Source organism: Amblyomma americanum, chromosome 1, assembly GCF_052857255.1.
Source record: "Amblyomma americanum isolate KBUSLIRL-KWMA chromosome 1, ASM5285725v1, whole genome shotgun sequence".
Taxonomy (NCBI): Eukaryota; Metazoa; Arthropoda; class Arachnida; order Ixodida; family Ixodidae; genus Amblyomma; species Amblyomma americanum.
Genome location: NC_135497.1, coordinates 128,125,180 through 128,413,537, shown reverse-complemented (window position 1 = coordinate 128,413,537; position 288,358 = coordinate 128,125,180). Strand labels below are relative to the sequence as shown.

The following is a 288,358-nucleotide window of genomic DNA, read 5'->3' as shown; positions in this document are numbered from 1 at the left end:
TGAGGTTCGTGATGTGTTCTCCTCGGTTGTTTACGACTACCGCTACGGCGTAGTTTTTGTGTGCTTGGGGGTAGAGGGAGGCGTCTGTATATACTGTATTGTCTCTGTGCCCGGGAACTCCGGATCAGTAGCCGAGCGCGCTAACTACTGAGTCATACCCGCCGCGGTGGTTCAGTGGTTAGAGCGCTTGAATATTGATCCGGAGTTCCCGGGTTCGAATCCGACCGCGGCGGCTTTGTTTTTATGCAGGCAAAACGCTAAGGCGCCGGTGTGCTGTGCGATATCAGTGCACGTTAAAGATCTCCAGGCGGTCGAAATTATTCCCGAGCCTTCCACTACGGCACCTCTTTCTTCTTTTCTTCTTTCACTCCCTCCTTTATCACTTCTCTTACGGCGCATTTCAGGTGTCCAACGATATATGACACAGATGCGTGAATTGTTGGGCGAGTTGGTACATGTTGACGTGAAAAAAAAAACAGCGAGAAAAGACGCAAGACGACAGTCTGTGTGCGTCTTCCTCTGGTCTTGCGTCTTTTCTCGCTGGTTTTTTTTTCACGTCAACATGAGACAGATACTGCGCCATTTCCTTTCCTCCAAAACCAATTATTATTATTACTTAGCGCACGCCAGAAAGAGGGGACGCTCTTTGACAGCTCGCGGTTTTATGTATCGTTTTTGTTGTTATTTTCGAGATGCGTTGGTAAATAAGATCATTTAATTAAAATCTATACTCAAGTTAAGTAAGTCCATGTTACCTGTGTGTAGTTGAGTCATTTTACGCGACTACACAGATGAATTTATGGAGAGCTTAACAACCGGAGCGAGCCTCTGAAAGGTTGTTCAGAATGAAGGCCTGAACGGCGTACAGTTTTAACGAGCGGGCTTTGGATAAGTTGTCGGTGCAAAAACGGCGTAAATTACACTCTGTGTGTTTCCATGATAGACAGGCCGTGCTATGGTGCGTACGTGTGCGAAGAGCGCATTTGCTTCAAAGGGGAAACTATTATAACAGAAGAATTCAGGGCCGCAGGCCCCTGGATCCTCGCACGGCCCAGATAGCGCCATTATTATTATTATTATTATTATTTATTTATTTATTTATTTGACAGTCCTGGCTCAGTCCGTCATGCTTGGATGCCTTTGGTACCTTTGTAACATTGTAAAAACCGCCCTCTTCATGACATAACACATATGCTGACAAGAGATTTTTCTGTTTTGGCTCGTGCTGTTGATGGACAACCACGGGAGATGAGCGGTTTTGCCTTCCCAAATTTGTCCTTCGCTTCCTCGTTGTTAGCTCTGAAGGGAATTTTACACAAGCAGCGTAAACACAACGGCGCTCTCGTCCCATATCAGTCTTAAAAAAACGTGGATTAGCTCAGCTAATTCATAATATAAAGCGAAAGCTGTCGGAGTTCATTGTGTTCATTGCCGTTGGCGTTGACAACGTTCTAGACACCGATGATTTTTGGGAAATGAACAGCGCATAACTGGCTACCTGGCTCAGTGGACGCTTCATTCACGCTTTGAGGTACGTGGCGTCGCGGTACTGACAGAAAAATTAATTTTTTTCGAGAAAGGAAATGGCCCAATAACTCTCACATATCTCGGTGGACACCCGAGCCGCGCCGTAAGAGAATGGAGAAAGGAGGGAGTGAAAGAACAAAGGAAGAAAGAGGTGCCCTTCTGGGGATCTTTAACGTGCACTGACATCGCACAGCACACGGGCGCCTTAGCGTTTCGCCTCCATCGAAACGCAGCCGCCGCGGTCGGGTTCAAACCCGGGAGCTCCGGATCAGTAGCCGAGCGCCCTAACCACTTAGCCACCGCCAAGATATGTTTCCTTTCCTTAAATTGTCCGGGCAAGGCGTCGCGCCGAGCGGGCAATGGCGTTCTGTGGATCCCTTGGCAACGCTGAAACACGCTGTCGCGTCCTGCTCTTAAAGACGAAGCTTAAGCGTCCTACATTTTTTTTTTTCACTTTCCTTCCCTTACGGGCGCTGTTCGGGTGTCTACCGAGATATGTGACAGGCGTCATTTCTCATGGTTTGGCCTCTACCTACATTCAAGGTGAAACTTGCGGCCACACTGACCTCTAGCTACAATCAAGGTCAAGCTTGCGACCCCGCCGACGGCTCGAAAAGCTGGCGTAGTAAAGCTTTTCACTTCAAAACCTTCCAAACCTGTCGGCTTGGCTCTGCAGCGTGTGCAACCCGCACATATACCATCGCGACAAACTATGCATCCCGGTCGGCATCGGGGGCCGCCAACGTTTATCGCGCTCTGCAGGCATTAACCCCTCCACATGAACAACGAGCACTCTGGAGGCAGAAGAGGCAGCCATCTCTCTCGCGATACTCTCCACTGAGGAGCAAGAAGGAAACCTACATCATCACCAGCTCCCATGCTGTCTGCCGCAATTACTGCAGGGGCAGAATATGCGCACGCGCACATCATATCCTCAAAAGCAGAGCACACCAATCAGCCGATGTTATTTCCACACCTGGTCACCACTACCTCCGAAGAAAACCAGCGCGCGCGCTATCGCCCGAGTTTATTATAACCGAGTCCCGCACGACGGCTCCAGACCATCAGAGCCGGCGTTCGTATCATCATCATCATCATCATCATCATCATCATCATCATCATCATCATCATCCTCAGCCTTACTACACCCACTGCAGGGCAAAGGCCTCTCCCATGTCTCTCCAATTAACCCTATTCTTTGCCAGCTGCATCCACCCTTTGCCTGCAAACTTCTTAATCTCATCCGCCCACCTAACCTTCTGCCGCCCCCTGCTACGCTTACTTTCTCTTGGAACCCACTCCGTTACCCTTAAGGACCAGCGGTTATCTTGCCTTCGCATTACATGCCCTGCCCAAGCCCATTTCTTTCTCTTGATTTCGACTAGGATGTCATTAACCCGTGTTTGTTCCCTCACCCACTCTGCCCGCTTCCGATCTCTTAACGTTACACCTATCATTTTTCTTTCCATGGCTCGCTGCGTTGTCCTTAACTTAAGCTGAACTCTTTTCGTTAGCCTCCACGTTTCTGCCCCGTAGGTGAGTACCGGTAAGATTATGCTGTTGTACACTTTCCTCTTGAGGGAAATTGGTAAACTGCCACTCATGATCTGCGAGAATTTGCCATATGCGCTCCACCCCATTCTTATCCTTCTAGTTATCTCCCTCTCATGATCCGGATCAGCTGTCACTACCTGCCCTAAGTAGACGTATTCCGTGACAATTTCTAGGCTCTCGCTGCCAATTGTGAACTGTTGTTCCCTTGCTAGGCTGTTGAACATTACCTTGGTTTTCTGCATGTTAATTTTTAGACCCATCGATCTGCTCTGCCTGTCTAACTCATTGATCATGATTTGCAGTTCACCTCCTGAGTGACTCAGCAAGGCAATGTCATCAGCAAATCGCAGATTATTTAGGTATTCTCCATTTATTCTTATTCCCAACTGTTCCCAATTCAGGCCTCGAAATACCTCCTGTAGACATGCGGTGAACAGCATTGGCGAGATCGTGTCTCCTTGCCTGACGCCCTTCCTTATTGGAATTTTATTGCTGACTTTATGGAGGACTATAGTAGCTGTGCAGTTGCTATATATATCTTCCAGTATTTTGACATAAGGCTCTTCTACCCCCTGATTACGCAATGCCTGTATGACTGCTGAGGTTTCCACTGAGTCGAATGCTTTCTCGAAATCAATGAAAGCTATATATAGAGGTTGATTATATTCTGCGCATTTCTCTATCACCTGATTGATAGTGTGAATATGATCTATTGTGGAATATCCTTTACGAAAGCCTGCCTGGTCATTTTGTTGATTAAAGTCTAACGTTGCCCTGACTCTATTAGCGATTACCTTAGTAAATACTTTGTAGGCAACGGATAGTAAGCTGATCGGCCGGTAATTTTTCAAGTCCTTGGCGTCTCCCTTCTTATGAATTAAGATAATGTTTGCATTCTTCCAAGCTTCTGGTACAGTCGAGGTCATAAGGCATTGCGTATACAGGGTGGCTAGTTTTTCTAGCACGATGTCCCCTCCATCCTTCAACAGATCTGCTGTTACCTGATCCTCCCCAGCTGCATTTCCCCTTTTCATTGCTTCTAAGGCTTTCTTTACTTCATCTTTCGTTACTGGCGGGATGACGCATTGCTGTGCACTGCTGTCTTTCTCATTAACGCTCTGATTACATTGGCTACTGTACAGGTCTGTGTAGAACTCTTCGGCTACGTTTACTATCTTATCCATATTGCTAATGACATTGCCCTGCTTGTCTCTTAATGCATACATCTGGTTTTTACCTATGCCTAGTTTCCTCTTCACTGTTTTTAGGCTACCTCCGTTCTTTATAGCATGCTCGATTTTCTCCATATTAAACTTCCTTATGTCGGCTACCTTGCGCTTATTTATTGTAAGGTGTGAAACTACTGTAAGGTGTGAAAAAGTGAGCAGTCTTCAGTAAGGTATTAAAATTTTACCAGTAATGTCCGCAAGCAGGTTGTTATACCAAACGCGACGCAAGTGCCTCGCGTGCCGGTTATTAACGTGTCTGGTACTCTTTGCACTTGGCTCTACACTTTAAACAAGAATACGCCCATGTGGGAGTAAAAAGGGAATAAGCTGTCATCTGGCGCACTCCCTTTTAGGGGCAGGGTACGCTGTCCAAGTTGCGGAGTGCATTTTGATCCTTAAATATACGGAATGCTTTCTCTTGGCAACGGAGCTATATTCGCTCTGCAAAGCATACTCACTTGATGCAGTTAGCGATAGGAGGAGACATTTCAACGCGGCATCGGATGTAAATAGAGGAGATTGAAACATCGGTTAAGACCTTCGTGCAAGAGCTTGGCTTGTTTTGAAGAGGTAAATTTGCTTCCGTTGCCAGCCGTATTTCGTATTTTTATTAATAGAAGTCTGCCTCAGAGCTTGGTTAGCATACCCTGCCTGTTAAAGAGAGTGCGCTGTAGAGGACAGGTTACTCTATATTTACCCCTTTCATGTTTAGAGTGTAGCATGCGTCCTGTTTGTGCGCGTACCACAGAAGTGCGTCGGATGCGCACAATGTCAGAGTTTTGTAAAAATTGATTTTCGTTTCGTGCTAAAAACGAAAAAAAAGAATATGCATACTACACACAACGCACCTCGGAAGTATCACGAATCCAATAAACGACACATTAGGAACCCCTCGATTAATGAAATGAAGTTGCAAGGCAGGACAGGCGTCGTCGCGGTTCTCAATCACATGTAGTGCAGCCAAAAAGTTGGATGATAAACATGGACACACGATCGGTTTTCTAAGCAAAGACACCTCGCCCCTATTTTCGTCGCCTTTCCCGCCGCTCTCAATGAACTACCCCCCCCCCCCCCCCCCCCCCCCTCATTGCGCTCGGCTGTGAAAACAAGCATTTCCCAGCAGTCCGCATGAGCTACGGGGGCTGCAGCGAAGAGCGTAATTAGGAGAATGAGCGGTTTAAGCGCAACGAGCTGTTTTTACATAGTTACTCATTATACTCATCAGTTACTCAATATACCTTATCTATGCTGTACATTTGGCGCTTAATTACTGCTGCCGCCGCGGTGGCACAGTGGTTATTGCACTCGGATGCTGATCCGAAAGACGCGGCTTCGATCCCGGCCTCGGCGGTCGCATTTCAATGGAGACGAAATTCTAGAGGCCCGTGTACTGTGCCATGTCAGTACACGTTAAATATTCCCAGGTGGTCGAAATTTCAGGAGCCCTTCAGTTAACTTCTTGCCCTCCTACTAAAGGGATGGCCGGATTGGGCTGGTCGGTTGCTCCTCGCGAGCGGTGGGTGATGATGGCGCGCTGGCCGGTGATTGAATATACGGCGGTGAGCGGTACTAAGAGTACTTCGGGTCTTCGTCCGCTCGTCCGGCGACACGTTGCCGGTGGGGCAGCAATTCCAACTCGTTAAGACAATACTTATTTATTAAAGACGGCACTGACATAAAAAGGCAGGTGAGCAAAAGGCAGTTTTATAAGGCTGTTTAAAAAGGCAGTTTTAAAAGGCTGTTTAAAAAAGGCTGTTATAAACGGCCGAGCTTGAGACTCGGCGCGCTCGTCCCAAGACGTTGTTTCCCACGGGTTTTAACCCCTTCGATAATTGGGCGGAGCTTTAGTAAACCAGCTCTCGCCCAATTTGAACCAATACCACAGCAATGCCATCGTATGTACAAGTGGGCGGAGCCCAGGGCTCACAGATCCGAGCCCAGTGGACCCCGCACCTCCTGGAACGTGCAGGGCGCGTGACTCCGCGTACGCAGCTCGCTGCATGCGCATTCAATCGATTACCACGCATCGGATTTGCCGTCTCCATTGACAGCAAAGGAATGTCTTCCGCGGGACATGGTTCACTCGGCGTCAGAACAGTAAAGAATTAGTTCCGTATCTGGCAACGAGGCACCCTAAGCGGGGGTGTCACGCCTCGACGTACATTCCTCTATTTACCCCGGGCATGACCGCTCCTGGGAACAGGGGGGGGGGGGGGGGGGGGGGGTGACCATCGGCGCCGTGGACTTCCAACATAACACCTTCACTACGGCGTCCCTCATAGCATCAGTCGCTTTGGGACGTTAAACTCCCATAAACCAAACAAAACCTAATTATTGCTTTCACATTTATTGCAGTGGATGTCAGTGTAAGACACAAATCCCATCCTGTGTTTGTTCGCACATCATCCGTAAAATTGCGTGGTTCAATTTTTTTTCCGTTGTTTCACTCATTTAACGTTTGGAGAATGCCCTAGTAGCCCTATTACGGGTCTTCGGAACCAATGCGGTCACGGTTAAAAAAAAAAACAGCAATACTGATTCATCGAACTATCATATCAAGGAACACGTTGCACGGTTTTGTTCGGGATGCTTTTGACGGGATGATGTGCTAGAAACACGATATCATGGGCACCAAGAAAGAACTAAAAAGAAATCAAGCAAAGCTGCACAATTATTATCTCAGGTAAGAGTACTCACATTGATGTCGACCACCAGCTCAAACGACCAAATACCCAGCATATGCTCATAATGAAATGAGAAATGATAAGCAGTAAACATGATTCTTTTGAGGAAGTTGCCAGAGTTATCGTTAAACGAACGCATGGACGAGGCGGCCAGCGCGTCAGGAATAATAATGATGGCAGCAGGTGATGCAAGATCGAATCATGCAACTTGAGAATACCGTGCCGGCAGCTATTCTTCTCAGGGGTCGCCTGTCACAAACGAGGCACTCGGCATGCCCCCGCATTGCCGCCGGTAGGACCAAGGCGGCCGCAATAGTAGGCATGCGATCCGCGCGCGAACCCGCCGAGCGGCCGAGAGGGGAGGCCGGCAGGGTTTCCTCGCGAGCTCTGGCCAGGTGATTCTCGCCGCACTGTAAACAGGATCGCCGGACGGACGTGCGGCTCACGTATCATGCGCGTGACGTCACCTCGAAGACGTCACGCCGCTGACGTCACCGGCACTTCATATGGAGCGTTTTCAGTTTCAGACGCGCCGCATTGCACTTCCGCGGTGCAAAAAGAGAAAACAGAGCGAAACGAGAACCGGTTTCTCTGCGCCGCAAGGTTGGCCGGCCGGTGCAAATCCTCGCTGCGGTGCAGCAGCAGCACCGAGCCGACGGCGGCCACATCCGCCAACAATCGCGCCGCCGCATCCGCGGAAGGAAGCTGGCGCGCACGCGGAACCGGCAGAGGCGCTCCGGATGCGCCGAGCGAAAGTCGACCTTCGCGGCGAGGTCTTCCTGCCGCTCCACTGGCCCCCTTGGGCGGGCCCGCGAAGACCCGCCCGCGGCCACCGGTGTCACGCCGCCGACGACGCTCGCGTGCTTTGTGCGAGTGCACCGGCTCTGTCATTGTTTATTGGTACTTGCGTGGAGTGAGTGGTATGTGGGGCTCAACGTCCCAGAGCTGCAAATCGGCCGTTCTCGGACTTCGTCCCCATGGACCGAGATGTGGTCGGGATTCGATCCCGCGACCTTGGGCTCAGCAGCCGAATGCCGTAGCCACCAGCGGCTATTTCTTCTCGTTTATTTTTATTGCTTTCCGCCATTATGACGAACTTTCCTCGTTCGTTTTTCTTCTTTCTTCCTTTCTTTTACAACAGGGCCAGTTTCAGCGGACTAACGTATCTTACGGCAGGTCTGCCTGCAATGAGCATGCGTTGTGGCTCCACCAGCTCACCTCCTTAGCGGTGCTGAGAAACCGAAAGCCGAACTTGGCGGCTCGAATGGACGTCTGGAGCAGCTCTGTGCTAGAGGTGTGAAAAAATTTCCAGAAATGTTGAATGCCGCGAAAAAGAGGAAAAGAAAACAGCTTTTTCCCGGAAATATTGTAACACTGGGAACATACTTAAAACAATGTTAGCAGATAATTTACATCCAGGTACGGCCGAAGACAGCGAGAAGACTTTTTCATAGGTTCTTCTTGTCGATATACATGCCTTATTGCATGATGCTTTGGCTTCCCAAACACTGCCATTTGCTGGCGTGTGGTATTGATGGTGGTCAGCACTAGGGAGGCAAAGAAGGAGAATGCGCAGCAACACTGAAAGGCGCGAGTTCGAAGTGGCCGCGGGAGCGTGCCCTGTTCAGTCTGTATACGCGACAGCTTTTTCAAGGATCCCGTCTGGTCGAACTCTCCCCAGAAGCCAATCCAGTGAAGTCGCGAGATACTGGACTATGCAGTCGAAAGCCAACTGCACCGATGGAAAGAATGAAGCTGATCGGTGTACGTTTCTAGAAACTCCTGTTAAGCAAATTGCACCAGCATTCCAAAAGTTGCCTCACGAGGCGCTGCCACGTGTGGGACAGCTGTGGGACAGCTTTAGTGCTGAGAACTGATACTGCCTTGAAGCCTTCGAACTTGGAAGGCTCGCATTCTATCGGCCGTGAATTTGCACTCGCTAAACGGCGGACGTACTCTCGGTGGATGAGTATGGCAACGGGGTGAGGCAAACAGCAGAACAAAAAAGTATGAAGAACTACCATCTGGTCTTTGCGCACTGCATTGCAGGAGAACATTCGATGTAATCGCGCTTTATTTCTCCATCATCACCACGCTTAGCGGCTAGGAATTTTATTTTTTTTTTTCAGAAATGAGCAATAACAAGTGCTGTAATGTTGCCGAGACCAGGAATAACTGCGAACTTTTTTTTTTGACGCAGTTTTTTTTTAGACAGAGATATGTGGCAGCTACAGCGCGGAGATAGCAACTTATTGAAAAATCCAGATTTAAAAATTTTACGGGAAGCCGCATCCTCATGTAGAAGAGAACCGCGCAGCAGTTGTCCTTGAGGTGTTGCTTAAAGTAAAACTGACAGACAAGCGCGACGTAGTGGCTCAACCCAGAATTAGATTGAAACTTTAGGTTTGGTTTGGTTTATGGGGGTTTAAAGTCCCAAAACGACTCAGGCTATGAGAGACGCCCTAGTGAAGGGCTCCGGAAATTTCGACCACCTGGAGTTCTTTGACGTGCACTGACATCGTACAGTACACGGGCCTCTAGAAGTTCGCCTCCATCGAAATTCGACCGCCGCGGCCGGGATCGAACCCGCGTCTTTCGGGCCAGCAGCCGAGCGCCATAACCACTCAGCCACCGCGTCGGCTGAAACTTTAGCGTAACAATAAATGAAACACACTTTTTCGCGTTTTTTTTTATTTTCTTGACGCAGTCTTTCGTCAGAGTTTCAATTTTCACTGGAGAAATTGTTCATTACCTCATTCACGGGCCCTATTAGACCATGCTAGTTTTTTTTTTTTTTTGCGCTTCCCATGCCTCGGAAAAAAAAAACAGACAAAGAAACGTTTTGCCCAAATTCTCGGTTTCCGTCCTAGCCCTCCCTTCACTATACTCTGCACCTCATGCAGCCACCCGTTCGCGTACGCGTTTCGCGCTGTAGCATTGTCTCTGCGGCGAGCTGGTTGGGGCCTCTACTCGAGTGCCGAGCAATCTACGTGACCGCGAAGCACTTTGGCACAGCCGCATGTTTTCTTGGCGAACCCACGCTGTTTTCCTAACGATCTGAATTCTCGGACGTACGCTCGAAGCTAATCCCCAGCTATGTAGCAGTGAATATAAACGGACCATTATTTTGCGTTATTCAGTGAGAGGGAGGGAAATAACTTTACGGCACGCAGCACTAAGCAGCGGCCGTTACTCACCTCTGGAAGAAAACGCCGCGTGCTGGTGGCAAGTCGAGCCAATGCAGCAACAAAGAAGGTAGCAGCACGCTTAAAGTTGAAGGCAGACGAGCACTTCGCAAAGCAGCAACATGTTGCTGCGCATGTGCATCCGGGCTTATTTTGCCGCCGTGAACGATGCGCAGGTGAGATTTTCTTTAAAAAAAAGATATGCTTGCCATGCTCAGATATTGGTCATTTATTAGAATCGATAACACGACTAAGGCAGTCACTAAAATGGGCATATTTACGAATGTCGACGATTCGGGGGTTAATATTTAACGGTTCGCGATCTGAACGTTACGAGCTTTTTGCACAATCAGTCGTTGTTGCATGGTGAGGAGTCGTTCTTTATTTTACGTAGTTTACGCAGCCCTTAGCGCAGGAATGCAACACCAGAGGAGTAGCTTCTTCTTGTTTTTGGGAAGCCAACTGGAGCTGAATACAACACGATTATGCCAGAGTAGCGAACAGTAGTGCAAACAAAATTGTTTCCCTCATTTTTACGCAACAAACTCGAAATTTCTGGCTTGATGCAACTGTGTTTGTCCCACCTCCATGCCTAGCGAAGCAGAACTGCAGCTTCTCACGGGGGAAAAAAGTAATAGCAATAATAAATATAGAAAAGGAAGAAGAGAAGATGAAAGAAGAGCAGAAGAATGAGACAATGGGGCTGCTTATGTAAATTGTAACTTACTTTCTCTCTCTTTCTCTTTCTTTCTTTCTTTCTTTCTTTCTTTCTTTCTTTCTTTCTTTCTTTCTTTCTTTCTTCCTTTCTTTTCTTTCTTTCTTTGTGTGTGTCGCGTCCCCTCGCACTGCTTGCAAAAATAAACGCAAGTGGGAGTGATAGCTCGTCCTTTAGCGCACGCACGTCAGGAGGTTTTATTCAGCCCATCTATATGAAGTGTCTTATTTACTCCCCAATAAATGGAAGGTATTTAGGAGTACACTGCAGTTAAAATTTTACTCGCCACAGAAATGAAACACAAACATGGCGCCTTCATTCTAGGCTCATACTGAAAGCCGTGCCAGTGGCGAAGACGGACAGGAAGCTGCACCGGCAGCCGGCGAACCAGCTTGGGCTGCACTGCTCCCACGTGACCCTGTGTGACGGGTTCTCTTTGCCGTCTGCAAGCGCGGCGTAGGCGGAGGAGCCAGGGGTCGTCTGCTTGTGCTTTGCGAGCTCGCTTAGTTGCCGCTTATCTGCAGCGATGTAAAATCGCAAACTATCAAAAGTTCGGAGCTGAAACGTGATTTCGTTGCACTTTTAACAGTCATGCACCACGCTCCAGTTCGCTAAATACTAGCGCATAATAATTTGAAAATGAGAACACCATCCAAATTAATTTGGCATAGCAGTGTTTGCTTTTTAGCTTCGTGTCTTTAAAGTTTTTTTTTTAATATGATTGCGGAACACTGCAGCCTCGAAAGTCTTGTTAAGAGTTCGCCGTTGAAACTCCGTTATATCGCAGTTCCATTTCGATGCACCAGACTACAGCTGACTCCAACACACTGCGAAAAACGCTGTGAGTGTGAAGCATAAGCGGGAGTCTTGCGGGTGGCAGCGCGGACAAAGGAAGATCGGGTGACGTAGGAGCGCGCTTGAACAATTCAATGTAGCTTACTGTTGCGCAGAACGGTGAGAATCTTACCCCTCGAATCACGACAGGCGCCCGTGAATCAGCAGCAAGGAGCAGCCAGCCAGCGACAGTGGTAACGATAGTGACCGCCATTATCATGCGGTTGAGTATTGAGCATAAGCAGACAAGCATGCTAGGTGGATGTGCGGGCGGCGCAAAATGTATAGTTTTTCGTTTACTCCATTAAAAGGGAGCAAGAATGAGGCGAAATATACTATTTTATTCCTTTCTCCGAATGATAGAGCAAAATGGATGATTCTCCTGTGATAACTTTCATTCTGAAACCGAGTTTCTTGCTCTCAGCGCTTCCCAAATCCCAAACTAAGAAATGAAAAACTGCAATGTACGCCGCCCGCGCCGCCACCTAGCGTCTCGTCTCCTTATGCTCCGTCGCATGATAATGGTGGCTACCATTGTTACCATTGCCGCTAGTTGGCAACAATGGTGATAGCAACGGCGACAAGAAATTGCCTATGAGGGTTAATTCTTGTTTACAGCGGAGGAAAGCAAACTGCAGTGGTATCAGCCGTCAAACACGGCTGAAGACCTGAAGTTTCAGCCGCGAGCGCAGTTTCGGCAACTTGGCAAGTATTCAGTAACAGAATGAATAAACGCTACATGCGAATAATGAGCCGCAGGAGATAGCAACACACGCTTCGGACAACCAATGTAGCATCAGTCATGGCTGCAGTCAAGAAGCATTTCTTAATAAAAAAAATGAGCTAAGACGAGCCCACGGGCCGAGCTTGCAATGTGTTACGCATTGCAAGACGGCCAGAATTTTCTATCCGCTGGCTATAAGCGTCTCCAAGACGAGATCGATACTGCTGGTTGCTTTTCAAGATTATACCGCATTCAGTAGCGAATGGACTTCACTGTGCGCCGTACTTAACTAAAACTATTCGTTTTGTCTTGGGGCCGTTCCATGCAGCGAAAAAAAGGAACGACTACTGACACTGCGAAACGTTTGTACTAATGGTGACATCATTCCTGATCTCGTACCAAGTAGCAGCCGGAAAAGGCGTGACAAACTGGCAATATAAGATCATCCAAGCTGCCAAATATCAGGCAGCTTCGTTTTAAAGACAGTGACGTCTTTATGCTGATCCAACGGTTACAGCCCGCAATGTGACGTTTATATCCCCTGCGGCCAATGAACGAGTTCCTGCTTCCAGGGTAAGCCAATCAGAAATTCGTTTGTCTCCCAACAACGCGGGGCATGCAATGTGTGCGCACTCCCCTCCGCCCGCAGAGGCGTCTACCATGTGCTGGTGCATGGTATATAGCAGGGCGCACATAGTTCAGACCCTCACGGGCACGCCCTAAACCTTGCGTCTCTTCCGTCACGGTGCCATTCAGATGCCGACCGCCCGAAGGGAGAGTTACCCCGCCTTTCCTCCTCCTTGGAATGGCAAAAATGCACCCAGCGAGGGATCAGGTGAGACTACAGGAACCCGAATTATCGTGCGGGACAGGAGACTGCGGGAGTCTGGAAGCACTGGCGTCACTTGAAAGAGATGATGTCCTCAAGAGAAAGAGAAGGGGACAGGGTGCGTTGGGTGAAGGAAAGCGGGTCAGTAACATTCGCATCGTTCACACACGGTGACACGACACTGAGCCCACAAATTCGATTTTGGCATTAACGCGAATTCAAACATTGCCTCTCTTCGACGGCCACACCATCGTCGAAAATAAAAGAAAAGTCGTGAATTTAAGCGTTGTTAAATGCGAATACGCTTTATCGCTGAGCAAGAGGTGGGCTGAACGAAAAAGACTATATTGTAAGAACGATTGCTTAGAACGACACACCTGCAACGCAGAGAAAGCTAAATAGGTCACGGCGCCACAGTTTCTTTCGGTTTATTTATTCTGCCCTACACTGCATTGTTGGCTGGTATAAACCGTCGCACTGTTTACAACATGACTGAGTGCACGTGCATTTTAAACTGTGCCCCGCATGCCCCGGTCAGCTGTCCCTCTAGAAACCGTCAATCAGAACGCCGCTCCCACAGTCCAGTTGCAATATAGCTTCTCCCGTGAGGGCAAATTTGAAAAAAAAAAATGTGTAAGCAGCCGCCTAATCATGACGTAACCTTCACGACGCAACTCATTTCTACGAAAGAGTTAGCGCGGTCTCTACAGAAGTACGGTCTCTACGCAAGCTTAATCAATGAGTCGAGTAGGCATTTAAGGCTAAAGGATCGCCTCCTTCGATACTCCGGGGCCTTTATTTGGAGAGAGAAAGAGAGAGAGAGAATAACTTTAGTTACGAGCACAAATCAGGCTCTCAGTAAGTCTGCGCCTGATCGACCAGGTCGAGCTGGCCTCGGAGCTTCACCGACATCAGCCATGCACTCTAGGGTAGGAAAGGGGCGGAGGGGAAGGATCGAAAGGAGCAGACAGGGCGACAAGACAGGAGGAGAGATGGAGTTCTAGATTTTCATACAGAGCGGGGCAGTTGGGACGCGATGTTTCGGAGAGGAGCAGAAAAACGAATTGTCGGACAGGTGTATAATAACGATGTTCGTTGAAACGTGCGAAAGATGTGGCTTATAATAAACTGCACAACTCCAACCAAAATTTTAACTTTAACCCAACGTCCTCCGCTCCTTTCGCGTCACAGCTGTCGTTCCTCTGACACCCCCACCCCCCCCCTCCTCCCCTCCATACTTAAAGACGCTTAGCTACTGCCTTCAGTCACCCCTGATGAAGGAGCCGAGTCGGCTTCGAAACGTTGATTTAAAGTTAAAATTTTTGGTTGGAGTTGTGCCGTTTATTAAAGTCTTCAAACCCAACCAGACAGGCAAATCTGTCAAAATGTTTAGTTTTCAAAGATGTGGCGCACGTGCAAATCTTAACGTCGCCCTAGCACGCACAAGCCTGCAGGAAATCGGGACGATCGCTTCTAGTTTGCACGGCTGTTACCGCGTGGCGCTGGACACTGAAAATCACCGCGGGAATGTCGAGGAACGTGCGGTACCAGTGGCGTAGCCAACAATATATTTCGGTGGGTGTTGCACGCCACCGGTAAAAAAAAAAGAAAGAAAAGAGATAGGGTCTGCGCACAAATAATATCTTAGTCATTTTTCTGCTGCAATAAAGCCGAAGGGTTAGTTGTTTCGTTCACTGTAATATCTGCATAATACGAGTGCACACAGGACTCCGAGGATGTGATTCGTAAAGAGTATTTATTTTCTCACGAAAAAAAAAGAAACACTCGTACGAAAAACTGCGGATATTTACAACATTTTCACATAATATACAACATAACAAAAGCTTCTGCTCTACAACAATGTGAGAACCTGCGAACGAACGGTACTGTCAAAACTTTTACCTCATTCATGTGAACCTAAGTCGGGCCACTGAGGCGCTTTAAAAAAAGCACCTTTATTTTAGCGATAGTTTATGATCATTTGAGGACAATGCAAAGGATGAAAAAGTAGGCTGACGTGAAAAGGTATGTCTAATTGGATGAACTGTGCCTACAATTAAAAGGAGTGTCATATACGTCGTGACTATTGTCTGCAATAGCTCCCGCTTCCCTATTAGGACAGGAATTATTTTTGTCAACAAACCGACACTCTTCTTATTTTCGTGTTTGCATTTTATTGTATCGGTGTGGTGTGAGCAGCACGGGCGAAAAAAAAGGTCGAAAGGATTGGGGGGGGGGGGGGGATACAGCACTCAGAAAATTTCGGGGGCTGCTCTGACACCGAAACACCCCCTGGCTACGTACGACCCTGTGCGGTACACCCCATTGATTTTCTTTGGCCGTCGGAAATAGTTGGTGTGAGCGCAGGAGGCACAGTATAGGTCAGAATTTGCAGCGAGGAGGAAGAGTTGGCCGTGATAGTCACCATGATTGTGCAGGATATCTCGAGACTGTCTAGTTTTCCAAAAATTGCCAGTTTAAAATATCCGCACTGAGTTGCGTGATATTCGCCCCCGGCGGCCAACGGATGCCGCTAGCTGCTGATGTCCGGGAAAGCTGCGCACGTCCTTCGCAAAATCCGAAACAAATGGCGTCATTTGTCGGGATTTCACTCGCCGCGTACTCGAGCCCCAAAAGGCCTGCGGACTTGTCGAGCTTTGAGGTTCACCGCGAAGCTTGCAAACACAATGCGAGCGCGTCCTTTTCCTCCTTGGTGTGCACGGCGTAGACAGACAGAGAACGATAGCCGCGCATTCAAACACGCGCCGTGCCACCTGTGCTGCAGCGAGGGACAGGTGTTTCTGCCCACGCTATCAGCGCTCCGCGGGACCGCCGATGTAGAGGATTCAGCATTCTCTCGGGCCTGTTCCAACTAAGCTTGCCAGTTCAAACCCACTAACTTTTGCCCGAGCTTTCCACAATGCGACAACGCATCAACGCAGCATGAAAGTTGGGGCGCCGTATACAGCTCCCTTAACTGCTTCTTGCTCCTTGTATCATGTCTTTCTCTTTTCTCTCCCCCCCCCCCCCCCCCCCCCCCGATTTAAGGGGCGAAATTTGCCTTCATTGTGCGTGGTGTTTATGGGATCCGGAAAACGCCCGTGTACTCTTATCAAACACCCCCACCCAGAGGCCTCACTGTGAGAAAGGCGCCTTTTAAACTTCTCCGCGGCTCTTTTCTCCAGGCTAAGCTGGCCCATTGTTCGCCCTGCTTACCTAACTGTTCCTTTTTCTGTGGGGCTGCTGTTCTTCTCAACCGGGGGGGGGGGGGGGGGGGGGAATGCGGCATTCCGAGGAGAAGGAAGCCCCGGTGCCGAAGTGGACAGCAGCAGGGAGACCGGCCGAGTAGAACTTGGCGGCGCGGCCTGCGAAGCGCTCTTCAAAAGGCGCGCGTCCCAGCAGACGCGGCGTCGAGTATACGCCGACTGAGCGTGAAACCCTTTCCTCGCCGGCGGTGAATGAAAGGGGGCTGTTCTTTCCTTTCTTTCAGTTACCTCGCTGCGGGTCTCCTCCTGCAAGATCGTGCGAATGCTCTCAGCAAACATGGTGGCTCCCCGTAAGCGCTGTTTAGCCTCGTCTTTTCCGTCTTCTCTTGTGACTTCTTTTTTTTTTCTAGAGCGCGACACTTCCATGCACCGATGCGGCGATGGTTGGAAGGGTTCCCGACTGGCATTATAGATTCTGCGAGGTAAGAAAGGAAGAAGGGAGATAGTAAAGGGGGGGTAGGATGTTTTAACCGGGCTTGGTGAAAGAGAGCCGTAGCGGGGGAGAGGAGGGGCGTAGGGTGCTCGCCACCCTGTCCTTCCATGTCATAATTCTGAATTTGCTTTTACACGCGCGTCCATGGGGGGCCATGCGTAGATACGTTTCTCGCTCTTTCTCCTTTTTTCTTTTCCCCGCTACGGGCGACGCGCACAAGCGACCGAGGGAGGCGTATAATGGAGCCGTTCAGCCCAGCCTGAATGGGGACGAATTGATGAAGGGGGCAGCGGCGTCTTCCATTCCGGATCCCGCGGCTGCGTAAAAACAACAAGAGCGTGAGGGAAGAAAAAGGGTTGGAAAAACGGGGACTCGGGGGGAAAAAGGCGCCCGCGCAAGAGTGCGCGAGGAGGCCGCCGGTGCGAAAGACGAGTTTCGGGGCCAGCGCTCGGTTCCCATGTCCGAACGCCAATGCCTCCTCCTCCAAGGGCAGCGTGCCCGACAGAGAGGGGGGCCCCCGAAGAGCGAGGCCTTTCAGGTGACCCGCGGCGCGCTGAATGGGCCAGAACAAGGGCTTGCGTTCGAGACCCACGTGAGAGCGTGACCGCACATCTGGTCCCCAAGAAAGAGACGACGACGAGGGGCGGCAGCCACTCAGCTCGGACTGGGGCCCTGGAAAGCTGTTTTGCGGACAACCACCTACCTGCTTCGGCGCTTACGCGATGGAGTGAGCGGGCCTATAGCGGGGACTTCGCCAACAGACTACCGTCACGTGCGCTGGGTGCCACCAGAGCGGCGCTTCGGACGTGCGCTCGGGCCCGCTGACACACTGCATACGTAGCCACTGCTGACGATACTTCTCAGCACCACCACAAGGTTTAGCAACCCCGGAGTAGCGACAGAGTAATGATGAAGGACCACTCTAGAGCGAAAATACTGCTGAACAGTTATCGCCGCCATCAACCAAGTTTTTTCTTTTTCGGGGCAGTCGCCGGCCTCGTAATCTAAAATTGGTCATGTCCTGTCTCAGACTCCGGCCGCCTTATCCCAACAAATGTCCACCTTTCATCTCCTATCTGACTTTCTATACTTTCAGTGATTTTTAGCTCGCTGAACTTCCATATGTTTGTATTTGTGTCATGTTATGTTTTATTGCACTTGTTGCTGCTTTTTACCTCGATTTCGCGTTGTGGCAACTTGTAGTCATCTTCTTCTGCCCATAATTGTGCGTTATTTTAGTTGTGTACCCCCCGTGCTAAAATTCCTCCTTTATATTGCAGTACAAACAGATAAAAATGCCGGCCCCGCCTACGTCCGAGTTTCCTTTGCCATCCGCTCCAAATAGACCATGGGTGGTTATCTGTCCTCTGGCTTAGACGTCACACCCAAGTCAATTACTCCTCGATTTGTGCTAGATATCATACTCGAGCTTGTTTTATTTCTACCCATAAACGAATTACCCCAATAATTTTCCTTTCGACAGACCGCGCGCTCTCCCTAAACTAAGTTCAAGCTTTTTTGGTTAGCCTCCAAGTTTCTTAGCTGAGTATTGAAAGGATAAAATTGTTAAATATGTTTTTCTAGAGAATTAGTGGCAAGCTAGTGTTTATAACTCAAGAGAACCTGTGAAATGCACTTCGAGGCATTCTCATGCTCCAAGCGATTGCACGTGGTCCGGGTCTGTGGTCACTACTTGGCTGCGACAGACGCACCCCTAATACTTCCACTGCCTCAATACCTATTGTAAACTGTCGATCAGTTGCGAAACATTTGAACATTACTTGAGATTTCTTTGCTCAAAATTTTAAGCCATCCGTTGTACTTTGCCTGTTTAGACATTGATTCACGTGCCGCAGATGACCCCCTCAGCAATGCATTGGAAGAATACCGGTGTGCAATGGCGTTCCAGACAATATTACACCGTACTGTTGTGGCGTGAAATGTAACAAATGGGGAGGGAGTAGGAAGGGTTTCGGAACTTTGTGGACTTCAAGATACTCGCAAAGAAAAAAGCGTATACGAGAGAAAGAAGTCAAACCAGTTTATTTCGGCAGGAACGAGAATGCGACCGTTTGTCATTTTTTTTATTGGTTTTTTGGGAAAGGAAATGACGCAGTATGTGTCTCATATATCGTTGGACACCTGAACCGCGCCGTAAGGGAAGGGATAAAGGAGGGAGTGAAAGAAGAAAGGAAGAGAGAGGTGCCGTAGTGGAGGGCTCCGGAATAATTTCGACCACCTGGGGATCTTTAACGTGCACTGACATCGCACAGCACACGGGCGCCTTAGCGTTTTTCCTCCATAAAAACGCAGCCGCCGCGGTCGGGTTCGAACCCGGGAACTCCGGATCAGTAGTCGAGCGCCCTAACCACTGAGCCACCGCGGTGGGTCTCACTCCCCAAAATAGCTGTTAAACTGAGGCCTACTGAAAACTTTGTAATGCAAAGCAGCTCGCAGCTTGATCATTTTTCAGTTTTCGTCCAATTGAGTAGTAACTGGAGTTGGTCAAAAAAAAAAAAGACATGAAGGTCCAATGCTGAGAAGCAATGTTTAAAAAGGCGCATTATACCTTGACTTGAGCTTCTACCCCTGATTGTTGCCGTCTCCAAGGAACGAGGTAGAGTGAAAGGGAGCCTCATGCCACAAAACTACGGAGGATGTTATCAGCCTAAAAAAAAAAAAAAATTGGGGAGGATACTGAAGCTCCGTCTCAAAGGTATGACGCGATAGCGAAGTGCTTTAATTCCCACGTGTGCAAAAGATCATTCACAGATCCCTGGGAGTCCTCATACCCCTCCTGGCGCAGTGGTGCAGCGTTTAAACGATGCGCCACTGCCCTGCGATGCCAGGTGCTCCCAGCGGTGGGCCTTGTGCGGCCCTGGTTGCTGTTCCCGTGCAACCAGTCATTGATTTAACTGCCACCTGCTACGGTGGACAGTTTCCTCACTATCCGGTGGGCAGGTTGTGATGATGGCGCAAGGTCACGTGGCCTAGGTGGCCCACCTGCCTCCTATAGGCTGCTCTCTGGGGACCACCTGCCAAAGTCATGCTCGTGATTTTTTGCTCACAACGCCGATGCCGACAATGCCAACGCCGGATTTTCTGCCTAAACGGGCCTTTAACGCTATCACATTAAAACTGCGTCAAATGGTATTTCACATTAAACAGGGCTCAAGGATCATGCTACCGTTCATGCTCATCAGCTTTAGAGGCTATCACGAGCCAGCCTCTGGCGCAAATGATCAGCAAGCAGCTAGTGCCACGAGCGACAGGTGAACAAAAAAGCTCCTGTTGCTGAGTTCGCGGTTGCGATCGTAACCAGAAAAAGCCGCCATTTTGTCGAGATGACAACAAACACCTAGAAGCTCTCAATGAAGAACGCTGAGGGCAGGAAACCTCGTTGCAAAGCTTCTCCCGCAATGACTCAAAGTCGCAGCCAATGGAGGCTCCAGGCGGCTACGTGCGGATAAGTGCACTTCTGTCTGTACTGAATCCCTTGGAGCATTACTGTGCGCCCTCCCTCAAAAGTACACGCATACCACTAGGCTCGAGGCCGTATCTGAGTCTGAGCAGTGTAGTGAGCCTTCATTGACTTTCTTAGGCCTCCAGATCTCTTGAGACTTTGGGGTGCCAGCAGTTCCGCCGCACGGCTCCGGGACAGATGCGGCCACGAGTGTGATGGGGTTTCGACGAAAGGTGCACACGCTCGTTGAGTGGTTGTCCCACGTACCTGGGCATTCGTTTCGAAGGGCCTACTCGGCAGTCTAAGCTGGAGCCCAGCGCTCATCAAGACCGCCCTTCGCACACCTGCGAGCCACGCGTGCCTGCGCAGTCCCGCAGCTGCCTATAGCGCTTGCACCCCCCGGCCAAGCATCGGAGAGACGCGAGTGTCGATTTCGAAAGGGCCCCCCCGAGTACAAGGCGCGGCTCTGCCTGCCGCGGGACTGGTTCTCTAAGAGGGCTTCGAACGGGGTTCGAACCCTCGGACAGAGATTGCCGTCGAAGGGCGGACACAGCTGGAAGTATTTACGGCACCGAGAAAGGCGGGGCGGCCCTTTTGTGGGGCCCGTTTAAAGCGCACCACGCGCTACCACGACCCTCGGAGCGCGCGCGGAGCCGTCAAAGCGCGCGCGCCGAGCGAGAGACGCGCTAGCGGGCGCAGCAGGTTGCGCCACTTTCTCGCATCCCTCTTCAGCGCGAGTAGTGAGTGCCCGAGCGCAGACATTGTTCAGGTGGCCTCATTGTGTGCACGGGCACGCTGAGTGCAGGCGTCCAGGGGGGAATTGCAGGGGGGGTCATACGCCGTGAATCACGCTGTGTCGCCACACACCCAAAAAGGTCGAAAGGGGGGGGGGGGGGGGGCGCTAATTGCACCCATGGAGTCGCACCACCACGCGTGTGTGGCAGCCTAAGGTAGACTAACCTCTACGCGTGGCGCACAGAGCGCTCGGGGTGTTCGAGCCTTGCGGTTGATGGGGAATTCGATGAGTTAAGGTATGGTACCAAGCCTCATTACTAGTTCCAGCCTGATAACATTGTGATGTCGGAGTTTGCTCATATACATATCTCGAAAGGCACCTGGAAAATGATACGACTGCATTACTGAAAGAAGCAATGCGACCAGCGGCTTCGATCCCGCGTGACAAGAACCTTTGGCGTCCGTGGTCAGCCCACAGCCAGCTGCGCGCTGGGAAACGAGAAGCCGCTGCCATTATAGAGCGCAGTTCTGGCTCACCGTAACCGCTTGCACCAAAAGCCGCGTGGTAACTACAAAAAACATTCCAGTAGCGTAACTGGCCGCAGCACGTAAGAAATACGTTCTGCTGTCGGGATGTCAAAAAGTAAAAAAAAAGCTGCTTGGGGTCTGTGACGTGGAGACTGTCAAATTACTGCGAAGGAGCATGACTGCAACGCCAGGCAATAGACGTTCGGAGCCAACCGTGCCGCCCACTAAAATCACTGGAAAGGCGCCGTGCATAGCGAAGAAGACAGCGGTATTCAGGTATAAAAGGTAGCAAGAAATGTCCAAGCAAGCTAAGTTTGCAGTGGCGAACTCCAGCTGATAACGATGTTAACTGAATCAACAGGAATGTTATGTTACTCCAGTTCGAGAAAGCACGATAACAGGCGCTTACGAAACGGCGCCCAGAGACTGAAGTTGGCACCAATGCCCGCACAAACGCTCAGAAAGCACATGCTTAAGTTTCGTCGCATTACATTTAAGACCGATTGCGAAACGGGATTCGGGAACTACATCAGGACTACACACACCTTGGGATTTGCCCTGCTCCATGGGAAGATCGATTCTGTGAAGAATTAGTATCGTGAGCGCCGTCGCGATCTAACCGGTGTAATGGGAGTTTCGAAATAGGGGCACTACGCTTCGTCGCAAGTCGATCTTAAAAAGAATGCACATTTTAACCTGCTCCTCGATTTCGGAGTAGGAGAAGGTCTGGGGAATACCGCAGCGGTGGCCCAGTCTCTTGAGCGTCCTCCTCGTATACGTGGGAGGTGTGGTGTTCGATCCCCAATGCCACTGGGTAACCACCGGTGATCGAAAGGTACACGCTTTTCCCTGTACTGGCGATCGACTTACCGTAGATGGAAAAAAAGAGTCTTTGACCCCACCTTGAGTAGACGAAGCATATATCTTGCACCAATGGCGCTCTTTGGCCAAGTTGCCCGTGTGCCTTAAAAATTCATCACCATCATCAAGGTTAAGAAAACAACCTGTCAAACATGTTTTCTTCCTTGACGCCTGAGGTATTAATATTTGTCAAGAAGACCGAGGTAAGGAAATAATTGCTACAAATTTGAGGCGAGCAAAAGCCGAAAAACAAGAAATGCGTCGTTATGGGACCAGCCGCGGTGGCTCAGAGGTTAGGGCGCTCGGCTACAGATCCGGAGTTCCCGGATTCGAACCCGACCGTGGCGGCTGCGTTTTTATGGAGGTGAAACGCTCAGGCGCCCGTGTGCTGTGCGATGTCAGTGCACGTTAAAGATCCCCAGGTGGTCGAAATTATTCCGGAGCCCTCCACTACGGCACCTCTTTATTCCTTTTTTCTTCTTTCACTCCCTCCTTTATCCCTTCCCTTACGGCGCGGTTCAGGTGTCCAACGATATATGAGACAGATACTGCGCCATTTTCCTTTCCCCCAAAAACCAATTATTATTATTATTATTATCTTCTTTCACTCCCTCCTTTATCCCTTCCCTTACGGCGCGGTTCAGGTGTCCAAAGATATATGAGACAGATACTGCGCCATTTCCTTTCCCCCAAAACCAATTATTATTATTATTATTATTATTATTATTATTATTATTATTATTATTATTATTATCATTATTATTATTATTATTATTATTATTATTATTATTATTATTATTATTATTATTATTATTATTATTATTATTATTATTATTATTATTATTATTATTATTATTATGTCCCGGACCCGCCGCAGTGGCTCAGTGGTTAGGGCGCTCGACTACTGATCCGGAGTTCCCGGGTTCGAACCCGACCGTGGCGGCTGCGTTTTTATGGAGGAAAAACGCTAAGGTGCCCGTGTGCTGTGCGATGTCAGTGCACGTTAAAGATCCCCAGGTGGTCGAAATTATTCCGGAGCCCTCCAATACGGCACCTCATTCTTCCTTTCTTCTTTCACTCTCTCCCTTATCCCTTCCCTTACGGCGCGGTTCAGGTGTCCAACGATATATGAGGCAGATACTGCGCCATTTCCTTTCCCAAAAAACCAATTATTATTATTATTCATGTCCCGGCATGACCTACTTGATGCAGTGCGGGACCGCGCAGTGGCCCAGGGACCCAGCTGGGTCTAAAACTCACTTGCTCAATAAAGTTTTTCTGTCTATCTGTCGTTATGTAACGCTGCATAGAATGACCATAATGTTCTTTTAGTCAGATACAACACAAAAACGAAGCGGCAAATGCCCCTCGAGGGAGGCCCTCCAGCCAAAGGATTCGTCCAGTTGTCATGACGTAACGGCTAATCCGGTTAATTCCACTGCACCTGTCAGCTGTGTGCGATGTCACGCTAGCAGGTGCAGGAAGAGAAACAAGACGTCACGAGAGTAAGCATACCGCAGCGTACTCTCTAATGGCATATTCCAACCGGGTATCCGGAGCAAATTTTCTTGCTCTGCAAAACCGAACAGCGCGTTTCAATGGGCGATTTGGACTCAGATACTGAGTTGTGATTAGACCGCGATGGTATAGGTCTCTACACTCCCTAGACATCTTGTTCCTTCGCGGATTCGAATAGCTGCTCCGGTTGGCCGAAAAGATCGACTACAGGCCTACACATGTGTTACGTTGTCCTGAATCGCGCTTTGCCATGTCGTAAGCACTGATCCTCAGTGGTTTGTTTCAGCGCACGTATGGCTCTGCGCAAATGCGCACAACTAGCATCGCTGGCGTCGCGCACACTTGAGCGCAATACACGAATGTCGTTTCGCTTCTTTTTCATGCTCGGTTTTTATGTCGAATGCGCGGAACCCGAGCCGCCGGACGTCGGTCCGCGGCCAAGTACGCGTGATGCAAACCGCCCGCAGCGACGCGCAGGAGAAATGCGGCGTTTGTCGTCGGCCCATGAACCGTGCGCGTGGCCGGTCATCAGCCGCCTCTGCAGAATGCACGCATCACGCTGCCGCCGCCGGTGGCTGGCTGTCCGGCTCGTTAGGCAAGCGCGCGTCCTTCGGCGTCCCGGGCGCGCATCCCGAGAGGCGGCAGCGCCGATGCGGCGGATCGCGGGACGTTTCGGGCCGGGGAAATGGCCGGCCTCCTCGGCGGCGTGCCAGCACGAGCGTCCGAGTTTTTGTTTCTGCGTCGACAAAACGCGAACGGAGAGACAGACGCCGGTAAGCGGAACAAAGCGAGGCCCGGCCGAGAAATGTGTCATCGGGCTGCTGCTCTCCCCTCGGCTGCGCCTGGTTTCAGGCCTGCCCGTCCTTGACTCCGTGGCAGAGGAAGTGGGTTGCCGCCCCGCTTTCTTCCGACGCTGCTTCCCTGCCGGCTTTCGCTGATGCGGCCCGCGACAGCGCGGCCCTTTTTGCTTTCTTCCCCAGCCTGGAAATTGGCGAAATTAATTCGACACCGGCATCCGCACAGACGCCGAGGGCACGAATTGTATACGCAAAAATATTTTACCGGTCCAGTGAACCCTTTTACGAACTGCTTTGACAAAGACAAACACAGCAGTGCACAACATAGGCAGTAGTTCAAAAGAGCCCGACATATGCGATAATTTAGCTGCCGCAATGCCAAAGTTTCCCTTTGCACACTCTCTCCCATTCTCAGCTCGGCTAGATAACACAGCGTAAGACGTGAAAAATGACATTTAAAGAAAAAAAGATCAGAGCTGATCTGCCACTTCCCCTGAGAGTTCACTTGGGGCGTATCTCGTCCTTGCTAATTGTCCACCCAGTATTAACAATGTACAGCGCACCTTCCAAAGACAACAGTGGCTTCGAGTGCGCCCCAAATTTCTACACGTAATTCGAGGTGCACGCACTGCGCGCGTTTTTTTTTTTTATGGATAATAGCGAATAATGCACCGCAACGGGCAAATGTGCAATGCAAGTCAAACGCCACTTTTTCAGCGATTGAAATGCTCGCTATGGTGAAATTGCAGCGTGTGTCTTGTCGCGAGGTTGTGGTTAGTTTTCTCATTCTTCCCTGCAGTTTCAGCCGCTGTCAGACGCCGTGTTACAAAAGCAATTTCAAGCCAAGTTTTCAGTTCCTGCCGGTTACGAAACGCTCGAGGCACGCTTATTTCTGGGCAGCATCGTTTCGGCGTTTCAGACCGGCTGGATGCGAAAGCGATCGCAAAGAGGTTTGATGCGACAGGCCACTCTAGACGTTCTCTCAAGCAATCAAGACATTTTCGTGACCTCGTTATTACAGCCGCTCTTGTGTTTCTGGCCTCTAAAAGCAGAAACAATTGTTTCACGTTCAGAACATTTTGCTTCGTTTTTTTTAGATATAAATGATGTCTGCTAATGTACAATGCATGCTTACGCATGATGGTTACGGTCATGCTCCCGAGGAACGCAGCACCGATCTCCTCCAGTGCGGCAAAGATCATTGCATAGATGATCACTGTTCAATAATAGTTACAATGTTGGAGAAATGGCTTCCTTATTAAGGTGAACCACTTCTTACGCCCAAACGTTCGTGAGAGACAGCCGCTCGAAGAACTTGGTGCCTAACACCTCGTGTGACAAACGCAGGTGTTTTCTCTATTTCAGAAAAACGCGCGACAACTTGCAAGCTGTTAGATTTTTTTGTTTCGACCATGAGCTCACTTTTTTGAGTCGTCGACACGCTCGTGGTTAACTGCGGTGTCTTTGCAAGCAGGCGAAGCCGCATCATAAGCACTTGTTAGGGCATCAAGTAGCGCACAAGTTTTTGCGGCTAATGTTAGTTTAAACTATAGTAGCTGTATCGTGTCAGTATTTACAGTCTGTGCGTACGTTTTATCCGCATGCTCGCCCTTTGGAAGCAGCGTCTCCGAGACTTGCTCAGTTGAAATGTGGAGATTAACCCCTACAAAAACACAGAAATGAATCGTTATTGTCGATCATACAATGCTAGAAACACCGCACAGATAATGTTTGCAAAATGAGAAATTACAAAACAGGGATGATTCTGGAGCCCTCCACTACGGCACCTCTTTCTTCCTTTCTTCTTTCACTCCCTCCTTTATCCCTTCCCTTACGGCGCGGTTCAGGTGTCCAACGATATATGAGACAGATACTGCGCCATTTCCTTTCCCCCAAAACCAATTATTATTATTATTAAACAGGGATGAAGTGGCTGTGCTGCAGTAGGCAAGCGTAAGCTCGTCCGTCCCACCGCACAAGCTGGCTCCGGCAGAGTATGTGATATATAATAATTAATAATTGGTTTTGGGGGAAAGGAAATGGCTCAGTATCTGTCTCATATATCGTTGGACACCTGAACCACGCCGTAAGGGAAGGGATAAAGGAGGGAGTGAAAGAAGAAAGGAAGATACAGGTTCCGTAGTGGAGGGCTACGGAACAATTTCGACCAACTGGGGATCTTTAACGTGCACTGACGTCGCACAGCACACGGGCGCCTTAGCGTTTTGCCCCCATAAAAACGCAGCCGCAGCGGTCGGGTCCGAACCCGGGAACTCCGGATCAGTAGTCGAGCGCCCCAACCACTGAGCCACCGCGGCGGGTGGCGCTTATTGCTCGTTTCATGTTGCGGACACAGGCGCGCACACAGGCACAAACGTAGATACAAAATGCATGAAAAGTATTAAACCTGCCGCAAAGGATGAGAGGGGTTATATAACGATTTTCAACCTGCTGCTCACTGGTTCTTATCTAAGAAGACAGAGATCACCTCCAAAGATACAACAACAGGGATGGTAATTGAAATGAAATGGCGGAGCCAGAAAGGGCTAGACTTGAGTAAGCAAAGGATGAAGAGTACGGTCTAAAAAAAAAAAAAACAGACACGCTATTACGCAAGACGACAAGCAGCAAAGCAGCCAAAAAGAGATGTAAGATGCGAAAATGCGCACAGAGAGGACAGCTAATTGCGCTTTCTGCGCCAGTAGTTCTTTTTGGAGGAAAGGGGCGGTCGAAAGCTTTATGTTTGCGTGCCTTCGAGCCTTAGCTTTTTTTTTTTTTTTCAGTGTCCCTGTATCAACTACAGACACGTATTCAAAATTTAATTATTATATATACAACAGACGCAGAAAGAGATGGTGTGGTCAGGAGGGTCGTGTCGAGTTTGACGTCTTTGGGAGGTGGCACGTGGCTCAAGTACTACACGTGCTCCACAGCGTGCCAGTGTGCACGTGCAACAAAGCGAGGATGCTCGGGGGCTGGTCGCAGGGCGCCGTAGTTACGTGCAGCCCGTGTTCCTGCGTATCCAGGGCAAGCGACGCCTTTTTTGGGGAGTCCGTTAATTCCGGGGAGGATTACCTGCTGCACGCATCTGCGAGAGGTTTGCCGGGGAACAATTGTCAGGCCACTTGCACGCGCTTGTCTCGAGCTGAGCGCATAAAGTTTGAGAGATAACACTGATGTACTGATGGAGGTGGACGCATACGCCGTAGCATTCGTTGCAACACATTATATTGCGTTGCGGCGCGACAAGATAGCGCCGGGATCTTCAACTCGAGCACGCACCCGCCGCAAAAGAGCACACCTGCGCTCGCTCAGCAACGAATCGAACGCAGCCGCGCGAAAGGAAGGATTTGAACGAATCAGTTTGAGCAATCTGAATGTGAAATGACTTCAGTCCGAAAGGGAGAGTGGGTGCTTCAAGAAATAAAAACTCCAGTTTGTCTTTCGCAGGATACGGTACGCAACTATACAATGGGCCGTTTGCGCTTGGAGTAATTATGCAGTGTTAGCGAATGCAAGTAAAAAATATACAGATAGGCCCTCACACGATTATTATTGCTCCTGCGTGGTGAACGCTGTAATGGCAAGGTCTTTGACAAGGTGAAGAAAATCAATGAATGCATTTGTCGATAACTCTGTTGGTCTTATTCTTTCCGTTCAAAGTCGTCAGCATTTCGAAGTAACGCTTTTGTAATCGAGTCAGTATTGCTTGCTGCTTTAAGCGGAATGGTAGGGATTTATGCTTGGGCGTTAGTACAAGGACTGCTGAAGGGCGATTTGCTTTCAACGACGTTTTGTATTTATGTTTGTCATAGTTGCACAGACGCTGAATAACCCTGAGCGCCATGACGGTTTTACACAGTTTCTACGCTCGAGCTGTCGTCACCGAGGTCGCAAATGACGCTTATTAAATACAAATTTTTGCCCCAAGACAAAACTTCGAGGCAAAATAACGACGAGCACGTTTGAATGGACAGGCTTCAATTAGGCTTGTGCCTTCGATCCGCCCAGACGGATCAGCGACCCACAGAGAGCACAAGAACAGCTCTCGCGAGAAGGTGTTATTAGCTTCGGGACGCTGTATCTCGCATCCGAGAACTGGGTGTTTTTATCGGGCGCTCGACCACAATGTGGCGATAATAGTGGACACTGCTCAGCTGTTATCGCCGCAGGCGCTGTTGCACATGCTGCGTCTTCGAGTCGGCGTTCACAGCTCGACGCGCAAAGAAATCACACTGCGGTCGCCTAAGAAACTGAAAGTAATGCTACCGTCCTTGACGGTTGTGTCTTTAGCAGATGCGGGAACTGCTCAAGGGACGTGCGGAATCCCCAGTGAGGTTATCGACTAACTCTCGTTCGTTCATGACACTCTGGGTGGCGCATTACTCATTCAAAACGAGGCGGGAAGTTAACGGGACGGGGAGAGCTCACGCTTCGCTCATTTCCTAAAAAATAAATAACAGGAGGAAGGAAAGAAAACCGAGACAAAGAGGCGAGCCATCGCGTTCAGGAGCGCCGGCGGAGTCCAAGGCGGCGCAGCTCCATCAGCGCCGCTCACGATAAGCTTGGCTGCTGGTCGCGGTGCCGCAAATGACCAGCGTTTCGTGAGCGTCGTTAAGAAGGGGCCGCGGTGTCGCCCAGCAGCGGCGCCACAAGGACGCTTAGCGCGGCGGCCCGAGAGCCCACGGTCACTCGAGTCAGGACACCGCGGTACGCCGCCTCTCGACCCAACCACGCAGTCAAGCGCCCCATCCAAGAGCTCTACCCGTTCCCAACAGTGTTTCAGTCTCGCCTACTATGTGGTAGAAGCCTTCCCTTCCCTTGCGCGGAAAGGAGCAGGACCCTCTCCCGCCTACCTTCGACTACCGTCATTAGGCTCATATTGGGAGATGGGAACGTGAATTCGTGAGGTTTGTTATGAGACAGCTTTACCCCAAGCATTACCTAATGCTTTAACTCCGGAAAATTGAACGACGTGTGATCTAAAGGTGTCGTGTGAACTGTAATTAATGGGGTTTGTTGATTACATAACTGCTACATGCAGTGTGTACACTCTTTATATAGAACGGCGGCGCAACGACGACGGCGCGATAAAGAGAGCAACACATGCGGCCACTGCCAATGCTTTCAGACGCTTTCATACGTTTTTGTATTTTCCAACGTTGTACGCGCAATACATGCGCGCATGTGGTGATCACATTTGATTAAAGCAATGAGGGTCTGCTCAAGTGACAGGCGAAGGATCCGCGGAAAGACATGCAGATACAGTCTGGCGACGAGCGGGGGCAGCAGTCAGACGAAGTGATGGTCACCTAGAAATCCAAAGGTCGCAGTTGTCTCAGGCGCTTGGCAGTGACGCTGGCGCGGGGGACACCGAAGCTGTCGGAATTTGCGCAGCACGGGTGTCATTGCAGTGTTTTGGAAGAGCCCTTTGTCGCGCAGCGCTCCCGATTCAGGTGGTGACGGGGGCGCTACTGTTTAGGCAGTTCTTAGCCAGCTGGCGGATGCGAAGACGCCATATTGCCGTCCATGCCATCTCGGTAGCGCTGTAAAGTTTGAACAACAACGACTGATGTTACCCACCGCGGTGGCTCAGTGGTTAGGGCGCTCGACTACTGATCCGGAGTTCCCGGGTTCGAACCCGACCGCGGCGGCTGCGTTTTTATGGAGGCAAAACGCTAAGGCGCCCGTGTGCTGTGCGATGTCAGTGCACGTTAAAGCTCCAGGTGGTCGAAATTATTCCGGAGCCCTCCACTATGGGCACCTCTTTCTTTCTTCTTTCACTCCTTCCTTTATCCCTTCCCATACGGCGCGGTTCAGGTGTCCAACGATATATGAGACAGATACTGCGCCACTTCCTTTCCCCAAAAAACAATTATTATTGTTAACGACTGATGAATTGCCTGTCCTAACGAATTTATTTTCTTCCTCTCTCGGTTTTCTCTACCCACATTTGCACGACGTACGAAAGCGGTAAGGAAGTAACTGTGCTAGGGCGCGCCCAGTTTTTTCTTCTCCTCGTCCCCAGGTGGCATCATGAACGCGTGATATAGCTGTGCCAATCGGAAAGCAGCGATGTCCTCCCTTTTTCTCGAGTCACGCCCCGGTGAACTGCGCGGGACGAAGGACCGAGGGGGAAGAAAAGCAATCGACGCGAGGGCACGCAGCTTTTCAGTGCCCGTCGCTTTTTGATCTCGACTAAACGCTGCTCCACTGAGCCAGACAGACAGCCGTGGAGGGCGTATCACGAGCGACGAGATAAAGTCAGGCGCGCGGGGGCAATGAAACGGGGCAAAAACAGTGCGCGCCGAGAAATGTAGTACGTGACGGTCGCCGTCATCGGCGGCCACACAGCGGCAGCATGCAGCGTCCAGCGCGGAGCACGCCGCCTTTTACGCGGCAGCAAGGGGGAAAATGGGGGAAGAGAGCGGGAGCCAGCGGGCACCGGCTGTCTGCGCATGCAATCCTGCCTCACTGGGGAGCGGATGCAGTAACTGCCGTCGACAAGTGGCGCGCGCGAAGCTTATTTACGCTTGCTGCTGGCCTTTGAGCGGCCGCTAAGCCGGCGCCTGTTAAGCGACCGCGGAGGCAGCAGCCTCGGTGGAACAGTCAGAACAGAGGCTCGAGGAAGAACAACAGAGAAAAAGAGTGTCTCGTTTCATAAAGTCACGGACAGTGGTCACGGACACTCGACACGGAAAGAAGCAAACATGATTGAAAAAAAAGGAAGGTTGGAACGAGAACAGACCTCGGTATAGTGATCCGGACACCTCATTCGGCCACTTTGAGTGCAAACACAAACAGAGGTGTATGCGCCGGGAGGGGGGACGTGTTCTCGCTTGGCTGCGCTTGGTCCGCCCCGAGTGTTCGTCTCGGCTCGGCAGCCGTTGTCCTTGTCACTCGACAATCGGCGAAAAAAGCTTGCGCCCTCTATTGCGCGGACGCCGCCTTGCTTTCTCCGAGAGCCCAGTTTTGCCTTTGCTTTTTTTTTCTTCCGCATTCCTATTGCATGTGTGTGGCTTTCTCGGGTGTCACCATAATTGCGCACCGGGCTAAAGGCGGAAGCAACAATTTTCGGCTGCTGCCACGACCTCCGCTGTTGCTCCGTTGCCGTTCTTCGCCTTGCTGTTTTCTTACTACCCACATAGACTCGCCGACTGCCCTTGAAATTGAGAAAAAAAAAAAGAAACTCGGGGGAAATCCTTTGCTGGCGTCCAGGCGGACGCGCCGCGCCATCCGCTGGGCTCCAGCTCTGCGCTCCGCTGCCACAAGCGGCGCAGGGGAAGAAAGCCCAGCTCAGCGGCTGCCAGCCACCGGTGTTCTCTTTTCGCAGCCTCCGTTCTTGCTTTGTTCGTTTTCTTTTGTTTTTTTCCCGCTTTATTCTTTAGTACGCACTCCGTACGAGAGCGGTTTTTCTCCCCTCCGTGGTGGACTTAAAGCAAAAAAGAGGAGTATTACAACGACCACGTAACACACGACTGCTCAAGGCTTTATGTAGTTTCGCAGCGGCGGCAACTTCCTTGAATTCAGAGCCCCAACGGATGTTAAACCATGCCTTAAAATAAGCGCATTCATTGTCAGTGGGCGCAAAAGACCGCCGGCGGACTGCGCGCTCAGCGGTGATTTGGCGCGTGTTTCCGTCAGTTGATCCGCTAGCATTTTACCGCGACTCGTTTGAATACCACGGCGACAGAATCAGCAATGGCTCAAGTCAACAGAGCGAAAACAAAAAGTATGAATGGTGCCCAAAGCAGAAAGTTTGACCAATGTCTTCATCACACTGGTCCCTCCACCTGGTAGCCACACTCCAAGTGGAAAAGGACGCGGTATTAAGGCGGCTCGTAAGGGTTGCCGTGGCTCTCAACGTTTTTTTTTTAAGCTCTCAAGGCGCTGGTACGACGAAAGCAGGGATAGTTAATTTAACTTGATTGAAGAGACAATGTCTCATCTTGCAAAGCAGGCACAAACGTGCTAAACGACAGATACCGCTATCGACACCCCGATACCCTGCTGGCAGGTTTTACATACCAGGTTACGATTTTGGCAAGTCGAGCTGGAGGAAAAACGCTAAGGCGCCCGTGTGCTGTGCGATGTCAGCGCACGTTAAAGATCCCCAGGTGGTCGAAATTATTCCGGAGCTCTCCACTACGGCACCTAATCTTCCTTTCTTCTTTCACTCCCTCCTTTATCCCTTCCCTTACGGCGCGGTTCAGGTGTCCAACGATATATGAGACAGATACTGCGCCATTTCCTTTCCCCAAAAAACCAATTATTTAAGTCGAGCCGTCCCATATGCCGGGCGTCACAGTCAAAAGTGCAGCCAAGAATTTCCAAAATACGGAGTGTCCTAGGCTAGTGAAACTATAACTGAGTGACGTTGAGAGCAGCTTTATCGTCATGTGAACATAATTTGCAAAGGCCAATTAGCTACCTTTTTGAAATATTGGTGTCAGGAATAAAGTGTCAATGCGAAAGTTGTCGATCGCCTTGAAAAATAACCAGTCGAAATGCTTGCACCAAGGCACCATTTACGTAAAGTAACCTTTCTTACCGGCCTCAAAAAGGAAGCTCGCCCAATTCGCTTTTCTCCGAAGCCCTGTCCGTGACGGGGCTTTGCGTGTGCACTGAGCGAGAGATAGGCGCCAGCAGCTGTCACGTGATAGCTTTCTTTTTAAGGCTGGTAAATAAAGCTCCGTAAATCGTAGCTTGGTGCAAACATTTCATCCAGCCGCCGATATCTATAACTTTACAAATTAACTCTGGAGCACGAAAAAAAAAGATACCGCAGACTCAGCCACGCGACTCTCAACCACCCTCAGTCCTCGGTTGGTTTTACCGCGGGCTGGATCCACTCCGGCTTTTTAAAAAGCTTGGCCATTTTTAACTGAGACACCCGGTACACATAGAAACGGACGAGAGAGCCTTGGTACCAAGCATCGGGTTATGTTTCTGCCTATTTACGAGCGCGCTCTTACGGGCGCTGTCAAGACTGCCGCCTAACTGAAAAAGGAAACGAAACGCGCCCTCGATTCGAGCCTTGTTCGCAAGACAGCGAAATGTCGGCCAAGTGCCAAAACGCTCGCCGTCACCTGATATTTCGGCGGCAGGTAAGGGGAACGCAGTTCGTCGAAGATCAGACAACCAACTCTACCGTCTCTTTTAATCCGTGTCACTCAATGAACTATACACAATCACACTGGACGGAGAGACGCTGCATAAGCAGCGTGATTTCCAGTACAACAACATAGTGTTTATAGTGCGCTAAAGGCACGCCAAGGAATGAAACAAAACGCAGGACACAAGCGTTTTTGTCGTGCGATTTTTTCCCTTGCGTCCGCGGGCCTTTTTCGACCTATGAATGTCCACATAAATCCCACCAAACCGAAACCTCGCGCTCTTGCAAACAGAAGTTCGGCATGCGGCAACGCAACACCCCACTAACACTCATAGGGCGAAGCCGCCGCAGTGGCTCAGTGGTTATGGCGTTCGGCTGCTGAACCGAAAGACGCGGGTTCGATTTCGACCGCGGCGGTCGCATTTCGATGAAGGCGAAATAGAGGCCCGTGTACTGTGCGGCGGCAGTGCACGTTAAAGAACCCCAGGTAATCGAAATTATCCGGCACCCTTCACTACGGCGTTCATCATAGCCTGAGTCGCTTTGGGACGCTAGACTCTGTAAAACCAAAACTCATCGGGCGAGCTTTATTTGCTGAAGTGTACAGGGAGTGTAGATGAACTTCGCGAAATCGCCCGAATGCCGCAAGGGCAGCATGAGCTCGCAAATAAACGTGCTAAGCCCATACGCGCTGCGTCCATTCTCGGGATCGGGACGGACACCTGTGGATACGATGATGAAGGCGACGTCTCTTTGAGGGCAGATCGGGCGGCTTCGTACTCGCGGTAGTTTCCGGCGACGCCACAGTGTCCCGGGTGCCATTAGTGTAGGATACGCCGCGTCTGGACCGTTGAAAACTCTCAGAACTTAGCGGCGCGTTCTTTCGTAAGGAATGTCTTGACCGTTTAAAACTTAAGCGTGAGGTGACACGATCTTGAGTGTATATGTACCAGGCCACAACTCTCAGCGAAAATTTACGAGCTTTACCAACCAATGTAAGATGTGATCACAGTCGCCGCCTTTTGATGCTTTGCACTAACTTGTGGGCGTGTCACACCTGATGCCAAAATGCGAATTTCCTCCGCATACATCGAAATCTGAACCCGGTGCGGCAGCGAGTCGATAAGACTCACGAATGCGAGGCTGAGAAGAGCACGGACTCAGCCGTGTAACCTGCGGAACACCGCTAAATGCAAAGGAACGGATGTTGGTCCATCCTCGAAGAAGGACCTGCCAGATAAATAACTGTACTTTCAAAAGAATTGAATGAAAAACACCGTTCTACTCTTCCGGCTCAAGACAGCGCCAGTAGTATTTACATTTCCCAGGTGTTACATCGTGATCAAAGTTTCTGAATCACGGGTCCGGTCTAGCAGTAGTTTCTAAAACTCGTGTACGCCTACGCAGTCTTGCCTCTTCTTTGCCACCCCGTTGCTTTCGCGATCGCCTGGCTCCAGTCGCTGCCACGAGAGAAACCGCGGTGAGCGCAGTTTCATGCGTTCACATGGATCCGAGACATCGCGTCAATAAATGTTTAATTTGCATCACATTGCAAGTGGTCGCAATGGCGTCTCGCGCAGGGTCCGGTCACCGGACTCACGATGGATGCGCCGCACTGAAGCCAACCCTATGAGTCGCCACTCGGGGTCCGGAAAAGGGGCAGCACCCAAGCCAGCGCAATGGGCCGAGCCCCCCCTCCCCTCCGCAGGAACCGCGTTTTCCGTGGCCGGCGCGAAACAATGCCACGGCAACGGCGGCGCCAGTCGGCGGCCCGGTTAATCGCTTCGCTGAGGGAGCCCGAAAAGCACAGCCGGTGGTGGGAAGCGAGCGCCAAAGGCGGGGGAGTGCGTCGTCGCCCAAGGCCCGCGAAAACCTTGGCCTCGAATGGAGGCGCACAATTACCGTTTGTTTCCAGCAGAAATGGTCCGCGAGAAGGCTGCGTGGTTCCGGCGCCGCGCTCGTGGGGTGCGCGACACGCGGTGCGCGACCAGGAAGCGCCGCTGTCACCGCCGGACGCCGCTGCCGGTCCCGGTGACGAGGCTCCGGACCCGAGTCGCCCACGGAAGGATTTGTGTTGACGCCACCAACGGCTTGCGTGTCGGTTCGTATCGGCACGCCGACTGAGCCGATCCCGCCAAGCTTACGCGCGCCTTTTTCACTCTTGAAACAGAGGTGTGATCATGGACTGATGCAATCGGGACGCGGTGCACGCAGCCACTACGAAGGACGCGCGATGACGTGAAATCCTTGCAGCGATCGCCGTGAGTGGCGCGCTCTTGGTAGCGCGTGGCCTTCTGGCCGACCTTCTCGGTGCATTGGCTTCTTCGCGTGACGGGCTCGGCGCTGCGGCTCCACTGAAAGCCTTTATTGGGGCGACATTTCCGAGGGCGTTAGGGATCAGTGACGTCCGCGGAGTCCCTGCCAGCTTCGTTAAGTAGGAAGCTACCAGAGCGCTGCCGCTACAGCGCCCTTCAACTGTTCCGACAAACCTCTTGTTTTCTTTTTAAAAACGAGAGACAAGTTTTAACTGATGGTGCACAGAGGTCTAGATAAGTTCAGTCGCTATGCGCAGCGATTCAGAAGAAAAAATAAGAACGTATCAAAACATCCGTTAGTGCAACAGTGACGTGCAGTGCTATTTTTCCCTCGCTCACGGTTTCCGGCAGGGCTGGTTTTCTTTGTTTGTTTTTTTTTCGTTGAGCGTGTGAGCAGAGGATATTCAGCCGCATGGGATAAGAAACGTCCACCGCTACCTAAAATTTCCCACTATACTGTATCTTTGTGCCGCCAGGAAAGACTGATGTGAACTTTTGACGTTACCGTCATAAACTGAAGGACAGGTCCCCAATGACCGAGGTGAGCGTGAAAAGCACGAGCAATAATACACGTTGGAAAACGTATACAGAGGAACAAGGCGGGATAGAAAACACCAAAGATTAAAACGAAAGTCCTAGACGAGACGTTATACACTTGTCCAATGTCGCATGGAGTAGTTCTCCCACGAACCTCTTGATCTACACTCAGGAAATGTAGTCAAAGGCCCTAGCATACGGTTCCTCGTGGTCACAAACGGTAGAGAATTGTGAAGCGCCCGGTATACGTCCGCCGTATAGTCCGTGCAGCGTGTCCATGACATCGCGTCGAACACCAAGCTGCCCTCAGTGGTCCGTCGCAATACACACGTAGTTTCGACCCACGGAGTGACCGGCCGTCGCGGGTATCTACATCACCGTATACGGGCCTCGGTCTCCGGGGATGCATCTGCTACACGACTTCTCAGCACTACCGCGCACAGCCTCAAAACTTCCGTTTCAAACTCTCCCTTTCCTTCTCCCCGTCCCGACCTTGATGCAAACTTCTTTTTCTTCAGTGAGACGTCATCATAAGGAACCTCTTCCTTGTCTTCAGGTGTATCACACATTGTTTTCATTTTCATGTGCGAACACTGTGTGCAGATAGCTACTATAGTACCATGATAATTAGTTCGCTACCTTCTGTCACCTGTTTCTCGTGAAGGCATCCTCATATGTATCATTTCAGACCTGGCTGAGATTCATCCAGCTATTTTGAAGGCCGCACATGAAAACATATAGTATGTCGAAAAAATTACCAGGCAGTAGCCCTTTGGCAAGGATGATATAGCGACGTAGTGAGCACCGCCGCTTGCTAGTTTTGATGCTAAAGATGCTGATAAGGAATTCTATTCTACTACCTCCCTCGAAACTGCGCTAATAGGTTAAACGCCGTCGCTTTGACAAAAAAGCTCACTCGACTCTGCCCGGTCACAGGTGCGCTGCACTGGGAAATTCTACGACAGACGGAACTTCTCTCAGAGCCTACTTCTCTGTACACCTCGATGAAGGCAAGCACATTGCTAAATCATCTAAAGTCTAAGCGAGTTGTTGTTTACACCGTACGTATACCAGGAACTGAAACGGCTGCAGTGAACTATACAGGCCAGTTTCTTTGCTCTGTGCCGTGTCGAAGCTGTTACGCTATGTATTCTGCTCAATTACTTCTTAAAACACATTCTGCACCTAAAACCAGTGCTTCTTCTCGTGCAGGACGCTGTCCCGCTGCCAAACTTGTTACCTTCTCGCCCCCGTATCCGAAACAATCCGCGGCGATGAGCAGCTCCGTTACTTCCACCCCAGCATGGCCTTGGACGCAGAGTGTAGAAAGCCACGAGCTCGTTCCTGAGCTCAATGTGCACCATAGGGTTTTCGAGTGGACGCATACATTTGCGTATACGACTGACATTAGAGGACAGCCGTTCTCACTGTACCACTTACAGTAGTGCTCTTGATAGCTCTGTTCTGGGCCTTCTTATTTTCTTTTTCTGTTTTTGTTATCGCTGTTTCGTTAGCCATTAGGAATTGCTTCTTATGCTGATATTTCGATATTTCGAAAATATTTAAAGCAACTGGACATGTTCGTGATAGCGCCGGTCGGCCCAAAAACACATCGCCCTTTTTTTATTCACTGGCACACCAAGAACCAACCTGACTCACGAGGAACAAACGTTTACGTTCTGAAATGCCAGCCTTGTTCTCGTGCTGCGTATAATGGCGCCACAGAGGTGCCGCAGACTGGGGCGGCAGGAGCTGGGCATTTCGACAGCTCACTCGGTTTTTCTGCTCATGTCCAACACTGGAGGCAACCTGTCATTTCGCACTCTCCGTGCTGTGTCTCTCAAGCATCACACGCCATTTTTGAAAAAAATAATTACACGCGGGGTTTGACGATATGGAGCAGCACGTGCGCTGTGAGTGGCGGCGTATAGTTGAATGCTTCGGATCAGATTTATACCGCATAGGGCCCTTTCACTTGCGCTGACATCGAACAGCACGCCGTTGCTCTTGCATTTCGCCTCCACTGAAATAGAGCCGACGCGGCTGGGATTCGGTCCCGTCGCCTTGCTCTGAGCAGCCGAACGTCGTAGCGAGGGACAACGCTACCGCGGCGGGTCGCGTGCCGTTCCTGACGCTTGGAACCACTGTTTTCCTTGCATGACTTGCATGAATTTGCAGGACTTCGTCGCGGTAAATGTAAAACAAATTGGTACTTGCGAAGAACGTTCGTATGACAATCTATCAGTTTATTACAATTAGCAGTAAAAATACGTACACTAATGCGATAAATTCTCTCGATTAGATTATAAGAAACGGGGGGAAAAATGCCCCTAAAGGGAAAAAACAAAGTAATACCTTGTCATAGAATAAGTAACGTAAAACGAACAAATGTTACGTACCACTTCAAAAATAAGAGAACCACGAAGAAGGACCAATGACAAGGTAATAAAAAGTATGATACACAAATTAGTGGTTTTTGAGGAATGGGAATGGCGCACTAACTGTCTCACTTCCAGGTGGACACCCGAACCGCGCCATGAGGGAAGGCAGGAAGGTGGGAGTGAAAGAAGAGAGGAAAAGGTGCGCAGTGGAGGGCCTCGGAATAATTTCGACCACCTGGGGGATCTTTAACGTGCGCTGACATCGCACAGCACACGGGCGCCTTTGCGTTTCGCCTCCATCGAAACGCGGCCGCCGCGGTCGGGTTCTAACCCGGGTACTCCGGCGCTTATGATACGCAAAGAGGCATGAAGAACCAACATTAGGAGTTAAACGGCTAAAACTGCAACCTTGTAACTCAGCACACGCAATTCATGCCAAGAACTAAGACAATCAGAATAGATGGTCATGAAATGTGTAATTTTGTTAGATAAGAAAAAAAGAACGTTTCAGGTCGCGTTTGAATGTGTGCAGGGATAATAATTATTTTAGTGCGTAAGGTAATTTGTTTTACAAATTGAGGGCAACTAATGGAGACGTAATTTGGCATTACGAAGCAAAGTGAATATTGGCAGCAAACATAGGACAGTTAGGATTTACAACTAAATTTGTTTCAGAGATTTCTTAAGGAAGTTTGTCAGTCGGTAGTCTTTAAACCACGTGGTCATTTAGAAAACTTACAGTACACGAGGGAGAGCAGGCGCATTTTTTTTTAATTATGGGAATCAATAGAACAGACCGGTGCCTGGTAGTGGCGTCGGCTACCCTTTGCCGCTGACTTGGACAAAAGCGCGCTACAGCGTTCATAACTGTCACGAAAACAACCAAAAGCAGCAGCATACCAATAGATACAGCGCACCATGCGTCAGTAAAAAAAAAAAAGAAGCAATTACAACTTAAGCGATAGAATGAGTGCCAGCAAGTAACGAAAGTAAACTTATTAAAAACCAAACACTGTGAATACTACAATGCTCCAGATATCATCGCACGCCCCACTGCCATCAGAAAGTCAGTACCGAAGCGTAAACAGTGTGGACAAGTGTCCAACCTGAAAAAAAGAAACTCCCCCCGGTTTATCGCATTAGTTGTATGCTTGGTCGGACTCGAGCCTTTCATTGTTTCGTTTCATCCTCAGGCGTACGCCAGATGTGTTTGAGGTCGTTCCTAGGCACTCCAGTAACGCAAACACGTAATTTATTATTATAATTACTATTATCTCTCAGCTACCGGTATTCGCGCGGCACCCGCTGCCAGCGAGCAGAGGATCCAGGCACCGCGGCGGGCAATTAGCGCGCGTGGCTCCGCGGCGACAGTTCGGGTGACCCCGGCAAGGGGCGCGGATCTTTTCATTCGCGATGCCGTGACACTCGGGCCTGGTGAGAAGTGACGCATGGAGACGGGGCCGTCGGAAGTGGGACTAGCCGCTCGCCGAACGGGGTTACCTCCCCCCCCACCGCCTCTTTCCTCCCCGCGCATTCCGAGCGAGCGGCCCTCGCACGCTGCACCTGCGACCGCGACGCCACGGGCCTGCGCGCGCCTCGGTACCACGACGGGGGCTGCCTGCTCGACGACACACGGCGCACCTCGACACTCGGGGGCCGCCGGGATCGGGCGGCGGCATGGGATGCGAGTGAAACCCTCGGAAGGGCGACCAAGCTTCTTTACGTGTTTGCCGCGCGATGCATGCGACAATCTGCAAACCAAGATACACGAGGACGTGCTTTCTTCGTCCGCGGATACATCGTAAACGAGGCTAATCGGGCTGCGCTCTCACGAGCGGAAGTAGTGAAATGCAGGCCGAAAGGCGCTGGTTTCTTTGGGCAAAACTTGTTGCTCGACAAGTTGGTGCTTCATTGTCTTGGATGAAAAATTAGCGCAGCATGAAAACGCTCGCAAGCGGGTTGTCCTGTCGCTTTGTTGTGAACATTTTTTATGTTGCGGTAATTTTTCGCCCAAGCTCATGAGTTGGCTTTTCCCCCGATCAGATTCGCTGAAGGAAATGCCTTCGGTTCTACAAGAGAACCCCACATGCTAACATGTCGACGAGTACTTCGACACTGACAACGGCCGATAAATTAAACACCGCTGAAGCATCCCTGTACCGAACGTGTCCAGATGAGAACATGGCAGCCAATAACTTGTCTTCTCGCGGCGATGCGACTACGCGCGATGATTTTGTGTCAGTAGGGTAGCCTAGTGCCAAGTGTGACCTCGCCGTCCTTGCCGGGCGCAGTGGGACGAGCCCACTGGGGAACTGGCCTTAGCACCGTTATGCAAATGGAAGACTTTCAAAAAATCTGTTTTGCGCTTTGTTCTGAGGAAAAAAAAACTAATGAAGGAAAGAAGGCTCTTTGGAGCCGCCCGGGGAACATCAGCGCAGAATTGATGCGTCAGGCACGCGCGCCGCCAACGTGGCGAGCCCCTCTGGTGACCTTGCGTGGCCCACACATGAGGGCCATGCTGCAGTGATCAGTATGCTGTTCGCATGGAGCCGAGGGGGCGTGTGTGTGTGTGTTGTCTCTGCGCGGAATTTGTTCACCGCACACGCGACCGCATTCGGAGCAAATCGCAAGCTGCCGCTGTGCAACTCGTTGGAACAGAAGCGCCGTTCTGCTCTCAGCTGTTGTACTTCTCCGCAAAGTTTGCAGTCGGCATAAAAAGTTTGCGGTATACCCGAAATATTTTCCTCTTTCACTCAACTTTCCTTCGTATCATAGGATACGAAGTAAGTAGGATACAAAGCAGTCAATTGCAGTATGCATAAAACCGGCTCAAACTTCCTGGCTTCTAGATACGTGTTATGCTATAGGATTCGAGTAAACGACTTTCTTGTAGCGCTGCAGTGCTCTCGCAAAAGAACAACACTTCATAAAAGTGAGCTGTTCTTTCTTCCTCTCAGTCTTCGTTGATTACGTGTCAGCGGAGCACCATGTCGCAGGAGAGGCGAGAGTACATTGCGTGATTAATGCAGATCTTCTCCCGGATATGTTATTCCGAAAGCGATTTTGAATCTTGGGAATTATTTGGCCACATAATCACTATATAGCGTGAGACGTAACGAATAGCATAACGAAGTTCTGGTCATGTTAGGAGCTTTGTACAGCATGAATCGGATCCTTCCGGCTCCTTCTTTGGAATGAGTGAACGAAGAAAATAGGGCTAAGTACACATATAGAGGTTAGCCAGTGGAACAGCATTACCAGCTCTTAAGGCGCAATAATTATTTGCAGCTCAGCCGCTCTGGCCAGCCTCGGCTCATCCCCACGCCCAAATGGCAGTCGTTGGGAGTGAAACGTCCGTCCATGGCCCAGTTATGCCGATACAGCGCAAATCTCGAACGTCAAGGAATAATTCCAAGCACGAAATCAACGTCCTACCAACCCCGTGCGAGGATATCCCGTAAGAAGATGTGATAAAAGTGGAACAAACATTGCGAATTGTTGAAATCCAAAATTTCCCGCCGCTGTAGACGGGCAGCGTGAACGAAGAATTTAAGTATAGATGGCGAGCTACGAATACTGACTCACTGAGCCTCGTGATGAAACCCTGTGAGGAAAGCAATCGAGTCGAAATGAGTACTCAGCCCTGTGGGGGAGTGCTGCAGGGGAGTTCGTACCCGAGTCCAGGACAACCAAAACAGAATAATATAAACAGAAATTGAACACGCGAACAAAGGAATGCCGTTTCTTGGGTTAGGTATACCACCTATGGCAGAAATTGTAGAGAGCCATGCGTGGATGCCTAGGTTGTGAGGAACCCGCACTTAGCCTCGAGTAGTCCATATAGCTTAGTTCGCCCGACTTGTTCCTTGGCCATCTAGTTAGTCCAACATTTTGAATGAGCTCTGCTCTCCAAATCAGCCGACCGCATTGGGCCCGCCTACCAGAAGTGCAATCCTCCTCACAGCAGCCGCTTTAATCTGAGTCTTGCGATGTGCTCTCTCGATCGGTGCCGCATTCAGAGCGCAGCCTGTATTCGCCTTGGGACCGACATGGCGCGTTCCGTTATTACAGTGCTGGCTTAGCGTGGCGCGTGGGGACGCGTGCATTTCCGCCGAAGCGGTGCAGGAGGTGCTCCACTGTGAGAAACAAACGCCGAAAAGCGGCAGAAAAGAAGGTCGTGGAAGAAGAACAAAACACGCGTCCCTGAATGTGTGCGCGGCTCAGAAACGAGGCGAAATGCGCGCGCACTTTCTGTCCCCCCCCCCCCCCCCTCCCTTTCGGGGGAGTGGTGTGGCTGCGGTGGAGGTTAACCCCTTGGCTGAAGAAGGCGGCGCCAGCGGCCCCCTTGTGCCGGCGGAAAAGCTCGGGCGCTCACGTGACGCACTGAGATGTGCGTGCGGCAGTCCGCGGAGCGGAACGGCCGAAACCGAAAGTGGGAAGCCGAGAGTCGGGCCGGGGGAGAAAGCAGCGGAACCACCGCCGCCGCCGCCGGGGAGGCGCGTCTTGCGCTAACCCACTTCGACGGCATCCCGCCGATGTGGGTCGTCGGCCACCCGGCCGCCGCCGCCGCCGCCGGCGGCGAAGACGTCGCCCGCGCGCAAGGCGTCCGCCCAGCGCGGCTCCGGCTTCGGCCCCGCGAAGCCGCCTTCGCCACCTCGGTTGCTCACGCCGCGTCAAGAGGGAACTGAAGCCTTCCGACACTTTTTTGATCACTCCTGCGCGTGTGTTCCGCACTCGTAACTGATTGCTTACTAATCTCGCCCTATCATACACACATCATGCGTAGTACTAAAATGCGTCGCTTTTTTCTACCTTCTTTGGCTTTCCGTTCCTTTTCTACATTTGTTTGTATACCTTCTTGCGCTGCTGTCAGTCTACGCCGCTTGCTTATTAGGTATGGCGTCGCCGAAGTCTAGTGCTTCGGTTGTACCCTTTTCCCACAGACCCACTTCTCAAGCATTCCTCTCAGAGACAGCCGAGCGCTAGGCCGGGGGAAAGCTTGCGCCCATTGTAAAACCGGTGGCCATGCGGCGGCACTGCGGACCGAACCCAGAGCCCTTCCCGCATGCAAGGCGGATGCTCAAGCGTTATTACGCAGCCAGCGGGAAGGTTGAACACTTTTGTTGTACACTTCGGATGAGCCTGCTTTTCCTCCATGAAGTAGTTTGAGCTGGTGAGGAGGCTGGCAGCAAGACGATAGATGGCGCGCCAGTTGTACCGCTGCGCTCCTCCGGGCTCCAAGAAACTGGATAACCGGACAACGCATACAGTCCAGACGATGATGGTCTCTGCCCATGCCCTTCACTTACATTATGCACTTCGTGACGATTGCCCGATTGCGGTCAAGAACAGCCACAATGAAGTGGCCAATAGCTCCGGAATAGACTGCTCAACCCTGAAATGATACAAAGGAACTGTTTACAGCGACTTCTTTGTTTAAGCCGCGTTCAACGGGCGTAAGAGAATTCTGGCCTTTGTTTACTGCGCTAGATCGCCGAAACCGTGAGCTGTGCACTCATTTTGCGTATTTCAGAGCAGGCGCTATAAACGCCCCTCGTTGTCACGTCGATCGCAGTTGGTCTAGCATGAAACAAAAGGAGATAAAATAAATACTACAAGAACTTGGAATGGAACTGCTTCACGAAATTCAACTCGCTTATCCCGCGTGGCCAACAGTAGCTTTTAAGAGTGAGTGAGTGCATGTTCGAAGCATAACCGCTCACAAGTACAGCCTTTGACAAAAATATAGAGCCCTTAACAGCTTAACCGTGTAGTGGGGCTTTCTAGCACACCTGGAGGTCCTAAGTTCCCCCCCCCCCCCCCCCCCCTTCGAGATATTTGAAACGTTGATGATCCAAAAAGAGCCACACTGGATCGCTCAGAGGCAAATCCGGCGTGCTTCATATTTTCGAAAAAGGCTGTACACACACTTAGGAGTACTGAGGAGTTTTGTCGTCAGCGCAAATGCCTTTAAGGTAGTGTGGCTGAACACACTCATGATTCCTACGAAGTGCATTTAAGGTCGACATTACCGTGGGCACCTACGGTTTAAAGGGTACAGTGCCGCTTCTTTTCCATTTTTCTTCCTGCGTAGTTCGCAGTTTTTAAGCCACGTCTAAGTAGCTTTTCGTCTCGTGGTCCATCTTGTTCACTCTGAATGGGAAAAATAAACTGCAACTTGGACACACTCCCCTTCGTTGTCAGCTCGTTACGGCTGCCACACGGAACAAGCGTCGCCGAAGTTGCGCACTTGCATGCTGGTTTCACTGCCCTGCTTGGTGTAAACAGCGCTGGTTTCATTGCATTGCTGATGCTGTGGTGAAGGAACTCCTGACCAAACGTCCGCAAAGTTGTGGCCTTGAGCAAAACCAGGTCGCAATTTGACAGCGCTTGGTCGCGAGCATTGACGTATTCGCAGCTCTTGCGCGCTGAGGTGGATGCTAACCGGCAGAAACTTTTTCCATTTATGGCTGACAACGGGTGCTTCTGATGGTCGCTCAACACCAGCGAATTGCCACAGTGCAACGAAAGGGCTAGGTTCTCTTCAGTCAAGCCCCTCACTATCCAGCTCGCGGGAGCTCAGACAGTTTCAGTTAAGGCGTTCTGTTGGCTTCTTGGAGCGCTTTATTCAACTCCCCGATAAGGTATGTGCTCTTTACTCACCACCCTCTGATCGCTGCGCTCGAGTGTACTTTGGTTTTCCTGTAAAACCACTCAACGCTTTCGAGTGTCACTCATTCCATTATGATACGTGCGATAGCTATCTATGCCTTTTCTTGTCCCTACTCCAACTTTCTTTTTGTCTTTTCCGACTCACGCAGCATGCTTCTTACCTGTCAAGCATGTCATTGTGTTTGGGCTGTTCAATGGCTTCACTCGACAACGACGGTGGTGGAGGATGACGCACACACGAGGCAACCCGTCATAGGAAATCTAATCCTAGTAAGCAAGTCTACATAGCGGCACCCTGTGCTAGGCATTGACAGCGACGTTCGCTTCACTGAAGAAGCAGCGTTAGCCCGGTGGACTTTATCCTTCATAAATGTCTACCTAGTCTGGAAACGCCATGAATGCACTTCAGAGTTCACAAACCATTTTTAGTTCTTTTATTTAGAAAATGAGAAACCAAAAAAATGGACACGAACGTGAGAGCCTAATTCTGCCCTTGTCCCACTTACAGCGCTCAAGTTTCGGCACCACAGACAAGCTGGAGTGCGTCCAACGCGAAAGGAAATAGAGCCGAAATATTAAGACGCCTTAACTGAAACCAGGTTATGAACCAGCGCAACGAACAAGGGGCGCCATATCCGGCGTCTGCCAATGCCGCGCGGTGACAGAAGAGGCTGCTGCGGCCACTGCGTTGTCCCCCGGTGGCAATGAAAGCGCGCGTGCGCGCGGCAGCTCGCGGCCGGGTCGGCGGGCGAAGACAGGCCCCTGCAGCGACCCCGATCGCCGGCAGCGCGCCTCCATCTGGGGCGTTCCGCTTTCCGGCGGCGGCCGACCCGGCGACGGCACCCCTTTCTCGGCTGGCCGCTGAGGGTGAACCCGGGCGTCGACCGCCACCACTCTGGGTTAGACGCGGCACAGTCACCAGAACAACGACGGTGGCAGCTCTGTGGCTGAGGCCCCTTCGTTCACGCGCAGCTTGCGAACCCCGAAGCCTCGACATTGGTCCGCTCGGAGAGCTTACGTGACACATATTGCGTACCGTACAGCTTGATTACACACGACATGGATAGCGAAAAAGAACTGGTTCAAGGTCGACTCTGTTTGGGCAGTTCCGCAAGAGGATTAGCTTAAAACATCCGGGCCACTGGTCTGGGAAGATCAATGAATTAATTGGGCATTCAAGGAAGATTCGACACGAGCGCAGTTTCTGGCGCTGGCGGTGTTGGCGCGGGCGGACAGGTCCATGCCAAATTTCGGTGTGTAGAGCGGGGGCCGACCTGCAAGGTCCATCTCAAAAGCAGCAAGGAACGCATTGCCGCATTGCTTTCCTTCGTACTCTTTCTGCAGTGCTATCTGATCCAGCCGTGTTCTCACGTGAGCCGAGAGCAAAATGCTCGCTATCAACGAATCGATGCAAAATATTTTTTGTCAGCCTTGTCTCTAATAATAATAATAATTGGTTCTGGGGGAAAGGAAATGGCGCAGTATCTGTCTCATATATCGTTGGACACCTGAACCGCGCCGTAAGGGAAGGGTAAGGGAGGGAGTGAAAGAATAAAGGAAGAAGGAGGTGCCGTAGTGGAGGGCTCCGGAATAATTTCGACCACCTGGGGATCTTTAACGTGCACTGACATCGCACAGCACACGGGCGCCTTAGCGTTTTTCCTGCATAAAAACGCAGCCGCCGTGGTCGGGTTCGAACCCGGGAACTCCGGATCAGTAGTCGAGCGCCCTAACCACTGAGCCACCGCGGCGGGGCACCTTGTCTCTACTGCCAGTTGGAAATTTGGCTGAGTTCGCAGATTACTTAAACCTATCTCATGCATCATAACAGAAGCGCCGGATTGACTTAAGCTCCAGCATTGCAACTTCCCAAAGTGCATTTCGCACTTAGCAATAAATAAAGACATTCAATTAACAGTGAACACATCGTCGCTCTATAATGCGTCACACGTGGGAGCTTCGAAGGCCAGCTAAATGCGACAGCTGACCTCGCAAGACCCGGACCCAGACCTAAGCCAATGGCCTAATAGCCAATGCTTTTGGTTTTTAATCCGTGAACGCGAAGCTTCATGGGAGTGCTCATTTGCCCCAGGAAACTGGCACGTGGTGCATACTCTGTGAGATTCTCATATTCACAGCTTTGCCCAGCCGTCGGCTTAGGCAGGCTGATGATGACGTTGATGATTCAAGCCTATCTTTGGGTTATAACTGTGCGTGCGTGCGTGCGTGCGTGCGTGCGTGCGTGCGTGCGTGTGTGTGTGTGTGTGTGTGTGTGTGTGTGTGTGTGTGTGTGTGTGTGTGTGTGTGTGTGTGTGTGTGTGTGTGTGTGTGTGTGTGTGTTTGTGTGTGTGCGCGCGCGCGCGTGTGTGTGTTTGTGTGTGTGCGTGCGTGTGCGTGCGTGCGTGCGTGCGTGCGTGCGTGCGTGTGTGTGTGTGTGTGTGTGTGTGTGTGTGTGTGTGTGTGTGTGTGTGTGTGTGTGTGTGTGTGTGTGTGTGTGTGTGTGTGTGTGTGTGTGTGTGTGTGTGTGTGTGTGTGTGTGTGTGTTAGCAGCGTCTTCTTTGCACAGGGGTGGTGGCAAATCTTTATCTTTCTGTCTAACTAATATGTTAAACATAGCGGTACTGTTATAAATTAGCTATTTCTAAAAATAAATTCTACTGAATCTTACGTCCCGACTCTGCTTCTGAGCCACCAATCTCCAATCGCTTTTTGCTAACGTCTACCGCAGATTTATTCACATTTACTTGTTACCTCTGCCGCTGCGGTGGCTAAGTGGTTGCGGCGCTCGGCTGCTGGCCCGAAAAACGCGGGTTCGATATCGGCCGCGGCGGTCGAATTTCGATGGAGGCAAAATTCTAGAGGCCCATGTACTTGGCGATGTCAGTGCACGTTAAAGAACCCCAGGTGGCTGAAATTTCCGGAGCCCTTCACTACGGCGTCTCTCAAAGCCTGAGTCGCTTTGGGACGTTAATCCTATATAAACCAAACAAAACCTACTTGTTACCTGTAAACAGTCGGATCTCAGGGAGAGTGACTGCGTGATTATCAACTTTTGAACGGATATTGCCACATTTTAGTCAAATACATTCAATTGTTTCTATGAATTTGCTACATACTGCACTTGTGTCATCATCTTGGTTAAATTTCTTCTCGCAGCTTCGAATACAAAGACACCATGATCTCGCTTCAAAGAGTAAGGCGCTGCCTCGTTACCACAGAACAATTCTTCCCTGAATTGCCCTTTTAATTCTTGCACATTTCTACGGCCGGTTTTTTTTTTTATTGAATTAATCAGGTTCTTGCTCTTTGCGTCGTTGGCCTGTCATTTAAACCTCTATTTTTCCGTCCTGCTTTCTTGCACACTTACTCTTTAGTTTTCTAGTTTTTTTTTTCGTCAGAGTCAACGCGCTTTCTATACAGGTCTTTGAATACCTTAGTTGCCCACCTATTGTCGTCCAATTTCCTCGGGCGTTCTTCTAATAATATTTTAAACTGAGCTTGCCACGCTTCAAACGATGCTTTCTATGTTCCCCTGTATTGCGGGATCTGTGGTTTTGCCGTGGGCGTCTACCAAGTCTCTGATTTATTTCTAACCCTGACTGAACTTCTGCCATCAGGCATAATACCGCATTTGAGAAGCCAGAAAGCGCCCTCTGCCAGAAGGCCGGGCAGGAGTCGATGTGGTAAATTCTCGCTACGAATGGACGCCCAACATCACGACGACAGTGCTGTCCACTGGCGGCCGCAGATACAACCGCGCTTTTATCTTGTGAGACGTCAGCCTCCCAAAGGCGCTGCTTCCACGGAGCGTCACGAAGAGCCAAGCGGCCTCTTCCTCTATTTTGCACCGAGAAAACAACGCTGCAGTGATAACCAGCCTATGGGGCTGCTTGCTGGCGCTCCCAGTATCGCGTACCACTTCAAATGATTATTGGTTTATTGGAGTTTCATGTCCCAAAGCGACTCAGGCTGTGAGAGACGCCGTAGTGAAGGACACCGGAAATTTCGACCACCTCGGGTTTTTTAACGTGCACTGACATCGCACAGTACACGGTCCTCTAGAATTTCGCCTCCATAGAAATTCCGCCGCCACAGCCGGGATCGAACCCGCGTCTTTCGGGTCAGCAGCCGAGCGCCGTAACTACTGAGCCACCGCGGCGGGTACAAATGATAATTGCGCCGTCTTTGAGAAAACGGAGTGAGAATGTCCGCGAAGCGGTTTCTTTTCTTTTTTTTTCAGCACTTCGCTCAGGGCTTCCAATCATGCCGTTTCAAATCCACGTTCCCCCCATTCGACACGTACTACTGGTGTCCCTCAGACTGCGTCTGCGTATGTAGTTCTGGTGGCGGGGCAATCTGCTTATGGAGTAACAGTCGTTGACCTTATACGGGCGCAGCAGGGGCTTGTACTCGGAGTGTTACAGCCTGACTGCAACGTCCCTAGTGGATGGAGGTGGTAAGGCGCTCAATGCGGAAGTATGAGCACACGAATGAGGGCGCGCACTACACTTCAGGTTATCTGCGCAAAGTAGCGGTCGAACAAGCCATTTCATCACTTGGGCTTCCCTGCCTGTCTCCTGCGCGCTGAAGAGAGCTCCGGCTGGACATACAGTGGCCACTTGGCTGCGCCGCAGTGAGCTACAATTAAGATGGATTCTTTATGAGCGTTTGTGCAGCGTTCCAGAACATTTTGTTTATCAGTAGTAGTGGCACGGTCAAAACGCAGCGTTTTCGGAGCAAAACTAAAGGTTTTCTTGTTCTAGCGCATATTCCAGCAGTGGCACGGGAAAACGCGCTACGTACATTGCTGTCACGTTATCAGCAATCTGTTGGACTACTATTGTGTGCAGTGCACTGTGCAGAAACGCCCTTCCCACAATCTGTGAACGCGGCGATATTCTGTGCGTCGGCTGGGGTCATGCAGTGTGTCTCTAGCGACGCTGATTAGGGTGTTGGCCGATCAAGTTATTGTTTCGAGACACGCTCGTCCGTTTGCAGCTTTCGCGTGTTTACACGGCTTCCACTTGCCCTCGCCAACATCCCGCCAGGAACGTCGGCGAAACACTGTTAAATTATTGCCGCTGAGTAGGTCCAATAGTTATAATGGCAGCCGCCGCGGTGGCTGAGTGGTTATGGCGCTCAGCTGCCGGCCCGAAAGACACGGGTTCGATCCCGGCTGCGGTGGTCGAATTTCGATGGAGGCGAAATTCTAGAGGCCCGTGTACTGTGCGATGTCAGTGCACGTTAAAGAACACCATGTGGTCGAAATTTCCGGAGCCCTCCACTACGGCGTCTCCCATAGCCTGAGTTGCTTTGGGACGTTAAACCCCCATAAATCAAATCAATCAAAATCAATCAGTTATAATGGCATGCATGCATAATTAAGAAGGAAAAAAAAGCCGTAAAGAGCACTTCTAAAAGTGCGATCGCCCGTGAGCAACCGCTGGACACTATTGGCTTAACTCGCCAGTCCTAGCCCACGCGTGCTAATGTCAGCTAAGTCTTCCCATCGGCAGTTTTATGACTTCCCAGTGACCCTATTATGCCGTTCCTTCATGAGGAAAAGCCGAGTACAGCCCATAGAAGAGGTTGTGAAAGTATGACACGTCATTTCAAAGGGGATGCATTTTTAAAACACCTGCACGTCGTAGTCACCCCAAGCGGGGCCGGTGCACCGTACAGGAGAGCGGCCCATAAAAATACATGTAAACAAAACGTTTCGAAAAATTTGTTTCATTTCATAGTGCACTCATGCAACCAGCCATTCGTTGACAGTTGGTGGGTGCTGTGTAGAAGACTTTGACAAAACGTGCAAAGTCATTTCGAAGCTATCTTTATAAAGCATCGCTATAAATGTGTGCTGCGAAGCCGGACACCGCAACAGGCGCTCTATTAGCTGGCGTTTTCCCGAATCGCACAAGCTTCTCGTGGAGACCGACGCGCAGCTGCCGCGTACGCTACATTAGCTCACTAATACAGCCGTCGAAACAAGACAGCGAAAAAAATTCTACATGAACAGCAGTACTCAAACTGCGTGATAAGCGAACGGAAGCAAACCGCGCACCGTAGCAGACGACGGCTCTGGTGATACCTCCAGCCCACCTCGGGTGTCCGTGAGAGCTCCCTACACGCAGCGGAGTTTCGGCTGGTCAATGGCCTGACAAGTTTATTTTGAGGTGGATATTTGACAAAATGCGTTAAGCTTTTTGAATAGGCCTGTGTCCACGACGTGAGGGAACTTGTGACCGAATATGGGAATGAAGTAGCGGCGCCGTCTGCCACAGGCCGATGACAAACGATAGGCGGCAAAGGAAACAACGAGGGTATTTTCTTGCTTACTATATTGGTCCATTCCAAAAGACCTGATGGAACAAGAAAAGCCTTTCACAGATATCTTAAGACAACAATGAACGCATGTGTCATGTAAACAATTACGCAGAAAGATTATAACGAGCTTAGTTCCAACGACGAACGAGTTGATTCCACCGTTTTCATCGTTTCGCCGTTTTTCCCGTCACCACCACCGCGGCCACGCCACCCCACTCTGGACGCTAGCGCCGCCGCTAGAGGCGCGCGCGTGGATCCGGAGTTTGATGCGCACGGTGGTTATACCTGGGGCCGTTGGGCGTCGTGTGCTAACACGATACATGTGTTCGCTTCTCCTCCCAACCCCCGTCGAGCGCGATGCTGCAGCATGCACGAGATTACGCGCGTTCTTCCTCTTTGCTTGCTTTCATTTTTTTTTTAATTCACTTCAAATGAAGAAACAAAGAGGATAGGTTACAATCCCTTATATGAGAGAGACGTTTTCTGAAAAAGAGACAAAAAATGAGCGGGGGGTGGCTGGCAGTGGCTCAGTGCGGTAGCTGTTCAAGGCATACCACACCGCACCACTTTCGCAGGCGAGTCTCAGACGCACCGCCTGCCCGCCAGCGGCTATCAGCGGTTCTGTCGAGTGGACTTCCCCGGGTGAGCGGAAAAGTACGCTTATCGACGAGGCCTTGGCAAAGAGCGGGCAACTCCGTCAGAGGAAACGGGATCGCCGCTACAAATGAGACCGCTGAGATTTGGGTTTCTCTTTTTTTTCTCTCTCTCTCTCTCTTTTTCCGCTGTGTGTCCGGTCTTTTGTGTCGCTCCCCACGGACAATGTCACCGTGCCGCGAGAGGCTCCCGAGAAAATCCGTCGGTAGGTGTTCGTTAAGCAGATTAAGCTGCGAGTGCAGCTCTAAATACGACCGGATGTCATCCGCGGGGCGGTCAGGCACGTACGAGAATTCCACACGTCGTAGAGACGCATCAAAAAACGGAAGCCAATCAGAACGCAGTGCGCTGCTGCCCGCAGCGATGCGCGGGATCTTGCGGAATTTAGCAGACACGCTGCGCTCACGCTGGCGAGAATCGGTGCTTATGGAGTTGCGCATGAGCACACAGCGCCGCTTGATCGCCGCACAGGTCGCGCGTGAGTGCAGTCAGATCCCAGTTCACGCTGTTTCACAGACCTTCGCCTCACCTTGGACAACGAAGCCGCTCACAGTGTCGGCGAACACTACAGACAGATGATGTAATTTGTTTCCTTTTGGTTCCTAAATGATCCCTTTTACTCCCTACCCCATTTGCCTCGACATACACGCATTTCTCACGCTGTGAATGATGACATTCGCCATCGTGATTGGTTAATTTCTGTTCGATGGGGTTTATTCTCCGCCACCATCATTCCACTCGCGTTCGCCAGGGGCTAGCCTTGTCCGGCCGGCCGCGTGTTCCGCTGCATGGGCGCGGCTGCAGAGACGTCTTAACTCGTCCCTCGTTTCGCAAGGCGGAGAGGCGCGTCACTCTCCCCGCCGTGTTTCGACACCCCCGTGAGCACCTGAGGGACAACGCTTCCCCAAGGGGAGCCCTTTAATGCCTTCAGCTGGCCAGGACAAAGGGTCGCTAAATGTATGCGAGGCGGGCCGCGTGACTCATCGGGACGGGAGGGAAGATGGCCACCGATAGCGCAGCAGCGCCCATATATCGAAGGTTTAGCATAAGGCGCCTTTGGAAAACCTCGACCCGTGCGCGTGGGGACGGACGGCGAAGACGGAGCAGGGGTCCCGGTCCCGCTATGGGCGGCCTGCGCCACCGCTCTCTCCGGCTCCAAGGAGGAGCAGCGCCTTTGGGGTGCGCCTTGCGTAAACAGCCCTAACGGGGACGTAGTACGCTTCCCTGGCAGCGTCCGCTGCGCGGAGGGAGCCTTCGAAGCTGGGACCGGACCAGCGCTGGGGAAATGGCCGCTGGAGGGTCAGTGCCGCCGGTCAGGCGCTCTTGTTCGGCAGCGCTACTCGGGTCCGAGAGGGAAAGCTGCGAGTGAGAAAAGAGGGTGGAACATGAAAGCCCAGGAGCCTTGCGTGTGCATTTGTGCGAGTGTGCGTGCCTCTACGGCCCTGGCTAAAATTCCGCGCCAACAGCTGTCACCGCCAGTGATGACATCATCAATATCGGTTCTTGAACGCACCTTCGCTCTATCCTGTTCTTTTTCTGAACAAGTGGAATGCCAGAAAGGTGTTCGCCTGTCTCTGTCATCCATACAAGCGATGCTATTGCTGTCAAGCTTCGTTTAGAAACCGATAGAGAAGATCAAAGTGGCACAGCTTTGGAGATGAGGGATCATTTTATCGGATAGGAGAATGGTATGCAGCATCCCTTTCGTAGTATAACGCGCAGTATGTCGTAGCATTAAGAAATAACACACACACACACACACACACACACACACACACACACACACACACACACACACACACACACACACACACACACACACACACACACACACACACACACACACACACACACACACACACACACACACACACACACACACACACACACACACACACACACACACACACACACACACACACACACACACACACACACACACACACACACACACACACACACACACACACACACACACACACACACACACACACACACACACACACACACACACACACACACACACACACACACACACACACACACACACACACACACACACACACACACACACACACACACACACACACACACACACACACACACAAAACGAAGACGTCGCAGAAATTTCGCTATGCTTCGAAGCGAAGAATTCGACTTGGCCTTCCTCTGGACATCCCGGAAAACACCCTTACTGGTCAGCAGGACGTGCGAGTCGACCAGGTCACACCGCGATGGTAACGTCGAAGACTTCATGCACAGATACCGTCGCAGAAAAGAGACAATGAAGGCATGTGCTCAGGAGATATTTGTATTATTAATACTTAATAAAATCGAGACACGAAACGTCACTGGGCTGGGAACTGTGAGCACTCGGCGTTACGGCACTCCTAAAGGTAACTCCACTGCAGCAAAGCGCAAGCCAGTGACAGCAGCACGTGTCGGCTTGCCTTTCTTCTCTTTTGAGTACCTTCCTATTTGTTGTTCCTTTCTTCCGGGACACGGCTCGGAGCGCACGAGGACTAGAGTTGTGGATACCTCGCGCTCCCTGACAGAGCGCGCATGCGCGTCCTGTCGATTTCGAGAGGCCTCGGCGACTCAATTATCGGAGCCAAGACTCCGGAGGAATCCCGGCGGCTGAGTCCAAGCGTCGGCGGAGCTCGTCTTTCTTGCAAATGCACGCTGCCCTTCCCCGCAAGGCGTTCCGCCTCGCGGCGGGCGGCCTCTCTCCTTCCGCTGGCTGCGCGCCTGGTGTCATCGCCGGGTGCGCCGTCCAACGCTTGGCTGGCGATCAGGGTCGCGCGCCGGGCTTTCGTCCTCCCTCGGCGATTTCTGTTAGCGGACTCGGTTCTGACCAATTTAACTTTCACTCGGCAGCGGCGGCCCTTCTCCTTGGGCCGCCCCCGTGGACTGCACAATCAGGTTACCTGGTGAGCTAGCCGAGCGCGTCCCGCCAGCACCCCCCCCCCCCCCCCCCCCCCCCGCCCCCGGCCAGTCCGCCGTCGTACATACATCGACTCTGCGCATAGCGCTCACCTGCCTGCCTGCCTGCTTTTTCTCCCAACAGACATCGACTTCGCTCACAGCCCGCTCTGCCATGCCCCCGCCGTCTTTCGCCCATTACACGCACAAGGCTCGAATGAGCACGTTCAGGAGCCCGTTGTTGAAGCCTGCGCCAGTCCTGTCAGCCTCGCCACACCTCCGCTGTCTTTTAGCGCTCTTTTCCCGTCTTAACATGCCACTCGGTACAAGAAACTTTCCGCGCACGGCGAAAGGCGATGACTCTGCCACCAAACTTCGGCCGGTGTTCATGCTCAGTGTAATATATGCCATGATTAACAACTCCTGCATCAGCAGCGTAAACTGCAGGACGCTCGGACTTGCTTCTGCAGTTTCCAGCCCTTTACGACAGCGCCAGAAGCGTTGAGACATAAACGCAGTGACTAAAATACCGCCCTGCTATCAGGTGGCATTCTTTAATACCTGCGCAGAACGGGTACTTCTCGCCACATTTACATCCCTGCAGGTAGGTCCGGACAGTTTTTGCGCGAACCTGAGTGCAAGGTAGTGACGAGGCTTTCCGAGAGTTCAAGGAAATTGAGCGAACTTCCAAAGGAATAACCATGCTCCTCCGCAAACGTGCCATTCGCTCACGCTACCTTTTCTCGTCCTCACACGAACGCGGGGAATGAATTGAGCATAACGCTCTTGATAAGCGTGCAGCCGGTCATTGAGCGGAAGCCCGCGACGTGGGTGACGAATGCGTCGAACGCAGACAGCGGGGCTCACTTCGCTTGGCACGCGACGCGGAAATCGCAGGTCTGGACGGCGACCAAATACGGTGACCGACGACGCCTCGAGCGGCCGAGCGCCCTTCACTGCGCCGTAATCTGCGTGCGCGACAGCTCAGGCTGACAGGTGTACGCCAAAGCCTCTGGTGAGCCAAATATAGAACAACAAGAAGGAACGAGAACGACCCGTGGGTGCAAGCCATGCTCCCGTTTCCGACACAGCATCCTCCCCGGCGCATCTCAGCGCGCATACAGATATTGACGTTGCACTTTGTTTATTTTACATCTTGTGGGTCGTTCTTCACGTTGCTACGCATATCCTTGCCTACAAGTGTGTGCACACTTCGTCACTACGAATGATACTAAGCTAGATAAGCGGACGGGAATCTTGGCACATTCACTTTCTCCTAATGTCGGGCAGCGTCAACGGAAGTTACATCGTGCGCGAACCTTTCCTAGTGTGACGTCACACACTGTGCGACTGTATGTTGGCAAGGTGCGTAAACGGGTGGGGCTACGGAGGGCACTCATTTTATGCGACTGGTTTTGCCGCTGCTCTTCGTAGGGCCTGCTGGGCACCGTGGCACGGCGCGACTCACTCCATACTCTCCCGCTCTGCGGTTGCTGCTGTTATCGCACCACTTGGCCCGTGTGGAGCTTCGGTACCAACGACGCGCTCTCTGCTCTCCACTGCGCACACGAAAGGAATAGACATCACACTGGCGCCTCTAGTGACCAATTCTGGCAGCACCTCGAGCAAATTTTGGGGGACGCTCATCAATCATTAAAACACTGGGACCGTGGCTGCCGAATGCCAACATGTACGACCGTGACGCCTGAATGGAAACACGGCAAGGTACTGAAGAGGAAGGCTCGTTCGACTAAAGATCATAGTAGCGACGCGGGCCTTTTAAAAGTGCACGTATAACCTTGGCCACTGGGACACTTAACCCCAGCGCTCGAAATCTCTGGCGGCTAAGCATGCAGCTCCGTGGGGCCATGAATGCCGCGATGTTCCGGATAGACGACTCGACAGCAAGAAATGGCCTGAGAAGTTTTTGACTAAGACTGTACATACGTTGTATTCGTGCTGGGAACTACGGTTTGTCCTATAGAAACTGCGGATGAACTGAGAGAACACTGATCAGAATAGGAGCCTAACTGTGAAGCACGTTGTCTACGCCGCCACGGTTTTGTACGGAGCGGGTAAACTGCTGCACAGCCATTCTAAACCAGACGACCGGAAGAAGATCGACCGGCTGTTGCTCTTAGATACTGCATCAGATGGCGATGGTGGCCGTGCCTGCCACCCGTTTAATGTTTCTGACAACATTATTCGTCGCACAGCCTGAAAAAAAAAAATAGCCGAGATCTACGTCAGCCTCCCGATTACATGAACACACTTGGATGCGCTAGGAGCTGGAACTTAGCAATTTTATTAAACACAAAGCGAAATATTTTAATAGAAGTCATCCGTGTCGAAGCTGAGGGACTAAGAATGAGCAGCCGCGCTTAAAAGCACGTGTTTTTTCTTCCGTTTTGGTGTTAGCTTCTGACATTTTATTTTGTTCTTGAAAGAAAAAAAAATAAGACTCGTCGTTAAAGGGCATTGTTAGCCAAGCATCACTAAATTCATCTGAAGACTGCGAAGGCCGCCGCGCCCTGTGCTCTGAACGGGACCGAGAACTAAAAGCGAAACGCAAGAACATTGCAGATCGCTAGCCACGTGTAGGTGACGGGATTCACATAAGAAGGCCGAGAAGGCAAGCGTCGTTCGGAGTGTTCGCAAGTTGACGAGTGGCTGCAACCAGAGCTGAGGGCAGTTGCCAAACGCGCACCGCCATACCCAGGTGCCCCATATCCATTCATGAACGGCGCACCGGTGTGGCGGGTGAACGGGTCTGAGAGGCACGCGTGAAAAGGGAAGGAAACTGCTGTGAGCACCTCCCCCCCCCCCCCCTTTTTTTTTGTTTTAAAGGCACGGAGACGTCCGCAGGGTCAATAAAGCGAATCTAAAACCCGTCGTTGTACGCTCTGCGGAATGCGAAAGACTCAACAGCAAAACAAGAAATGGAAAAAGAAAGGCATGCATGGCATTCGATACTCTGTTATTCAGTTAGTGCTTTGCTTCTCGTGGCGAAAGACCTAAAGAGATCTATTTATTTAATAATAATTTGATGCGGTTAAATGCAGTAAAATATGAGGCGAAATAGCGCACTGAGTGAGTGAGTGAGTGAGTGAGTGAGTGAGTGAGTGAGTGAGTGAGTGAGTGAGTGAGTGAGTGAGTTTAAATACGTTTATTTTGATGTTTGCGCGCTAGTAAACGTGCCTGAAAGTCCGCCTTCTTTTGCTTGCGATGGACACTCATGCAGCAAGAGAGTGTAATGTGAAATCACTATAATCTGAGGGAGGACCCTTAGTTGAAACAGGAACGTAAGAACGAAAGTATGCCATATACGGCGTACGTATTTCTTTCTCGTAGTTAACTGAAAGCATCTGAGAAAGAGGGCTCGACGAATGCATCGACTTCCTACTAGAAGCCGTAGCCATTTGACTCGACCAGCGCCCATGGTCTGGCGAACTAAGAAGCACTTGCCTCTGCCTGAGCAGTAATCTTGTTTTCGCGTGCCTCACTTCGAGTCCATTCGTGAAGCGCCTCACGCATACACGTTCCCGGTGTAGGCACGTGTGAGCAGTGCAGCAGACATTAGATGGCATTCTATAGGAATCGCGTTACTCCGTAATGGCACTGGTTTCTGTGGCGTAGTGCGTTTGGTTTTTTCTTTTTTTAGTCGAGGCTGTATAAATCTCCGTTTAATTTCCGACAGAACCATGGCATGTACAACGCCGACAGGAGAGCGAATGAAATGTCAGGTACTAATAGACATAGCTGTTTCATATCTCGCACTTTTATGATTATTCGCAACGATGTAGCCACCAGCGTTATGCTATGCTGTCCGTGCATACCTGCGTAGCGACGGCAACATAAAATGGACGATCAGAAACAACACAGCCATCTTACTGCAAGTAATTACATCTCTGTTTTGTACATGTGTCTTTCTGTCGACTTTTGGTCGGTGAAAATTCAACTTGCAGCAGGCTTACAACAGGCAGCTTTCTCTTCAACGCTTGCAAAAATCCCCGAAGCGACCCGACATTTCTCCCGCTGCATGGAATACCTTTGCAGCGAAGCGAAGACTCCCAGGCATGTTCCGTAGAGGAACAATGCGTTTATTTACCACGGCCACTTTAAAAATATCCCCATCCCTTATGACATATCGGTTGCTATTCGCGACGGCAAACAGGCCTGTAAGGACGGCGGGGCAAAAACCTGGCTGTTCAGCGAAGCCCGGCTGGGCGCACTGCTTACCCCGTTTAAACACAGAAGCTTTTCTTGCGCTCTTGCCAAACGCCGAAGCCCGCCTCGCGTTTTCGGTGACACAGCGACAAAGCCCAATACACACGCCCTCAGAGGCGCCGAAGTGAGCGCTGCTCAGGCAGCTTTTATTTACAAGAGTTACGTTACGCTTTAAGGGGTGGCACTCAGCGAACATGCACCGAATCGAGTAAGCAGGGCTTTCAACAGATTTCTGCCTCCGCGTAGCGTCACACCGCGGTCACGACAGCTCGGTTTAGGCTTTCGCGGTTTCGGATAGCTGTGAATTTGGACTTCTGCGGTACAACGCTGTTACACGCAGCAGCAACTAGAACGGAACCACGGAATGCCCTCTAAGAACTTGAAAAAGAGTGAAAAAACGTGAACAGATGTTGCTATCGACTCAGCGTATACAGCTAGCACAGGGCCCGCCCGTTGGCACGGATTTCATTTTGGCGGTAAGTTCAGCGCGAAGGGACGAAGGACACAGAAAGGGGACAAAACAAGCGCTGTGACCTTCGTCCCTTCGCGCTGAATTTACCGCCAAAATGAACTACATCCTACTCGCCCAACTCACCATTCTTCGGCATGGATTTACCAGCTCTTTGCCCGACGGCCAAAACGAGCCGCCACGAAGGGTCAAATATTCAACAACAGACTGCTTGGACTTGCGGAACACGGAGGTTAAGGTTGCTGTAACCTACAGGTAGGGTTAGCCTTGCCATGGTTCTGCCGGCAATCGCTCCACAAAGGACCGCACCGAGGTACAGTGCTCTGAGCAAGAATGCGAATTATTCATGCCTCACGCGTGATAACACATGTTGCCTTTCCCGACAGCTGTCTGCGACCATGCAGAGATGAGGCAGCCGGCGTGGCTTGCTGTCGCAGTCCCTCGGCATTCCCTCAACTCTCTCTGCCTTTGTTTTGTATTCCGCGCTTATGGCATGTTCTCTCTCTCTCTGGCACTCTTTCCCAGCGACCAGCAACTGCGGCGAATCCACACCGAAAGAGTAGGCCGGTAGCACTCGGCTGATGACATGGGCGGCGCACTGCCAGGGGACCTTCTCGAGGACTAGGGGGCGTCGGGACCCGGGGGCCTTCGCGGCGAACGCCCAGCCGTCGGGGGCGCCGTCCGCAGTAGCCCTGGTCCCGCGCGGCGGAGTTCGCGCGCGGTCGGCGCCGTCGCCCCTCCGGGCCCGGGACGCGCGGTCAGTCGCCGTGTTGTTGTTTCCCGGCGGCGCTTGGCGTGCGTCCCGTGGCGGCGCCCGCTTCCTCGAAGGCGCCGCCATCTTGAGAGTTGCAGGGGGCTGGTCCTCCGCTGCCTCAGCAGCAGCGGATGGCCCCCCGCAGCTGCCGGGCCTGACTCACGGGCCCGCTTTCGAGCTGCGCCTGCTTGTCCCCCCGGCGTTTTTGTGCGGCGCTCTCTTCGAGCGCTAGAGAGCGCCACTAGAGGCACAGTGAAAGCATGGCATGGTATGTGGGGTTTAACGCTCCGGAGCTGCACGTGGGCTTAGATGGACGTCGTGTAGTGGAACGTCCCGGGTTATTTCGATCACCAGGGGGTTCCTTAGCGTGCGCAGACATTGCGCAGCACTCTGGCGTTTTTGCATTTCGCCTCCACTGAACGCGCGATGACTTCGGTGACATTTTCTCGAAGACTGCGGCCGGATTCTTTGGCTATGCACGCCTAAATCGCAGAGTTCAATATGGAAAAATTATATTCTGGCATGGTGATACCGTCCGAAACCAACCAGAAGAGCACAATGGGAAGTGAAGCTGCTCGAAAACCTTTCTGCAATAACCGTGCATGCATAAATAAGGTGATGATAGAAACTTTTATTGACGCCAAAAAGTGGGGACAGGTGAGGGAGGGGATACACGGGAGAGGAGGTTAGGTGGGCCCTCGCGGTCGCACTAGATGGCTGTGAACCCTTGGGCCTCGGCGACTTCGGTGGCCTAGCGCACCAGACGGAGTTGAGCCTCCGGCTGTGAGCTGAGCGGCGCGGTCTCCCACCGCTCCGGAAGTTCAAGTCCTGCGTATGGTGGCGCGGGATTCTTTGCGCCGGTTGATAGGTGGGATTTAAGTCCGCTTTGGGGTGACTGGGGTGAACTAATGAGTTGAGGTAGTGCGCAGGGGAAGTTTCGGTTCGCAATTAACGCCAGGCGACCTTCTCGGCCTGATTTAGAGTATGACGAGGAGGAGGGTAGACCTAGTAGGCGTGATTTCCGGTAGCGAAGGGTGACTTCGTGGCAGGTGAACAAGCTGGGAAAGACAGGGAGCCTCCCTATAGGCACGGTTGACGAAAGCTGGGGTGTACAGTTGTGGTAGGTTGTGTTCCCCGGATGGCCGCAGTGCGTGGGAACCCAGAGGAGGGTGGTTTGCCAGGTGGGGAGAGGGGAATTGTGCAAAATACGGTGGGAAGGTGCGTGAATCTGCCTTGTTGCAGAATTTCGCACGTCTGATAAGCGAATGTTCTCCGATGGCCAATCAGCGTTGTGGCACCCGCTATCTCTTTGGTAGATGTGCGAAATTGGCTCCATGTTAGTAGCCTAAATCTGGCCGTTGGAGCTTGTCCATGGGACACAGCGACAGCCGTTATTGACCAAGTTCGGTTAGCGAGCGTGGCTCCGCCTTGGACAGTCGCTCCGTAGGACCGCGCGATGGTCGGACCTCGGCGTCAGGTGTGCGTTGTTCCGAGTAGCCAGCCGAAGGCGACAGAGACGAACGCAGGGCCTTCGTGAGCTTGGTCTCCACTGAAAAGTCCACGCAGTTTCGAAGCGAGTAAAAAAGCTCAGCAGTCTAGAAGCCAAGACACGAGCACTGATCGTTAGGTTACCTTTCCTCCAAGGTGGTTGTATAAGATGAGGTGCGTTTCTTTTAAGGCTCCATTTTACTGGTGAGCCGCCGCGGTGGCTCAGTGGTTATGGCGCTCGGCTGCCGGCCCGAAAGACGCGGGTTCGATCCCGGCCGCGGCGGTCGAATTTCGATGGAGGCGAAATTCTAGAGGCCCGTGTACTGTGCGATGTCAGTGCACGTTAAAGAACCCCAGGTGGTCGAAATTTCCGGAGCCCTTCACTACGGCGTCTCTCATAGCCTGAGTCGCTTTGGGACGTAAAACCTCCTTAAACCAATCCATTTTACTGGTACTGAAATAAGTGTTAATCACTGCGTTGATTACATTGAAAGCAGTCCTATGTTATAGCTGTTATAAATTAACCGGTTAATGAGAAACGATAGTTTTCCCATGTGCGTGTATGTACAGGGTCGGTCAAAACTTTTCACGTCACATGGTCTGTTTTTGAATAGTATAGTCGGGCAGTTAGGATACCCTCGCAGCTCGAAATATCTGCAGAGAGTAGAAGCATCTTTCTAATCTCTGAGAACCTTGATAGCTTTATTGGCATCTTAAGTGCCAGGATAAACTCATGAAAAGTAGATCCTGTGGCCTGGGAACTTTTGGCCAACCCTGTACATAACTCCCATTAGGCGCAAAGCTGCCGGTGTGCATGAGCGCTGCTCGTAGTACAAACATGGTGCTCTGATTGCCGGTCTCGTACACTCCTATAGGGTGCGCGAAATAATGGTTATTGAGGTATTTTCGCTCGCCTTAATAAACGCAAAAATCAATTGCCCCATGGATGGCTCACATTTATTTATTTACTATAATTGACTAGATGACTGTCGTCACTCAGTCAGAAAATGATTCGAAACAGTGACCGCAAATACTAGTGGTTATTGATCTCACTAAAGCAGCAGTCCGTCATCCAAGTGCACGTTTCGCTATCCCAAGCCAAAAAGGCGCTGCATCGCGGCGCTTTATGGTCGCCAACGCACTGCGTTTCAGGCGCTTAGCGAGCCGGCAGCAAAGCGTCGCCGACCACCGCAGCGGGGCAACGAGCCGCAATCGTGGGCGCAGCTCCTCGGAGCCCCAACCCGAGCCTCGGCGGCCGATTAAAGGGTCGCGATGCCTTTGGCCCTGCCGCGCTTCTGCGAAGCAGCGTATGACGCGCGCTCCGGGGTGGGGGGTCGTGGGCCCGCGCTGGCTCGCGACCAAGGGCCCAGCCGATGCCGGCTCGCCGCATCCAAGGGCGGACGGGCCGTTCAACCTGGCGCCGTTATAAGCACGGCTCCGGCCTTGCCCGTGACCCTCCCGAATCGCGAGTGAGCGCCCCTTGATCGCCTCGGCGATCTGCGCAGTCGGACGCGTTCGGTGCTCGCGGCCTCCAGCCCGGACACTTCACCCACCTTTTCTCGCAGTGTATCGCAAGTAACTTCGTCAAATAGCGCTGGGATGTGCGGATGCCTCAATTTTTAACGTGGAGTTGCTCCAGCTGCATCGTTTCTCTCAACAATTTTTGCATCAACCGCTGTTTTGTTGCCGTTTAGTTGAGTTTATTCGTCTTAAAATTTGGAAGTATACCGAGGAAAAGCACAAAGAAATTTATCGGGCGTTTGCCGCAGTGATAATGCGAATTTCTGCAATAGCTGAATTGGTGCGAAAACCTGACACTGTTTAGCAGCTGCGGGTCGCGATGTCTGTGTAGGGAGCTCTCCTGCCCGCAGTAACCACTTACCCGGGGAATGTGTCATGCGACTACAAACCGCAGCAGCTGCGGATGTCATGCACTTCCTTGCTATTTCTGTCTAGCGTCTCAGCTTGCTTTCGCTACCCTCCAGTTTATAAGAGTACGAGTTAAACTCCTTGCCCTCCTTCCGATCGGCCGGCCGGATTGGGCTAGTCGGTTGCTCCTCGCGAGCGGTGAATGATGATGGCACGCTGGCCGGTGATCGAATATACGGCGGTTTGCGATACGAAGAGCACTTCGGGTCTTCATCCGCTCGTCTGGCGACACGGTGTCGGTTGGGGCAGCAATCCCAACTTCTCAAAACAAAACTTATTTATTAAAGACGGGATTAAAAAAAAAGGCATAGGAGCAAAAGGCAGTTTAAAAACGCCTGTTAAAAACGGCCGAGCTTGAGACTCGGCGCGCTCGTCCCAAGACGTTGTTTCCCAAGGGTTTTAACCCCTTCGATAATTGGGCGGAGCTTGAGTAGTCTAGCTCTCGCCTAATTTTAACCAACCGCAGTACAGTGGCACCGTATGTGCAAGTGGGCGGAGCCCAGGGCTCGCCGGTCCGAGCCCAGTGGACCTCGCTCCTCCTGGAACGTGCTGGGCGCGTGACTCCGCGTACGCAGCTCGCTGCATGCGCATTCCACCGATTGCCACGCATCGGAACTACCTTCTGCGCTGACAGCAAAAGAATGTCTTCCGCGGGACAAGGATAACTGGGCGCCGGAACAGAAAGGATTAGTGCCACAGCTCACCCTAAGCGCGGGCGTCACGCCTCGACGTACATTCCTCGAATTCCCCCCGGGCATGACCGCTCCTGGTAACAGGTGCGGGGGGGGTCCATCGGCCCTGTGGGCTTCCACTTAACACCTCCCCACCAAGAATGTTGGGGGGACACTTGCTGTACACACACAACATACCGAAGCCCACAATAGCACCAAGGATGCGGCCTTCAACAACATACAAAACGCGCGAAAGCACAAGGGTCCGGGCCCCCACTGGCCGCTGTACGAGCACAAAAAACAAACAAACAAAGGAGGGGCACTTCACATCCTACTTATTACAATAGCGAAAAGAGTATGTTCAAAAGGATATCTTGTTGAATGCATCGACACTCACAGATTTACATATTTTCTCTTTGCGACCAAATAACAGTCTAAACACTCATCACACAAGGAGTCCACCATTAATGCACTTGATATGACAGTCCACAAGCACTCAGACACACACACTCAGGTTGGGCCACCGTCCCGTACGTTTCTTGGCCCGCGATGTCTGATCCATCTACCTAGCACAGGCGGCTCACTGATTTGTTCCTGGGTCAGATGCGTGGACTCATGTAGTGTGAATTCAAAGGTGCAATTCCCACTATGCAATTCCGGAACACCTTTTATATCCCCAAACTCTCCGTCAGACTCAAAAATTACGCCTACGTTGTTCACTCTGGAGTAATACTTTCTTAGTCTATTGGCGTGAACCCACCGCTCAGAATCATCTCTGAACTTGACAACATAGCTATCGGGTCGTCTATGCTCTTTAATCGTTGCTGGGCCCACCCATTAGGTAGCATGTTGTTCTGCTGGTTCGTATCCAACACGAGGACTTTCTCACCCTCATAGAACTCTTTGGCCCGTGCTCTTAGATTGTATTTCTCCGCATACGCTTTTTGCAGCTGCTTGATTTGGTGATCAACCCTCTCGGCTACTTCAGCCATTTGCTGCCGCAGCTTGATCAGATGCTCTGACGTAGCCTTATATAGGCCCATAGGTGGTGTCCAGTTCCCTGTCCATCTCTTTTGAAGGATTCTTAATGGGCCTTGAGGGACGCGCCCATACATAACCTCAGCTCGCGTTACGGATTCGACGGCGGCTCTCGCTGTCATCTTTGCGTCCTGCTGGTGACGACCTAGCTCATTACCAGACATTACATTGGGCCTCTTCTGTGGGCAGTTCCACTGCACGTGGCCAAATTTACCACAGCCATAGCATTTTGGCCGTTCCCTGCGTTCGTCCTTGGATCGATTTCCTTGGTTCCGTGGCTCGCGTGGCTTTGCCAAATACTTTTTCGGCTCCTCTGCAGCCCCTTGACGGCGCCCACGCCTACTGTCTTCATATTGTTCGGCAAGTTGCGCAAGCTCCTGTGGTTTCAACCACTTATCTGTCTCCTGTTGAAGAACGTACTCGCGCATTTCGTCCGGCATAGTCTGCTTGGCGCGGTCTGCCACCATCAAGGCCCGAACGTCCTCTAATGTTCTCACTTTCCTACTTTGCAAGTAGTATCCGAGCGTTACGTCCAATTGGGTGACAAACTGACCCCAGCTTTCGGCACCTTTTCTGCAAGTGTGGAACCTCCGCTTGTATACTTCAGCAGTTAATCTGAGCTCCGCGAGTACTAGCTCCCGAATTTCCTCGAAACTCATTACCGTGTCGACCGACCGGTTAGCCACGAGTGCCCGAGCTTTTTCATTCAGGAAGGGCATTATAATCGGCCCCGCGATGTCATTCGGGATCTCGCAGGCCCTTACCATATTTTCGACGCTTTTGAACCATGCAGGAATGAGGTCGTCCAACTGTGGCATTGGCGCGAGGACTGCCCTTAGATCATCCGCGTGCCGACCAAATTTTTCCCTTCTGCTGCCATTTCCCGGGGTGCCCTGACCTCTCTGAATCAGCGTCTGGAGCTTAATTTTTAGCCTAAGGGCTTCAATCCCGAGCTCCTGCTCCCTCAAGCGCGCGCTACCCTGGCTGCTGTCACTCGCCGGGGTGTAGGCGCTCTGCCCATCCATAATCGTCACGTTCTCCGTGCCTTCCCCGTCAGAGTGCGTGTCACTAGCGTTTTGACTTCCCACGCGCAGCCTCTGTGCTCGGGTAGTGACTGACATCGCGTTCCCGGAGAAAACGGGAAAGGGCCCACCTGTGTTCTGCAGACTTCTTGTTCGTGCTGCGCTGGGTCGGTGTCTGTCTTTCCGCTGTCCACGTTCAGCTGGTGGCGGAAGGGGTGGGAGTCCCACCGGTGCTCACTGCGGTGCCCGTCACGTCCTCCAGGCCGATGAAGTCGCCAGCCACAGATGCCGCCGAAGTCGCCGCCCTTCGCTCCGTCGGTCCGCTTCCTCGCTGTCAGCGCTGACGTGGAGCCTTGACTCCGAGGCCTCGCACAAGGGTATCGCCTCACTTGGACCTTGGTCCCCGGGGCTTCTCACCAAGATGTTGTGCCCGTCAACCTTCCGGAAGGTACTGCCTCCAACCGCTCTGCAGGAAGCCGCTCAGACGATCCTGGTCACGGCACCAGTTAAACTTTCCTGCCCTCCTACTGATGGGAACGGCGGTTAGCGGTACGAAGAGCACTTCGTGTCTTCGTCCGCTCGTCTGGCGACACGTTGCCGGTTGGGGCAGCAATCCCAACTTCTCAAAACAAAACTGATTTATTAAAGACGGGATTAAAAAAAAGGCATATGAGCAAAAGGCAGTTTAATAGGGGCAGTTTAAAAGAGGCAGTTTAAAAAAGGCTGTTAAAAACGGCCGAGCTTGAGACTCGGCGCGCTCGTCCCAAGTCGTTCTTTCCCACGGGTTTTAACCCCTTCGATAATTGGGCGGAGCTTGAATAGTCTAGCTCTCGCCCAATTTGAACCAACCGCAATGGAGTGGCACCGCATGTGCAAGTGGGCGGAGCCCAGGGCTCGCCGGTCCGAGCCCAGTGGACCTCGCTCCTCCTGGAACGTGCTGGGCGCGTGACTCCGCGTACGCAGCTCGCTGCATGCGCATTCCACCGATTGCCACGCATCGGAACTGCCGTCTCTGTTGACAGCAAAGGAATGTCTTCCGCGGGACAAGGATAACTGGGCGCCGCAACAGAAAGGATTAGTGCCGCAGCTCACCCTAAGCGCGGGCGTCACGCCTCTACGTACATTCCTCAAATTTCCCCCCCCCCCCCCCCCGGGCATGACCGCTCCTGGTAACAGGTGCGGGGGTGGGGGGGGTCCCGTCGGGCCTGTGGGCTTCCACTTAACAGTACGCCTCGCCCTTTGGATAATATGCAAAGCATTTCATCGACACCTCGAACTTACCTGACCTCAAAATTACCGCTGATTCCCGGCTGTCGGTGTGCCATTCTAATAAGCAAGCACGATTCACAGTATTTTTACAGTATTTCTGAGTTGACTTTTGAGCACTTGACTTTCAAGCGGTGGCCACTTTTCTCTCTCTTAAAAAAAGGGGGGGGGGGGCGAAGAAACTTCAAAACAAGAAAAGCACGCACTCTATAAGAAGTAAAGGTGGGCTAGGAGCACCTTTCGATGAAGCAAACGCTTGTCCCATCTTTCCCTCCTTTGTCGAGAATGGCCGCACTCCTAGCCAGAGTGCACCTTCTACAGGAGCGGATGCACTCCTTCTGTTGCTAGAAAAATAAAACTGAAGCTGAGCGGCAAAACGAATCGCGCAGCTTTCCGCCCAGCGCACTGTGTCACGAGCACACACCGCGGGAAAGGAAAACGAATGCTTTTAAATGCGTATAGTATATGTTTCACATTGAGGCTCGCGGCTTTTTTCGAAACTGCGCACGTTCTGTGAACTGCAGTGGTTCAACTATAGCGAGTAATTCACAGATATCGCGTTAGCCTGCACAGCACAGTAAACGATGAAACAATCCAGGCAATAGCTGCACAGCGCAGAAATTATTTGCTCGCAAGCAGTTTCGTGGAGTACGGTACTGTCGAAAGTTCACACTTCGTGAACGGAGATCACTGACAGACTTTTACATGGTTCATTGTTTTAAACATTAGCCTATGTGTAGCTTCACTTACGCTCACGTAGAGCATTCACACCGTATTCGCAGTGCAGTGTGACACATATTAAGAGTGATGCTCTGGGCAAAATCGCGAATATTTACGGGGATTTAGGGGAAGTGTTTTCCTTGAGCTGAAGCATCGGTCGTTTCTGCGAAGCGCTTTTCCTCGAATGATTGCTTTAAAAAAAAATGTACCAAAATGTGAAGGTGCTCACGAATGGCACAGAATGTTACGTTTAGCGGTAGAGCTGTAATTGTTTCGCAGAAACTGCACCAGTTAGGCGACAGTCTATTCTGAATAGATACTAGTGTACACGCAAGTGCATGCCTTCGCTGCATGGTACTTATTAGGAACCTTTGCTGACGTATATCGCTTATAGCTCCTGCCACTCAGAAAGACACCTCTTTATTTTTTTTTAAACCAGCGCCGGAAGTACTTTGCGAGAGAGGCGGGTTACAGGTTGCCGTACTCCATATTACTGCTACAATATATATACAAGCGAAGAAAGTACGACCATCCTCCAACTTGTTTTGCCGTCAGAGTGCGCAGGCAGTTGCAGTTGTCCTTCTCTCCGCCGAAAGAGGCATGTCACTCCTCAGGCAGTTTATACGGCGTAAACAGCTACTAAGGAGAGCAGAGCACCTGGCTCCCTTTCCTGAGAGAGTAGCAATTTTTTTTAGTACAGATAGCAGTTCAGCACTCATACATTTAAGAACGCTTGTAAAAAATGGTGAAGTATAATGTTCCCACAGTGCCCCACGATGTCTCCTTGTATCGCACCCCCCCCCCCCTTTTCCCCTAGGAAAAAAAAAAGAAATGTTGGTTGTCGCGTAATTTCTCGTGCCACAGATATTTTCTCAGCAAACTTTCTTGCCTGAACAAAGCCCGACCAAAACCCTATCCCCTCAAAAATATTAATAAGAAAATAAATGCCGAGGAAAGAGCTCTCATCTGCAGCTGTTGACGGCCTGTGCGGCATATCTGCAGAAGTACACCATGCGCGCCCCGGAGCGGTTGAATTTCGCAACAATCCACTGTGTGCGCGAGCGTTCCGTTCAGTGCATTCCCTAACCCCGGCATCGGATGCTGTGAAGTGTATCAAGTTAGGCTCGTGCCTGTAGCGCTTGGTTATACACGTACTCTCTAATTGGACTTGCACTTGTTTTTATCCGCAGCTATGCTACCCGTAATGATGCGTCTCTTTGGCGATTATTTCTACATTTATGCGCCACAGATTTTGTTTGAGCCGTATTCAAATCAGTGAGGTGAAGCAACCACGTTCACGCGATGGCCCAACTTCCCGGACAAATGGCGTCCGGTGTTAACAACGCCTACATCCCCTGTTAGAGTGAGGCGTTGCCCTCTGCACGCAACTAACCGGGTAACAGGACATCTAACTCTTCGGCTAAGGAAATTGCGTCTACTTGTTTTCGCGTTTAAAAAAAGCGAACAGGGTGCAATACCCTACAGCGATGATCAGCAGCGTGCGGCGTCACACTGTACCAGACCGTCAGATGACTAATATTTTTTCTTCTTTTCAACCTACTGCTGACAAGTTACTGACGAGCACAAGCAACTGCACGGCACTGAAAACAGCGCCTCAAAGGCATCAACGGCAGAGTTAAGTACAACATTCACACTAATCCAAGCAGCACGCGAATTCGAATCCATGGGAATGCGAATTCATTCATCCCATGCATTATTTCCTTTTATTTCTTTATTTCTTTTTTGCCGACGCTTTTGAAAGGGTCAAAATTTTGTGACACTTAAGTTCCGCCTTTAAGGGTACGACGCGAGAGCATTAATGGGTCCCGTGAGCGTCTTGCCCACGCAGACACGGACACTGTTTCCATATTACGTGAAAGACCACACGACATACACACGAAGCCCAACTTTAAGCAAGTCACACGAACGTGCCTGCGTGGCCTAGGGTTAACCCAGTGGCCAGGGGTGCGATTTCTCACTAATTACCCCAAATTTATTTTCAGCGCAACTCATTTGCTTTACATATTTACACGTCCTAATGACGTTTGAGTCATGTTGCGACTTTCTAATGACCAGATTTCTAATGTTTTAATCACTTTTCACTCCACAAATCTACGCGTGACGTCACGACCATCTAGACCAATCCGGCTTTTCCGCACAAACCGGCTACGACGACTGCGCCGGATTTTCCGCTTGAAAGGGATCCTTAGCGCTGTCGCGTTAAAAAATCAGGTTCCGAACCTAAGAGCCCGCTTCGATGCTCCCCTGTCTCCGGGGTGTATACATGAAATGCCATATGCACGGAATGGCTCGGACTTTGGCAGGGTGGTTCGCTATCCCATTACCGGGAATTAGGGACAAGAACTTCTAGTTCCCTTGGTTGCCACCACGTGGCGTATGGCTTTGAATATTCAAAAATAGCGCGTTGTCATCATCTGTGACGTAAGAAAGAAAAGGAATGACGGAGTGGCTGCAGAACAGAGCGGCATATATGCCGCTGTAGGTTTAGCGGCACTGGCTGTGCGCTGCCCGAATTCTTCTTAACAATTGCACCCATCCACGCGCATACGCGTCGCCACCATTGACGGCTGTCTCAGCGAAGTGTGCATCTTTTCTGCGGACATGCCCAGCGCGCCCAGCCATCAGCATCGGTTCGTCCGAGCACACGTTCACGCTGAGGGACTCACCTTGCAACAAGAACACCAGTCGTGCAGTCGACGGCTGGACCACCCTTTCCACCAGCGGTGCTTTGATACCTGTTTGTTTTTTTTTTTTTTTGCCCGACCGCGAGCAGCGAGTGCGGAAGTCCCGAAGCCGCTCGCAAGAGAGGACCAGCATTTCGTGGTAGAAATGCTAAACGGCGCCGAAGAATGCGTTAATAATACAAAAGGGCCGTCTCCAGCAATAAGAAAAGTGCGATATGCCCGAGCGAAGTGTTTCTGTGAAATACTATGTCCACGCAGTTTCTCCTCGCCTCTGCCTTTCTTTTGCTGGAGCACACGGCGGGAAAGAGGGAAACGTAGGGGCACAGCGCATATTGCGGTCGCTTTTACATCGTGCCGCGGCAACGCGGTACAGGATAGCAGCGATACTGGCGTACTGACTGGCGTGCCTGCGCTGCCCAAACGGAGCAAAAAAATGTCACTGTATGCCGCCCTTATCATTGGCCGGTTGTCAGCCGAGAACCGTACAGTGCGACGGTTTTTCACGGATAGCGAAGTTTGCCGACGAGGAACAACGCAGCGAGGGCAGACAATGGCCGCCGGGCAGACAACGGCTAGCACGCATCCGGGAACTTGCGCGTGGAGCGACAAACGGAGTTCCCGCAGCGCTGTCTTGGTCGGCGAACGGCGCGAGCTGGCAAAACCACTGCTGTCGCAGATAGATAAAGAGGAGGAGGGAAAGGCAGGGATGTTAACCAGAAAGGGGTTCCGGTTGGCTACCCTGCACTGGGGAAGAGGAATTAGGAGACTGAAAGGCGGAAGAGAGAAGGAGAAAAAGGCATAACACACACACACGCACAACGCCGTCACAATTTGTCACTCATTCCAGTCGCTCTCAAGTAGGCAAAGAGTGCCTTGTATGCTTTGAGGGCAGTCGACTGCTGTGGCCATGGACCGAGGATCTTTTGCTCTGTTAATGGGCGAGGATCGAGGCGGTCCTCCTCGATCCTCAGACTTGACGAAAAACTTACGGAGAATGCTCATATGTACACGCAATCACGTACATTAAACGTCTGCCAAGATTTAAGCCTTTAAACGGCGACAACGGTATACCGCTCACAGTATACGCTGATATTGTTTACACTTTGGTGCCGTGCATCACTGTTCTTCTTTGCTGCGCATAGCCGCACCCGTGTATGTAAGATCCGGGTCCTGCAGACAGCGCAGATTCTCCTCAAAGGCTTTTAGTCTGAGTCCGCAAAATCACCAAAGTGGGAAATGAAGATTCGATTTGCTCGGAAGTAAGGAAGATTTCAATAAAAACCTGCAGATGGAAACAAATACGCCTGCAGTGGTCTAAATTTGCGTACCACATCACTCCAGATTAGGAATGATTCTAAACTTCTTTATTTTTTTGCCGATGAAGGGGCGGCAATGGCGCTCTGCTGCTGAGCACCAGATCGCGGGTTCGATTCAGTCCGCGACGGTAGCGTTTCGACTGAGTCGAAAGGCGGAAAAGTTCATTTACCGAGAGTTAGGGGCTCATTAAAGATCCACAGGTGGGCGAAATTAATCCGGTGTCTTCCACTATACAGCGTGCCTCCGCGTTCGGCTGTGGCACATAATCATCCATTGTTTACTGTTTTTTTCCCCTTTGAAGTACACCAACGAGTAATCAATCCATCGAGAGCATCTAACAGGCAAGAAGTTACGCTATAGAGTGTTCATTTCCTCTCTCTCAATCTTTCTCTCAAGCAATTATTAAAAAGGCACGGCATTTCGCCTGCCCTCGAAGAATAGAAATTAGTGTCTTATACTAAGAAAGTGTAGAAAGAAAGCCACTGCTGTTGCCTGGCGACACCGCTCAAAAAGTGAGTAGAAACACTGATCTCCATTTGAGACTTCTAAACCTGGCGATCCAAGAAAATTCTCCCTAGACACGTTTTTTTTTTGTGTGTGTGAAAAAAAGAGAAAAACGTCCACGTACAAGATGAACCTGAAATTGTGGCAATACCGAGTATAAATTTGCCGAAGGCCTAGCGAGCAGCCTGTACGACATGTGACGGCCTCTTGTGTCCAGTGAGGGCGCGCCTCAGCTTTCACGACGCTCTCACCCACGTTGACGTGTAAAATTATATATATATATATATATATATATATATATATATATATATATATATATATATATATATATATATATATATATATATATATATTAGCATATAAGTTAAATGAAATGAGGGGCCCGTTTGACAAACTTATGAAGGGAGCTAACAGTCATCGAAACCAATGTGCATAGGGGAATGTTTTTTTTATGTGTTGTTATCAGTGGGATATTATAGTACTTAGATTAATAAATCGCTTAAAGAAAATTACTTATAAAGCAGCAGAAAAAACAACCATGCCGCCGGTGGGATCCGAACCCACGATCTCCGAATATCGCGTCCGGTGCTCTTACCAACTGAGCTACGGCGACGGCTGTCCAACGGCTGTCCGACGGCTCTCGTGGGTATTTATGTTCATTGGGTGTAAGCGAACCTTGAGAGTGTTCACCAGCGCCACCCTCGACCATAGCGGCGGACGTAGCACGTCCTGTAATACCGCGAGTGTGACGTGGAACGTCATTTTCTGCTGCTTTATAAGTAATTTTCTTTAAGCGATTTATTAATCTAAGTACTATAATATCCCACTGATAAGCACAACACATAAAAAAAAACATTCCCCTATGCACATTGGTTTCGATGACTGTTAGCTCCCTTCATATATATATATATATATATATATATATATATATATATATATATATATATATACTTGTCTCTCTAGAGTCACTGCCTTTCATGCTTCTAAGCCACCAATCTGAGCGCATCGAAAAACCAGTCTGTATGTACCTCCATCATTACGGCAGACCGCGGCTTATTTACGATGCTAGAAGAGTCATTTCAGGGACATCGGTAATTCGAAGTGCGCTTCAATGGCGCAACAGTCTGCAATATCAATCCAGAATCTGGGCTCACCGCTTTCTGCAATGCTGTCATCCTCGAAATTAAGCCGCCCGGTTCTGGAACGGTTTCAGCCAGACCACTCGGCTGCGAATACTTCCTTTGCGCGCAGCCCCCGCAAGAAGCGCTCCCTTCGAGCGGCCGCCAGTCGACACCGCAGACTCGGAAAAAAGATGCGAGGGCGAGTAGCCATTTGAAATGCCTTTACAATAGCATGTGGGGCTCCCTCTGCTGGGCCCCACAAGGCAAGGCGAGGCTTGCACAGCTAAGAGCAGGCCTGGCTTCGTCCAGCCAGAACAGATGTGCGTGACACATTTGTGGACACTCATGCCGCGCAGTTCGTTGTCAGTGCTGCACTTACTCCACTCATTCCTTGAGTCAAGTACACCTGAGAACAGAAAACGTGCCCTGCTTGAGGCTGGTGGGTGCGTACACCATGTGCGCATCTGTGTGGGCTTAGATGATGACAGCACTGCACCTAATAATTATTGTACTGCTGCTGTTCGTCGCGTCATTTGCCGAGAAAGCGCCGTTCGTGGAAGAAAGAACACGTGCGGGGAACTCGTCAGTTATTTTTGTAGAGCATGCCCAGAAAAAAAAAAACAGTGGCGAGGAGGCTATGCACATGCTCAGGACGTTGCTGGCTCTCGAAGCCTGCCTGTTGCGTCAGCTGTCGCAATTGGAATCGATATGTAAACGTCGTCATTGTGGGCAGATCAGGCGGTCCTCTTCCGTGTGGTGGCTTCCTGCGATGCCGCAAGGTCCCGGCAGCCACTGGTGAACTATACTGGGTCCTTGACGATGACACAGTTGTCCAGGTTTCTGACTTCCGTGGCTAGTTGTTCATGAGATCCGCAGTGAATAGCAGCTTGCATGAGGGGCCGCTTTAGTCTGCGAAAATAGACTATTGCTGAAAGCTTCCTTGGTTAATTTGCTCAAAGTTGGCACGAAAGGCTGCTAGTTCTGCACCCTTCGAAGACGCCTCATCAGAAGCATACTGTTGTGTTACCTTAACAACTGTACTATCGCGCTCAATATGACTGGCAACACACGAGCGTGTGGCTGCAGCGCTTTCCGGGCGCACGGCGGTGTCAACAAGCGGCATATGATTGAAAACAAAGTGGAAATGATTCTGATGTTCCACCAGTCAGCTGCATCCCCCGCGCCGTCTGCTCTACACAGTCTGGGATGAACTGCGACATGCGCCTTGCATTGTCACAAACATGTCACCGCGTTAGCGATGCGAAACGCTGTACTTCTTTAAAGACCAGAAGGCACAGGGGAGAAGGGTCACTGCTGGGACCGCAACGTCCTTTCCCTTTCGTTTTCAAGCGCGCCGCTTGCCGGCCCCACCATGCTTCCGGTAAGCGCTCCGGCCGGGCGTCGCAAGCCAGATTGAGAGCTATAGTACATCTTACGGGCGTGACCACAACGCCCGAAAAACTGGAGGACTCCTTCGAGGTGAGTGTTTAGACTAGCAGTCAGTGGTCGTGGGTATCATGGAGAGATTCTATATAGTCAGATATAACTTAAGTACGAAGTGACAGAACCCCTCGAAGGAGACCCTCGAGCCCGTGGCGTCGACCAGCTGCCATCACGTCGCGGCTGATCAACTTCTACCTGCCAGCCCCCCTGCGACGTCAGGCTAGCAGGTGCAAGGGGATTAACCACGACGACTTGAGAAAAGGCCAACGCCGTTGGCTTGAGGGCCTCCATTGAGGTGCACCTGCCGCTTCGTTCTTGAGTTGTGGCCTGTTTTAGTGTTGACGACGACAGATCTGCTTTCTTGACGTCCGGCTGCCGATCCCAAGGTTGCGGGTTCGATGCCAGCCGCGGCGGCTGTATTTCGATGGAGGCGGAATACAAAAATGTCCATGTGTTGGGCGATGTCAGTGCCCGTTAAAGAACCCCCAGTGCCCTAAATTAATCCGGAGGCTTCCACCAAGGTCTCTCTCATAGTTCGTCGCTTCGGGACGTTAAACCCCAGAATTAATCATTTTAAACCTGCTTTCTTTTTCATAGCGGGTACAGAAACGAGAACGAAAGGTACGTGCAGGCTTCAGAAGGGAGAGGACGGTCTTGAGGCGGGTGTAAAATGTGATGGCAGAAAGGTATGGCCTGGTAATATATTCTTATATATTCTTTTTATCTCAGCATCAGACGAAACACAGAGTCTGATGCAGGGACAGGGGCTAAAGGCTGGTGGTGCCTGATGAGGCCTCTGACCCTAAACAGTCCACAGCGGTACAGATACAATACAAATCTTAGAACAAAAGAATAAAGTGTGCCTCCTGTAGTTGCCAAAGATTTAAGAAACACACACAACATTTGAGGTGCCAAATATGTGTTTTCAGGAGTGTCAAACGCTATGTATATATTGACAGTATGCTCTCGGAAGACGATAATGGTTGCCGCAGCAGAAGCGAATTCCGGCAGGCCTAAGCAGGTCCGGAGAACTTGCGCTTGCCCACTTTGGAGGGTTCGGGTGCTTGTGCATCCAGTTTTCCAACTGAAGCGAAGCATGAAGCCCAAAAATAATTCCTTGCACACTAATAGAGAAAGACCCGAAGACTTTCCCTCGAGATCTGAGATAATATGCACGGTCAGACTCTTTTCATATGCGAGATTTGGGGACTACACGGTAGGTTTTGGTCTGCGCAGCCTCCGTCAGGTAAAGGCTTCACCGAAAAACATGTGTACCCTGTCCACTCTTTCCAGGCGAAGGCAGCGAGCAAACTGCAAACCGCTTCTCCAAGGCGCGTCAAACGAAATCGGACCATGGCTGGGAGGGAGAGAGGAATTTAGAAATAATTTGATGGAGAGGCCGAATTTTCTGACGGTTGATTTTTACATCCTCCCAAAAAACAGTGTTCCCCGTCTGTCGCGCGCGTTAGTGCCTGCCTTGCCCTCAGCTGTCAACAAATCAGCGCGGATGGTAAAACAAGAGATCAAAGAAAATAAAAACTGCGTCACATCTTGAGATACGCTTTGAAACTTGGCCACCTGTCTTGAGTCTCTATGACTAGCAGGAAAACAAAAAGGAGGCACGAACAGGGCGACGTAGAAAAATGTGGCAGTGTGAACGTAGAACAGCGCTTCCCGAGTAAGCAATGTGTGACGTAGTAAGTACTTACGCGAACCTATGATTTCGCCGTGCTTCCACACACTAAACAATTTCTCGCCCTTTAGGGTGTAAATCAGCTGTCCCCAGACGAACACCCTTTTCCAATTGTTCGGTGCTAAAAAAGGGTGCAGAGGTCAGTACCCTTAATGAAGGGTGCACTTAGTGATACTTTAGAGGATGTAATGGTTGCACCCTCAATAAAGGGTACTATTTTTCCATAACTCCTCTACGAATGCATGCTTGAAGGGTGCTCCACATTGACTCACCCATGAAGCAAAAGCCTTGGATTGATGCGCGCCATCGAAACTTTTATGTTTTGCGCCCTTCCTGAAGGGTGCTGATCTTTGCACCCTTTTTAGCACTCAAAGGGGTGTTCGTCTGGGGACAGCTGATTTACACCCTTAAGGGTGAGAATTTGTTTAGTGTGCAGGCGACCTGCCCAATGCTTGCGGCAGCTCGACATGCTCGAAGCGAGCGCCTACTCGCGCAAGGTGAGCCGGGAGCCCCGAGAAGCGGCCGAGTCGGCCCCAGAAGAGCGAGCTGAAGACAGCATCCACGCCTTGGGGGAGGCTGCGCCGCGGGACCGGCTGGCCCGGCGCCGGGCTTGTTTGTATTTTTCGGCCGGCACATTGCGAGCACTTGCCGAAACACGATACGCGCGCTGCGGCGATCGCACGCAGGGAAGGGAACGGTTTAGTTTACAGCCGAGTCCTTGGACGACTTTTGGGCCATCCCTTCCCCGACGGCGCTCCGCCTTCTTTTTGCTTTCTCGGCTGCGCGTGGGAGTTTTCCTCGGCGGTCCCACGAGTGCACTTGTAAAGCTAGCTGCACCACTTGGCTGCCGAGAGCATGGTGCACAGCTTGAGTTTGGAACGTGTCCTAGGGCAGCCTCTCGAGATGTACGCCATCGCGGCATCAACGGACGGAAGGGAAAGATAATACCATAGGAAAGCTCTGCGACTGATGCCGGAGGACACGAGACAAAAAGTGTGCTCCTCGGATCCGCTCACGAAAATAAAATGACTCGTTCTCCGGAAACGTGAGCAGGAAACGAGCTCGTCCCAACCCCTCTTTACTTTCCGGCATCGAGTGCTTGCGTGTGCTGCGGGGCTTTCCTCAGGTAAACCATAACTCTAGCCTCTCCTCTCCCCTGGCTCTAGCATTCACCTAGGTCCGCTGTATCTGTGATACTTACGCGCCATTTGTTGTCGGATGCTGAGCGCACCGGAGAGAGAGGCGCTGCCTAGTCTATCGCGGCCCAGAGCTGCCCGCCAGCTCGCCTTACCCCGTTGCGGATCACTCACGCACGACGCCAGAGAACTATTCTTCGACCTCGAAGGCAGTGGTGGGTTCAAGTCAGCAGCTACAGCTTCAGGCGCCAAAGCCACCGACGTACAAGATGCTCCCAATGGTGCTGCGGATTAGAATTTTTTTTTTTTCTGAGCAGCAGAGGGTTGAATGCCTGAGCATCGCCTGTCGTGGCGAAACGGCTGAGGTTATACGATGTGGACGCTGTGGCGTCAGTATGTGGCCGGCCACATCCTGAGCAGTGCGGCAGGGGAGAACTTGGGCCTTATTACCCCCCTTTTCTCCAATTATGCGCCGAGCCGGTACCAAGTGCCAAAAAGACTCTCGACGACCACGCACGTGTTGAAAAGCCTTTTTGGTCATCAAATTCCATCCATACAATCTTTCATATGCGCCTGATACAAAGAAATGTCTGCCCCCCATACCAAGGACAGATTATGGCAACAACTTCTTGTCCTTACCACAATCAGACGCTGCCACTGCACCTTATCTGCTCTTCCTCTTGCACATCCTTACCTAACAGTGCGCCCTGCTCAGTTGCACAGATGGTGTATCTAACTACACGACACACATGGAACAGAATGAGCGGGCCCTAAGCTATCCGCACCATGGAGCCGCAAGCTCGACACCTTTCCGCGCACCGTAAAGTGAAGTAAGCGAGCTGGATCGTGGCCTTGGCGTGTTCCTTCCATGGATTTCTTTTCCACTTGACTGATCCAAACATTCACGGGCGCTCTTGTCCACACCATGGTCAAGGCTGCACTTGTGACGTTGGCCTATGTGTTTATCGCAGCGCAGTAATGTTGCTAGCTGTATTTATGCCCGAAATAAAATTCTTAAAGTTTCACTCCAGCCCCGTTCAACATAAAAAAAAGCAGGGCGCAGCCAGGATGGTAGCTTAGGCGTCATTAATCTCCGGATTACTGCTCACTCCATATTGTCCCTGCAACTCTTCTTTAAACGCCAGCGCTGTTGCTTGCAGGTATTACGGTAACGCGAACAGCATAGCTACTATTCCATTTTTCTGCTTTTCCTTAACGCGTTATTATGTTAAAAAAAGATAATCACAATTACTTGAAAACTCTCCAAAACATCCGCCTTCAATTTTTGTTTCGCCTATGTTTCCTGCGGCCCAAACGAGCATTTTTCAAGATAGCTCGCGTGCAGAGTAACCTTTTGTCCAGATTACTGCAAGGGGTATTCGTAGAGAACGCCACACTTTCATACTGATGTGCACAGCAACATGCACAGATGATGCAACCTGAAACCTTTCTTTTTTTATTTTATGCTTACGGTATCTACCTGCACTATTTTTTATTATCCTTGTGATTTCCCATCCGTCGAGTGCGCGGAGTCTCCTGTGCGTTCTTTTATGTAGGGACTGTAGCTCTAAGACAGAAGGCGAGTTGGCTGCTGATTGGCATCGATATCAAAAGAACTTATGCAGCTAGAACGAAGTATTATGAGTCACCGCAATAGTGAAGTAGAAACGGCGCTCCGCTACTAAAGTGTTTAGCGTTAGCAGAACGCAATTTATAAATCGAATGACATGCCTACAATACAGAGGGGCGTTGAAAAAGAAAAGAAGGAAAAACCGCAAGGAAGACTACACTGTTTCCGCTTGTACAACAGCTCGGATCTAAAATGTTAATTCTCTCACAAGGCGAAACACGCATACAGACACAGAGGGACAAACATAGAGAGAGAACAAAAAAAAAAAACGCCATGGAAGAGCAAAAATGCGTACACATCTGATAGAACAGGTGCAGCGCCATGTGTCGTTCTTTTTTCTCTCTCTCAGTTTTGCCCCGTGAGCTTTCTCCTTGCAACAACGCAATTCGCAGGAAAGAGTTACTCCGTGAGCAGTGTACGTGTGAGATAATGAAGGCCAGCATATCGCCCAGCGCTGTACAGCTGCAGGGACTGTCACTCTCCGTACAAAACGACGAGCACAGCTTCACGCGCGGAGGAAGAGGAAGCGCTTTACGCAAGACTGGCTTCGAGAAATACGCTGTTCACTCGGCTGGTACAAAATCGCGGCGTGTCAGCGGAGGGATAGCCGTAGGGTTCATAATTGCCAAGCTGGTCATCAATGCGCGTCCCACCTGACGCGACTGCTGCGCCCGTGAAAGCCACGCTTCGGAGCACGTAAGGTGTGTCGGCGCCAGTGCGCGCCTGTGACGCCGGCCCGTGGGCAGACGCGAAAGAGCGCGCGCGGATCGATGGCGAAGAGCACAGCACGGCGCGCCTGACTAAGTTGCGGCCGCAATATTTCCCAGCGCTGAAACAGTGTATCCTAAGGATTGCACAAGGCCCGAGCGAAAGACAGCTGCACGGCAGCGCGCGGGACGCCGTCGCCCGGACAACGCGCGCTCCGTCCGGCGCGCTTCCGACGACAGTGCGGCCGCCTTGCGTCACGCGCGCTGACCCCGCGCACGATAAGAGCTGGCCTTCACATTGGACGCCCGGCGGGTGCGATCGGATATCGCCCAACGCCTCCTCCGGGAACAGCCGCGCACTTACCTGGCTCCTCAGTGTCCGCGGACAGAGCGGCACAAAGGGGAACCTCGACGGCTTTCTGCCACGGAGAGCCAAACCCCCGACAGAAAGCACAGAAGTAGCGAGAGAAAAGACGCCCGGTAGCCACCAAGTGTCTCGGGAACCCTTCATGTACGCAATTACCCACTACGCGTGCAGTCTGCTATGTATGGTCCAGGGAGCTCCTTATATATAAAAAACTTGGGTTTATAACAGTTGGTTGCGCATAACGAAAATCCAGAACACACTGCTAAGACGAGACTGAAGAAACCCTCAAGACATACAGGCGCGGTATGCGTAAGAGTTCCTTTCATGCATCGTCTTTTTTGCGTGTTTTTTGGATTTTCGATACCCCTGATGTACGCCATTGATACCCCTGCAAACAGCTTAGCATATCTGGCAGCCACCAATTGTACTACTGGGAACCCTTGATATACCTCATCAATCGATACCCGTACAAACAAACAGCCTGGCGTATCTGGTAGCCACCAAGAAGAGCCCTCGCTACATTCAATTAATACCTGTGCAAACCCTCGTGAACAAACTAAAAAACAAAAAAAGAACCGCCCAGTGACACGTGGCTCAGTGCGGGCAAAAAAAGCAGAGCGCGGAGGAAGCCCAGGCGGGGGGCGCGCACCCGTCGTGTCTCGGGCACGGCGCCGCCGCTCGTGTGCCCTGAGGCCGGGGCTCCGAGCGGCGGGCGAGACACACACACACCGGGGCGAGCGCTTCGATGAACGGAAAATGGACTTTAATATTGATATCGTTTTTCTTAAAAAATAAACGGTGCAACAGTACTCAACGCAAGACGGGGGAAGGGCGGCAGTCTGAATGAGGGGGGGTGGGTACGCACTGGGGGTCCGCCGCGAGCCGGCGCCGGCGAGTCCAGGCCCGGGGGCCCCTTTGTACAGCTGACTAGACACGGGGCGGCCCGCGGGCGCCGCCTAGTAGCCCTGGAGCGAGCGCGCGATCTCGGAGTCGACGTTCTCCGGCGGCACGCCCACGTTGGTGAGCAGCGACTTGAGCACGGCCAACTCCTTGGTGAGCAGCTCGACCTTCTTGCGGAGCGAGTCGTTCTCGCGGTTCAGCTCGGGACACCTTGCGCTCGGTGTCGCGCGAGCGCTGCTTGGCCTTCTCGCGGGACTTGCGCACGGCGATGTTGTTTCGCTCGCGGCGACGGCGGTACTCGTCGGAGCCCTTGTCGAGCAGCTTCTTGCCACCGGTCGACGAGCGGTGCGGCTGCGGCTTGGCCGGCGGTGCAGCGCCCAGCGGCCGAGCCCGTTGTGGTGCGCGGGTGGCCCTCCGCCGAGCCTGTGCAGCTGTGCGCCCTGTGGCGGCGGGGGGCGGCGGCGCCAGGCCCAGGGGCCCCTGGGGCGGTGCCAGGCCATGCGGCTGGCCCGATGAGAACACAGCCACGGGCCTGAGCGTGGGCGCAGCCGCGGGGGCCCCGCCGTGCAGGCCCGGGAAGGCGAGCAGGCCGCGGCCGTAGGGCTGCTCGCGGCAGCTCGAGTACTCGGCCTGATCCAGCGGTTCTTGCTTGATGCCGAGCCCCGCCTCAGCGCCGTATCGGTGCTCGTTCAGGGACCCACCCTGGTGGGGCATGGAAAAGGCCTGGCCACCGTAGCGTTTCTGCTGCTCCGTCAGCAGGTCCGTGAACAGGGTCTCCTCGAGGCTGCTCGACGAGTGCGCCGAAGAGGACGAGTCGGCGATAAAGCCCTGCAGGTCGAACGACAACTCGGGTGTGTTCAGCTCGGCCAGGTCCGGCACGCAGCCGTCCGAGCCCAAGTCGAAGGCGCCCAGCTGCGGCCGCGCGCCCCAGCGCAGCGTTCAGCACCAGCGGCGGCTGCTGTCGAGACGGGTGCTTCAGGTCCTCGCTGCTCGCCGACTCATACAGATGGGGCGAGTCCATGCCGGGACGACGCGTAACATGGCGAAAGTTGCACGCAGTGCTCAAAGTCAAAGCTTTTCCGCAGCGGAGAAGCCGTCGTGACGCGGGGGGCGCTGGCCAGTGACCACTCCACACACTGCCCTCGCCGGGCGCGCACCCCGACGATGCGCTCGGTCCTCGAATTTGCCGCGCGCACAAGTCCGCACTCCCACAGATCACTCAGGTCGGCCAGCTCTCGCGACCCAGCCGTATGCAACGGTTCGCCCAGCGCACGGCACGCGCCGCATTTATAGTGCGCCGCACTCTTTCGCCGCGCGCACGGCCGCGGGCGTGCGCCGCCGCGGTGTCGTCACTTTGTGGCACGCTCATTGGCTGGCCGCGGGAGCTCCGCTGACGCGAGCGTGACGCGCCTCGGGGCGGAGCCGCCTCTCCCGGCGGCGAGGAGGTCTCCGCTCGTGGCTCGCCTTTTTCCAACTTTCCCTAACATTCCGGAGCACGTGCTGGCGCCGAAGGCCAGGCTTGCCCCGCTCAAAAGTCAATTAGCCCGCGGAAGGGAAGCCCCCGCATCGATCGGCCACGTGAGGCCGCTTGGAGACAGCGCCGCTGGGCCCTGGCCAAGACCGGGCGGCTAAAAGCGCCCAAGGTCTCGAGGGGTTCGCCACCCCTTCCGCTTCCCCCCGCTGAATGAACGGGACTCTCCCGTTTGGGACACACCTGGGGCCCGACAGAATTAGCGTCGGCAAAAGTTGCCACGAGCGCGGTTTCGCCCGGTGCAACAATGGTCCTCCCCAAAGCGCAGGTGCGACAGGCCGGCATGTGCTGCTTCGCCACTGGGGGCATTGGCAGACAGTGTTCCAAAGTGGCCGGCCCTGCTTTTTTGCGTTTTTTCGATTGCGCTGCCGATTTTTCGTCCCATTTCTGTTTCGGCCATAGCAATTAAGTTTTTGTTCTACGCGGTTCTTCACGGAGTATATATCACGCGCTAATCATCGCAGAGTCTTGATTCAGCACCCCCGCACCCTACCGTGACATCTAAAACGCTGTTGCCTCAGATTATTGTGATTCCTAGAAAACCGAATGATTTCATGCACTGATTTTAATATTACTCCTATTTATTACTCCTGGCCGCATCCCTTACACGTTCTTTAAAATGCGAAGCGATAAGTAAATATAGGCTACGTTAACAGCAAACGTCAACACAGTGCGTCGAGGCACCCTTTCTTTGTTCACAACATCGGTAAACCACACACAATGAAATACATCCGTAAATTGAGTAATGTGAATAATAACAGCGCCTGTAACACATATATGTCTAATTTATGTTCTGCTTGCTTTCACTGTTCTGTGCATTGTTCTATCTAACACATCAAATGCTTCCGCAAGTACAAAGCGAGTATGCTGCGCTCTAGCTCTCTATTTCGTTAATCTTATTCGGCAGCCTTTCGCCATTGCGCTTCTTGCATTCATGAACAATGTGCAATTAAAAATCAAATTCGCTAATAGCTAGAACAATAAAAAAATCCATCAGCTTGACGCCTATTGCTCTTCGAAGCGTAAATCTCTGCCTCGCCACCCGATTTTGTGTGTGAGCAGGCTTCTCCCATCGGGTAGATGACGCTCACCAAAAGAAGACACACACACACACACACACACACACACACACACACACACACACACACACACACACACACACACACACACACACACACACACACACACACACACACACACACACACACACACACACGTGCCTTGAACGGTGGCCCGAAAAAATTCAGGAGAGGCGAGACGGGGCGCCCCGGCGCCTTGTGCCCTCGGATGGCGCACCGTAGCGTGCCGCCAGTGCACTTCTTTCACCCGCGGTCCGCTAGCGCGCTGTTACATTACGCCGGCGAGAGGCCTCCGCTTAATGTGAACGCCCGATGACTGGATCTTGCAGACCGACCGGCGCTCGGGGAGTAGGCAGCAGGCCGGCCGCATTTCCCGCAGGCACCGAGTCGGTGGCGCCCTCCCGCGCCACCCACTGACAATTTTTCCGTCGTCTGCTGCTGCGGAGGGATGCGCACGCAGCTACGCACTGCGCCCGTGAGCATCATTTGTCCAGACACTTCCAACAGTGTGGGAACAGGTTTGGGAGGGAGGTAAAAAGAACAAATGGCAACACATTTACCAAAGTACTAGTGTCTGAGCACCACTACGACTTAGTCTAGCCATGAAAATGAAAGCCTGAAGCACACTTGCCACTAAAACTTGTACTAGTCACACTGAATTCAGCGTTTCCTCAATCGACCGAACCAACAGTACTCTGTTTTTACGAGATCAGAGAGGGGTTGAAATTTGTAGTCACTATTAAAGGCTTAACGCCGTTTTAACGTCACTGGCTTGGAGCGGTGTGAAAAAGAAAATCCACTCAAAGCGACAGGCAACGGCAGATATGACTGTGTCAAAAAAGTGACAGAAATAAATAGTGTTCAGAAAATGTGGATCTTAACAGCGCCAATGAAAAAAAAAACCCTTGCTCATAGGGACAATACGTTTGATACAACGATATTTTCAAAGCTCGATGATAGAGGCGTACAACCACCTCAGGTAGCACAAAGCCAATGACGCTATTTATCTGTTATGAATGCTAAAATGACATTATGTAATAATAGAAACAACAATAATAAAAAAAAATTATTAACATCACGAATACATGATGCCGGAGGCCTGCAGAAAAACCTGTCATAATGGCAGCTTAACAGGGCCGAAGACCCCCGCACTGGCAACTTCACGTAGCAGTAACGAATCATGTAAAATTGAATATAAAATCCGCACTCATTAAAATTTGTGCATACAAAAGAAAAAGAGGAAAGGAATATATTCAATTTTTAAGACACCGCCTTCCAAAGTTCAGAAATACAAACTACACATATTCAAAATTTCAAGAAACCATAAATGTTACAAAGTTTACTGCCACAGTCCTTCAACACTCCTGCCTTCAGCACGCGGCAACGAGCGTGGCTCGGCTCGAGCCAGTAGGCAGGCCCGTGCACTTTCCTTTTCTTTCTTCCTATCAGCAACAGCAGCAGTAGCCTCCAGAACATTCACAGCACTTTTCAAACACAATAAAATACTAACGTTAGTAATAGAAACATTAGTACAGCATACTGTAACTTAGCATATAACATACACAATACACGAGCTGAAAAGACAGCCACACAACTGTTATCCGTGACCGCGAGTACAGTTCGTGTCCACAGAACATGCATGCAATGTTCCAGAGAGAACTTGAAACTAACATTAGAAACAAGCACAGATGTAACGTGCATATTCAACTCAAATTTTTTCGCGCCATTAACAATTCATGCTTCTCGATTAAGCGTTTTTCAGACCTTATTTCCACATTTCAGGAATTAATGATAAACTTCAATTAATAAAGCTTTGCAACTGAAGCGCTTAGCACGAGGCAGCCTTAGATTATGCACGCAGTGCGAAGATGTTTTTAGAAAAAATTACTTTTTAAGAATTCATCACTAACACTCCTTCATGGCTAGTATGTAAGCATGACTTCACGGGAAACAACAGTAGGTCAGGTGAGCGCCGGAGTATGCCTTATAGTTGTGCAATGTTGTACAGCTCTACTTTCGCTCTGCAGCTTCCTTCAGGCAGAAATGACTGAAGCTGCTAGTGCGCTCGTGCATAACCTCACAACAGACTGATCTGGTTATTCAATATTGGTATTCGGACGTTGCTTCAAAGTTGTTTAACTGTTATGTGAAATTGAGTTTCAATAATGTTACGAAACCATTATGCCAACGTTATTATGTAACGATTCAGAAAAATAAAAAAATGGCATCAAAAACATTGCACTAACGTTTGCCTCAACTAAAGAAATAACATTTAGGTGCTCCTCGGGAATAATAATAATAATAATAATTATAATTGGTTTTTGGGGAAAGGAAAATGGCGCAGTATCTGTCTCATATATCTTTGGACACCTGAACCGCGCCGTAAGGGAAGGGATAAAGGAGGGAGTGAAAGAAGAAAGGAAGAGAGAGGTGCCGCAGTGGAGGTCTCCGGAATAATTTCGACCACCTGGGGATCTTTAACGTGCACAGACATCGCACAGCACACGGGCGCCTTAGCGTTTTTCCTCCATAAAAACGCAGCCGCCGCGGTCGGGTTCGAACCCGGGAACTCGGGATCAGTAGTCGAGCGCCCTAACCACTGAGCCACCGCGGCGGGGCTAGGTGCTACCCGGGAAAGTGCGTTTGAGCATACTTTCGCCAGCGCTAAGATGTTTCACGAGAAAAATCGGCATCCGTCCGTGCCACGAAAAAGCAGGTGGCAATGAAATTAATTCAAATAAGTTCAATGCAATTGTCACCTGCTCACCGTGGCGCACCAGCTCATTGGTAGGGAGACAGAGAGCCTCGCGAAGAATCATCTGTGCAAAAGTGAGCCTAGCGGGAGCTCTGGGTGTCACAAGTCCCACCGGTGGTTCGAAACAGCCACCTGCGGGGGCAGAGGACTCCCCTTCCGCGATCTGTGAACACACGAAAGAGGAGCACTTGCGCAGAAGGAATCTCTTTTGCTATCGCACTGTACTCTTAGGGCAGGTTTAGCGTCGTCCAAGTTGTTTTTTTTTTTTTTTTGACGAAGGCCGTATATACGCCTTAGCTGGCTTGATATTGAGGAAGAGTTACAATTGGTCACGAGAGAATTAACAAAGCGCGGAAGCCTGGGGCACGGTGAGACGACGCGAGCGTTGAAATAAGTAGTGCAGTTGTACGTTTTGAAGCATTGCTCCGCTACGTTTGACAAACACCGGGTGCAGACCGAGACGCTCAACATTGTCAAGCCTCACGTACCAGCGTAGCGCCTTCTGCAAGGCTGTCATCACCTAATCTGAGCCTTTACTTAGTTAAAGGAATTTTCTCATGGCATCAAATGACACTGACAACATTTGTAACGATAACAAGCCGCCGTCAACACGGAAACCTCCAAAACCATCTCGAAAAAGAGTCGTGTTCTGGCTTCCGTGACGATTCAGTCGCAGTTCCATCGCTGCCGTCATCACGCGCACTACCCCAGAAAACACAAAACCTCCTCAAAATGTCCCAAAAAAGACCCATCGAAACATTCGAAGGCTTCGTGTTTCTTTTTTATTTTTCAATGTTACATATTTTCATTCAATATATAAGCATTCATAGAGGTTTCAATGGACCAGTTTACTAATGTAAGTAGAACGTTACAGCAGACGCGACTGTTCGTTTTTAAGGTTTATTTTGCCAACAGCTTCGGTAATGGTATTCCCTTCGTCAGGGCAGGTATGCAATATATATTCTTTCGAGACTGTTCAAAAGAGTATTTGTTTATGCATATGAAACTTATATTGACATGGGCAGTATAAATATGCATGCACACGCTGGAATTAAGTCATATCGACTGCATTAAAAAATGTTGCGCACTGTCTGTTTAAATCCTGCTAATCATGCTCATGAACAGGGGTCAGTCAATAAATGACTTCTGTGGGGCATGATTGGTCTAGGTTACTCAAATGAAAACCTTTTAGGCTGACTATATGAGGCCAACTAGCTCAGCAGGGGGCGGCAGAAAGTAGATGGGCAGATGAGATTAAGAAGTTTGCAGGGATACGATGGCCGCAGCTGGCAAAGAACAGGGTTAATTGGATAGGCATGGGAGAGGCCCTTGCCCTGCAGTGGGTGTAGTCAGTCTGATGATGATGAGCTCAGCCACACAAAGCTTTACAGTAATAACGTCATAGAAATGAAAAGTTTGTCAGAAATCTGATCTGAGCGCAGACAGCTTGAGACCATGCTGCCACTGCCCCTCTGGAGAAATTTTTTTGGGGTGGGGCGACCCCCACCCCCACCCACACTTCAGGAGTCCCTGTATGGAGGCGAACCGCAAAAGGAGCGCGTATGCAGTGCGTTGTCAAGGCATGTTAAATATTTATATGTGGTCGAAATTATATTCAGGAGCCCTCCACTACGGCACCTCTTTCTCCCTTTCACTAGCACCTTCCTCCCTTCCATCACGGCGTGCTTGAGGTGTCCACCGAGGGGTGAGACAGTGAGCCATTTCTTTCCTAAAAAAAAAAAACAATTTTTATCTCTAGACCGAACAGCTAACCACTCTCCACGGCACAGGGACGTCCCCTTGCCTTTCCTGCCAAAAAAGTTTCCATAAAAAGCCATAAAAAGTTGCCCAAAAGTACGAGTCAAGTGTATATGTGCATTCCTCCCCTCATGCTTTCGCTTTTTTTCTCGTTTACTCGGGTCATTGAGCAACCCAGTTTTTAGAAATAAACTGCTATTTACGATTTTTTTCTTTCGACCAAGTCACTCAACTGTGCTGTTGCTTTTTTTTTTTAACGGCGATAGTATTTCATATTGCAACTCCTATCTAAGCACGACCATTTGTGCGGTAATTACTTATACATAAACTACTTTTAATAACAAACAAGCATACTATACGTTACTTTTTAGCACACAAGGGTGCCACATTTATCACCGCAAAAAAGACGGTAATTCTTCCACGGGAAATTGTATTCGCCGAAAGAAACCGAGAATGGCGTTATGAAATAAACAACGAAAAACGTTGTCCGAATTTTCAAAAAACAAACAGGTCTAACCTCCTTTCAGAAACTCTCAACAATTGGTCGCTGTATAAGGAGTAGGAGTGAGCACACACCCAACGTAAATCCTGAACGCTGTGCACTTGTTCCACTCAGATAACTCAGAAAGCATTCAGGAAGTCATAGCATCACTGCGCCTGTTTTTTTTTTTCTTTCAGACATATATCGGACCCTTCGCATTCACTAGCTGTGTTAACGAAACCATTATCTAAACGCAGAACTGGTCCTGGTACTGGAACAGTGCGCATTCGTGAGCGCATCCGAGTTCCTTTAAGCTATACAGAAAACAAAACAACAAGCAAAACAGGAACAAACTTGTAACAGTTATTCATGGCCAACACGCATCTGGGAATGCAACGCCGTGTGCACTGGTGATTTACTTTTAGTTAAAGAGACTTTACAGATAATTCATTAAACAAATCGACACACACACACACACACACACACACACACACACACACACACACACACACACACACACACACACACACACACACACACACACACACACACACACACACACACACGCACACACACACACACGCACGCACACACGCGCACACGCACACACACACACACACACACACACACACACACACACACACACACACACACACACACACACACACACACACACACACACACACACAGGCTACATTCCTTCACGAACACATTGCCACCCCTTCTCCAGACCCTCTTTACATTCTGGCCCAAAAAGAAGCGACAGCAAGCTGGAGTGTACATCGATCGATGACACTTTATTCAACTTTGGTGACCTGCGAACAAAAGGTGTGTGAGAAATCCAACAGTTCCATGCGTTCAGAGCAGCAAAGAAAAAAAATAATGAACACTCATGCACATGGCTAAGAACAAGCGTCCTGCAGACAAATAAATTGTACACCTTGGTAAGCGATAGATGCAGCTTTCAGTCTGTGCTTTCAAGCATGGCCGGCCGAAAATTTAAGTCCGGCGAAGCAATTAAGTCGTGTTCACACGGGTTCACAGCTGCGAAGCCCCTGCCAGCAGCTTCTTTATGTCATTTTCAATTGCGTTGGGCTCTGTCGTTGGTGCATACCTCGCAACGGGCTGTCCAGACTTGTTGACAAGAAATTTAGTGAAATTCCACTTGATTCCGTCGCCCAAGGTGCCACTTTGCCGATGCTTGAGGAACTTCCAAAGAGGGTGAGCGCCATCACCATTCACATCCACCTTGGCAAACATGTCAAACTTGACATTGTACGTCGACCTGCAGAAATCCGATATTTCCGCGTTGCTCCCTGGCTCCTGACTTCCGAATTGGTTGCAGGGAAACCCCAGGATGCTCAGAGGAGGATTGTTCGAAGAGTACTTGTCGTGCAGGGCCTGTAGCTGCTCATAGTTTGCGTTGGTGAAGCCGCACCGCGAGGCAACGTTCACTATCAGTACAACGTGGCCGGAGTATTTCCTGAGGGAGACTTTCTTGCCACTGATATCCTCCGCAGTGAAATCGTAGATGGAACAGGCATCCTTCCAGTTATCCCCGGACGCCATGTCAAGGACCGGCATCAGCGGTTCGTCAGCAGGGTTTGCAGGGCAGCTCTGGGGATCGCCCTCCACTAGCACCAATACACCCGCAATACACAACGCGCAGACGACAAGACGAAACAAAACTTGCATTTTCAGGCTGTCCAGCGGAGCTCAGAACACGCTCACCGTGGAATGTACGATGCACGAGGCGGTGTCGGCACCTATTGGGGGCAGACGAAATCAACGCATTCTTTTCCGCTTTGCACTATAATATTAACAATTAGGGCCACGTTGTACACATTTTTTATTAATTCAAACATAAAAAGATTGTGAAATGTTAAAGTATACTTTTATTTGTTCTAAAAAATTCAAAACCACAACTTAAAGCAAGTCTGACGTTACGGGTGGTTCTAAGCGGATTTGGCTTCTTTTTTTGTTTGTCTTCTACCGCCTGGGTGGAAGGAGCGATAGCGATATCATGATGGCTTTCAACCTGATGTGTTATGACGCTTTCTGGCCTTCTTTTGAGAATTCGACGCAAAGTGGACGCAACCATGCTGTAAAGTGAGTGCATACCTGAAAATTTATTGAATTTGAGTACCAGAACCGCAAATAAACTTGCGATATATAATAAGGATGCTTATTTTATTCTAAACAACGGTTTTAGCTTCGCTTTGGTATAATGCAACAGCGGCGGATCGCTCGTGGGCGTCTTACGTTGAGCGCCTCATGCTTTATAAAGGCGGGCAACCATAAACAGGATAAACAGTATTGTGCACTTTTATCGTGAGGACTTTTTAATTTTCCCGCCTCAACCGCTGGCTCGTTTGCGGTGAATCTGCGCACAGAGCTTGGGTATTACGGTAATTTTTGTCTCGTATTAAGATTGGAACCGGCGCTTTCCTGGTTCAGCCGCGCATGATGCAGATCCGTAACCGTCTGCATCAAGATCGACGAACTGAAAGCAGCCACAGCGCTAAGCTGCCGCCGAAGGGCGGCTGTGGCGCCATCAAACATCCGCCATGCCATCAAAGGACTCGCGCACTTTGCAACGCTCGCTTCGCGTCGTGGCGCTTTCCTCTGCAGACAACAGATGGCACCACCACCGCCTTCTGGCTAACTTTTGGCCCGCGTTGACGGCTTTCGGTTCCTCAATCTCGGCGCTGACGATTACCGGTTTGCACCATGCGTGGCAGAACCAGTTAAGTACCGCTGCAAAATTTAGCACGAACTAAATTTACCGCAGTAACCAAGCGTTGTGCGTAGTTTCACTGCAAACGAGCAAGCGGACGAGGCGGGAAAATTTTTGAAAATATCCATGATAGATACAGGATACTGTTGAACTCCCGGGGGCAATGGTGACACATAACATGTTGCCGCTTTAAAGCAGTTGTATACCAGATTTAGCTGCAACACTAGCATGCCATTATCACGTGATACCGGTTTGGGAGGATTGTCGGTAATGCTTTATGGAAATGAGGGAAGCGGGTGCGCCGTTTCCACTGGCTGTCAACAGTCGCCGCTTGAGGACGTTGCTTACAGGGAGCCTGCTACAGATGGTATTGCCTTAAGTATCTACCTATCTGTGCATCGCCAGCTGACGAGCTCGCTTAGCAGACGATATCGCATAGCGCAGTCGCCTTGTGCACAAGTGCGAAATTTCTTTGGTGCGTGCACTACAGCAAGCGGCCTTGTAAAGAACAGACATGTGACGTCACAGGAAGGACTGCAGTTTGTTACTGTGATGTGTATGTTGTGAGTTAATACGTACCTTAATGTGGTCTATGCTAAAAATAAAGAAATAAAATAGATTCGTGACCGCGTCTTTCGCGAGGAAGCCGCAGCGCGCTCGGATAGATAAGTTGATGGAATAGGAGTGTCCGCTTTAGAACGAGGTAGTGACAGTGGCCACCATGTTCGGCTTTTTTTCTTTATTTTTATTTAACTGTGTTATAGATTGGTCTCAAAACTCGCCATTTTCTTTAAATACGTTTTCAGTCCTACACTTCTCATTGTCGGGCTCACTGTCGGCAGCGCTCCTATGCGGCAGCCGCTGGCAGTCATTGCTCCGGGTGCCACCTGAGCGCTCTCCATCAGCACACTAGCTGGCACACTCTAGGCACTGCAAGCGCCAGCGATATGGAGGAAAAAAATTCAGAAGGAACTTAAGGCTGCTTGCGTGCTGCTTACACTATAGGTTCGATTACCTGTCGCGAGCTAGCCTCCAACCCGACTAAGAAACGTATGGCATATGGAACGAGAAAACGTATGGCACCACCCGCAACAGTGTACGACGAACGGCTGCGTCACACTTTTAATACGAAGATTGATTTTGAGGAAAGTAAATGGCGCACTAACTTTCTCACATCTCGGTGGACACACCAACCGCGCTTTAAGGGAAGAGGGAAAAGTCTGGAAGGCATACAATTGAAGGTGCATACGTCGGTTCGAATCCCTCCCTGTCGCAAGCTAGCCTCCAACTTGACAACAAAAAGAAATCGTATGACACCACACGGAATTAATGCTGTACGACGAACGGTTTCTAACATTTTTGGTGCGAATGTGTCCGGGAATACAGACACAACATTGAGGTCAGCCAGTGGGGATACATAAGAGGGATCAAATTTTTTAGATTCTCAGAAATTGAGGCGCTCGGCTTGCTGTGTGCCTTCTATAAGGCCACTTGATGACGTCACCCCATTTTTCTTGCTATCGCTGAGATTTTCTGTACCATCGGGGCGAGTACACACACTAACACATGCCGCAGTTTTTTTTCTTGTAACGAGGCTAGTAAGGCTTTCGCCTTAAAAAATAAAATAAAAACCCAAGAGGGAGAGTCCGGCGGTAGCATTGCAGCCTAGTCATAAAATGTAAAAAGGAGAGAATCGGTCCTCCCCATGTGGTCACACCACGTGATAGCGTGGGCCGCGCTCCCTGGGTTTCAGTAGTGTGCGAAGCCTCTGAGTAGCAAGTGTGACTGGCTCACTGGGTCAGTGTACATCTTTATCGCGCTGTGAGTAGGCGATGGCGTCCACCTACATATAGAGGCAGTTATGCGCGTTTCCTGCTTTCAAAACCAGCGGAAGGTTTAGACCGCTGATTTTGAGGAAATTTGGAAAGGCACATAGCTAGCCCCCTGGTTCAGAGGACACCTCAATCGCGCTTTGAGGTACGTGGCAGTGGCGTCCACCTGTAAAAAAAACCTGCTTTCGCACAATATTTCTTGCTTAGCAATGCTAAACCGCTAGCCATTTTTTTTTCTGGCGCTTCGGCGTGTATGAGTTGTGGGGGAGGGGGGCGAGGAGGAGCATCATTTTTAATCGCCGATATCTTCGGTGTTGATGAAGCTAGCTTAGCAATTTTTTAGTGTGGTGACGAGTGATGAAATACCGATCGCTATTGCGGTTTTCGTAACCTCTGTAAATACAATTTCGTGGCCCATTTAAGGTTGCGGAACTTAATAATAATAATAATTGGTTTTGGGGGAAAGAAAATGGCGCAGTATCTGTTGCATATATCGTTGGACACCTGAACCGCGCCGTAAGGTAAGGGATAAATGAGGGAGTGAAAGAGAAAAGGAAGAATGAGGTGCCGTAGTGGAGGGCTCCGGAATAATTTCGACCACCTGGGAATCTTTAACGTGCAGTGACATCGCACAGCACACGGGCGCCTTACCGTTTTGCCTCCATAAAAACGCAGTCGCCGCGGTCGGGTTCGAACCCGGGAACTCCGGATCAGTAGCCGAGCGCCCTAACCACTGAGCCACCGCGGCCGGTGCTTGGTTGCGGAACTGAAGGGTCAAAATGAAGTGTGTGGACAAGCACAAATGAGATAAAAATAATTGGTCACATTTTGCAATTTATAACCATTTAAAAGACTATGTTAGTCACTGCTTTTAAAGATGTTTTAGTTGTGCACATTTGTTTGGAAAGTATGTTTTTTTTTAATGTGTTCGCATTCCCTCACAGCAGCGGACAGCGACTGTTACGCCATCCACCTTGCCTATTCTGCAGCTTTAGAGCGGCTTGCTTGCCGCTGTAGTCAGATACAACTTAAGTCTGCAGTGAACGTTCAGCACCGCCGCGCAGATTCTTCAACAACCAAAAAGTAGTCCGTTGTTAAAAACTCCTCTTGTAACCTAGACAAGAAGCCAATCACAAGAAAAAAAATTATAAGCTCTAGGATTTTGATGCCCCCGGCGTCTTTAATATAGTCGAGCATTAAAAAGCTGCTTTCGTTTACTGTTGTGATTGGCTAGCGGAGTAATACAGGACGCCGCGGACCATGACCCAGTGTTGCCAACTGGTGTTTTTTTTCAAATTTTAAGTTGTATCGTACTATAGCTGCCAACTCTATCTGACTGCCACCAGACTTTAATTACTCGAATGCTCCCTATGTTTCGCGCATGCGTGAGAAGGAAGCGGAGAGTGGGAAACTTATCCGGTACATAGCGTTCTTTTTAGTGCGTGCTTTTGTTTTGAAGCTAGTTTTCTGGTTCTCCGCGTTCGTTCTGCAGTAGCCGTTTTTTCCTTTTTTTTTCATTTTATCCACAGCGACTGCCACACCGTAGATTGTCTCGTTGCAATGAAGACGTATACGAACGATGAGACGCTTGAGGAAGCCAATGTGCATTTCCATTCTCGATTTCTCTAAATTCGCTTCTGTGCATGCTCCGTGGCTTTCGTCCCCGCTGGATGCTGGCCATCGAACCGCGAGGACTGCGATTTCTCGGTGCATTTTCTTCACGCTGTATAAGCGCCAGGCGGTCAATTCATTCCGAGAAGCAGCAGCGCGAACGCACGTACTATAAAACGCCCCATTTTACATTCATGCTGTCGTTTCTTTGTCGTCGGGGCACAGCGCCGAGACCGCGATTCAGACTAAAGGCCCATTCACATTTTCGAGTCGCGAAGGGTGTGCGACCGGCTGTGCTGTACCGATGTTCATACTTACAAAGGCGACCCGCGGGTCGCTTTACGGAATTGGTCTCGTTTGGGACGAGAGTTGTCGATTTTGTCTGAACAGTGATTGCGCTGCCGACAAAGAGAAGTCGGATGTGGAACAAGCTTCCGTTCAGTTCGGTGGCACCGCTGAGCGGTTAGCGGTTTGCGACTCGCAGTCGCAAAACTAGAATGCAACTGGCCTGCTACTGCGACTGTTGTCGGCGACAAGATAGCTCAATTTTGATAATGATAGTGAATTTTTATGGCGCAAGGGCATCTGCGGCCAAAGAGCGCCATGGCACAAGGTATTTTCGTTTACTCAAGGTGGGGTCAAAGATCCATTTCTCAAGCATTTCACCCTGAATAAGCCGAACACCAGGCCAGAGGAAGCTCACTATTGTTTTGTGACATATGCCTGAGGCGTATTATAAGAATGCATGTGCTTGCATCCCGAAATCCTATCAGCTCAGTGCCTTCAGTTTTCCTTTAAGAGTCGGTCCGGTGTATCCATCTGCCTCACGGCATCGCTGCATTTTGTCTGTGTGCCTGGTCGTTCGGGTGTATATTTTAATGAGGTGGCTGATCTGATGATTGGCAAGGTCGGCTCTTAATTTGCCGCACAGGGTAGAGCTCCAGTGGGTGCCGGCTCACTCTGAGAACCCTAGAAACGAAGCTGCCGATAAATTGGCCCGAGGTTTGATTTTCTGGGCTCAGGACAGTCTCGATCGAGGATTCTCGAGGGAGCGGGTGCACACCTTTGCGGAGCTCACGCAAATACCCCGTTTGGACCTTCGGACTTACCCCCTTCCCACCCCTCTCTTACGCACTCCCAACAGATCCTCTTCAGACCCGCTCTATGTAATCCCCTCAGCTGTTATCCCAATATTGTGGCACGTCCCCTGCGTGCTCCCATGCGGTGACCCTCACGCCACACTCTCCCACATCCTTTTCGGCTGCCCTGCTGACCCTCCCCCGCAGGGACAGCACGCCATCTCGAGCTGGGAGGTCCTGCTCACATCTGGGACCCGATACCGCAGCTTGCGGCGGTGACTCAGGCTGCCGACATCATGGCATGACCTACATGATGCAGTGCGGGACCGCGCAGTGGCCCAGGGACCCAGCAGGACATAAAACTCACTTGCAGAAATAGTTTTTCTGTCCGTCTGTCTTAATGGCCCTGTAATATATCCCATCCCTCACTTCCTTCCGTTGGAGATTCCCAGCGGTCTCAACATATCTCAGTCAGCTTCCGTGATCCGTTTTGCTCAATACCGCGGATTTTCAGCACTATAGAAGTAACCTTCGAATGTCCGGTCATGTAAATCAAGGCTGTGTGAGGTGTCAGTGACGCTTCTGCGATGCAGAATCCCCCACGTAAATTTGTATTTATGCAGATTCGGGTTCGTTACGACAAACCTTTGCGATACATGCGGGGGAAGTTGAAACAGAACATTTTTTTCCTCCCTTTCCTGCGGTTTGCACTTCAGAGAAAGACTTATCTGGAGGTCCCTCATTCGAGGTTAGGGATATCCCTGTTTCACTCCCAGTTCTTCCGTTCGGTGCGAGCGCCAAGGGTTTCGCTTTAATTAGGGTTTGCAGATACCTCCACGACAATTCGAACTGGAAGGTTGCCTTGTCAACTGTATTCAAAATTCTTCGGCATGTCTAAAAAGTACTTCTCTATTCCAGGCAGATCAAAATTGTTTATTTTTGTTTCCAATTATTTTTTCTAGTTTGCCATTTCACTATTCTACTTCTCCGCCTCATGCCTATTTTCCCCTCGCAATTACCTATGATTTTCCCTGGCATTCGCCACCAAACCTGAGACAATCTCCCCACGTGGGTATGTGCTATAAGTTTACTGGGGTCAACAACGACAATCTACTTAAATTTCAGAAGTTTTCTTCGATGACAGAACAGCGCTTCCCATTCAGATTCACTTTTCATCTTAGTAGTTTTTTCCTCGCTGATACCGTCGCGTCGCAAACATATTTAACTTTAGTTTTAATGTTATGGTGATCAAATATTACCTATAAATCAGGATTACAAATATATCGCAATCATTATACGTCCCAGAATTTTTCTCACTGTTCGTCCAGCAATGACTTTTCAACCAGCAGAGCTTATTTGCACAAATTCGCTAATTGACCATTCAACATTATCACTTATGGGACACCCTTTGCTCCTGACTCCGTGGTAGTTATTGCAGTGCGTGTAGTCCTCATCAGTGCCTGTCCATGTCTTCTGTGTCATCCTTGGTGCCATCTTCCTCCCACGCTGTTTTCTGAGCTGGCTCCTGGAAGGCCGCTGTAGTTACAGCTAACCGTTTTCAGTGTCCGTGCCGAAGAGCTTTCTCGAATGCACTCGAAGAGAGAAAGGCCGCACGGAGCCCCCCTCCCCCTCTTTTTTTTTTACGAGACCTTGACGGTGCGACGATACTTTAAGGTTCTAGCTCCAACTAGAAAACCCCGGGAAAGATGTACAGCTTTGCGCAGGCTGAAGTGCGGCTCCCTCTTTCCTAAATGCCTAAGCGATGTGAAATAGTGTTCGACATCCTTGGTTTACTTCCTTTCTCCAAATGATGTTTGCACAGCTCTGTCATCATGCAAAGTGTACGAATTACGTAGACATTTCTGCAAAGGCTACTCTACCTGCAAAGCCTGTCTAAAACTGCCCGTTCGGTAACCTATAACTAGGCGACCATAATAACGGCGTTTACATAAACGTGCGAATACGAAATTGCCACAATACGTTCAGAAAATTGCATGCTTTTTCACGGCAGCTTAACCGCTTTCGAATTACAGCGCTGGTCGTAGTTGTCTACCTGTGATGACTTTCTTTCACGACCACCAGCCACAATTATAGACAGTTACGATCATTAGGCGCGAACCGCCTCGATCGGTCTGGTATATTAGGTGAAGCTTATGGTACCCAAGCAGCAAAGTTTTCAAGCTACCTCCTTCCTAACCACGCCAAACATTGCGCCGTAATGACAATTCCACACAAACTGCAGCGACGGAGGCGCCTCGCCAAGCTGTCTGCACGCGCTCACAGCACTCCTCTCAAGTCCCTGGAACTCGTGACTTTCCACTCTTACACGTAACGCCCTCTCGTGCCGCCCTGAACTTTCATCGCTGAAACGACCCGTTCTCCTCCCGCGGCCGCCCAGATCCTCCAAAATCCCCTTCGAGATGCCGTGCTCATCTGCCTTCACGACGTCGTTACTGTAGGTGACAATTTAAAACACTGCGTAGTTGGCACGGCTCATGTCCACGACATCGTAAACCAACACTAAGAGGAAACGAGAATTTTACAGCGAAAGCCATATCAGTACAAGACATTTAGGGGGTGCAACGGTAGCTGTAACGCGTTCACTCTCCCGTAGACGCACAGTGTGAAAGCTGGGAACGAGCGCTGTTTGCAGCGCTGTGAACGGTAGAGCTCTCTCGTTCAAGGAAGATAACAAATAGTCCCTCAGATATTTGAGCCGTGTTGTGGCTATTTTTCAAGCAATTTTTGTAAAAAGGAGTTCGGGTTGGTGTTACATTCACTGGTTAATTCAGCAGACAAAGTCCGCATGCACACAGCAGTGACAGCCACTGCGGAGATGTGGTGCGCCGCCAATCGTAAACATGGCGCCCACCTAGTTTCCTTGCACGCGAGCAGCAGCTGGAGACTGGCGCTTTCTTCTCATAGATTGGGCCACCAGTCGCGGGGTAATGGGGCGGAGGAACATTTTCTGTAGTGCACAGTGTTCCGATTGGTTCAGCTCACCGCAGCCTACACCGGGCTGCAAACTACTTGCAAGATGGAATCAATGCTGCAATATGGTGGTTAGTTGTTTTTTTGTAGCGACAGCTACATTATGGTAGCATTTCGAGCCTTCAGCGCGACGGCGCCGCCACGTGGTGGGGAGCAGCGGCTGCTGCCGGCGGCGCGCCAGCGAAACCGAGCTGCGACAGCTGTGTGCATGCACCGTGTCAAGTGGAACGAAGATGAAGAAGGAACGCCCAGTGAAACGGAGCGGCAAAAGACTGACTTTGCAATTCAACTGAGCAAGTTCTACTCGGCCAGCTGTAGCTATCGCGTCACTCTAGGTTTAACCAGAGCTAAACCACCGCCATTTTTTTATTGCGAAAGCAATACTGCTCGAGGTTTCAGCTCTTGGCCGTCGTCCCGGAGAATCCACCATTGACCTTTAGCGTGACCTATGTGACGTCATACCAGCTGTGGAAAAGCGGGGCCCCAACTCGCCTCGTCGCGATCGTCCCAGCGAATCCTCCATGCTGCAGCTGCGCGCCGTTGCCGCGAGGGGCGCTCGCTGCACGTGACGTCATGCCAGCTGTGGAAAAGCCCCCCCCCCCCCAACTCGGCTCGTCGCGATCGTCCCAGCGAATCCTCCACGCGCCGCTGCCGTGGGGGAGGCGTTCGCTCTACGTGACGTCATGCCAGCTGTGGAAAAGCGGCCCCCCAACTCGGCTCGTCGCAGTCGTCCCAGCGAATCCTCCACGGTATGTCGGATGATGTGTATAAGGTGAAGCTGCAACGATGTGCTGCAGCTAAGAAGCGGCGGTGTGCGGAAGAAACGGATGAAGAGCGGGAACAACGTTTAGCTAAACGGCGTGCATACTGTAGTCGTTATGGAGAGCGCGAAAGAGACGCAACAACGACAGAACGAAGCGAGCAAGAGACAACGCGCTCAAGAGACGCCAGAAGGACGCGCCGCAAGACTCGAGAAGCGTCCTAACGCAGATGCGGCTAGAAGTGACACCTCCCTTAGTGACTCTTCAACTGCGGAAGAGACCGCTTTGAATTCTCGACAGCGTCGGTATGAGACGCTACGTAGACGACGTGCCGAGGAAACGAAGCTTTCGCAATTCGACTTGGGTTAACCAGAGCTAAACCACAGGCATTTTTTTAAAGTGTCAAACAGGAAGACGAGACAGGTTTGGTTTATGGGGGCTTTACGTCCCAAACCACTCAGGCTACGAGGGACGCCGTGGTGAAGGGCTTCGGAAATTTCGACCACCTGGGGTTCTTTAACGTGCACTGACATTGCACAGTACACGGGCCTCTAGAATTTTGCCTCCATCGAAATTCGACTGGCGCGATCAAGCCCGCGTCTTCCGGGTCAGCAGCCGAGCACCATAACCACTGAGCCACCGTGGCGGCTAAGACGAGACAGGCAACATCCCCTGTCTCGTCTTCCTGTTCTTCGTTGCAAGCCCTGGTGTAGCGAAGACAGGCAGAAATTGAGACAGACCCGCGCCATGGGCATAGGCAGGAGGATCGGAGTGAGAGGGAAAGCGGCGCTGCTACTTGCCGAGGCTCCGGCGGCTCGCTCGTCACGAAGCCAGGGGAATTGGAAAGGCTAGCGCTGTGGTTGAACCGAGGTGAAAAGGAAGATCGCTAAACACGGCGGCGGAGTGTATCACGTAACAGCAGTCGCATGAGGCTTGCGAACGTTGCAACGAGCCAGCTGTGGAGCTCAATGTCGCGCTGACGAGGCGCGAAGATGAGACCATGACGGATGTTCGCGAAAAGTGCGCGCCGTGGGATGCTCGTAGGTTCGCCACGCCGGCGGAAGTGAATATTCTCCATTCCGACGGGAAAGTCGAAAGTGTGTCGATATCCTGGCTGAACGTGCATGACCACACCGCTAGCGGTGGTGCTGGCTCATTAGGTGGCCAAACAAGTTCGAAACGGACAGGCTAAGCCAAGTACCTAAACGTGATCGAAACAAACAGGCCAAAGCCAAGTAACTACATACGCTAGAAAAAGAGGCGAAGTAGCTAAACGTCCGCGAAACAGAAAAGCAAAGTAGCTATTTGTGTCAGGTTGGCTCGTTGCGAGCATAAAATGCAAGTATGCTCATGCCAGCGCTACCGTCCTCATTGAATGGATGCGCCAGACCGGCTTTACCTGCCGGAAGCCAGCTTTCGCAGATTAATGCGTAAAGCCGGTAAGCTTAAGTATCTCTTTTTAACCTCGTTTAAGCAGCACCTTGTGCAGGTCCCAGAGCAAGGACAGACAAAATTTACGGACAGAGGCGAGATTAGATGTTAAATGCACTCCTGCATTAAAGAAATGGCTGGCGGGTTAGTATTGCTAACCACTATTTTTTGCAGGTGGACACCACCGCCACATACCCAAAGCGCAATTAAGGTGCCCACTGACTCAGCGAGCCAGTTATGCTCCTTTCCTTTCTTCAAAATCAACAGAGCCTAAACCTTCCATTGGTTTTAAGAAAAGGCGCACAACTGCCTGAATTTGCTGGTGGACGCCATCGCACGATGAAGTGTCCACTGACCCAGTTATACTTGCTACTCAAGAGGGGTCACACAGACATTGCTGAAACCCAGAGTGCGGCTAGAAGTGCTTCTGCACTGAATATTCCCCACGAGACCAACACTTTACATTTTGCCCCAGGAAGTTTAAACAACGGAATACTACAAACTAGTGGCCGCTGGTGACGAATCGTGCGCCTGAAAGGGAACCCACGGATTGCAAAAGCGGGCTCACCAAGAAGGCAGATGAATGGATAGCTTGTGCTTCTCTAAAGAACCACAACTGGCGCACGTCAGCAGCGTTTATACTGCGGGACCTTGGCATCAAGCCGAGGGAAGGCACGCAGCAGAAAGACGTACCTATAGCGGATAGCATCAACAGAAAGCTCAGGGTCTGTCCGATCCCGAGGAACGTGAACCCCGAGCACAAGGAGGCTGGCGAGGGCCAGGGCTCTCGTGGACCTCCACGCCAGAGAAGGCGCCGTCTACGTGGACGCGGCGGAGTATCGAGGGAGCAGCGACGCATACGCGGCGGTGGTTGTCGGGGCATCGACTGGTGCAACGAAGACTGCGGCGAGCGTCTGGACTCGAGAAGCGCACCGGGCGGAGGTGGTGGCCATCGCCTTGGCCGTCTCCGACCCCGGATGCACCACAGTGTTGCGACTCTAGAACGGCAGTGAAGAACTACGCCAAAAGTAGGGTATGTAGTGAGGCCGCGCGCATACTGCGCAAGGCCGAAAACATCGGACGCAAAAGTGCTGTGGTGATCAAGTGGTTTCCGGCCCACATGGGCACCAACATTCTAATTGCATGCTATCGAGCCCCCGACACGGATCCTTCCTTCATAAGCGACCTTCACTCTGTTCTTGAAGATTTGCAGTCTAGATTCTCTCATGCCAACTTCATACTCTGTGGCGACTTCAATTTTCCAGACATCGATTGGGATAACTTGACTGCGTCATCTCGTCCATCAAAATATTTCTTGGATCTGGTCCTTACGTTTAACCTTACCCAAACAATGTGTGCACCAACTCGAGGCTCAAACATACTAGACCTCGTCCTTGTATCCAATCCAGAATTAGTTCAATCGCTTTCGTGTACTAGTGGTCTAAGTGATCACTGTATCATAACTTTCAACCTGTCCATTGAAATTCCTATACGCCAACCGTCTGTTAAATACATCCGTGATTATTCTAAGGCCGATTTCCCAAGCATTAACTCCCACCTTGAAGAATTTCTTCAGACGTTTCAAATTTCCATACATAGCAGATTCGTGAAAGCAACTGGTGTCTATTTAAAGAGAAAATGTTATCGCTTATAGAAGCTTACGTCCCGCTCATCTGCATTCGTGGGGATGCCAATAAACCATGGTACTCAAATGCGCTGAGGAAGTTGTCGCGAAAGAAAAAACGCCTATTCCGTAACGCAAAGAAATCAGGATGCGCTAGGAAGTGGGACAAATACCTTGCAAGTCTGCACGAATACACGCAGTTATTACGATCTTCAAAACGAAAATTCTACTGTCACGATCTCATTGAGATAATGCGGGTAACGTTTTGGAACTTGCTCACGCCCAATAAAAACAGTTCGCACAATATTTCCCTGAAGGCACGAGACGGCTCCGATGTCCCAATTTCCGAGCGCTCCGACGTCATGAATTCCTATTTCACGTCCGTATTTACCCAGGAGCCAACAGCAAGCATTGTTTCCGTGCCAAGTCTAAACTATGCACCTATGCCACCTGTTACCATCACAGCAGAGGGAATTTTAAAACTCATAGATAATCTAAAGATATCCACTTCCCCTGGACCAGACAACCTCCCTGCTAAGATTTTTAAAGCAACTAAATATTTCACGAGCCAAATCTTACAACTCATTTTTGCCCAGTCCCTTAACACTAGTCAGATTCCAGACGACTGGAAATTAAGCAAAGTTGTCCCAGTTTTCAAAGCTGCAGATCGCTCCGACCCCTCAAATTATCGACCAATTTCACTGACATGTATCTCTTGTAAACTTTTCGAACATATAATATACTCGCACATCGCATCTCACCTTGACCACAACCGTTTCTTCTTTACCAATCAGCATGGTTTCAGGGCAGGTTTTTCGTGCGAAACTCAGCTGTTCGAACTTACAACTGATCTTCACCTAAATCTAGACTCCGCCTTCCAAACCGATATAATTTATTTAGATTTCGCCAAGGCATTCGATCGCGTCCCTCACCAGCGTCTCTTTTCCAAACTCTCAGCTCTGTCACTTGACCCGCTTGTCTTATCCTGGATCCACTGTTTCTTAACCAACCGCTTGCAATTCACCGTCATCGCCAGTCATGCATCTCAAACTACTAGAGTAATCTCCGGGGTTCCCCCAAGGATCGGTTCTTGCTCCATTACTCTTTTTAATCTTCATCAACGATTTGCCATCTGGTATTTTATCATCTGTCCGTCTCTTTGCGGATGACTGCGTCATTTATCGCCGCATCAACAATAGCAGTGATCAGGAATTATTACAGGATGACCTAAGCCGAATTCAGAAGTGGTGTTCCGACTGGCTAATGCAGCTCAACGTTTCTAAATGTAAGTTCATGCACATCTCACGTAAACGTTCGATTCTTCATTTTTCGTACTCCCTGAACTCCATAGCGCTGTCTCAAACTAATTCATACCGGTACCTCGGCATCGAGATAACCAACCTAACCTGGGCTAATCACATCACGAAACTATGTGCTAGTGCCTCCAGATCACTCGGATTCATCAGGCGATCACTTTCCATGTCCACAGCAGCCACCAGACAACTAGCATATGAAACGTACATTCGAACTAAACTAGAATACGCCTCAACAATATGGAATCCTCACCAAGCCTACTTGATAGATTCACTCGAAGCCATCCAGAATCGGGCAGCACGCTTCATCACCTCACAGTATAAATCTCAGCTCAGCATCACAGCGTTGAAATCATCCCTCGGCATCAAGTCATTAGCCTTTCGCAGGATAACTTCAATTCTTTTTTTTCACAAACTGTACTTTAACTTTCCAGCACTTCGAGAAAACCTTATACGAGCTCCGGTACGATCATCTCGTCGTTTATTTAACTCCTTAAGCATACAGCGTTTGCACGGCTCCACCAATTATTTCAATAAATCTTTCCTTCCCAGTGCTAACACATTATCAGTGAGACTAATCCTTCCAGGTTCAGACAGCTCCTAATCGACCATCTCAACGACGAATAATTTTTTCCTGCACCCTATGCCAGCTTCCAAGCCCTGCTAACCGACCATCCTGTGCTACTTTCAAAGTTGCAATTTGTTTTTGTTTATATTTCTGCTACACTCTGTCATGACGTGATTATTTGAATTTGTTACTTCTGTCTTTTTTCGTCTTGTTCTACTTTTTTTTTCTATTCTATATTTTTATATTCCTTCTATATTTATATTCATGTATGACGGCTGAACACCCCTGTACCACCCCCCCCCCCCCCTTATGTAATGTCCCTGACGGGACCCTTAAGGGTTAATAAATGATGATGATGATGACGTGTCGGAACACGGGAACGTGAACCACAACGAGACGGCCAACTCGGCCGCGCGAGGACTAACCAACCGCGCGGCTGCAAGCACGGCCGACTCTGAGTGTTGGTCGCGGTGCAGTGCCAAATACAAGATGACCACCTTCAACGAAATAGTGAAATGGTACAGACTGAACAGACTATGCCGCCAACTCACCCGGGGCTTACCCGGAAGGAGGCAGTGTTATACAGTTACAAACGGGGTTCCTGCTCACCCCGGTGATAGCTAAGCACGTGTGTCCGAGTGTGTACGCGAGTGACGTGTGTAGACTGTGCGCGAAGGAGAGAGCCACCGCGGCTCACATCCTTTGGGACTGTAGTGTAAATCCGCGAGATGACGACGATCCCGCCGCAGCTAGAGGCTTCAACGAGGAGCTATGGTCAAGAGACAACTCAAGGCCGTCCAGCAGGTCTCAGCAGCTCTAGAAAGGCAGCGACGGAGCGAAACCGAGGAGAAGGGGGCAGCACCCCCAGGAAGGGGACGGCGGCCCTCTCGGACCCGCGGAAGTAGCGAGGGACCCAAGACCTCGAGGAGCACAACGCACGAGACTGACGTAGTGGCCGCGTCGCGGTGAAAGCTTGTCCTCCCTGCGTGGAGGGAGCCTAACCGATTCTGCAGGCATTTTCAATAAAGTTGTTCTCTCTAAGCGTTTATACGTGCTACGTACCAGCCACCCTTGGCTGGCTTCCCAGCGCTTCTTTGACGCCTCGCATATCTAAGCAGCAAAACACGCAACGCAGATTGATGGTCACAAATTGGTCACGCACAGAGCTACGAATGCAGCTGCGCAGGCAACAAAAAGATATCCGCTTACAACGGCTACATGCTCGTGAACGCAGTCCACAGTGAGGGTTGGGGGACATCTAGTGACTTGGGTTTCAAAGTAGCACCCAAAGAAAGGCAGGCGCCTTTACATTTTACCTCACCGAATAGTAGGTGGAATAAAAGCTGGGAACCCGAGCTCACCAGACTGCCACAGTCTGTAAAGACACTAAAGTGTGTGCACCGTACCGTGAACCACGAAAACATAAGCTAGCTGCAGCCTAAATGCGAAGTCTGGAATTGAAAGGCATCGTCCGCACCTGCCTTGCTTGTTCTGTGCATTGACAACACACAGTACACGGGCCTCTAGAATTTCGCCTCCATCCAAATTCCAGCGCCTTGGCCGGAATCTAACCTGCGTCCCTCAGGTCAGTAGCAGAACGGCATAACCACTGAGCCACCGCAGCGGCTCTCCACCTAATTGCTTTCATTTCCACCATCACTATAATCACAATTAAATAACTTCGTGCTCTGGACAAATGTCACTGGCTTGCCAATGAATGGGGTAAATAAGCCCAAAGAAAAACGTTCTTTCAGTGGGCATATGTAACATTTTGGTGTTGCGCTACCACTTCAGGCCTGTATTCCTGTGTGCCATGGATACTTGCCTGTGGCCCACTTGGAGCCGCCACTTGAGTTGGCAGTGAACAGCAAGGTGTTGCAACTGGAGATTCCAACTGGTTTCAAATATGCAATTGGAATTTTTTTTTATATTGAAAAGTGATGCGAAGCCAATGGATTTTCATAGCGATTGCGTTAAGGGTCCCACGTCACATTAAAGGTAGTGTCGTTGGCCGTAAGCGAAAATCCCGATAGAAGCGAAGGATTAAAAAATTCAGGAACAGGTCGAAGATGTTCGGAATGACACCAAATTTTTCAGGGAGGTTCCTGCAACTGAAGGAAAGTATTTGAGCAGGAAAGAAAATTGGGTTTGGGTGGGAGTCAAGTCCAGGACCTTCGCATTACGAGCCAAAGGATAGTTGCTACGAACTGAATGAAGGCGCACCCAGTGAATGCATTATGGTCTTTCAGATTTGGTGAACTGTCTGACATAGGTACTGATGCATACACGAGTAATTACGAGTACACCAATTAGGAATTCGGTTGTGTGAGCATTGAGTAGGCGATGCGAATGGGACTCGATAACGCTACCTCTTTCTACCCTTGAAGGCCTAATTGAAACCAGTTGTATTTTTTTTTTGTTGCCTGGGTAATGTGTTGCAGTGAAACAAGGTGATCACTGGAAAATATGGCACTTATGCATCTAGATTGCTTTTTTGAGTGTCCAAGAGACTTTTGTCCCTGAAAGTGCACCCGAAATGACCACCTTTAAGAGACCTGCTGTAGACAACCCAGCCAAAGTGAAAAATCCCCATAACATGCAGAAGCATCTACAGCGACTAGACAGACTACCCAACTGGAAATGAAACAAAATAAAACAAACAAATAAACACTTAACTGATACAGCATCAGTATTTTTATACTTTCGAGATTCCCACAATGCATGCGTAATGAAGTTTTTTGCATGGTTACTATTGTCTTTTGCATGACTGCCAATATCTGAAATCAGAACCTGTGTGAGCTCCACCTGCTATTTTTTTTTTAACAATGTACACAACTGGCCATGTATTCTACCTGAAAGGGGTATTTTTTGCAGCTCATGCAGTACCTAGTCTCTCACTGATGAATGAACAAGTGAAAGAAAAATAGATCAAACACAATTTTGAGACGTAAGTATAGTGAACAAATAACTAACACTTCGAAATCATGGAGGCTTACTGTGCCCATGAAAACCCGTTACCGCTACTACAGCTGTGCTCACTTTGCCAGGTGGCAGGTCAGTGCAGTTTAAAATTAAGCCCAAGTCTGTGTTCTCCCTGCATTTAACTTCGTGTGCACAGCTCCGAAGAGGAGAACATATGTACATTTGGGCTGTGTAACAGAGTGCCAGAAGAGAAATGCACAAAAAATATGACTGCTTGAACATTATGGAACAAGTGTACATGCGTGCAACTTACATGATCATCCGTAGCATAGCAAATGTTACATGCTGTGCTGTTCATGTCTCCCTGTAGGCCCTGCACATATATCCCTCTGCTCCAGATCGCTTTTGTGTCCCAAGGCATCATGCACAGGCTGAGCCTGGGCCAAACATCATGGTTTGGCACACCAGGCATCGCACCAAAAGCATTCGAAGCGCTGCCCCATAGCAGCCACTCAGTGAGACCTTTCGTGTTCAGGTTTATCGTCAAGTAAAAACAGACAAGTGCGCAAAAGTTACACAACAAACACAATGTCTTTCTTTCTTAGAATACAAAAGAAAAAAATCCAACAGTTGAGCCTACTTGGGTACGGAAACACCACCTGTTTTTGTATCTTTTTTTTGCATTTTTCCCCTGCATTTTTTTTTCTTCTAAAAGTCACCTGGATCTGTACAAGATACGGAGTGGAGAAAAATGCCATACACAAACAAAACGCAGATGAAAGGAAGATACGGGTTGAGACACAATGCAAATAAACCACCGAGCGCCATCCTATTCAGCGCCTCCCCCGCCCTCCCTTGCACACACACGTTCACATGCGCACGTATGTCCTAGTTGAAAAAAAGTGGGAGGAGGGGGGGAGTTAAAATTTTAGAAATTGCACACCATGTCCAGCAAGTCCAGGGACGGACAATGAGTTTGCCTAGGTCTGGATGCGTGTACTGAGGTAAGGGCACCCTGGAGACGCTGAAGAAGAAAAATAAAGAAGGGGGAAATTCTTACCCCACACAGGAAGACATGCAACCTTGTGTAGTGAACTAGTAATTAATGAAAATTCCAATAACAGTAGCCCCTTCAGCAGAAAATTTTCGTATCATCAGTTTGCATCTCACTTTATCATTAGCGTTGAGTGAGAATAACAAGCCATACTGCACACCTAAAACAAAAAAGGCAGGAGGGAAGGGGGCAGTTTGCCGGCTGGGAGTCTTTCAACTGGTGACGACAGAGCTTCAATTTCCTTTGGCCAACAAATACTTCACGAAGTTAAAAAAAAAAAAAAACGCGATAAAGGGGGGGGGTCACTGTCAACTGTGTGGCCAGAAATTTTTTTTCTTTCTGAAGCCCACTTGGGACGCTCTATGGTGCCCTCACTCCACTCGCTAGTACTTGGAGCCACCATGGCATTACTGGTATATATACACAGTTGCAGAAATGCACACTGATCACTGGTGTGGAGGGAGAAAGAAGCACTAACCACATAAAGAAAAGCCTAACAAAGCAGTTGATTCTATGGCCAGAGAAGCAAATGGAAGCACTACATATGAGCAAAATGGAAGCAGTTTTGAAAAGGGTGCAGCTCGGTGGCCAGCAGTGTAGAATGGCATACAAGAATGGCCTGCTGGAAAGTTTCACATCTGTGTGGTTGGTTCAACAACTTCTATATGGGCTTAGTCCTCACGGGATAAGAGATTGGAGATGGGGGAGGGGTAGCTGCAAGTCGGGCCACATTGCTCAAACTCAACTCATGAATGCCTAAAATGATGTCCCAGCATTGTATGTGTACAGGAAAACAATATCTTAAGAAAGTGCTAACAAACCTTCAGATATTAGCTAAGCTCTTCAAGACTAAACCTATACACACTAATCTAACATTTTCTCTCAAACGAAAACTCAGCATAGCGCTCTGGTTGCAGTGCACCAAAAATGCTGACAGCTCCAGGCAAGTTAAATTGCGGCACAGAAAGAAGAAAAGAGGTGATGGGGAGGGGCTTCATTGCCTTCCCGCCGCCACAATGAACCAAGCAAGCATGAAAACCCAGTTGCACAGCGCAGGGGATCTGTCCCTTGAGAGAGAGGCGCTCTTGGGACCAGGTGCAGACAAGACGCACAATGCCACCAGTGCTACCCCACAGCAGTAGGCACAGTATTGCGTCCAGGCAGGTGTGTGCACAGGGCCGCCCAGAGTTCCACGCTCCGCAGCCCCACTCCTTTGCTGGCACTGCCCCTTGCAGCAGCAACACAGTAGGCCACACTGCCAATAACTCGATGCTCGCGAAGACTCAACATCCAGGGACATAATACTTCAGAGTTGTCACAAATTGCGATCTTTCAATCTTTCAGCTAAAACAGGGGCAGCCTACACACCCGACACTCACGGCTTAGGCAAGGCTTCCTTCCACGTGAAAGGAGAAGGTGGCAAAAACAAAGATGTGTACACACACCATCAACAACAGAAGAAAAAAAAAGGAGTATGGGCTAAAGCAATTGTCCAAAAACAAAATGAGGCCTTTCAAACAATAAAAAGCAAGGCACTGTAATGCTTGTGAGCAAAAGCTGCCAAATGCCCAAACTGAAATGTGGTGAGAAAGAAGTCTGAGAGAAACATCTGTCCAGAGAGAACACATAAACCACTAGCGATGGTGCAACTGCAAACGACAATGTACAGTAATGCCCACATGGGGAGGATTCACTCCTGGGAGCTCTTCAGTTTGTGTTTGGCCACTCTAATTATGTGCTCCTTCCTTTGCCCTCCATCAGGCCAACTGCACAGCTCTTTGCTTCTAACCACCACTGACAAGTCTAAAAACACCTCAATAATTTAAAAATAGCACTAAAAATCGCAAAAACACACAACCATCATGCTGAAGATGCCTACTTACAACAAAAACACACAAAAACAAAACAGACAGGAAGTTTGCCCCTTCTATTCTATCCTCAAACATTGCAATGCCCAACCAAATTTTTTTCAAAACTCAAAGCAGGTTTTCAAAAACAAATAATAAAATAAAAACAAAGCTCAAAACAGTTTGGCAGCAAACAGTATTCACCACAGAGTGCAACAAAGAGCAATTCCCAGCACAAGAGGGAACACCAGACTGTTAGTGGGTAAGCAATTTGGCCAAGAAAACACGTCCCTCAAGGAGTCTCCATGCACAGCCCCTGCTCCCAGCAGGGCCGGCGATATGCCAAACACAGGCAGTGATTAAGACACTCCACAGAACCCAGGGGGAGGGGGTAAACGCTTTCCAGCTGGCGCCAAGACTAATGTGGTGTGTGGCAGTGCACGCCAGACACGCCCAAGTGCCAAACCAGGAAGGGGGGAGGAGTGGGGTGGGGGTTGAGGAGCGTAGCAGCATCCGGCTGAGGTTGTGGGGCTGTAACATAACACAACAGCGCACAAAAACAGAGCAAGAGAAGGTAACGGTTGCACCAGAACTTTCTTTAAGCACTTTCACACACTCACTCAGTCACTTGCATGCACGCAACACAGTAAAATGGAGGGCCGGGCTTTGACTGTTCTGTACGAGGAGGAGAGAAAGAAAAGACTAGAGGAGAAAAACAGAAGGGGGGGCCAAGCGCACATCACAAGAGCTCGTACTGGCGAAGGTGCATCCTTTGGATGATGTCTCGGCAGTCGTTGAATACGCGGCGGATGTTCTCCGTGTCCACGGCACAGGTGAAGTGCGGATAGCAGTAGTGCTTGCCATCTCCACTGGCTGTGCTGATGCGCTGCAGGAAGACAAAATTGCTCATTAGGTCATTTAGTAATACTGCTGCTCAGGGCGTGGTTAATGTCAAAAAGGAAAGTATTCAAAGTTGGTGTCCGGGTACAAGCTACAGCATGGCACTGAGTCTAGAACGATTTATTTGTGCCTTGAACCCACTACACACTCTCCATGGTAGGTGCACAATGCTCACGAATGCCCTCACATTGTGGAGGTCACCTAGACAACTGGAACACAAACTTGGCATGTTCACACATCCAGCAGAAGTTAATTTTCCATCTGCATCCACTTCACATCATCTCACCAGTCCTACTGCATGTGAACAGATGCACCTCACAAAACGAAACCTAATAAACTTCCCAATAAATATGCAAATGCCGTCATACCCTACAGTGCCGCAGTGATGCGCAGCACGAAGTGTGGCACTGTGCACCAATTTTTTGTTATATTCAGGAACAAAGCAAGAAGGGAAGTACACAAAAGGATAAAAAATATCAACACTATGAAGGGAACATTTCAAAACTCAACTTTCTTAACTTTCATAATATTTGCTCTCCACACTAAACACGAGAACTTGCTTGTTTTCCAGGAAGAACATTAAGAAAATAATACTGATGACACACTGAACTTATAGCTTTGAAACTTGATTTTTTTACATTTCCTTCACAGACAAATTGTGACTCCTAATGAGACAGCACTGAGTTTAATATTCTTACTAAATTTAATGAAACAAATTTGACCACTAAACCACATTTTACAAGTTTCAACAAAAAGAAAAGGAAGATTTGAAAAAAAAAAATGAAAATTGATTTTGGAAAAGGAAATGGCGCAGTATCTGTCACATCTCCAGCCACCGCAGGGGAAGGGATAAAGGAGGGAGTGAAAGAAGAAAGGAAGAAATAGGTGCCGTAGTGGAGGCCTCTGGAATAATTTCGACCACCAGGGGATCTTTAACGTGCACCGACATCGCACAGCACACGGGCGTCTTTTGCGTTTCGCCTCCATCGAAATGCTGCCACCGGGAACTCCGGTTCAGTAGCAGAGCATCCTAACCACTAACCCACCACGGCGGGTTGAAGATTTGAAGTAGCAGCACAGAAAAAAAACTCCCTGTGGACAGTGGCACAAAAATTCACCAAATTTCAAAGCACAAACCTTAGCCAAACTTTTCACTGAAAAAGTTCTGCACCAGTACTTGCATAACTCATCTAACAAAAAAGCAGTGCGTAACTGGCCACTGAATGAGCACTGTTCACTCATGACAATCAATAAGATTATAAACTCCGCAAGTTTGTAGATAATAGAACAAGCAGTGGAAAGAGCAGCACAAAAGTTGCAATAGATGACCAGATGGGGGCACAACACCTGTCAGGTCTTTTTTAAAGCACACGGAGCCAATGAAGTGATAAAATTATCAGAGCCATAAGAAAAAGCTGCTAACCCACCCCAAACTTGACTTAAGGAAAGAAATGGCTTACTCTTCATCAGGAGTGCCAAAAACATATTTCTAGGCACTCGAACAATTTTTGAGGGTTGGCAAGCTCCAACCGGGGGCCAGGCTTGGCTGCTGTACAAGCGATGCCAGCACTGGTGTCAGCGCAAGAAAAATTTTTGACAATGAGAACACTGTGTGTGTGAGACATGATGCCAGATGACAAACACTGTGAGCTGACGATTACGGGTGCGCTGACAATAATACAGTGGAGCCTAATCAGATGGGGGTTGTGATCAGAGGAGCAGGTGGTTTGCTGGTTCCCAGGAGTGAAGTGAGGAGGCACAGAATGCCCTTGTAGCGTGCAAGGAGTGTGTGCTCACTGTTGACAAACAAAAAAACAAAAACAAAAACTACTGGTTTGTTAAGAAATAATATTTTTTTTTTGGCAGCACATTTCTCTACTTTCCATTTCAATAAGGCATATGGGGCCCCTGATGATGGCAGAACTGTACGTGCATCACCAAAAAAAATGCACAGCTATTTATTAAAGCTGCATTAAATTTCGTGGCAGAAAAACTATGCTCATGCACATACACTGTCCTTTTCTGCACCATCATGAAACTGATTTGCTCCAAGTATAATTGTCTTTAAGCACATTTCTGATGCCACTGGTTCCAGCTTCGAGTCTATTTATATTTGGCTCTGTACTGTGATGGTCACAATAATGCAGTACTTATGGTGTGAATAAATTATAGAGAGACATATTTTTTGACCCTAAAGAGTTGCACCCATGGGAATGAAGGCGGCAGGTGCTTTCTCTTTTCACCATGGGCAAAAAGGCTGGATTGGCAGTGCTGCTACCCCCTTTTTCCCAAAACCAGTCACTAAAATGCACTTCCAGGTGGCCGTGGGACTTGACAACAATAAGCTGAATAAGACAACGGGCAAGCATGCTAAACTGGTGCGAACTAGCTGCCTCCGAGCAGAGAACTGATAGCACCAACAGTGCGAGGACCCCACGCGAGATGCCTGCTCTGTCCTTTGTTGCAGCCATCTTGCCAAGGAAACAATATGAGTCAAGCCGAACAGCTGGCAATTGCTGACACACTCAAACACCAGCAAAGTAATGAAACAATAAACCCCCGGTTCTAGGCGAAATGGCTTTTTCTGTTAATACGTGTCTTCTGCCTGTGCACTTTCGGGCAATTCGATTGCCTGCACATGGTCTCTGCATGCACTACTTGAATGATTAACCACTGCCGATCATAGGTTTGGTCGTGACAAGATGGCAGTAGTACTTTATAGCTGCAATCTATTATTTATAAAAATTTATATTGTTCACACAAACAGAAATGAGAGCAACATGTAAGGTCTGGTCGCAACCAAACCTAGCCACATACAAGAAAAAGGCTGTAAAAGGACCTCTACAGCTGACAGCAAGCCGGCAGCAAATGCTATGCAAGCACGCAAGATTACTTAGCAATGCCACGAGCTGAGCAAAAGCAGTGCTGGAATGGCCATAAGCATTTTGTAGCATGCTTTGCACAAGGCGAAAGGTCAATTTGGAGATACTCCCTGGTGTTTCATATGAAGTATTAAAAATGTGGATTTATGCTATTCAGTACAAAAATGCCCTCTGGCAAAAGACAGAGAAAAAAAACCCATGCTTCCCACCAAACGATACGCAAAATGGGGAAACAATTTGCATCATGCGTGCATCACAGCTGTAAATGTGTGTGGGCAGTGTGACCAATAAGCAAATTACCACGGAGACCATTTAATGAACGCAAACTCTGAAAGTGTACGTTCCCATGGCTGTCGAAAACAACACTGAAAAACCAGTGCAGAATCAATGCTGTCCGAAAAAAACATGCAGCCTACTTTCCAATCACAAGTAAATCGCCCATCGGCAACGGCACATCACAATCTCGAATGAAAAGTGATGGAAGTGTGGTTATGCATCTTAATATGGTGCTGCTACTGTTTCAACTATAAAGCATACAGCATTCCTGGCCCGAGAAAGTTTTAATATATTTTAAAATTTAAAGGACTTATCCAACCTTGCTCTTGGCAGCATCATCTAGGTGTGGTAAGGTGTACGGTGGGTTACTGCACATACCTAGCATTTATACTATCTTCTGTTAAAAAAAGATCAATTTTTGATACAAATCTACACATTATCCTTGGATTATAATTATTCCATGATGACATGTTTTGTGTTTACAATTTCAATTCTCTTAAAGAGCCCATGCTGAAACATAGGCTGCAGCTAATTTCTTTTCAGAAAATAAAAATGCTACACCTTTGCCCTTTAGTTTCGCCCACGGTGGAAGATATCAGGTGAGTACACAGCAGCCTGCGTCGCACTCAGATAAACTCCCCTAGTTTCCAGAAGTGCCACGAGATGGCTGTTCGCTTGGCGGCCCGGGCCGTAGTGAGAGGCAATGATTTTCTATGGGGAATGCGCGCTTTGTGAACGCCATTTTCCCGAAACCTGTTGCCAATGAAAAGAAGAAAACACTTTTGCCGCTTCTGTACAGCTTCGTTGTCAACTGCAGTTTTGTGAAGCAGCGGCTTCGTGCTGGTTTAGTTGAAAGTGAAGAAGGCAATGAGTTCTGGCGGGTTTTTTGAACCTGCCACACGAATAAGTGCCGCCGCCCTGATAACCGAGCATGTAACCATAGCTCGTCCTTTTTGTTCTCTTGACCTTTGGCTCATTGGTTCGTGTGTTAGTTGGTCTGTTCATTCAGTCACCTGATACGCGCCCTGCTTGTTCCTTCGCTAGTTAGCTCGTTAGTTCGTTCCTTAAATAATTGTAGCATTTGCTATAGCTTTCGTGTGCGCCGTTCGTTTGTATTTCCATGTACTTGCTTATACCGTTCGTTTACTCAGTCGTTTGCTTGTTCTTGATTTGTCCGCTCATTTGGATGTGTTTTGTTTGACTTTCTCCCGATAGCGCACTCAAGCACGCACATGCTTTAGGCATTGTTTTTAGCAGTCCCCTTGCTTTAATTTACACTAACTAAAAGCGCAAAAACTATGTTTCCAGGGCGCCTAGTGTAAAATAACCATGACTCAATTGTCGGGCGATATGCCCTCATTCCACCACATTGCAACATGAAGTGCAACATTAAACTTCTCCTCGCTGCGCTGTAAGGAATGATTAACCTTAGCAGTATTAACACGCCAATAACTTATTCTGGTCTGATTCTGCCACTGATGCAAGGGTGCTCTCAAAATTTGACTTTGCCACAGTTTGCACTGAAACAAGATGAATGTAATGATTTTTATCTACTTTTTGCAACACATTTCATTCGTACCACACTTTATTGCTGCTGGCGACAACGCAAGGAACAGTTCATGCCATGCGAATGGCTTTTGTGATGTAAACGAGCCGTGCGATATCTGCATGGTTGCTATCGCAACGAGATAGTTCATTTATGTTTTCTTTCTTCCGGCGAAGTTTCACCGTTTGAGACTGACACTGCGATCAGCGGCCTGGTTCGGATGACGCGGCTGGTACTTTACCTGGTCGCTTGTGGCCAGTGCGTCGCCCGCATAGTGTCCTCACCTATATATCTTACACCGTGGTTTCACCAAAAGGTAACCTTAGATGGCTATAGAAAGTCAACATAATAAAATATCCTTAGAATGCTTTCAGCTCAAAGCAACGCAACAAGCTCGTTGTTCATAACAGAAGATAAATAAAAGAGGACAAAAAGCCACAAATTTTTAAATTCGTTTTATTTTTCATATTGAGGAAATGGAAAAGAAAACAATTGTCATATCTATCTACCAAAGGAAACAATTCGCCTATCCAGCCTTTTTAAACACTTCTAATCAGGTATTCACATTGGCGTAACACACACCAAGTACTGAGTGCACTTATTAAAGCCTAACCATCCTCCCGCAATTTTTTTGCTCCTATTTATCATGTTTGATAGTATAGCACGGCTACTTGGAACTTTCTGAAACAATATACTCGCCGATTTTCAATTCTGTGCGCACACTTCCCATGTTGATGCACAGAGATATGAGTAGACTTGATTTTTCTGCACTCCAAGTAGCTCTTAGCATACAGCTAGCAAAGTTGACAGCTGACAGAACATCATTAGAATGCTCTAAAGGAGTTGTGAAACAGCTCTTAGCTGATCATGAGAAACACCTTGGAATCAGTTTGGAGCCTTTGTCATGTTGAAAGCATTTCCCTTCAATATGCAATGCAAATGAAAATTTAACGATACAATTTTCATGTTAAGCAGTTTTCCTCAACTCAAATTATGACCCCTCTACATTCCCCTATCTCAAACCTCCAGAAGCGGTGCCTTACCTAATAAACCTGTACCTTGTCACCATTACACACGGCAATTATGCTCTGGTGCCCACATGAAGCAGTGCAAACGCTGATATCAAACAGGACGTTGCTCTACGAATGCGAAAAGCTTGAGTAAGTACTGAATGACAGCTTGCTTTTCCCTTTATTTATAAACACTGCACTCCATGATGGCCATGCAACTTAGTAGTTGTGATGCTCATGGATACCTAGGCTACACCTGAATGTGTTAGTGCATCACTTTATTCCTTATATGCTGAAACTGGAAATTTGAAACAATTAAAATATATTTTTTAATATAAGATGTTTATTTCCCTTCAGAATTATCCTTTTACTGGCGGAAATATTTTTATCAACACCGACTTTACAGCTGGCCTAGAAGGAGGGACACTATTCTCCTCATTCCATGGTTACCTAATTGGGTACCTTTGTTTGTAAGCTCAGAGCGCCATCCAAAACGAAATAGCAGCTTCCAGACCTGCACTACCCGTTTGGGCACGCTGCATTTTCTCGTCTGTAAAAGAGATGGCGTTGCGTCTGTTGCTGCAGCTACAGCATTTGGAGGCAAAGATGGCGTCCTGCAGCGCGCGCCCACGTTTTCGTCCTCGCGGTAATTAAAATTTTTGTTTCAGCATACGGCGCTCTTTTTGAACTTTATGGCGCTAAAAACAATTGTGAAAGCATAGAGCATCTGTTGTGACAAATTTAGAACAAGTTTTTTAAAAACCTTAATGCTCAAGGTGCACGTGCCCAATTGGGTACTTCAGGACTAAGTTGCTCTCTTGTAAATTACAGCCCAATACCTCTCAGATGAGGAAATCAATGCTCTTTTAGAGGACTGTGCGCGTTTTCACGCACTTCTTAGACATGGCGTGCTGCAACAGCTGGGTGCATTATACGAGGGACTGTGAAAATTCCATGGTCCCTAAAAAGGATCGCCTAGATTTGCTTGCTCTCAAGAAAAACATTGCAAATGTACTCATAAAAGGTGAGGCAACCAACTCATGCGAGTGCAATCTAAATGGAGAGAACGATGAAGATCCAACTCCACCGAAGAAAGCCAAAGTGATTCCTCTACCGCCTGATGAAGTCCGATTCTACATGACCGGACATTTTCCTGAGCATGCCAAGATAAAGTTGCAGATCAAACGCCGAAACCCACGCTGCAAAGGCAAGTCTAGACTGAAATGCTGCAGATGCGATGTGTTCCTTTGCCTTCAGAACAGGAATTGTTTTCTAGACTTTCATAGCCGTTGACTCCCAGAGTACCCATCTGGGTACCATTAAACTAATTACCTTCAATTTGATATTTCGCCTTGCAAGAATTTTTTTACTTTCCTTTGTGACATTTTAAGAACAATAAAGCAGTTTCATCACAATTATTGGATAACTGCGGTCTCAAGACTCATGAGGCTATTCAAACTCACTACTAGTTACTTGTGGTAAAGCTTCAAGCATTTGACATCAACTTTCAAATCAAATTTTTCATCATGCGCAGTTGTTTTCTGAAGAAAATGGGCAAAATTACTAGTTTTTTTTTTGCAGACTCAAAACGTAATCGATGAGGCCAAATCAGAAAAAAGGCACCCAGAAAAGACATAGGGGAGTCTCCCTAAAAGCACACAATGCACAAAACTGAGCGCACACAGCACAACCCTTGGATAGGAAAAGTTTAGTCTCTATTGAAGCTATGCAAGTGGGCATAAGCTTTTACAGGAAAAACTTTTAGAATTGCTACGCAAAAAAGTGGCGAAGTGGTGTCCTACATGTAAGACGCTAGGTATATGTGGGTTAAGGGGTAGCATACCTGCCAACCTGAAGGCTTTCAAATTTTTAAAACTTTCGTGGGCGCTCGAGGAGGGAGGGAAAGGGGTAGTGGTAGCCAGTACACATTTTTTTGTTTTCTTGCAAGGAACAATGGCGAGTTGCATCGCTTTTTCAGTATGCGACGCACTAGCACTGGAGCTACTTTACATGTGGCGTCATATGTGAGCAGGCTTCAACGCACGAACGACGAAGAGCACGTCACAGGCGTGGAGAGTTTGTGTACACTGGAAAAACGTAAGTACCGCACATGGAATAGAGCGAGCGGCAAGATGCCTTCGACAAACAAACAACTAAAACAGGTTTGCAACAACGCAATCGGCGTTCTAAACGCCATGCGGCTTGGCTAGCTGACTGACAATTACAGCCGATAGCTGCTGCTGCTCAGGGCTGGCGGTGAAGCTTCGAGAACGGAACTACGCAGTCTGACCCTCTATCAGCCCACTGCTGGGGGCCTGCCGATCGTCAAAACACCTGCTGTTGTGCGCACGTCAGAAGGCCACCAAAAACAATGTAACATACATTTCAGGCCTGGGGATGAATATATGGACGATCAGATGTCCAGCAGGTAATACCTTGACACAGCTCCATTTCAGGAGCCCATCCGAATTAACCGATGCCAGCCCCTGGGTGTCCGAACGAATGAGCTCCCGACGCCAGACTTACACGGGCGTCTGGTGGGACTCCAGCGGCAGTCCGGATTATCCAAATTAGCGGGGGCTGAAGAGCAGCAATAAACGTTTATTGAATCGGGTTGAATTAATTTTTATGGGTGAGGCATTTTTTTCTTATTCATTTAAAATGCGACAAACTGTATCCTGTCCTGTAAAATGTTGCAGCTGCAGTTGCTGATAATTACACAGATGGTACATATTCCTCTCTTGTGCTGACACAAGGCGCTACAGCAATGGTATGGTTTTAATAGAGCTTCAAATGTTTTCACAAATAAAATTTAATTGAGGCAAGATTCAGTATATTCTAGAACAGGTCCAAATTTGTACGTTTTATGGAAAATTCAGAAGAGTTGGCAGGTATGGAGTAGCCTAAGAAACCTTTAACACAACTGCTAAATGCACGTGTGTTTGTTGTAACTTTACTGCATTTTTCCCATTTCTTAATAACCTTGGCTCTCTCCCTCCCTCTCTTGTAACATGATGCAAGTGCATAGTTGGCACTCGGAAGGTGCCACAGGAGTTGACGGGGCAGTAATACTAAGCTGTAATTCTCTCCGACTACAGACGGAAAAAAATTGTGCAGCTAAGACCTAGTCAGCTTACTGCTACGTGAGGGCAGTCACATGCACTTACATTGAAGACACACATGACCTTTTTGCACCAATGTGCCCGACCTGTCAGAACGGCAATAGGGTGCAACATTAAGAAATTCCCTGCGATGCTTCACAAGCTTGCAGTGATACCCACTGCCAGCAACAATTTCGTCTAACAGCTGAGGCACCTGGTAGCAACCATGCACTAGTGAATCAGCCGGTTAGGTGGCTGTTTGCATGAAGGTGCAGATGCACATGCTCCAGACCAGGGCAGGGTGACACCAGTAATACTAGCTCCAATCATGGCTTCAGTCAAACTTAATTTGTTTCAAGCATAATGACAGAGTACTCAGGGTTTGACATTTTGATCACAGTAATTGGGCAGAGCTAACAGAACTGTGGACTCCATTCTTAGGCTTTTCTTGCATGAAAGATACTACAGAATGTTTTAAATGCACAAAAAGTGTTGAACTTCCTGTTCTGCAATCTTGAGCTAGCCAAATTTTACTGCAAATATGCTTACATGAGTGTATACCTAGAAAACGCTGTTATCATAGTGAAAGCAAGCTCTTGAATCCTACCCCACTATGGTCTCCACCCATTTGCAAATCATGCAACATGGTATTCTAGCCTTTCTTGTGGCTGTAAACTATAATTCATGGAACTGCTCGTTCCTGGGGCATTAGAGGCCTGAGCAATGTGAGAGCCACAACTAGACCGGAACACACCTTAACACTAACACTTGCTGCAGTGCATTAGTGCAAGAACTGAAGCAACAGCAATAGCCAAAGAGAACTGCTCATGAACTGCTGGCTCCTGAGCCAACTTTTACTCAAAAGCTATGGATGCCTGGCACAAGAACCTCAAGTGCACACTTTCTCCAACATAGGTAGCACTGTCTGTGTTCCAGTATGCAACAGTGGAAAATAAAGAAAAAGCAGTGAACAACTATATCAACATTTCCAAGCTAAACAATCAAATGGAGGTGAAAACTCTTCCACAGACTTGGGAGATGTGTTAGCTGTCTAGAGATGCAGACAAAATAGTGAATATCAAGCACCCATGGCAACTCGCCATACACCATCGACACATGCCACAATGACCCTGAGATAAGTGGATCGACTGAGCTTCTGAAGAAATAATAATACTCAAATCATAGCAAAAAAGGATACCTCTCGGCTTGGAGTTTTTTTACAGTGGCATTTAAGAGCACAAAGCACAAAGAGCAAGAAAATTATAGAAAGAAAGTTTCTACAAGTGTTGCCACAAGCAGACAGCCTAAAGATAGCCTGCATCCAAAAATCATTCAACATCACAACATTAAGTAAACTGCAAGTATATGCTCGTGCCATCATTTCAAGTTTTCCTCAATACCTAAAGAAAAAGAAAACTCAATTGAAAAGCAGAGCTGCTGTGAGAGACAAAGTTCAGCATCTTAGTCCAGAAAGTTTTTAGGCCATTGGAAAAGGACCAACAATTTGGATGTGCACACATCTCAAGTTTTCCTCAATAACTAAAGAAAAAGAAAACTCAATTGAAAAGCAGAGCTGTCGTGAGAGACTATCTTAGTCCAGAAAGTCTTTTGTCCATTGGCAATGGCACTAACTATTTGAATGTACAATAGAACTCTGCTATAGTGAACTCAGTTACCGTAAAAACTCTTGATGTAGTAAAGTGAAGCTGGGGTCCCATTTCGCCTTCCATAGAAGACTGTACATTTTTTTTTTCAGTTATAGTAAAGATTTTTTCGAAGAAACGGCTATAGTAAAGAGTATCTGGCCGTGGTGATGTACATCGCGGCACGCGCAAAGTCTAGATCACGAGACAAATCGATAACGAATGCGCTCTTTGTGGTGGCTTTACCACCATGCTCGAGAGCCAAGAGGAGAAGCCAAAGCACAGAAAAAGCAGGCTATGAACGTAGAAAGGCGGTGGCGCGGGTCGATGAGAAATTAAAGTCAGTAAAAGTGCAGTGAGGATAGGGAAGAAAAGGGCGCGCGTTCGTGGCACGGGGAAGCAGCGGCAGAGCTGCGTAGGTGGCTTTGCCACGCTTGACTTTGTCGCGAAAGTTTCTTGACTACTGCCTCTTAAATCATACTGAAGCCACAGAAGACGATTCCATGATCATGAAAAGCTTTGGTTTTTCACACGGAATCGAACTTGCTTTTATTTTTATAGCCATGTTGTATACGTATAAATGCAGTACTTCCACAAGATGTAAACGATGTTGAAAACCTGATAATGTGTGATAACTGATAATAAATAGTTATCACATAAGGGGATGATAACATAAGTTATGGTGAGGCATTAAAAAAAGAAGAAAATAAAAGAGCCTCTGCCTGCACCAGGGGGGATGATAACACTAGGACTAAGTCATTTCTGAGTGTCTGTTTTATAAACCATGCTTAGTAAGCAGCCAGAGAGCATAGTCAGAGCCATGCCACCCCCCCCAAAACTGATATAGTAAAGATTTTTGCTGGTCCGAGCTACTTCACTATAGAGGGGTTCTACTGTACTAAAGAAATATCCTAAGGAGTTGAATTTAGTCTCTTTAGGTGCATTTGGGCAAGACATGCATCAAGGCCACGGTGGAAGAATACTTTAGGTGTCGGAACGGCGGCCGCTATACCTGGAGCAGCCGTGTCGCGCCACTAGTGCATGCTTCAGCCGCTGACCAACACAGATGGCATGAGGGTACCGGGGGCCTCCTGTAGCACCGCTGGCACATGTCACAGCACGTTCGGGCGCTTCTCTTTCATGAGTTTTTAGCACATTGCTTTCTTTACAAGCATGCATATGTGAATGCAATGGGCAAGAAGTGTTTCGTCCCCTGCTGTACGGCGGGTTACAAAAGCTGTACCGATTAACTGTTTCTATTTTCTGCTCCTAAAGATGAATGCCTGAACCTGTGATGTTGAGCTCATTTTGTGTCTAAGACCTGGACATCGCAATACAGAGGGCAAGTACTGGTGAGTGCTCCACGAAAGGCATTAAAGCCGAGCAAAGCTGTTCCAACAAGGCTTCCTGACTAACCGCCTCACCTGTCGAAAACTGAAAATAAGAAAGCGGCCTGTGGAAAGACAACCACTGTCAGAGTCGAAAAAACAAGGCACTTCGTCAGTTGACTGCAGCCAGCAAGAGGCCTGCAGCAATGACAGTGACAGCATTAACAGAAGCTCGTGCCAAGTTTTGGCAAGTGCACTGGACCAGGACGTGGATTCGACTGAAGTGCAAACGTGTGAGAAAATGCCTCAATCTGCTGGTCTCAACTCATCACTGGAATCTGCATGCAATCCGTTCGCAAGCTTGTTCACTGACCTACCACGATCGCTTCTTCCGTCGAATGCATGGGGATATCATCTGCTTGACATAGAAGTGAAAAGCGTGGTGTTCTCTAAGCTGCAGCGTGTCATAAATCCTGTAGGCTGTTTGCTATCAGATGTGTGCATGCCACCAGCGAGCCCTTCACCTTCTTTGATAACTACTAAACTTATTGAAATTCATGAAGACGTGCTGGTGAAAACAGCCGTGATGGGCAGGCCAGTTTCGATGGCAGATTTGTGATTTGAAGGCACTTTGTCAACTGTGGATGATTTTAAGGCTCTCTTAGAGCCTGTTGATAAAATAAAGCTGTGCAATGGTCGACCGAGCACTTTGGAATACCCGCACGCTCAAACAAAATGTAAAATGTGCATACATTGGCAACAATAAGAAATGGCGGCACAAGACATGCCATGTAGTTCGTAACTCGAATGAATCACACCCATCACTATGTCACAAATGTTTGGTTCTTTCAAACGTCCTGCGAATGCACCAATGCGTTCACACCAAAAGCAACTACAAACTTGCAGCATTGTGTGAGGCAAATTATGCTCCGAAACGGTCGAAAAACAGTCTCAACAGATTTAAGAAACTGTCGGCGGAGCTTGCTGAAACTCGGAGCTAGATGCAAAAATGTCCGAAGAACAACTGGACGAGAAGCTATGCAAAGCTGATCTCCCTGGTGCTCAGCTCACAGTAGTAAAGGAATGCGTAGCGACAGCTAAGTTTGCAAACAAGAAAAGCTGGCGCTACACGGAGGAGTGGCTTTTAATATGTTTGCTGCTGCATATACGCAGTCAATCTTCATACTCCTTTCTCCGGGATAATGAGGTGCTCCCCCGTCCTTGTGTTACTACAGTGCGCACTTGAGTATAATAATGAATAAGTGCAGTTTTGACGTTTATTTATTTTATTTATTTATTTAGTCATACTGTAAGCTAGTACAGGGCCATACAGGAGTGGGCTGACGTAGATGCTTGCACAGAAAGTCCAACAATTCAAGATCACAAAAATTCAGAAGCAATGACAATCGGCATACAATACGAAAGAACAGGAACAAAGGCAACAGGAACATTTCCAGTCTGTAACAACTGTTCAGCTTTGCCGGTGAATACATCGACGGATGTGGTATTCACAAAGTCATGCGGAAGCGAATTCCATGTTTCAATGGCCAGTGGAAAGTAAGAATATTTAAATGTATTACATTTTGCTGTAATGGGCTGAATGCACAATGCGTGATGAGGTTTTTTGCAGCATTGAAGAAAAAAATGACTACTAAGGACGAATTCCAATGCCACTGCATACTTGTATTCGACGAAATGCGCGTTCGAAAGGAAATACGAGTGCACTCGAAGTCGATGACATACAGTGGCTTTACCGATTATGGGGATTTTCAGAGGCTCATGACGATCTTGCACACCATGGACTTGTGTTCACCTTTGGGTCATTGGCGACAAGTACTCTCAGCCGATAGCAGTGTTTGCCAGCAAGGGCTCCACAAAGGGAGCTGTACTCTTGTGACTCGCTCTAAAATCAATTTTTTTGCTTGAAGAAGCCGGTGCTTTAGTCGACGCTGTTGTCTGCGATGGTGCAAGTGTGAACCATGCAATGTGGAAGGAGTTCGGAGTCAGTGGAGTGTTGCGAAGTACTAGAACTACTTTGCGTTTCCAGTTGACAAAAACTGCAATGTTATGTTTTTTCTGATGCACCTCATCTTATGAAATGTGTTTGGAACCGTTTACACGCACAGAAAGTGTTGGAGGTAAATGGCGATCGTGTTCAGTGGGCACATTTTGACAGACCCTTTGTGGAAGATTGTAAACAGCAGGGGAACTTGCGTGTTTGCCCCAAGTTAACTATGTCTCACATCAACCCTTCAAATACCGAAAAAATGAGGGTGAAGCTGGCCGCTCAATTGTCCAGTTTGAGTGTACAGTCGAACCCGACTATATCGAACTCGTTTATATCGAATTATCCCGTATATCGAACGATTTCTGGACATCGTAATGCTACAATGAGAACATATAGAAAAAAGTATTGTTAAATCGAACAAAAATAGCAGCCGTATGCGATATCGAACTTCAACACCGCAAAATTTTCCCAGAAGTTGGCTTTCCCGTGCGGCAACCGCTATCCCTCCCTCAGACAGCCACCCCCTAGAAAAAGTGGTTCGACCCATCTCTCGCTCTGTCACAGCCACGTGGCACGTGCTCCTACGCGCAGTTCAGTTGCAAGCCGCGTCCTCGGAACGTAGTGCTCGTCTGCTCTGTTTAACGAGATGGCTACCCAACAAAACGCTGGCGTGTCGTGATGATAAGTCCCACGGCGGGAAAGTTAACAAAGCCCGAATATCGGTGTTGCTCGCCACCAACGTCGATGGATCGAACAAGCTTCGACCACTTGTAATTGGCAAGAGCAAATCGCCGCGGTGCCTGAAGAATGCACTCTCTGTTCCGGTGACCTACATGTCCAATGGAAAAGCTTGGATGACAAGCGAAGATTTTGGCAAGTGGCTGAAGTCCTGGGACGACGACCTGGTAAGCAAAGGCAGAAAGGTCTGCTTACTCGTTGATAATTGTTCTGCTCACCATTGTAAGGCAAGCGTCAGCAACATAGAGCTTCGCTTCCTGCCACCGAACACGTCGGTGCTGCAGCCTTTGGATCAAGGAGTCATTCGTGCACTGAAGGCAGGCTACGGAAAGCGCTTTGTGCAACGATTATTGCTAAATCTCCGCACTGGCCGGGAGTTGAAAATTGACCTCCTGGGCGAAATAATGATGTTTAATGCATCGTGGAACGATGTCAAAAAAGAAACAATTCGAAATTGTTTCCGCCACTGTGGACTCTGTGCTTCCGGCGAGGCTGGCGCCAGCTCAATTGAAGGTTGCGATGAACCCCTCGACATTGATGAACCACTCGAGGAACTTGACGATTTGTTAACACAGCTGTAGAGTTCCCAGGTGCCGTTTGTGATGGGACTGCAGCTACAGACTGTCTCCGTTGACGACGATATTGCGACCGGAGAGCTCGCTGACGAAGATATTGTTGCCGATCTGGCTAAGGATTTCGCCGGTGACGGTAACTGCGAGGACACAACGAGTTCCAACCCGCCCACGTGTTCTGAAGCACTTCATGCGCCGAGCGTTGTTCGTCGCCACTGCGCGTCCATAGAAGGCTGTGGACTCGGCTGTTCCCAGTCACTCGACAACATTGAAAAAAATGCTAAACAGTTGTTTGAAAGCAAAAAAGCAGAAGACGATCGGCTACTATTTCTCGCGCTAATATGCACGCCGTACATGTCTTTAGGAAAGAACACTTCTTGATGAGGTGCGTTTTGCACATTGTCAATTTCTTTAAACGTTCTATATCGAATTACACGATATATCGAACTAATTCCAGTTTTTTTGCGAGTTCGATATATGCGGGTTTGACTGTAGTGAAAGGCTTGGAATTCTACACCAAGCACATAGTGCATATTCATATTCATAGTGCATATTCAAGGCACATAGGGGCTAGAAAAAGTTAAGGCAACTGCCGAATTCATGCTAAGGCTTAATGATCAGATCATTGAAAATTGAGACTGAAAAGATCATCTTTTTGATGTTCTGAACCGAAATTATCCAAAGGAGGGCATCACTGCTGGAAGCAGATTTAAGGGTCCTTGCATCGTCGTTGCATTGGTTAAAAAAAAAAAAAATAGGAAAAAGATGTCATTTCAAGAAAAATATCAAGGACAAGCTTCCTAACTGAGCAAATCGCTAAAGGTCTTTGCGTGACTATTTTTTCCGCTTTGGAACAGTTAAAGCACCTGTTAAGTGTGTGGTTTCAAATACGCCTTAACAGCAAAATTTAACCAAGATGTGTTGGAACGCTTCTCTGGCGTTATCCGACAGGCTGGTGGCCAAAATGACCACCTATCTATGCCAACATTTCTGCAACTTTACAATATGTTATCGATTTACAGTTTTATTAAGCCCCCAAAATTTGGAAACTGTCAAGCTGAAAATGTGCAATCTGCACAGGCATGCCTGTGCTAACGCTGAAAGACTGAAAAGTTGCTTTTGACGACAGTGTCAAGTCAGAAGGGCACTGTGAGCTACTGAAACTGGAGCTAGATGGCTTAGTTTCTTCTGAAGCAGATGTTGACCATGTGTTCGGCCACTTGCATGAAGCACCGGCAGCTGTATGCAGACTGTATAATTTATTATCTAGCACGTTTTATATGCTGCAAGTCCTTGAAAAGCACAACGTGTACAAAATGCCGTGAAGGGTTAGTGGAAGAAAGTGCCCTTCATCATCAGCCTGAAAGCAGCCTTGTTCTCTTGAAAACAAGGGAAGGCCTTTTGTACCCAAAGCGAAGTCTCTCTCAGTTGCTCCATGCAACTGAGATAGAATTTCAGAAGCACGTAGCTCTCAGAAATGTCTACGAATTAACGTTAGACAACATGCTTGACAGTTACAAGTTTCAGTTCTCCTGCTCAGGCCATTAAAGAAGTTATGGCTGCCGTGCTGCACAATTATGTATCCATGAGAATGAGGCAGTTTTGCATACAACAGAGAGCTGATGCAAAAAGTAAGACACAGGAGCTGCGTAAGCTATTGAAGCTGCAGTAGGCAAAAACTCAGTTTTTCCGTTTTATAATCTTATTGATGAGAGTCATGAATGCATTCATGTGAGTGAAATGTGCACAAGTGTCCTTTGTTTTTTTTTTATTATGAATATCTGTTCTAAAAATTGAGTTCATTGCCTATTCCCTGGTGGTGTTAGATAAATGGCAAGCCATAGAGCACCTTGGTGTTTTCTCAGTGTGGCCCTTCGAATGGCACCACACTGAGAAAGATGTTTTACACCGCATTATGATATGCCTGCAAGCCTATATAGGTTACCACTACTCGTTATACTAGTAGTTGTCACGCTGAGGCTTTAGCTTCCTATCATGTTTTTAAGGTGGGTGGGTTAGGTGTTGTAGACATTGATATTTTATACAGATTCCTACGGTGGCATGGACTGTGACCAATATTGGTAACTCACATTGTGCTCAACTCAGTGTGCCACATTGCCAGCGACGGAATGAGCTCAAGCACAGCAAAGCTCCCGCGGCACGCTTAATCTCGTGAAACATAAGCTTTATTCATTGGAAACAAGTTTCAGACTCAGCCTTACCCAACATGCGCATCTACTCTAATACAGGAACACAATATGTGCATTTTATGAACAGCTTCCATGCTCTGATTGAATCTTTTCCAGCAGCTACGCTTGAAAACGAAAGCCCTGGTTTTGTGGTGCCATCTGCTGAGGGCAACGCGATGCATGCACAACTTTCTCGTCACCTAGGCGTCCTTGTCCAGCCACCTAGCTTATTGTCGTTACAGAGAAGGAGGCTACAATAAATGAGTCCTGAAAACAATGAGTGGTGCAGCACTCCCAAGACTCTGGGCATAGCTTTGAGAAGGATGGTTATGACAAAAAACACATTTTTTTTCAGGTTGTGAGGTCAATGTGAACCTTAAAGCCGATGAGCAGCAGCAAGAAGCAAAATTTAGTGGTTCTTACAATATGGGATAAGAAGAGCACAGCAGGTTCTTGCACATCCCAAAAAGCAAGTGAGGGTGAAAATGGCATTACTGACTAAAACCCATTAATAGCCCAGTGCACTGAAACTGCTCCCTAATTTTTTTTTTTCGGTAATGCAGAGGATACCAATGGTGCAAATCCAATAAGCACTGAGTTTTGCTTTAGGCAGTTGAAGTTCTGGCTGCGTCACAGAACAGAAATGAAAAAAAAAAGGGGGAAGTAACGGGTCAGTCGGCTCAAGTATCAGCCAGTAAAACAACAGGCACACGGAGGAGCCTAATGGGGAGGGATGTGCACGATGTTGCCAACCAGCAAAACTCCCTCCACTGCTATTTACATGGGCACTGGGGAGTGGTTTGTGCCTGTCAAGCAAAAGGTTCCTTCCTCACTGCTGAAACCTTAGTCACAAAGCACCTCTCAAAGCCATGAGGTTTCTGGAATGTGATTCACCCTTTTCTGCCAATGATGGGCCAGATCCCTGAAGTGAACACAATTTACATGCATGAAAAATTGGTTTTACGAGCTGAGAACCAGCCAGGTGGCAAGATTTAGTGTCCATAAGACAGACATAAGCTCACAGAGTCAAATGAAGAACAAATGACACTAAACGTTTCAGTGAAGAATATATGGAACCTCATTCAATCTGTGCATTTCTTTGCGTATGATCACTCAGAGTGACTGCCTCAATGGTGGCGCTAATCAGAACTCCAATTTATCTTCAACAAACCCTTCAATGGCCGGCACCAGTAAATTTGGCACTGTTAACATGACTATGCAATAGACCTTGCTACTACATTCATACAGGGAGAGTTGAATAAACAGAAGTCCACTTTGGCCCAAAAGCAAGAAAACATGGTAACAAGACAGCACAAACGATGGAGACAGACAACTAGATAAACATAGCGGAGACTTTCCATTAAGTTTAATACAGTAGAACCCCGCTGTTACGTTCCTCACTGCTGCGTTTTCCCGGCTGTTACGTCGTTTTCGTCCGGTCCCGGCATAGCTCCCATAGGATCCAATGTATTGGGTACCCCGCTGTTACGTTGTAGCTGTGGAAACGTTCCCGCATGATACGTCGCAACCTGGCACCCTGAACCCGGCCGGGCAACGCGTGCCAACCGCCATTTTGACGAGTCTTGGCCAGGCTTGGCTACGGAATTGGCTACAAGACCATGGCCTCCGAGATCACCCCCTTGCACGCGTGTGGGTAATCTCGGAGGCCATAAAAAGCCGCACGCGAGTTGGAGAGATCGCCACTACTAGATGGCCACTGCCTCGTCAGCCGAAGCGAGAAAAACCCGCGGGCCCGCGGCAAAACAGTCTTTCTTGTTTGTGCGATTCAACCCATCCGAGTCGTCCGTGTCCTTCCGTCAACAGCTACGCTGCCTGCCCCTCGTCAGGCCTCGCTAATCCAGTCTTTCTTGTTTGTGCGGTTCAACCCATCCGAGTCGTCAGTGTCCTCCCGTCAACACCTACGCTGCCTACGCCTCGTCGGGCCTTGCTAACACCGCGAGCGATTTGTCGTCCTTTGATGGCGGCGCGCAAGCGCAAGGCGCTTTCCCTCGAGGAAAAGCTGGATGTTCTCAACGCAGTCGACAGGCAGCCAGTGCGGAAAAGAGTCGACATCGCCAAGGATCTTGGTCTGCCACCCTCGACGCTTAACAGCATCGTCTCGAAGCGTGCCGAAATACAAGGGAATGCCGCTTCAGCGTGGACTGCAGTGAGCGCGTCAACTGCACAGCACTGCTTCGCGCGGTGTGGCTTTTGCATGGACGGCGGAGAGGAAACTGCCATGGAAGCTGAAGAGACGGAAGCAGCCTCTCATGATCAACAGCTGAGTGAAGCTTTTAATGCGCTGGGTGCCACGGGAGTCACGTATGACGACTACGTCGCCGTGAATGCTGCTGTCGTGACGTCCGAGTGTCAGAGTATCGCCGAGATCGTTGCAGACTCGGTCGCGAGTGAAGCCTCAGACTGTGATGACGACGAGGAGCACGAGTCGCATGATTCCGGGGAGTTGGCGGACCCGAGCTTTGGTGAAGCCAATGTGGCTCTGGACCTCCTCCGCAGGTACGTCGCACCTCAAAGCGACGATGAGAGCAATGCGGCTTTCCAGGCCATCGAGAAATGCGTGGTGTTTTCCAGCGAGCGGAAAAAACGGCAATCGACCATTCTCGATTTTTTTAAGACCTAAGCTCACTTGATGTCGAAATAAATTGTTTCAAGGCAAAGCTGCACTGTTTTCATTAATTTTCGGACCTTTCCTCACTGTTGCGTTTTCCCGGCTGTTACGTTTTTTTTTTCGCGGTCCGGTGAAAAACGTATGAACGGGGTTCCACTGTAATGGAATTTACATGTGTATGTACAAACCAGGATGGGCATTGTGTGGAAAACAGGGTCACAATGTAGAAACAGAAGACAAGAAAGAAAACAATGTCTAACTATTACTTGCAGGCACCACCAAGTATGCCAGCTCCTTCTCTGCTAAAAAAAAAATGGAAAGCTTGCTGCCACAGAGATCACACAGCGTAATAACGCTATGGGCTAAATGTGATACCCCTAGTGTGACAATCCACTACTCACTGTGTAATGTGTGACAGCCATGCTTTGATAACCACTGCAAGCCCGAACTAGTGCATGAGGCAGCAGCCTTGAGCTGGTGGCTTCGTCAGCTCACTAGCACACACACTTGGTGAAGCACTACAGAACTGCATACGCAGAAATGTGGCGTGCCAGAATGGCGACATTGGCAGTGTTGGCTGCTGTCATGACGACACTTCCAAGTGAACTATGCTCACTTCATGCATGACGACGGTTCTAGCTTTAACTATAGTAGTTAGGCAAACTACTGTCAGACTTTAACAGCTCTTTCATGCTCTTTTTCCTGAAGCCCCACTTGGCACAGGCTTCGTAAAATTTTAATTAAATGGCCCTTTGTCACAAGATGGCACACAGAGGGTACCTTGGTACAAATGACAGGAATTTTGTCACTGCCTGCTCCCAGTAACACAATCAACGATGCTAAAATTCGCTTTTGTTTCTCGTCACTATGTAAAAAAAATGTACGTACAGGGCATGAAAACTAACTAGTAAATTATGCTTCTCCTCTCTTTCCAACTATACAGCATGCCATATGAAACACTTTGGTTTAATTTCGGACATCTGGGGTTCCTCAAACCTCGGTACACAAAGTTTTTGGCATGTTTGAGAAAAGTATCAGTTTCACATTTAAGTTGAATCAAAAGGTCACCTTGACTTTGTTAGCAACAATATTTCTTTAGCATTTTGCCAACAAAGGAAAATGAGAAGTCTTACCAGGAATTCATCTCTGATGAAGTACTTTGCTCGAATGACTTCCGGGTCTTCTCCTGTTTCAATAACAGCTGAAAAAAAAAAAAAAAAGGAAGAAGAAGAGTGAGTTGTACCACCAGAACATGACGACCATAAAGACAGAGTTTCTCCTCTGCAGTAACATGAACAAGAACTGCAGGTAAATACAGTCGAGTCCACATATAACAGCCCCACTTAAGACGAACTTTCGCTTATAACGATTGACACCTGTGCGACCGTCAAAATACACATTGTTTCAATGGCACAAAATCACACGTATAACAAATGCCATTAAGCCCTGCTGATCGTTACAGCGAACGGACGGCGTAAACTTGGCGCCGCGATGCGAGATAACCTGCCTCCGACCCCTTTGTGTGCCCGGCGCGCAGTATGTTTTCGGGCCAAGCCTCATCCCAAGCGAACTGCCCGCCCCATTTCGTGCTGCTCTCAAGCGAGCTACCCTTTTCCCGCCGACGAGCCTTCCAAGATCACCCTTCCGCCCCTCCTCGCAACTCCGCTTTCCTCTCCTCACTCTCTTGCAAATCCGCACGTGGCCCCACGATCAACCGTGCTGCCGCCGGTGCCAATCGTGGAGGCCACGCTCTGTGAAGCAGGCCTTCCGTGGGAGCCAAGAGGTAGCAGCTGCACCGACGCTCACGGGCGACCCTCATTGGTCTCTCCACTGGTGCTGTGCATCTGTGCCTTTGGCTCGACTGTCGTCGCCTGTGTGCGTTGCACGTTCACCTCATCGCGTGCTTTTGTCACTCTTGTTGCGGTGCGGATGTTTCGTTGGCTTCGTTCAAATCTCGGCGCTCTGGTTGTTGGCGGATGGGAACACCATGCCCATTTCCATTGTATTCAGCGCTAGAGATGATGAAAGCAGCATGGGCAGAGGTGACTGCCACTGGCGAGCGGAACTGTTTCCGCAAGGCCGGCTTCGTCTAGTGTCTGATGCCGAGCCTGATGTTTCGGAAGATGACCAGCCCGGCGGCAATTTGTGGCAGCGCTTGTCGACTCCGACATGGGGGGGGGGGGGTCATCACATTGGTTGGAATGATTTCATTTCTGTCGATGACGATGCCGACACCGCGGAACCGTGCACGGACGAGGGCATCGTTTCTGAAGTGCGGAACTAGAGTGACGCGGAGGAATCGAATGAGGATGAAACTTCGGAGCCAGCACCCATAAGCACGCATGTAGCAATGGGCTACACAGAGAGCCTCAGACACCTTAGTCTATGCCAAGGGCCTTGGCGAAGAGCATGCTTCTGCTTTAAACAAACTGGAAACCTTCCTCTTCGGATCTGTGCTGCAGAAACAGACGTCCATCACGGACTTTTTCGCAAAGAAAAAAATTGTGTTTTGACAAGCAACTGTCTTTAAAGGTATGGTCTACTTACTACGAACTTCGGAATGTAACGAACGGACGCCGCGTGACGCTCATGTTCGGTATAAGCGGGCTTGACTGTACTGTAAACAAAATGCAGTACTTAACACATCTGCATGTGTGTGCGATAACCCAAACGAACGCAACAAATGAGGAATGCCTACTATCCTTTTACGATGTGTAAGCCACGTGAAGTGGCATTTTGGCTGAAAAGTGGGATGCTCAATGACACCTCACAAATTTAATTTCCAGTTCATTTACACCAGTATTATTAAAAAAATTAACTAAAAAAAACAACACATTAATGAAACACCAATACTTTGTGCCCCGCCCCCTTTCGACTACAAGCATTAACCTGTGTGAAAATTGCTTGCTTTCATACTTGCCAAGCCAAGCCACTCTTCCAATCCAAAGCAATTTGTAAATTTGCAGCCTTTTTACAAAGCAAAGACTTTGTACACCTTTCACTTGCAATGAACATGAAAGACAGTACAATAACAACAATGAATCGGCAACAAAATATATCAAGTCTGTCAAGTGGAGGTTAAAGCAGTATGCTGATGACTGATGAATAAATAAAATTATTCTGATACAATCAATGCAAATTTCTACAAATTATTACTTTTTCGTATTTCCTATCAGCGTACAATGGTAGCAGAGTGGACTGGCACCAGCTCAGGAGTTTCCATTCAGAAAACTTTCACCTGCATGTAAATATCACTCCTCTCTTACCGCCACCACAGCTGTACGAACATTTTTCTCCAAAGCAAATGGTGCTGGTGCCAAAGTAAGTTGTTACAAAAACTATATACACCTGCTGGCTTGAGAGAATGCTATCCAAGTGAGCCAGGAAGTGGAGGAGGATGATACAGGGGGAACAAGTACTGCTAGCGCAGTTACTTCTTTGCCTCAGCAATAAGTAGGCACTTTTTTTCCAGTATACTTCTGATTTCCTTTTTTTTTTATACCTGTCAAAAAGTGGCTGAACAACACTGCTGTTTTTAACCACACCTTGTGAACAAATGAAAGGATCAGGCTACAGCTTATAATTATAAAGAACAGCCTATCACAGCTAGGGGCGATGGGGAGGTCCACTGCTGGTAAGCAGGTGTATTATCGTGGAGCAAAACTAGCACCACGCGCGAGTACACTGCCACTTTAGCGAGTTTAGACATTACGCAGCCCAGTGTAAATATAGTAAATTTTTTGCACACAACTCACGCAAGAGTCAACATGTGCCATATATTAAATCTGCTGATCTGCGCTGCTTACCTTCTTAGAGAATAAATGGAGCAAAAGTGGCAACAATGAGCACAGAACAGACTATCACTAAACACTACCAAAACATTCCCTGAAGATTTCTCCGGCTTTATTTCTGGTTTTTGAAAGGCTCACAGGAAGTGAACATGGGGAATTCACAATCCTCGAGTTCTAACATAGCCACTGCTGCTTGCACTGTTTGTTTACTCAAACACAACTCGCCAACTCACAAAGCAACCAGATCACCCTGCAAGCACACCAAGTAGGTGCCCTGCAGGGACCATGCAATACCTATGCTACACGGGCGTTTCAAATGCTGTTGAACCTAATGCCACTTGGTTCAACTCTTAAAGTTGAGTTGACAGAGCATCGCAGAGACATTTGAGAGTTTCAAATGGCTTTTGGAATGCAAACATGCGCACCCTTGTGCGCAATGCCTTCATGCAATCATTTGGGGCGAAAAAAGAAAAGGTAGCTAGATGTTCTATATTAATATATTTTAACACACATTATATAAAGTGTTATTTTGTTTTTTTACTGTGGTCGCTAGCTATACAACACATCAGCTTTCTCTCCTCACTTTTGGAATCCTCAAAACTGAAAGCTTTCATTGATGCCACTTTTTTTTAAATGTCATTTATAATCGTAAACAACAGATATGGCAAACGCAGAAAAAAAGTGAGAAGAAAACTGCCTGCACACATAGAGTAGCGAAGAATCACTGCTGCCATGCGACCGAAAAATTACAGGCACCAACAAAAGCATTGCTCACAGCGAGTCTCAACTATAACTCATGCTACTAAAAAAAAATAATATGCAACAACTTTTGTTATTTGCGCTGTTGTTTGCACAAGGTTAAAATGAAGTTATCAAAACAAAACTTGACAGCAGCAGCACCACTGCAATATGGCAAAAGAATTGTGAAGTTTCTGGTCGCCTTTTAAAATAGTGGCGGAGCACTAGAGAACTTCGGTGAGTCTGTATGCCATTAGGAGTCTCAAGTGCCATTAGCTTCAAATGGTGATGGTGGTGATGGATTTTTATGGCGCAAGGGCATCTATGGCCAAAGGGCACCATGACACAAGGTATTTTTCTTCTACTCAAGGTGGGGTCAAAGACCCATTTCCCAAGCATTTCAACCTAAATAAGCCGAGCACCAGACCAGGGGAAAGCTTGCACCCATTTTATCACCGGTGGGCACCTGGCGGCACTGGGGTTCGAACCCCGTATCTCCGCACGCGAGGCGGGTCCTCAGACCACTAGGCCACCGCTGCGGTGAGCCTCAAATGGCTTTATAGCATTACAACATGCACGTGTGGCATGGGTAGACAGCATGTTACTTCTTTCAAAAAATAAATAAATAAATAAATAAATAAAAACAAGGTATGCAGGAATACCGCAGAAAGAGAGTAGCATGTCAAGAATTCTGCTGTGGCCAAGGACATGCAATTGGACTAGTCATGACTACACTTTCAACAGATGTACATTATTTTCAGTTTCTGTTGGGCTTGCAACCTTACCTGCCGCCTTGGCATAGATGCGACAGTTATTTGCAAAAATGCCCAAGCAGTGCTACATCAAGCAATATTCGTCTTTTCGCACAGTTCGCCAAAACTGGCAGAGCACTTTCACATTGCTATTCACATGAAGCACTCACATTTTTCACTCCAACTGCTTCATCTGTGAATAAATTTAGAATTTTTATGCTTCTGAAATGTGCTCACAGTAGGTGCAACACTTATGCTTTACTCAGAGTGGAAGTAAAATTTAATTCAATAAGGAATAAAGCTATTCACTGTTTAACAAGCACAAATATAATATAGAAACGTGAGCTTCGCAAACGTGGCCAGCGCCTCAGTGCACATTTAAACTCAGCCAAGTGTGATGTGCATTCATTTTTTAAGTAAATGATATGATGATGCACACAATCAGCCTATACCATACAAAAGAATTCTGATGCAATCACATGCGAACAAAGCACAAGACTGCAACATACATCACGTGTCTTTCAACACCCTTTTCTAGTCTTTGATGCCACCCTTTCTTTCTAGATCACAAACCATCAGGCTCATTTTCCAGCTAGAATTGTTATCAGTGCTAGCTTGCCTGACCACATGCCCCATGATTGCGACAGTAGCAGGAAAGAGCCAATATGATGTTGGGTTCGCCAGTCCTCAATGCACTAAGGTAGCACAATCACTGATTTAAAAGCAAAAAAAATTCTGCTGCATATTAAAACACATAGCATAAGAATAAGGACAGCATAATTCTGTAACACCCCAAGTATTAACAGAAGACAGCTGAAAAAATTTTTCCGCTAGCTTGGCATCAGCAGCTGAAACACTCTAGCCACTTTTGCCACTTGAGGCTTTGTTGTTTGACGAGTATGAGAATATTAGGTTTTTCACAGTGAGGTAGATGAGCCTGCGATACCTCAAGGCACAGGCAGGTAGGCGTTATTTTAAAATCTTTTTGTCAGCACAGTTAATGAGGTAGATGGCTGTCAACTGTTTCTGAAAAATATGTGGTACTGAAATCTCTGCCTGTGAACTACAAATATTCTGGTGGACTCACAACAATGGTGTAGGAACAGCGCTAAGAACAGGACAGAAGTCAAACATGGAAGCACAGGGACGTTTGACTTCTGCCCTGTTCTTAGCGCTGTCCCTACACCATGCAATACCAACTAGCCCGTCAACTCGCTCTCACAACAATGGCTTGATAATTGAATGGCATACAGTGAGGCTACTTAAAAAAGGGAACAGATAAAAACTGACAACAAAGACCTTGAAGTCTAGAGTTAACATTTAAAGAAGCCCATAGCTATTTCCCTTCTCCCAATTTGAACCTTGTTTTAATGCAATATTTTGCAAATTCAAAAGAACACTGCAAAGATAAGAAGGCTTTTTTCTGCTCACTGTGTGGAGTTCCAGGTTGAAATGGATTTAACCGTGGTTCTTGACGATGCAAGCCAAAGAGAAAAGCAGGGAAGAGAGGGAAGAAAAAGAGAGAGAGAGAAAAAAAGCAATGTCTAAGAGAAATGAAGACAAGTAAAATGAAAGCTTTGCCTTAAAGTGGCCCTGAACCACCCCTAGCCAATTCTGAGAAATGTTTTGGAGACTGCAGGGTACCTTACCATTTTTTCCAAAACAATCTGTCATTCTTGCACAACAGGAACACAAAAATTTAATTTACCCTATTTAGTCATTACTGTGCCCCTTAACATGAATTCTGTCTTCCACTCTAGAGCCTCCAGGAGCACTGCTCTGCTAACCAATTTCCCATGGCAACCTAGCTGCCACAGCAGTCTTGAGCAGAGGTACAAAGTGGAGGTGCAGGTTAATGAAGCTGCTAACCACCCCTGCATCACACCATCATGGTGTGACAGAGCAGCCATATGAAGAGAAGCAGATTGTACTGTTATGCTCAGTTTAGAGGGCTACGTGCTGCACAGGATATTCATAGCAATACAGTCTACCAACTAAGACAATTGGCCACACGGTGGTTCAAGGCTCCTTTCAGAATAATGGCGACTACATGACAATAGACTGCAAGCAAAAAGTCAGGGCCACAACAGTAAAGTGAATTCCCAGCAAAGCACAGAAGTAGCAAGGCAGCAAGCAAGGAAAATCTCGAAATAACAATCAACTTGCACTGTTGAAGACTAGCTGAAGCTTGTGGTTCACATTTAAGAAAACAACTGGGCACACTATGGATACATCACTAAACTTTTCCTAAACTTATTTTTCAACTTGCACACAACCCTGCTGCAAGTCTGAGCAATTTCACAATTTATCCAGGGCATGTACCATTTACAGAGCCAGCAACCTCTCAGACTTGCGGTGGGAGTTTGCAGACAAGAATGCATGAATAAACCAAACGGGAAGCCGTCAGATCCTTTACAGTTATTTGTTTTAATGTCAGCCTCCGAAACCAATCTAGCCCTACTGCAGAATGCAGATCAGAGCAGGACTAGCGATCTGAGTTAATGCTACAAGAACTGTCAAACCTGGTGCAGTAAATAAACAAAAATATCAGCAATTACTTGTTTGCTTACATTTTTGCAGATGCCAATTTCACAAATTCATAAACAACTTGTGAACAGTATCACCTCATCAATTTTAGTGGTTATATTAAATTTTGGGCATACCAAGTTTCTTACTTTTTGAGAGTTCATGTAACTGTGTCAGCTCATATAGATAACATAGCTTTGCATGCTTTCTTTTTCCACTGCTAATAAATGAAACAACTCCTTAAACAGCCATTAACACACAGTTTCCTTCAGTGTATCACTTCACAGCCATGCAGCTGCATTTTCATTTCTTGCAATCAACTCGCTCGCAGCTTTTGAAAAATAAAAAATAAGGTGGGGGGGACGGGAGGCACCAGAAGCATGTTTAAACTGCATGCTAATCAGAACTAGCCCACTCAACAAGTCCAATGATGAGAACAATAAAAAAATGCAGATCACACCATATACACCAAGACAATGAAAGTGAGAATAAATTTAGCAAACACAGACTATTAAATAACATAGGTGCATGTTCCCTATACAAAAAGGTAAAGCAAAAGAGCTTGATGTGAGTGTGTTTCAACGCAAGCGTTAATCTTCAAAGAAGTGTAAGCACAATGGTAAACAGCTTGAGAAAAAGCAAAAATATACCAGGTGTCTCCTCTAAACGCAACTAAGTTTTCAAAAAAGAAGGCCGGATGTCCTTGACAAGTGAAACCAACGTAGTGCTGTCAAGGGTCATGTGGTATAGCGTGCACAATTTTTTTCGTTCTGCAAAGTTAATTAGCTAAGAGCTAAATTATAAGCACTGGCTTTGGGGAAAAAAAAGTGTCCATTCTAAAGTTGCAGGTAACCTTGAAAAACAGACAGCTGAAATGTTTGCAACACGGTACTGTTTACATGTTCTTTTTTTTGTGGTCCTAAAAGAACAAAGAGGGAAATGTCACTAGTAATACGGTTTGGTCTTATGGGGGTTTAAGGTCCCAAAGCGACTCAGGCATTGAGGGACGCCGTAGTGAAGGGCTCAGGAAGTTTCATCCACCTTGGGTTAAAGATAGTTAATGTAGCTGAAGAGTTCTACACAAATCTATACAGCAGCGAATGCAATCAGGACATCAATGAAAGAGCCAGTAGCACACAGCAATGACACATCCCTTCAGTAACACAAGAAGAAGTAAAGAAAGCCTTAGGAGCAAAGCAAAGGTAGAAAGCAGCTGGTGAGGATCACATAGCAGCGGATCAGTTGAAGGATGGTGTGAACATTGTGCAAGAAAGACTAACCACGAGGTATACAAAATGACTTATGCCCTGAAGCGTACCGGAAGCCTGGAAGAACACTAACCCCATCTTCATCCATACGAAAGGGGACGTCAAGGACTTGAAAAACTAGACCAATCTGCTTACTCTCCACTGCCTACAAAGTATTTACTAAGGTAATCGCTAATAGAGTCAGGACAACCTTAAGACTTCAATCAACCAAACGGTCAGGCAGGCTTTAGCAAAGACTACTCCACAATAGACCTTATTCACACTATTAGTCAGGCTATAAAGGAATGAGCAGAATATAAACAACCCCCCAATATAACCTTCATAGATTACGAGGAAGCACTTGACTCTGTAGAAATATCACCAGCCATGCAGGTATTACGGAATAAGGGTGTAGATGAGCCTTATGTAAAAATACTGGAAGATTTCTATAACTGCTGCACAGCTACCATAGTCCCCCATAAAGTTAACAAAAAAAATTCCAATAAGCAAGGGTCTCAGGCAGGGCAACATGATCTCACCAGTGCTATTCATCGCCTGTTTACAAGAGGTATTCAGAGGCTTGGATTGGGAACAGTTGGGTATAAGAGCTGATGGAGAATACCTTGGTAATCTACAATTCGGTGATGACATTGTCTTGCTAAGTCAATCAGGGGATGAATTGCAAAGTATGATCAATGGCTGAGACAAGCAGAGCAGAACGGTGGGTCTAAAAATTATATGCAGAAAACCAATGTAACGTTCAACAGTCTCGCAAGGGAACCTGGCAATTTTCTCAGTGTCAATTCAGGCAGTTGGCCATGTCATGAAACTTTTTATTTATTCTTTTGCACTCCTTTATGGCACCCACTTGCTTTTCTGCATTTTCTGACAGAAAAAGCCATAAATATATCGAATAGACAGAGTTTTAACATCTTGTTTCATTGTATAATCTGTCATATCGTACAGAACAAGCCCCACATTGAAGCAGAGCAATGGGTAAAATTTTGTATGATTATGGTAAGTTTGGTTTGGTTTATGGGGGTTTAAAGTGTCAAAGCGAGTCGGGTATGACGGGCACTGTAGTGAACGGATCCGGAAATTTCGACTCCCTGGGGTTCTTTAACGTGCACTATATCGCACAGAACACTGGCCTCTATTATTTTGCTTCCATCGAAATGCAACCGCCGCGGCTGGGATCGAACCCGCATCTTTCAGGTCAGCAGCCGAGCACCATAACAACTGAGCCACTGTGGCGGCTGTATTTCGGTAAGTTGTTCTTGTCACAACTCGAAAGGAGAGTGGATAGAGTCAATGCATTACTTTTGTTTTAATCTGCATAAGTCACATGATCCTGCAATAATCGGTCTTCACTTTTTTGCGTTAAGATGTTTATGCAGAGCGTTACTACATGCATTTCAGCTGCGTTTGGTAATGAGGTGGCAAAGGTTGATGTTTTTTTTTTTTTAAGGGTACTTAAAACTTCCTGTGCGCCTGTCTGCTTTAGGCGAGCTTTTATAATACGCGTGGCATACATGGACAAAAATATAAAAATGTTGAGAAGTCGGCTTCTACTTTCTGGGTTAATAGCAATAGGCCTGGGTGGTACAAGCAAGTTATGCCACTTTCTTTAAAGATATTACTGTGACAAACGCACGTGTTCTGCGTTTAATTATAAAGGCAGATAAGACTTGAGATTTTGAGTGCGCTGCGTTTCGAATGAATAGCTGCCGCATAACCAGTTACTACATCAGTGCTGGCCTGACCATGATTGATTGCGCCGCAACGGTGCCGTCTCAAGCCAGGAAATAATTTTTTGAATAATAGGAATTGAGCAGTGGGTGATACTGTGACAGAATTTCACGCTGCAAAAAGGCCAGTATATTATATTTATGCATCGTCAAAGGTGGATGTGCCAGAAAATATTAGGAATTCACATTAACACACCCTTGTCTAAAATCACACCCTTGTCACCTGGCTGCTGTTCAGATTCCATAAAAAAAAAAGCACTTTCGTGACTGTGGCTGCATAAGTAGAGCATGCAATACCCATAGGAAGTGCTCACATCTTGTGGAAGACTGAAAATGGCACTAAAACTTCACTCACTTCTACCCCTGCAGCCTTACACCAGGCAGAATGCTGGCAAACCAGCTTCACAAGGTAGCGTGAGGGTGGAACCAGCCACCACCTTTCCTTGAATTTAAGCTCCTTCCCCATAACCCGACGGACTAAAACGCGCTTCTGCACGTAGCGGCATGCTAGGACCATAAACATTTACGCTAAATCAACTTACTTACATTGATTTACAGGGACTAAGAGCGAAACGTGCAGAACTGAGTCTTGCCAGCTGCCTCTCTGACTGGCTTCCTATTTTTGTTTTTTAAATCGACCCCCCCTTTTTAATTTGCGAATCAGGGGGGGGGGGGGGGGGGGGGGGGGTTGACTTACAATCGAAACCAAAGCATGGCACCACAAATAAAGGAGAGACAAACTAGACATCAGGGATGCCACAGCGTGGTTGCATTTTGTTTTTTCTATGGCTCTACCCAGTAGCATTCGGCTATTCTGCGTGCTTGTTTGGGAGAAAGACTTTTCTTCTTCTTACTTTTAAAGGGGCTCTGAAAGGGGCACTAATAAAGTTGCCATATGCCGGGGATGTTAGCACGCCACTTCACGGATATTGTCCAGCAAGAATTTTTTTAATGCGCTTTCTAGAAGCTGAGTAATCAGTAGTCAAAATTTGAATTTCAGCGTCTTCCCGCCTTTCCCTCTCCTCTCGTAACTTTTTGCACACTGGAAGGTCAGCAGTCATCCGCCGGCCGCACCTCCGGGAGCGGAGCCTCCTCACCCGCCGGAGCTATGCGCATTATTGGCCGCATCCATGGTAGCTGCCTGACGTATGAATGAATCTAACCAGTAGCCACCTCTCAACTTGTATACGAAGGTGCGAGTGACGGAGGAGGGTGCGAGCTTGAAAAATTCGCCGGGAAGAGCTCGCCGACTTTCGCACTCGATTGTGGGTCCTCTGCTGCATGCAGAAGTGTATTATTTGGCTCAGGTTTTCATGACAACACAGTGTAGTGATTGAGCGAGTTGATGTGCTCTCCTCGGAAGGTGTTTCAGAGCCCCTTTAACTCCATTTTCTGTGTTAATGGCAGTGTTGATAGTTGATAGAAGGGCTGTTGTTCCAATCGCGGTGGCACTGCCACTGGGAAAAGTAGCGCTTCCTGGGAGTATCGGTAGCTGACGCTACTTATGCACACTGTATAATCTCGTGTGAGGACCGCACCCGGTTATACGTTTTTTTTTTATTTCACGTATGGGTCACAGCTTTAAGAAAAAAAAAAGTGTGACCCTTACACGAATTTATATGGTAGTTTCTCTTTGGCTTTTGACTGCCAGCCACATTTTACCAGTTTTTAAAGTAGTGTTTCGTTAATAGTCATGTTTGCTCCGGGGCTGGTAAACGTTCGGCGCTCGTTCACGGCTACATTCAAGATGGCTGTCATTCTTATGCCGAACAAATGAACAACTGTGCACCGGGCCACAACTTCGACATTTCAAATCAGGTGATGCACGTGTGGTGGCTGCGTCAAGGCAAAATTTCCAGCTGTTTCACAGAGTGTTGTGGTTTTCCCATGTGATATGAGGGGGTCGACTTACAACTGTAATATGGTACTTCTTCAAGGAATTTCAATTCTAACTGAAGTTGCTTTATATGTGGAAAAGAGACTGAAGTACGGGTATGTACCACATTCAAAGTTATTTTGACGGAGCCACTGGTACAACTGTGCGCCTTTTTTCTACAAAACCAGTGGTCCAAACAGCCTTAAAGTGATGTCATCCACTTCCCTGTTTTTCTGAGTGCAATTTTACCATCCTATATGTGTGCGACAAGCATAAAGCTCGTGCCTTATGAAGGGTTAATATACATAGATTGTTTACTTGGACAGGGTAAGTAATTATAGTACAATTACATGCAATTTCAGATGACTTCACACTGTTATCCAGATTTTTTGAAGCTGTGACATGACTGATACATAGACGTGTATGGGTATCGGCTAACAGACTGAGACACATGTATGAAAGCTCCCAGAGTGAGATATTAAGGGGTTAAACTCTTTCTGGTGCCGTTTACCATCTTGATCCAAAACAAACCATTTTCAGCCTAAAAAGCAAATCGAGGTCTCAAGAAAGACCATTCGTTGGTATTCCAATGGAAAACACCAATAGTTACTTCTTAAATGCATGCACAAAATTTATTACGAATTGTCAAAATAACTGGAAACCAATTATAAAACACCAGGTGAATTGAAAACACTATGGAGATCATAAAATCTTTGTGCGTTTCAAAGATAGACATGATGCAAGAAATCCAGAAAATATGAACATTATTACTGGTAGCAAAATCTGTCAAGAAAATGGTGGAAGACGTGCCACCAAGCACACTGTTTTGTGAAATATTCTGTGCTGTGTTTGCTAGCTGGCATAAAAAAAGCGCCTTATTTGCATGGTGAAGGATGCTAATTTTGCTGAAAGGAAATAAGTGCTGGGTAGAGTACCCTCAGAGAAAAAGTTGCCAGTGCAGTGTACAGTTTTTTGTTCCCTTCCTTTTGTTTCATCATACTGGTAAACTGTTCAATTTTTTAGAGGACTCAATTTTAGTGTTTTTTTTATGCATCATGTACAACTATAGCAAATAATCTGAGCAAAATGTCAACTTTCAATTTTCAAAAAAAAAAAAAAACTTTAGAGCAGATTCTTATTTTCTGTATGTATTTGATATAAATTAAAACTGTTAGGTGGAATTAAGGCACACAACATTTATTTTGCAATACCTGGCACACATATAGTATTCATTCTGCGCAGTGTCTCTGTGCCCTTCAAGTTCACTCTACACTTCAGCAAGTTGTGGGACTACATCACCAAGTCTAGCAATATGTCCACTGCTGTTTGTCCTTGCTCCAATGCCTCTTGTATAAGTGCAGCATACCAGCATGAAACTGTCTGTCGTGGAAGACAGGAGCACCAAGGGGCTTGCCACTTTTAGTGGCAAAATTCAGTGCCTGCGAAGTATTACTAATCCATAACTTAATCTCAATAATGAAATTTTGAGCTCACAAAAAATGAGTAATTTACAACACCTATAAACTACTACGTGCTTAAGAACATTGCCTAGCAGGACTGGAGTACAACCACATGCCATGCAACAGATGAAAAAGCATCACTTTTCTCATAAGAAACGGTATCTGAACAGGTTAATAGGAAAGTAAAGAAAGAAGGAAACACGAGGAAGAAAACCACTCACCATCCGAGGGAGTTTGGTAGTGCGCAAATTCTTGAAAATACTCTTCTAACCTAGACTTGCCAGCCTTGATTTTTTCCGCTAGCAAGTCCTGCTTGTTAAGGAAGAGGATCACAGATATCGTTCGTAACCACCTGGCAATGACAAAGAGCAGAAGAAGAGTGGTGAGAAAGAAGTTTCCCAAGAAAATCCCACCAACAAGGCCACAAGCTAATACTATTGTTAGACTGATCACGTAAGGACATACACGCACACGTACCAGCACACAACCCCCCACCCCTCCAAGAAAAATCCTACAGTACACTTGGGATTTTAATTTTTTTTTTTTTTGCCATGTGTTGTCACATAAATACACCATACAGATTAGCCTGGTCTCAATGAACTTGTATTAAGTACAGAATTTCTTCGTAACACGCACAGGTGACCTTGTCTGCAAGTACTGTAGGGAGCTGCTGTCACTTGTAGAGAGGGGAGATGAAGCAAGTCACTAAAAGGCCGAGTGGCTGTGTTGAAACTTTAATAGCCTATATTTACTTTGCATTCCAGCAACAAGCAGCAGTATTTCACTGCATAAAAACAGCAATTACATCAACTTTGGTAGAGCCTGGCTGTCAGTCTTCGATCTTTGTGAAAACTTTGTAAAACTAAACAATGCCTCTTTGGCAGCCGCTGCTGCGTCAAGACCCTTTCCACCATTTTTTTTAATGTGCACCACTGCACAATTAGACAAGAATGCCAATAAACAAAACAATATCTTGTTTTAATGCCCAGCTAAAGTGCAACTAGCATGGCTCATGCTTTCACGCAAGAGGTCTCGTGATGAATATGTACACCAATCGATTACAAATCAATGTAGTGCTATGCACTCAAGGAATAATGCACAGCAGTGTTTTTGTCTGAATCCAGCCTAGTAGTACCAATGCTCGCTGAATTAACCACCTTTGAAAATATTGGTACACAGACAGTTTTGCTAGATGGTGCGAAAGTGGGAATTTTGAGCTGCATTTCACAAGAATATTAAACAGAGCTCCAAAACGGGTTGTGCAAGGTGTCCAATCGCCATTTTTTTTTTACAAGCTATATTCTTCACCCAGCAGGAAATGGGCTGAAACTCAAAACACTCTGCAGGCAAATGGCCAGAACAATTTGCCAATATGAAGCTTCTGCAGAAGCAGGACCTCCAAAACACAGGCTGTGTTTGTCCCAACCAGCGCATGACTCTTGCATGCAACCGAACCCCAATGTTAACATTAACAGCATGCTCAAGGCAGCCATGAGCAGTTTCATTCACTGGTATGCTGCATGTATGCAAGGGGGCATAGATAAGAGACAGAATGAAAGTGCTGTTAATGTGGACTGATGAGCCATTGTAACAAACCTTGTGCTTATCAACATGTGCACAAATCTTGAAGCCCATAAATGAACCACATATTTTTGCTTTCACCTTGCAACAGCCGAAGCACTTTCCAAGTGCATCTTTAAGGACATCCAAGCAGAAGGAAAAAGGTAGCATTTGTGAATATCTGAATCATGCTTGTAAGGCCGCAAAAAGTGATTTCAGGCCAAATTTTTCACAAACAGTAGCGCCCATTCATAAAAATAAATACGCTTATAGCATTCTTTACCACAGAAATAAATGACTCATTACAATGGTTAACAGAAAATTGTGATGTTGAAAAAATTTAAATACATAGATTCCCACATAAGCATTCAAGAGAAATTACTTTCACATAATTAGAATCTCTTCCTTCACATACCATCTCAATGTAAAGAAGCTTAACCCTGTCACTGTCAATGATGTATTGGAATGTTTTCGCATTCCCTGCTAGCCCCTGCGTTCAAAATGCTCGCCGAAATGTAACGCTGGTGTGCTTGAGGTGGTGCCACTGCCTGTCTTATCTTTCTAGAAGCTTATACAGTTGAACCTCGCTACAACGAAACTGACGGGGTGTGCGAAAAATTTCGTTGAGGCGAAAACAGCACAAAAATACTGTCAGGTTGGACAACATAGTCCTAAAAGATCATTTATTTCCAAAGAAGTCGGTCAGCTTCTTTTTTGCCACGAGTGCCGTGGCGCGACTTTTGCACTCGGTGAGCAGTTGCATCGCGATGTCGTCATCGTGAGCACCAATAAATCTGCGGAGCACATCAAATGCTTCTATCACTTTTAGTGCACATGGTGGTGCTAAATCTTCTTTCTGCGTCGTTGTGGCGAACGCTCTCAATTATGGCTTCATCACTCAGCTCTTCAAAAGAATGTAACTTCCGCTTTTCCTAGGCAAAGTCGTCATGCTCGTGTCGATTGCAGCGCACAAGCACGAGTGAAAAAAACTAGGGCAAACGTGCTGCTGCTGTTGCCAGGCTGCTGCGTCCTTTGGCGATGGATTGGTTTCAGCTCTGGCTTGGAAGAAAACGGGAGCTTGCACCCGCGCCTTGTCGCAAGGCAGCCAGCCCGATTGTCATCACCACCAAGCAATGGCGGTCTTTATGTGCGTTTGAATGAGTGGATCAATTGGTTCCAGCGAAAGTTTAGTGAAACAAAGCAGCGTGGACCTACAGAAGTACACAGATGGGCGGCAATATGCTTGTTTTATTGTAAGGTAGAATTTTAAACCCAGCTTCGCACAGAAAAAATTTCGCTGAAGCGGAAACGCACCACAAGAACGGTTTGCTGTGATGAGAAATTTGTTCTATTGCTTTCTATGGCGAGCTGACGGGGAACTAGAAATATTTCGTTGAAGCGACGTTCATTGTAGCGGCGTTCGAATGTATTATCGTTTGCCAACTAGTTGAAGGTAGCAGAGAGACCGCAAGAGGGGGTGTGGTCACTCGGCGCTAGTTCTACACGTGCATCTTCAGAAAGGAGTAGTCTTCTCCAACTGCAGACAACCCTACACTTTCAATGTTTAGTTCCAACATTCTCTAACATCATGTGTTGCAACTTTGTAGATGATGATTTTTCCATTCTCTCGCCGTTTCTGCTACCTAGCATCATATTTCGGAAGAGCATGCCCTTGCTTCTTTACGACCTTGCTCAACACTACCAGCAGCAAGCAAGGTTGTTGCATTAAGCTTCCATTTCTCTCATCTTTCATAACTTTTCAGTTCCACTTCTTCCAGGCCGCTGAAAGTGCTCCCTCCTTGCGTGCGATTGCTCCAAAGTCTGAGCGTGTTTGCCTGCAGTCACGCAATTGCTCACGAATGCTGACTTGAGCGGCGGCTCTTCCAACTCCGAATTTCAATGGTAGATGAAAAACCAGCCGCATTATGTGCACGGAGTACGATAGATTTGTGCCTGGACCCATGTCACAAGATCTACTACACACCCCAGAAGTACTCGGAAGAGTGGTCTTTTTGCGGTGTTTCTCATTTAATTAGCATCTTTTTGCTAGCAATCCCTGGCAGACATTAAAATGTACATTTGCCATTACCATTGTTACCTTCTGTGAGGTATATGACCAAAAATAAACTGCGCTGATGGTTCTCAGATATTCTAGAAAAAAAACAAAAACACAGGGTGCATCACTCCTGGAAAAACCTGACACCAAAGGGATCAAGGATTGCTGTTTCAAGGGTATGTAAGAAAAAAAGAATGACAATTTGTAAATAGTAAATTAAAAAGTCAGTCACGTTCCCCTGCTGCAGAGCTGCGGTTAAAATGATCCAGAATCTTTTTGTTGCTCGATTCACCACTGCACCATTGCTCTTTTCTTTCCACATAGGAAGCACACACATATTCTACAGACTAAAAATGAGCACCCTACTCAATAGACCACCCATACTCAGAAACACCGAAAAGTCCCCTTGAGCTGAACTCGCGCAAAAAGATGGGATACGTGAAACCTAGCGAGTACATTGCTTAGGTGTTTCCTTATAGATGCAAAAATGAAGTATACTATGAACTTTCTCTGTGTGGCACTGATAAGCTTGTACTATTTACAGGGCACCCAATGCCACTCAGCTGACAAAGGCAACCACATGCACCTTCTGCAATGGGCAAAAAAAAAAAAAACAATTTAAAACACACAAGCATAAAAGTGCTGCATCTGAAAATATAGCATATCTAGTCGCAAGAATATTTATTTGAAAATTCCACATAAAAACACAAATACGCTGAACATCATTCAAATCTCTTCAATGCACTGCGTATAGACAGAGCGTTGCGTCTGTCTTTGCGAAGTTCTGATAATGTTGGACCAACTTGCCCAAATTCCACATTGTCCCATGGCTGCATTTTGCCCGCTGCAATCAGTTTTCACACGTGGGAGACCATTTTTAGCTATGGCATGAACAGCGACAGCACTATCATTACTTTTTAACTGATTATATTTGCAAAGTAGCATCAGGAAGTAGCCACATGCCACCTGCTCTGCTAGAATTATTTGCTGTGCCCATGCAGTTAAATAAAACCAGGTAAAAAACTAGAGAAAAAAGCTAACATAAACAAGAACTGAATTGGAATGATAAAAGGTTTATGCTCTGCAACAAAACCAAGATCAGGAAATGACAATGTCAACTTCCTGCAAGGTGGCAGCCATATTGCTGCAGAGCAAAAGAATTTATTGTGAATTTTACATATAAGTGTGCACTAAAGGCTAGGGCAAGGCTTACAAATTTGCATGCTGGCTTACAGGAGAATGATGAGCCCTCACACGCAGCCAGCTATTACCGCAGCTATAACCTAACAGCATCACTTCACGTCTTATTAGTACAATGACAATGCTAATACAGTATACATCAATACCTGGTAGCAAACATGTCACCAATTTCTACTTGCCATTTCAGCATGACCAAGAAAATTCATGCAAAATATTCTGGACCTTTTAATTTGTGAACTCTTAAGCACAAGCCGTGCGATGCCAGGCAACACATTAAAAGGATTACCAGAAAATAAAGGAGTACCCTCATAAACAAACCGGCCCTAGTACGCTGAACACACAGGTTACTGCAGTCTGGTTTGGTTCACGGTTTTTTAATGTCCCAAAGCAACTCAGGCTATGAAGGATGCCATAGTGAAAGGCTCTGACCCTTCCTAGAACTAAAATTTTTTTTTTTCTTTTCTCGACATGCTGCTTTTGAAGTGTGCTGCTATGCTCTGGTTGCTTAATACTGTATGTGCCAGGAAGCATTAAGTATCTTAGTGGTTTTACATCTGTGTTAAGAACTACAGTCTCAAATTTTTACTCTATGTCAAGATTAGGCATGGGTGAATTGTGAATTTTACGGTTGCAGCAAATCTAAAGCAAATACAAATTTGAAATTCCTGAACTAACACCTCAAATACCTAACAAACACTTCACCCATAGTCTAGCATAGGGATGTTACAGCTTAAGTATAATTAGTAAGGCAACTGAGACACTGACTGCAGTATAAATTACAATCAGCGCTTTTATTTTATTACTGTTAAACGACAAAATCTCATGAATTCAGCCTTCAAGGGACCAGAAAAAATGTTGAGTTATTCGAAAGTTCGAATTATCGAATAACCTTAAGAAAACAGCTAAAAACCATTTGCATCGCAGTAATTTGATCTAATGAACGGCTGGATGACGGCTGTCCACATACGAGATGAAAACCAAGCGACGTCGACTATTTTTTGCGGCTTCATCACATGCTTTGTTTTCTGCACACAGTCGAGAATGTCGAAGAATCGCTCCACTATTGTAAAAACCTCCACAGCCTTTTTCGCAGTGCAACACAGTAGCAGTGGTGTCTTTTCACAAGCGGCTCCGTCGCAATTTGACGATGTTTTACTGCACTGACTGTGAACAGCGCATTTCAGCATACTGGTTTTCAGGGATTAACATCCCAAAGCTACTTAGGCCATGAGGGATGCCATTGTGGAGGGCTCAACTATAGACCGATTACAGTGCACAGTTCTTCCATTGAGGCCAGATGGCGTCACAGGCGCGCTCAGAACATGGTGCTATGGTCACGGATTTTGGGTCTCCCAAGTCGCCAGCGTGTACGCAGCAACGCAGCAGTGGAAATATTACAGGCAGCTGCTGAACGTGTTCCTTCTACGAAGATATAGAAAGGCAGAAGAAATAAGCGATGTGTTACAGATTGAAATTGCGAATACAGTCGAACCCCGCTACAACGAAATTCACGGGGTGTGGGAAAAATTTCGTTGCAGAAATTTCGTTGAGGCGAAACAGCCCAAAAACACTCTCAGGTTGGACAACATAGTCCCAAAACATTATCAAGATCGTTGACAGCGTGCTCTGTGAGATGCCGAAGTCTGCTGCAACATCTCCCTTTTTCCAGCCGCTGGATGCCACGCTGATAATTACTGCCTTCTCTTCAAGAGAAAGGAACTTTCGCTTCCTAGACAAAGTAGCCATGCTCGTGTCGATTGCAGCGCACAAGCACGAGTGAAAAAAACTAGGGCAAACGTGCTGCTGATGTAGCCAGGCTGCTACGTCCTTTGGCGACAGATTGGTTCACCTCTGGCTTGGAAGAAAACGGGAGCTTATACATGCGCCTTATCGCAAGGCAGCCAGCCCAACTGTCATCACCACCAAGAAAATGGCGGTCTTTCATGTGCGTTCGAATGAGCGGACCAATTGGTTCCAGCGAAAGTTTAGTGAAACAAAGCAGTATGGACCTACGGAAGTACACAGATGGGCGGTGATATGCTTGTTTTATTGTAAGGTAGATTTTTAAACCCAGCTTCGCACAGAAAAAATTTCGCTGAAGCGGAAACGCACACCAAGAACGGTTCGCTGTGATGAGAAATTTGTTCTATTACTTTCTATGGCGAGCTGACGGGGAACTAGAAATATTTCGTTGAAGCAACGTTCGACTGTAGAGAGTTAAAGGTACGGGATGAGATCGTGTGCAAGCTTCACAGAACCCAACTGCACAAGGACGTACTGCCCCGGTTCGCGCCTATTCGCCGTGCACCTTCTCTGAACCGGTGACTGCAACAAACACGTCCGCCAGCACGAGATAGACTATCTTGTAATGTCTGCAAGGGTAAGCGCACAACACAGCCGCATGAACAAGCTGTTCCGCCACTGAAACCGTGATAGTGTGCGTTCAGTTGCTGTCAATTGCGTCTGCGTGTGAGCGGGACCCCATTTCTCGTTATGTTGAGGTGTGCGGCCATTAGCAACAGGTGCGCCCGAAGCTGAATTAGGAACGGAAAAGCAGGATGACTTAAGCTCCTACATACCGCTACTGTAATTATGCAGTGCACAGCCATGCGAGTGAACAAGGCTTATGGCGTCAGTGCGTGTATTACATGCCGTCTTGGGGCTACCATTGAACTTCACTTTGAGAAGCATGGTTTTCGTGGACCATATTTGGAATAAAACATATGCATCAGAGCTGCTGTGCTGGGTGGTTGTCCCGTTCTCACAGTCCATGCGAGACAGTCACTAAAAGTGACCTCGCAGGCCAGTGCTCACAGTGAAGCTGATTACTTACCACCAACGAAACCTCTAGCACTTTCATGTTTGCATATCGAGCGTGGAGTGTACCACAATTTTATGTGCGAGGCTGACATAATTTTGAACTTCTTGTAGCACGAATGCGCTGCCATGCGTGCATTATAACAATTATATTGGGGAATCCTTCGAAATGATTGAAGGCCGGCTCGTGAGGGCTGTTTGATGCATGGTACCGCTACCATGATAGTTAACATTTGTGTATATATTTATTTTTGTCGCCTTTCTGTGTTTAACAAACCAGTAGAAAATATTTTAGGCTTCCTAAACACCATTAACTGCTCGTAAACAAATGCATATGATGTGCATGTGAATGTCTTAGAGCAGTGTCTGCATGCATGTACACAATATGACAATGACCTGCACTGCCACGAAGTATTAAACCTTGCCATATTAGATAATAACAATAAAAAAACATTCAGCAATGCCTTCAGTGGAAGGAAAGAAAAGCATTCAGGCGATCCATTTGCTGTTTTGATGAGTCAGCTTTCCGCAACATGAAGCCCGATCCCGTTTTTACCACTGAAGTGATCAATTTAGGGTTCTCGCATGTCCTTTGAAGCTTTAGCCAAGCCCTAATGTCATATTCCCACTCCTTTACAAATGTATCAGCCATAACACTGGCTGTCGGAACCAAATGATCAGACGTAACAGCCGTCGCGACAAGGCACGCACCAGACAGCCAGGAGGATTGCAATAACGGCGTGATCACGTGATCAAATATGGCAGCCGCCATGATACGGCGCTGATATCGCACAGTGCACGGACGTCTAGCACTCTGCCTCCATAGAAATGCGACTGCCAGGACCGGGATCAAACCTGTATCTTTTGGGTCAACAGCCGAGCACCACAATCATTGACCCACTGCGGCAGCTCATTTCAGCGTACTGGAAGAATGGAAGAAGCACGTGGATTCAAGAGAGGGAAATATGTGCAGGTGTTAGAACGGTGTGATGTGATTCCAAAATGAAAATAAAGACCAGTGACAAGCCAAGCATCCTCTGAAATGGCGAGACAGGCCAATGCACGTGCCCGATTGCAGCTGCGGGATAGCGTGAGGTTATGAGAAGCGAAACCGGAACTAAATGGTTGAGCTCAATTTCGGCAATGGGGGACTTCTGATCGTCGTCGTGCATGCCATAGCACACATGCCTGAGGTGTGAGGGCACCACTGTTTCATGAAAATCAAGTTCGGGAGGTCTCTAGGAATAGTCGCTGGCTTCACGGGTCACACTTCAGTGCGGCCCACCTGTTCAAATTAACCGGTGTGATCCTGTCCACAACCAAATTAAAGAGGGGGGTCCGACGCTATAGACTTGCGTCAGCATTGGCTGGGACCGTGCTCCTAGTTCGAATTATCCAAATTTCTGAATGAGTGAAGTTAGAATTAACAAGAATTCACTATAATGACGTCTTAAAATGCCGACAACAATGACCATTATTACAGCTGGATAAATGAATGAGTCAGCACTGCTCTGCCATTTGTACAAGGTATCAAAGTATTCAGGAACATTGAATAATTCGACACAGCTGAAAGCAAACATTGCAGAGAACAATTTTATGGGTCTGTTGGACCTTTGAATACGTGCCTAACCGATGTCAAGATAATCATTTTACTTTGCTTTTCATATGTTTGTTGAAACATACGAAGAACCAATACACTGTGGCTGCAGCATTGTGACATGTGCACCCAATACACGAATACTTCAGTTTATGGACACAAAGACAACAATACTAGCCATGCAAGAACCAACACCATGCCACATCTTCACGGTAGCACTTATGGTCAGCTATAAAAATGGGCAGAGTTGGATGTTTTTCGAAATGGCACAGATGTGCAAGTAGTAGGCAAGTTCATAGAGCATATTTTTTAGATACTCTAAAACAATGTCAAGGCTTTTCAAGACTTTAGTTGCAGAGCTTGCTTCTGGTTTGCCTTGGAGATCTTGAAGTGCAAAACCAAACTCCAATTTAGTAGCCATTTAGTACTGCCTGCATGTCTCCTGCAAACATGAATTACAAGCTGCACACTTGGCTAACCCTCTGAATGAGCCAAAGGAGTCTATAATGCACTGGATATAATTTTTCACCTGGCAGCACACATGGGCAGACTCACAAGACCTTACCATTACGAGGGAATTTGCACCCTCACAAAGAGGTTAGGGTTATGATAGACAAAAGAAAATCGGCGAGGATAAAATGGGGCACCATGAATGAGGTGAATGATGGAGGTGGAGCTATGGCAAGGGCAAGGCAGCAGACCTCGATTCTACTGGGGCATGTCTGCATAATATACCCTCAGCATCTGGTACATTACCTACATTAATCAGCATTTAGGAGCAAGAACAGGGGAAAGAACAGATATTTACTGTGAGTGCTATCTATCGTGTCCTGTAAGACATGCATACCGCCAGCATAAAAGATTCTGTGCAATTTGCTTTTTGCTGGCCAATAAGCCCCTTACCTTCCATACTACTGCCAATTTTCATGACCTAAAGGGTGTGTGCCTGAGTCAAGTCAATCTGGTGGTTGGTTAGACGACTGCTTTTGCGAGCAACCTGGGTTGCACTGCGCTTGCTACTAAATTTTATGCTTGACTCGTGCTGTTTGGCACAGCCGACCGCATCCCATGATCCAAACTTTTTTCTTTCAAGGTGTAAAAGAATAAATGAAAGACAACGAAGACATGGTTTGTTTCTGCAAACACCTACTATACAAAGGAAGCAGCAGACAGCCACCGTGCACTCTGGAGAGAGGATTTGATATCAAAAGTGTTGGTGAAAACTTATGTACCTTGGCTGAATGAAGATGTTAACTGAGAGCACGGTTCTCGTGCGCTGAAATCTCAAAGGTATGCAAAACTGAAATTTCCCTTCTGCTTACGCCGAAAACATGAAAGCTAGAAAAGATTAGCCATTTGATTGAACCCGAATTTATAAAACTAGGCTTTTAGCCGTGCCCGAGTTTAATTCATTGAGCAGTCTCTTGAAAGCACGTCTAAATCATGTGAGGGCACAGAGTACGAGCAGCCAAATGAGGCATGTGACCTACAGGGAAGGAGGAGTGCGGACTCCGTGAAATGTGGATGCTTGTAACTGAATTGCATTAGTACACCACGATTCTAAAAGTTAGCAAACATCATGCCATTAATCTGCCCCAATATAATTTTTATACATTAGTAAAACATATCTCATCACAAGTGCATGTAAAAAGTGAAAACCAGCGTCTACATGCTCTCCACACTTTTTTCATGGAGCAACCACTCGAGAGCCCACTCTGCTTGCTTTAATTGAGCTGTATATAACAAATGGGAAGAAGGCATGTAAGTAGAGTATGCAGTGTAAGGTAATACAATTCTCTGCTTCCAGTATCCACTCTTACCATCCGCCTGTGCAAGTGGTTCCTGCCAATGACAGAAGAGGCGTTAGTGACAAGGCACGAAAAGAATGAGAATCAAATAAAAACCAAACTTTTGCCACTATGGATAGCACAGCACCCGCTAGCCACATGTATACCAGGTGTTGCACCTAAGATGTTTTGCAATTTTTTCAAAGTAGGCTTTTTGAGTTAGAAGAGTGCTCTTTAGGCATAGCATAGCAGTGCATCAGAATACAATTAAGGCGTGCTAACTAGTAGGCTGTTAACTACTATTCAATAGCTAACTTTTTAACCATTACTGTTAGTCTCATTTATTGAGGGGTGCGTAACCCACCATAAGTAACAACGATATCACGTTTTAGAATTTCGAAAACACAGTTACCCTCAGCACTGTAGCCCAACAAATTTTGCCTATTTCAATGAGTTATATGCACTAGAGGGGTCGCTTTACCTGCAAGCTTTTCGAAAGCACATGTATTTTGGCGTTATGTGGGCAACCTTGATGGGCCACAGCACTGAGGGTAACTGCACATTAGAAATTCTGAAAAGAGAGATGAATATTACTTAGGTGGGTTACGGGTCTCTTAATAAATAAGGAGACTAACAGTAACAGTTAAAAAGTCGACTATTCAATATTGGTTACCAACCTACTAGTTAGCCAGTCTTAGCCGAATTCTGATGTGCTACACCACTGACAATGCTACACCGAAAAAAAAAAATTCTAATTAAAAATGCCTAGCATTCATGATTACCAGCACCTAATTGCACGTAAAAGGAATGGATGCATTCATTATGCAAGGAAACAAAATTCACACTTTCAGAACCAAAGTAGGTGGTTGCATTCAATATGCGAGTGCGTTCACTGCAAAAGTAAATATGACATTTAGGCTCTTCAAAGACTGCAAAAGACGTGAATCTTCTAGTAGAAGGCTGGCTGCTTAACAAGAACTGTGCAGTCATGATGCATGTCAGTACAAAAATGATTACATGTGCCGAAGCTACATTCTATGAGGACACCATGCTGCATTTAATGAAAGGCTTTGGGCTATTCTGCAACAGGTTACCAGTATTGAAGAATTATGGTATTATGAACACATCGTGTTGTGGCCGCCTAACTCCAGAGTGAATCTGTAACCATGTGTTCAGTAGCGGAACACGATGGCTACTGAGACATTGTGTTGCCTGTGACAACCCAAAAGAAATCTGCATGCGAGACAATACATTCAGTCATTAAGTCTGCGAGAGACATGCCCGTGCTTCACATGACTGCAGACGAGCAAGGTGTATGGTGGCACAATTCATTCAATGTGTGGCAGGACAATCATCTGCAGAAGTCAGGATACAGTCATTATTTCTTGAGAAGTTGATGTCATCAAGATCACTCGAGTTTTCCCTTTTGCTATATTCAATTTTTTCACTGAAATCTCTCTATTCTGGCTGACTGGCCAAGGTTTGCCTAAAAGCAAAGGCACTGGAAGCTGCGACACAGATCACAATACTGATTCTAAGTGAAAATAATTTGCGAGCAATTTGATCCACGTTGAGGTAATCTGTGATACAGCACCTTCGTAAAAATCCTAAAAGTGCTCCACTAAAGTCATTGTTGAAATTTCTGCTATTAACCTCTTGTGGTTGTGTGTTGAAAATTCGCGACAAACTGTGAGCATGTGCATCGAGTCTGAACACATAAAGAAGATACCCTGGTTTCAGGCAATTTCAGCACATAACAGCAAAGTGTTATCCCTGGACTCAAAAACGTCGTTTGCATGGAAGAAATAGTGCAGGAGCCTCACTTATTTTCTTTCACTGTCACTGCAGAAATGTGGCAAGCTGATAAGTTGCAAAAACAAAAACAATAGAGCTGTAACACATGCTAAATTATGTTACAAATGGTATATTGCGTTTTCGTATCAAAAAGCTATAAGAGATCGTTTAGAGGAAGTCTTTTTGCAACCGGAGTTACCATACAGCATCAAGAAATTGTGTTATGTTAGCTAACAGGCTATTTCGTAAGGTTTCCAGATGGACCTGAAAACACTTAAAGAATAAGTGTATCGTGCGGAGACGAGAGTGAAGACAGCAGTCTCAGTGATCACGACAGCAATTCGAACTACGATTCTGCTCACGAAGTGGATGCTGCTGATGAAGTGAATGTCACACTGGAAGCACCTGAGAGTAAATTTACACCTTTAATTGGGCCAGTTGTGCTGAGATGAAGCAAAAAGAAAGGGGAGGTTGTGAAGAGAAAGAAGACTCTGCCGATGGAGTAGCTGTGATGGTCACAAAATGGTACAACAACCGAGGTGGAACATTGGCCAGCACAAGCGATAGTGCTGTGCCCATAAGAGAGTGCAAGAAGTATGACAGGAAGGAAAAGGAAATCCGGGATGTGCTTCAGCCAGAAAGTGTTGCCACAAAAAAGTCATTTATCAGTGGTGTTGATTTACTTGGCGGGCTGATGACTTTATTTAGGATTTCTCAGGTTGTGAAAACACTTACAGTGAAAAAAAAAAAAAAAAGTTTATGCGACTGTGGAGAGATTCAGGCTTTCCATCTTGTGGCACGGACAGCACGACTGCACCAATGCACATTTTTTCCATCGCACCTGAGACCACATCCACTTTTGCTGCTTCATCCATACACAGAGCACCCTTGAAGTCCCTTCAAGAATCCGTTTGAATATAAGCCCAGATGTTCATCATCAAATGTGCCTTAATGCCCATAACTGAGAAAGCTGCTACGTTTCTTACACCAAACTATAGTCAACCATATTCAAGTGCCATGAAAACATCACTGCAGTAACCACGATATGTCGAAAAAAAAAATGACAAACTTTAGAGCATTTAATGACAGGAAAGCTCCAGAAGGGCTCTATCATTCTAATGCTTATAAAAGCTCTTTAAATCAAACTTCAAGGGACAAGAAAAAAATGTTCAAATTAGCAGCAAATTACCCTGGAAAAAACTAACCAGACCCGCTCGCATCATGGTTTTATTTGGTGAAAAGCTGTACAATGGTTGCTTTTGAGATGAGAACGGCAAAATGGTCATTGTTTCTCATATTTCCATAAATGCTTGACTGCATGTATATTGTCAGAAGCGAAAAAGCAGAACTGTTAAAAAGTGGTAAGGGCCTCCCCACCAAACTTCACGGTGCGGCACAGTATCACTGGAGCTCCACCTCTACTGCGTCGCACCCCTCCCAAGCGGCAGTGCCGCGTGTGAGGAGGCTTCACCGCACAAACGGCGAACTGTACTGATCAGTGCGCAGTTTCGGCGCACTAGAAGAACAGGAGAGCCACGTGAGGTAACGAAAACTCTCAGCGGCAAGAAAAAAGAAGAAACGAATAGAAAACACAAACGACTGACCAATCAACACACCAAACACCGCTAAGCTGGGCTCAGTTAGCTGGCTGATACGGGCTGAAGTGAAGCACAGAAAAGAGAAACCGAAACTATGTGGTCTGTCCGTTCTACAGACAGGGCCACACATTCGTCATCACGCCTGCCATTGCCCGCACTTAGAGGTGCTCGAACGATTCTGCAAGAATTCAGGTTTGATAGGGCTATCTGGATGATCACTTCGCGCTGGTCATACCTGTACAGAGCCTCCCTTTAGGAGCCCGTTCGAATTAACTGATGAGAGACCCGTAACCCCAGGGCGAGTGCACGATGCCACAGACTTACATGGGCGTTGGCCATGAGAGTGCTGACAGTTCGAATTATCCAGATTGGCAAATTAATAAAGGTCGAATTAACAAGTTTTTACTATACAACAGAACTTGCACAGGTTCCTGTTCGTTGTCCACACCAGCGACCGCTGTGATGATCGCCTCGTTGATGAGGTCTTCATTTGTCATAACTGCATCGTCAGCATGCAAGAATTAGACCCGACACGCCGCACTCATCACTGTTCACCGATGACTAAAGCACCGTCATCACTGCATCGGCAGGAGCTTCGCGAGCCTCCGCCTCACTGGCATGCTGAGCGAAGTCCACTTTCCGGAAGCAATTCTTAACGGGAAATCCAAGGAGCTTGCAGCACCGAGGAAACGGTGATGGCAGATGAGAGAAAAACCATGTACCAACTGATTGCGAGTACGTATGGTGCACGTGGCCTTAAAAGCAACAGAGCAGGGCAGCAGCTTGTCTGCGCTCAGGGCACATGCAACCCTCGGAAGAGTAGGGGTAGATGGGGTAGCACACACGCATGCTCTCGCTGGCCACCGTGAGGAATGGGACAAAAAAAAAAAAAACGCTTTTTCTGTGAGCGGCACATGCTCAGAAAAGCTAATAATGAACTGCTCCACCAAGGCTTCCTTTTCTTGGCGACAAAAACTTACTCCGGCCTCTAAAAACCACACATTACAGGCTGCCCCTAATTTAAGGATTAAAACACAACAGCAATTTAGCAGTAGAAACAAGTGCAGCTTAATGGCAAAAAATTGAAATGCTAGAACTGACTTCGATTCATTGAAGTCTTTTAACATCACATCCACATATCAATAGCCATTAACTGCAGTCGCCAATAGATTTTTCGGACTTGATGGAACCTGAAAAATGGCCCCAATAATCGAAGTCTGAAAAATCTATGTACTTAAAGAAAATCGCTATGCTGTGAAAAACTTGCTTCAAAAATCGCAGGCAGTATGGTACTGTGTCACTAGACCTCCGTAGGTCATTTTCACGATTACAGTTAACTCTGAACAACGAAAACTAAAGAACTAAGTGCAGCTCAAAGATATTTTGCATACTGAATGAAATTTTCCTTTGCCACAAATGTGATAAATACGCATGTGTTTTCTTAATTACCCTATTTACATGACTGTAAGTCGACCTATATTTTGAAATTTGAAAATCTGAATAGGGGGGGGGGGGGGTGTCAACTTACAATCGAAACCAAAGCATGGCACCATCAATAAAAGCGAGAAAAACGAGATATCGGCGGTGCCACGGCATGGCTGCTATTTTATGTTTGCTGTACAGCTTTACATTTGGCTATTCTGCGCACTTTTTCGATATTTTTTTTTCCAAACCTTTAACTGTGCACTCAGCACTCACAGCAGTGTTGATAGTTTATAAAAGGGCCCGCTGTTCCAATCGCGGCGGCACCGCTACTTGGAATGGCAGCGCTTCCGGGGAGAGAGTGTAGCTGATAGAAGAGCCGATACCTTTCATGCATAGTTTCTCTTTGGCTCTGCCACATTTTAGCAGTTCTTGCTGTCGTGCTTCGTTAGTGCTCCGGGCCCAGTAAGCGTTCGGCACTCATTCACAGCTACATTCAAGATGGATGTCATTCTTTCTGCCGAAGAAACGAACCACGCGACAGGCCACAGCAAATTCAAACGTTTCGAGATGGGTGATACAGATGTACCAGCTGCAGCATGACAATTTTCAGCTGTTCCACGCAATGTTGTGGTGCGGTTGTTTGCGAAGTGTGGGATTTCGAGGGATGACGACGTTAGAACGACGCACTGTGGGACCGTAGCAGCGATGATGGCAGCACTAGTGAGGTCGATGGTGCAAGTGTGAACGAGTAGTCCAGTGACTAATACATTTTCGTCGTTTTTTCCTGACATGAGATATGGGGAGGTTGATTTACACTCAAGTCAAGTTACAATCATGTAAATATGGAAAGTGCAGTTAATTTTTTATCTGTTACAACAAGGCTCTGAGCAATCTTTCATAAAAAAACTGCTACTGCAACTCTTACCTCAGCATTGCTGCCATGCTGATGGCTAGCTTCGTGCAGCACTTGCAATGCTTGGGTAACCATAAAACATGCTCAACCGCCAAACAACACTCACTTTATTCATGTGAATGTTAGCACCTTGTCACATTCTGCCTTCTTCATCCCCATACTGCATCTACTACTGCCTCCTCCCCCAACTTACTTTCCCCTTCACCTGTTATTGCTGCAGGAGAACCATCTTGACAGACAGACTCATCAGCTTGCGCTGGTGTACAATATACAAGGTATCAGCATAAAAAAAAAATACTGAATTAACCCATTCAACACTAGGCAGCTACATAATGTAACAAAGACACAACGCTAACTGTTGCAATGTACACCAAGCTCATTTTTCCAGCTTGTCATCCTAAAGTTTCAACCAAAAGCATTAGCGAGAATTAAAGACCACTTTAAAAACGTGTACGAGTGCTCACTGTTTATTTGTTGTGCTAAAGTATACCTCACCTGTTGTTCCAGATGCTCTTGAATAGATCAAGAGACTCCCTCAACCGGTTCTGATTGGGATCCTCTCGAAGCACCATATTATAGCTGCTGCAAGCGGTTACGAAGATGATGGCTGTCACGTCATTGAAACACTGGATCCACTTGCGCCTTTCATCTCTTTGTCCACCCACGTCAAACATGCTGCAATAAAGTGCACATCAAATTGCAATAACTGAGATTTCTTCGTGCTGAAGCTAATGGAACACTTAGAGAACTTTAACGCTACACACATTTAGTATTCAATCCCATGTGTAGACTGACAGAGCACGGAAGTCATCGCAGCCCTCAGCAAAATTAGAAAAAGAAAGATAAATTAGAAAAAGAAAGACGAATTAGAAAAAGAAAGACATACAAAACTACAATACAAACATACAATGGACTTTTAAAATGTACACCCACCTGTCCTCTACCTATGATTTCTGACCATCTTCACAGGAAAGGTCTTCGAAGAACCATGACACAAGCAATCCATAATATTTATAATGTGTCTAATATTTAACCTAATAACAAGGAGCTGCCAATAAATTATCAAATCCCAAAAATATTATAAAAAATCACACCACACAAAATACCTTTTTTTCTGGGTCATGCATTTGACCAACATAAAATTATATACAGCAGTATCTCAAAAAGTGTTGTAATGCAATGGCTTTAACTTAATGCCATTTCTACAAAATGAAATCTTACAACATAACTCACTGATTGTTGGCTCATAACTAAAACAGCAGTGGCTATGACCCTCTCATTAAATATGCTCCTTCCAATAAAGGACATCCAGTGCATACTTCTGTCAATGTATTAAATAGCTAACAAATGAAAGTTACCATCTATACCAACATACACAAAGAGGATTTAGTAAAGATAAAATCCTTGTCCATTCACAGCCAAAAAACCTTGGGAAAAACCCTTGGAAGTTGTCCTCATTAAAAATAAAGGGAGGCGTGTTACTCCGTGTTTGTGTAGCAGAGTGGTGTAAGGCACAAGAAAGGGACAGCACACTGTCAGCATTAAAAGTACATTTAATCAACCTCATGACTAATGTTTCAAGTAAAAAAATTATGGGGGCGCCTAAGCAATTCTTATGATGTGTAAATGTGAGAACATTTATACTTGTCACCGAGTGTGTAGGCGAGTTGTTAGGGACTTGGGGCGTGAACACTGTTTCATCATTGCAGCAGCTCTCTTAGAACATTTTGCTGCGTTGCAATGGTCTCATACTTCGTTGGCAGTGGACTGCCGCCTCCGGCCATGTTTTGCTATCTCACCTGATGATGTAGACGCAAGCGAATCAACTCTAGATAATGAAGACTCAATAAGGCGCATTGACATGAATTCGATAGTGGGCATCATATTTCCTAGCGCATTTCGCAGTGCCGACACGCCACTGTGTGCATGTACCACTTCAAGTCTGTCGGGACGGTGACCCCTTGCCCAGTGCGCGCAAGGGAGGGGTCCAGCCGCCCCCATCTTGAGTGCAGTCTGCTTTGTTATTCAGCTGAGGGGGTATTGTATAGACCTCCTGCATGTTTGCAAACAAACGAAGTGGCGCTGCAGTCGCTAGTGGGCTCGCGGTAGGCAAAAGGCCAGGGAGTGGCGTCGCGGAGAAGTGTTGAGCGCCTGTTTTCAATGCTTGTAGCTTTCAGTTTCTGCAAATCACAGCAATGGTTGATGCTTTTAACTTTGTAATTTCTCGAAGCACACGAGGTCGCGTTGGCCTTGTGGCGTATTCAGAGAAATAGTTTGCCATTGTGTATTGTTAGTAGTAAACAAGGTTAGCAGTAAACAGAAAATGTTTCTGCCGTGGATTTCTATGCTAGGCATTGAATAAAATAAGCTTCTGACACTTTTCCACTTGACAGAATGATTTTACTTCGGGACAGTAGTGAGGGGAAGCGCTCGCGAGACGTGTGCGCGCTGTCTGTTGACACACGCGTCGCGCTGTGCGAAAAGTGGGGACAGCGTCGTGTCTCCGATCTCCTCTGTCTTGCGTAAGCGCTGTTTTTAGCCACAAGATCACGCACCAGCCAGGCCGACTTCTCCCCTTGTTAAACTGGTCGATTTGGGGAAAATTTTTTATTTCTGGAATTATTTCCTTTGCTAGCCCCGAAGTCTTCTGTTTCGTGGCGAAAAATTCAGTAGAAATTTATAAACTACGCTTTTTAGATTTGTGGTCATCGAAAATTGAGGTAATTTCTTAGATTTTTAGGTTTTCTTTGCTTTCAGTGCCACATTTCTTTGACCCGAGTGAAAGCGAAGAGGCCATAAACGAGGGAATAAAGTTTAAGGTTCGTTTTCTGACCTTTCACATTTTTCTGCGATTGGCATCACTCACCTCTTCGTAATTTCGTAACACATGAAACTAGAATGATTCTATTTGTTGCAAACGATTCCCGAGACATTGAGGAGTGTAATAAATATCTCGTTTTTTTTTTTCCCTACACGTGCAGTACTATGTTATTTTTGTAAGAAACGTTTTCATGTAACTATGCATGCATAAGTACATGGTCATCTAAAAAAGAACTAACAGCGTCATCATACAGAACAGGGCTTTGTGAAGATGCTGGCATAAAAAAATTTGCTCACTTTCTACTCAATTTTTTAAGACCTTGGGGTAGCTTGACGAGGGTGCTAATATATAATTACCCAACAACTGCACCAGGTATAGCTAAAAATAAAACATTACTGAAACTAGCGTAGCAGTTTCATATTTGCACCAAATTTAGTTACACATCTCATGCATAAATATAAAAAAACTTTTCATTGCCGCGTCCCCCTTCAATCTCGCTACGTGTCTGTTAGTAGCAGGCCTGCTGCTTTCCAAACAAGCTTCGCGATCATGTACTACCTCATGAAACATGACACATGCATGACGCAATGAAAGAGGAAGTGGCTTTTAGCACATTTAAGGTATGCTATTCTAAGCACGCCAACGTGACCGCGCAAGATTAACACAACTTGCCAGACCACTTTCTACTCGAATCAAATAATTACGTCGAACATATTAGGAAACAGTTCCAAGAAAATATTAAATGCCATAAAATGCGCCATTAAAACATGCTGCTCTATCAACAAAAAAACGCATTCTTGGGGCCAAGCGAATCTGCCAGCACCACGTGCACACCGGATCAAGGTGATAAATACGTGTGCAGCTACATATGTGCTTTTTTTCCGTGCGCAGTAATAAGCGTACTATGCTGATGTTCAGGTGAATGAACGCAGTAACTTACATGCTATTAAGTACACCGAGTGGCAGGGCCGATCGACTCCCAGAGTTCGCGCTTTACTATCGTGGCCCATTCCCTGTTAACCAGTTTCCTAATGCGATATTTATCTGCGAAAAACCTATCGAGGCTATTTTAAATTTCCTTTCATGCCACTACGCAGATCCAATGGTGACGCAGCTGGTCAATACATGCTGCCTCTGCAGTGCGCAGGCATGATGCAGCCGCCGGTAGGCACAGGCAGCTGGAACCTGTTTTGCCTACCGTGCGAAAGTCGCTGCTGACATCAGCGCCACCCCATCTTCGTGACGTCGCGGGGTGAAGGAGGTCTATAGGCACTGCAGGGAGGAAGAGGTGCACCTCCAAACCTGTTTCCGCAGAAGTCCACTTTCCTTGCTTATCTACCCCAGCCTTGTGATGGCCTTATTGTTCCAGGATTCATTATTGTTATTTAAAAAAAGCACCATAATTTGGGCCAGGTGGTATTGATCCATCTTGAAAAACATAGCAGCAGGAAAAAACGGGGACGAAATAGACACACATACGACAGGACGAATGTTGCCCTTCCAACTGATTTTTATTAAGAAAAACAAAGTTTAATCGCAGCGCTACGATCGCCTCGTGCCAATCAACCGCACTGGTTTAAAAACGCCATTTCATTATGAAGAAGAGGCAAGGAAGTGGTGCTGACATACGGACCACCTGCTTTTCTGATGTAATATGCCTAAATGATTTCTCTTTCCTTCTGATCCTTTCCATGCCCAAGAAATTTAGCTTCCCGAAAAATCGGCTCACACTTACAGTCCCGGCAGTGAATAGCAAGATGACCACTCTTCCCTTCCTTCACCAGATTGTAATACTCCCTAGCTCTCGCATTAAAACAGCGCCCAGTTTGACCAATGTACACTCTATTGCAGGTGAGCGGAATGCTGTACAGTTGTGAGTAAAAAATATTAGCACAAATCACTGGCGTATCCGAATTTGTGTATCTCACCACGCAGCGCTGCGGTTTGCAGACCTGCCTATCAGGCCATTTCCATATCTGCAGCATAGGGGGGATGGCAGGAAGTAAGCTTTATCAAGCGTCGAAGTGTCGGAGCGTCGAAGTGCCGACCCTACGTGACTGTGCATGCGACATTTATTTTGCTCAGTTATCATGAGCAAAGATGGCTTTATTTATTACTGTTTTTTATGTCCGTGATGGTTTGTCAAAAGGAACTCACGGGAACAATAAATGATAGCGCTGCTTTTAGCCAGTGTTACACAAGCTCGAAAACAGAGTTTATTTTCTCGATGCAACTAATTCACACAAGTCACTTTGTTGGAAAGTTTAGAAACAATATTAATTAACAGGAGCACTATCCCATCAATTCAGGAAAAGAAGTAAGGAGGATAGCCAGCTCGCTGACATGATGAGAGAGCAAACACGTCTTTGCACTAATGGCGTGCGTGCATAGGCCCCACCGACCCTCACAACGCTTTGAAGATGATGCTCATCCCTGGGAAGGAGTCAAACAGGCTGCTTGCAACGTCAGGAAGAGCCTGGAGCCTGCTCCATTCCTCTTGAACCGCTGCCCAAAGGATATCTGGCGATGACTCGTGCAGCTGCCTTTTAGCTAGTCACTTTTTCATTAATCCCCATATATTTTCAATTATATTCAAATATGCTCCCTTGGGAGGTCATGGGAGCTCCTGGATGCAGAGCTGTTTAAGCAGTTGCCAAGCGCAGCGCAGCTGAGGCTGCTCGCAAAAATAACTGCCATCAAGCAAAAAAAAAAAAAAACTACTCTTCACCAGTTGCCTGCGGGAGCAAGACTGCGTAAAAAAAAAAGGGAGAGGGCGAGACAGAAAAATTTTTGCTGGGCAGTGACAGTCCGCTGAGCCCCCCTAATACTGTAGAATGGGAACGGCCCGGCACTCTCGTTATCGGCCTCTTCATCACCCGCAGCGCCACGCGTTGTCATTTCGGCGCTCTGGTGTTCCGTCATGTGTGCTAATCTTTTTTACTCGCGACTGTACATTACCTTAGTAGTGCAAAGGGTGAAACCTAGTTGGCGGCTGATAGTGCAAATCGGCTTTCTCTTTTTAAACATCACTGGACAAATTTTAGATAACTTGCTTGGGACGGAGAAGAGCATGCTTACATTGTACCTGCTTGCAATTTTCTTAAGATTATGAGACACTCTTTAAAGGTACGGAATTACTTGAGTTGCCAGCCTTTGATCTTGCTTATCTGGCTTATTGATGCGCTTTATCTTTTGTAGTAGGGTCTCTGCAACAGCTGATAATGAATCTGGGGGAAAGCCGGACATGTGCAATCGCTCTTCAAACACTTGCACTTTCAAACATTTGATGTGGACATGACTTTTTCAAAGTGGAATTGAGGCAATTCATGGCTATTGCTCTTTTCATTATTTTTGAATGAGCACTACTCTAAGGGCGGATGGGTACATATGCTGGACGTACAATCCTAGGTCACAAAAGGCACTCCTCCTAGTATTAAATCGAATTAAGCGTCCCGGCTCATACCTTTTCTTTTGAGCTCGCCTTTTGAGAGTGGGATGAGTCAACCAATGCCTGCAGTACCTATCAGCCAGTCATGTGATGGCTTCCCTTTTGGATTTATTTTGTTTTTTAGTTTTCCATTAATAAACAGTTTCAGTCACAGACAACATAGCCCCAAGTTCGGGACACAGAATTAAAATTCGCTTTCACTCGTTGCTTCACGCATCACTCCCCCGATGGTAGAGAGGCAAGCCGCCACGCGACTGGCTTAAAGGCACTCCACGCGTTGGTTGACTTCTACTTTTGAAGGAGAGCTCAAAAAAGAAGTTGGGAGCCGGGACGCTCAATTTGATTTAATAGGAAAATCGGCTGTACAGGACAATATTTCGAGGTTTCTAAGCATGCCCAGAGCGTGTAGATAGAGCTCCCGTGGTAAAAAGATGAGCTCTGAATCCTCTTTAGTGCACCTTTAAGGGCAATGTGTCTTAATTTATTTCCATATGACGGAGAAATACCATTCATAGCCACAAACATACATGACGTGCAACACAGAGTTTTGCGTATATTGATAGTTGCCATCATTTTGATGCCTCCTCGACTTGGCTGCACTCTGCACAAGTTCACAAAAGTGCCATGCCAGTGCAGTGCCAGTTCTTGCAGCGAGTGTGAAGCCTGACACTAGTGTGTCTTTCGCGTGGTTTGACATATATATGAGTAGGATTCTGCTATTTGTATTGAAGACTGTGTATTTGTTCGAAGTGGCACATCTCGTGCAGTGGCCGTGAAATTTGTTAATTCCAAAAGCGATGAAGAATTTGACACAGCCCTTTCAGCTGCGTTGTGCAAGTTCAACCGTGACAGCCGAATCAATGCGTATTTTGAATAGGTGACAAATAAAATACTTGGACTAAGACTCCAAAAGGTTATTCAGACTGTCGTTCAAGATGATCATTAAAAGTTTGTTTGCGTGGTTCAGGCTGTCGCCGTTCTATCTGAAGTGTCTGCGGTTGTCCGCCAATTGCAGCAGAAAATATCAAGTTGCCAAGTAAACTAGACTTATTTGAGCTCCACAACCCGCGTTCACTGTTGGCAGACAGTGCCAATGGAGTGACTATCGGAGACTTCCTGGCAGGCGAAGGCATGGGATGACTGGCGACCTCAAAGCCAGTCGCTACTACAAGTGGAGATGTGGATGACATTGCTGTAAGACATCACAAACGTGATCACACATGTATAGCTGGTATGCAATGGCACACTGCCAAGGCGTGGTGTGGCACTGCAGTGTGACATGACCAGCCACCATGCTTGGTGTGCACGCAGCAGATGAACTCCTGCTCCAGAGCATGTTTTCTTTGCGCACTGCATTCAGATTGCTGCTTGAAATCAGCGTGCATTGGAGATTTAGCTGGTAGAAGCTGGGTGTGACTGCCTCACAAAACTACGTCCTAAACGCCACTCCAGATGGGCAGCTCGTAGAGGTCAAGAAGGTCTGCTAGAGAAGGACGAGAAACGAGTGCAACGACGAAAGCTGGTTGGGTTCCTGTCGATTCCAGAATCAAAACTTGGGTAGTGGTTAGTGACAGCCACATATGGTTCAAACGCACTGACGGCACAGGAAGAGATCAGTGACCTGGCCTCCCACTACATTATCTACCATACATGAGCACACCAGGTGAATCTCAGTGAAAGCAACTAATTTGTCTTCTGTGGAAGTCCTCCACATACAATACATACGCATAAAAAGGTGGCCACAGGCTGTCACAACGGCCGCTAATAAAAAGGCAGCAATCTGGGGTAGATAGAGGTGGTTCATTTTTGCACTGTGTGCCGTGTTGACAAAAGATGGTAGCCGACATCTGCTAGCCTGCGTTTAATCCGTGTTGTGTCTATCTTTCATATCGACAGCACACGGTACAGAAAATAGTGAGCTGTTTAGGTAGGAAGGTTGCCGCGGCAGCTCGTGAGCTTGCGGTATTGCCTCGATGAAAGCACAGATTTCACACTATCCATGGTAAAAAAAATGACCAGTGGCTGCGTGTGATCGTAATATTTGCACGCAAAAGAGAAATGGCGTAAAATAACGCGTGAGGCTGGACAGAAAGGTGAGAACCCATATGCAGTGCGCCTACCAGCCAGTCGCTTAACACACGGCGGACCAAGTCGGTTTCATCCGGGTGCGGACACAGCACCATGTGACCAGACATCACTGGCTCCACCTCGTCCATGGACGGTGCACGCTTCGTAAGCCAAGAACGGGTGCGCGGGTTGCACACTGCTGCCTGAGCAGCAGTCTGCAGCGCTTTCATAAGCGCAACTCTCAAGAGTGAGCCCTCACCCTCAAGCAAGCTCCCCGAAAAACCTCAATGACAGGCATTTTCGCATATTCTCTTTTTTACAAAGATGGAGCTGCTTTTGTGCGATTAAATCGGTGTGGCTGGCACGGTTCCGTCGCCTGCCCATTTCCTTTGTGCTGGCGTAGTTATGGAGTGCAGCACTTTCCTCATTCTTGGGAAGGAAGTGCGAGCAGCACAGTGGAAAGCAACGACAGGGCGACGGCGCAGGAGGGAAAGGCTCACCTCTACTGACTTTCCCATCCGTCCGTGCTGCCGCCTGCCCTCGCCATCAGCCATGTGCATGCAAGCCACTGCCGCCCGCACACGAGGCGGAGCCAGAGACGTACGTCAGATGACGTGGTGCTCTGTTCGCGATCAGAATCAGTGATTTTGTCCGTCGTGTAAATCGGCCCTTACACGTGCATGTACACACATGCTATGTAATTTCAGCTGTCTGATGAGGGCATGGCGCAGACGCCTTGTCTAACAGGGGTATGTAGCACTCTCTAAAATAAGCATGGCCGCAGTGTCATCTGCTTCTTTTCTGCTACAAAGCGTGCCGAGCACCTTGCCCTACTTGCATGAAGAGAGAATTTGTCAAGAGGCTAGTGTAGAAGAACTCGTGCAGCACAAGTCAAGCTGAGTGCCATTGCAGGTGGTGCTGGCTCTACAGTCAAAACTGGTGCGGGAGTGCTGCACTGCCAGAAAATGCAGGCAAATCGAGGAGACGTATGCGTTTTTCTACACTTTTTTTTCTGTTCATTTGGTCTTTCCCATGAAAACAATTAAAAAGGCTCTTAAGCAAGCTAAGTTGGCAGATGCCCAGCATGGCGCATTAAATAGCACGGCGAGTGAATGACGTGCACCCCGCACGCAGTGGCATTTTCTCTCTCCAAATGCTTGGAACAGCATCCCAATTTTTCCCACAGCTACTGTATAGCAGAAAAGTACTGTTGAATTATCTAAATACATTTAGTACTGCTGCTGCAATGAACTGTTCATAAAAAATAAATGTCAAAGGGCCGTTTGATGCCTGCTTGTTGATCACAAAAAAAGCACTGGAACTGGTACTGCACCTTACAAACTATGTTCTCAGGTTTTTTTTCAAAAGTTGTAACAAGAGTAAACAATAAAAGTACTACGTTTATTCTCTCAAGTTTGCTTCATATAAAATTCCTTCCCGAGTTTCCCTCGGCTTGTCTCTACAGGAGTGACAACCTGCCTACAAAGGTCATGGCCAATTCTCTTTGCCCATGGTAACCATGCTTTTGCCACTAGCAATGCCTGCAGCCAGATGGGAATGTGACATTCATGCTGTAGGAATGACTGGTCTACCGACAGCATAAAAACAATTGTAAAAGAAGAGCCAACTTAGTGTTACCTAAGTGCAATGCATCATGCAGGAAGTGTAAATTTGGTTGTGATGCACATAAGAAATTCTACCTGCTGAATGTGCCGACTTTGGGCCTCCTTTCGGTAGTCATCATTCCACAATACTAACATCTCAATCTCTGCAGAGATAACATACCCTATATAATGCAAACTTGAAAAGAAAGCTGACTCGATCTGTGATTTTTTTGCAGTGAATAAATTACCAGGCTTGCACAAATCTTAGAACCATACTTTGATTGTTGAATCCAGGCCATGGCGGCCGTGTTTCAATGGAGGCGCCGAAACACAAAAGGTGCCCTTGCTCTATGTGATGTCAGTGTACATCAAAAATCCTCAGGTGTTCTATTCATACCAAACTCTGTTACATGACTGTTCTATGCATATTGACTCAGTTTTAAGAAAGGAACTATTCACAAACCCCACCAGATTTCTACAATACTACATGCATACCGTAAAACTGTACAAAAAATTGGCAGAAGAACTTACTGGAAGTTGACCTTGTCTACTTGAAATTTTGTCTCAAAAATTCCTGAGGTTAACACACGGCACCGCAGTATGTCCTACACAGAAGAGGGAAAGAGAGAATGAAGATTAACAAATTGACAATTACACTCGCAAAAGATCTTACCTGTTCATTTGGAGTATAGTCTGGCTGCTTAATTGTTGCCACTCTGTCCAGAAAACTGCAGAAAAATTGCACCACCTTTAAATTAGACCCATCAATGACACCACAATTTCCCATGACACTGCTAAAATGAGTAATGGTTATTACTGTCTTTTCCACACTTGCCACGCACACAAGTTAAACAAGTTCAACAAATTAGTGTCAAATTCTATTACGCAAAACAGCCACAAAGCTTGGTTTTCCTTAGTTTCACATCACATTTCATGACAACAATAACTTCCGACACAAAACGGAAAATGGTGCAATGCAAGAAAAGAATGCATGTTAGCCTCTTTAAATTTCTGAAGAGCATTTAATTATGCAACACACTTTATACTCATTACTAACCACTTACTCTTGCATGGCCTACAACACAACTTTACAGAAGGCGACCCTAACATGACAGAGGTTTCAAAGGCATGAAATATTTACGAAATTCCAGACATTTTCAAATAACTGTGCACAAAACCTGCATGTGATAATGCTTGTGAAAGTGACAGTACTCTTCCAGAAAAAGTGTGGCAGTGGCGAAGGGGGGGAAGCATCGTCAGAATTTCCATACATTGGTCAAAATTATCTGGAGCCCCCCACTACGGCGTCCCTCATAGCCCTAGTCACTTTGAGAGTTAAACCCCATAAACATTGTTGCCAGTAGAAAATTGTGTATATACAACAATGCTAGTCACCAGCCGAAAGGTTGATGTAGGAATAATTGCCTCACCAGAACTATCTTGATGCCAGTGCCTTAGGCAAAAAGAAAAAAAAAAAGCTTGCAAGAGCAGCTTCAGCATTACTAATTAGTGCAGAGTAGCAAGTAGGAGCACCTGGAGAAAACCCAGCCGTATTACTGTCTTGCCAAATGAAGGAACTGTTAATCATTACTGCAATTGCTCCAACCCCTTGAAACACAATGCCAAGTTCAATCCAGGAAATGCAAGCATTCATTCGGACGATTTAGGGACAGTCTAAAGTCATCCACAGCTTTTGCGAACAACTTCGGGCTATTACAAAGAATAAATACAATGTCAGTGCCCTGATTTCTACCAGGCCTCAAGTGGATTCTTCTTTCGCCAGATGGAAGTAAACATTGCCCATATGATATACATATCGTTCATATACATATCGTTCATGAAATCAGATGTCTAAATCGGCTCCATGAGTAAAAAAAAACAGACAAGAAGCGGAAAACAAAGCCCACAGGCAGACAAGTGCCCACGTTTCGTGCTGAGGTTGTGCAGTTTCCTCGTCAAAATTATGACGATGCAATATCATTGTTAGAGTTGCTGCTGCATTAAGCATAAAAAAAATCTGCTGCAGATGCAACAGAAAATCATGCGTAGCGGGATTTTTCCAAGCGCGCACCGTCCACGTGGCTGACGCCATCCAGCGAGCGTGCTATGCCGGAACCCCAACTTCAAGGGCGTTTCCAAAATTGCCTCCATGTGGGAAAAATACAAACAACACAAGATACAAAAGTAGAGTGTGTAAACAACAAACTAGATGGCGGAACAAATCCCCGGCCCCCATAGACTGATTCGAAGCACGATTTCAGTGCTATCACCAGTGATCGATGCAAAGCGGAGTGGTAATGAAAGAGTTAATTTAAGGGGATATGGTAGGGTAAACCCCGCAAAAAATCGATTTTTCAATTTTGGCACAGAAAAATCGACCGCACTCTAAGGAACGAACCTGCGGAAGTGCGACCTCGAGCATCCACTCAAAGCGGTTTAAATGTCGCGCCGAAGCGTGCCGCGCGCTCTGGCGTTTAAAAATGGCGGGCGGTCGTCGGAGGCCGGTTTGATTATCGTTGTCTTTCGCGGTTTTATTCCATTTCGCGCGTTTTTTTCTCTCGCTTGTGTGTGTGTGGCAAGTAAGTAGTATATATTAAAAGATCATATGCTGTTGAAAATATTCATTATATAGCAGATGTGCCGCTAGTGGCGCTCTTGTAGCGTGTGTCGTCTTTTCATGCGTCTTTGTTTTCTTCCCGCCATTATGGTTGTTGGCGCCTCTGTTTGGATTTTCAAACCTATTGCTTGCGCAGAAGATGGCCCGATCGTCCATCAAATGGTCCAGAAAGAGAACTTTCAAAGGAAATCGGTTCACAAGCAAGAGGGGCAATAAGAATCCAGCACGACGAAGCGCAAGCCTGTCGAAACTTTGTGAGAGAATCGGCGGTGAATCGTTCGATGTAGACGGCGCAAGTACAACTGGATACCGTCTGGTTGACATCGCCTTTCTCCGCAGCTTCTTGCGAGATGTTGCTGTGTGCAGGAAGTGCAACAAGGGACATATCGTTTTGGAAAAAGCTAGTGAGAGATGGAGCGGTTTGGCATCCTTCATAAATGCAACCTGCAGCGAGTGCAATGCCCTGAATGTACTCAAGACATCCAGGCGCACTGCTGGCAACGTCTTTGAAGTGAATCAAAGGTTCGTTTATGCTCTTCGTACCTGCGGAAAAGGACTGGCATCTGTTCGCATCATGGCATCTGGTCGCCTCCGGTGGAGAGCTGGAAACTGCGGTCACAGTGGATGGGACATGGATGAAGCGGGGTTATTCTTCACTACATGGCGTCGTAGCTGCAATATCGGCCGACACAGGTAATGTGCTGGACTTTGAAGTAGAATCCAAGTTTTGCAACATGTGTGCTCGCAACCTTCACTCAGATGACAACTTGAGCGAATGTAGAGTTACCTACGATGGGCCATCAGGTGGAATGGAATCTGCTGGAGCTGTAAAAATCTTTGGACGATCTGTTGAAAAGCACCAAATAATGTACACAAGTTACATTGGTGATGGAGACAGCAAGGCGTACATTTCTGTCAGACTCCCAGCCCTACGAGAAGGCTATAAAAAAACATGAATGTGCAGGACATGTCCAGAAGCGAATGGGCACCAGGCCCAGGAACATCATGAAGAATGAGAAGGGAAAAAAGCTTGCCGATGGTCTGCCACTTTCCGGGAAAGGACGCCTCACAGAAAAAGACATCGACTCCCTTCAGGTTTACCATGGCAAAGCTATTCGGGGAAATGCAGACAGTTTGGATAATATGAGATGAGCTGTATAGGCGATGTACTTTCATAAGTTATCTACAGATAGCAAGCCCAGCCACGGACTCTGCCCGAAGGGGCCATCTTCATGGTGTGGGTATAACCGCAGCCTTGTTGAGGGAAACCTTGAGACCTACTCCCACAAAAACTGCATTCCTGAGGCCGTGATGGACGTCATCAAGCCGGTGTTCAAGGCTTTGTCAGATCCAGGTCTTCTGAGCAACGGTCTTCATGGGCGAACACAGAACACCAATGAGTCGCTCAACCAACTCATCTGGTGCCGCTGCCCTAAGACGACATTTGTCAGTTCTGAAACATTGAAGACCGCAACTAACGATGCTGCAGCCTACTACAATGACGGTAACTACGCGCGTAAAGCTGTTCTGGAGGCCCTTGGAATTGTTCCAGGTGTGTTTTGCAATGTTGCCCTTGACAGGATGGACAAAGAGCGTATTAACAGTGCAGAATTCTATGGTTCTGCCAAGAGCAAGGAAAGGCGACGGATAAAAAGAAACATTAAGAGGGGCTTTGGAGACGCATGCAAGAATGTCGGCAATGACATGTATTCTCCTAGGGCATTTTGAGCATCCATAGGCAGTATGAGAATATAAAACTTCATTTTTCTCAAATTGCGTTTTTTATGAATTCTTCAAATTCAATGTACCTTTTCTCATAAAGTGCTCATCCGATTCCAATGAAACTTTGCACATATATGCTAAAACTAGTCGTAAATAATCTGAACTAAAATAATTACTGATGGTAAAAATAACAATGGAAAAAAATTAAAATTCAAGGTACACCCTCTGTGGCTCCGTGCACGCAGTGATATTTTTTTTTGCACAAACTCCGGAGAAGATCTGATATCTCTTTAGTTCAGATTTAACCTGCGGGTATTTAGAATAAAACTGCCTAATATAAACACATCTCTCTGTATGGTTGCAGAGAAAAGGTACACTGAATTTTTAAACACGCATGAAAATTTGGAAGTGGGCCACAGAAAAGGTGTGCCATCTAGACACAAACAAAGTGTCTCATGGTGTATCCAGGGGCATCTTTTGTGAGCATGCGGAATGTGATGCGAATATCTGTAACCATTTATAAAATATTACTTTAAAACTAACATGCACCATTTACTCTACCATACCCCCTTAAGTTAGAAAAGAACGCCAACCAAAAATGAAAAAAACAAAACAAAAAACATGGCGTTTCTGAACTTACTCAGTTCCTTCGCCAGGTACGACTGCGGGAGAGTTGCAGCTTGCATTTTTAAGCCCTCATTTAGTCAGCCACTGGGTCACTGACCCTAGACCATGGATGTAAGAGGGGGGAAGGGTTCCTAGGGAGCAATTAACATTCCCCAGAGTCAGCTGAATGTGCCATGACTCAAATAAGAGCCTCTTGCATGGGTGTGGCTAGAAACTAAGCCACGCCCACGCAAGAGGCTCTTATTTCAGTCATGGCACATTCAGCAGATGCGGCGGAATGTTAACCCTTTCATCTGTCGGGCATCACCGGCAGTGGAAAAGTGCATCCGGTCACAGTTGTTGGGCATGGCCCGACAACGCTTTGCCTGCTATGTCTGTAGGAAAAAATGGCACAATTGATTGGAATCGTTCTAGCATGTCAATTGGCTACTTGGTGTTCCTCCCAAGGAATGGCACCATACTGATGCAAAAATATTTTTTGATCACATGGTTTCGAGGGCCTGAGTTGGTGTCAAAAACTGTGGCATGAGTTCCATTCCGGCAGGCGTGTTCTATAGAAGTTGTTTAATGACTTGGTAGAAATCAAAGATGACTTTAGTGACGAAGAAAACTATGTTCCTCCTTCAACCAGGGTTGTGCTGTCTGCAGTGACAGAACAACAAATTGTGGCAGAAGGGAGACAGTACTTCTTTTGCAAAACATGCGAGAGCAAGCCTGGCCCGACCTGGGAGAACGCTTCAAGCGCCACCATACTCTAAAAGAAGTCTCGCTGAAGCCTCAGCGAGGGTGAAAAAAAAAAAAAATCCTTTGAAATGTTTATAACCAGATCATGATGTGGCACTCCCTTTCTTTGCAAGGGAATAGAAGGCTCGAAAGAATGCTGACCGGTGCAGCATTCAATGGGGATAGTACATATGACAGGAAAGGGTTAATGGCTTTTTAGGAACCCTTTCCCCCTCTTACATCCACAGTCTACGGTTAGTGACCCGGTGGCTTAAAAAGGCAAGCTGCAACTCAGTTGCCTGCAGTCACATCTGGTGAAGGAACAGAGTAGCTTTTGAAGCGCAGCGTTTTTGTAATTTTTGGTTGGCGTTCTTTTAACCCTTTGAGGGTTTTTGCGGTACATGTACGGTGGCAGTTTTCCATCTGGCAAAGTAGTCTTTGCCGTACGGGAACGGTTTCAACCCTGTTTGAAATTTTGCGCCTAAATGACGATGAATGCTCACTGGGAGGTGCTGCCACCACTTAGGACTTACAAGAAGTATACGGAATTTGATTGTGCTACCTTCTTGCAGAGATTAACAGAACTGATTTCTAGTTTCAGCGTGTCGTGTGGTCTGTGGCAACACCATTTCGTGGTTTCAGTTTCACCGCGCGATCGCAGCGGCGGTGCATCTTCATTGGCACTGTCTTGCAGGGGCTGCAGAAGTTGATTTCCATCTTAATTGGCGCTGCTCTTAGCTTGTTTATTACCAACGCTCACAGGGTATTCTCGCTCCCCTTATTTACAGAGTTTCCTTCTGGTTCTTTAGATGCATGGCAAAACGGCAATATGGCCAAACGCATTGCCTGTTCTCTTGACACTGACAGCGATGACTCGTCACCCCAAGAGGAGAACAGACTGGCATTTTATGTGTGCAGACTGCGATAAGGTGCTCTGCGTGTAGACCCGTGTTCCAGGGAATACCACTCTCTGAAACACTATTGAACATTTTGCAGTTCCGAGTGATGTTGACACCAAAATACTGTTCCTGTTTTTTTTTTACGATTTCTTCCCGACTGCACACGTTTTGTACATTCAAAATCTGCAATAATTCCTTCAGGCGCCAATTAAATCTGCTGAAAGGAAAAATCTTTTGAATAAATGACGATCAGCTGACTAAGCAGAAGTGACGCGCTAAAAATTGTGCAAAAATATACATATTGAAGCATATTTTATTAGTGTCCACACTTGTGGACATAGCGCCTTAAAGCTGATACATGAACGTAAAAACCCTACTACATTTGCTTGCCTTTTCTAACTGATCGTTTGACATGAATAAATGTTTAGCTGTGAGAATGTATGCTTCAGACAATTGTTCTGTAGGTCATGACTTATAAAAGATAAATACAGTCATTCTGAGAGGACAGGCAGAGGAAAATTGGGTATTTCGAGCAACGAACGTGGCTTTTAGATGTGCAGCCTTCACGTCGGCACCGTTGTGTAATTAATGTGTTCAGAAGTTAGGGCCAATGGTTGCTTTCATAGTAAGTAATGCTTGAAGTCCGGCTGCATTAAAGGGGTCTTGAACGATATGAGCACAGGTGGAAAGGGAGAGAGAGAGAGCATCTTGTGGCCCGTTTTACACACGGTTTTTTCAAAAAAAATGAGAAATCATTTTCAAGGTTGTTGTTTGCTTAATTTATGTCAGAGACCTGAAACAATCTGGCCCCTCGCTCTACCAATGTGCTGGTTGTTCTGTAGACTTGGAGCTGAGTGGCCAGCTTTGAAGTGACCATCGTGTGAGGGCACGAGTTCCCCCTTTTCACCCACCCCCACCCCCCCCCCTTTGTGTAGTGCTGTATTTTTCTCTGTATTGGGTTTCATAGAAAATGTATTGATTCTTGCTAAAAACTGCAGCAAAATTTTCAAAATGACAGAAAAAAATGTTCTCACCGCCACTGAAAATAGTTACTTCCTCCGGATTCATGCGTTCCACAATCAAGCGCAGGTAGTCTCAGATCCCTTTTTGAACATTAGTAGGGGGTCTAAGACCCTCCAAGACCTCCTTGACTTTAAGCACTGATCATAGCGCACTGTATTTGTCGGCAGTGGCTCAGCTAAGTGGCGGTTCTTTGCCACCACCTGCGGGTCTTCATTGCTCGGTCGGCCGCACTTCTTTGGAGGTGCTTCTCCATCAGATATTTTCATGAAAAACGCTTTAGTGCTGGAGTCGTACAGCGTTCTCTTTGAACAAGCATAGTTTTCAACGCCCGTAAGCAGTAAGCCCATTTTGTACCATACGTCCACAAAAAAATGGCGCGTTGTGGGGAGAAAACGGGACTGATATTTTCGGCATTAAGGCGCCATGTCTGTATATGTGGACGCACCGCTATGAACGTCCACCGTAGCACTTTTTCTTCGTCTATGGCGATGAAAACTGGTGTGGCCTTTCTACATTAACCTATCGACATATTCAGAGCCCTAAATTCTATCATTCACGACCATTTGTAAAGACAGAATGCAAAAAAATCTATTTACTTGTCCCGACAAAAAACGATGTGATACACATATTTTCTTCTTTTTTTACAAACGCAATTCGCTGGAGCTGCAAGAGATGGCGCCACAGACTTGACAGGAAGGGTCAAAATGGTAAGAGTGCGGTATTCAAAGGTGAAAACTCAAATTTGCCTTGCGTACGAAAATATGAGGCGGCTTAGGTCGTGTCCACATATGTGGACACAGTGCCTGAAGGGATAAAGTAATTTGACCATCCGGGAAGTTTAAAAAAAAAAATTTCCCTTCAAAGGGTTAAAACTGCTAGCACTCAATCTTTTTAAACCAGAAAAATTTCTTTGAGCGCTTACACTGAAATGATGCCAGAAGCTCAGAGAGAGGCACACGTCCAAGAAAATCACTATCTATAGGTTTAAATGCAGCCATCAACTGCTGAGCACCAATCTAAGCATGTAGCACTGGCTCATTTGACGCCATGCCATGGTATACTGGGGAACTTTTCGCTCAATAACAATTTTAAATCCAAGATGCGCAGATAAGGTACTCGCATGTTCTGAACACATCCTGCAGTATGAACATGTCCCCAAGGCGCCATATGCACCAGACCATATGCCCTCGTGTTATTGTTTCATACATTATAACAAGGGCTCTTCGGGGTTTTATATTTTCCAGAATTCGGGAGCTAAAAATTTTTGTTAAAATTTTGGTACAAATCGGGTTAGTGAGAAATTTCCATAATTGGCTTTTTCAGGTTCTTTTTTTGCAGCAAAAGACAATAAGCACTCGTTTTTGTGCGGGACAGAAAAAAAACCTGTCCACCAAATTATACTTTTCTCATTTGTTAGAATTATTTAGTCGAGTAAGTCGTCAATCTCCTACACAGAACTTTGCGTGCAAGCAAGACCCGTCTACCTTTTACACTGCGAAAACAGTCTTTACACATCACAGAGGCTATTTTAAATGGCCAAGAGCCCTGGAGCAGGACATTGTTAATGTAGATAACACTTGATACACGATGCTGAATAAACGTCCCGCCAGTAGCAGTGTTTTGATGTTTCACTTCTAAAAGTTAGTTTTAACATATATCTTCACCTCAAATTTAGTCATGTCATGAATAACGAGAGTAAAGAGAGGTTTAAGACTAGCAGTTGAACGAACACTCCAGTGGAATAAGCACGTTATCTGCAAATTTCGTGCGGCGTCTTCAACTTTATTAAGAAAACGTACATTCTCTATGCCCTTCCATATATACGTATATCTTAGAGAGGCCCCCATTCCCTTGTCCTTGTGCAAGCTCTAGAAGGGACATTTTTGGGGAGCTATAGGGTTTAGCACGGTTTTTAAGAAACGTGTTCAGGGTGTAAAAATAGGTAAAATGGGTTTTATTCGAAAGCGAAGGGCACTAATTATAACTTACAATGAATGCTGTCATGTCTAATCTGTGCAAGAAATAGCCCCAATCACACGACCCGCTAACAACTCAGAGGAGTGCATTCAAATCTATTAAATACAATACTAACTACAGCAGCTTCTTGTTAATTAGAACTCACTCAGTAATTTGAACAAGTAGTTCACAGAACTGGCACTTTGGTACAGTCAACATCAAGTGCATTTTAGAAAGGTGTTCCTTAATTCAAGCTCCGCATAATTCGAAACAACTTTTAATCCCTTCTCAAATCAAATTAAGTTGGTTGTGCCAGTAAATATCTTACAAAAGCTACAAAATGCAGCATTCAGTACACTTGTGATACAGCAGATGCAGCCCCCAAGACATGACAGCAGTAGAGAAATCTCCAGTATGGTCAGACTTTCAGCCACTGTCATGTCTGCAAATTCACAAGTGAACATTACAGCAGAGCTACTTTTTGTACCACGGCCGCTCCTGGCCAGAACATATATTGAAGCGCTTTTCTAAAATAAACCCATTTGCACCACACAGCCCCACAAATATTTTGAGACAATGAAAAAAAAAAAAAACCGTTACCTCCAAATCTACTATCAAGAATACAGAAACATTGAAATACATGGAAAGTAATCAGGCCATTGCCAATATTTCGACCACATTCAACAACCATTAAACAGAACGACAAGATGACAAGGGTAAAATGCTGGGATTCCCTTGTAACTCAGTGTTTCCTGTTGGTCCTTTCAAATAATCATTGTGGAACAAAGCAATGAAGTTGAACCTGATACAGTAAAACCAAATTATTTCAAAACTCTAGAGGCCAGAAAATATTTCTGAATTATCTGAAGGTCCGAATCAACGAATGGCCTCCAAAAGCTGTCAGAGTTCGCATCATTGTATATATATTCGGTGAAAATCTGGGCGTTGGTCGCCTGCTTTTGAAGTGAAAACTGTGCGCCAATGATGTTATTTTGCAGTTACATCCAATGCGTTGCTGCGTGCACATTGTTCGCAATGTCAAAGCAGAACTGCTCCAAAAACAGGCAAGACCTGAGGCCTCTATCACGGTGTGACATGGTAGCAGTGAGCCCCTTCACAAGCGGCTTCATTGGATTAAGGAGGCTTCATAGCATTAACTGCGAACAACACTGTGATGAGCACACACTTTCAGTTCACAAGAAGAATAGAAGAACTATGTGGTTGGAAGCGAGGTAAATGTACATCAGCGTGAGAACAGCCTTCTAAAAATGCCAGTGAAGTGCTAATCAGCATCTGAAACTGCAAAACTGTACTTAGAAGGAGGCCGATGTCACTGCAGGCTGCAGCGAAGCTGGGAAAAACTAAACCTAAACTATACGGCTGTACTATTTTTTGCCGATGTGGCCTTCCAAACATCATTCATACCTGCCATTGCATGCACATCAGAGACCGGCGGGCAACACCACACTGTGCAATTCAGGCTTGAACAGGGTAATTTGGATTATCACTAGCTATGGCGGCCATACCACAAAGCAGCTCCCGTCGGGAGTCCTGTTCAAATTATTTAGTGTGAGCCTAGACACATCCAAAGGTGCTATAGACTTACATGGGCATTGGCTGATACCACGCCAGCAGTCCTAACTATTCGGATTTCCAAATAGGAATTGAATTACTGCAGAATCTTGGTGATATCAACCAGTTGGATATGAATTCGAAAAATCCTGTGGCCTAAGTGCACTGTTTATAACGTGCAAAAGTTCAGGTGTTCCGAAGACTCTCTTGAGCCCCTACGGATGACACGAATGCAGGAGCCACAACCGCACCCTTGATTGCATGGCCACCTCATCACCGATGCTGCAATCTCCAGTTGCGCAGTACTCAACATGAGCAATATGAGCAGTGGTGCATGGCATGCACGCTGCCAAAACTGTGAATGCCATTTGTGCAATACTCACCGTGAACACAAAGCAGAGGCATGGAGCCTACGAATCGCCAGTCGCAGAGTACTCATCACAAGCACTAAGCGATGGCACGGTGTCCACATATCGCCAACGCCGCAATCACCAGTCATGTACTGCTCACTGTGAGCACTAGGTGGTGGTGTGCGGACCTCATGTTACCAACACTACAATCATCAGTCTCGCAATGTGCACTGGTGATTTGCAGTGCTTCAGCATATAAATTTTGGCCATTTTTTATATCAATTATCTTGTGTTACGAATATTTTTAGCAACCCCGTGAGATTCGTATTAGCGAGGTTCTACTTTAATGAGATTTTGCTTATGAAGAAAGGTGTACTATCTGCCTACTATTCATCACATTATGAAGAATGTGCAATTCAAACTTGACTCTTGTTTCACAAAATCACTACACTTCTATATGCCCGATGGACTGACCATGTAAAACTACGATCTTTTGTAAATTGTGCAAATACAGCATGTACACCACCTCCCTCCATCACACGTATGCACACATGCATACAAGCACATCCACACACCATTATGCCTAAAAATTGCTCCTTCTGTAAAAAGCACACTAACATTTTGCAAAGCACTAAAAAAAATGTTCTATGACCAAGAAAACCAGTCAATGGCAGAGGACAGCAAATCATTTATAAATACTACATAGGAAAAAACCAACACTACTTTTCCAGGAGCCCTCCGGAGTGCTGACACAGATTTTCTAGATTGCAATGCCTATACAAGACCATTTTTCTATGCTCAAAAGGACTGCTTCCAACAAGTATGGCTAATTAGAAATGGTTAGAGCACCAGGAATTTTATTTTAAGCATGTAAATTTCAGCCAACTGAAAAATGTTGGGTTTGCAAAACTTACTACCATGATCATCATTCTTAGGTGGAAAACTGATGCACTGATGTGACTGGCCCAAGTCACTATGGCACACTTTTTGGAGCAGCAAACAGAGCGCTTAGAGCAGGTGTGAACACTTATCTGTATTATGTATCCACAGTAGACTAGTGATAAATCAAACTCAGATAATTTGCACCTTTGGTTAATTCAAATAAGTTTCGAACTTTTCGTTGGCCAGGTATATTTTAAATGTATTTTAAAGCCTCTTAATTCTTAGTGTGTTTTCTCTTACACTCACTTAATTCCTTTTTGTTGTGCTCCAACGATCTCTGAGCACAGAAGGGCGGAGGCAGAGCTCTGACACATCGTTTGCAGTGCTGCATCAACTGAAAATTCGGCCCGTCAAACCACCAAATATAGATGCAGTCCGAAGAGGAACCGTGTTGAGGACACTCCAAGCGATCAGAGACAAGTGATCAAAGGTGCACCGTCACTGCAAAGTTTTGTTTTCTGTGCTTCACTACCAGCCCGCTGCATAGCGGACAGCGGTTATCGGCTTCGCATCAGCGAGCCAAGCCCAGCAGTGTGCCATTTCAGACTAAGATTGGCGTGGCACTGCCTTGCGCGTTGTCATCGGCATAACCAGCAAATCAATAGCAAAGCAATAAGTATGGCGAAGAACGAAAGTAGGGCAATAATGAAAAGGCGGAGGAGGAGGTAACAGTGGAAGAGAGAAAAGCTGAAACGCAAGGTGGAAAGTGGAGAAGGAGGGTACAGAGGGCAGGCTAGAGGGGCTGTGCTCAGTTTATGCCAGCTGCAGTGTAATGACTTCCTAAATATGTTTACAGACAGACATTTTGCTCAGCACATACACCACTATCACCTGCGCAAAAGCAACTATGGTGGATGCAGTAGCAGGCAGATACCCCAGCAACCCGTTTCAGGTGGCATACATTCGAGGGTTTATGAAAAACAAGGCACTGCCTTGCCCAAGCAAGCAGATTCCTTGTGCTAAGATTGTGGGCCCCTTAATTGTCGCACAGGTGCGTGGCTGATTATGGCCGAGTAAGTGCAAGACCTACCACAGAGTTGCTAGTCGCAACATGAGTCAGCCATGAACTGGCAGTTGAACGATCAACCAGCACTTACAAGGGTGTCTAAGGGGGCCGACTGCGGAGTCCACGCTGTTTACCATTGAACGGGCACGCACTACTATCAATATGCGGACCACGTGCCTAGTGGCCAGCTGCTCCAAAGAGGACGCACCCTTTGTGGCATAAGTGTTCCTCTTTGAAGCAATTAGACAAGCACGTCACAAAAGCGACCTCGTAGGGAGCAGCAAATGCAGGAGAGGACGGCAGAACCGGGCAAGGGTTTCACCGCGTCGCTCTAAACCACTGGGGAGTGTTCGTTCAGTGTGATAGTTTAAGAGGCCTTGTGCGACAAAGCAGCAATGCTTCGTGTACTCTTAACGGTAGCTTAAGCGTCATCCAAGTTTTCTGCTTCAAATATCACAAAATCAAGCTGCGTTTAAATTTCACATTAAGAAGTACTGCAACCATCGGTCAAGTTTTTTTCTTATTAAAAGGAGTCTTGAAGCTCTGGTGCAAATGTGCGTTCCCTCAGGTTCCGTCTGCGCAGCCCAGTGCGTCGAAAATTCGTTCTCATCACGAGCTGCTGCCTCCTAGCTAAAATGGAGGCCACCGCCTTACTATATTATAGTAATTCTGCTTTGATATTCCAGATGGCAGACATACAGTACAGCATGACTGAATCACGAAAAATTGCTCTTGCCACGTAGTTTTCACTCAAATGCAGAAGAACATTGCCTATTTTTTTTCTCATATTCTCATATGGCACGAGAGTTTTTTATTTAAAGTTTTTTTTGTACTATTCAAATATTTGACCTTCGGATTAATTTGGACGTTGAGGTCCCAGTTTTAAAGTGGTTGTATTCTATTAGGAAACCGATGCATTACTGATCACTTTTTTCAACCACACAACAAATAGGTTGATGGTTGAGTAAATATATAAGTGGCTTTCAATCATATTTAGTGTTGTGCTAACGTTTTTAATTAGGTTTGCAGAGAAATAATTCCAACATATTATTTGCATGCATAGATATCCATAAAATAAATCACATTTAGCCTCGGAACATATTAAGGTGCACTTTTGATAATTCAAACAAAGATCTCTGGTTCCTTGAAGCATGAAGTAATGAGTCTACTGTACTTATATATGAGCACAGAAAGACTGACCCACACTGGAAAACAATAAAAACATGCATACATCAGCATCAAATGAACATGAACACAAGTAAGATAACTAAAAATGAAGACAAGAACACAATAATATGTGCCAAAGAAGAAATACAGGCTGGGTTGAGCAACACTCGCATGCAACTATTTCTGTGTCACTGAAGTGAAAATCAAGTGCACTAATATTAATTCTCAAGCTAAAATATCCTCGTTTTGCTATTCCTGTTTTCACTGTCTTGTTCGCATTTCACACTACGCTGACTATACCTTCGAGTTTTAGTGCCTTTTCTGAATTATACATTATAAAAATATATAAATTATCTAATTTTATAAAATCACCTTTTACTTGCACATTACCATGGTGTGATCTCAGCCATATAATCCGCCTGTGCAGATATCAAACCAAATTATTTTCTAGGACTTTCAAAGGACAAAACTGCGTGCAATAGTAAAACCTAGGTGCATGATGCATGCATCTCTGTCTACCTGTGTGTGTGTGTGTGCATGTCTGTGCGCGCACACATGTATATGCATGCGTGCACGCACGCAGTCACGCGTACACAACCAACCCGGAGGTTCCGCCAACAACCCCCTCCAACCCCATATCTTTTACGCAGACACGACATTGCCGTTTTCCTGCCCAATTCAGTTTCAGCCAGTCGTCGTCATTCCCGCTCTTTACATGCCCCTGATAATTACAAGAATAAGAAAAAGAAAACAACATTAACAAGCATAAGCACCACTTCCACACTGCTCTGAACAGCATAAAAAAACTCGCCGGTTTTAGTGTGCACGCACACACCCGCGCGCAAGCACCTTTTGTTTCTGAAGCTCCAGCAAGACAAAGAAGCGAACCCCAACGCGGACAAAAAATTTCGCAGTAACATGTCACCTGCTGCTTTGGCCAAGCAAACATACAAAAACCAACACCCATGCTGTTTGTGAATGTCTGCATCACGTGCATTTCCAGACTGTCCATCACGCCTCGAGAAGATCACAGTAAAATATCCAGCATGCTCCAGACTTGTTTCGCTCATCTTTTTCATGACACGAGCTGACAAGGGATGTGGTCCTCATAGTGTCCGAGTCCCAACAGCTAGATGAAGGATCCTAGATAAGATTAGCATCACCTAATACAAGTGAGACTTGACCATGCTGCTAGACGCGATGATGTTTATTGTACTACACGCGGCATTTTGGCAGAGGCTTGGCATGTTGCATGTAGGAGGATCAGCCCTTCGGCACAATTTGGCACAACTGGCACAGCAATCGCATCACTGGTGATGAAGTTTGCCAGCAACAATTAATGCATTGTAAAGGTAGATCAAGAGCTGACAACTTTTCATTGTGCACACAAATACGACCATGCTGGCTCCTACAGGTGTTTCTTGTGCTAAAAACAATTTAAAATGCAATATATTTGTTTCTGAAAAATGTAGTTTAGGATTTCTTAATCACGCTCACTGCAGTTCATGCATGTTTAGATGCTTTTTTTTTAAACATAAATAAACAAACAAAACAGAAAAGAAAAATGTTGAGTAGCAACTGGCTTTTTCTACAAACATGAACAGAAAATGAATCTTCAATGAAGCCATCCATATTTCCTCTCCTTTCAATGGGTCCATCACAGCAATCCTGATGGATGAGTTAAGTACTCTTACTGAGGCTGAAGCTGTTCGGCTAGACTTGGTATATGTTGGGTTAGCTTACAACATACTTAAGCCAACACAATGAAAATGACATGCACCCTTTTACTGCATCACATAAGCAGTTCACAAAGGCAAAGCGACAAGTCTTGTTCAATCTTCACAATTGGAGCACTGGAGCATAGTTGAATGCTCTTATGTCATGTGCTATACTCCATTTCACGTAGCAGTCAACGCCACCAAAGCTAGCGTGCCTGTTCATGCAAGCTAAATCTGCACTCAAATAAAAAAGTAGTTCACCATGCAACCAAAGTGAACAGAGGCATATTTCATTGCTACAAAGCTCAAGTACCCTGACTGGTACCCTCCTGCACCTTTGTTTTACCTCTTAGCACATTTTCGTCCTGCGACTCACCGAAAGTTCGAGAAGTTAGAATGACATGTGGCAGTATGATACATGGCTGGTAGGGTGAATCGCTCTTACTCCATCCGCGCCTAAAAACAGTTCACAGTCAGTGAAAATTATAGCCAGAGGGCCCAAACATTGAGTGCCTTACAGCTCTGACCGTGATTTTCAGTGGTACGGTGCAATCCACTTATAACGATATTGAGAAAACCAGAAAATCCAATCATTACGATTATCGTTATATCTGGACTGGCAAAAAAAAAAAAAAAAGAACACACCTACGTGTTCCCGGAGCCACCGCAACTAACGCTCTTGTCAAGGGCACACAGAGTCTTGGCGCTCTGCCAAGTTTGCCTAGACAGCCACCCCCATGGACCTCCGGTCAAAAGATAAACATGCCTTGATGTTATGGGCGCACAGCATCTTGGTGCACTGCCAGGGCATGACAGCCGCCAAGCAAGTCCTTCCCTCCTCCCTCCAAATTGCTAGCTACGATCATAGGATGACAGTGCTTGGTTCCCAAGGCTGTACACAAAGCCTCCTCACGGATTTCTTCATGCTGGTTCGTTTGCGGAATTTTCACTTCAAATTTATCTTCTATCAAACTTTCCAAAAAATTTTGAATGTAAACACCTTCCGGGAGTCCAGAATGCTACCACTGTATCCGTTATTTCGCCGATAATTTTATAGCTATACGCGGTTTATTTTTACATAGGGGCAATGGGAGAATTAATAAATCTAAAAATTTGATTGTTATAAGTGATATATCTTTATATCTGGTACCGTTATAAGTGGATAACACTGCAACCCTTTGTTTAATACTGCCTTTTGTTTTCATCCAAACACTCACCGAGGCTTCAAGAAGAACAAATGATACGTGGCGGAGTAATATGGTTTCGCGGGCACACTACTTCTGCAGCCTCCGCAGCGTTGCCTGCTATGTATGAAACGGAGTATAGAGAGAAATTCAGAGTCCAAATAATGCTAAACATCAAACATCAATTATTTGTTATGAAATTGTGCAAGTACAAAGATGCATGCTCATACATTGCTGCAGAGTCAGCAAATAAGCCATCTCCAAAAATGAGACAATATCAGCACAAATACCTGAGCAAAGCCAATGAAGCCATGCAGAAGCAGTTGCTACTGGCTTTTCATTTGACAAATACAGTAAAAGCTTGGTAATTCAAACTTCATGCCCGATTTTATGATGAGAACAGCGCGGCAATGACTGTTTTTCGCAGTTCCATCAATGCTTTATCATGTGCATACTGTCGGGAGCATTGAAGCAGAACAGCTCCGAAATCTTAAGGGCCTCCCACATCCTTCACAGTGCGACACAGCGGAGCTCCACCGTTACCGTGTCACACCCATCTAAGTGGCAGCGTCACATGCGAGGTGGCTGCACCGCACAAACCTTGAACGTGATAAGCGTGCAGTTTCAACGCACTAGAATGGAACCACGTGGCCGCAAGCAAAGGAAATGGTGTCGAAGTGGCGAGAGAAAAAGAAAACAAGTGAGAAAAGGAGGGGGGAGGGAGCAAAACACAGGCGACGCCACAACCAATGCCCGGACAGTGCTCAGCTCGGTTACGTTGACTGGCTGATGCTGGCTGGTCAAGCCGCTGTCGCTGCAGACAGAGGCGAAACTCAGAAAAGCGAAACCGAAACTAAGTGGCTGGGGTGTTCGAATATGAGGCCACCCTTTCGTTGTCACGCATGCTGTAGCGTGCACGTCAGAAGTGCACGAGCAACTATGCGGCATGGAATTCCGGTTTTGAGCAGGGGCATTTCAACACTCTCTTATCACACCGGTCCCACCTGGACGTGGCCTCCCTTCGAGAGCCCGTTCAATTAACCGGTGCGAGACCCGTAGTATCCCATTAGCAAGCATCTGACACCATAGACTTACATGGCCAATGGCTGGGACCAAGCCAGCAGTTTGAATGAACTGGATTTCCGAATTGATGGGAGTCAAATTAACGAGCTTTTACTGTAGCATGAAATGTGTCATTCTGATTTCAACAGCATCTTAACTTGGCAAGTCACAAAAACCTACATATTTGTGCAGCCTTTGCCAATGGCCACAAGCTAGGTAAAGAAACCGCACAGTATTTGTGCTTCTGTTCGAAACACTTCCCTTCATTCATAGTGCATGTCCCCTTCGTGCTAAAACTGAAATCCAAAAGCATTTGTAGTTATTAAAATTGTTCAGTTAAGTGTCCATAGGTTGCAGTACTAGGACTCAAACCTAGCAGCACTAGTGCTTCCCACTCACTTTAAATGTGCTTGACTAAGTAGGCATGAGTTGACTAATTATGCTAAAACTAAACTTTCAGAGCATTTGTACTGACTAAAGCTGCATGATTCAGCACCCAGAAATTAGTTACCATGTGTATGACCCAAGATAAGTCATTATGCCTAATTTGTGTGAAAAGCAATCTAGTGAAGACCGGTAAGAAGGCTTTTTCTGAGCACACACACCCCCAAAAAATTTTGTATCAGCACTTCTAAATTTTCAGGAAATGAGCAAGCTATAGTATCTTATGATTACCACTAAAAATTTCCAAGAAGTGGTCAATACTGGATTTATCTGTACACATTCCTTCAATCAAAGGCCACTACGATATACTGATAAGTACTTAACTTTTGTTTAAATGTTTTCAGTTGGCTTGTAGAACGCTACTACGTTGGGTATGTGCCCTGGTAACTGATAATATTATGGCATGATTTCTACTGCACAGATCGATCAGCAGCCCTTGCTATAACATTAACGTAACAGTGTATCTAAGACAGTACTGTCAGGCAACTAAATGCTGCACCTCTCTTGCCAAGCAAGTAGTAACAATTTTTAGCATCCTTCCAAACAACTTGTGCAAGCAAAGGTCTAAAGAAATGCAAAAGGTATGAAAGCACCACATACTATTTAGCACAGTCAATCAGCTGGTACTCGTTTGAGCGTTCAAAGGCAGCCTGGACACCTTTGTCCTTCCAGAGGATTTCTGTGTGCTCGTAGAACTCCTATAAATAGCAATAAGTGTCATGTCAGCACACACAAAACGATTCCTTTTGGCCAAAAGCTACTAAAAACAAAGCTTATCTTTACAGAGTACTTATGCTAAGGGCAGAAAGGTATGCCACAGAAAACAAAAGTACAATTCACTTCCCCAGAAAATCTTCCAGCTTCAGCTGAGCAATACGTGTCATGTCAGTACACAACACACAAAACGATTCCTTTTAACCAAAAGCTACTAAAAACGAAGCTTACGTTTACAGAGTACTTATGCTAAGGGCAGAAAGGTATGTCATAGAAAACAATGGCACACTTCAGCAGAAAACAATCTTCCAGCCTCAGCTTTGACAGATACTGAACAGGAGTGAATATAATGGAAGCTAGCTTGTAATTTCCACTTCTAATGTAGCCTTCGTTTATAACATCAAGCACAGGATGATATTCATTGTAAGTGCATAAAAGTATGGCAAACTTGTTATCAAAGCGTATCTCACTGAATGCCATCTTTATGCAGGATGCACTCAGAAAAAAATTGTCCTGACCATATGACTGGCACACATCAACCACTGTTGCTAAGCTCAAAGAATGATGAGTAGCTAAAACTGTACTGTAGGTTGCAAGTCATGTGGGCCCGCGGCACCAAAGATAGAAGAGGAGGACACCCTCCAGCAGTCAGTGGAATAAACATTGCACATTACCCACAAGACGATACCGCACAGGAGAAGCCCTGTGCTGGGGGCGCCGGGAACGTGGGAACAGGAACCAAAAGAATAAACAGCTTTCATACCCAGACACCGAAAGTGTCAGTTGCTCCCTCTGCGTGTTGCATGCACGCTAACATTACACGGTGGCAGCGTATGAATGAGCCCTGAAAGCAGCACCAACAGAACGTCTCGGGCTGAGATGGCCACGCCCACATTCTAGTGCAAGCCTCTTGGAGAATTCAGCTTTACAAGCCTCAGCGAGTGGCCACAACGCAAGTGTCGTTTCAAACTATTTCAAGTTGTCAGTGGCCTCGCTGCGAAGCGCGTTGTGTTTTATGGCACAAAGGCAGCTAAGGCCATCATGCGCCAAGCTCAAGGTACAGAATACGGTTTCTGTAGGATGTTTAGAAATGTGGAAAATCATCAATGGTGAAGATGGCCTAAAAAGATTGCACTGCCTAGTAATAACCGAGAAGATATTTGGAAATAGCTAATGGTAAAAGCCTTAAAGAAGGTCAGGTAGCCTCAGCGGCTATCCTTGGCCGGGCAAGGATCCCGAGGCTCCCAACCAATCAAATAAAAACCTCAACCGTCTTCTCAGGGATGAGAAAGTGGCTGAGGTGTACATATAGTAAAACGAGCCAATGGTACAAAATTTAGTTTTTCAAGTACCTCTGCTTCTTTTAAAAACCTAAAACAGAAGGTATTGTAACAATGGCATCATCATCCACAGTAGTATTATATGAAAGGGAATGCATTCATTATAAAACTGAGTAAAGTACTTTTTTTCTTAGTTTTTCCAGTTTCATACACGAGAATAAAATGTGGTTAACCGTAAGTTCATTTCCGCATTCTTCGCAAACAGGTTTGTCTTGTTTTGTTAGCAGGAAGTTGTGCATAAGGTGCGTGTGGCCTATTCGGAGACGGCATAAAATCCCTTCCTTAAAACGTTCCTGGTGCACACGTCTTATATTCACCTAAAACCGGCTTTACCAAGTGTAGTTTATTATTCACTTCGCTGTTCCAAGCTGAGTGCCATTTTTTCCTTAATTTCTGTTATACTAATTTCATGCAATCATTAAAGGGTATATTTACTTTATTATTTCCTTGCCACGAGCTTTACCAGCACACAAATCTGCTTTCTCGATGCCTTTTATTCCAACATGACTTGGGACCCAGCAGAGTTTAATGTTCTATCCTCGAGCTGTGGCTTTAACTATGTTCTGTATGATGTCACCAAGAATAGGAGTGATTGCGTTTCTAGAGTGGAGAGCTGTAAGTACACTTAAGGAGTCTCTAAATAATACCGTTTGTGAGGTTCTTGTTTACTATTTTTTCTATGGCCACACAGACTGCGTAACTTTCAGCAGTGAAGATGAATGCGCACCGTGGAAGTCGTATTGTTTTCTCCGAATTCCCTCGTACCACTGAACTTGCTACGTAAACATCCATTTTTGAACCATCAGTGTAAAAGTCCATAAAACTACTGTATTTTTCTTCGAGTGCAAAGAATTCTTGTATTATATGTTGTTGTGGAGTTTGTTTTTTCGTTTGTGCAACCAGTTGTTGGAAGTCTGTTTCTCCACTCCATGTTTATACTTTAAAAATGATTCTGTGTAGTGTGAAGAGCTAGAAATGCTTTAGAAATGTTCACCTAAGATATCTTGTTCCTCCATACTTGTATGTGTATCCGCAGGTGTTAGGAAAGCAAGTGTGGAAGGAGAAAAGCTTCCATTAAGTTTGCGGACTTGTTCCCACATTTGTTTCGATGTAACAACTATTTATAGATAAGTAGTTTCTCCAGGATGTTTTTTCAGCATTGCGATGGAAGTACCGTGCTTTTGCTCTCGCCTTTTTAAAATTTGAGGTTTTCGTGTGTGGGGTATCTTCGGAAAGTTCCCCACACTTTATTTTGTTTCTTTTTTGCTTCTCTGCATTCTTGTGTGTATTAGAGCTTATGTTGTCGCACTACTGCTGACGATTGAGGAATGGCTAGACGTGCAGCCGCAATGATACATGTTGTAAAAATTTCATTTCGTTCATCAACGCTGAGATTATCAGAAAATATTTTCTCCAGACAGGCCTTTTCTTGAAATAGTGGCCAGTCTGCTAAGTGCAGCTTCCAATGGCGTGGTTTAGTTGGAATGATTGGTCGTGGTGATGAAAAGTTAATTGCCACTGGAAACTGATCACTTCTGTACGGGTTATCAAGAACGTCCCACTTAAAATCGGTAAAAACGGATGGAGAGCTAAAAGACAAGTCAATACAGCTCATCTTTCTTGAGGATGGAGTGCCACATGTGGGTTTGCCCGTATTGAACAGGCAAACGTTGTTGCATAGAATAAAATCTAAAACCCGACCTCTAGTGTCTGTCTGTTCACTCCTTAAAAACGGGGAGTGTGCATTAAAATCTCAGACTACCAGATATGGCTCTGGCAAATGATTAAAAAGTGCTTCTGGGTCATGGAGTGTTATGAGAGGGTGTGGCTGAAGATACACTGTGCATATGGTAATTGTTTTAAAGTTAATGACGGTGACTGCAACGGCTTCAAAATTCGCCTGGAGCTTGATTTCATGCCTTGCAACACTGCTCTGAACTACAACAGCAATGCCTCCAGAGAGCCTATTCGCCTGTTCATGGTCACAGCGAAAGAGTTACTTTTTGAAAATATTTTTGTGTAAAGGTCCCAAATTGGTCTCCTGAAGGCACAGTACTACAGGAGACAGAATTTAAGAGATCTGTTGCATCACCATAGTTATTTAAAATTCCACGGCAGTTCCAGTGGATAAGGAACGCCATCATAAATTTTTGGAGGGATGCATCGGGAACCTTAGGTCCCTCCTTGTTGAGGGCCTGCAATTTGGGATTTTTCCTTTTTTGCAATCAAAACAGGTCTGTCGGCGCTGTGGCAGAGGCGAGCTCTGACTTGTGACCATCGCCTCGCCAGAGGCGTTGGAGTCCTGTGGGGGAACCCACGGGCAGGAGGGTTGTGGGCTTCTCCCGAATGGGGGCTACGGACTTGGTGGCTGGCAGGCCCTTTTTTATGGGGGGTGGCATAGCAGCTCTCACTGCATCTGCCTGGGGCGCGGATGGCCCGGCCTGTCTCACTGTGTGTCAGCTGGCCAGGTGCCAAAGGCCGGTGTGGTGTGCCGCGCCCACGCACCACATCGGTGAAGTTTGTATGTGCAGTGAAAGAGAATGTGCCCGGAGTCATTGCGTAATGCTGTCTTGCCTCTTTAAATGTTACATTCTCTTTGGTCTTGATGGTAATTATTTCCTTTTCTTTCTTCCATGCAGGACACGACCTTGAATAAGCGGTGTGATAGCCTTTGCAATTTGCGCAGCGTGGTGCAGCATTGCAGCCTTCGGATTTGTGATCGTTTGCGCCATATTTGGCACATGTATCACGGCTGCGGAGCTTTGGGGGCCGTGGCCAAACGTTTGGCATTTGAATCAGCGTCTAGGGTTAGGGATATATGGTCGGACAGATTTTTGCGTACCCTACCTCGATTGATTCGGGCAGGGTGCAGGAAGCAAAGGTCAGGACCAGGTGTTTCGTTGAAATTTCTTTGCTTTCTTTGCATATTTTTATTCTATATACATTGGTTACATTTTGTTCGGACAGTCCTTCCAGCCTTTCCTATTCTATCAAGTGTAAGAAGTCGTAATCGGAGATCACACCACGTACTGTGTTTAACAATCTGTGGTGTGTTACAGACACAGGGATGTCCCCGAAGGTTTTCAATGTCTGCTAGTTTCGAGATTTGAGTGATGTCGACAAGTTCTAGCAGGATGTCTCCCCTAGCCAATTTTGTCACCTCGTACTTCGGATCTAAGGAATCTGTGAGGACTTTTGAGACTGTGAAAGGAGATATAAGTCTGGCTGGTTTTTTCTTTTTGCTCACTATGAACGATGTGGAATTTTCCGAAAGATGTTTTCTTTTTGTTGAAGGACTGGGAGGCGGCCATAGATAGAAAATGTTCTTCGGCCATGGTGCCAGCCACTCACCATGGAGCCCAACTAGGGGACAGGACAGGAACTTGAAAACAAGCCCTGCCCACACCAGCTGTACACCACTGCTATAACCAAATATGACGCAACTCACGGTGGTTGGCCACACAGGTTAACCCTCGCCGCCAGGAAAAAGGAAAAAACTAAGAAGTGAATAGGAGACAGGAAAGTTGTGAGAAAGAAGATAGAAAAGTAAAAGACAGAGAGGAGGACAGGAAAAAGCGACTGCCGATTTCCCCCATTCGGGTCAGGCCGGAGGTGCCGTCTACAGGAAGCTGGGGCCAAAGTGGTGTGTTGCCTCCGCCGAGAGGCCCTAAGAGTCCAAACACACGGCATCAGCTCAACCACCAGGATCCCCCTTTCCTTGGACACAGCGATGGCCCGCACGGCTAAGTGCAGGTGCTCTGGTCCGTGGTGATTCACTGCTCACCATCATCCCCCTGCAGGGATGTCCCTGCGGATGCTCGGGAACCTGTGGTGTCGCCACTCACCAACGTCTGCACGCTGCAGATGCTTCCCCGCGGAAATCACTGCGAAGCCTGCCGACGAGCAGGTGCACGCACTGGTCTACTTCATGGAAGATAAAGCAGACTATATTCTGCTTGCCCTCAAGTTAATGGATGATTCGAAGAGGTCATATGAAGATGTACTGCAAGTGGTCGAAAGGCACTTCAGAAGAGAACAGAGGGAAAGCAAGAAAGCGAAAGAGTCGAAAAGGTCATAACTGACTAGCATAGACTTGCAAAGCCATGCAACTTTGGGCGCTGCATGACGAAATGATCTGCGACAGGATTGTTGTAGGCATCAGACTCCAAGCTATCAGAGAGAATGCAGCTGGAAATGGAGCTGATGCTGGAAAAGGCTACAGCCATGGCACGCCGGACGGAAGTTGGAAAGGAACAAGCTGCAAATTTACACGGCTATGATGAAGAAAAGGTGGACAGAGCCGCCAACACACGCAAGCCAGCTGGTTCTTCAGCGAAGAAAAAAAGCATCTGTTGTTCAAGACAAGGCCTGTGCTTTCTGTGGCTACGGACAGCACACAAAACAATGGTGTCTGGCAGGAAAAGCCACCTACAACAAGTGCCGCAAGAAAGGACACTCTGCCGAAGTGTGCAAAGGACAAAATTCTGTTCATGAGACTGTTGCCCCGAGCAGCGCGCTTCTTGGAGCCATTTCATCCTACACCAGAGAAAAGTGGATGGCTACAGTGGATGGGAATGGCTTGTCAGTCAAGTTTAAAGTCGACACGGTAGCAGATGTCAGTGTTACACCCGCACATTCGTACTGGCATCTTTTTGAAGAACTTCGTCTTCAACAACCGGAAAGAGTGCCGAGAGGACCAAATCGGCTGGAGCTCATGGCTCTGGGTGTGATGGAGGCAGATATGTCATACTGTGAAAAGACCGCAAAAGTCAACATCTACGTGATGGATGATCTTGAAGTCCCTCTTTTGTCAATTGAAGCCAGCGAGAGACTAGGCATTGTCAAGCTTCTTGCTCAAGTCAACGTCAACAAGAGCGTAATGGTCAGCCCAAAAAGTGAGTTCCCAAAACCTTTTACTGGTCTGGGTTATGTAAATCTCGCATACAAGATCAAGCTCAAGAAAGATGCTATACCTTTCGCACTTAGCATTCCATGTAGAGTCACTATATTGTTCATGCCAAAGACTAAAGCAAAACTGCAGGAAATGGTCAAGCCTGGAGTCATTGAGCCTTCTGTTGAGCGAACAGAATGGTGTTCTGGTACAGTCATTGTACAAAAGCATAATGGACACATAAAAGCACATGCACATATGTGTTGACCTCAGAGAGCTGAACAAATATAGAGAGGTTCACCCTGGTCCAGTTGACGGACGTATGACGGAGGTATGATGGACGCTGTAGAGGAGGGCTCCGGATAATTTTTGAACACCTTGAGTTCTTTAACATGGGTCTCTTTAGCATTTTGCCTCCATCATAATGCGACTGCCATGGCCAGTATCCAACCCAAGTCTTTCGGGCCAGCAGCCGAGCACCATAACCCCTGAGCCAACGCGGTGGTTACAGTGCAACAGAATATTTATGAGATGTCGCAAATATGACTAACTGAGAGTCCAGTTTTAGCATTGTTTGACCCAAAGAAGCCTACAGTGGTCTCTGTAGATTCATCCTTTGGACTGGGTGCAGTTTTGCGAAAAAAAAAAAAAAACGGAAAACGGAGGATAACAAGCCATCATAGAGTGTGCCTTCCATAGTTTGCCAAAGATGGAAAGGAGGTATGCATAGACTGAAAAATGTCTAACAGAACCCTGGTAGAGGGAGGGTTGACAGATGGTTCTTGACAATCACAGAGTGAACAAGGGTGGGGAATGCCTCAGGGTGCTTGCCCCAAGGCTTTCCCCTCCCTTGTTCACTTGGTGATTTACAGTACCCTGGGCATGCGAGGGGTTTCAAGAGTACATCACCGGCCTTCACTTCAGATTTGAAATGGACCACAAACCTTTAGTGCCCATTTTTAAAACCAAGAACTTGGCAGACATTACACCGCAATTATAGAGAATGGGGATGTGTATAATGCCTTCTTCATACGCCATAACGCATGTCCCTGGCAAAGAATTTGCTGCTGCTTACACACTGTCTCGACAGCCACTTCTGAACAGGATAGCAGCAACCTTGACGAAGAAGTTACACCCTACCAGAGAGGATTCATTGCAAATCTTCCATCAACAGACAAGAGAGAAAATCAGATTGCAGCAATCAAAGGATCCACTCTGCAAAACTTTTAAGAGAGTTCAGCACAATTGGGTGGTCAAATCGAAATGAAATTCCATCTGAATGTAGAGACTACTGGCAGCACAAATCAGACATCGCAGTTGACAGTAGACTGCTAATGAAAGGGTCTAAGATCATCATTCTGCAAGCAATGTGCAGAAATCCTCAAGAGGATTCATCAGAGCCACCAGGGAACTATCGAGTGCTGAGCAAGAGCTCGCGAGTCTGTCTGGTGGTCGGGCATTTCAAAGCAAATGGAAAAACTTGTCCGCCAGTGTACATTATGTATTAAGGAACAGACATACAGGTCATACATAGAGGGGGCGGCCTCTCATGCCACCTAAATTTCCTGAGTGATCGTGGGAGAAAGTAGCCATAGATTTGTTCATTGCGGAGACAGATATTATCTATTGGTTAACGACTACTATTCATGCTACCCGGAAATTGCTTTGCTGTTGAAAATGACAGCGGTAGATGCCGTCACACATGTCAAGTCCATCTTTGCAAGGCACTAGACACCTGTGCAAGTGTACATCTATAACAGACCTCAATTCAGCAGGTTTATAGACTCAGCTTTCCACCTGTTTGCAGAGGAATGGGAGCTTTCAGCATGTCACCTCTAGTCCAAGATTTTGTCGCACCAATCAGCATGATGCTGGCACGACGAAGGAAATTACTGATTTACTGGCTTAAGTACTAGAATGTATGATGCTGCGCAGCCGAACGGCGCGTGACGCCGGCTTGAGGAGGGAGCTCAATTCGGCTGCACTTCGGTGTCGTCATCCTTGGCGGCTGGTGCTGCTCCTGCTGCGTAAGGCCGCTGCTGGTGAAGTCTGGTGAAGCTCGGAGCCGGAACGATACTTTCCGCTTCTGAGGAGTGGCAGGAAAAGATGGCGGAGGAGGGCAGCCGGCCGGTTGGGGCAGAGAAAGCACACATGAAGGTCCAGTGGGCGGGGCGTCCTCTGTGAAAGCTGGCAGCTTTGTTTCAAGATCTTGTTTCAGTGTAGCACAGAGGCTGGGCAGAACCAGTGGTAGGGAGGCAGTCCAGCGGGTGGTGTTGACTTGGGCTTTGAGGGATGTTTTTAGTGAATGATGGAAGCATTCGATAATGCCGTTGGCGATGGGATGGTAAGCAGTAGTTCTAATTCGGGAAGTTCCAAGTCAAGTAATAAGGAAGTGAAGATTCAAACTGGGTGCCACACGGTCAGTGGTGATGGTCAAGAGAACCCTGCACCGGGAGGCCCAGCCGGCGACAAAGGTTCTGGCGATGGTGTCACTGGTGGCATCAGGCAGAGGGAACGCTTCGGGCCAGCGAGTAAACCAATCGATGCAAGTAAGAAGATATGACTGTCTAGCGGAAGGTGGCCAGGGACCCAAGATATCGATGTGGACGTTGTCAAAACAGGCTGACGGCAGAGGAAATGAGCCGAAGGGAGAGGTCGTGTGTCGCTGAGTTTTATACTACTGGCAAGCCAGGCAGGCACGGGCCCAGGAACGCACGTCCTTGTTGATGCCGGGCCAGACATAATGTTTTGTGCGCAGATTCTGCGTGGCGTGAATTCTGGGATGGGACAGGCCGTAGAGGGCGTCGAAGACAAGACGACGAAAGTCAAGAGGGGACCAAAGGGCACTGAGTGCCAGCCAAAGTGTTACAGATGATGGGGACGGGGCACGAACGGAGGAGAATTTCACGGAGAACCAGCAAGCCAGGGTCCTTGTGAAGGTCCATAACTTCCGAGTCATGTTGCTGCGCTTTTGTCAGGGCGGCAAAGTCGAGGTTCGGTGATGGAGCAGCAGAGGCGAGGGAAGGAGTAACATGTGACAGAGCATCCGCTGGAGCAGTGTCAAGAACTTGCACATGTCTGACGTCGGTCAAGAATTCTGCCATGTACGAAAGGCGACCAATTTCACGGGGCAAGAATTTACCACTCCCCGATTTGACGGCAAAAATAAGTAGTTTGTGGTCGGTGACGATGTGGAACAGGCAACCATCTAGGAGGTGCTTGAAATGCCGCACGGACACATACATGGCAAGAAGTTCACGGCCGAAAGTACTGTAGCGGCTTTCGGCAGCGGAAAGCTTGCAGGAGAAAAAGATAGAGGGCTCCAAGAACCATCCACGAGCTGGAGTAGCATGGCTCCAACGCAGGGGTCGGAGGCGTCGGTCATGAGGCGTAGGGGTGCATCAGGGCGCGGATAAGCAAGGAGAGCGAGGTCAGATAGTTTCGCTTTGGCGGCCTGGAATGAATCCAGAGCAGCTGAAGACCATGTCAGTTGTGCGGAGTTTTTCTTGCCTTGAAGCATGTCTGTCAATGGTTTGAGGAGTGCAGCACAGTGAGGGATGAAACTGCGATAAAAACTGATAAGGCCGAGAAATTCACGGAGCTTGCGTATTGAGGCAGGCTGCAGAAAGTCTTGAATGGCCTGGACTCTTGATGGGAGAGGCCAGATGCCGCAGCGGTTGACACGACGACCAAGGAAGTCGAGCTCTGACCTGCCGAATTCCCATTTTGCTCTGTTGATGATTAGGCCGTAATCAGAGAGACGTTGAAAAACCTGCCAAAGGTGTTGCAAGTGCTGCTCTGTATCGTAGCTGAATACAAGGAGGTCATCTATGTAGGCCATGCAGAAAGGTAGACCCCGTGTAACTCTGTCTACAAAGCGTTGAAATGTCTGGCCAGAGTTGCAGAGGCCAAATGGCATGCGGAGGTATCCGAAGAGGCCGAATGGTGTAGTGATTGCAGTTTTGGGTACATCGGATGGTTCTACAGGGATTTGGTGGTAAGCCTTGACAAGATTCGTTTTAGAGAAAATTGTGGCGCCATGCAGCACGGCGGTAAAATCCGTGATGTGAGGCAGGGGATACAATTTCCTGCTGCTACAATTTCCTCAAAGCAACAGTTTCATTGAAGCAGCGGTGCTCATAGTCAAGAAGAGTCTATAGAAAACTGGCAACAGTTACGTTGCTCTTGAAACTTAAAGGGCCATACCGCTAGCTAACGGCTTCAGTCCCACGGATATGCTAACGAGATGACGCCTGCGAATGTCCATGCCCATGGTAAGCACCAAACTGGGACCTGCTCTCATCAAAGAGTGGGAATGAAGAATATTAGTCGAACAGAATAAAAATCACTACAGAAGACATGGAGCCCGCCCGCTTTGAGATTTAGAGCCCGGTGAAACGTGGGTAAGAGACCAAAACAAGGGCAGCACTGCCGTGACTTCCGCAAGGTTTTCGAAATAATACATCCTGGAAATAGACATGGACAACATGAGAAGGAATAGAATTCACCTGACACTGCTGCCCGAAATGGAACAAGAACGTTGTCTATCGCAAGGACCCGAACTTGCGGGAAGTTGGACTGAGACATGAAGCAGTCGTACAGTTAAGGAAGTTCAAAGAATTCAGCTTTAGAAGGGGGAGATGTGCTGTATGCTGCAAGACATGAGGCTTGCGGCACTGACTATGGTGGGAGAGGAGGCGACCCTCCAGCAGTCAGTGGAATGAACATTGCACACTGCCCATAAGACGATGCCGCACGGGAGAGGCCCCATGTTAGAGGAGCCAGGAACGTGGGAACAGAACCGAAGGAACAAGCAGTGTTTCATACCCATACATCGCATGCGTCAGTCGCTCTCTCTGCACGCTGCATTCATGCTAATACTACAAAATCCTTGTACAGAATTAAATGAAATGTTTTGGACACAAGGAAACGCATTCAATGAAGTTGAACAGCACAAATTTTTTTCACTCAGTTTTGACATATTTCATGGTTCTGTAGGTTTCAAGCTATTTCATGTGTGCAAGCATATAGCGTATGTTTAACCACGGAAATGATGATGATGATGATGGATTTTTATGGCGCAAGGGCATCTGTGGCCAAAGAGCACCATGGCACAAGGTATTTTCCTTCTACTCAAGGTGGGGTAAAAGACCCATTTCCCAAGCATTTCACCCTAAATAAGCCGAGCACCAGACCAGGGGAAAGCTTGTGCCCATTGTATCACCGGTGGGTACCCGGCGGCACTGGTGATCGAACCCCGCACCTCCCGCATGCGATGCGGATGCTCAGACCACAAAGCCAATGCTGCGGTACGTCTAAATAAGGAGATGTTTACACATTAGAACATATCTGCAATTATAACTATTGTTATGCAGCATTGGCAGTAGCTGACGCATCAGTGGAACTGCAAGTACTGCTCAGCACGTATCTTGAAATATCTTTGGCTGCATTAAATTTGACTACTGAAGCAAGCAACAATATTCAAAATCAGGTAACAAATGTTGCCGGTTCAGATGCAAAGCATTCCTGTAAGCACTGGCTCACTGCAGCTAAAAGAAGTGCAATAAAAAGTAAATGTCGCATAATGAATATGAAACAGCTAAAACAATTGCTTTGAAACTTTCATTGCATATTCCACTTCAGTGCTCTGGAGAAATCCAGAGTGTCACCACAGTAACTGCCCCAAACCAGTACAGCTTGAACACTTGTTGCTTGCATGGTTTTAAATACTGCAAGTCAACGAGTCCTTGGCACATTGAGCAAAAATGGCAGAAAATAAATTCAAATCAATGAGGTGCAGATTTCAGCTGCACATGAACGCTCCAAAAGGTGCATAATTAAAAAGGAATCACACATTGGTAAACCCCTCCTTTCATTTAACTGACGTGAAAATGAAAAACACACTGCACTGTAAAATGTTTTAAATTAAAGAGCAATTAAACTGTGGCTAGAGCATTTTGAAGGCTGCTGACTTAAAATTCACAATAAATATTGTGCGCAAAACAACTTGCACGTCTAAGAGGTTCCACAGGTAGTACAGAATTTGCATATGATTCGAAAAACTTTTTCCTGTTAAAGGGACACTAAAGGGAAATATGAATCAAGATGGATAGATTATTCCTCGGGAACACTACTGACGTTTTTGCTATACACAAATGTGGCTCCATTGCCGAGAAAACCGCAAATGAAAGTCCCAGAACCGTTCCACATTCAAAGCGTCTACAAAAAATTAACTACCGTGACGTTATATCTATGACGTTTTTGCAATCCGACCAGTATGAGGCACCACTCCGAAGGCCGGAAATGTGGATGGAAACCAAAAAACAAAGTTAACAGATCAATGGTTTGGTTTTATGGGGTTTAACGTCCCAAAGCGACTCGGGCTATGAGAGACGCCGTAGTGAAGGGCTCCGGAAATTTTGACCACCTGGGGTTCTTTGAAATGCACTGACATCGCACAGTACACGGGCCTCTAGAATTTCACCTCCATAGAAATTCAAACGCTGCGGCCGGGATCGAACCCGCGTCTTTCGGGCCAGAAGCCGAGCACCACAACCACTTAGCCACCGCCCGCAGCTCGGCTCGTTAACAGATCAAAGGTCAGGATGTCAAAGTGCAAGTGCAGAGCCGCCTCCATCCCCCTACTCCGCTGCAGCGCGTGCATCTGTGTCTCGTTGCAAGCTCGGGTGCAAAAGAAACTATGTGAAGTTATTGTGGGCAGGTGCAGGTTGCAGACCAAACTGCTGATCGCACTCACGCATGTATGTATACATCAGCGATGATAACGCGAGCGTGTGGCCTTCGATGCGTTGTGTGTTGCTGTGATGTGTACGCGTAAGCTTAGAGGGATTTTCTAAAGCAGGCGATCAGCTGTTGCTCTCTAATGTATTTGTTCAACACATCTGAGTGAAAAATTGCACACACATTTCTCATTAAATGGTGCACTGTGCCAACAATTATCATGTGTTTGTCGACTAACTATGTAGTAAGAACGATCGCACACAACCCTTGTGACTGGCTCTGCTGTGGTCATGATTTTTGTGTTCGTGAATTGCTTCCTGTGGGCTGTAAGCGGAAACGAATCAGAGTATGTGCCGCTCAACATTAGTCTGCAGCCTGCCTGCTATGGATGGCTGTTGGCAGGGGATGCACACATAATCGTGACGAACATGCATCAGCTGGCTGAACTTTTTTCTCGCACAAAAATCATGCCTCGTGTGCTGGCGGCCTACGTACTGCGCGCAATATGACCTATGCCAGGAAAGTTTAATTAGTCAAATGAGAGCTGATTGTGCATGCACACGGTACTTCTCAGATAATTTTCAGCACATCTAAAAGCAAATTCACTTTCCACTGCACCGCTGTCATAGTGCTTTACACGTTGATGACGTGCACGCATGCGTATCCGCGTGAGAGTGTATTAAAAATAAAGAAATAAACACTTGGCAATTTCATAATGCCTGCAGCCTGCACAAAGTAGCCAATTAAATGGCTGAAGTGAGAGTGAAACCGCTTCCCTAGCCGCCCAGCAAGCAAACACAGCGTGAATACCGTTGAGAGCTTGTGTTTCTGAACTTGCTATGTACGACAGCTACACTAAGTCAGAGTGCACAGAATGCGAGGCAAGAGCTTCAGTGCTCGCGTTTGTCGCTAATTTTCTCTCAGTAGTCTGTTTTGCACTGTTTTAATTACGAGGCCCTTCGTACTATCGGCTATGCTCGCCACACTGCTTTCCTTATATTTCATCGAGATGGTGAAATAGCATTTGTTCATTAATACGTCACTCGTCACTGCACAAATCTTCCAGTGGCGGTGCCAGACGTACTCATTTTTACACAATTTTCGAGCTTATAGAAGCGCTGTTTTCGGTAAAAACAACATATTTACTATCAGGTGAGCCTACTCTATCAGTTTAGCCTGACTCAGTATTCCCCTTTAGTGCACCTTAAAATATTTGTGCGTAAAAACTTAACTGGAGACAACAAATGGCAAACCAGTGGGCATTGCAATAAATGCTTATCATGCTTATTAAGCATCATTTAGTTTAAACTGAGTGATGGAAAAATATTCTATTTTCAACTTTAAATTTCTCAGCAATAAATTCTTCTTTTGTTTCTGAATAAGCTTCAAAAGGGTCACAAAAAGCCAAACAATTGAATTTTACTAGGAACAAAAATTTAATGAAGCTGTCCTTTTAAAAAAAATAAACAGCCCCAAAAATTGCAAAAATAAACAATTTCACAGTTCAGAATTCACAGTTCTAATCCAGGCATGCATGCCTGAATCTGGATTGAACAAAGCCTACATACTGGCCGTGAGCAAACGGCAGGCAGCCTTTTTCAGTGTGGGCCCCCAAAGTCCATATCTTAGCCTACCATCATATGTCCGGGTACAAGCAGTCACATTTTGCCGAAGCCACATGCAGTGTGTGCTCGGTGTGACTGGGCACTCATGTTAAGACTAGAAATAATATGCGCACCTCTCTTCATTGTGGGTCCAAAATTATCCACTGAGCAGCAAAAGACCATTTAGATTTATGTCATAAAAAAGCTTTTGGAACAACACAAAAGTAAAAGTAAGTGTATCTCGGTCCGTCAGTCAGTCCATATAAGCCATTGCAGTAATATTTTGATCAACATGGCATCACGTGACCTTTACCAAGTTCACTTTATGTGCCTCTGTTTCCTAACCCCCCCCCCCCCCCTTGATTGTCCAACAAGCTCTGAAAAGGAACGACAAATGTCCAATGTCATGTTGCTGTGTAGTGTCCACTGTGCTAGGTCCACTCAGTAAAGCATAATGGCTACTCTAAACGACGCCTCATATCTTCGGGTATTAAATTATACGAAATTAAGTAGCTTTAATGAAATTCATGGATCAGTACTTTTATGCAGTTTAGCCAAGTCATCATACAGGAACCGATTTTTTGTTGTTGTTTCCCCATATCACCAAGGTACTGAATTCAAGCAAATAAAAACATGACAAAAAATGGGAGCACTCACTGCAGGGTAGTCGAAGTCTGGGGAGCTGGCTACATCTTGAATATAGTCCACCCTCCACTGATTTTCCGACTTTTCCAACTGTACTGGTGGCACAAGCGTGCTCATGGCACCTGTGATAGTCTGGTTACACATACAAGTATTCAGGGTGAGTGAAATATGGCACAAACATTTAGGAAACATGACATGGTACAAAAGGGGAAAAAAAAAAATGCATACCAGGATTGCATCTCGTATGTTCTTTTTTATATCTTCTATTTTTTGTTTCTTCTCTCTGAAAGGCAGGCCCATTTACAGTTAAGAGCATTTTGTACAGACAGGTACAAAATTAGTGAACTACGGTACAAAACCAATAATTTATAAGTACAGTGTAATAAGAGGAAGCAGCAGATGCACAGTGCCCCCTGCTGCTTCCTTCAGCATCGGCAAGCTGCCATACACACACAGAGTACTTCACACAAGAAACCTTGGTAAAACTTTTAAACAAACCGTTTGTAGCTTGGCTATACTAAGTGCTTACATAAACCAAATTCCCACTAGCTTATGATTTGCTAATTCTCAAGAGCTAGCAAATCACAAGCATTTGGTTCCTTGAGAAAAAGAAAGCAGCCTGTTGAGAGTTTTCACATACTGCGACACATGCAATATCTACACCAGACAGACCTCGCTCTTGTTTGGCTGTAGCTGTAAAATATACAAGTGTATACGAGTTTATCTGGTTCATTTCAGCATCTAAAAGCAGCATCATAAGGAAGTGATGAATATAAGCTATGAAAACGATGTTTCAGAGTAATGCTAAGGCTAACGAACCATGGCAATCCAGACTGTGGTTTAGCTAATGCAGAATACAAAATCATCAACAATAAAAGAAAAAGAGTACACACCCCAGTATGAAAATCTACAAAAGGAAAGCATTCAATCCAGAGAGGACATTTGGATGGAATGAATTCCTTCTTTGAGGTAATCGAAGTAAAAGGCAACCCATTTGTTGCCAATGCTATAGATGACATTATCTAGTTTATGATGCCAACTACAGCAGACCACTACAGCAAGTTCTACATAAAAGCCATGGGGTTAAGTAAATATTGTGGCTATAAAACACCTACAACATCTTTCACAACAGCAAAGCAATGTAAATGTGAAGTAGTGGATAAAATTGGTGAAGTCTTCACTGCATACTCTTGTCGTTGAGAAGTAATCTGACTTCATTAAAGAAAAAAAAAACTCGCAATAGCCTTTTTTTTTGTGATCTGTGAAGATTAAAAGAATGTTTCATGCATGGAAAATGTTTTCATACCACCTGAAGTCTTCCTGGTTAAGTTCCACTTGAAGCACAACGCAGTTTTGCTTAGCAAGTAATCCCCAAGTAATGAGAAGGATGCAGCGAAAAGTCAATTTTCAATATCCCATTTAATGGTATATATATATAGTCAGCAGTCACCATTTATGGAAGGTACAGTGGGTGTAGAGTAGTAGCTGACTTATCACACTTAATTAACCATGGCACAGATGAGACAATGAAAATGTGGAATAAAGTCCTAAACTTCTCCAGTTATTTCACAATTTGATCCCTATATTGCAGAAATAAAAAAAACTTATACTTACTAACAAAATGCTATGCTATATATCTAAATAGCAAATTAAGTTAATTTTTGAATGCTTCAAAAAAAAAACAAAACAAAAAAAACTGAGTGCACACACTCAGATATATACAGTAAATCAACATCAAATTTCTGTTTCATTCCCCTGCCTGTTGATGTAGCAGTGCGGCCATTTAAAATTTTACTGCAACAGTCAGTTTTTTCAGTGGCTGACTTTCCGGTGTGCCTCCTGCACCTCAGGCAGCAGGCATCTTGACTTGGACAAAAATTGCTGACGTTACAGTCAGTGTTGGATCTGGTACAGGAGGCACTAGATGGTTAAAGCTGCCTCAAAATAAAGCACTGAATACAGACAGACATGAGAGTCATGCCTGTAAAGGTGCACCAAGGCAAAAGACGTGCTTTGTCTCACATTACTTCAACATCTAACAATGCCCCTGAGAATAATTCCTCAGCTGGGAGCAGCAAGATTTAGGCTATGCCATCTTAAGATGCAAAATATTAAAAAATATATGTATAGGCACTTTTAAAAACATGCAGTCACAATATGACCCTCCCATAACAAACCGACAAACTCATGCAAAAAAACAAATATTTTAAAAATGACGCTCACTCCTCACTAAAACCATTGACATGGAGTATTCTCATCTGTTTCACTATTGTACTCTTTCCAGATTCACCGGCACCTGCAAGAGAAAACAGTCAAACTGTGAGCTTGCAAACAACACTACTACACATTCAACAATTACAGTGAAACCAATAACAAGTGGCAAAAGTAAAGGCTGCTTTCATGAATTCACATTTTAAATGGACACACGACAAAGAAAAAAAAAATGGTTGAAAGCAGCCTTTAAAGCTTGAGGAAGGTTTCCTTTATACAGCCAAAAAATTCTAATGACCATTTGCAAAAAAATTAGATGAACGATCATACAAGGACCCTCAAGAATGGCTGCGAAGCATAACCTCCGTTCGCAACAGCTACCACCTTGCGTGACAACTGTACATGGGAGATGGCAACACAAAGTTTCTCAAGGGAGTCTCCTATTTGTTCAGACACGCTTCAGTGAGGACATTGAGGAGAATGGTCCTGGCGCTGTCTTGACAAGTGAGCCAACAAGCCTGCCACCTACAGAATCCACACAACACTCCCTTTGCTGCACTTCCCATGTGGTAAGGTCCACAGGGTTGCTCCTTGCAATTGCTAAGGAAAGCAAAAATTGTAAGCTACACAAAGCACAGCTCAAATTCAGTAAACTTCCAAAGCTACTCCTTTTGGTGTTAATGCAAAAACATCTTTTTAAGTATTTAAGTAAAAATTATTACTTTCATCACAACCGGCACTTCATTTTCAAACTTACATGCAATCAGTTTTAGTGCCAGAACTCCAGACTGATTGCAATGCCATTCTCACATCAGCTTCACTATGTACTTACATGCCCATAGATTTCACTCGTATCAACACATGGCTCAACAACTAATGAAATAAACACGAGAACACTGTCTCCAAAAGCCAAACAGGGATTATTCCTCCCACATGGTGTTTCACAATAAACCTTTTTCGGGGGTATGTAATATGACTTGGATGCATGATGAAAGTATTTGGGGAGTAAAATTAACAGCATTGAAAAAACTACTACACAAATGCCCACAAAGCCACCTCTCATATACAAAATAAAAAGCCAACTTTCTGCTTGCAACAGAGACAAAAATCATTTAGCAGTGTTTGAATGTTATCGATAAGATCTGACTGAAACCTTAAATTTTTCTCTCTTGCCAATCTTGTGAACCAATCTTATGCCACAAATGGCAATTGCCTTAATGCATAGATGTCTATTTTAAAGCAGTACGTCTGAAAGCAGGCCGAAAACAATCAGCACCACGTGCATAGCTGCAAGTGACTTTAAAATAATCAAGCTACAGCTACAGATCAAGTGATGATACTGATCATGCAAGTAGAATGTAGTTTTATTAGGTGCCGCGCTCAACCAGCAGCGTTTCCATCTGGTGCACTGCGACTTGTTTGGGACGTGGTTTCCGATAAATGCAAACAATTTAGCACACACGTATGCACTCAGTAAATCATGAATACCTTTTTTTTTTTTTTCACAAGTTAAATCATTGAAGTGAAGTTGGCTCAATGGGACTCAACACCTTGGAATGCCTTTCTCTGGCTTATGGTCATTCTACGCTCAGCATCTTGAGTACAGGCAAGCATTGCTCGTTTTCCTTCTTTTTTTCAGGTGTGCAAGTATTCTTTGACAAAAAAAAAAAGAATCCTAAAGCACAGAGACATGAACACTCAAAGTTAGGCCTAGCCAAATCGGAAAACTCAAGTCCGATATCGCATTCGCCTCTACGAGGTACAGGTAGCTTTTCCGATTTCCCTTGCACGAGCAAAAATATGGAATGGAATCACATGGGAACGTATAAACAACACAAGCAGTCCTCGGATACCTAAACAAGGGTTCTTAAATTTACAACTGCAGTTCTCAACATCTGAAACCCCGGTTAAGGCAGTCGCCGGAGAGCACCCGTGCCGGCGGTGATACCCAAAAACCTTTTTTTTTTTTCTACAACCATCAACCGATTTCCACTAACATAACGGTTCAAAGAGAGTACCAACCTAGTAATAACAGCCGGTGTGTTGCTCTATAAATCTGTTTGTCCTTTTGAATCTGTTTCTCGATTTTCTTATTGGCTTCCTTCCGGCGTTTATCCTCTTCGGCGTCGCTTTTTGAGCTCGAGCCTCCAAAACAGCCCATGACATTAGGCCTAACAACGTCTTGCACTCCGCCGTTGGTTCCAAAGATTACCGCACAAGAGGAAGCAAACCACTGCAGCAGAGTTATTCCAGGTACATCTCCGAGCAACTATCCATTGGGCCGGGTCCGTTTAGTCACCACCGAAAAACCTGCTGTCCATCTTCCGAAACAGGCATGGGTGTTATCCACCGAGGAAGTGGCTTGCGGAGGATGGGTGGGGGACTACCGCGCGCAGAGCATTCTGGGTAAAACTGGCAGCCCACCACGGGCGGGCGCAAATGGGCCGCTCCGGAGCGTCAGAAACGAGAGCGCATGCCGCACTGGCCAGCCCCCCACGCAAAGCGCGGCGCACGCTGCAAAAAATAACCCCGAAACGTGGCATTTCGCTTGTATACATACATCCACGGCGCGTTGCACGCTACATGACCTGCGGTGACACAAACCAAAGCATCGAGTGACTTTCAAAGAAAAAAAAAAAAAACTTCCGGTCGTCTTGCTAACTTTATTCTCATCTTTCCCCGTTTGGATCCCCACTGAAAAAAATAAAAATAGGGGAGGAGAATATAGCAAAAAATAGTCTACTAAGAATGTCCCGCTTCCAAACCGTGACCGAGGAACTGGTGAGACCCGCCAGCGTCGGGTGCATTTTTTTTTATCCCGTTTCTTTAAACGCCCCACGGGAGCACCTACACACAGGCTCCCGCACAAAATAAAACGTGTTGCTCCCCCATTTTCCACTCAGCCTGACTATGGTAGGTTGCAGAAGCAGCAGTATGGTCAAAACTCGAACAGGCAGATAAGTTAAATATTTATACGATGAACAGGTCAGAAGATAAATCTGGAGACAAGACAAATGCAAGTTTGATATACTTTAATAGGTCCTTAAAAAGAATATTGCCAAGTAGACACAAACAGTATAATTCCCCAGTAGGTCACTCTAGTCAAATCACCAGGCAAGACCGTGATCATGCTTTCTTGGTACTTTAGCTACTAAAACATGAAAAACAAATCATTAGCATTTTGGCTAGACTCCCAATGGCTGAAAATGCTTACATAACAAGAAATAAATACAGCAGAAGAGTGAAAAGAAAAAGATGTAACCCTGCTAAAAATGGGCCTACCAGCGGCAACAGCATATACCTGATGTACCCAGGTACCCTGGCACATACAAAAAGCAAGAAAAAATAATATAACTCTTACAAATGTGAATTTTACATCAACCTGAGTGCCTTAGCATTCACCGGGTGCCATCAGTTCCCGGCCATCTAGTACCCCAGGGTCACCCACAACACTTCAACCAATTTGACCAAATAAATGTTTATCTTTCTCTTCCTCTGCATAAACAGTCACAAACAACCACTTGTCTAGAACAATCGTAAAATTTCTACCAATTACACCAAGACATTTGTGGAATGTTTACATACATAAAAAAGGCATGCAAGGAATACTACACTGCACCATTATGCAAACTAAAAAAAAAAAGGACAGTGCTAATGTATGCTGCATTTCAAAACTATACATAACAGACATTTCCTTTGTGCAGAAGGACAAAAACTATGGTGGGGCAGCCTAAAAAGAATGTAAACAATTAAGCCCCTGCCTGTATGTGCAGAAGGACAGCAGCAACAGCTTTAAAAGCAACACTGGACATCTTGTTACAATTAGCAAGAAGAGGTAGACAAATGTAAAAATTGCACAATGGGGCACAGTTAGTCCTCTAAATGTTTCAGCAGCTCACAACTAGCTTTCCATGATCATATGTCACTTTGCATAGTTGCTAGCAAGGAAATAATTTCTTACTGCAAATAAAATTCTATATCTTCGTTAATAAAGAACAATCTCTTGAATGGTGCTCATGAAAAAGGGCAATTCTTTACAGCCCTTTGCAGAAAAGCCGACAATCACTAAGCTGACACTGTACTGTAAAAATTCACATTACAAAAGACAGTTGTCAATGTAATAATACGCAAGAAGGAACTGAATCCTTGCATAGCTTATATTAAAATGGGTAGAGAATACTTCAACTCCTTAGATTTTGTTATGAAGTTCAGTGCTAATCCACATAAAAATTACAACAGAGAGTACAGTGTTTATATAAAAAATTACTGCACAATGCACATATACACATGAAATATTTGGAACACATGATCGGAAATTATGGCAGCACTACTTTGCACTCGCACAAGTTATATGCATTATTGCAGGTGCACTGGAAAAGCTACATTGCTCTGCCAGAAAGTGCTTCTCATGTCATAAAACACAGTTATATGTCAAAAAAAGACAAACATTTGTTTAGGCATATAATACATGTTGCAAGGCTAAAAATTCAACTCCTTGTGATATATCACACAAGTGTAGAGTCATCAAAAGCAGATGCTATACAGTATACTTAGTATAATATGGCAACTCTCAATGAGTGCAAAAAAAAAAAAAAAATCTTCCAAATTCGAATTGGAAAAATCTAAACACACAGCTTGTGATGCATTGCCCCTGTGGGTCTCTAAATTATTGCAAGTCTAAGGGAGTACTCCCAAATATATTACTGAGACCTGATGAACTTTTCAAGAAACAAAGGTAATAAAAGCATACACAACAGAGCTTAAAGCTCAAATGGTAAACAAAGAAAAAATTATTAAAGGAAATAAATAGTGGCAACATGTCCAAACACACTAGCTGTACTGGAATACCCAAGAACAAATGAGAAGTGCCCAAAAACTACTGCAAATCTTTAGGTTCTGCATCTGTTGAGCATCATAATATGGGTGTCAGCATCTTGCTCCAGGTATTTCTGTTCCAAGGAACTGAAGCAATAAAGGACTGGAAACATTTCTGCTAGGGCAAAAGCACAAAAAAATGGGAAAGCACTGCTGAACCCAGGTTTTCAGTATGTAACAACTGTCCTCACCAAAATTGGCTTCACTACACATAACAGCATACAAGTAACATCAAACACATAACTGGGCTGCATCACTCAGACTGAAGTTGTGAAAACCTCAACCAGAGCTACAAGATATACCACTGTGACAGGCAGTGGCAAGATACAGAAGGTATGACACACAAGACACTAAGAGCCAACATTTTTGGAGGCAATTCCTTTGCTCTCTGAAGCTTCATCCTCGTTAAGGAAGCTTAGGTCAACGCCCTCAAGGCCTGTGCAATTGTTTCCACGGTTCCCACCTGTGGCCCCGGCATGTGCCAAGAAAAGGTCCTTTAGAAAGCTTAGCTCCTTGTTGAGGATCTTGATTTTGGCCACAAGTGCTTCATTTTCAGCCCGCAGCTGGGCAACCTTTTGTTGAGTCTCCTGGGCACGCTGCTTGGACTTGGTGCGAGATTTTTTAACAGCCAGGTTGTTGCGTGCACGGTGCATGCGGTACTCCTCACTGTCCTTGTCCATTAGCGCTGACCGTTTGCCTCGGCCCATGCTGCTGCTGCTGTCACTGCTGTTGCCACTGGCTTGCTTGCGCGGTGCCATCAATGCTTCCCACCACTCGGGGTCCCTCTTACATGGCATGCGGCCCTGCGGCACTGCCTGCCTGGGCCGAAAGCGGTGCTTCCCTGTGTAGGCAATGCACCGGACATGTCACCAAACCACCCCAGCAATCTACTCTTTTACCAATATTCTGACCAGGTTCGGCAATAAAACCTTCACTTGGAGCACTAAAAAGTAAGCCATCACATTACCACAGCAGAGTAGGATTAAATGGCCAATCCTGTGCATAACCAAAATTAAAACAATGCTGCAAACTGCAGCATTGCACGAGCAGAAGATGAAATGGGAAAACACGCAACATGCAATATTTTCACATTCCTCACAGAGGATTATCGGTAGCACTGCAGAACAGAAGCCGCGAGGAGCTGATCCTTGTTCTAGAGTTACTTCACAGTTTAACACAAAAACCTTGGCCATGAACATTTCAGTGACATTAAGCAATGACAAAAACAAACTTTACAGCCATAACTTTAAGTTTGAAAGGCATGCAACACTGCATGCACAAAAATCGTGCATGGTAATGAGACAGTTGTGGTGTAAGCCAGACATGTGGCACCCATTTCTCAGAATTTGCCTACATTATCAGCTCATTGTTACTTCCAAGTTAGAAAAGAATGCCAACCAAAAACTGAAATAACGCACGACGTTTCAGAACCTACTAAATCCTTTTCCCAACCAGGCGAACCTTTGTCGAATGTTTTCTTTTGAATTATTCTTACCTTTTCCAGCTACAACTTCATTCCAAGTTTTTGTGTCTTTCATGCAGTCTTTTGTTGTAGCGGAGAACATTAAATGCACAGAACAAGGCCAGCAGTAAATGACTGTCATTGCAATGGATTAAACTGCTAAAGCGCGGTGTCTGTCCGAAAAACACACACAAGACAACTCACACAACGTAAACAAAAGCCACAATCTGCGAAAGGTGGCAGTTCTTTCCTCTTGCTTATTCGAATGATGCAGCTCAAAACAGATTCCATGTTTAGGGGACACCTGTAGAAGACAGTCCGTGGCACTCCTGCTATTACTGACCATTCAATCCATGTGCACCACACAAACTTTTTCAACGACGAAAGAACCAAAAAACAACATAGGAGCCTCAACTTTTCCTTGTTTGCTCAAGTTGTTGACATTTGGAAGGAAACTTTTGTGCCAGGTAGCATTTAGTATTACTCTCTAACTACTGTATACATATTAAAGTGCTCCTTACTTGATTCTCAACGCTCTGAACCCGAATTGATACACCGTCGACAAGCTCGGTCCACTGATCTTGAAGCCAGGCAAAGCGATAACTGGCGACGACTTCGAAAAATCGTCACGCGATGTTCTGTCGGATCTGAAACATCGCGTTCAATAAAAACAATGCAAACTGCAGCCCGCATTACAATTTTTATCCAGTAGCCATGAGATATGAATGTTGCTTTTTTTGGTCACAACGCTAGGGTTGATAGGGTCGTTTGTTTACAACGTCCATGACGTGCTCAAAACACACGGCATAGCTCAAATCAAACGACAGCATAACATCGAGGTAGAAGACCATTGGATAATCCACAAGTACGAATGGATACTGCGCATGCAATGAATATTCGCCAGACAAATGTTATTAACGCAGCCCATTTGCGCAAATTCGCACATTCCTGGCAGCATGATGAAGTTTTGTTTACAGGGAGCTACACATGGAAATCAAGCTTGTCCGTAAAAGCGGTGACACTCACTTCAGCAACAAAGGGCAAAAAAAAAAATTTAATGCGTGTAGTCAACACATAACATTGGTAGGAATGACTTACACAAACGCACCTTCAGCTCCACGCTATGAGAGCTGAACACCTCTCATGAAGTTGCATCACAAAACGACATCGAGAAGCAAGTGTGTTCAGCCAGGAAATAAGATCCAACGGTGGCCGTTTGTAGCATTGCCTACCGAAAACAGCGGTTTTGACCTAGTTGGTGCTCACTGAATACTAAGCGTTTTCTTATTAACTTTTTGTATTATACTAATTAATAGTAAATATTAAACGCGAATTTTTATATAGAGGTTTTTGTTCGTAGGTAAAAACTTGGCACAAAGGCAATATATCCTTTTTATCATTCTCTTTCCAAAAGCCTCGTTTGTTTGTCGTTGGGGGTCGCCTTTGTTGGCAGCCCCTTCAAACACACTTTGCGCCCCGTGCCCCGTCGTCTATTTAGTAGGCGACCGCCATTTTGTTTGCTTGGTTGTGAGGTGGTATAGTCTGCCGTGTGAATTGCACTTAATTGCTATTCTGCCCATTTTCCTACAATAATCTTTTGTGGGAGGTATGAAAGAAGATCATCATTCAGTGCTTTGTGCAAGTGTGCTTTGCGTAGCGTGGTGTCTCGTAGTTGATAGGCCGGGACGTGATTTACACAGTGGCGAATTTGTAAGCGCTATTGCTTGTGCTGAGCTACCTAGTAGCATTTATTTATTTCATTGGTAAATTAAAGCGCTTAGCTTCGCTTTTAGGTGTGTAGGGAATCTAGATACGTATAACATTATAAAACTGTTGCTAGAAAACCCTGCCTGATCGAGTACCGCCTGTACGAGCGCGTTGTTTTACGAATACCTTGCTGGTGCGCGACAGCGACCTTTTTCTAGTGCTAAGAACTTGCGTTTAGTGGAGGTTTCTGGGTACAGTTTTGCAGGTTGAGCTGTATGCGCTACTGTCAGATTTGAAGCTCAGCTTTGTAGTAAAGCCGTAGCGAATACGTGTTGCCTATGTGCAGTGATTTAACTGCTGTCGTGACGCACAAGGCTTTGTTCACTGCCGGCGACGTTCGCCACGTTGTTTTTGCGGTGCACGGTGGGCAGTGCAGAGCTGTGTTTAAGTTGCAAGTTTTGTAGACTGCTTGCGAGATTGCAGTTGCTGGAGGGAGTTTGGAGTGGAGGCTAGTAGTGCAGGTGTTCTGTCCCTCTGCGCTTTCGAAAAACCATGACTAGATTTTGGCTGGTCAGAAATGTCAGGTTTTGCATTGCCGCATTCAGGGGCACTTTTGTCGGGGGTAACCACATACGAGCGCGCGATATTGTGTGAAAAGTACAGCTGTGCCGAAATTTGGGCATTTTGAACTGAACAAATTCTCTAACCTGTCTGGATTCGTGTTTAAAGCAGTGCAGTGCGACATCTCCATTTTCGAGAATTGTAGGCGAATATCGGCGCGGACAGGTACTACGCACTTGCCAATTCGTCTGTGGTACCCACACGCTCGCAGGGCGCCGTTTTCACGCGATCGCACGGTCTTTAATCCTGCCTGGCTACGGAATACACCTACAGGTGCAAGTAACGCATTTATTTCAAGAATAAAAAGATCGCGCGGAATTAGCGCGCACTCAGCTGTGAGTCCCCGACAAAAGTCTGCCCTGCAAACAATTGATTTATAATAAATTTACCTATTATCTTATGCGTGCTGCTTAGAATATAAGTGTTGTGCTCGTAGGAGCTGCAGCCTCTCAAAACAATTATTTGCAGCAGCAGTGCTTGAAAGCCACTTCCAGCCAATTGTGCACAGTGATTTGGCATGAATGCACCAAATTTCGTTGTGTCCAGCATATTTGCGCATGTTAACATTATCGTTTTTGAAAACAGTACTTGCTAATCTCACTCTTGCATTGTGTTGACTTGTGGCATGTAAATTTTGCATCATTTTGTTTGTTTGTGCATATAAATAAGCATTTTCTAAGCATGCAGGCAAAGTAGTATGTGGCTGTCAATCTTCCTTCTGTTTTACATTGCTAAGCGGTATTAGTTTTTCTTGAAGCACTGAGTCATTGAATTCCATGACACTAGACCACAAACTTGCACAGCCACAATAAGTGAAGTGGTGCCAGCAAAGTTAGATGTGTGAATATCAGTGTTGGCTTGAATGTGCTGTAGGCAGCAGGAAAAATTTTTTTCTCCCTGGTATTGGCACGTCTAGCAATGGAACACTGCTTTGGATTGAATTGACAAAAAGCAAACAGGTGCTGCACACCAGCTGTGGGAGAAAGCTGGCCGTTTTGGCTCATTGCACAATGAGTGGTGCATGCCAACAGGACAAGCTGCTTTTCACTGAGGCATATAGCTCCTGGCAGCATTTTTTTAAGCAGGACAGCATTTCCCATGAAGTAAGCAATACAAGAATTGGAAGGAAAGCCAATGCCATTGCAGTAGCTGCTTTGCATGTGAAGGAAGTGGCGTTGGAATTTAAGGTGGCGCACCTCATTTCACATTCTGGCATTTCACATTCCGTCTGCCCTTGTGGGACGAACTCGTGGTGTATGACACCTCTGGCATTGAAAAAAACTATCAGCATGGTCTTTGTTTTGGCCTTCGGTTGCTGCACCTTTCTCGACACCGGAGAGCTTGTGGACCGCCATTCGGCGCTCTGCCTCTTCGTTTGAGGATCATATTGAAAACACCATGTTTCGTCTTCAGAAATGTTGCTGTCGATGAATGCAGCATCCTTCTTTGCCTTGGAGAGCAAATCAGTGCTCACTGATGCCCGCGTGTCCTTCTGGTCCTGTGTGAGGGAGTGCAGCACAAGTCTGGCATTCAGCTTTCGTTTCCCCAAGTTCTCACGCTAAATTTGGTGGCCTGTTTTACTAATGTCGAGAGCGTCTGATATCATGCGGACTGTAATGGTGCGGTCTTGCTGTACGATTTCCTTGATCCGAGCCACGTTGTTTTCATTCCATGAGGTTGAAGGGCGCTCCTGCCTTGTGTCGTCTCTTGTGCCACTCCAAAACTCGCTCCCGCGATAATGTCTCGTTGCTGTAAGCGTCACGAAGGAGCTCATACGTCTGTGTGGCTGTCTTGCCAAGCTTCACATAGAATTTTATGTTTACATGCTGTTCGAGGTGGATGTCCATCTCTCCACATTCACTCACAGTAGAAAGTGTAGATGACTAGTGACAACATATTTTTCTACATGCAGTGACATCTAGCGACTGCCACAGCAATTAACATAAATAGCTCAGGTTAGCCCGAAAAGATGGCTCTACACATACGCACCAACATTTGTTTTGAGGAATCATTTCTAGAGAAGAAAATAAATCGAGTCTCGAAAATTTACAGACAAAGGTTGTGCATAGAGGACTGAAAAGTCACACGCATGTCTAATCTGCTTTCAGCCGCCTGCTCAGGCTTACTGCTGAAGCTGCGTGCTTTGCTGCAAAATGGTGTCTGTGTCATCATGCGAATACCTTGTACTGTATTCATCCTGAACTCATTATAAAAGTGCATATGTCGTGCCACCCTTTATGAAACATGGTTTTGTGCTAGTTGTCTTCAGTTGAGCAACAAATGAATGCAGCCAAAAGGACTTTAATCGGCTTTCTTTGTTTTTAGACAGGAAAATATTTTTGCTTGTTTGTGAAGTCACACACTTGTATTTGATGCATCAACTATGTGAAACAGAAGAAACAATGTTTCATTAGGTGTGGTGCATTTTGTTTGTAATGGAAGCCGGTTTGCGCCACTGTAAAGTGCTGTGTCGATTTAAGAGAGGTTCCAAGTGCAGGTTGAAAATCACGGTTTAGGTGTGTTATTAGATCTTAATCGCTTCTGTGAGCTTATCTGTGTTGCAACCTAATTTTTCACAGTAGTAGCTTATTGCTTTCTTAGATTGGTCTTCAGAAGGCTTCAGCAGCTGTGGTTATAGGTATTTCAGTTCGCTGATGAACGGCGATTCCAGCCAGCATTCTATATTTTCTCTCTCTCCCGTTGCAATAATGGGTTTAATTGTGGTATCCAGTCTGTGTACTGGCAAAATGAAATCAATCAAGAAAGAAAAATATGAGAGATATGGGACCATTCTAAACGCAAGTCTGCAACTTGTGATGGAAATGCAGGAAGTTGCTTTAGATTTAAAATAGTCTTAAGGAAAATTTATTTTTTAGGGAGCTGATTGTTACAAGGAATGCAACTGATGTGTGTGTATGGCATCATTATGAAAGAACAAAGCTATGGGGTGCCCTGAGCAAGCTTCTGTCAAAGTTGCCATTTTTTTTTTTTGTCAGAGGCTTGTGCTTAGCGTTATGTAGCTTGTGCAGTGCTCCTGGTGCTTGGTTGGTCACGCAACATCAAGCTGCGTCTTTTGGATTTTTTAAAGTTAATTCACAGACGTACTGTTTTTTTCCTTTCTTGTAGGGAGGCTGGCCGGTAGCATTTTGTTTTTAGTAATGCAGCAACAGCTGTCTATTGCAGTGAAGGGCGTCAATGGATTGAAAAATGTAGGAGTTTGGTGTTCTGTGAATGGCTGTTTCGTGGAATCTTAAGTGTCGTGTGCATATCTGGTTGCGTGTGTACTTGAACATGCAGTGGGGTTGTATTTTTCTGTGTTTCAGGAGATATCATGGCAGATGACCTTGACGTGGAGGCCTTGCTGGAAGCACCCTATCGAAAGGTGACATTTTGTTTTCTTTTCTCTTTTTGTGATGTGTTCAAAACAACAGCCGTATGCTGGAATGCTGATATTATTGCTATTGGCTTGTAGATTTTGTTGTTTGTGCAGATAGTATGTGTGCTATGCTGCTGAGCTTATATATTGATGTATTCAGCATGAAGGTGTAAGGCAGTGTTGTTGACAGCAGCAGTTTAAGTTTTCAGCTTTAAAGGGGCCCCAAAACACCTTTTATCATAATTGCAACACCTGTTTGGTATGGTGCCCTGTGTTGAATATCTTACAGCTAGTGTTTAATGGGGACTGCTTGTATTATTGTAGTTAACAAATAAAAAAAATTTCCCTTAGCACTCCCCAAGGCTTTCCCCTCTTCCCATTCTTCCTGTACTTGAAGCTATGTAAGCACTGCTAGATGCTTGCAGTGCTGTCTGGTGACTAAAACAGCTTTTTTTGCGAGCTGATCACTACTAGTTAGGCAGTCAACTCATTACATTCTACTGGCTCACTTAGTGTGCCGCTCTTGTCCTATTGGCACCTCTCATTTGTAATATGGAAGGAAGTTGCGATCTGCTGGTGTGACATGATAGCATTGTTAGAGTACCATTTGATTTGAGGAGAGGAAGGTTGAAACAGGTGTTGACAACTGTAACAGAAGTTTGAGTGAAATTTTAAAGTGTGAAGGGGCTATATATTATAGGCCGGATGTTAACATTTCATATTAATATTAGGTTTATTTACCACATTCAAAAGGTGTTTCAGGGCCTCTTTAATACATGTGAAGCATATAAAGCCAGTTGTTGCCAAGATGTGTTGTCATTAATGCCTAGATTGCAGCAAATTTTTGTCAGAAAGGTAATTATTCTTAATTTGCTTGCTTTTTGAAATTGACGCTGGGGCATCGCCTCTACATAATGTGTCCACTTTGTGTCTTATAGACCCCCCACACTAGACACCAGCACTTCTTCCCTAGCTACCATTGGGACACTGCAAGAAGGTAGTAACCTCTGAAGGGCATCATCACTTGACCTGTTCTTTTTCTTTTTTATTTTGCTTTGCTGTAAGAGTATTTTGTAGCTCTTTTAGAATAAGAGTGCTTATCGTATTTTTGTTGCGTGCATTCTGTTAACTATATATAGAGTAGACAGTAATAATAATGTCAGGCAGTATTTATGCAGATAATGAACTGTGTGGTCCTTGAATGGGAAAGCACAAGCCTTGTCTGTATTTTTCCTTAACTCCTGCTATGCTTCATTTTGTCATAGTTTAATGCAAGGATTATTTCCTTGTTATCAGGCAGTGTGAGGCTTTGTGGAACGCCAATTGCACAGCCGACTTCAGTGAGGGTCTCGCTTCTGAAATGGTGTACCATTCCTCTTGTCTCAGGGATGGCTGGGAAAAGATGGCTGCCGCCCCTCCCCCACGTTTGAAACTTCAGCGAAGCCATTTTCCTTGGAGGCTGATTTCTCGCAAAACAAAATGAAAGCATATGTGAAAAAAGACGCTCGCGACTTTTTCTCCCATGGAGATTCTTCTTTTTCCCTCTAGGCCAATCCAAGAACAGATGTTTTTTTCTCTTCCGTGTAAGTGTGCTTGGATGTGTATGGACCAAAAGTGTACCTGTGTGTGAAGTGCTTGCAAGCTAGGCTTCCTTGTGCTACAAGTTTTTAGCCATAGTGCAGACAGCTGTGGTAAAAATCTGCTGCCACTGATGAGGTGTGGTTAAATGCGCAAATGCTGAGGTGCAGCTGTACCAGAAAGTATGCGGACAAGGCACTTAAGTGCAGCCACACTGACTGACTGTATGTGGGGAATAAGGGAACAAATATTTGTAAGTTCATAACTGTGTGTGTCTTCTTTTTTTTTGTTCTCAACAGCGTCAAATTCAAAGTGTCCATTTGTTAAGATGATGGCACAATGCGTGTTAAATTTTCTTTTAGGTTACAAAGCTCTATTTTTTTTTAATAAATGTGGTTTTATTGTTATTTTTTACACTCGACATGATGTAAGTAGTGGTGGCACTGTTTTTTTTATGTTGTACTGTATCTGTTGCTTGTACGTAGCCTCAACTATTTTCTAAAGTGTGAGATTACCTGCAGAAATAAAAAGGCGCACAAAAGTGAAACGAAGCTGATTCATTGTGCCATTGCAGCCAGCTGCATTTTGTTTCATCAGGTTACATAGCAAATGCCTATGTATGGAGTTAAACATAGCTGCAGATTCTGTGTTCGGAGTGAATGTGTATGGATGGAGCATGGATGACACGAAAGGGTGTGGCCCCATTTCTTTGCAGGTATCCCAGGACGATGTATCAGGTAACATTGAAATTGCAGTTTTTGTATTAATCTTTTTTTTTTTAGCTGGTACTGCATTGTGTTTCATTCTTGAACATCTGATGCAGGGCTGAGCTGAGTGGTGATGCTGCAAGTTGGTTACAGTCGGGGATTTTGGCTTGTATTGCTCCTTGCTGATCTTGCCCCTAGCCTCCCTTCCCCTTGCTCCTTTCTCACCATGTCATTAGGGAAGGGCTTGCTTACTTGTGGCCTGTGGAGGAAAGAAGGAAGATGGGCCTCACAGTGTTATGTGGGAGTCCCTCAGCTTTAGACTGGTGGTGGGGAGCCCCTTTTCTTTGCCCCTTATAACTAAGTTCTTGCTCATTTTGTGCTCTTCCCCCCTTTTTTGCCCTCATCCCTCACCTTTCGCTGTTGAACACCGTACACATCACCGGCCCTGACGAATCGACCTGTGGCCTGGCGGATACGGCGGGTGTCTTGGTGCTGCTTTTTTGATCCTCTCCGCGCTCAAAATCTCAACAGGAGGAGGTGAATGGCGCAGGGAGCCTTCAGCAAGCAGGTTCATCGCAGGAGGGAGCAAAGGGCTCGGCAGACAAGGAGAACAGGCAGTGAGTCCATTCTTACAGTGCTGTGTGCACTATTTCTCTAGTTCACAAGTACGGCAGCTGCCTTCTTGTGAATTTTCTGTGTATTGCACGCACTGTAAAAATAAAGCTTATTAGCCCATTAACATCAAGTCAATGAATGCCAATCAGTGGTGTGGAGCTCTGTCCTATTGTGTTATGTTACTTGTAACTGGCTGCATTGTCATAACAATCAGCTGTGAAAGCCCTTGATGCCACTCCCTATTGTGTGGTAACCATTGGTGGGTCCCAGTGGCTAGTCAATTTTGATATTTCTTGCAAGTCACTTTTAGTAATAGCCAAACATGCTATCGATGCATGTCTGTGAAGTGTGAGTTAACTGGCTCGCACAGACGTCATGGCGGCCATCCATGTTGGTGGACCAGGACCACTGTGAAAGTAAGTTGTGAATTGTAGGGTTTAGTGTCCTGAAGCGACACATTGGCTATGAGGGACACTGTCATGGAGGGCTTTGAATTAATTTAGTATGCCTGGGGTTCTATGAAGTACGTTGGCATATATTGCACATGGCATGGGTGCCTTTAGCATTTTGCCTCTTTGGAAATGCAGCTGCTATGTCTGGGATTGAACACAGGTCCTCTGGCTCGGTAACAGAGTGCCCTAACCACTGAGCCGCTGCGGCATGTCACTGTGAAAGCGCATGCTTATCTAATTACCTTATGGCCACCCGCTGTGAGGTGCAGGTGCACCATGGAATCTATGCATGGTCCACCATCATGACTGATATTATGAGCCTGCCATGTGCGTAAAACCTCGTTAATCTGGACTTCGATGGGCTGTAAAAAGGTCTGAATTATGTGAAGGTAATCCCTCCTCCCAGAAAAAAAAATAATTGCCAGGACCCATTTGCATCATAGTTAATTTATTTGGCGAAAACAGAGAGTGGTGTTTGTCTGCTTTTTAGGTGAAAACTGTGTGGCAACTGCGATTTTTCAGAATAACAACAGATGCATTTACTGCGTGCATACTTTTGGGATTATTAGCGTGCAACTCTTATATATTGGTGAGGGTATTCTTGACAGTGCAATGCGGTAGCAGTGGAGCCTCGTTGCTTGTGAAGAGGCACCACCACACAAACTGCGGACAGTGTGCGACGAGCACGCAGTTTCGCCGCAACAAAATAAAGTACCATGTGGACAGAACCAAGGGAAACATGTAGGTGCCGGCACGGCGAGATGTCTTTTGGTGAGAAAATTAAAAGGCCAGGGATGCCCACATTGGCATCCAAAAGTGCGCAAAACAGTACTCAGCTGGCTGTGTGATGAATGGTTGGGCCGTCATCACCATTCTATGGAGCGAAACTCTGAAAACGGGAACTGAAACTATGCGGCCGCAAGATTTTTCGGCACCGGGGTTCACCGAACATCATCACGCCTGCCATTGCCCGACGTCAGAGGTGCACCGGCACCTTTCTGGCACGATGTTTCACGTTACTTGGGATAGTAGCATGATTGCTCGTTATGTCAATCATACCGAGACACGGCCTCCGGTCGGAAGCGTGTCTTAACTAACTCGTGTGATTCTGGCAGCGTCCGAATTATCAAGTGTCAGTGCCGTAGGCTTACATGGGCGTTAGCCGGGACCATGTCGGCAGTCCTAATTACCTGGATTTCCTAATTAGAAGGGATCTAATTAACGAGGTTTCACTCTAGTTAAAAGTGTGTCCAATGAATCCATCTCATGCCCATGTACTTAAGTTTGGCTTTGGCTTTCAAGTTTTTTACTTGCAGGGGCAGACTTACGGGTCACTCATGCAGGGGGCATTGGGAATGGGGGGGCAAGGGGAGGGTCCATTTGAGCTATGTATTCCTATGAATTTCTTGGACTTCCTTCGTCCAAAGAATGGGGCTCAGCATAGTTGCATGCAGCATTTTTTTGAAATCATTCGTAAATTATGTGGTTCACGCAGAGCTTTTAAATCTGTCTAGTACTCACAAAACCACCTCTGCAGTTTTGTTGCATTGGAATATGACAATAAAAATCATTTCAGGAGGACAACTTCAACTTTTATTCTTTGTAAAAATCGATTCCATAGCTGTTTCAGGCTATGTCGATGTTAGTCCTGCAGCAAAAGACACATTTATTGCCTAGAAAATTGGGCTCAAAATTCTTGCTGTGACTGGGCTCAAGCTCATCATGTTCATACTGAAAAACTCTCTGATCACCATTTGGAATTGAACAATGATGTGTCCTAGCTTTGGGTATTGCACAAAAATCCTTGATGCACCAGAATTTTCTTACGAAAATGACCAGTGGTGGCCACACTAGTATTTCATTTCTTGGCCTTTTCTAGCATATAAAAGCTCTGTTTTCAGTGAAAGTAGTGTCTGGCATCAAAATGTCGTTATCTGCTGATGCAAGGCAACTTAGTTTGTTCTCAGTGCCCCTTTGATTTACAGGAAAACAAGAGGCATTTCCTTGTCACAGAGGGGCAGAATGTGGGCAGAGCTTCACTGTAGACTTAAGTTGTATACAAAAACTAACAGCATAAATTGTTTTTGTTAGTAATCAGTTCAGGACCATATTTCGATTGGTGATTGGTTGCTGATTAGCAAAATGACAGAGACCAATTGGTCAGAAGGACTGGCTTTGTGCCTCAATGTGATGGATATGTTATGGCCAGTACTGTGAAACGAGTTGGGGATATACAGTCAAGTATGCATATCCTCTTCAGGCGCCAATTAAATCTGAAAGGAAAAATCTTCTTTTGAATAAATGATCAGTAGACTAAGAAGAAGTGATGTGCAAAAAATTGCGCAAAAATATTCATATTTAAGCATATATTATTTGCATCCACGTTTGTGGACATGGCGCCTAACATGAACGTAAACACTGCTACATTTGCTTGCCTTTTCTAACTGGTCGTTAGACATGAATAAATGTTTAGATGTGAGAATATGCGCTTCAGGGAATTATTCTGTAGGTCATGACTTATAGAACAGATAAAAGCAGTCATTCTGTGATGACAGGCAGAGGAATATTTGTTATTCCGGGCCCCGAACGTGGCTTTTAGATGTGCAGCCTTCACATCGGCACTGTTGTGTAATTAACGTGTTCTGAAGCTGGGGCCAATGGTTGCTTCCATCATAAGTAATGCTCAAGTCCGGCTGCATCGAAGGGCTCTCGAGTGATCCGAGCACAGGTGGAAAGAGAGAGAGATAGCATCTTGCGGCATGTTTTCCACATGGTTTTTGCAAAAATGAAAAATCATTTTTAAAGGTCATTGTTTGCTCAATTTATGTCAGAGGCCTGAAACAAACTGTCCCCTCGCTCTACCAATGTGCTGATTGTTGTTTTGTAGTCGTGGAGCTGAGCGGCCAGCTCTGAACTGACCATGGTGTGAGAACACGGGTTCCCCTTTTTCATCCCCTCTTGTGTAGTGCTGCCACTTTGTATTTTTCTCCGTCTCGGGTTTCGTACAAAATGTAATGATTTTCACAATTTTCAAAACGATAGAGAAAAAATGTTCTGGCCGCCACTGAAAATGGTTGCTTCCTTCGGATTCATGCGCTCTACTATCAAGCACAGGTGGCCTCGGACCCTGTTTTGAATACTGGCAGGGGGCCTAAGACCCTCCTAGATCTCCATGACTATAAGCACTGGTCATGGTGCGCTGTGTTTGTCGGCAGCGGCTCAGCTAACTGGCGGTTCTTTGCGAAAATGTGCTTGTCTTCATTGCTCGATCGGCCACACTTCTTTGGAAGTGCTTCTCCATCGGCTATTTTAATAAAAAATGCTTCAGCGCTAAAGTCTTCCAACATTCTCTTTGTACAAGCATAGTTTTCAACGCCCGTAAGGAGTAAGCCCATTTCGTACCATACGTGCACAAAAAAAAAAAAAACTGCGCATTCTGGGGAGAACACGCCACTTTGATATTTTCGGCATTGAGGCGCCATGTCCACATTTGTGGACGCGCCACTTTGAACGTCCACCACAGCACTTCTGGTTCGTCTATGAGGATGAAAATTGGTGCGCCGTTTCTCATTAACCCATCGACACATTCTGAGCCCCAAATTGCATCATTAGCGACTTTTTTTAAGATAGAATGCAAAAAGTAAAGGTATTTACTCGTCCTTCCGAAAAACGACGTGATACACGTGTTCTTTTTTTTTATACAAACATATTTCGCTCTAGCTGCAAAAGATGGCTCCACAAACTTGACAGGGAGGTTCAAAATGGTAAGAGCGTTATTCAAAGAAGGCAAATCCAAAGAAGGCAGTTTGTCTTGCATGCGAAAATATGAGGAGGCCTAGGCCACATATCAGCGCCTGAAGGGGATATATCGAGCTCGTAAAAAAACGGGAATTAGTTCTATTCTATATCATTGCTATTTTATTTCCAAGTGGAGGCAAATCCATCTAGGAGGGTAGTAAGTGGTTTTGTGGTGAGTGCACGAATGTGTTGACCAACTTTGGTGGCAGTGCAAACTATCGTGCGTGCTGACGCCAGCAGCTGTGTGCACTATGATACAATCACACAAGACCCTCAGCCATCTGCGTATATCCGAGATTTTCAACGTCACTGATTCAAAGCCATTGCTAGCGATGATTCAACCAAGCGTACGCCTCGTTGAAACTGCATCATGGGAGTGAATATTGCGCTTTTAGCAGTCCATATTAACAAGTGGATATCCGGAAAAAATAGCACATTCACACCTCAGTTTTTATAGTGTGTATTGCATTGCATAAATGCGCATAACATGCTTGGGCGATCGCACAACATTAAAGGAAAACTGTGCTTGGGACCTTGCAACAGCTCCACGGCCAAGAGAGCTTTCTAGCCCTTCTAAAAGCAGTTGAACTTGAGAAAAATCAAGTGAACATTTAGGAAAGTAAACAGTAATCAGCTTAAATTTCTTTGAGTCCACTTAGTTCACCACGATTTGCCAGTATATTAACGAATGAACTTCTTCGCGACTGGACTACATGATTGGTCAAAAAAGGCCTAGGCTGGCTGAAAAAATTTGCGTCCTCTATTATGTTGTTGAAGTACAGGTCGATATGTTCTAGTTCGACCGACTATGCGCTATCGGAGAGTTAGTAAATGCACAGAATTGACTAATTTTGATCAGAGAGAACAAACACTGATCCGTAACCTAGTTTGAATGCAAATCACCTGTAAAGCTTTGTGAAAATCAGCGTAGAAAGTGAAATATATGCACTGGTCAGCGTGCTGACACGATACCTCGCGTGACATTTGGTGTCATTAAAACATTGGCACAGAGTCTAAAAAAAAAAAAGCGAGATAATGAATCATACCTGGTTCCCGCACGTATCATACTGTCCTTGCAGAGCGGACATCGTAGCGCAATAGTGCTTCGGCATTTCACATTTCAAATGGAGCGCAACTGTTTCAACTCGACGCTGGCAACGTTTTTTTTTTCTACCAAATCAAGGTGGCGGGCCTAGTTCTTGGAGTGCCAAGAGATAGCGCTGTGCATTTCACATATCGCGGTCCATTTCGCATGTCGGTGGCTAAAATCAACGATGAGTAAAATTTTACAAGTCATGGCTAGGTGGCTTGAACCACCACCCGATTTAAAGGGTTCAGCGTTATCCATTCATCTATCATCTATTGCAATACAGTAGAATCTCGGTGATACGAATCTCATGGGGTCGCAAAAGATTCGTATCATCCGAACGAACAAAATTCGTGGGCAGAAGGTTGAAAAATGCATTCACACAGATCTGTTTACGACTGACGGGATTTAGCTCACTATTCGCGGTGCATACTGCCCGATTAGCGATCGCGACTGGCGATGTGTGGGCCGTGCACCGCCGCTCAGTGCGCATGATGCGTACCGCGCGATTAGCGATCGCGACTTTGGCGATGTCCGGGCCATGCACCGTCGCTCAGTGCACGCGGTGCGTACCCCGCTATTAGCGATCGCGACGTTGGCGATGTGTGGGAAGCGCTTAGTGCTCGAGAGTGCGGTCGCGGCTCGCGCGTTGGTATCATCCATAGAGGTGAGGGAGAGAGTTCGGAGCATCCGAAATTCCGTACGTCGTATGCAGTGCACTCTGACCAGGGAATTTCGTGAATTCGTATCGTTGTGAAATTCGTGTCAACCGGGTTCGTATCACCGAGATTCTACTGTACTTGTTTTACCAAGTGCTTCTGAAAAACCGCTTTGCAAGAATACATTGCAACACCAGTTCTACCGCATTCATGCACTGACATCAACCCTGATAACACGATTGTAACATCCCCATCACAAAAAGCACTTAGCTAGCGAGTCTCCATGCAGGACGCACTGTTGCCCTACGATTGCATCAGCATATTTTGAGTGCAAATATTTCATGCCTGAAGTGGTGGTGCTGTGCCACAATAAACTTCGGCTGGCTCAATAGTAGCCAGGCATGGACTTGGTGTTGCGCAGCAAAATGTCAGTTGCAGGGACATATTGAGCTTTGAAGGGGAATGAGTAGTCAGAGATGTTACTGTTGATGATTGGTGGACAGTGTATGAACTTGTTCTGCATATATCATCTCTGAGGTGTTATTTGGTGTGTTCAGTGGCAGCAGCAGTAGCAGCAAGAAGAGGCGCAGTCGGAGCCGCAGCCGGAGTCGAGGTCGTGGTCGTCACCGGAGCCGAAGTCGCGGCAGGGACAAGCGCCGTTCCAGATCGCGATCCCGGGAACGAAGAAGGCGGCATTCACGTAGTCCTGGCCGTCGGCGAGGGCCACCCTTGCCTCCTAGGCCTCCTCGAAGCAGGTCAGTTTCTGCTTAATTCTTGCTCAAGTACATTGTCTGGAAATGGATGCGCTTCTTGTTGCATGCAGTAAAACCTCGTTAGTTCGGAGTTCTAGGGAGTGGAAAGAACTCCGGATTATCTGAATGTCAAATTATAGAATGGCCTCTAAAAAAACTGTCAAAAACTGTTTTTTGTGAAAGTAAAATTTATTTGGTGGAAACCTGGGCAACAGTTATTGCCAAGGCCCTTAACTTTCTGCCTTTGAAAATTACAAATTCCTCAATTGCTTAATAAAGGATCATGAAATTCCACGGAAAGCATAAGACATTAGCATAAAGAAATGCACTCGCAAATTTATATTTGAGTGCAAGCTTCGCTTGCTGCGCAGGTCCATCTTCTAAAATTGATGGCTGTTGTAACTCAGCATCAAGTAATGTTTTACGTTACCTTCATTCCAAGAATGATGCTTGTTTGATGCAAAATCTCCATAATGACTGCAGTCTCTGGAAGAGAGTGTTGGGTTCACTTCTTCCATTCCAGCCAAGAAGGACAGGGCACCAAACTCACCTTGTTTGTCTTGCTTTGAAAGAAACTGTGTGAAGTATCTATCACTAGATTTCAGTTCTTGAGCAATTTTCAGGTACACTTGCCACTCAGCAGCTACGACTGGCAATTATCGACTAAGTCCAGGCACGACTGCAAATTCCAACCTTTTTTTTTTTTTTTGGTAGCAGCAGATATTCCTTCGGCTGTGGTTGACCTGAACGGTGTGGAATTTAGTTATAATCGTGTCATATTTACAGTAATCCTTCGTTATAACGAAGTCAGTGGGACGGCTGAAAAATTCGTTACGAGTGGTAATTCGATATAAGCGACCACCCGAGAAAAGCTAAACCAGTCGAGCTTTATATACACTGCAACTGCAAGGAAGTCAAAATACAATGGAACCCCGATAATGCGACTTTCTCGGGACTGCGAAAAAGCGTAAAATGCGGGCATTGTAAAATCCGAACATAAATTCTTCCTATAAAAATACAACTTTTTTCGCGCGACGAATTTATGAGAAACTTCAATGTAAACTACTAGCATACCCTGCTGGGCTTGGAAACCGAAATTACCAAAAAAGTAAATGCGATAAGAATTAATGCTGCAGTACAGGTACCAATCATGCTTTATTCAAACGAACCTTTACGGCACTCCATTGCCCACTGCCACGATTCCCGCCAGCCGGCTCGAACTTTAAAAAAAAGTCGTTTAGTTTCTTTTGGACCTTGTTTGATCCATGAACCAAGAGCTTTCGCTCGAGTTGGGCAACATCCAAAAGGAGGTCCTCTGTGGCGTCGCGTGAACAGATGAAGTTCCGGATGCCGTCTATGTGCCGTAGCACCTCGGCGAATGTGGTAGGCATAGGCACGTCATCTGTGGTGTCGTCGTTGTCCTCGTCCTATGTCGCAGTGGTGTCGGCACTAGCAAAGCCTCCTCTGTGGCATCATCCAGCGACACCTCGCCGCAGATCGCAACGCTGTCGTCGGCCTCCACGTACTCGGCGAAGGTCGTGGTGAGGTTTAAACCCTCGAAATTGTCGTCGGCGAAGCCTGCATTGGCCACAAGTGGCATCAGGGTTGTTGCGTCCCCAGCAGAGGAGGCAGTCTCTCGCTTAAAGCCACAGTGTTTGAATGAGTTTGCGATTGTGCTTTGTGACACTGCGTTCCACGAACTGGCAATAAAATGCATGGTGTCAAGCACAGTGATCTTTTTTTCCGACTCGCTGCGCTCCATAGCCGCCAGCCGACACTGCACTAATAGCTTCCGGTGCCCTTGCTTGACGCACAAATGATGCCGGCATCCAGCGGCTGCAGCCGGCTTGTGCAGTTTGGCAGAAAAAAAAAACAACCTTTATGTTCCTTAGGCTGGACGTATCGGGTGGGTGGCACGGTGCGTTGTACACGAAGAGCAATATTTTCCTTGCCTTAGAACCCGTTTTGTTATCCAACTGCTGAAGGGCTGAAGGGCAGTGTATGCCATGGTGGAAAGAACAGCAAAGTGGTTTTGGTTTTTAGGGAAAGGAAATGGCACAGTATCTGCCTCACATATCGGTGGACACCTGAACCGCACTGTAAGGGAAGGGATAAAAAATAGAGTGAAAGAAGAAAGGAAGAAAGGGGTGCCATAGTGGAGGGCTCCGGAATACCGTATTTATACGATTGTAAGTCAACCTATTTTTCAAAATTTGTAAATCCGAAGGGGGGGGAGGGGGGGTCGACTTTATATCGAAACCAAAGCATAACACCATAAATAAAGGCATGATAAACGAGATATCAGGCATGCTACACCATGGTTGCATTTTTGCTGCACGGCTTCGTCGCATCGCTCTTAGTGCTGGCCTTGAGCAGCTGCTATGTCAGCGTGCAGAACCGGCAACCCCACCCCGCACGAGGCGGCCGATGTTGGCTGTACGTAATGTAGATAAGGAGCAAACCGGTACCAGCGCACTCCCCACACGTGGCCGCAGATTGCGTCTGCTGATAAAGTGGTGGCGGCCGGATAATGCATTCGCATTCTACTCTTAATAGGCGTCATCCAAATTTATTTTTCTTTACTTTCAAGCGCGCACTCAGCGCTCAAGGGTGCGTCGATAGTTGATAGTCGATAGTTGTGCCAAGCCGCCCGTAATTCGAATTATCGTAGCGGAACCGACTCGCTTTGGAATTAACGGGCTTTTTTACACACAGATCTCTATGGAGCTTGGCCGGACCAAGTAGTGTAGTTTGAATAATCGAGGTTCGAATTATCGAGCTTTCACTGTAGTCAGCTTTTGTATTGTTTACACCCCTTCCTTGCCAAGAATACGAGCAAAGGTTTGCTGACTCCTTTTATGTACAGAACGTGTAGTGTTGGCGAGCAGCACAACCGAGGCAACAGCACACACAGCAATACGTACCATGCGAGGCTACTTTTATTCAAGCATGCACTCATAAATATACAGGCCAGTCAATGCTCTTGTCATGGCACATAGTCACGAAACCTGGTTGGTGGTCTTCGGTCTCTTGTGTACCAACGAAATGGTGGTGGCTGACTAGCAGGTCTAGCGCCAACAATGGAAGCATTATCACCACCATCGTCACCATCACCTGAAGCATGGCTCTCATGTTGTGGACTCTGACTGTAACAGATTTGATGGTGTAGACTGAGGTAGCTCAGAAGACAGTGAAATTCTGCCAAGTGTCCGTGGACACTTAGCGACGAACGAAGAGGCTTGTGACCCATGCAAAGGTGCGGTTTGGTAGCTGCTGTCATCCCATTGGGCCACATGCTGTGGCGATGCTTCCTTCAGCACCACAGTGAACTGCAAGGCGTTCCAGGTTCGACCGTCTTCCAGGCAGAAGGACCAGCGTCCTATCCGCTTGGGAGTCTTCAGTGGTGGTCCAAAACTGGGAGTGCTTGTCTGACCAGGAACTGGATTCTTGACCTTCAAATGCTTTCCAGCTTGAAACTTTGTACTCGGGCTGTTTATAATCAGCATAACCTTATTTTTGCGTTGGCACTCTTTAACCCTCTTCCGAAGTGAGCACACCTCCTGAGCGGGGTCTGTGAAGAAGTTGGTGGTGGGATGACCGATGACGTTCAAGGATGTCGTTATGTACAGGCCGTGTAGAAGCACTACCGGAGAGAGTCCATTGGTACTGTGAGAAGTGGCTCTAGATTTCCATGTACTCCGACTGTGTTCTTTACTAGGTGTTGCTCCAACATAGTCAACTGAATGTATGATCTGAGCACGTGGTTAAACCTTTCAAACCTGGCCATTTGCTTGGGGGTAATACACAGCCGAAAAGCTGTGCTTGATTCCTTGAAGAAAGGACTCGGATGCTCAGGATGTAAACTGCGGTCCATGATCTGAAGGTAGCCTTCCCATGCAAATATTGACAGGAGGAAGTCCACCATAGTACGGGATGACACCTCCCTGCAGAAAGCAACTAATGGCCAGTTGGAAGTGCTGGCAGTCACTTTCCAAGACGAACAGTTGCGGGCGCGCTTGAATCAGAAACTACCGTACCGTTTGCTGTTTAGTTTTCCGCTAGTCAGCCGATCTGCGCACGAGGACGCCATTTTGTCACCCGTTATCTCCTTTGCCTCTCGCTGCTGGCTTCACGATGTATCATCGCACGTTTTTTGCTTTGAGTTGTGCACGCGCCTTCACGTTATCCCGCAGGGAACTACATAACATGGGATGGGTTGGGAGGGGGTATGCGTCTTATATTCGGAGTTTTCTTTTCTTCTTTTTGCCCTGCGAGGCGTGCGAGATGGGGGTTCTACATATAGGCTGCAGTATAGTAGCCGACGGGTAATTCGGACTCCAATAATTCGGACTTGTAGGATATTTCGAACTTCGATGAGGCACCGTCAGTCACGCCATAGAAGCGCATACATATTCGCGACGGATATTTCGGACTTTAAAAGTTTGAAAGTTCTATTTTTCGGACTAATTTCAGTCGCCTGCGGGCCAAAATCTGCCTTCTGATTGGCTTTTCGCCGGCACAAAAGGCGCCATCTTGGATTGAGGTGGATTTGCTCTGCAGTTGGATTGGCTTGACATACTTTCGGTACCTCATTTTTGCCAGTAGAGGTCCCTGCGATCTCTCAACACTTCGAGGTGGTAGTCGTATTGTCATCGCCGTCAACTTGCTTTTGTCGCCAACGTTGTTGCGGGCAGTTATCGCTTGTCTCAGAGGTTGAAAATTGGTTGTTGGGGCTCGGCAGACACTTGAACCGTGCATTAAGGGAAGGGATAAAGGAGGGACTGAGAGAAGAAAGGAAGGAAAAGGTGCCCTAGTGGAGGGCTTTGGAATAATTTAAACCACCAGGAGGTCTTTAACCTGCTGACATCACACAGCACACGGGCGCCTTTGCGTTTCGCCTCCATCGAAACTTGGCCGCCGCGGTCTGGTTCAAACCTGGCCACTCCGGATCAGTAGCCGAGCTCCTTAACAACTGAGCTACCGCGGCGGGTCTCATACGTTCGTCATTCGCTGTTTCGTCACTTGGATTTCTCCAACCGAGTGGCGCTCAGTCTTCACGAAGTTACATCCGTTCGCAGTTTTGCGATTGCCTCCGGCGGTTCCATCGCTTTGAGCGAAAATTGCCTTGTCTTTGTGTGTTTTTAACGAGCGGCGTGGTGCACACCCGGGTTGTGGACATGGCCCCGCTGATGCCGTCGGGTCTATCAAAGAAGCATGGGAAGTATTCAACTAAATGCCATGAGCTTGCTGTCTAGCGCGTGCAGTGAAAGCACAATTTTGGCGCAAATACAGGTGCAAATCGTTACTAGCAAGAGAAATTTTCCGCAAGGTAAAATCGGGGACTTTTTTAAGCCGATTTCTTCTCAGTAAAGTGATTTTCTTTGTACTTAAGGATTTTTTGGACTGTTCGATTATTCGGATCATTTTTCGGGTCCCTTCGAGTCCGAAAAATCGGTCGGTGACTGTATACCGTATATATTGCGCGTTATGACCTTTGGGTAGCTTTTTGAGACGTGTTCTGAAAACTTTCGCATAATTTCCACACTCCCTTTTTGAAGCCTTAATTAGCAAATTACACGAGTAAATACTGTAATCAAATAATGATATGACAAATAGTCTGCTGATGCATGCTCAAATGGGCCCGCAGTGTTCATTGCTATCTTGCTCCAAGGTTTCTCTAAAAGGGACACTGGCTGCAGTGGAGTAGGGTAGTTCTTGGCGCTTCTGCCTGCAGCTTGACAGATTGTGCAGCAACAGATAGCAGTCTCAAGCTGTTTGTTCAGGCCTGGCTACTAGTATTCATGTAGACATTGCTTGGTCTTTACGATTCCCGGGTGCGATTCATGGGCCAGCTGGGCAGCTTTGAGCTTTGCTGGAAGCACAACGCATTCTGAGCACATAAGCGGGCCATCTACTACAGACAGTTCTTCACAGACTTCATAGCAAGGGCTCAGATCAGCTGTCAATCTTTTCTTGGCTGGCCATGATGCCTGAACAAAATGAGCAACCTCCAGGAGCTTGCAATCCTCGACTGTATCAAGCCGAAGGCCATTGATGTGAGCTGAAGGGTTACCAGAGACACTATTTCCTCTTCAATTTGAAGTCCACCTTCTGTGTTTAGGACAGGTAGCCGGGACAAGGCGTCTGCTACCTTGTTGCAGTCTCACTGTCGGTATTCAACTGTGAAGTTGTAACATAGCAGACGAACATTCCACCTAGTGATGCGAAGTGGTTGCTGTCCTGTGGTTCGTATTGAAAGCAAAGATACTAATGCCTGGCTATACTGTACTAAAGTGAATTAGTGTCCCCAGAGATAAATGCTCTCCTGCTGAATGTTTCCTCTTCGTTTCTGTCAGTTTACGGGACGCGAGTGCAGCAGTCTGAATGTGTGGTCCGTCAGTTTGTTGCAGTACTGCACTCAGGCCATGTGCAGGCGCATTTGTGGCCACAATAACAGGGAATACCAGGCTGAACATTTGCAGTACCTTGTGTGATGCTAGAAGCTTCTTTACCCTTGTAAAACTCTTTGCGGCAGCGGTATACCATTCAGAATGAAGTCCTTTCGAAGTAGCATATGCATAAGTTCTGCCTGTTCAGCTAAGTGAGGGATAAACTTAGCACAGTATTTAACCAGACCCAAGAATGAATGTAGCATGCCTGCATCTTCTATGGTGGCAACGAGACCAATTATTGTTTCCACCTTAGCTCGAATCCCTCCGCACCCACGCGATGTCCCAGGAACAATAGCATAGATGCTTTGAAGATTCACTCTTCGTTGAGTTTCAGTCCAGCTTCAGAGGTATGTTGGAGAACTTGCTCCAGGTTCTTGAAGTGCTCTCAATCCTGCCAAAAGTGTTATTGTCTAGATAGCAGAGGATTCTATGCAGCCCTGCAGGACCATTGTCATCAGTTGCTGAATTGCAGCTGCAGCCGATGCCAGTCTAAAGGAAAACGCCATTGTGCTTAGTTAAAGCTCTCTGTTCCGGTGAAGCAGGGCGTGGTAATTAGCAGAGGCCAAATCAAGCTTCAAGGAGTGGCGTGCTCCATTCAGGGAGTGTAGTAGCTCTTCCGCATAAGGCAGGGGAAAGCTGCCGACTACAATAGCTTTGTTGGGGTCTCTCAAGCCAACGCTTAGGCGGACGCTGTCATCTTCCTTGCGTACTACGATAGGCGAGATCCACTCAGAGACATTAACTCTTTCAATGATTAAACACAAAATAATAAAGGAACTGCTTTTTTGCGGTGACTGTTGGCTTCCATCATATATATGTCAATAACAAGCCCTTCATTTCCCTTCCCTTGTCTGCTCAGTTGTCAGAAAGAAGGCGCTCAAGCTAATTGCTAACTGTCTTGTGCAGAGAAAGTTGCAAACGTCTGAGCTGCACAACTGGAGGAACCGACGACTTCATCTTGACCTCGTGTTGGATGCCCTTGGCTAGTCCAAGGCCTGGTGAGAACAAATGGCAAAACTTTGCCCATAACAGAGCTGGCATACCGTTTTGGAGGAGGACTTGCAGGCACTTCACTGCCTGTGCATGGAAGGGGTCTGTCCTCTTTTAAACTTGTAGCAGTTGTAAGCTGCTCTTCGGCTCATGACTTCTGAATCTAATTCGGCAGCCATATGCAGGCAATGTAGCTGCATGCCCACAATGTGTAGTCCCAAAGCTTGTGCAACTTACAGACCAAGAAAAGTCTCCCAGGGTGTGACATGAATGGTTATTGCAGCTGTTCTTCCTTGAACAAGATGCTAGCTTTAAACTGGCCCAGTACTGGAATCTTCCCGCATTGAATGTTTAACCTAGCTTTAGAGGTGGTCAAGTGTATCCTGTCTTCAAATATCCTTCAGAATTCCTGCTCTCTATGATTGACAGCTGATCCAGTATCGACGAAGAACTTTAAAATGCATTGTGAACTGGAGGCAATTGTTCACGAACTGCTTGTTCACAAACTACTTCGCGGACCTGAATCAGGCATTGTCCTTGTGCACTGCAGGAGCTACAGCAGACTTGCATGAAGTGGCCACGGTGGCCGCACGCAAAGCAGGTTTTACTGTGAGCTGGACATATGGACGGCTTGCAACTTGCTGTGCTGCGATTGGTGCAGGCCTTCGGATTTCTGCTGTATGGAACAGTGGCGGCTGTGTCTGAAGTAGGTGCACGAGCGTGTGATAAGCTGGGCCGGCTCTGGATATGGGGACATGTGCCGTTGTTGGTGAAACGGTGGCTGTCTTAAGTGTTCCATCCGACTATGTTACGCTGGCATGCCTGTTGCTGTACAATGCACTGAAAGGGGTTAGCAAAGGTTTACTCGAACTGAGCTCTCTCATGAAGTAGTGCAATCTCAGCAGCACAGTTGAACATCAGCATGTCACCTTCCAAGAGCAGGCTGTCATCCCCATACACTCTTTGAACTTATGTCTAGTGACACACTCGTTGCATAAAACAAATGTTGCGCACCATCCTTATCTTTGTCATGCCTGTTGAATACGAAAACCTAGCGTAGAAAACGGCAACTGGCGGTTACAGCATTCCTTGCGTATGCAGAGAGGCGCAGTAATGTGGCAGGTAGTGCACATTCCACCAGCACTAGGTGTCACTTTTCAAGGCACGCATTATTGAGAGCCGCATTGCATGTAAAGTTTGATTGGAATTTTATACATCCTGTGAGTTTTATTTCTTTTTTCGATTGCCATGTTCATTCCGTAGAAAGTGGGGAAGGCGGTGTCACGGAGGCTTGGAAACGCTCGTTGGTCTCCACTTCTGCAAGAAGCAGGGGTTTTCAACTGTGGGGACAGGTTTACAGCTCCTCCTCGTTCACTCTGAGTTGTGGGTGAATTGTTGATTGTTCTATCTGAATCGAAGTGCCATTGTGCTAATACCGGATTTACATGATTGTAAGTCGACCCCCCCCCCCACTCCCCCCATATCACATTTCAGAAAAAAAGGACTTTGAGGTCACTTAACTTTTTCGCTACCGCGGAAATATGGACGATTTGGAGTGTACTAAAAGAAAAATTTTTTTTCACAAGAAGTAACAAACACCAGAGTCATGTGTGCAAAAGTACAGTAGAATCTCGTTACAACGAACTTCACGGGACCGCCGAATTTAAATCGTTATTTTGAAATATCGTAGTACTGAAAAACCATTATTTTCATGTCAGTAATGCATCACAAGAACTAAAATTACGTACCTTTGCAGCAGATTTACGTGTTGGTAAGTAAATAATAAACGATAACGCTGGGCACAGTTTAATTACAATTTATTGCTTGAAGAAGTCTGTTATCTTCTTCTGGTGTGTAGACGACAAGCGCTGCAGGACGAACGCCTTCACATCCTCGACCTTCCTGTGCACGTCATCGGGGACATCTTTGCAGCGCCCGAGGAATGATCGGGTCTTCTCTAGAAAGACTAGGACATCCGAGCCGGAAACAATCTCTTCCTCTTCGTGCGCTGATCCAGTTTCGGCATCGTCTTCGTCGCTACTACATACTTCTTGCTCACGCACTTGATTCACGATGTCTTCGGTGGTGAGCTCCGCGGATGTAGCCGCCGCGCTGTCGCTATCCACATAATTCGAAAGTCGCTGTCCACATAAGTCGCTGTCCACGGTAGTTGCCCAGCCGCAGACATTTTCTTGAGGGAGCCAGCTGCGACTCTCGATGTAGTTTTATGATCTTGTCCCGATCTTTGAGCATCGTTGCCATAGTTGACGGTGTAATGTCAAGCTCCCTGCACAAGTCTGCTTGCTTTTTTCCAGCAGCTGCGACAGAATGTCCGCTTTTTCATTAAGCGAAAACTGGTGTCGCTTCTTTTTAACGCGGGGGCCAGGAGAACTCATTGTCAGCAAAGCTAATGCACAACACAATCACAGCGCTGATAACTTTGCAGATCCTAACGTTCGCTGTCGACGTGGTGACACTGCGCTGTATAGGCTTAAGACTACTGCGCAGTATGTGACCACACGCTGGATGGATGATAATGGCCTTACCCTTTGTATCGGGCGGCAGCTTGCGCCGCCTAGCCTATATTCATTCAATGCGACACTCGCGTGATGGCGATACCGCTGGGGCTGTATCCGTTGCAACGAGTTTCCCAGCGCACAGCTGATGCTTCGGATGATGATGACAGGCGTCAGCTACAGGGATTTGGTACGGAACTTCGTAATAACGAAGTGTCTTGCGACGAATGCGAGATTAAATTACATACGTTATTCTGAAATATTCGGTAATTTGAAATTCGTAGTACTGAAAGTTTTTTACATTGAAAGTATAGGCATTTTGGCGGGGATTTAAAAAAAATTCGTAAATCGGAAAATTTCGTTAATCTGATGTTCGTAGTAACAAGATTTTACTGTACTTGAACATTTATTAGTAAAATGTGGCAAAAACACGGAAAAAGTATACTGAGAAAACAAAATACCAGCTGCACTAAGCGCGAACTTGATTACAGTAAAACTGGAATATACAAACTGGTTCACATGTTTATAGCTGTCATTCCTCCAAGTTTCAGCTCTGCGGAAAAATTTTGCACTTTCCACAGCCAGCTAAGTCAGCGGTCATGATTATGGGGCCACTGTAAAAAGTAGGGGTGTGCGAATATTGAAATTTTCGAATACGAATATGAAGAAAAAAAATGGCTTCGAATATCGAATTGAATATCGAATATCTGTTCAGTACAAAAAAAATTTAGAAAATGATAAACAAGCAAATGTTGTTGCCTTTATTTTTCCCAAAATAGTGTATGGCCTTTGCAACTAAAATTAACAAAACTAGACTGCCTCAGTACCGTATAAAAAACATGATGTGCACAGAAATATATACTACTTGATTAGACAGCATAACAGTATCCAAACTATAATGAGGTCATACAAAACAAAATACATAAAATCACAAGACTGGCAACAAAAAACATGATGACTAGTAAAACCTCCTCCATTATTTGGGGTTCAAGGGACCGGAAGAAATGCCCGGTTCATGCAACCCCCCCCCCACCCACCACCCCCCGGGAAAAAACAACCTGCCGAAAATGTGAAGATGCAGTAAGGCCTTATGAGGGGGGCTTCATTATGCTAACACTTGTAAGCCAGTGACGAGCCATCCGTTTTAGTGTGCTGGAATAACAACACAAATGCAAGCAAAGGGCCTGGGAAGACACACTGGCGTGCGAACGCCGAGACCGCTTCTAAAAAGGAAAAGAAAATAACCTGCGACGCAACAGTCGGTGTCCAAAAGCCGCGTGGAGCTGGGATTGGACTACCGGTGAGCGCGCGTGCCAACAATTGCAGTTGCCACGGGGCAGCGGCGAAGCTCAGAAACCGAAACTACGTGGTGAGGCTTTTCTTTTTTTTACCTACCGACAGGGGCCTTCCGATCGTTGTCACGCCTGTCGTTATGCCCACTAAAGAGGTGTGCGGGTTACAATGCACTATGCAATAGGCAAGATTTTTACAGGATCACTTGCCCTGTTGTGACAACCCGACGCGCCCCTACAGGAGGCTCCCGCGGCATTCCGCAAGTAAGCTTTCCCGCATGGCGTAGTTTACAAAACAGGGTGGTGGAGGTCACGCTCGGAGAGTTATGAAGGCGACAGGACGCATTCCTAATTAAATATGTGAAGGTATTACGGAAAGTTTAAACAAAAAGCACGATTTCACGTTGCGATTGTTTGATGCGGGCCGTCGGCCATCTTGTTCTTGTTCACAGCATGTGGGATATGTGAGAAAGCCCACTTGCGGAAATTCTCACGAGGTAAAGCCTAGCGGCGTTGGAATGCGATCGGTCCGCGTGATAAACGACGGGAGAAGGAAAGGAATAGGACCCCCGTACAGTTTTCCTCGATTTTTAACTCGGATCATCGGCTAATTTTTCCAGATATTGTGGTTTTGCCGTGGTGGAATTTACGAAAGTCTGCGCAGTATACGACCACTGGCGAGTATTCGGGAATTTTGGAATATTCAGAAATTCTCTAATGTCAATTTCCCGAATACGAATCAAATATCAAACATATTCGATTCATATTCGAAATTTCGAATATTCGCATACCCCTAGTAAAAAGCAATCGCATGAAGATGTGAATCAGAGATAGACTTGACAGGTGCTGCACACAACATTTAATCTTTGTTCATGTTTTGTTCTCTGATAGCAGTGTTTGCAGTTCCTTTTTTTTTCAATTTTTTTTTCTGTTGGCGATGAATGGATTCTGTGGCAGGATTGGGGGCGTGGACATCTCCTACCTCATCCATGCTCTAAGATTTGTTGAATGAGCTGCTTCCTGAAAGCCAGCTGGCCAAATTTGGAATTTTGGGCAAGCTCTGGTACATCAGGATCGACGAACTTTTATTGATGTGGTTCAAAAGCCAGCACACTTTTTAAGTCTTGCAGGGTTCGTAGCGGTCCTTGAAACCTTTGAAAACCCTGGAATTTAAAAATGGCATTTTCAAGGCCGTGAAAACCCTTAATTATTTTGTAGTCCTTAAATATACTTGAATTTCTTCAATAGGCTTTCGTTCAGCTGGTTTTTAGCAGATGCCTCTTGAACGCCTGGCAACTACATACTCGAGCCAACCAAAGCATCCAATCCGTTTCTGTAGCCACAACGCAGTAGTGGGGCTGCAGTTGGTTACAGTGGCGGCAACGACTGCAGCTCAGCCTACCTTCGTTGTGGGAAGCATGGTGCACGAATAATCGCTGTTGCGTCATTTGTAGCTGCAATATGCCGGGAAAGTGCAACTACAAGCAGTCTTCGTTAAACAGTGCTGCTTATAGGGAGTGAATTTCTCCGGATACGTCAAACTCGCATTGGGCAAAGTGCAAGACATGCGGGAAAACCTTCGATGTATCATCAATGGGTGAGTCGGCCCTCAAAAGTCATATGAAGAGCCCAAAACACATTGCGAACACGAAATCGACTACGGCACATAGTACCATGCAGAACTACTTGACAGCAATTGCTTATGAGCAACGCATCGAGCCGGCTCCATCAACTTTGTCGGATGTGAGCAGCCTGTGCAAAGCGCACGAGTGTGACCTACGCGGAGATACTGTGGACCCTGAAAATGGTAACATCACACTATTTCTACAACTCGTCATCACACACAGGGGAATTGTTCAAGAAAATGTTCCCGGATAGCGAAATCGCTACGTCATTTTCTTGCGGTGAAAGAAAATCTGCATACGTAGTGTGTCATGGCCTGAGACCATTTTTTTCTCTCGTGCTTGCAACATGAATTAAAGCAATCTGATGGCTACACCGTTCTGTTTGATGAGTCTTTGAACGACTGCCTACAGAAAAAACAGATGGACATCCATTCTGGAGTACTAAGCCCGAGCGTGTAACCACGAGATATTATACGTCAGTGTTCATGGGACATTTGACTGCCGAAGACCTTCAGGAGAAGCTTCTGGCTGCCTTGGCAGATTTGCAGCTGGCGTAAGCTGTCCAGCTGTCTATGGATGGCCCAGTGTGAACCTAGAGTGTTTTAGGGAAATGCAGGAATACTTGCAGCAGAACCATCAAGTTCAGTGTTTGAGCCCGGGCACTTGCGGACTGCATACAATACTTAACGCTTACAGGGTGGGTGTTCTTGCCAGCAAGTGAGGCATAGAGAGTCTTCTTTCAAGCCTCATTGCCATTTTTCATGATGCGTCAGTGCGAAGGGAAGACTTCTCTACTGTGACAGGCCAAATTACATTTCCTCTTTGTTGCTCATTGCAGGGTAGAAAATGTTGTGGTCGAATGTGCTGCCATTGTGCTGTGGGGTGATGTGAAAAGATATGTGGAATTTGCAAAAAAGAAAGATGTGCACTTGCCAAAGTGTGCATCATTCACACAGCTATGCGAATTTTGCCTGGACCCACTGCTGTTGGCCAAACTGAACTTTGCTCTCGGCATCGCGATGATTCTGAAACCATTCCTCACGGAATACCAAATGGACAAACCACTAATGTTCTTTTTAAAAAGAGATGTGGATTGTCTCGTGAGGAAACTTCTCACAAGATTCATGAAGTGCTCAGTGCTGTCAGCTTCCGCAGGAATTGTCGGCTTGCTCAAAACGGATCTTGTAAACCCCAATAACTATGTATGAAGAAATGGTCAACGCAGCAAAGGTGAGCGCCAAGGACTTATTTGCCTTCAGGATGGAATGCAAACAGTTCCTTATCAGTACTACCAAGAAAATTCTGCAAAAGAGCTGCTGACATACCATCTAGTTAGGAGCCTGTCTTGGCTAGACCCTCGCCAAATGACCTCGAAGCCAGATAAGTGCCTCACAGGCTTCAGGAGAGCATTAGACGCGCTAATTGCAGTTTGACAATTGGGTGAGCATGAGCGTGATTTGGTCCTAGGCGAATACACAGAACTTCTGCAAGAGAAGAAACACGACCTGCAGCAGTTTGACAAACTCTTTTAGCCTAGACGAGTTCCACCTTGAGCTCTTGAAGGTTGACTATATAAGTACTTGTGGAAAGTTGTGCGACTTCCTCTCGTCTTGAGCCACGGGCAGGTAGCTGTTGAAAGAGGATTCAGTGTGAACCGTACGATGCAGTAGGCAAGGCTGGCGGCATCCTGAACATTGTAATAACGAAGGAATTGCGTGATCTGTCTTGGCCGCACACAACTGCTATCGAGCGTACTTGGAGGATATAAAAAAAAAGAAGCGATCGAGCAGTCAAAGGCATCAGAGAAGCCACATTGAGAAGAAATACATAGCATGAAGGTGAAGCGGAGGAGGGTGGAGGCAAGAATTGCCGATTTAACAGCTTGTGCTGACAACTACGCTGAGCGGGCAGAAGCTACAAGCGACATCACCTTCATTGTGAAGTCCAACAGTTTGCGAAAAACGGCAAAAGAAAAGACTCTGGAGCTTGCAGAAATTGATGACAAGTCACGAGTCCACTGTTTGAGAATGGGCCTCTTTTTGTGGGTGTGTGCAATACGTCTGAGAAAAGAAGCTAGTTAGCTATTGATTGTGGAAAATGTGTCTACTTTTGCTTTTGTGCAGTAAAAGATGTGCTTCCTTGCTGTAAAGCATGTTGTGGTCTTTTTCTATGATGTCAAAAAGTCTTGTTTCAAGCCCTTGAAAATTCTTTGTTAGGGCCTTGAAAGCAAAACTGGGAGCTGCGTCGCCGCGGCCACTCGAAGGCATGACGTGTGCGCAGCCGCCGTCATTTAGAGAGGGATTTCATTGCCCGTGTGAATACCCCTTATGAATAGAACGTGATTTTGTTAGCTGGCGGCTCCCGCTTATCAGCAGGCACAGTCTGTAGCCACATGTGGGGTGTGGGGTGCCGGTTTGCCGCTTATTGACAGTCGCCATCGGCTACCCCGCGCGGGGAGGGGGTGCTGGTTCTGTGCGTTGACATAGTAGTTGCTCAAGGCCAGCACCAAGAGCGATGCGACGGAGCCGTGCATCAAAAATGCAACTACGCTTTAGTGTGCCTGATATCTCGTTTGTGTCGCCTTTATTTATGGTGCCATGGTTTGGTTTTGATTGCAAGTCGACCCCCCCCCCCCCCCCCCCCCCGTTCAGATTTTCAAATTTAAAAAAATAGGTCGACTTGCAATCCTATAAATACGGCAGATATTTTTACAGTAGCACCACCCTTGTTTCTGATAAGCAAGCATTCGTTATAACTGCACCCATTAGAAGTGGGGTCAACTACATGTGTTGAGTAAAAGAATTGAGGTATCCATTTCTTTGGAGGTCAGTGACAACTGTGTTCTTTTTGCTGTTTTTTTATGAGAAAAAGATAATCTCTGCTCTCTTAACAAAACTTGTGAGGTTTAAATAGGGAGATAAATACGTCCTCTCCATGATCGCGTGCGCTACTGAGCGCACTCTAACCACTGTGGGCCGAGCTCTAAGGGAACAAAGGAACACACTGCACTGGCTGACATCAAAAGGCATTTACTGCTGCAACAACAATAACCCTGGCTGGCAGCAAAATACACTAAGGAATTTGAAGTCATCAAGATTCACCAGCAAGGTCACGCACGAATGTTTGCCCACTCTAGGGCAGGGGAGAAACTCGTGAGCACGGGCAGGATGAGCTTGCACGAAATGTTCCCACCAGGCCTCACCTTGCTGGCAGAGAGTGGAGCACCGTGCTGCAGCGTCTGCATGCGACGAGTTCCTGAGCCAAAGAGGAGTGAGCCGTCTCCCCCTCGCGTGCACCAATATCACGCCGTCTGTCGCTAGCATCACTGTGACGCAGGCGCCCTCCCTTCTTAGTTACCCCTTTTGCTGCCACACCGTAGGCCATCGGTCATGGGACCGATGAACCTGCCACCAAAAATTAATATTAGCACTCTTGGACAAACTGCACTGTCTAATTTGCTTCTATAGCACCATCTCTGTGGTTTCATTTTTTTTTTTCATTTTCTAACGCAAGAAGGCGACGTAAAAAATAAGCCTTGACCAGACGTAGTCTCTGCCGGTTGGCGATCATGGTATCTGTTGCACCGCACCCTCTTCAAAGGTGAAAGGCTACACTGAGCACTCTTGTCGGCTCTTATGTTGTCTTTTTTTATTTAGAGCAGCAGTGGTGAATTAGACAACCACGTGGAATGGTCAGAGACTTTCTCTCAGAAGCTGGGTCATCAGCATGGGCTTGCACAGGTTCCGTTTTACTGTGCACGTTGTATTTTATGTAGTGCGCTTGATTTGTAAATGTTGAGAGTGGTTTTATTTGGTGCTTTAGGGTCCTCACAACTTACTGCCAAGCTATTTTGCCAAATGCACCATAAGTTTTGCCACAAAAGGCCACGCCCCCTTTTCACCCATGTAACTCATTCACTACCCACCGAAAAAAAAAAAGATGAGGAAGTGGCGGAACTGCAAGCTGTGCTACGAAAAACAAGAATAGGATTCAGAACAAGTGTAATCTGCAGCACATACCATATCTACCTTCACTTCATGTCCTCACGCGACTGCTGTCTCTAGTGGCATAGCAGACATATTTCCCTAACTTGAAAGGCCACGGAAAGTGCAGTTTATTACGTGCACAGCTCAGAATCATATGAATGGTAGCTAAGAACATGTGCAATGTTTTGTATATTGTAATTTTGTGGCGAAAGCTACACCACGCTAGCCGGAACGATTTTGCCCGCCTTGACCATCTGCTTTTACTGCGCAAGCGTTTCACCACAGGTGCGCCGCGCATGACGTCAACTGCCGCCGCGACCGCTGCCAACTCCACCGCCTCGCCTCCTCTCCCACTGCGCGTTGACGCCACGACTAGCTATGCGCCTTACTGCACATGCGTGTGGGGTTGAATGAATACGGGAGGCAATGCGCTCGGCCGTCAGTTGCAAGCCATAGAAGAACAGAAGCCTTGCTCGTTGCGGCAGCTTTCACTATGTGTACTAGGCATAACAGAGCTAAGCCACCGCTAGTTTTTTTTATAATCAACTTCTAGCTCAGTGCAACGCCAAATTTTTTTTTTAATGTTACCAACACAGTTCACCAACAATTTTTGAAAAAGTTTTGCACGCACAACTCTGGCATTTTTTTGTTTTTGTTCGGAAGTATAGCCAATAAGCTACAGTGTGATATATTACAATGCGCTGTGCATTTAACACTTCATGAAGCAATTTTTATTTTAAAACGCTCAAAATCTAATTTTTTTGCACTAGCAAAAGGGTTAAAATAACTAGGGATGACGCACTGCGGGGAAGCAAACCCAAGGGAACAGAGCAGGGTGGTCCCCACCAACCAGATAGACATATGTCGAATGATTTCATTTTAGCCTGCTATATCATTTGCCCTTCTCTTACGCTCCCCCAACTCTGACCATTTTAGCTCCCCCACTTCTAAAGAAAAATTCGCCAATGATAACATTACTCGGTAATGTGAAATTTGAACCATAGGCGATCACACATGGAACATGCATTGCCAAACGGCAGCAGCACGCCCCTGCTTGGTTGGAGCATTTCGTAGCAGCCGCCACATATAGAGCATGACAGATTCCACCACTCTCGCCAACCCTCCTCCTTCACTTTCCAGGAATTTTTGCATTCCCACCAACTCCCGCCATGCCCTGTTTCTCTGCTTCCTCACGCTTCTGCCATACCCTCCTCCTCTGCTCCTGCTGTGCCCTCGTCCTCTGCTTTCCTCGTCATGCTTTTGCCATACTCAGCTTTCCTTCTCAGGCTCCTGCTGTATCGTCATTCGTTTTCCTCACTCGCCACCATCACCATTCTTTCTTCCTCTGCTGTTCTCCTCCTTCGCTCTGCCGGTTATGATGCCAGTGGTCAACCAAGGAACAGGCGCCTAAGAGTTCCACTCCAAAACTAGCTGATCTCTTTGTGTCAGAAGGTTGTGCATTCACTTGAATAGGAAAGTATGGAGAGTTCCAGGTGCAGTGCTAACCAGCTAGGACTGCATTAAAATGTTAGCCATATAGAGAATGCAAACCATGTTTATTCATTTCAGGAGCCGTAGCAGAGACAGGCGGAGGCGGCGTTCAATGTCTCCCAGGCGAAGGTGAGCCTGTTTGCTTGCTTTTCCTCTACTGCGATTTTCTGGGGCTTCTCTTCTTCTTTTTTTTTTTATGGATAAATTTATTTAGATTTTGTTTTTGCGTCTGCACTTCACAGCACAGCAGTAAAGAATATCCAGGTCCTAAAAGTGTACATTGTTTAAATCGGCGGTCCCAAACTAGTGGATCGCGGGCTGCATGCAACCCCTTGGCCCTAAAGACCCTTCTTCCAGATGAGTAGTTTTTTTCTCCATCTGTATGGAATCTCTTCATTGCTTTCACTGACACGGGCCAATTGCTTATTGTATCTTAGCTGTAAATCAGCAGCGAGACATTCTGTACAAGTCCAGTGGTAGTGGTCTACTTACTTTATTTACTTGAGTAATCAACCCACTTTATTTTATTTATTATTTTTTCTTCAGAAAAGTTTATATCAGTTTGGGAGGAGAGTTGAATACATTAAACCTCGATAATTTGAAAGTCTGCAGACTTGTAACTTCTGATGCAAGTTTGACCAGATAATTTGAAGCAGCAGCCTGCACCAGCCTGGTTAATTCGAAAACCTGGGGTACTATCCATGAACGTCCGATCCCGATTTCACCGTAAACTGCTGAAGCGACAGCCCTTTCGAGCTGTGAAGCGGCAACACAGAGCAATGTTGATGCTTGAAATGCAAAGTGGCCCAGCGCCAGTACTCCCAGCACAGAAACCAGTCATAGTATGGCTTGCAGTCCACCGCCCCGTGACGCAACCATTCTTACTCCGTGCCTGCGATGAGTTGACTGCACACAAAGCCAGTCAGCACCATTTCTTTTAGTGGTGTGCCATGGTTAGAAGGTTAGGTTATTGGTACCTCTGATTCCTTCAAGTACAGTTGCATTTAAGTCTTTGTTCAGGAAAAAAAATGGTAGGGTTTTAACAGTTGAACCAAATAGACGTTTAGCCTGGTTGGCTCATGGTTTTGCTTTGATGGGTCATCTGCACTCCTGGCAGCGGTATTGGACTCAAATTAAGCTCTGATCGAGGTTAAGCTGATGTGATTCGTTCAAGCTGAAGTTCATGAAGGTGACAATGTTGTGCAATGCATAGCTTAACAGTTTGTTGCAGTTTAACACGCCACATGATTGGCTGTGGTGATAGCAGAGTGCTCTTGTGAAGTGTCCAGTGAAGCTGATTTGAAACTCAGTCATGGCAATACTTATCTCTGGATCTTATCTGTGGATGCCACAAGATCCTTGGCTGGGTTTGACACCCTGACAAAGTGATTTCGCACTCAAATGACCATCCGAAATTGGTGAGGGGCATCGACCTATATTTCCTTCAGGTGCCAATTAAATCTGAAAGGAAAAATCTTTTTTTGAATAAATGATGATCAGTAGACTAAGAAGAAGTGATGTGCAAAAAATTGCACAAAAATATTCATATTTAAGCATATATTATTTTAATCCACGTTTGTGGACATGGCTCCTAACATGAACGTAAACACTGCTACATTTGCTTGCCTTTTCTAACTGGTCGTTAGACATGAATAAATGTTTAGATGTGAGAATATGCGCTTCAGGGAATTATTCTGTAGGTCATGACTTATAGAACAGATAAAAGCAGTCATTCTGTGATGACAGGCAGAGGAATATTTGTTATTCCGGGCCCCGAACGTGGCTTTTAGATGTGCAGCCTTCACATCGGCACCGTTCTTCCAGTGCTCTGAAACTGCTCACTCGTCACGTGCCGTTCGCTATTTCTGCGGTGAAGCCTCCCCACATGTGACGGTGCGGACTATGATGGGTGTGGCACGGTAGTGGTAGAGCTCCACCGCGTTGCACCGTGAAGGCTGCGGGAGGCTGCTATAATTTTTGAGCAGCTCTGCTTCGATGGTCCTGACAATATGCATTCAATGAAGCATTGATGGGACGTGAAAAATAGTCATTGCTGCTCTGTTGTCCTCTCAGGATCAGGCACTCATTGCACAGTCTTTTGCCATGTAAATTTACTGTGATGCAAGCAGTTCTTGACGGTTTTTTCGGTGCTATTTTTTCCGGTTCCTGAAGTTTAATATTTAGGAGCTTTTACTTTGCGAGCTTTAGTTTCCGAGTATTTCAATATTACGATATTTCAGAATAATGAACGATTCTTGGCAGCCTTGCGAAGTTTGTTGTATCGTGATTTCACTGTATACAAGGAGGCTTCACCACACAAACCATTAACAGCTTGTGATAAGCACACATTTTCGGAAAACAGGACCACGTGCATGGAAGTGAGGGGAATAAACAATTTACACCGGAACAGGGACATGCCTTCTAGGCCCCCCTGCATGGGCCATAAATGTTGGCCTACAGTATTTTGAAAAAATTCTGAGGGCACTTAATCTGCTTACGTAGAGGAATGCGAAAGCTTGTCTTTTGAAGAAATGAAAGGGTGCAGTAGCTCTCACATCTCGAGATCTCCTCGGTGCACTCCTCAACCGTACCTTAATTTAATACAAGACCATCATGAAAATGTAAATTGAGGCTCTTCCAGCTCATCAAGTGCATTTGTTTACATAAAAGCATGCAAATGAGGGTGCACACATCATCAGTCTGAACCCCTGTCGCAAGCTAGCCTCCAACTTGACTAAAACATATAAGCTATATGCAAAGAGAAATGCTATGACATGACCCGGAACACTGTACGACAAACAGCCGCTCAAAATTTTGGTACGCATGTAGTCAGGAATACTGCCACTACATTGAAGTCAGCCATTGATGCTATCGCTGGGATGTGATCTACACCTTCATGGATTTGGGGGTGGGGATTGGGGCATGTAGCTTATTTGTCACGTGGCCTGAACTCTTTGCAATCATCTTTCACATGACTTGGTATGATCTCGCATTACATCATTGTCACGTGACTTGGTATGATGCCTTCACTAACTGCACTAATTATTCTTTGCTACTTAATCATATTAATTAGCATTTGCTCTACATGTTAATTTATTTACATCAATTAGCATTGATTAATGATGTGACATTATCACTTTCATCACGGCATATTACACCAATCACATGAATTGGCATGACGTCACATGGCGCCGTTTTTTTTTTTTTGCCAACAAGTTTTCTAAGAACACGTTTTGTGGACATGATCTTGATAGGGAGCCATGTAATGCTTTCGCAAGAATCAATTTAAAAATAGACCAGCGGCACGCCAGTGAGCGTCCAAAACGCACGCAGCTGGGTTTGGCTCATTGATGTGTGCTCAATAGATGGCAGCGAAGCATGGAAAATGAACCTACAGTCAAACCGCATATATTGAACTCGCAAAAAAAGTCAACGAGTTCGGTATAACATGTAATTGGATATAAAAGCAGCAATGAATTTAACAACATACAAACACATTGAGGTCGAAGCGAAAGCAGAACTGGCATTTGCGTCCTTTGAGAGTCTGTGAGTAGTACCGCTGTGAGACCATAGGGGTGTGGGATGAAGCCCACTCGCGCATCCCGGTACATAGGCGGTAGGTCCTGGCTTAGTATACCAGGGCCGGCATCAAATCCAAGACGCTTAATAAAACTTGGTAGAATCGGGCTCTCGCTAGGAGCGCGGCGCGAAGAGATTACCCGAAGTCAAGGGCGTTTCGGCGTCTGGCAGGGGTGCGCAGCATGGAAGCGCACCACGGGGAGTAGCGACCCCGCCTGTCTGATGCTCCTGGGTTGGACCCAGACACGACCAACGGAATGGCAGTAGTGGGTCAGCCCGCCACGCTCGATGGGAGGGCTTTCGGGCCCGAGGATGACCAAACCTAAATTGGTACAAGAGCAGTCTGGTGTGGGGGCCCACCGGTTGTTGAGCTTGCTCCAACTTATGGGACTCGCTTCTTGGGAAGTGGTCTGGCCCCGGCCTACTCCGTGTATGGGTAGGGGGAAACTTTTTGGCAGACCGAAAACTTCTTAGACCAAAGCGGTGGCCTTGTGGTAGAGCATCCGCCTCGCATTCAGGAGGTGCTGGGTTCGATCCCCAGTGCCGCCGGGTACCCACCGGTTATTAATGGGTACAAGATTTCCCCCGACCTGGTGCTCGGCTCTTCTGGGTGAGATGCTTGGGAAATGGCGTTGACCACAGTTGCTCTGACGGATCAGCGATAAGTTCTGCCGTCAACAACGTTAAATCCACCTCGTGCGGTAGAAGCCCATTTGTGACCCTTTTTCTCACAATGTCGGACAGTCAGAAAGCAGTGATACTCTGAATTGCTTCTGACGAAGGACCTTAGTGTTTGAACGCTGATGTCAGCGCTGGTTACCATCTTTGCAGGCTGAGTTGTTCGAAACTGGGTTTGCCCCCAAAGGGGTGCAGCGGGGTTTGCAGAGCCCCCTTCAAGCACACACCCCTGAAGATGCCGGGCGCCGGGCCGGGGGTGGCTTGTACCCATTTTTACCGGTGGGTGTCTGGCGGTGGGCTTCGAACCAAAATCGAGGCTGCGAAATCGGGGCTGCAAAATCGAGCAGCGAGCGACTGACCTGCGACTGTCGCTTTTCGACCAACACGACCGTTTGCGACTGTCTCTTTTTGATCAAAACAGTCGCGTGACCTCTGCGACTTTCAAGTGTGAATGAGCCCTAAGCCTCAATTTGAAATAGTGTTTCACGCGTGCACACCATAAAGCAAGGTACGCTATACTATGGTAGCCATAGAATAGATTACCAAGGGCAAGGGTTGAAAGTTCTTGGCTCTGATGTCCTTTCAAAATAATGCAAGCATGCTTACTTAGTTTTATGGTTTTCTTTTCAGAGGCCTGGATGACATCACACCTGAGGAGAGAGACATGCGCACAGTCTTTTGCATGCAGCTTTCACAGCGCATTCGTGCGCGGGATTTGGAGGAGTTCTTTTCTGCCGTAGGCAAGGTGAGGCATGCATGATTTTTGAATAATGAGTGTAGGACCATGTTTAAGGACACTACTCCATGAGAACAGTATGTGAGAAACAGTATGTGAAGAACAGTATGTGTTTATGTGATATACAATGTGTGGTTCACTTAACGCCAGGTGAATAATTTATAATATGACTGCTATGACGTTACAAACGATATTATTATGACTTTACAGGCGGCGCATTTTTTTTCTGTTCCAACCTTTGGACAGTCTTGCATAAGAGGAGTTGTGAATTAAAACGAAAAAAAGAAACAGCGACTGTGCTGCAGGTTGTGTGTTCCTCAGGTGGCCTGAACTAGTCTTTTACACCATAGCCGCCATTTGGCTGTTGAAACCAAAACAGCGCAAGAGAAAAAAAATTATTTACTGCTTGCTGGTGCAATCCACGTGCCTGTCTATGCTCTCTAATATGAAGTGCATCATTTGAAAGAAAGAAAACAACTTTGGAGTTTAACAAGTGTTTGATTGAGTCTACTATATGTCGATGTAAAGTCTGTTTGGAAGTACAGTAGATTTTCCTTAAGACGAATTCTTGAATAAGTTGAACTATGCGAGATCATTTGGTTTCTTTCCCATAGGACTTAATGTTCAAAAACAATCCAACTTTTTCTTTATCTTGTGAAAAATTACTGTTTTTGATAGGTTTCAGACATAACTTCTTGCTGCAAAATGTGTAAAAAGCTAAATATGTATAAAAATGATGGTAATAGAATATGCTTTCCAGGGGAATTTATTTCAACACAAATACTTGGTGTGAATATTAAGGCAAAAGTAGGCCAACTCACAAAGAGTTGAAAATTAAGCAAAAAATTTGTATTGACAAGATACTATATTTGCTTGCATAATTTGCGCACCCCTAATTTACTGCCCGGATTTATTTAAAAAAAACTTTGCTCGGTTGCACTCCCTGTTGCATAAGCACACCAGCATGCACGCGGGTGTGCGCAGGGCAGGCTTCAGGAGATCGGTGCAGCCGTGTCACTGTGTGCGGCTGTGAAAGGTGAGCGTGGCGTAAAAAAAAAAGTCTAATTCCTTTGTAAATTGGTTCCAGTAAAGAAAAGTCAGTTGCGCGCCGTTCACCCGGCTCACTTCCGCCAGTGGTCGCTTTCCTGTACGGGCGGCTGCAAGAGCAAAATCTGGTAACCTCCGAACCGTATGTCGCACCATAATTCGAAGCTACCGAACCATTGGCTGTTCTGTTTGCCGTTACTCACACGGGGCCACGTGCAAGGGCGCCATTTTATCACGTTGTATCTCCATTTGTCTCTGACTGCTGGGTTTATTGCTTTGAGCTGCGAATGGGCCAACATGCCATCACATGGAGAACTACGTGGATCTCGGGCGGGCGTGGGGGCATGCATTGATTTACATGTGGAGTCAACTTTCTTTTAGCCAGCGAGAGGCAGAAGTTGTGGGGTCGACTTATATGCGGGGATATATTTTATACACTGCGAGTTATGACCTTTGTAGTTTTTTAGGACGTGTTCGCGAAATTTCTACATATTTTGCACACCCCTTTTTAAAGCCTTAATTGAAAAAAAAAGTGCAGAAATTACGCAATGAAATACCAAAAAAATATTAAACATCCTAGAATGTACGAAATGTTCCAGATTTGTTGATAACCAAGCCACTAAAAGTTTGAAATTGCAGTAAAACCTCGTTAAACCATAGTGTCGGAACTCTAGAAAAGAATATAAACGAACTGTAGTACGGCTTAATAGGTAGCATAAAATCGCCCACTTACCTGCCAAAAATCAAAACCAGAGATCAGTAGTAGGTTGAAAAAAGGACAAAAAAAACATGCAGCCTTTATTTTGCACTGCAAAAGTTAGTAATCTTAGTTTGACGCCACGGTGTTCCAGAAGCGACAACAGCAGCTTCAAACTCATTTAGGCCGCAGGCCAGCTTCTCGGCCAGCCCCTTTTTCTCGGCAAACAGGAGCATGACAGTTTCAGCATGCACAGCTTCTGCCACTGTTGGGCCCGTACCATCTGCACTTTCTGTGGCCCCGTCACTGTCAGTTGGTGACACTTCGGCCAGAACTGAGGCAGCGATGGCTTTTTCAGACATGCCTGGATAAGTCCCTGAAATCAGTTAAGGTGATGCCTTTTAAAGCACCTTCCCTCTCAAGGACTTCAGCAAGCAGGCTGTCATGAGCTTGGTCCACGATTCGTCCTTCATTGGTGTTAACAGAGGGCGTGGTGTCTGGTGGAGTACGTCAGAACCACAGGGAAATTGTTTTTTGTAGGTTTCTGTAGCTTTTTTTTTTCTGCAAAAACTATTGCATTTAAAATTTAATGCAATACATGACGACAAAGCTAAATAAACATGCTTTTTAGGCACATAAGCTTGACTAACAGAGTGCGCATTGGAACAGAAAATTTTATTTTCCAAAAACTAGATTTTAGGAAAAATTTAACAAAACCTTTAAAGACATGGTTGCATCTAAAAAGAAAAAAAAAAGTGAAGAATTTTCTGAAGTATGCAAAATGTTTGGTATTTTGTATTGGTCACTACTTGTGAAAAAAACTTCTATCTTGAATAGTATTCTTGCTACACTGGAAACCCTATAGTTGGGCGCCAGAGTGCGGGCACCTGCGTGCCAGGCTAGTTTCCGTCGCCACCAATGTCTGAACTGAATCCCGACAAAAAGTCAATATCTTCATACTCACTACTGCTCAGGTCGTTGATAAAATTAATCACAAAGCGGAGTCCTAAGATTTGCGACGTTTTAGAGTACGCATCGTGCATGCGGAGGCTGCCAAGTGACTTTGGCGGTACTGCTTCTTCGGAGTGCATTCAAAAAGTGCCGCCTTGCGGGGAAAGTAGAGCTACATCAAAAACGAAATTTTATTTGCCTAATTACAGCCCAGATGATGCAGCGTGTACTTAAGCAACACAGTTGAGCCCAAAGTCTAGCATTGAGGTCGTTATTAGAAGGCACGGTACCATATCTTCACAGCGCATTAAAGAAATGCTGCCTCACAGGAAAAAGGAAAACTACATCGGAAACGAAACTTCGGTTCTTTGACTACAACCCAGACACGTAGCGAGCCTGTGAGCTACGCGGAAAGTTCCAAAATGGTGCGCGACGTCAAAATAAAACCTCCCTGTACCCAAAGAAAGTTAGCAAGGATAGAATTTTTGCACTCCATTATTCAGGGAAGGTTTGGCATCTTGGAACACCTTGCATAACAGAGCCCTCCACTACGGCACCTCTTCATTTCTTCTTTCACTCCCTCCTTTATCCCTTCCCTTGCGGCGCGGTTCGGCCGCGTGTCCGTCAAGATATGCAGATACTGCGCCATTTCCTTCCCCCAAAAACCAATTTTCATTTACATCATTGTTAACTAGCAAAATGCAACACACACACACAATTACAGCATGACGACTCAAGTTTACAAAAACGAATTCGCAGAAGTTTCTATTTTTTCCAAAAACTATCTGTAAATGGATTTTACTACCCGAAGAGGTTTTCACATGTGAAAAACTTCAAAAAAGGCCATTGACATTTCTAACCACTGATACTGACTTCCAACCACTTGCATTTGTGATCATTTTAGAGATGACAAACTCTCATTTGAAATGTTCTATATCTACATGCATGAATTTTAAAACATGCATATGTATTTATTTAAGCTTCTCTTCATACAATGCAATGTAAACATTCTTTGTATGTGCTTATTGCCTTTCCTGCTTGCACCAAAAAGGTCTGCAGTATCATGTAAATAAAAAATAAATTGTTGGTGCACTAACGACGCTCAATGGGCATTGTAACGAAAGAGTTAATGATGTCCTTTGAAGCGTCTGATCCACCCACTGGTTAGCTGGTGCTGTCAGGGCTTTGTCTGATTATTAACTTGTGACTTTATTCCTATTTTAATTTTTGATATATTCATTATTTTGACACTTTCATGGGGGAGATTGTGGGAGATTGATTTTGTATGCTTCATTTTTTCTGACATCGTGTGCAGGTTCGAGATGTGAGGTTGATCATGGACAACAAGACGCGAAGATCAAAAGGGATCGCATATGTCGAGTTCCTTGATGTAGAATCTGTGCCATTGGTGAGTTGACATTTGCTTTTTAATGGGGTAGCATTTAAGCTGTCGTCATGCACTTCCCGGTTTCTCGTAATGAAATTCCCTGATTAGTCAGTTTGACTACGTGACCTTGTGACGGTGCAACAACTTACCCACTGGATTGTGAGCAAACTTCCCACCGTTGCCAAATTCAATGCAGTTGCCACCTTCCCACTATAGCATTGCGCATGAGCCTTAAGGGAGCTCAGGAAGAGCAACCTAGGTGTCACAACCCCACCGGTGGCTGTGTTTGAAACAGGCTCCTGCCGGGCAGTGGTACATAGCTTAGCCGCTGCACCACTGCGCCAAAAGTGGCATAAGGACTCCCCGCGATCTGTGAATGTGATTGCAAGGGTCATGATGTCATCAACACCACATGACTACAAGTTGACCAATCTTAGGGCACCGCCAAGTTTGAAAATCTGAGGTCCCCCAAAATTTGAACATTGGCCCACCCCCCAAAGTTCCAAAGGACTCCCAAAATTTGAAAGTTGGTTCACCCCAGAAAAAATATCAAGGTTGTTTAGTGTGGATTGGTGGGCACTAGTATAATCCAGTGCAAGGCTCTCTGAACATTCTAGAAGGTGACTTAGTTCTGGTGAGAAAATCACAAGATAAACATTAGACACTCATCGTAGACACCATGTCAGGCAACCTAAATGCTGTCGCATTTTCCTTTTTAAGAATGTGGTTTATGGTTCATGCCGTGTATGCTTGTGGGCTAATCAATTACTTGGGTACATTTTAACCTGCATCATTTCTCTCTTTATGCATGATGCAATCAAATAAGGGCTAAAATTTTTAACACAGGTACAGTAAAACCTCAACAATTCTCACTCATTGAATTTGAAATCCTGGATAATTTTAAGAGTTTCTGCAGTGGCATATTTTCTAATGTAAACTTTACCAGATAGTTCAAATCAGCGGCCTGCTCTGTCCCATTTAATGTCAAGATCTGGGGTGCTTAGCAGGAATGCCCGATCCCAATTTCTCTGGAAAGCGGTGAAGTGACAACCCTTTGAAGCCGCAACGCAGCACCGCAGAGCCATGCTGATGCTTAATGTGCGAAACGTCCCAGCCCTAGTACTCCCAGCACAAAAATCAGCCCTCACGAAGCACCGAAGCATGCACCTGCACAGGAGGCATGCTTCACTGCAGTGCAGGAGGGGAGAGCGGTAGACACAGCTGGACTGGAGGTCATGGCGCGCACAATTGTTGATTCTTTCCAGGCCAGCCGTGGTCAAGGCAGCATCTAGCGGAGGCTCTGGCATCTAAGCACCTCCCACCTTCTAGCAGCATTAGTACAAGTCTCCTTGATTTAGCTGCACTTTCTGCACTAGTTCACCAAGGTGCCCTGCCAGTGCAATGCCAGTTCTTGCAGTGCGAGTGTAGCCTGACATTAGTTCTCTGAGTGCAGCGGCCAAATTGAGGGCAAAAGTGCAGAAACGTTCGTCTCCTGCGGCCGTAGTGTGTTGGTGTTTGTTGCGTATTTTGACATATGTGCGGGATTGTGCTAGCTGTATTGAACGCCATGCATTTGCTCGAAGTGGCACATCTCGTGGAGCGGCTATGAAATTTGTTAATTCCAAAAGTTGTGAAGAATTTGACACCGTTCTTTCCGTTGCATTGCGCAAAGTGGTGCAGGCCGGTAGACCGTCACCGATTCAACGGGTACTTTGAAGAGGCAACAGACTTTGAATTCGAGAGGTTATTCAGACTTCCGCTCGAGACAGTCTTTTATAGTCCATAGATTCAGGCTGTTTCTGTTCTATCAAAAAGTGACTGTGGTTGTCCGCCAATAAGAGTTGCCTAATAATTAACTTGGACTATATCTGAAATGAACTCGATGGCATTCATTTTCAGTTTACGGTGACAGTGAAGTGATTATCAGAGACTAACTGACAGGCAAAGGTGTGGGCTGACGGTGACCTCAAGCCCAGTTGCTGCCGTAAGCGGAGGTGCTGATGTTGCAGCGAGTCATCACAAACGTTTCAATTGCCCGCATATGTAAAACATCTCACCATATTCCTTTTATGGAAACGTTCTATCGTGCTGCATGTAATAATAATATTTGCACACAAAAGAGAAATGGTAAAAAGCAACGTGTGAGGCTGGACAGAAAGATGAGAACCCGTATGCAGTGCGCCATGCCAGGCAGTAGCTTACGCACATACATAGACACACGCACGCATGCACACACGTACGTGCACTGCCATTTCAGCTGTTTGGTAAGGACACCACGCAGGTGCCGCGTCTATCACGGATGCGCGGCCGTCTCTACCGTGGTCTCAATGCCGCTTACTAAAACAAGCATGGCCGTGGAGCCGGCTGCTACGAAGCGCGCCAAGCACCTGGCATTACCTGCACGAGAAGAGAACTCGCCGTTAGGCTAGTGCAGAAGGGCAGAAAAACTCATGCAGCACGAAGTCAAATGCAGTAGCCGACGGGTAATTCGGACTTGTAGGATATTTCGGACCTCGATGAGGCACCGTCAGTCACCCCATAGAAGCACATACATATTCGCGACGGATATTTCAGACTTCAAAAGTCCGAAAGTTGGATTTTTCGGACTAATTTCAGTCGCCTGCGGGCCAGAATCAGCCATCTCATCGGCTTTTCGCCGCTGCAAATGGCGCCATCTTGGATTGAGGTGGATTTATGCTGCAATTGGCTTGGCTTGACACACTTTCGGTACCTCATTGTTGCCAGTAGAGGTCCTTGCGATCTCTGACATTTCGAGGTGGCAGCCGGATTGTCATTGCTGCCAACTTGCTTTTGTCGCCGGCGTTGGCGCGGGCAGTTATCGCTTGTCCCATACGTTGAAAAGTGGTTGTTGCGGGAAGGAAATTGTACAGGAGCTATCTGACATCTCGGCAGCAAGGGATAAGGGAGGGACTGAGAGAAGAAAGGAAGAAAGAGGTGCTGTAAAGGAGGGCTCCGGAATAATTTCGACCACCTGGGGATCTAATGTGCACTGACATTGCACAGCACACGGGCGCCTTTGCGTTTCGCCTCCATCGAAACGCAGCCATCGCGGTCGGGTTCCAACCCGGGTACTCCGGATCAGTAGCCGAGCACTCTAACCACTGAGCCGCCGCAGGAGGTCTCATACATTCGCCGTTTCGTCACTTGGGTTTCTCTGACCGCGTTGACCGAGTGGCGCTCAGTCTTCACGAAGTTACATCTGCTCGCCGTTTTGTGATGCGTCTGGCGGTTCCGCCGCTTTGAAAGAAAAGTGCCTTATCTTTGCGGTGTTTAACGAGCAGTGTGGTGCACACTCAGGTTGTGGACAACATGGCCCCGCCAGGTCCGTCAAAGAAGCGTGGGAAGTATTTCAACTAAATGCGGTTACCTTGCTGTCTTGCGTGTACAGTGCAAGCACAACCTTAGCGCAAATACAGGTGCAAATCGTCGTCAGCAAGAGAAATTTTCCGCAAGGTAAAATCAGCGACATTTTTAAGCCGATTTCATTTCAACAAAGTGATTTTTTTGTACTTCACGGATTTTTCGGACTGTTCGGTTATTCGGACCATTTTTCGGGTCTCTTCGAGTCCGAAAAATCGGTCGGCGACTGTAGAGTGCCGAAGTGCAGGTGGCGCTAGCTGCACTGTCAGATCGAGTGTGGGAGTGCTGCACCTCCTGAACTGGTGCAGAAAGTGCAGCCAAATCGAGGAGACCATATGTGTCAGCGATATGATCATTCTTGCTCATTGCCCGCGACAGGCTGACTGGCCTGTGCCATTTCTTTGTGTGGTGTGCCATGGTTAGCGGATCAGGTTACCTGCATCCTGAACTTCTTTAAGTTCCTTATATTGTCACATATAATTGTACCTTTCTATAGAAAAGGGCCATCTGAATTTGAGGGGTTGACTTATAAGCGAAGCCGACCTATTTGCGAGGTCTGCAAAATATCTGAAAAGTCTGTTATTTTGAGTCTTTTCTCTTTTTTTGCAGCACGTGCTGAGAGTGGGGGTGTTAAACGCTACAGTATACGTAGGGGTCGGACTTTTCAGTTAAAACCGAGAAAAAAAAAGATAAACATATTAAGTTTGAGAAATTCTATTTAACTGAAGAAGATCAGTATTCTTGGCATGGAAGGCATAGCTGTCTGGCTGTTGAGTACAAGTTACACTCTGTCAGAGTTAAAAATTAACTTATTAGGGAAGCCAGGGGGTCATTCTACATCAACCATCCCAGACGTTTTGCTCCACCATCTCCAGTTTGTTCAAAAAATTTCACGGAAACTTATATTAATGTTCGTAATCAAATATTTTTGGCAGAACAAATTATTCATGAGGTGAGCACAGTTTGAATATTTAGAAAAGGCAAAAAACCAGGCAATGTTTAATAATTAATAAGAAATTCAAATTTTTAGAAACACTACACAATTTTTTCATTGACATTTGCTGAGATTCTGCTTTTGGTATAGTTTGGAGCATCCAGTTTTATACGCCATAAATATTTTTTAAAATAAAAAATATGAAAATGTACCATTTTTGTCGTGTTTTGATTTAAATAACAACTTGCTCTCGGAAATTGGGAAATAGCCGTTTTGCTTCTCTAGATGTTTAGTACCTATAACCAATGTTACAGGTGATGAAACAACATATATCAAAGTAAAAAAAATGCTTAAGTTGCAAAAAAGTCAGTTTCGAGCTAAAATCGCTCGTTAATTTCATCCTGAATTGGTCCAAGTAAAATTAAACACAATATCGATTTACGTAGAACAGTTTATTGCCTTTTATTTCTCAAATTTTCATTCAGGTAATTTTCGTTGAAGGTGAGAAACGAATTTTTGAAGTTGAGCTCTCGCGCCGTAAGTTGCGTTGCCTCTTAAGGGGAGACACTACCCTAATGAGTGAAATTTTGAACCGCTTGCTCGATTTAACTGAAACTTGCAGGGCTGGTTTATATTACTGCTGGGACCATCTGTGCCGAATTTCATTACTCTGGAATTATAGTCTGAAGCAAGTTATGCAACCTCTGACAAGGATGACTATGCTTGCTTAGGAAAACTATCGTTTGGAAATTAAGTGTATTCTTCCAAATTTTTTCCGTTGTGTGGCTTTAGGAATGAGCAGAGCACACAACTGTGGAATTATTTTGCTTAATTTTGCTATATTTCAAAAGAATGCTGCCTTATAGAAAACGGCATTCATTTTTCATCTCCGCCACTTCTTTCAAACTAGGTTTTTGGCAGAAAAAAAAGGAAAAAATAGGCAAATTGACCACACAGTTGTGTTCCTCATAAAATTTTGCTGCAGAAAGTCCGCTACAATATTAATATTATCAAGTAATACTGGAACGATAGTTTTCCTAAGCTGGCAGTTTACTGAAAAAACGGGAAATGAGAAAAATGGATTCAAAGATTGAAAATCACCCCACTGTATTTCCAAACCTCTAATGTTCAGGAAAACCCTCCAGCAGCATATGTAGGTCCCTCTTCATTTCTATGCTGCTCAGCAGCACTGGCTTCAAGTTTGCGCTTTTTTCTGGCCACCTTAGAGCTCTGAAGTGCTCTTGCTCGTGCCCGCACCACGCACAATTTGGTGTTCTCCTCGATGACCTTGGTAGTGTGTGTGCCACAGGTAATATTCAACTTGTCTAAGACTCTTTTCAGTCCCATCGGTCCTTCATTGAAGTTTAGAACAGCTAGTGCTGCAGCTGTCTCGATAGTTCTGAGAGATGCAAACTCTGTCTTTGGACACCGCTTTCGCACCAACGAGATGTCCAACTTGTCTAAGACTTTTCAGTCCGATCAGTCCTTCATTGAAGTTTAGAACAGCTAGTGCTGCAGCTGTCTCGATAGTTCTGAGAGATGCAAACTCTGTCTTTGGACACCGCTTTCACACCAACGAGTTGAATGACGCGTTGGCATTCTGAGTCTGCATGTGCGAGCAGCGCGCAAGTAGGTCTGCTTTGGCCAGCCTGTTATACAGGGGCACAAGCTCCTTAGCGATGTCCCTGCTGAATGCTGGGCGGGAGCGCGCGATCCACTGACGGCTTGCACGGGGCAAGCAAGGCCTGGTGCCTGTTGCAGTGGCATTAGGAGTCCTCGCCATGTGGGCAGGCGAAATGCAGTGGCTTATCAGTATAGTAAGAATGAAAAAGGGTGGCCATAACCCCTTTCTGCATCTTCTTCACGTCGGGAGCATTTTCTTTCAATGCAGATGCATAGTATGCCGTCAGTTTCTTGGAGATTACCTTTGTGAGTTTTCCTTTGCCTCCCAGGCCCCCCTTCTCCTTCTTGAGCTTTTCAATTCCAGCAAATACAGGTGTGGTGACATGGTGTACACAGTCTTCTTTGATTATTTCTTTATCATAGAGACCAAGCTTGGACACATGCAAAAAAGCCTTACTGTCTCCATCACTTAGCACTGTTGTATATTGCATGTTGTGCAGCACTTTGGACCTGCTGGATACAATGCCAGCAGCCTCCACCTCCATGGCATTTGAAGAGCCAGAAAAGTTTTTCTGACAGAGTTCATCCTTCATGACTCGCATCACCAGGCTTGGGTCCCAAGGTGCACGCATGGCAGTAGTTACTCTGTACAGAAAAGTCGAGCACGAGGCCAGAATCCACTTCAATCGCAGCGCCAAGCCCAAAGTGGGAAGTGTGGGCTCGTTTGTGCCAGGTTCCGTCGTATCTGACACAGACATCGAGCAACTCATCGTCTTTTTTTTCCTAACGGCCTGTGCGGCATTGTGCACGGCGCCGCGCGCAGCGTCCATCGCGCCGCCGTGTATCTTTTATCCTAGCAGTTTATAGGTCTTCAGATGCATTGGCGGCGGACTATTCATGCTCGTGAACAAATTCTTCAACTTCATGAAGTTAATTCCGCAGTTCCGGCAGCCAGTGTGAGACACACGGGCAGCTCTGGTTGACGGCTTGATCCCACGGCGGGAGAATGTGGGACTCGGACAATATTTCCGCACCCACTGCACAAAACAACAAACGGAAGGTTCGCGCCTGCACCACTTTCTGTTAAATCAAGTGACTGCTCGCTGCACATGGGACACAACAGCGCGCCGATCATTGTTCTTACCGCTGCTACATCGACAAAACTGTAGCCAGGCGGCACTTGGGGCCCACCGCTGACGTCGGGCGTCGCACGTTCAGTTGAGTCGTCGCGGTCGTCGCATTCTTGAAGGAGTGTGGCCTTACTTTCAAATGCAGTCAGCACGTCCTTGTCGTCTGGGCTTGAGTAAGATGCTTCGGTCCCCGTCGATGGAACAGAGATAGGCGATATCGGTCGTTCCAGCGCTCTTGGTCGGCCTTTGCTGGCTCGGTCTCTTGCTTTCATGAAGCGGCTTCGTTTACCGAAGCTGTTCCGCGACGCGAACTTCGGCGGCATTCTTCCAACAAAAATATATGTTTGAAGAAACCAGAGGTGGAGAGAGACTAGATTCAGCGCGGGTTGCGATCAAGCGTGGTCTGACAAAGAGAGGCCTCGCATAGCGCATAACGACATTTAAAGCGTCACGTGCTGCGTTTGCTCCAATCACAGCTCAAGTTTCGGTTTGCTAGCCAATCGGCTTGTCGTTTTCAGATTTTGGCGTTTGCTTTTATAACTTTACTGACGTTTTGCTCTACTCTCGATGGAAGCGCACGCGCTCTCTGGAAAGAGGAAGAAACGATGCTTCTCCCAAGGGTACTCTCTGCTCGCTAGGCCTAATAGACTCTCCGCGCGCGCACTTTGAAAATGGCGATTGCGGGCCATTTTCCTCGACCCGGAACGACGCGTGGGCGCCGTCGACCTTTCAATAAACTAGAATTTCTGCGTTTCTACATCACGCCCGTGTATAAAATTTTGCCGAGAGCTTCTTTATTAAGTAAGTCCGGGAATCAAAAATGAGGATAATCCAAAAATGGACTTTTTGGCCCAAAATTGCGTTTTTTTTGCACTGTGTCCCCCTTAACGCCTCTTCACCGCAGAACATGGCGCCTGGCATGGTACAACACTGACGGCCACATAACCTCTTCAGTTTGCCATCGCTTGCTGTTGTGCAGTTTTAGGGCTGGAGCTAAAGAAGATATCGCGCTTCGAGACCGTTTTCGCTTTCAAAGTTCGAACATACCCGCTTTGGTGTGGGGCAGCCAAGAGAAGAAAAACAAGTGTATTCAGCGTGCTGTTTCGCATAGACGACGAGAAGGGAACGACCAGCCAGCATGGCAGGCGTATCGCAAGTGGTTTATTTACATCGGAATAAGATCGAGGAGAGTGCGTGCCTCGGAGCGCATGCACGTGACTGTACGAAGTACGCACCGCTGGCTGTGAACGCGGCCCGCTCGCACTTAGGTGCTTTGCTTGCATGAAGGTGCTTCGACAGCATAGTGGTCCGTGTGCAGTTGTCGGTGGAGTATTAACGCAAAAAGTGCTCTGACTAAATCAGGTACAAAAACCAAGACATCATATCGGAAACAACCCGGGCATGAGCCTCTGGCGGCCACGAGGGTCAGGTACCACATGATGCTGCTGCGTCGCGGATTGTTTCAACACCAGATTGTTCTGGTCATTTCCAGATCTGCATCTCACAGGCTGTGATGCTGCTCCTTAGGTCTGTCATGGTGCTGACAAGAATGACTGACTGCGACAGAACGACACCGAACAACTAGTCAGTGTGGCATGTGCGCCACCCCGGCAGCGTTAAGAAAGTCTTTTTCCATGAATACTTGTTCGACTAATGAACGTTCCGATGCTTGCCTGCAATGCAAACCTCACTTAAGAACAAGAACTCTAAATTTCGTCTGGCCACAGTGTCTGCAGTGTCGTGCTCTGCGGTGAAGAGGCATTAAGACACAGGCAACTTGAGGCGTGGGAGTTTAACTTCAAAAATTCGTTTCTACCTTTAAACGAAAATCACCTCGATAAAAATTTCAGAAATGGAAGGCAATAAACTGTTCTACGTAACCCGCTATCGTTTTTGTTTTTACTTGGACCATCTCAGGATGAAATTAGCTAGTGTTTTTGGCTCAAAACACACTTTTTGCAACTTTAGTGTTGTTTTTACTTCTATGTACGCATTTTCATCACCTGTAACATTGGTTATAGGTACTACACATCTAGAGAAGCAAAAAGGCTATTTCCGAGAGCAAGTTGATATTTAAATCAAAAATGACAAAAAAGGTGCATTTTCATATTTTCTTTCGATTTTTTTTAAATATTTATGCTCCGAATTATATGAAAAACCAGGATCTGAGCGAATGTCAATGAAAAATTTGTGTAGTGTTTCTATAGATTTGAAATTCTTATTGATTATTGTGCAGTGCCTGGTGTCTCGCTTTTTCTAAATATTCAAACTGCACTCACCTCACGAATAAATTTTTTTCTGCAAAAATGTTTCAGGCTTTGATTACACACATTAGGATAAGTTTCCATGAATTTTTTTGGACAAATTGGAGATTGTTGAGCACAACATCTGGGTCGTTTGGCGTGGAATGAGCCAGGGGCGTAATGCAGCAGTGCTTTGATGGATAAGCAATGCAGTTGTGTGGTTCGGGGTATTGCTTCGCTGGGCTACACGCCTTTACAGACCCGGGGTGCACCGCTTTGCCGCCTGCTAGCTGAGCACTGTTTGTTCACTATTGTCACGCCCTTGAGCAGTTACTGGATTAAGTACAATTATGAACATCATATAGGACATTGAAGCAAAACCATGCATGGGTGTCACATAAAGGCATCAAGTTCTGGCTACCGGATGACTGAGAGGCAGTTCTATCGCTCTCATGAACGCACAGGCCATGTGATTCTCTGCCCTATCGCTCAACCCAGCGTGGTAACCCAAAGATAACATGGCAGCCTTGATCTTAGATAGAAATTTCTATTTGCTTTTTGTCTGCCAGTTTTTTTTTTTTCAATTAACGTATGTTAGTTTTTAAATGACGGTATTAATTCCTTCTGTAAGCATAGCTCCAAGTACTACCATTTGCACATTAATACTGGTAAATAAACTGTTCATGCTGAGAAAAGTGCACAGATAAGAAGTAACTTGACGACACATTATTGTCACATTAAATACCAAAAAAAGTCAGTAATTCATTTGTCGAAAATAATATTCACTGATAAAAACCGAAACTTGGGTTCTAAAATAAACACCAAAAAGGTCCGCGAAATTTGTGAAAAGTTAAAGCCCCCAAATATATGGTACATTGATGCATGGGTTCAGGGGTGACACAAAGACCATGTTAGTTTGCGTAGTTGGTGCAACTTGTGACCTTTTTAAGTCCAAATTACTACACACATGGTTGTGTTTACTTTGTAACATGAAGTGTACATGAGAATGTGCAGTGCTTACAACACGTTCATTCTATTTTCAGGTGTATCAGATGTTCTCAAACAGTGTGTCATGGAACGCTCGAGTTCCCTGAGTGACCAAAAGCATGCATGCGTGCCTCAATTTTCACATTTCCTTTACTCACTCTTTTTTTGAGTAATCATACTGCAATTTCTTATTGCTGGCTGTTTCAGTAAGCAGCCAGCTATTATTAATTGGTCATGGTCATATTTTTGGCTTTACAAGTTTTTTTATCCTTCATTGCAGGCCATGGGATTGAATGGACAAAAGCTGTTTGGAATTCCCATAGTGGTCCAGCCGACACAAGCAGAGAGGAACCGTGCTGCTGCTCAGAATGCCAGCACAAGTAGCAGTACCTTGCAGCGAGGAAATGTGGGACCTATGCGGCTTTACGTTGGCTCGTTGCATTTCAACATTACTGAAGATATGCTGAAGGGCATCTTTGAGCCATTTGGCAAAATCGATAAGATAGAACTCATCAAGGACATGGAGACCAACCGCTCTAAGGGCTATGGTTTTATCACATTCCATGACTCTGAAGATGCTAAGAAGGCACTGGAGCAGTTGAATGGTTTTGAATTGGCAGGTCGACCCATGAAGGTGGGTCATGTGACTGAGCGCACTGACGTGTCCCAGGCACCCAGTTTCTTGGACAGTGAGGAGCTGGACCGTAGCGGCATTGACCTCGGTGCCACTGGACGTCTGCAGTTAATGGCCAAGCTAGCGGAAGGTGAGTGTTTTTTCACACTCTTTTAGTGCTCTTCATAAGTCTCAGTTGGTAGTGTCCGATGAGGCTGAATTCTATCAGTGCTAATAACCATTCAACACACTGTACCGTCTAGAACAGTCCACCGACATCACCTACTCGTGTGTGGTTTTCTAAAAACGTTGTCCATCTTTAAGTCTTTCACATGGTGAGCCAGCCTGTCTGAATGCATACATCTGGCTCATCTTTTTCTCTGTGTGTTGTGCTCCTGTGTTTCCTTTTCTTTGCAAGTGTTTTGATATGGTTGTCACAGCTGTACTGCTCCAGGCCTACAAACTTTTCCTTCTATAATGGCTTGGAGGCACTCTTGACGAATATGGAATATGTGCTCCATTTTAAAAAGCAAGTCAGAGAGGGGCGAGGTTATGTGCCTTGCAGGTTATGAGAAAGTACAGTAGAAGGGAAGACGCATGTGCTGGCGTTCTGCTTGGCCGTTTTCTGGAAAATAATTTGCAGAGCGAATTTTAGCATTAGCTTGCTCACATAAGTGCAAATCGAGGTGACAAATATAAGGCCATTTACTAGGGTGCCACAACTGTCACTTTCGTTTGTTTTGCTATGAGGGTTTTTAAAAAGGCAATGGCACGGAGTTTTTTATAGCCAGTTGGTCAGTTGCAAACCTGTGGAGTTCTTTGAAGCCACAAATATGAGCTGTAATTGATATTCTATTTTTTAACAAGAAGCCAGTGCCTCAGCAAGAGGAGAGTGTAAACATAGAAATAATTATTATTTGGGGAGGGTAATGTTCTTTGAAAAGTAGTAAAAGGAAACTTTTTCACCAGTGTGTGACACAGTGGTTTGTTGTGTTGTGTATTCTAAAGCCTAAGTTACAACAAAATTGAAACTGTCTTCTTTTCATCTGATGTGAATCTGATGAGAATCGCCAGAATTTTTTGTTGATAGCAAAAAAATTTTTCTGATGTGAGGTTACAGAATGATGCTAGTCTTCTTTTTCATCACAGTATGGCTTGCGCTTAAAGTACAGCTTCTCTCCAAGCCTCTTCACCAGTTTCTCAAATTTATTCTCTTTTTGACAGGCACAGGGTTTCAGATCCCTCAAGCTGCAGTGAATGCCCTTCAGATGAATCCAACAGGGCTGCCAGGACAGCCCCAAGCAGCTGCTGTGGCAGCAGCAGCAGCAGCGCCAACAATAGCAACCCAGTGTTTCTTGTTGTCCAACATGTTCGACCCCCTAACGGAGACAAACCCTTCCTGGGACGAGGAGATCCGACGAGACGTGATAGAGGAGTGCCGTAAGCATGGTGGGGCTCTGCATGTCTATGTGGATCGTGCATCACCAGAAGGACATGTGTATGTCAAGTGCCCAACCATTGCCTCGGCAGTGGCTTCCGTCAATGCCCTTCACGGCCGCTGGTTTGCCGGTGAGTTTCTTTTCCTCCCCTATTAAGTTTCACATGGAGGTTGTTTTCCCTTAATTGCACACGCACCATTGTATGTGTGGCACAGAAGCTGCCTACCCTTTCATATATGCACTTTTTCAGTTTTTAGAAAGTCTGACAAGTTGTTCTGCATACTGACAATTAAACATATTATTGCCCGCATGTTTGTAGCCGAATGGTACACTTGGGTATGATGCGGGCATTTTTTTTTTTCAGTGAATCGTTTTGAAAGTAATTTAAAGATTAAAAACTCTTCAAAAAACAGCTTTTTGGTAGGTTATGCAATGAAAGCTCGGTAATTCGAGAATCTGGATAATTCGAGCTGCCAGCTCGGTTCTGGGCAGGTCCATGTGAGTGTATGGCATTGCACGCTCGCCGATTCGGACGCTACAGGTCTCGCATCGGTTAATTTGAACAAGCTTCAGAAGGGAGACTGTTGGGAGCCTGTGTCAGGTATGCCCAACACAGCACGCGATAGTCCAAATAACCCTGCTCAAACCTGGATACCATGCTGCAGTCACTCATGCACCTCTGACGTATGCACAGTGGCAGGTGTGATGACAAACGGACAGCCCTGTCTCTAACAAACAGTTACGCGGCATAGTTTCAGTTTCACGCTTCCGAGCTACGCGCCGGCCAGCATCAGCCAGCCAACCGAGCCCAGCCGTTCGAAGAATGATTGGCGCGTCACACCAGTCTTTTCTGTCCTCCCTTTTTTTCCTTGCTGCTTCAGCGCTGCTGAGCATTTCCGTCTACGTGGTTCTTCCATTCTTCCATTGTGCTGAAACTGCACTGAGGTGTGCGACGTGGTAGCAGTTTAGGTCCACCGCTAAAAATAGTTATTGTCATGTTGTCCTCATCTCAAAAGCAAGCAACCATTGCCCATTCTTCCGTCAAATAAATTTACAGTGACAGAAGTGGTTCTTGTTAGTTTTTTTTTCCAGATCATTCGATAATTCAAACTTTCGGATAATTCGAACAATTTTTTTTTTTTGGTCCCTTAAAGTTCGAATCAACGAGCTTTTACTTTAGTGTTACATTTGGGTGCTTTTGAGTGTGAAAGATACGAGAGAGGAAGCATGCTTTTTTGAAGTCCAGAATTCCAGTAATATAATTTGCCTTAGTAGTTCAGTTCAGTTTATTACATTAAAAGCCTCCCGTAAAGTGGCATTATATAAGGGGTGGGTCTTTATACAAGATGCGTTAAAATCATGGTAAGTAATCATCATTTTGATCTTTGCTTTGGGCTGGTTGGTGAATGATTTATACGCAGTAAGCACAAACGTAAAATAAACCAGAGAGGAGGGAATGACCATTGACCACAAGGCACTAGTGGTCATTTCCTCCTCTGGGCTTTTTCTTTTGTTTGCATTCACCTGCTTCCCTTAGAAAAAGGAATGTGCGTTTACAATAAGCACTCACAGCTGCTACACCCTTGGTGAAATGGAAATGCGAAACTCTCAAGTGTAGCCCGCACGCATCAGAAAATTACATCATATGAAATGGGCACTGTGCAATAGTGTTGCCAGCCATTTTTTTTTAATGTTTAAAACAGTGAAAAATCTCACAAGCATGTATTCCTAGTATGTGTTCATTTTTATTTTAATATGTTGAAAAAAGAAGCATAATGCAAGTCAGAAAGATTGGCTTGCTCTCAATATTTTACTGCAGAAGTTTTTGTGTCAAGTTGCAAATGTGATGATTAATGGTCAGTGCGATATGAGAAAATGAAATGTAAATTTCTTTTAGGGCAGTTTGTGGTTTTTGAGGAAAGGCAGTAAAAAAAACGAAAGGCAAGGAGAGGAATGCGCATGAAGATTAGTCTTCATTGTGTGCGTTCTTTTTTTTTTATCCTAAGTCTTTTTTTTTTTTTGGACTGGTTTTCCTCGGAAATAAGTACCAAGTGGCCCAAATTTTGACTCCCCTGCATAGCAGTTTTTGAGAATGGAATTACAAGTAAAGGGCATTCCTTCGGAATAAGAGATGCCAACTGAGCATTGCTATGTTAGTGCAAGTACAAAGCCATCTCACTAGTCATACTAAGGTATAAAATTCCTGAATGATATGTACCCTTCTGAAAATATATTGTGGGCATCAAAATTGTGCCTTGAAGCAGTACTGACAGAGTACATGAACCCATGGCATCCAGTTTACATACTGTTTTGGCAGTGAAAAATGAAAAGGAAAACGATAACCTATGTAGTAAACTTAAAAAAATTGGCAACAAGACCCAGAGCCATTGACGAAAATTTTCATATTTATAGCCTCTGGGAACCTGGAAAACGTGGGTTCATTGCAGAAATGGCAGATAGCCAAATAGTGTTCTTGTTTGGCTAGTATTTGGCTTGCACTGCAGACTGTAATACCGTATATACTTGCATATTGGTGGCACTTTTTTTTTGTGGTTTTGACGGGGCGCGGCTCTTACATGGCACTGGCAATTTTTCATTAAATTTTCTGACTGCACCGGAGCCATGATTACATGTCCCCCTTTTATGCCATGACATGCATTTTTATGCCGAATCAGCGCAGCCCTGTGGAGTCCTTCAAATACATAATGCATTGAAAGTATGGATGATCAGACACGCGTCTCACAATCGGCGTGGATTAACCGCTCAGCAATACAGATTGCTAGATTAGGTCACTGACAAATGCCACATTATTAAGATTGTCTGAAGATCTGGCGCTCCAATGGCAGTAATTATGCCTTGGCCAACGGTTCGGAGCGGCACACCACGTGTGCGACCCGTGGCCGTCATTGTGAGGTGGTCACGTTCGCCTGGCCTGCTTCTGCGTGCGCTTCACTGTCGAGGGCCTAGTGGAAATTAAGGTGATTTTGTAATGGTGAACTTTTATGATAAACTGTGACTAGATTCAAAGCACTTGCTGCAGCTTCAATGCGAAGCACTGCCTAGGCTTAGCGACCCCGTGTGAATGGCGCTCTCCTACAGTGGGCAGCACATCACTGCAAAGAAACGTGCCGCTTGCGTGGGTGCTCACCGTTCTGTCTTTTGCACAGTATAACGTTTTGACCTTTTTGGTATGAACGCCAAGCACACAAGACAAGTTAGCAGTGCTGAGCCACCATGCATTCGCGGTTCCAATCTAAGTCGGGGGGGGGGGGGGGGGGGGGCGACACGTCCGTTGTCATAGTGAGTGTCTCAGGCAGTTATTGTCAGAATCGGAAACAATTTATTTCAACATCACATGGTACATATGCAATGTTGCGGGTGCAGGCAAAAAGCCTCCATCGGAACGTACCACGCAATGAACTCATGAAACAACTCTTTTGGCTGACAGTCTTTTTTTCTTTCTATTCACTGGCTGCCAAGTTGGGGGGCACGGCCCTTACACAAGTATATGCGGGACTTGGCTAGCACTAAATAAGACATCTAACTCTACTATGTCAGCCAGACATTGGGGACAGCTTGAAAAAAGCCTGCATTTTGTCATGGAGTGATGTGAAAATGTAAGTTGTCATGAATTCTGCCAATGGTCATCTCAAGTAGTGTGTTGTGAGGAAGCATTTTTGTACCCCCCTCCCGTGCTGGCTTGACTTTAAAGGCATGGGTACATCTCGGGTAAACAAAGGCACAGGGTAGGTTGTCTTTGTAATAGCAGGCAGTGGAGAAATATCAGGACTTAGACCACAGTACCCTATTTTTTGTTAGCGAACCCACTGCCTTCTGTATTATCAATGCCTGTCATATCATCGGCTCTTCAATGGTAGTAGCACGGACACATTGTTGATCAGTCATCTGCAATGTGGCCAGCTGCAGCGGGCAACTGCAGTACATCACTGCAGCTGCAGCACCACATGACTCTTCATATAGGCTCCCTGACACGGCATAGTCCGGCGGCGTCCTACGTGACTAGCGTAAGCTGGGATAGGCGGAAAAGCTAGTGAGTTGTGAAGGGCAGGAGAGAGTGATGGGAAAGGGTCTGATTCGCTATTTTCAGGAGGTATGTTCAGGGTGTTTACCCACCGCGAAAAAAACCTTGAAAACCGGCAGTTCTCAGGGAATTTGGATAATTTGGAAAAACTCGCGGGATTTGTGCTTCTGTCAGGGAAAATTAGCTGCAGTTCTACATGTAAGGAACCAAAAGCACGATAATGCTGTCTTGTGTAAACAATGCGGACTGGCATTGCACGGATTGTCCAGTGCAGTGTTACGCATCCTCTCCTTAGGGACCGCTGCCAAGTGGAGCATCCCAGCAAGGCGGCAAAAAGCTTTGTGGTGCCAGTGGCACTTCCAATTTTGAAGCGTACTACGTCGAAAGCGGACACTTTCCCGCGCTTCCCCGGCACCGTGGCCGACAGCAGAGCGCGCTTCCTATGGTTCGCACGTGCGCTGTTTGATGGCCAGCGGCCTCCCCTTGTTTTCCTGTGTTTCCGAGCGGACAGCTCCAACAAGGCGACAGAAAATGTGAGAACTTGTGATGGTCCCAAATGAACTCTTCCTCCCTGCGCATCTTGATGGAAGCATCCACTTCTGCCACAGGGGGTGCACGTACGCGATGCAGGCAGCTCAGCTTTGGGTGAAAGGGAAATAGTTTCGCACCTTTTCGCGATCTGCCGATGCTAGCAAAGCAACGAATTCTGTCTGTACTTAGCTCCGCCGTTTTGAACTGACTTAGTTTTAATGACTGCTGTGGTGCCGCAGTAAAGCTTTGTGCGACGTGTCAAGCATGACGGCCTTCAAGTGCATTTTTGTCCAGGACTGGTCAAATGCGAAACATTGCGAGTTTGCAACCTGGATTAGGCCCGTCGAAAGTTACCCGAATGCAGCGTGCTGTGTGCTATGCAGAAAGCAGTTTTCGCTCAGCAACATGGGAAGAAGAGTGATGACAAGTCACTCTGAAAGTGATGATGATGATTATGGATTTTTATGGCGCAAGGGCATCTATGGCCAAAGAATGCCATGGCACAAGGTATTTTCGACTTCTCAAGGTGGGGTTAAAGACCCATTTCCCAAGCATTTCACCCTAAAGGAGCCGAGCTCCAGACCAGGGGAAAGCTGACGCTGAAAGTAAGAAGCACCGACTGGCCATTATTGGAGCCGGGACACCCTCTGTAGCCTCATTTTTGACACCGCCGACCACCGTTGTGACCAGTGCCAGGCCAGTGCCATCAGTTTATTCGCATCTTTCAAGTGCTTCAACTACTGCGACGGATGTCCTACCTGATCGTACAGCAAAGGATATCTTTCAGCGTGACTTAGAGGTCATAAATGCTGAAGTGATGTGGGGCCTCAACGCTGTTATGACGCACTGATCACTCCGTGCTGCCACGGCATTGGCTTCTCTATTCCCTTTGATGTTCCCGTCATCAGCAACAGTCAAGAAAATGCAGCTTGGCAAAGACAAGGTACGATATACTATTGTCTATGGCCTCGCACCTTTCTTCAAGGAGAACCTCATGTCAGAAGTAAGCCAAGCCTCCCACCTGGTCGTGGCGTTTGACGAATCGTTAAACAAAGTTGTACAAAAAGATTAAATGGACGTGCTGGTTCGCTTTTGGTCGGATGCAGAGCAGAGTGTGAAAACGTGCTACTTGACATCATGCTTTCTGGGGCACACGCTGTCGGAAGAATAGGTGTCCGCTTTTAAAACTTCCACAGATGGACTCTCCCGGTCAAAAATTCTTCAGATCTCAATGATTGGGCCAAATGTAAATATAAAATTTCTCCATGAGATCAAACAAGAACTTTGTGAATCCAGCAACGCCTGTCGTATTCTCGAAGTTGGTAGCTGTGGCCTTCATGTTGTGAACGGTGCTTTCAAAACCGGACATGCAGCAACAGGTTGGCAATTCATGGAATTTCTTCGTGCTTTGTACGACTTATTCAGATGTGTACCTGCCAGACGCGCTGAATACGCACACATAACTGGGAGCAACCTTTACTCTGTGAAGTTTTGCGCTGTGCAATGGCTAGAAAATGTTCGTGTAATTTCAAGAGCTATTGAGATTCTTGTACATCTTGTCTCGTCGAAACGAGAACAACCGACCGACCAGCTCCAGTTCCTGCGTGGTCGAAACATCCATTCGCGATCCTCTGCTGTCTGCAAAGCTAACCTTTAGGCTTGGCATCGCGGAGGAACTGCAGCCGTTCCTGGCTCAGTTCCAGACCGATTCGCCTATGCTTCCATTTCTTAGCGCAGCATTGGAGAACCTTCTATGATCACTAATGAGTATAATAGTAAAAAAAGAAGTAATAATGGCTATGGACAGTCTGTTGAAGTTGATCAAGGTGGACATGGACCTTACTGAGAACGTAGTTGAGACGCCCAAGGTTGACCTTGGGTTTGCTACGAAAAATGCGCTCCGAAAGGCCCCGAAACATTCAGATTCGGCTATCCTAGTATTCAGAAGGGTCTGCGCCACTTTCATGAAGAACTGCGGCAAAAAGATAGCGGGGAGGTTGCCGTTGAGGTTCAAGCTGGCGAGGAGATCATCATCTCTGGATCCCGCTTGCGCACTGATTCCCGATCTTGGGGAATGGCATCTAAATGATGCACTTGAAGTTCTAACGGGGCACCAATGGATGACCGGGCGATGCGATCCTACAAGCATGGATGCTCTCTAGCCTCGATGCAAGCGGCAATGAAAAATTTCAGTAGGAGCACGCATCGGCTGGATGCCCTTTGGGCAGGCATCTGTGGTTCAGACAATGAACTGTTCACATTTGTGAGGGTGATTTTGTCTCTTTCGCACGGAAATGCGTCTGTCAAGCGGGGATTTTTTATTAACAAGGAATGCCTTGTTGAAAATCAGCAGGAGCAATCTTTGGTCACCCAGCGAATCGTGTAGGACGCTGTAATGTCGGCAGGAGGAGTTGCCAACGTTCAGCTGACCAAGAGGTTGCTCCAAATGGTCCTTGGGGCAAACGCGCGGTCGAGAGAGGAGCTGGAGAGGATGAGAGCAGAAAGGGCTGATACACTGAGGAAGGAGCGGGAAAGGAAGCGTGCCGCCGCTTCTGTGAACGAGCTGGAGCTGAAAAAACAGTGCTGTCCAGCGCCGAGATGCAAATGTTCCTCATCCAAGTGAAAATAAACTCTCTAAAGCTGTGAAACAACACTGAAGCGTTGTGCACGAACTTGAGGTTGACTTTCCAGTGTTACTTTGAGGTTTGTCGCTCTTTCACTTCTACAAACGAAGGTTTCTATAATCTGCAGTTCATCTGAATAGACTTGGCGAGAGAGAATCGCACTTGTGACGCTAAAGTTCAGGTCCCACACCATTGCTGTTACTATCAGTATTTGAAAATATTTGTTTCCGAATACACCTTCCTTTTAGTTCGTATTTGAAAATATTCAATTCGATTCGCAGTTTGTTTTAGCATTTTTTCGAAGATATTCAATTTGTTTTACATTTTGCTAATCTCCCCCCCACCCCCTTTTTTAAATAAAATAAACATTACTCCTTACTATTCAAATAGAATAAATCATTTTTATTTTTTAACGTGCTTACTGGAGAGTGATACCATTAGGCGCCTTTGTGTCAGCTTGTTTTAGTGTTAAAGTACTGTGTCACCTGGGGAATTTTACAAATGCACTCGGGGAAAACCTGGAAAACTCAGGGAATTTGGAAACGTCAACTTGGTCAACCCTGAGGTCAGAAATTGATAATATAGGTGGCAGTACCCAACCCTGGGCCTTCAGTTTGCATTTCAACAGTACAGATGTGTGCAATCTTAGATTGTATAATTTTTGCACAGCTTTCACATAGGTTTTAAGCCATGACTTACAGGCATAATTGTGTTTTGTTTCAGGTCGAATCATCACAGCTGCATATGTCCCAGTCATGAGCTACCACACCCTCTTTCCAGACTCTGCAACCACAAATGCCCTCTTGTGAATGAAAGAGGCCAGCATGTATGCAAGGACACCTCCATCATTTTTCTTCTTTTGTGAGAGAAGCTTCGTTGGTGCTGCAGGTGCAGCCATCTTTTGTTCACCCCTTTTCCTGGCCCTCCCATTTTATGTAAATAGCGTGACCCTTGAAAGCCTACAAAATAAGACTTGAATTGTTAATACATGTTCTGTATCTTTTGTTATTAAGCTGGCAGTCTGCGAGGCTGCACAAATGCTAGTTTGAGGGATCGCCTATGTGAAGACGAAGGAGCGCATAGGTGACTTAAAATAGTATGCCACTACAGTGTCTGCAATGGCAGTGTCGCAACTCGGTGTGCAGATAGCAACACCCCAGAACGCTGCCTGCCAGCTTCTGTAAACAGCACGTTTTACAGCGAGAGCTGTGTATAGAACATTTTAGCGCCATAGCGCACATTGCCCCCTTCTGGTTTATACCCGTGTCACATGGGCATTTTCAAAGGCTATAGAGTCAAAATCCTTTGAGATTTGCAATCGCTATTTAACTCAAAAGAGTTGTGCTAATGCTACACGGCAAACCCTCGCCGTCGAGAGATTCTTGATCTTGTACCAGTGGGTTGTGCACCACTGTCGCTGCCTATAACTTTTCAGGCCTGCAAGCAGCCAGTCTGCAAGTTTAGCCTGAAAAGGTTTGAAACAATGTTTATTCGTTGCAGTAATATTAATTGCTCTTAAAATTAATTTTGTTGTTTTGGACAGGCTGTATAGCATTCATGCGCTTGTGAGGAAGCTGGTGTTGATGTTTTTGGACAGGCTGTGTGTATAGCATTCATGCACTTGTGAAGAACCTGGTGCTTGTATTTTTGTATAGCTGGCAAGGACGGTATTATGCTTGCAGCAGCATTTTATAGCCTGGCCTGTCTTTTTTTCTGCAAAACAAGTTGTATAGTAATTTGCAGGTTCGTAGTTTTTTACTGCTTTGATTTTATTCCCTGGAGCGTTTCTGCTTGCGCTCCGCTCCGCATCCGAGAGTGCACGCTGCCACCGCTCGAAGGCCTTCGAATTCTCGATACTTCCGCACTGTTGACACACCCTTGCAGACTGTTGACTCTATGTCCATTAGAGCTGCCCATGTAGCAGCTTTCAATTGTCTGTTAAGTCGATAAACAATCGGTCTGAAGGCCTTCGAAATTCCAGTGTTATACCCCTGTCACACAGGCACCGCAAAGGCCTTTGAGAATTAGATCCTTGTATCCAAAGGCATAAGGAGTGCAGCTACACGCACAAATGTTGCGCCTTTGCCACTAAGGGCCTTGGAGGCGAAGGCGCTCGTCAGAGACGTTTGGAGCCCAAAGGTGCAGCTTTCAAAAACCTGCGATCACAGTGCCAACGTCAAAAAGTAAAAGCAATAAAAAATAGATACAGCCAACAATCTTTGAAAACATTTTTTTTAAATACTAAAGGTATGTCTGGCTTTGCTTTTTGTATGTGTGTTTATATTTTATGCCCTGATTTCAAGACAGTGAAAGTGTTGTAGCGTTGTATGCGTGTTTATATTTTATGCCCAGATTTCAAGACAGTGAAAGTGTTGCAGCAACACCGAGTGCCCCTGGTGGCCAAGGCAATACATAAACCTGCTGCTGCTGGTGCGAGTAGCTATTGCAGTACTTTCTAACTAAAAAGCAGTCAGAATTAAAAAAATTGATGAATGAACAGAATACCCCACTTTAATTTTAGAACACTCACTTCAGCCGCTTCGAGCACAACAGCGGGTGCTAAGCCTGAACGCCTGTTTCACCTTTGGGCTGCACTGTGTAGCTGCATCACTGCTCCCTTAAACTTTCGCTTCTTTGGTGAAAAAAGGTGCCTTTGTTGGAAAGGCCTTCGAGGAATGCCGTGTGACAGGGGTATTACAGTGTCACTAAAGGCTGTCCATGCACCTTTTTAGTTAGTATCTAGAGCCCTTTGTTCAGGTTTTTTCTCTTTTCTTTTTTTTTCTGAATTTGCGGGGGAAAGGAAATTGGGTGCTATTTATTTTTTTTCAGCCCAAATTCATGTACAAGTAGGGTTATTCAGTGGAAAAGTTTCTCTACTGTGGGCTTTATTTTTGGGGGGGGGGGGCCATATCTTTTTTTTGCAGAAGTATCTCACTACTAGTGCTCGTTTTTGTGCATGATGTAAAGTGCTCAGTATTTGCGTATTTTTTTCATGAACACACAAGAAATGACCGGTTACATCAATAAATCTTTCTAACTCGCCAAGTGGTTCATGATCTTTCAAATAAAACCAATGCACCCCTGTTCGGACTTTTATGCCCTTTTTTGCTCTAAATCAATTATTAGCACACACTTATTTCAGATTTTTTCATTTAATTTTTTCTATTTTTTTTTTCATTCAAAGCAAATATTTCGTCATGTTCATTACCTCCCCATGTGTTCCACAGTAGCACTGGAGCACGGCATTATATTAGCATGGGTAGCATCTGATACACTGTTGTGAATAAGATCAACGTGTCAAGTGCGCTTTGCAAACATACCGAGATTGAGCTGCACCATAGAAAACAACCATTGAAAATTGTTTTGAATTTTTAAGATAAGCATTCACTAGTTGCCGTGCAGTGCATTCACCTGTGTGCATTGGCATAATACTTTTTTTGGGTATAAATCGTGTTTAACCTAATTTTTTCGGAAATATGGGGCGCAGGATTAGAGTAAAACTGGGTGTTATCTGAAAACGAAGGGCCCTATTTATATGGTGTAAGGCATGTTAGGTAAACATGGCGTTTCGTCTGTTCCATCTTTGTGTCGGTCTCTTCCTATCGCATTAGCCGCCATTCAAGCAAATGTGAAGCTGTGATCCACATGTTCCAGTGTGAGCTATTTCAGGGACATTTCAGCACCCGAGCATGCATTGTCCCATCCTGTTTGTTCTGCTTAAGGCCGATTCACATGATGGATCACGTGCTCACAGGTCACTAAAAACTAGTCCGTGATACGATGCTGGCAAGCAGACGCGGCGGACCAACCAAAAAAGCAGACGATGCACTTGGTGAACCAAAGTTGCTAGACTACTTCAAAGCATTGGCAACGCTGGAAAGCAGAAAAGAGAAGGAGACAAGCTTTTGTCCACATGCTATGAGCTACCTTAAAGCCCCTCCATGATGCTCACGTTCTTCGCTTTTTACACGACAGCGTATACAGCTCGTTCGGTTGAAAAGCCGTCGGTGTAGTAGTAGTCTGTGCCATATGTTGGAAATAATCGGGGGCTGTGTAGAAAAATTTTTATCTTGGTAGTTTGTGGTTCTAGTGATTGATGATTGATTGGTGTGTGATAGGTGATGACGAATTAATGAAGTCATTGTAATTAAAAATTGGAAAGATTGGGTTCAAAGGTGTCAAAATGCACAGCATGAAAAAGCCAATGCTTGATGATGGTAGTTACGAAAACTTATAGAGTGTAATTGATCAATTAATTTATTGAAACAATTGAAAAAATGAAAAATTGTTCAAAGGTGTTTACTTCGGGCGATGGCGTTCAGTGGACTCACTGGCGGTGCTACAACACGCTGTCTCGTTCCACTCTTAAGGGCAAAGCATAAGCGTCCTCAAATTTTTTTAAGTACCACCAATATTTGAAGCACGCTGCCATTTTTTAAAGTGAAAGCTTTACTTGCCTAGCAGGAGTGAGCAAACGGCTAAGAGAAACGTGACATCACAACCACGTGACTTGCGCTGCCATAGCAACGCATCACGTGACTTCGCCGGGCTGCCTGACCACGTGGTTTATTCGAGCCTCAGCTGAATAAAAAAAATTAGCTGCGGTTTAACTTCTGCTGAACCTTGCTAGAGGGCGAAAGCTGTGGTGTATCAGGCAAGTAGACGTGGCTTGGAGTTTGTAACGTTGAGTGCATTCCGCACACTGGATAGGCAGTGCGCCTACCCTGTCAGGTGGCAGCTAATGGTTGATCGCGAGAGGTTGGTCACCCAATGAACGCTGAAGCCTATTGCTCCTGTGCCGCGTGTCTGCCACAATGTTGTCAGTGCTAATGCATGCAGCCCACATCCCTCCCTCACCACCGTGACGTACCTCAAAGGGTGATTGAGGCGTCCACTGACCCAGGGAGCCAATTATGCGCTCTTCCTTTCTTCAAATTCCTCAGAGTCTAGAACGTTTTCAATGCCAATGAACGCTGACAGGTTTCGGTTTGTATATCCTGGATTAGCTGAGCAAATCCATAGCCAAATTTTTGTTTCCGCAAATGACTTTTCTGGTTTTCTGCCGGAAGCGACGTTCATTTTATTTCTGCGTGTATTCATGCATCTCCACCTCGGTTCGCCTCTGCATAGCGTACTTCAGCAGTCGAGCAAATTTTTGTGTTACCGCGCCGCTACGGTGTTTCTCGGCCTCTAAAGGTTTCGGCCCACGCTTTGTTCTGGGCAAAGCAGTGAACTACTGTGCACAGCGGGTCGGGTGATGGCTAAGCAATGGTGTCAACTCATTTCAAACATGTAGAATGGCAGCCCTTCCGTTCTAGACCGGAAAATGATTACTGTGAGTGGGGTTGGAGAGAAGGAAGTGCAGGGAGAGGTTGGCGGTACTTAACCTAGGCAGCAGAAATGCTGTGGAGGGGCAGGCTACCTCACCCCTACCAACCCTGTTTCTCCAACATGTCCCCTCCGCACACCCCCTCCCATAAGAGTCCCTCCAGCCAATGGTGTCTAGTGATTCCCTCTCCCTGCTGATCTGCCCCCTTGAGCCGGCTAGCATGAAATCGCAGGGGGTGGCAGATGAATGGGAAATAACTCCGGCTTATACCCCTGTCACACGGGCACTCTAAAGGCACTTTGAACTAATGCTCCTTTATGCTCCCAAAGGAGCACTACTTCAAGGGAGTTCGTCTGTGCTACACGGTTGCGGAACGACCTTCGCAAGAAGTTTTTAGCGCCCTCATCGGCGAAAAGCGTTATTAAAATTGCAAACCTCACTGCACATGTAAATACAGAAATGTCACATTTTTTTTAGTAAATTAGTTTTATAACTGTATTATGTTAAAGCAACAAACAACATGGCCGACATGGCGGCATATTTACTGTGGCTACCGTGACGCTCGTATATCTGGAACGAGAGTATGGCGTGGTGAGACTGCCACAAAACAAATGATCTTATATTTTAGAACACCACTAATCTTATGAAGTGAATTTATAAAATGAAAATGGAACGTTTCTTTTCTCAATTTATTTATGCTGTTCACTCGCTGGGAGAGAGAGTACTCCCTTGAAGCCTCAAAGGACGAACTCGAGCTGCCTTGTTTCGAAGCTCCTTTGAGCTAGGTGTACTTTGGCGCGTCCGTGTGGCAGCGCGCGTTCGTCCTTAGAGTAATGGAGCATTAGCTCAAAGTACCTTTACAGTGTGCGTGTGACAGGGGTATTAATCGGATTAACCACGTTGTCATGGAAATCTCACAGTGAGAGATACTTACGGCAGCCAGAACGTTGGGAAGAGTGGCCTGTTTGCCAGACCTAGCATGCGCAGCTTCTTAGCCCGCCGCTAAATCGCGCTAGGAAATGGCCATTTGAAATTTCTCACTTGACTGGTCTGCGGGCCGACAGCGCGCCTCCTCGCATGGTAGTGATACATAGACACGTATTGCGTAGGCCGTGTACGGTCCTTCGTGTGAATTGGCCTTTGCCGAAGATAGTGGTTCAAGTCTGCTTAGCATGCGATGGCGCTGCACATAGTTACTGTATAAGTGCCTAGAGTTGCGCATTTGCTTTCCCTCTGCTGCTCACGCCTCCGTTAGCTATAAGCGATCACATTGTTGAAAAGTGTCCACGCATTGCGGAGGAGCCAACTTATTTGCATTGTTCAGCACTAAACCATTTCTGACAGTCCATTCATACACTTACTGTTCTTTTGTGCTTTGTGACATTTTATTTTGTTCGTGTCCACGTGGTCTCTGAAAACGGTGTTTTCTTATCAATAACACGCAATTCTATCAAGGGTTTGCCGATTGCTAAAAAGAAAACGTTTCTAGTTTAGCTTATGGAGGTTTAACGTCCCAAAGCGACTCAGGCTATGAGGGACGCCATAGTGAAGGGCTCCGAAAACTTCGACCACCAGGGGTTCTTTAACGTGCACTGACATCGCATAGTGCATGGGCCTCTAGAATTTCGCCTCCATCTCTGCCGTACCCTCTTCCTCCACATTCTGGTTACGGCGAGGGAGGCCGCTCAACTCATGAACTGCAAGCCTTCTAGAACACTACCATCAGCGATCGCTACATAGCTGCACTCCAAAATGGCGAAGGGGAACTGCAAAGCGGCATGCTGCAGATGTGGGTGTTTGGCACCTAACCACTACGCTGTCGCTCATAGTCAGAGTAACTTTGGGACGTTAAACCTTATCAACCAAGCATATTGAAAATTATGACGTTGGCACTCATTCTTTACTCTGCGGTACCCACACTAAATGCAATGAATGTGCTGCTGTTTTTGCTCCGTAGTGCGTTTTTTGTTGTGGGCAGGTAATATATTAGTGTGATAAAAACTGGTCATGTGTCTAACCGCAGTATCGAAATTCAATAGGTGCAGCTGTCGTAAATGATGTGGGCTGTAGGCAGTAATCCCGTTGCCTGTAAACTGGGTTTACCAACCAAATTCTTTGCAATTGCTGTGCTACCTTTCAGTGCGCACAGGGCCCAGGTTAAAAGTGCTAGATTGTTAGTAGGTATAGTCTGGGAACATCCGGTCAGCGGGCAGTATTCATCATTTTTATGGTCGTTTTCCCGAACATTTGATCTATGGTTAAGCTTTTGATTTTCAGACCTGCTCGCTGCTAGCTTGTTGGTGAGAACGTAACTTTGGAAGAGCACTGAGGAACCGAGTGCAAGTGCAATGAGTGTGGCGCATGTTGCACTACTATCTGACAAGCATGGAAAATGGAACTGAATTGATGGTTTGAGGTAAAAGCGAAAATATGGAGTAGCCATCATGCTCAGCACAACACTCGACAATCTGGTGTTAGCAGATGGTGATGAGAGGAGAAAAGCATGTAGGCCTGGCGAAACGAAGTTTCAAAGTTGACTATGCCATAAGTAGAATTGCTGGTGTTTGAATAATGCTAAAATAAGCCACTTTCTGCAATATAAGCTTGCAAGCTTAGTGCAATCCAATATCAGATTTAGCAGTGGTTAGCCGCAGGTACGGCTTTCTACTCCCCTACGCAGACATGATGTGCGCACTCGTGACCATTTAAGAAATTAAGGCAGCAGACATTTCCAACTGTGATGTTGCAAAATGTTGCAAGGCACATCCCTAGGGAAGAAAGGGAGCAAGTGGCATGCATGGTGTGAAGTGCATTGTCCTGTAGTTGGTTAGGCCTCAAGGAGCTTTCGTATGCATCTGTGTTCTATGCTGTTTCCCGTTCTGTGTCGAAATTTCTAAAAGCGCAACAGTGCAAGACCATTCAATTAAGTGGCTAGGTACTGTAATGGCGGTCAGCATGATGCATCCAGTAAAATATTGAGGTGCCAGGCTGTCCATTATCACAGCATGGTGACAGTGCTGGTTCATGCATGTGGTTACCCTGGGAAGAGCAGCTGTAAACTTTGGCCTGTGACACATTTCTGGTGCACCCCCGGTTAGGCCCTAAGGTTCAAGCTTCCTAGTCTTTGCCGCATCAGCAGCGCGGGCTGGGCACACTTGATTACCAAAAACAAATGTCCTTTTAGCATGCTTGCAACTGTTAGCTGCGCTGAGAGTGGACTTGTCTCATAGTGTCTGCCTTGAATTTGTTTAAAAAGCTCATTCTGGCTGTAACCT

General features: G+C 46.8%; 4 protein-coding genes, 1 long non-coding RNA gene and 2 pseudogenes across 10 annotated transcripts; 3 read left to right on the top strand and 4 right to left on the bottom strand.

Annotated features, from left to right (window-relative positions):
- Positions 1-82,753: 82,753 nt before the first annotated feature.
- On the bottom strand, positions 82,754-84,186 carry LOC144113660 (uncharacterized; annotated as a pseudogene).
- A 7,101-nt stretch (positions 84,187-91,287) lies between these two features.
- LOC144113659 (uncharacterized) lies at positions 91,288-92,288 on the bottom strand. Its single transcript, XM_077646871.1, has one exon. The coding sequence runs from the start codon at positions 92,209-92,211 to the stop codon at positions 91,555-91,557; it is 657 nt and encodes a 218-aa protein (XP_077502997.1). The 5' UTR covers positions 92,212-92,288; the 3' UTR covers positions 91,288-91,554.
- Positions 92,289-109,901: 17,613 nt separating this feature from the next.
- On the bottom strand, positions 109,902-213,505 carry Galphas (G protein alpha s subunit). 2 transcript variants are annotated; one of them, XM_077646869.1, is made up of 12 exons: positions 213,114-213,505; positions 211,104-211,176; positions 209,109-209,163; positions 208,893-209,012; positions 193,546-193,643; positions 174,607-174,661; positions 174,465-174,538; positions 164,489-164,668; positions 147,468-147,598; positions 139,821-139,859; positions 134,242-134,309; positions 109,902-113,172 (listed from the first exon to the last, which is right to left on the bottom strand). In XM_077646869.1, exons 1-12 carry the CDS (start codon positions 213,250-213,252, stop codon positions 113,026-113,028), a joined length of 1,179 nt encoding a protein of 392 aa, XP_077502995.1. In that variant the 5' UTR covers positions 213,253-213,505; the 3' UTR covers positions 109,902-113,025. The 2 variants fall into 2 exon arrangements, with proteins under 2 accessions (XP_077502995.1, XP_077502996.1); XM_077646870.1 differs by lacking the exon at positions 139,821-139,859 and having other exon boundaries at positions 213,114-213,485.
- On the top strand, positions 176,969-178,429 carry LOC144113657 (uncharacterized; annotated as a pseudogene).
- A 601-nt stretch (positions 213,506-214,106) lies between the features above and the next one.
- Positions 214,107-218,676, bottom strand: LOC144113653 (CCAAT/enhancer-binding protein gamma-like). 4 transcript variants are annotated; one of them, XM_077646863.1, is made up of 3 exons: positions 218,537-218,676; positions 217,950-218,075; positions 214,107-216,807 (listed from the first exon to the last, which is right to left on the bottom strand). In XM_077646863.1, exon 3 carries the CDS (start codon positions 216,761-216,763, stop codon positions 216,317-216,319), a length of 447 nt encoding a protein of 148 aa, XP_077502989.1. In that variant the 5' UTR covers positions 216,764-216,807; positions 217,950-218,075; positions 218,537-218,676; the 3' UTR covers positions 214,107-216,316. The 4 variants fall into 4 exon arrangements, with proteins under 4 accessions (XP_077502989.1, XP_077502988.1, XP_077502991.1 ...); XM_077646862.1 differs by having other exon boundaries at positions 218,527-218,662; XM_077646865.1 differs by lacking the exon at positions 217,950-218,075 and having other exon boundaries at positions 218,537-218,653.
- Positions 218,677-218,895: 219 nt separating this feature from the next.
- On the top strand, positions 218,896-282,844 carry Caper (RNA-binding protein 39-like protein Caper). 2 transcript variants are annotated; one of them, XM_077646866.1, is made up of 10 exons: positions 218,896-219,034; positions 223,080-223,138; positions 225,949-226,034; positions 232,586-232,783; positions 251,211-251,261; positions 256,020-256,134; positions 260,136-260,228; positions 270,786-271,269; positions 272,343-272,687; positions 280,478-282,844. In XM_077646866.1, the coding sequence occupies exons 2-10, from the start codon at positions 223,088-223,090 to the stop codon at positions 280,561-280,563; spliced, it is 1,509 nt and encodes a 502-aa protein (XP_077502992.1). In that variant the 5' UTR covers positions 218,896-219,034; positions 223,080-223,087; the 3' UTR covers positions 280,564-282,844. The 2 variants fall into 2 exon arrangements, with proteins under 2 accessions (XP_077502992.1, XP_077502994.1); XM_077646868.1 differs by lacking the exons at positions 218,896-219,034; positions 223,080-223,138 and adding an exon at positions 225,426-225,447.
- On the top strand, positions 240,058-241,032 carry LOC144113656 (uncharacterized). Its single transcript, XR_013310849.1, has 2 exons — positions 240,058-240,230; positions 240,773-241,032. It is a non-coding gene; the product is annotated as an uncharacterized LOC144113656 (long non-coding RNA).
- Positions 282,845-288,358: the final 5,514 nt, after the last annotated feature.

Coding starts and splice junctions, on each gene's coding strand:
- Galphas (XM_077646869.1), bottom strand. CDS start 213,252: ATGGGCTGTTTTGGAGGCTCGAGCTCAAAAAGCGACGCCGAAGAGGAT. Junction 164,669..174,464: donor GTAGACAAGGTCAACTTCCA/GTAAGTTCTTCT, acceptor ACTTTATTGCAG/CATGTTTGACGTGGGTGGAC. Junction 134,310..139,820: donor TCAACCTGGAACTCCACACA/GTGAGCAGAAAA, acceptor TTTTTTTTTCAG/CTGTTATTGAAACAGGAGAA.
- LOC144113653 (XM_077646863.1), bottom strand. CDS start 216,763: ATGCCATGTAAGAGGGACCCCGAGTGGTGGGAAGCATTGATGGCACCG.
- LOC144113659 (XM_077646871.1), bottom strand. CDS start 92,211: ATGCAAGTTTTGTTTCGTCTTGTCGTCTGCGCGTTGTGTATTGCGGGT.
- Caper (XM_077646866.1), top strand. CDS start 223,088: ATGGCAGATGACCTTGACGTGGAGGCCTTGCTGGAAGCACCCTATCGA. Junction 223,139..225,948: donor TGGAAGCACCCTATCGAAAG/GTGACATTTTGT, acceptor AAATCTCAACAG/GAGGAGGTGAATGGCGCAGG. Junction 272,688..280,477: donor TCACGGCCGCTGGTTTGCCG/GTGAGTTTCTTT, acceptor GTTTTGTTTCAG/GTCGAATCATCACAGCTGCA.